This window comes from Chaetodon trifascialis, chromosome 22 (assembly GCF_039877785.1).
Source record: "Chaetodon trifascialis isolate fChaTrf1 chromosome 22, fChaTrf1.hap1, whole genome shotgun sequence".
In the NCBI taxonomy this organism is placed as follows: domain Eukaryota; kingdom Metazoa; phylum Chordata; class Actinopteri; order Chaetodontiformes; family Chaetodontidae; genus Chaetodon; species Chaetodon trifascialis.
In genome coordinates this window covers 9,365,008-9,652,632 of record NC_092077.1, presented here as the reverse complement: position 1 = coordinate 9,652,632, position 287,625 = coordinate 9,365,008, and the positions used below count along the sequence as shown (strand labels likewise).

Here is a 287,625-nt window from a genome sequence, read left to right as displayed (position 1 = left end):
CCAGAGCTCAAGCCTTTGCAAGGAGAACAAAGTTTGAAGAAAAAACTGTGGCTTTAAAGGCAGGTGTATCTGACAGCGCCTGCTGCTTCCACCTACTGTGATTGTTGCAACAGCAAGTTTGTTAAGGATAAGACGGTTTTTTTTCACTTTCCACTCTCTGGCTCACCTCTCCAGCAACTCTACAAATACAGGAACCTAAGTAGGCTATGCCACGTTATGCAACATGAATACTTGGGGACACACTGGCCAAAGCATTTTGTGATTTCTTTTCCCCTAAACAGATGATCGCTACATCTCTCTTCCTGTTTGGTGGTGTTCTGTGCACAATATCAGGCGACAATGACTGCCCTCTCAGTGCGAGTCTTCAGTGGCTCCCTGAAATGCTTCTTGTTTCTCTGTTGCCTCATTATAATCCTTTGTGTGTCCTCTGTGAATGGCTGATGATGATTATGCAAATGCTCCATCGGAGAGCAGCATGGGTAATTATCACAGCAGAGAATGAGGCTTTTTGAAATTCTCTGACTGCTGAAGAGAAAACCATGGGTCTTCAGTGTGCCTGAGAGTGTATATTTATCAGTTTGGGCGAGTTAAGGGCTTTGAGATTGTGGCCATGGTGATGCTTACCAAACCTGTGAAGGGGTTTTGCAAGGTTTATGCATTGTGAGGTTTTTATCCTTCGTAGAATTACTCCATCTGCACAGGAAGTTGAATTGGGAATTGGGGGAATTTTAGAGCTTTTAGTATTGTGAGGCAACGTGCTTTATTTTATTCTGTAAAACCAATTCTTATCCAACTCTTTCATCCTGCATGCAACTGTAGTTGACACTTGATGTACTCTGGATATGATGTTACATTTTGAAGCCTTGAGTTTTGGCGTTAACGCCATCCCGGATGGATGGATGGATGGATGGATGGATGGATGGATGGATGGATGGATGGATGGATGGATGGATGGATGGGACAATTCTTGATATATTGAAGAAGACTTGAAACTAGTTAGAGACTGTGAACTCATTAGTAAACTGTGTACTGAAGCAATAAATTCAGTTGGAAGTCAAGTTATTTTCTTAAAACCTCATACAATTTGACTTATTTTTGCAACAATGGGGTCGCCCCCTGCTGACCATTAGAAACAATGCAGGTTTAGAGCACTTCCACATTGGCTCCACATTTCAGACCCGCAAGCTGCATCCACTTATTATACTGTCTATGAGACAGACACATGCAGAACATCAGCATTCACTCAGAAACTAATGAGGGCAGCTAGGAGGTGCAGGGGCCCGTGGTGAACAGGTGGGGTCCTGGCAGCAGACCTCAGCATGTGTCTCGGAGGTGTGAAGTGTCTCACGGTGGGTGGAGAGGTCTACACAGTAAAAATGAGATAAACATGAAGATAAATTGAGACAGACAAATAGAGTTAGAGGGGAAAGACAGAAAGTGAGACAACACGTTAAAAGCCTGTGGTTCAGGAGGAAATGGGAAAAGCACAGACTCCCACAGAGAGCCCAGCTTTGAGAGCTTCAGTACCCAGGCTGATTGGTCCCCTGACTAGGTGAAGGAAGGAAGACTGCCTGGGGTCAATTAACCTCTAGAGCAGCCCAAGCCAGGCTCTGAGGAACACTGGTTTTTATAGATACTGACGAGGCACAATTCGTCTCCTCAAACTGCGAGGGCTCTTGTATAAAGCGGGTCATGGGGCAATGAGGCATAGAGGCGTACCAACTCAAAACGATCCACACTTTGGCCGGGCATGTCACTTCCTCTCAGGAACACTTCCTCTAGCGGGGTCAGGGTCTGGGCGAACTTCTGAAGAAACTTCACTTTCCAGCAGCAAAAAAGTTCTGAGTTTACTACAGAAATTGCATTTTTGCTTGATCTATTCTCATTGTTTTGGAGAACAAAGGCGTGTCATCTCCAAGCGATCCGAACAATAGGCTGAATCTGAAATGCTGGGGACTCCAGCAGGTTAGATCCCCACACTCATCGAGGACAGAAACACAACATAAATCATCAACCCGAAAAGTTGCCTTCCCCTTTCAAGAAATAAAAGTCCATTTGTCAGTGAAGTCAGCAAACTTCCTACTGTTCTTGTAGCTGCCTGGCACACCGCCAAAGAAACCAGCTGAGCAGAAAGCCGAAGCTATGATGTGTGTATCTGCAAAGATATGACATACTCCATTCTGCTCTCTCGCATTCCTAATATGATTAAGTCGAACCAGTTAATGTAATAATCTTGCAACAATGCACAGTATAATGCTCCAATCAATGCCAATAAAACTGCAACCCTTCCTCCCATTGGCCATGCCAAAAACACACAAGTCATCAAGTCTGTGTTTGCTCCTCCTCACCTCCCTCCGTTTCATCTCGAAGCCTTCCGCCACAACGAATAAACAACAAAAACACAAGACAGAAGAAGAGGGGAAGTGACGCCACGCTTCACATGAAATATAAAACAAGAGCTTTCCTCTATTGTCTCTGCTTTCATGTAAAGACAGGCGGTATCGCCTCTGTCTGTCTTTCTTTCCACGTCGGTGTCTTTCTTCCTCTCCTCCCGTCGCGCGGTGGGAGGCTGTCAGAAAGGCAGCGAGTGTGCATCAGAGGGAAATGGCAGCGGTGCATGTAGACGCCTGCGTGGATCTCAGCAGGTCCAAAGGCCATTAATACTCATCATCATAGGATTGTCTCAGCTGCAGTTCATATGGGAGGAAATGGGAGGAACGAGGAGGAAGAAGAGGAGTCGATCGGGAGGAGGTTAACAGTCGGGTATTCTGCGTTCACCCTGCTTTGCCTGACCTTCCCACTGCAGGAAACCTTTTACACATTAACAATTGCTGTTTCTTGGTCAGCCCTCCTAAATGTCTTCTTTTATTTCTGCTTCATTTCTCTTCTCCCTCTTCATCATATCCACAGACATTTTACTGCAGACAAGACAAATCAGCGCTACACAAATAAACTTGTGGGGGCACATTTCTGACTGAATCTCTCTCAGTTTGAGGTGAAAGTTGGGATCGCGTCTGTTTCTGATCATTTTTATTAGTTCAGTGGAACTTCCACCTTTTTAAGTTTGCAAAGTGCTCATTTTGCCTTGCCCATGTGCTCTTCTGGATTGCTACAAGCGTATCCACCCAGAATTGGATTAGAAGCTAGCCATGGATGTGATCCTGATGATCTAATATTCAGATCTACAGCTCTGTTGCATACAATAGATTTCCTATAGATAATATTATGTGACGAACAGTTGAAGCACTTGCACATCTTCGATCGCCATGAAACGTTATAGTTGAGTCAACCATCCAAAACAACTGTGTATGAAAATATGATTCTTTTAATACAAATATACAAGCTTGCGTTCATAAAGATTTCAGGGGGAGAAGTAAGTCATGAGGTTCATTTTGGCAAGAAACTACCAATCACAGAGCTTGTAGCATAATAACTTAGCACCTCCATGAACTCCAGGCGGTGGGCACAGATGGACACAGTGATGCTGTCAGTCTGTGGGGTCTTTGCAGCCTCCTGTAAATGGATACATCAGATTGATGCGGAGAGTCTACGGCTGAACTTTAGCACTCGTGTAACCAAATGGCAGTTTGAGAAGAAGCTAACTCTCATACATCTCAGTGTGAAATGTCTCTGCTCTTCTGGAGTGGAGAGCAACAATGTTGAGTCTGCCCTTGTGCCAGCAGTGCCTTTGAAGAGGCTGCTGATGCACAATACCACTCCAGTTCCGGAGGAACAATCTGCCACGATCACAATAGACTCAGTCAAGGGGGGGGGGGGGGGGGCAGAAGAACAAGCATAACAGCTTTTGTCGAGCAGAAATGTGGAGTGAAAAATGGGTTACCTGCAGAACCTTGAGAGGCTTGTAAAAAGCTTGTCCTGCAAACATTTAGTGCACAGATATGCAAAGACCTGCGTCGCTCCAGATGGAAAAGCCTGTGTGAAGCAGAAGTGGATTCAAGAGAAGTTATTTGTGCATGATGTCACTTCTCAATCAAAGAGATTGTTTGCAGGCAGCTCATTGACTGAGGTCTGCTCCATTTACCGCACCATTGGAGGAATCAATGGGACATATAGTTAATGAGAAATAACTGGAACTAATGGCTGTCTGCTTCAGTGAACACTCATGGGCCTGCCTGAGTGTAACATGCCATTTATGCTCATCATCTTGCATTAAGCTGCTCATGTTGTCAATTAGCAACTTCGTACGTTTATGATGTTTATAGTATATTTTGTTCAATTTGACTGCTTTTTATAGATGGCATGACTGTCAAGCATTTTGGACAGAATATTCCATCTCCTCATGTGAAAAGCTGAATTGTTTCTGCTCAGAAAAATGTGAAACTTTAAATCAATAAGTTGACTGACACTAATGCAGAACAAAATATTCCAGCGTCATTAATTTGAAAAGAATTCATCATTCCTCATTATTTTTTTTTCACGATTTATGTTCTATTCAACGAGTGCATTCAGCCTCTAAAAAAAAAACAGTAATCCTAATATCATCCAGTCTATGATATATAATTAGTTTTTTTTTCTTTTTCTGTCAATGCATGGAGGAGAAAAAGCACGAAAGTACGTGTCAATCATCCATAGAATAAAATAGGAAAATAGGAAAAGAGAGCACGTCGAATAAAACATCAGCAGTCCAGCTGGCTTCTCTGCTAATTATTGGGGCCAAAACACTTTTTCACAACTTTCTTTTCTCTTAAATAAGCTTTTATTTTTCTCTGGCCGACAATGGGAAACAGGGAGATGGTGGCTGAAACAGTGGCTGGCTAAATATGGGCCTTTCATCCGGCTTAACTCTACAAATGGACCTCATTGTCTTGAGGAATTCGATTTTCTGCCATTCTGCGTGCACGCTGTGTCCCTCTCTGGGGCCCGACTGCAGTGGGCGAGGCCCTTATCAACAGCACTCAGGGTGTGGAATTGAGGAATTGAGTCCTGCCTCAAATCAAACCATGAGAAAGAGTGACAGAGAGGAGTGAGAAGAGAGGGAGAGAGAGAGATGAGGAAAGTTCAGGATAAAATCTCTCGATGCTTTCACTCTCCCACTTAGACAAAAGCCACACACATACTCGCATGTAGCAAGTGCATATGCAATGCATGCATACAGTATCATCACACATGGACACACATGAGTGCACACACACTGCGCAAAATTTGCCAGTAAGCCCATTGATGGCACTCCCAGTGGGGAAGCTTTTTATACTCTCTAATTTCCTGCGTTATCTTCTGGTGCTCGGAGCCAATGCCCAAACAGAGCTGTCTTTATCTACTAGATAAAGGCTGTGTTCCTTTGCATGCATGCGCGCGATGCTCTGTATATATACATTTATAGTATCACTATTTGCAAGGTGCACAGTTATTGGCTGTTTTCCTGCTCGCCGTCCTTAAGAAAGAAAAGAACAGAATACTTTTTGCCAGTTCTAATTAAAAGTTGGCTTGATTTGATGTTGAAGTCAGCGCTTCAGGTAGAAAAGCATCTACAAACAGAATCCGTGCAAGAATAGTTCGGAATTAGGAAATTTTGAGACTTGCTAGTCTTCACCAAAACAGTAAAAAAAAAACATGAAAAAGAACATTAGCTGCCATGTAAATGTCACAAAATGCTAAAATATAGAGAATGTCACCTCACCAGTAATCAAAGGCTGCATTCTTTGAGGGTGTCATGAAGAAACAGCACAAACAGCTGCTGACAAAATGGTTTCATCAAAAGTATTCCAGAAGTATGTACCGCAACACAAAAAGAAAGACATTCTCCTCATTATTTTGATAAAGTTTTGCACTGCATGACTGTGTTTAGGGGGAATCTGAGGAGACTTTGATATTAGTCGTGTCTATCGTGGTAAGTAGTCATAAACTTGTGCCAGCGGACAGACTTCTGTCAAACAGTTTGAGGCTGTCAGAAGCCAACACCAGCTCGAGCTTTTCATCAGACGCACACTTTTCAAAAGGTGGTGCTGAGATAGTGTCAGAAAACACACAATGGAAAACACATTGTAAACATTTCTGGCCGAGACGTTTGTGCTCTGAACCTTTTAAACATAGATGCTGGCGAGACATTCAGCAGGTCATTAAATCATTCAGGAATTTCATGTGGTTTGTCTCCAGAAGTGTTAGAACTTCGGAGTGGCACTATTTTGTCCACACACGCTTGTTTATCGGGGTCAAAGTAGGCATTTTCACATGTTTTCTTACCTTGAAATGACTCAATAATGTCTGCTGAATTACCATTCTGTTGTCATACGGAAAGCTCTGTTATGTGGGCCATCAAGAGCTGCTTTCTGACTCAGAGGCTGAATTGTGCATGTTGTACTTTTTATTCCTTTCACATAGTTGTGCAAAATAAATTCACTTTGTAACTATATACATTTTAAAGTAGGCTGTTCAAGGTTTTCTTCATGTTTCAATGACAATAACCCACAGAGTTTTCAAAGCAGCTTGGCTAAATTTCTATTTTATACCACCAGCAGGATTGCTGACCCCACAGGGATGTTACAAAAAAAATAACAAAAACAAAAGACATACTGCGCTACATAATGATGATAATAGATTATAGAAATGATACATTATGTGCGATGTCAGACATCCATCAAATTGATAGTTTTGAATGTCACTGCTGGTTAAACTTCCCCAGCAGACAGCAAGAAGTCGCTCTTTAGATGTGATACTCACCATTTTTCTGGAGCTGTGCATTGCATTATGGGAGAATTGTATCCATTAACAGCACTTTCAAAAAATGGACGATATGTTCACTTTTCCAGGGAGTATGCAGTGTGGATTTGGGGCTCAGAGCCTACAGGTGGATGCCGGGGTGGGCAGAGTGAAATCCGGCCTTGTTGCATTCAGCAGTTTTTAAGTTACATGTGAATTAAACATGACATATTAATGTCACACAGATAGATTTCGTCATTGTGAAGTTGAGAAAGCAACACTGATGTTTGCCACGAGACTGACTTCACCAAAGCTCTCGTTGCTGTGACAAAAGTGCTGGCGTCTTATTTTTGTCACTGCTGTCTTCCTCAGGCGATCGTCATGCATCCCATCAACCGATTAACCAGAGAGAGAGAGAGCGAGAGAGAGAGCCTGTTACAGGTAAGGACATGAGCATGCACACACACAGAAACACACGCACCACTACTATCAATCTGATGTGGAGCAGTGCCATTTACAGCAGGGCCACTAGTCCCCTTGCCAGTGAGTGTCATTCGCCAGGACACGCTAACTAGGCCCGGTGGTGTTCTTCCACCACCGCAGGGCATCGAGCCAGTGTGTGAGGTGTCAAGGCTAAGTTACACATGGAGGTATGACATTACCGGCGGTTGTTGGCACAATAAACCAGGGTTGCCGGGTGCTCTACGGGAGCGTTCACCCACTGAGCTCAAGTTATCTGAACTGTCTCTTCTGGGCTGCAGCCGTTAAGCGGCGCTTGGTTGCAGCCAAGCTTCAAATCTCGTGCCACAGCAGCCAAGAGGCAGAGTCGTAATTCAAAAGGTAATAAAAAAAAAAAACAAGGGCAGGGAATTATTCAGTTTGAGTTGTGAGTCAATATTTAGCAACTTTGCAGTCAAAATGATGAATTTTTCAATATTTAAACCAATAATGTGTAGGTGAGTTATTGTTCCGTAGCTCATGGAAGTAATGTGTTTAAAAAACCTGTATTATACAGCAGTAGGTCATATAAAGGAACAAATCAAGACTGATGTGTGCAGTGTTTATATCACAAGCAAAAATAAGTGGATTTACAGAGTTTTTAACATAATTTCTATGAGTGAATGTCTGGTCTGCATTGTTGTTTTCCACACAATACCAGGCTGCAACACAGTACGGGTTCTGTCTTTGATGTGTGCATACAACATTCAACAGTCTTATGCTTGCGGCAAAACATGCATCCTTGTCCCTCCCACTGGGCAGTAACACACACACATATAGACTCGTAACGATTTTAGCTATGGGGAGCCCGGCTTCACATGCACTACTAGCAGTTGTGCAAGAATAAATGATATTTCTCATTTATTGTGCAGGAGAGGCATCAGAGCTTGAATTAATATGGAAAAATGTCTATATGTGCTTCAGGGCTGTTTCCGTGTGTGCTTGTCAATGCACATGTAAGTGCACGATGTGATCTTGCCGATATTGAGTAGTGAACAGAACAGCACGACCCCTCCATCCATGTGTGAGGGAGAGACGTTGCCCAGGTGACCTTGACCAGTTTTTCACCTCTATTATTGCTCCTGCCTTTTATATATGTGAGCATGAATGAGTACAGTATGAAGTATATGTCCGTACTTGTGCAACCCAGAGGGAATGTAATGCATGAAAGGTGGAATAGCTGCCAGTGTAGCGTACACATCAGGCCGCCATGACACACAATGGCCCCTTTACAGCTATGCTTGCACCCATTTTAGTTTGAATTATTCAGGCCAGTCTGTTAAATGAGTAATCAAGCTATTTAGCATTAAAAGAATGGTCAAAAATGAAACTGCACATGCTGAGATTTCCTGACTTTTTGTCCCAAAAATGGGCCACGTTCCAACAAAAACTGACTCCTTCCCTTGTCATTGTTCAACTTGCGCTCTCTGTTAGACCCTCCCTGACTGATCGAACAGATTTCAAACTGCAGCCTTTGTAACACAAAAGCTTTCTGTTAAAAACCTGCAGTCTTCAAGACCAAATCAAGATAATCCTGATGACACCATTAGGGATTATTTTCTCAGACTTGACAAAGCTCCTCCGCACCCATAGAAGACATAATACAACTGTTTTCACCGACTGAGCGCTTATGGCACTTACACGACACTGAAATACCATTTTCCAGCTAAAAATAGACAAGAACACAGCTTCTATACAACATTACATTACAAACTCTCAAGGTCTCCAAGTGGAATCTGCCATAAAGATTCCCTTTTTAAAGGCACAACTCAAGTCTTTGCAGTCGTCTAACTCAGAAGCCCTTTTTGATTTTGACCATTAGTAACTTTATGGGAGGACTTGTTATAATATCCAGCAAAGACGTTGGACCAAGAACAAATTGTTTAAAACTTTGAGGCACAAAAGGCTGACAAATGACATTCAGACAGGTGAGTACAGCCACTGCCTTGCTAAGCAACGTTGTGTTGTGTGTGCGCTTCAGAGTGTCTGAAACCTGCACCTCCCTTTGCTTTATGTGTGTGGGGCTGCAGCTGCTGTGGAGTTTATATTGTTCATCCATTTCCGTGTTGTCTGCTTTGGTGATGTTTTATTCTGCTGTTAAAGTGGCTCTCATTTCATTTCTGTAGCCTAATATTGCTTGTTGTCCCCGCTGCCGTGTCCATAGCTCTTTTTATTCATTGTTGGTCATTTGTGTTTAATAGTCTGGTTTGTCCTCTTTTCCACAGGCTCTACAGAGGAAGGCCATTGTATATTCATAATTGATAATCAGTGAAATGCAGCATTATTGTGATTTAAGATTACTCCTCTCAACTGAAGGGTGTTTTATCTTTAATATGAATACTTTCTATTTCCAACACCAAACAGAAACTTGAAAATATTCTGATACATATTATATTATGATATAATATATTTTCCGTTCCTGATGTTTAGTGTCCTCCAGTTAAACCTAAAAAAAATTGAGAAGATATGATTAAGAAATAAATTGGCTAACTCCAACACAAAGCTCCCGAAGCTGCTCTGATATTCCTCAGTGCTGTAATATTCATTTTGCATATGTGTACATGTGCAAGTGCCTGACGAGTGCATGTGGACAAGCATGCTTTGATGGAGTGAGGACCTGTGTGTGCATGTGTGCGTGAGAGGGAGAGAGAATAAAGGCCTATGCAAATGCATATCTGCAGGTGCGGTACAAACTCGAGCAAAGCCACTGCTCGAGGGGCGCACATGTAATTGAGGTCAGACCACTCGCTTCTCAGCCTTGTTCTCCAGTCAAGTCTCACCAGTTTTTCTCTGGTCATTTCTCCGGGAAAATGTCCGTCATTAAAACCGCCCGACAGCGACGGCTGTAATCCAGCCCCATTAAGATTTCTATTCCCCTTGTCCTCTGAGGACAAGATGTAATAGCTCAAAAACATCTATTTAGGCAGATGGGATTGGATTTATTAAAGGGGCGTATTTCATGAATATAACCTCATCTTATCATCAGCCAAAGCACTTTTGATTACAGGCCTTAATAAGTGAGTGTCTTTCAGAAGGGTGAGTGCCCTGCAGCTGACCTGGACCTATTGATAAACTTGAAGAGTTGGCCATTGGAATGTGTTCATTTCACCTGCCATTAGCAAACCTTAATTAAAAACTGGTAGGAAAAGGGCGCACAGGAGTTCCACACTCGCATGCACATCCAGGGAGTGAAGGGGACCTCTGAGGATATGAAAGGTAATGAAAGCACAAACGTCTGGTATGATCAATGCAGCCTTTGTTTTAGCTACTTATAGGAGGGAGATAGTGTGTGTGTGTGCGCGCAGTGTGCTCCTGGGGGTTATGAATGAGTGCAGGCCAGTCCTAAATGCATTTTGATTTATTCGTGTAGGCGCACAACATTTTTCCTCTACATTAAATGCTGGCTTGGAGGCTAACCTTTACCTCTGAGCGGAAGCCTGGTTTTGGTGGAGGGGGGAATTATTTCAGGGTCAGACTCCGTGCACATAAAAGCTCTGGTAATGCCTAGAGTTGTTGTTTACAGCATGGAGAAGAAGCAGAGTTTTCTTGCAGGTTTGAAGCTTTAGCTGTCTTCAAAGCAAGAAAAAGTGAGTCTGCACGCAACACGAGGACATATGAGGCTTGCATGGGGATTTTCAAAGAACACTGAATTCATGATCATCACTTTTCCAACAAAATAACGGTTTGGAGAAAAGAAAAAAAAAAAAGTACATTGTAGCTTACTGCGATAACAAAGTCTCCCACCAAATCCGCGCGCCACCCCTGTCGTTCGGTCACACAAGGTTCATTTCTTGATGGCGGAGCTTTAATTCATTTGTCTTGTACCGGGCAACTCCTTGACCTTGTGGATGGAGATTAATGAAGAGCTTTAGTGGTGATGAAGGCTATCAGGCACCATGCTCCCCTCGTCTAATAGAGCAAGAGTTTTACATAGCCAATTATGTCGTTTGCATTCCGCTTGTAAGCACAGTTCTGTCAGGGGGAGCCCAGTCAGCTGTGTTATGTTTGCGGTGGTAAAATATCAGGGTCATTTGGACAGAGCATGCTGGAATGAATAATTATTTCTTTGTTGCTCTTGCTTCACTTTCATTCCTAATTCTTGTGATAAGGAAAATAAGAGAGAATTGAGCTCTTTCATCAAAGGTAGGTTTTCGGACAGTCGCCCCAACAGCTTCGCGTGCAACCTTGCGCGTTTTGGAAACCTTCAAAAAGCCACAAAAAGGCTTGTGTGTGTGTGTGAGCCGTTGTGCAGTTAAACGCTACTATAAAAATGTCCACAGCTTTCACAGCCTTTTTGATCAGACGGTACAAAGTGTACAAGTGCAATTGTGAGCCATTACCGCTCTTTGCTGCAATTATTGTCAGCCAGGCTCTTTGGGTAGTACTCTCTGCTCTGCTGTTCTGGTCCACACACAAAGTGTCTTTTTTTTTCTCCTCCCCAAGAACAAGACTTGAAATTTTGATCTTTAGCGAAGTTCAGCCTCACTATCTTGTCAGCTGATGAAGGGTAAAGGAATATTCGCATGATACTGTACAGGAGAGGGCGTAGAGCCATCTACTGTAATCAATAGGTGTGCAACTGGAAGCTGTCAGTGTAATGTTTTCGTATCCCTGTTGGAAATAGCAGCTGTGCTTATTTCTCCACAAGATAAGGCGATTTGGTTCAGCCTACAAGGGTCTAAAAATTGTGCTCAGCAGGGCCTCCTGTGATGTGAGGGAAGCTGTTCTCTCTTTAACCATTCAGAGCAGATGCATCTTTGGTAATGACAGCGCGCTGTTCGCTCATCTTTCCTTGATAGGAGATCTTTTCAACCTCAGGATCCGAGATAGCATGGATGAGAGATGAAGAATGGTTTGTACATCAGGTGCCGTAAAAAAAAAAAAACTTTGTTCTGCATGTTTCACTCAGTACAGCTCATTATTCTTGCATGTCAAACTTTTTTCCCCCCTAAGTTCAGTCCATTTGAGTAAATGTACATTGGTATCACTGTCCTACTTTGCACCTGTGGGGTTATGTGCTTAGCAACCTTAATGGATCCTAAAAGTGTTTTGGGCTGCATACAGGAGTGTCAAGACAGGACAACACTTTTCAGATGGTGGGACTCTAAGTTTTACTGGCACAGACCCATAACCATTAACTATTCTGTGGCATTGTGAAATTTGCTATGTTGCAATTAGCCTAATGGAAAATGTCCTCAGTTTAGGAAGCAGGAAAAACATGTTCCATTAAGCTCTCCATAATGCATTTACATCAGCTGGTTATGGCATGCAGGCTGTCTCACATGGTTAAATGTGTCCATGTTAATGGAGTGCTAGGTGCTACTAAAACATCTGAAATGGATCAACACTGTATTTTAGTTGATATTCATGTATTTCATTTATATTTCATCCTGACTAATACTAATACTTAAAACAACTTAAATACCCTATGATAATATGCTTTAATGACAAGACACAGGGAAACGTGGTCGCATAGAAAGAATTACCTTTAAGTAATATGTTGATGTTTTGAGAAAATCACTCACCGGCTCTCTTGCTGAGAGTTAAATAGAGGATCGATACCACTCTCATGTCTGTGTGTCAAGTGTTAAGCTGGAGCCAGGAGACAATTAGCGAGCTTAGCATAAAGAGTAGAAGCAGGGGGGCAACAGCTGGTCTTACTCTGTTCCAACTTCAAACACTGTATCATCAGCTCCCAGCTCATTAATTAGCATGCAGCATATCATTTGATTAATCAATTCATGAACAGTCATGTGAAAATGATAATATGTGCTTATGTTCTGTACTGATACTGTAATATTATCTGAAGAAACAGCATGCAGGTCCATATTCACTTTGCAGCCTGTCAGTGTCAGCAAGACTCCGGTAAAATCACTGCGTCTAGCCGCTTTTTGTCAAGCACATAAAGCTTGACAAAAAGCCACAAAGTTATTGAGCTTTAGAGCTGTTAGTCGGTCTATTTTTAACTTTGAAAAGAGAGCCAGGCTAGCTGTTTCCCCCTGCTGTCAGTCTGTATGCTAAGCAAGGCTAAGTACCTCCTGGCTCCAGCTTCACATTTAATCGACAAAGACGAGAGTGGTATCAATCCTCTCATCCAACTCTCAACAAGAAAGTCATTAAGCATAATTTCCAAAATGTCAAACTATTCCATTGTCCGCTATTCCAGAAAAAGAGCATTTCAATAATGTGTGGCTCAATGAGTCATAACTGCAGGATGGACATGTTTAGAGTGTAGACTGAGTGGTATGGCCTTGCAAATTCAGGGGGTGGCAGATGTCAGTGAGATCATTGGAAACCTGGTCATTTCCTGCCAGTGCCAGCCACACGGCAGCACCGGCTGCCTGACTCTGTCCCCATGGATCGGCCGGCACTCCTGAGCAGGCTCTTAAGTAGGATCTGCGATGTTGCCATCAACCTCTCTGCACTGACAACGCACTCTGTGGTTGTGACGGCTGTGGGCCCAGGCCCGTCCCCGAGCATCTGTTCTATCCTCTCACTTTCTGACTGGTTTCTGACTGTCACACCAGACCCATCTACATGCATCTGTGTATCTGTCTTTGTACCTGTCCACATATGTAACTGCTCCTGTCTTTTGCACTCTCTGTCAGTGTCTCTCTTCTGGTCTGTATCTGTGAACACCTCGCTCCACATTTGACAATTCTTGTTATGTCATCAATTAGCATCCTTGTCTAAAGTGGTCACTCAGACATAAAGGTTGTTGGTTTCAGCACTCTCACTGCTGCTCCTTGTCACCAGGTATACTGCTGATACCTTTAACAACCATTTAAACCTATCGTGTAATCCCTGTCATAGTCTTACACGCCTATAGTCCTTCTAGTTTTTTGTCAATACTACAGCATGTGAACGTTGTAAAAGGCTCATCCCCAAATCCTTCACCTGGTGATGCAAGCATGGGCTGAGTAGTAGCAAGAAAGTTTCATCCCAAACACCTCTAATGATCCTTTTCACCAGATACAACAGAGAGTCTGCAAAAAAAGCTGAAAAACTGCAGATACTCTTGCTCAGCCTGCAACTGTTATGGAGGAGTAGGTGTATATAACAATGGTGTATAAAAACAAGGACATTAAGTGAAAATCAGTGAAGTTGTAATTCAAAAAAACAACCAAAATGTCCCTAATTGTAGGTTTGCAGCAGATAATAAACCACTGGTTTTGTGAAGTGCGCTGTGGTTACTGCCAAACAAGCCAACATGACGTCTTGTTCACCATAAAGAGGCCCAATTTTCTAATAATTACTGGCTTATTGTTCATTATTCTGCTTATTACATGGCTACTCACTAAGATATGTCAACAAGCAATGTTAATTACAAGGTCAAGTAATTTGCCCAAACCACAGAAGCACCCGAGGATCATGTTTATGAAATGAAAATTAAATTTCATAGCTCTCAAAAGTGGTGTTACAGTCACCGTTCTATAAAATATAATCTGCAATATTTAACACAGTGCATGCATAGCGGTCGTTGATGCCGGCATTAATTGGTCATCTGAGCAGTTATTCTGTCTTGTTGTGTGTAATGGACTCAATAGACCCACCGCACCTTCACAACAGCACAACAAACGCAAGACCAAATCCAGCCGCTCAGAGTGTGCAGAGGCAGGTCAACTATTAGGTCAAACCCCTCACACAGAAAATGCACAGCATTTGAAAACCTTTGCCGGCAACTCAGCATCCATCAAGAAAGGAGGCCGGGTGGTGGGGGGCAGGGGGCTGGGCTATGCAGCCTCCAAATAATGAAGCAGGAACGAATTCAGTTGGGATTTCTAATTCTGCCAGACTGTGATTAATCCCATCAGTAAACAAAGCAGAGGTCATCGTGTTTTGGAGAACTCCAATTAGAGAGTAATCAGTGCTAATCAGACAAGCTGCTCACCGGCATCTTGGTGATTTCGGCAGTAAAGGGCTCTCTAGTGAATAGTGTGCCCTCCACACTGAGAACGACCGACCCACACTCTGTGATCCTGTGTAAAGGGAGTGGGAGGCAGAAGAAAGAAAGGAGGCTAATTAGTGGTGCCATTCATTAGCGACTGCATGTGATGTGTGCTTGGGTGGGCTGGTGTAATGTGAGTGTTGTTCTGATGTGTGCTTTAAGCTGCACCGGGGCCAGACATTATCAGGAAGGGGGCACAGGGTTTCCCCTGATGTGCACTCCTTTTTCCATGGTCATAGATGGGCGGTTTTTGTGTTGGTGTAACATTATTGCATTTGAGTTTGGCCGGAGCGAGGAGGTGTCGCTTTACTGAGAATCAATGCCCACTCTTGGACCAATCAGCATTGAATATTCAGCCAAGTGGTTGTATAATCCTATTACAACACACACACACACACTTATGCCAATGTATCACATAACCAATAAACAAAAGGATTCCTATTGACCACAATCAAATGGACTATCAATCTCTACCTGCACTGTGGGTCTAAAGCGGCATGAAGAGTGAGCTGTTCTTTCAAGATCCCTCAGAAAAGACTTTTTGGGGAAGGATGTTAAGCAGCAAGCTGCTTCACCTGATTTGGCTTCTCACAGCTGAGATCCTCAGGTGGAGCAGTCAGTGGTGGTGGAGGCTGGTATGCTACTGCAGCGGAGTCGGCACTAACATTAGCCGGGCTAGCTCGCTCTGTAGCCGGGAGAGAAACATTGTTGACTGCGCTGGGAGAAGGCAACCAACCTTCTCTAGCTAGCATCATTAATAGGGAAACACATGTCAGTCAGGCCAGGTGATGCAGCCGGATGCTTCCCATGCCGTCAGCAGCTGCGTTGAATCAGTACATGTAAGTCTTGTGTGTAAGCTCAGATACAGTTACTATATATCTGTGTTAGGCCTCTCAGTTGACTTGAATCAGGGGCAGTCATTTGCCTAGATATCACCAGAGGGCATGCTGCTACAGATGTAAATGAACAGTGACTCACTGTTTTCTTCCAGTGTCCAGCCTTGAATCATAAATCTTGCCTTTGCATTTGATGCCAGAATTCAAGGTTAAAGGCCTGGCTGGATGAGATTGCTTGCCAATTGATGGGACACTTTACATTTGCAGCCTCATGGGGCAAAAAAAATTAACTTTTTTGTCCCCTTAATCATAATGACTACATGGAAAGGTGCATGTCTGCATTTTACATGAATGGACCATAACTCTTACTGTCAGAAATTAGAGGAACAGTTTGAGATAAAGTATGATTCAGATGAGCAGATCGATTCTACTCTCATGTCTGTGCATTCAACATCAATGCTGGCCAGCAGCCGTTATCTTAGCTCTGATTGGCTTGTGTTAGTTGCTTGGTTAGGGTGGGAAAAAACACAGCGAGAGTGTATTTTTTGGAGCACTGTGCCTTCGTACTGATGGGTGTTTGTTTTCAGCGTAAAAGGATGTCGGTCAAATGGGTTTTTCATCCAGTGGGACATTTTTCAGACTAGACTGGCTTTGGAATAATTGGGTCGTTGGAACGATGGCATGGCACCCAACCAGACTCTAGCAGTGGGCTGCACCAGCTATATGTAAGTTCAAATGTAACCTAGTTTGAAGGTAATTTCTGACTGAGCAGGGAGTTTACATGCAGCTAACATTTTAAGGGTTGTATCAGCTGAAGTTATATCTTGAATTTTATACCAGTGGGTGTACAGCCCCCCATAAAATGGCGATTAGTACGGAGTATCATTTTGAGAGGTGGGATAACTTTGAGAATGAGGATCAGCGAATTATACCAGCTGTTTTGTATCTGCAGTGCATTATCTGTAACAGCACACAAACTAATGTCAACAGAGCATTACACTCTAAAAAAGGGCTAGCAAAGCTGGTAAACCTGACTAAATTTGACATTAGGAGGCCGTTTTTGTTACCTTTGGACAGAGCCAGGCTCGCTGTCTCCAGTTGTTCTCAGTCTTTACGCAAAACCAAGCTAATCAGCCCCTTGTCCGTCTTCACAATGAATGCACCGAAATGAGAGCAGTATTGATCTGCTCATTTAGCTCTTAACAAAAGGTGAGTAAGTGCATTTTCCAAAACAATTTAATTGTCAAACAATTCCTTCAACAAATCTGATTTGTTATTGATGGTTCATGCACATCAGCAGCACATACCTCCTCTCTCTCTCATACACACTCTCTCTCGCTCTGTAGCTATGCGATTGGTCCGCAGGGAGCCCTAATCAAATAACTCGCAGCTGCCATTTCAGCCATTTCGGTGGAATACACACAGATGCCGAGTGGGTTCCCTTCTGGCCTATCAGACCAAACAGTGATGTAAGGCTTTACTCATCACTATTACCTGTCTCAGCATTGGAGACATTTATAGGCCGAGGAGTGCAGTGCAATAATGACTTTGTGTTTATTGCTAACGTGTTGCCAGTACAAATGGCAGATCCCTAAGTGATTTGTGAGTTTAATTCCTCCACCTGGCCCTCTGATGGCCTATTGTCCCCCCCACGCCACAATATACATAAATGACATGTTAATGACTCCAACACTGATAATGGCTTCTGTGGGCGGTGATTTGTTGGGTCCATTCATACCTCAAGGTTATCTGTGAATCATACATCTGACTGTGAGCTGCGACTGCTCAACAAAAATCAAGCTGTTCTTTTGAGGTTCTCTCTCTGTCAGAAAAAATAGGAATTCGTGTTGCCTTGAGACTTTTGGAAGGTTCCTGATCGATGTTCATTTTGCCATCAGCGTGTCTGGATTACTTTCAGGAGCTCTTTGTCTCCATCGTGAGAAAAGTGGAGTTAGGCGACCCCAACATGCTGCAATGTTAACTGCCTTTCATGGTGAGAGAGTTTCATGTCTTCCTTACAGTTCATTCTCATTGCACAGCAGTTTAATTCATTTTCAGAGTTGTTATTCAAATAAAAGTTCTTAGAGAGGAATCAAAGGGCAAAGCCACAAACAGTTTGCTGACACTGTACTCTATACCTTTCTTGTTCTGTCATGTTTGCAAAATCCTCTGGCTAATAATAAGTGCCTGTTTTGGTGCCGTCGACTTGGCTCCCTTTAAAGAAAAAAGCACCACTGTAGCCCTTTTGCCTAAAAGATTGATTAAAAAAGAATGTAGCCTCGCCTTGGCTAGCACAGCCTCCAATTAGCATCTAGTTAAGCTATTTGGAGTAATGTTACTGTGGAATTTGAAGGCAGTCCGTTGGGAAAGTCTTTCTCGCTGAGGGAAGAAAGGAATCCTTATATCCTCCTTAATTAAAACATGATTTACGCTTAGTCCCAGCTATGAAGTTGCCTTTGATGGTTCTTTTGTCAATTTAAAGTAAGTCCTACAGCAGATTACATAGCACTCATTACAAGCAGGTTATTCTCAAGGACACGCAAGTTCTGGCTTTCAAGTAAGGAGCTGCTGGGTGGGTTAGTGCAAGGACACAAGAGGAACTCAAGAAATGAATAAGATTTTGTGCTTCTGTGTTATACAACTCTTCTATTGAGGGCTTGGTCCCCCATGAGTCTCTCACACCTTGTTGTTTTCCCTCCTCCTGTCCCTCTTTACCTCCCTCTTCCTCTCCCCGTCTTGTACGCTGACCTCCATACAAACAAAACAGACGTCTCATTGCTGTCGTCAGATGCGCACCTCAGTGTTCTTCCTTCATGTAACGGACACGGCCGTTATCAGCTGAATCCTGGGCTGCACATCTGCCAAAGTCCTCACGCTCCATTTACGCCCCGCCATCGAAACACCAATGCAGCACTTATGCACTTCAAAAAAATCTTCGCCTGCCTGAAAGAGAAGGGCAGCATGAATATTTAAAAAGGAAACTGCTTTTAGATACTCGCAGGCGAAAAAGGGGGCATGGCTGGTTTAAATGTCTTTAACTGATGAGACTGAGACAAAGAATAAGCATCCTGCTGCCCTCCAGTCACCTCAAAGCTGTATTGAGGATATTCATTGGCCCTGACGGAATAAATTGTACGTCAGGGCACTGAGTGGAATGCTGGAGGTATTCTTCCCTTTGAAATCCAGCAACCGAAGCCCACAAAATAGCATTATGTCACCAAGGTTTATCTGGCATTAGAGAACTTCATACACTTTCCTGCCATAAATTTCCCATACACTCCTCATACTCCTAATGGAGAAGCTGAAACCTCTTCCCTCTGTTTTTCCCTTTGCCATGCTTTTTTTTTTGGCCTGGCTTTAATTGCCGTTCTGAAGTTGCCGTCAGGTCAGGCAAGAGAAACTCTACGAGCTGTTCAATATTCAACTGCGGATTCAATATTGCTAATTCCCATTCTGGCCCGGAGAAAACAGTGCGCCATGATTTAGGCTGACAGCCCAACAGCAGAGTGTATATTTGAATGAGACAGTAAGATATAAGACCCCCTTCTCCTGGCATTAGTCACCTTGCACCCCCACAAGCTATCGTAATAGGGCGTCATTGCTTCCTGCGATTTCCCGGTCACAACTGCCCCTCCCCGCGTCCGTCTGCGGGTTGTAGCTGCAGATTTAAATGGAAATCGACAGGATCAAATGGGATCTATTTTTAAATCCGATGTTTGACAGAGGATGGAGTAGAGGTGGGTGAGCAGAGGACGAGAGGGGAAGAAAGAGAGGCTTTCCCGGCGTGGAGTAATATCTTTCATGGCTGGAAAAAAAATTGAAGATTTGTGCACTCGGGTGGGCAAGAAAAACAAGCCAGGCGGTGGCACGATTGACAGTTTATTTAAGAGGCCATTAACTTTACATACGTTGCTTTGAAAAGACATACTCTTGAGTTGCAGTTTAAGGCCACATGGCTCTGAGTTTCTGAGCATCCGTGAACACTTCTCTAATGAAAACACTTATTGGCATCTCAAGAACGGGAGCTGAGTGTTGCTCTGTATATCTCACGTTGCTCTGCTATGGACCAGGAGAACTTTGAGCATGTGACAGCTTGACTTACAATAGCACTTTATACTGTAAATCACTATAAAATGCACATGAATCACATTCTGTGTTATTTTGTGCCATGAAACATCGTAAATGTTGAAGAATGGAGCGGATTATGAAGACGGGAGGGAAAAGGCAATGGAAAAAAAATCTGTCCTATATTTTTTTTTTCCTATTTTTTTTATATGTGTTGAGACAAATAATTTGAAGAGAAGGAAAAAAAAAAAAGACCCGGCATGAAATATACATGACAGAGAAAGCTGCTCTTTGGAATTATTTCTCTTTCTGAGATTTGTCCATTTCAATATCTAGCAGTTAAAGAAACGTTTACTTTGATACCGCTGTGTAATTTTATTACACTAGCACATCTATGCATTATACATTGTGCAACAGCAAAGCTTCGGAAAAAAATGATTAAAGTGTAAATACTGTTATTTGCAAAGATCACTCCTTTTCCATCGTAACTTTTCATCTTCTTCTTCTTCATGCATTTTCACTCTTATCAAGGATTTTAATGGCTTATGCTTCCTGTTGTTCAAATCAAATGTAAAGTCTTCCAGAATCATAGAAAAGAGGTAACATCCTCTTTGAAACAGGAAGTAATAAGATTTACGGGAAATTGTGGCCTTCAAGGATGTGTTATTCTATTCGGTGTTATTCTACAAGGACCAAAACCAGCAATGTGTTTGTCCATCTATCAATATTTTACAACTTCCTTCCCTTGTGGCACGCAGCCCCAGGTCTATTTGTTCATATTAAAGATGTAAATCTTTAAAAAAAAGGATCACATATGTGTAGTTTCTTTTATTAAAAAAATGCAGTTACAAAAGGTAGTTCCCTGAAGCAGCAGGGTGCTGTAGTAGACAGCAAACATGACTAAAACAGTAGTGTATTTGTTGGAGACTATATTCAGCCATAGATGAATACACACGGGTGCTTGAGTGAGTATTTACGGCAGCAGTTGATGTTGACTCAGAAGAAACTCCTGTGCCCATGTTTACTGTAATGAAGGAACATTTTGAGCTCTGTGGCAAACAGAAACAAGATATATCAGGCTGCGGTTGCACAAGCAATACTTTGTTAGCAGGATCAATTCATTGTTGGTTCTGGTCTTTCATGGGATTTGTTGACAATAAGGAAATATATTATATAACCAGACTTATCCTTTAATGAACTGCAAACCTGGAATACTAGACACAATAAAAAATGAATCCAACGCCGGTCAGGCACCATATTTCTTGACACCTGGCACCTCAGGTATTTTTTTAGAGCAGGGTGGCAGAGAGGCTGTCCATCAGCTGGAAGGCCTAAGTTGATGCATTCAAGACAGAAAGTCTCTGCCCCACTGGTGCAGTCCTGTGTGATCCTGACCTCTGACCTCCCTCCCTTGAGGTGAGTACAGACCTCCTCCAGGACCTGAGCAATGTCACAAACTCCCCGACCCCTTTTTTGATCGCATTGGAAACAGTTTTGGGTCATGACGAAGGCTTCCCATTCCTTTTTTCCGTGGCTCCCAGCTGGGATAGATAGAGGACAGGGCACTGAGTCAGCACAGCGAGGCGGCCGCAGCAAGGAGCTGATTTAAACCACCGCCGAACCAGGGCTCAACTTTCATTAGCCGTTGTCATTATTCCCCAGCCGCTGTCTGACAGATGGCATTGTGGGATATCGGATTTTATGGCAGGTCATCTTTCATATCCAATTTCTTTTCCCATTTGATGAGAAGTTCTCGCTCCAGTCAAATTCATTTTGCAGTTTGAATATTGATCGGACTCTGCACTCTCTCTTTCTCTCACCGTTCCGCTCTCTCAATCTCTCTCTCTCTCTTTCTTTACCGACATCTACTGCAAGTCTCTTAAGACTTAATGGTCTCTTGCTCTTGGCGCTCGGTCTGGGATGCTGCTGCTTGTCTCTGTGATGTACAGCAAACCACCATGAAAAAAAACATGAATAAATATGAGGTGAAATCAGTTGATGAGCTTGCATTTGTCAATTCTCAATTTTCAAGTTTGCATTAATACAGTCATTCCCTATAATTACTGTAGGGCCTAATTACCAGAGTACATTTAAATAAGATTGAATCAGTAATGCAGTACAAACAAGTCTAATGGCATATAGGAGCACAGTGGGGTTATAATGCTTCTCTGCCTAATCTATTATATCAGCAAATCCTTTGAGGGCTGTTGAAATTAGCTTTAGCCTCACCCTGAAATAAATTGATGGCTTTTGAAAGGTACCATCCGTCTCGCAGCCACTCCGCAAGGACATTAGGGGTCAAGATCTGGCTCTGATATGGCAGCAGCGAGCTTTTATTCCCTGGCGTTTTGGGTTTTTTTTTTTTTTTCATTTGGCAGACAGGATATAGACGAGGGATCAGTGGAGATATTTTGCCTGTGCAGACGGTGACCTGACAGAACCCCATTCCACCTGTTTGCGCTGACAGAACCGCTGCTGGAAAATGGCAGACTGTAATGACCCATTAAAAATTCAGTATTTGGCGTAATGAGATGATCGTGCCCTGCCAGTAGTGTCTTGGATCTGAGGAGCATTGCATAGAGAAGGGGGCACAGCAGCACAATATTACATTCTACTGATAAAAGGCTTGAAGGGGACTCTAGATATAAGTAGATCTGGTAGATGAAGAAGTCTTTATCATGTAAATAGGACTTGCTTCAGTGAGGCTGGGAAAAATGGGGCCTTTGGTCAGATGAGCTTTGTGTCATATTAGTGTAAGTAATGGCTCATTTCTGAATAACACGATTTACTAAAACAACCCCTAAAATGACTTTTTCGGTAAAGCACGGAATGAAACAATCCAACCTCAAACTCGCAAGGCATGAAGGAACAGATTTGTCTCGGCGAAATGTTGCAATTTGAGAGGTGATCAAGCATAAGATAATGGAAATCTCAATCTGGACTTGTTCATTTCCAAAACCCTTTTTGCTCTCTGGGGCTACAAGGCAAGCTGTCAGCATGGGGACACACAAGTGTTCACAGAAAACTTTACCACTTGTTTGTTTTTCTGCTCCATCAACTCGGTTTCCACAGAGGTGTGTCAAATACAAAGAGTGCAGCAGAGAATTAACGCAATTGCCTCTTTTTTTCTTTCCTGAACCTCGTTTTATATGCAATCACATTAAATCTGCATTGGGACTGATAAGCTGATAAGCTTGAAAGCTTGGACATCGTTTTCCATCACGTTCCCATGGGAAGCTTTGGGATCTCCATGGACTACAGGGTTATCCACTCATGGACTCTGGGCAGGACTGGCAGGAGTCAGCTATAAGGAGCCCCCGGCCAACTTAACAGCGCATGAAACACAGGAGCCTCCTTGGTCCACTGGTCGTCCCCAGGGTTAAAATGAATGGTGAACATCACAAATAGTAGGATGTATGTGTGCGTGTGTGTGTGCTGTGGGAGAAGAACAGTGATGTCTCCTGCACAGCATCTGTCCAGTTGCCAGGGAGACCTTCATCCCCTCCCTGAGCTGTGGAGCGAGACATCACAAAGTATGGAACAATGTGGAACTGAGCTACGACTGGCTGGCAAACGACCCCCAGCGTTGCATCACAGGCGTGACACTGCAGCTGGCTGCCAAATCCTGTCGTCACAGGAACAAGGCCTCAGAGGTTCTCAGGAGGCTCTTGGCGGAGGAGGATAGACAAAAGAGGCATGTGTTCCTGTCTGCATGCAACTTTGGGTGCTTACCATTGGATTTGTGTTTATGTTTTTTCAGTCATTGCCAGTGTCATTGTTCCAATCAGCATTTCGAGGCTTTGTGTGGGCATGGTGTGAAAGGGGTGTACCTCGCTTTTGTTCCTGTCAAGCCACTTTGATTTATTGCCTTCAACAGAGCAACAGACATAAAAAGACAAAGACCAAGAGTCTAAAGCCACGCTAAAGGCTTTGTGAGGATGTACTCTGGCACAGCAGCGCTTTGACATAAATGCTAACAAGCTCACAAGGACAATGCTAACATGCTGACGATTAGCAGGTGTACTGCTAGCATGCTAACATTTGCAGATTAGCACTAAATATAAAGGACAGCTATCTCTATCTTTAGCAAATTTTGTGGCAGGTTCACCTGACGTTGTCCATGTCCAACTTATTGGAAAAAAGCAGGCACTTTCAAGAAATACTGGTGCTAAAAACTGATACTATAACGATGTCTATACTACAGGAGCTGTCATCGCTGCTGTCGAACGAACGCTAGCTTTTCTCACTGCACGCCTGTAGCTGCCAGCAGTTCCTCATTGGACACTGATCTATCCAAACCACAGTGCTTTAACAACAAGCACATAGCTTGAGGCCTGGCAAGATGGATTCCCGGCTCTCAGTGTGTGATCTCGTGATCGTGCGAATACAGTTGCCTTGCAAGGTAACATGTGTAAGCATTTTGTTGGTTGCCCACAGTGTCAACAGGCCACTGGTGGATGTGCCATTAAAATTGCACTTCAGGGTGTGCAGGCCTTTCTTCATGTTTTCATGGCCTACGGTATGTGGCACTACTGCTAACAAGAAATACTCTACTCGAGATATATCATAGGGTCACGGCTGCCATGTTGTTAGGGAGTCCATGCTGCTAGGCCACAAGTTTAATTACTGAAACCCTTTTGTCCTTTTAAATGTGTCCCTCAGTCTTGTATTAGTCCCCTTTCAGCTCACCCTGCTGTCCATTTTTCTGGTTACAAGACTCAGTTGAATGTAAGTGTGGTTGAGCAGATAAGATGTTGCATATGCTATGATTTATGAAGATTTAAGTTTGGTGTTTTGGCATTGGAAAACAGACACAGCAACAGGAATGAAGTGGTCGATTCTTGTCAGAAATAAATGAGCATTCAATCGTATGGACGAGACAGGCTCAGAGATATGGGTGAGCATCAGCACTGCTTTTTTGATGGAAACTTGCCCGTGCTTGCCATCTGCTTCTTTGATGCCTGTAGTAGCCCTGTGAATGCCAGTTTCTTCAGCCTCAGGCTTGATGCTGTCTCAAGGTAGACAACTCACTGAGCATGCATCAAAAATAAATGTTAAATATTGCAACTAATTCATCAATTCAATGACAAATACTTTTGATAGGAAAAAAGTATGTCGATGAAAACCCACTTGCTTGTTCTTTATCAACACCTATGAGACACAATTGACGTTTTTAGAGGAAGTTTAAAAGGTTCTGCAAAGATTTCAAGAAACAACAGGAATTCATGATCCTCTTAATAAACATAAACATTTAACAGTAGCTCAACAATACCAAAAAAAAATTACATAAGGTGGTCAGGTGGTAGAGGAGCTGGAGCACCAAATGATGTGGCGTGAGCATCTTTGCAGAATAATCTTGAGAAGTTTCAGGTGATAATGACCATGCTGTAAATCTGCATGAATATGACTGGACATGACTAGGCACCGTGCAGCCACACAGCTCTGAATGAGCCAGGGAGTGTGAAGCATGAATGAGACAACTGATGCCAGTCAGCTGATTCAAGTGCATCTGACCCGAAGCTCCATCCTTCATCAGCAGATGTAGTTCACTCATCCATTATTGGAATTGTAGACGTCCTATGTATGCATGTATAAATCTTAATCCTTCTTGGTAAGATCAGCTGGTTGATGCTCGAGGTCAAATCAAATATTCAGAGTTTAAAGCTGAGCAAATGTCTTTATAAAAGGAAGCTGGAATTAAAGGAGAAGCTTGATGGATGCTCTCATTTTGAACTCAAGTGCTCCTTTTTTCAGTTGTATATATTTTGTTTTTTTCCTCATTGACATTTTTCCTCAATGTCAATGCAACACTATTCACTATTCTAGTAACTACTTCAAATCTCGACACTGAAAACTGTTTAATGGTTCACTTGAAAACCAACAATTTGAGTCAAACTCAACAATTGTCATTTAACCATCACAGGTTTTTCTGCTTTTTTGTCATTGGATTGATTTTTGATGATTTGGAGCACCAACTCAACAATCTACCTGTCACTCACGCGTCAGAAACCCAGCAAAAAAGAACATTATGAGCGGAGAAATAACATTTTTCCTTCAAATGCAAAGGAATATGCCTTCAAAACAACAGTTTTAAGCTGAGATTGAACTTTGAACACAGTCGCTCAGCAATGCAGCTTTGCTTTCAATTAATGTTTACGTGTTCCCACCACATTCTTCCATGCCTCAGCTCTCGTCTTTTATACTGTAAAGGATTCAGAAGAAGTTGTTCTTAAACTCAGGTTCTCAGATTCAGTAAAGACACTTCGTTTTGGACTCTAAGTCAGTCAGTGAATTGCAGAAAGGCCAGACCGTTAAATGTGTGGGAAGATGGTTTGGCATTTGCATAGAGGAATATTAATAGGGGCCATGGCTAACTTCACAGGAATTTTTTCATTTGGAAATTGGCTCGTCCACTGAGGTGCATTTGAAAATGGCTGCCAAGCCTCAAATAATTAGGCAGTGGTAAATATTTCATGATGGAGTGATTTTAATGGTCCTAAAATCTTTGTCAGCTTTATAAATAATGCCAAAATAATGAAGTCAGCTTTGTGGGTAATAAATAATTATATCTTACATTAAAACAGTGACACTAGAGGTGTTACTGTCAAAATCATGTGTTTAAACATTAAAGATCCAGTGTGTAGTATTTAGGGGGATCTATTGGCAGAAATGGAATATAGTCGTCATACATATGTTTTCATTAGTTCGTAATCACCTCGAGAAAAATCATTCTGTATTCATCACCTTAGAGTGGGCTCTTTATATCTACACAGGGAACAGGTCCTCTTCCACGGAGTCCACCATGTTGCACCACCATGTTTCTACAGTAGCCCAGAATGGACAAACCAGTTAATGGTTCCATGGAGTGTCTTAGCAGTCATCATAGGGGTGAGTGAGGAGAGGGGTATTCAGTCGTTTGCAATCTGCAACCTCACTACTAGATGCCACTTCATCCTACACACTCATCTGGACTCAGACTACAACAATTAGTATTTTGATATCAGGGGCAATATTGTAGCGTGCTGTAAATGTAATTTGGTGGGCATGCCAGTTGATGTCTCACTCCAGCACCGGCTCTCACATGAAGCATAAACAACAGATGTGTGAAACAAATGGAACATTTGATGCATGTAAGCGTGGATATGAAACTACTCATGTGGCTGCACTCAACCGCGTCTCCGATGGAAGTGTCGCCGAGTTCTTTTGGACCTGAGCACCACCTGACAGCTTGAGGAGGAAGCTCTGGGCCAATCACCAAAGATGATTTAGAGCATGATTCACTTTCTGTGCAATTTTCTAATTTAATGTGAGCTGCTGGGTTGAGTTTCCCCTCTATTCCTTCTTCCGATTATGCTCTCTTTAGCTGATGAGCAGAGAAAGTGGGTAAACAGTGCTCTTCTCTTCCCGTTCCCTTCCCATGACTCATCCTTCTGCAGAGACAGGTGTTCCTATTAAGATTGATCCATATAGAAATGTACTTTGAAAATTCCACCTATAGCAGGAGTTATGTTAATATATAACAGTATCACACAATGTTCCCATATCATCTGTTCAGATATTCACAGCATAATGTAAATGAAAGACTGCCTGTGTGCAGCACCCATCCAATTACTGTGTAGGATGCTAAAGGCTGCCACATGATGGACAGCTGAGCAGTCTGGCAGCAGAGGATCTGAAGCTTGGAATGGGATCTACAGTTGGGAGAGAGGAAAAATTGATTTCGATGCCGAGGCAGAACAAGTCAGGTGTAGTGGAAGCATGTTGAATTATCTTCAAACAGGAATAGTCACTGGTGATGAACAAATCAGCGACACACACTAACACACACACGCCTCTGGGTGCACTCACCGTGTGTGGTATGAGTCACAGAGGAGGCCTGATATTTTCAGGCCTGGAAATAACATAGATGAGTATCCTCTCTTTGCTCCTGTTCTTCTTTAGGGAAAAAAGACACCACTAAGGGAATTCTTTTCCAGGACATTTTCAAAGAGGAGACAGTTGGTGGCTGCTGGCACTGCCACGCAGTGTTGCCCCTTCCAAAATATGGTGGAAATATTCATTCGGAGCCTGTTGCAAATTTCCAACAAAACCCACTCTCAATATCAAACAGTTTTCTTGGACAAGGATCACAGAAATTCAAGCAATCGCAGTGGATAATTTTAGATGCTGAAAATACAAATTAGGTGGAGGACGGCCCCTAGAATGTTCTGCATGATCACAAAATAACAAGAAGACACAGTGTCAGTGATGCAGAGCGCCCAAATCTGGGCCCTGCCATAAACAGCAACCGCATACACGCCACCTATTGGCAGAAAAAGTAACAGCAGCACCACATTCCAGCTGCAGAGATAGACATGGTGATATCACACACACTTTCTCATATCTGGTTAAAATCCACATATGTTGGCCAGATAACACATCACAATGTGGTGGTCATGCACATAAGACCATTTGGTTGTGCTAGACGAAGCATGTTAGCAGTTTGGTTGCAACTATAACAGTTTAGCCAGCATTAGCTAGCAAGCACCATTCACATTAACAACATTTCCACAGATGAGTTATTCATGTAGTCACACAGCCAAGATTACATATGTGTCATCTGGCTAGGATGTGTCTCAAACCACCTCCCTACTGTACGCTGCTTGAAAAAATGGATTTCAATCCAACTCGCATGCTCTCTGGATGCATTTACCTCAGCTTTTTTGAAGTCGGATGACTATTCCATCTGTGCCACCTGGAGGCATTGAGTGCTACAGCTGCAGTTTTTTGGGAAGGTGTGGTAGGAGATGGGTGACAGAGGGGAAAAGAAAATGATCCGTGTGTTTTTCTCCATGCAATAGCAGCTAAATATGAAGCTTTCTGCATGGCTGATTTTTTTTGTAGATCTTCATAAAGCAAGCACGTGGCAGGAGAATTGAAGCAGATATTGCATTTATACATGCATGCCAAAACCGGCAGGTCCAAAGCTTTGCTCTTGCTGCTTCTCCTTCTTATAGCTGGTTCAGATTGGCACATATGGAAGGGACAGCTCGCCCCTGTGGAGAATCGTGAGCCTGATAAATGTGAATGAGCGTTTACGGGATAAAATTCAGTTCATTTAGGTGCTTTGCATCAAACAAAAAGTGTGGACACAGAAGAGTTTTATTTCCTGTTGTTGTAAAACATCCTCCAGAAACATTAAAAGACTCATATTTTTATCTCATATTTTTATGTTACAAAAAAAAAAAAAAATCAGAATTTATCCCTCCCAAATAACACATAAAGACATATTTTTCTCCCTTACCAGTTGTGGTATTGAGCCATGCAGATAGTCTTGGTTATCAGCTCAGCTTTTCAGATATCCACCTCTGCTGCCCCCACAACACAATGGTGGTGAATGTGATGTTGTTCTTGGAGCTTAAAGCATTGAAAAATGACATTTGAAAGACTCAGCGGTGCGTCCTTCCAGAAAAATGGTCCCTGTTAATCTACAGACCTGCAGTTTTCACTGGAGCTTCTTCCTAACGGAGGAAATAGCCCCTATGTGAAAACTATTGATGCTGAGGCCTGTGGATTATCCTGAGTAACCAGGCATTGTTTCTGGTAATTGTTCTTCTTTTTTCCCCTTTCTCACTTTTTTTCAATTACTTTGAGGGACTGCATAATCAGCAGCTAATTAGCATTTTCTCTCAATTTTTCTCCTCACTTTCTGTTACTGGAAGCATTTTCTCAGCTGTGCTACTTGCAAAGGACCTAATTTAGTGTTAACTGCAGTGAATGGTGTCTTGTTGAAGCTGGAAGTGCAAATGTTAAATCCATGTTAAAATGAGTTTCAAACCCCTTTACAAAATAAATAGATAAATAACTTTCTCAGTGGAAATTCATCTGGAATTAATAATGAGACATTTTGTCATCTAAGTATAGAGTTTGTTTGTGTGTGTAACTTAATATGCCTGTTCCTGCTTTTGTTTCGATGAAAGTTTGTTTGTGTGCGTGCATGCATATGTTTTCACAAAAGGGAGAGAGTGAGCACATTAAGATGCAGGAGATGTTACCCCTTCTGGGATAAACTGCTTATTAATCTTGCACTTTCACTTGTGCATCATTTACCCCAGCAGTTCTGCCAAATGCAGCCACAACTGGCGTTGTAAATACATAAACAGCTCACAAAAATAGTCTCCTTTTGTCCTGTTGTGTCAGGGTAATCACACATTTCCTCCTGCTACTGTTTTCAATAATTCAAGCTGTTTATATCACCCTTAGTTAGGATGTGTGTGGATAGTTTATTATATATGCGTCACATGTTTATATTTGTTTCAGACAAATTTGTCTTCTTTCATTGAAAATCCATCAGGATGCATGCATTTTTAAATCAAACTAAAGTCACGGTGGCTGCCAATCGCAGTGCTCGTTGCTGCTATGTGTGACATGAATCTAAAATGACACTGAAGTACATACTCTGCAGACCTGGGAAGCATCCAATACTGTGTGTCCATCTTTCCCTGTTACTTACCCATCCCTGGGAGACATGTTTATCATGGTAATCTCTCAGTGAGTACACTGAGAGTGTGCATGTGAGGGGAGTTAGCGTTCCCCTGCAGGGACTCCCAAGACGTACGCAGATTCATACAAACTGCATGGCTGCACCTTGTTCCAAGCCTTGTTTATTTCACTACAGTGAATAATGGTTTTATTTTAAACAGGACTGCACCTACCAATCCCTCCACCCTCCTGTTTTCTATAAATGTATAATTCAGGCTCACCAGAAAATGCTGTGTTTCATTTCCCCTCGCCACCTTTGAACAAGCATTTAGGACTAAGGGCAGTTTGCTTTCACTGCTCCCTCAGATTTATTCAGCCCAGGTAAATTATAAATAAGTATGTTCAAAGCTGTAATTAAAAAATTATCTTGCTTACAGCACTTTAAAAATATTTTTTTTAATGAGCAAACCACAAAAATGTTAAATGGAATGACCGTAGCTCATTTGCAAGCATGTCCACGTGTGCAGGGGTTGTGCAAAGTGGTCTGTTGGGTAAAGATAGCTTTTGCCCTGCACTTTTATGTGTGATAACAGAAAAAAGTGAGGAAGAAAGAAAGTGAGTTCACAAGTTAACTTTTTATGTTTCGAGGTGGATTGCATGCAAACAATCCCCTGACACACCTCAGGGCTATATGCGAAATTAAAAGCCATGGGTGACAAGCTTGATGTTGTATCTCGACGGTTTGAAGAGTTACGCAACGAGAGCCATTCATTTGAGATGTCAGATCCATTATATGCATGAATCATCATCATCGTGCAATTCCATCACATTCGCTTCACAGGCTGAAATATGTATTATGTTTTCCATTATTATTTCTTTCCTCCTCTCCCTCGTGAAAATGCTTGAAGTTAGCAAAAGTAAGTACGCAGGGAAGTGAGGAAACAAGGGTGTAATATGAATATTTATCTGTGTAGGATTCTTTTCCAAATGGGGATCCTATACTGGGAACCATGAGATGAGTGCACAATAACAGTCATAGTTCGGAGATAAAGCGGTGACAATATGTTAAGGCTGCTAAAGCTTAGTTTACACTATAGCGACGCAATTTTTGTTCTAATATGTTTCTTAATCTTGCTCCTCCTTTGTGCCATAGTCTAGGCTGTCGTGTTATCTTGAACAATGTGGAGCTCGACAGAAAATATGAGGCAATTCATCCAGAGTTCAATGGCGCTGGTGTGCCACTTAAACATTTTATTGTGCATTACATGAAAGGTCGGGGTCGTTGAGTAGACGTTTGCTGTGCACTGGGCAGGAATGAGCAAGAGCCTTTCCAGCAGCAGGAAAAAACATCAAGATATACCACCACATTTCACTCTGTCCCTGGACATACGACTTGTTTGCGCACACACACACACACACACACACACACACACACACACACACACACACACACACACACACACACACACACACACACACACACACACACACACTCTTGAGATCCGTCCCAGTGGGTGGACAGAAACCACTTCCTTATCCACACTACCTTGCATAATGCCTCTCTGCACTGCGTAGGGTACAGCCTGTGCACCAGCCGTCACAAACTTGCAGGGCTTCGCCAGAACACAGCTCGCTCTCCCAATCGCCAAAGTCGACTTTCAGTGTCTGCGCTGACTTGTTTGCCCCTAAGACCTATAAGCTAGCACCAGCAGGCGAGGACCCCTGCAGCTACTGCTATAGATCTTCATCGAGGTCTGAAAAAGTTTCCAGTCAGACGAGCAGGCCAGAGTGAGCGATAGATTTCTCTCGAGGTCAGAGCTCAAGATGTCTGAAACAAGCTCTCTAGCTGTTGCCAACTGGGTGTTGACCTACAAGGCTTGAGACTGTGTGAACCCTTTCTGCATCCGCGATGTGTGCAAACCCCCGAGGACTGTAACATCCACAACACTTATACATAGAGACGGAAATAGATATTCACAAAAGTAAAACTTTCCGAAATAAACAACTTCAGGAAGCAGCGCATTGGTATGCAGTTGATTTAAATTACATCTTTAAAATAAAGGTTTGGAAATTTATTCTAGATCGCCGTAAAATCTGAAGTTCTGAATAAGTGGAAAAGCTGCAGAGGTCTGGTCATCTGCACTTCATGCATCTTAAACTTCCCTTGTTTTTCTCTGCGAGTGTTTCAGATCGGATCCCCAAATTCTCTTTGCTGCACAAACTTGCCATAAACGGCTCCTCTCAGTCTGATGAATACCACCTGTTCATGAGGTGATTTGATCATTTGCATAATTGACACCCACAAATGTTGTATAAAGCTACCTGTTTCGCTCTGTTTGTGGGCAAGTTCTGTGGGGAAAAAAAAGCGTCAACCAGGGTGTGATCAGTCGCACAATAGGATTGACAATGCACCTTGACCATAGCAGACATTTTGATATGCCATATGTCATGCTTAGTTCCTTAATGTGTCCCAATAAGCCAGACGAGTGAGATCGAGTAAGATGTGAAAATATCGCGAGAGGAGTGAATGATATTCAATAGATATCAGTAAAGTAGTGGGGAAAACAGCATGTCGAACCAGAATACTTTCACATCTAAATCAGTGAAATAAGGGTTTATTTTGACTAAACCAGGGTTGGTGATTGGTAAACATGGGGAAATAGGATCCAGGTCAAAAAGGACTGGAATGACCTAAGTCCCTTTTGAAAACATGATGATTCTGAGGGAAATGTCTCACTGAATGGAGGAATGTGCGTGTGTTGGGGCGCCCCAGCAGCTCACCTGGTAGAGCGTGTTATCAAGTTTTTACTGCAGTGGTCGGGCTTCGTTCCCAGCTCGGGCCCTTGACTGCACGTCATCCCCTCCCTGCATGTCTGTGTGTTCAGACTTGATGCACTTTTCCACTTTGGGAACTGCTCTATATACGGTGAAGCACAAAAACATCAAAAATTCAGGCTGTCCATTAATCATTAAGAATTATATAAAGCCATGAGTAGAGGAGAAGGGAAAACATTTCCCAATTTTTTAACATGTATGAAAAAATATGCAGTTGACACAAATATCTTGAATAAAAATCTGAGTGATGACAAAAAACTTAATTTAGCATGACAGCCTTACATGAGCCTACTTCAGATTTGCACATGGGATACAGACAAAACAAGGGTAAAGGGGGACAATGAGCATGAGATATGAATTATGCAGCTCTGTATTATGAAGTTGGTCCTAATATTTTATATATTTGATGTACTGTATAGTTTGAAAAGCAAAGCGTCTCCATCTCCAAAAGAACTCCTTCGGCCGACAGGCATCGTAAAAAAGATTCACAATAATGGCCTTCCATCAAGATAGCGGTGAATTCTTGTTGTCATACCCACAACTATCCATTAAACACCTGCTCATAACAGCATTCTTAACCTCTGCATGCTTATACAGGCAAGAATGCACTCCTGTAAACATTTAGTACAACAATTCTGCTCTGTCACCGGTGATAGATGCTCAGGTAAAAAACTGCAATATTGGCATCCAAACAATAGGCAAGGCACTATCGTTAAGTATTTCTCCAGAGAAATCTAAAATTATGTTCTCTCAAGGACATTGCCGACCGAGCATAAAAAAAAAAAAGGAGGGAAAAAAATGGAACGGGGAGGAGGAAATTGCAGAGCACCCTGTTTTGCTCCCCAGCTGTTTACACAGTGCTGCAGAGGCTGTAAATTCTAAACAGCTGAAGCATATTGGGCATCATCTCCGGCACCCATCATGCCAGAAATTGCCTCTCTTTACCCCTCTCTCTGGAGGAGTACACAGTTCATTGCCACGCCCGTGGATCCCTTTGCACTGTCACTTTGCCGGTGACAGTCGGGGGCCCATAAACAACCAGCCTCTACAATATCTCAAGGGTAGGAGCCTGGATTGGACGCCTGCCTCCTCAAAGATATAAAGGGTAATAATATTTTCCTTACCCGAACCTTTCTCCGCTCGTCACGGCTGGGAACGTTGGGCTTTCAGTGACAACATGAGAGCGGGATGCTACTCAAACTCTCAAACTTTTAGAAACATTGAATGTGTATGTGAGAGACCGTTTTGCTTTCTGATAACACATCTGCAGCTCGGCGATAACTTTGATTTGTTTTCGTGTCGCAGTATGTTGGAGTGCAAAAGTGCAAAACTTTCAGCCACGGCAAAATGATAAGAAAGAGGAAGAATGTAAAAGCAGTCCACCATTCCGTCATCTTGCCATCCACTGTGGGGGCCCCGACCCCCAGGTTGGGCACAGCTGATTTAATATCAATCACAGATAGTCAGTTATAGCGTCTCAGCCGTTATTGCTATACTGACTTCAGCCATGTTCAGTGGGTTGATGACTGCTGCAGGCCATTGAGAGGAAGTTCTTTTTTTCAAGGTCGCTCAGTATAAAATACAACATACTGTATATAGTATATTTAATAGAAGACATGTACAACACATACATAGCACTGGACCATTGCATCACAAACAAACAACACAACAGTCCATGAAAACACATGCGCACATTCTTTTCTGTTCAGCAGCAGTTAATTTAAGCGACACCATGCAACTTCAGGGGAAATTAAAAACAAAGTCTTCCTCTTAGGAAACAATGAAATGCTGAATTTACACGGGTTGTGCTGCTAGAGCATGACCTCGCCTGATAATAGCATTAGTATATGGTGGCTAATGTTTGCTGATATGAGCAAACCTTAGAAACAATAAATGTTGCTGTATAACATTACTGATTTTATAACTCTTCTCTTCTTGTGGCTTTGTTACACAGTGCAAATTGTCACTGACAATCTTTTCATCCCTTTTTGAGTGATAATAAGAAAGGAGATAATACCTTACCTAACCCTAACCCTCGGTAACCCTAACCTCCTAATCTACATAATAAGGCATTAATATGTGCTTTATAATGACTAATAAATACCCATGTACTCCTAAAATGCATGCTGATAAGCATAACTAATGTGAATATGTGAACCTTAATATAAAGTGTCATCCCACACACAGCTCATGTGAACTGTTTTAAGTAGAAACCAAGATCAAGACCAAGATTGACTGCAAATCCGTCAATGCCTTTCTCTCTGTCCGTATATCTTTTGAATGCTAATTCTTCACAAGGTCACGTCGGAGATCTGTGGCTTCTTCGCGCAGGCTAATTATCCTAGCTCCATCTTTTATTGAATCTGACACTTTGAAGGGCTTTCTGTTGGCCCATCCCTCATTTTTAATAGTATTGATTTTTCACCGATCATATCGGGCCTTGCATTTTCAAAAAAGATGCTCGCAGCTTTTTATTCTCTGCCGCTCCCATCCACCTCGCAGCCTTTCGCTTTTATTCCTGTCCAAAGTGTTTCAGAGCTGGCAGAATTGTAACTGCAAACACGCATCTTCTGCTCAGCAATTATCAAAGGGGGCAGAGTGGGAGAGGAATTGATCTGCCGGCTCGCGGTACAGTAAACAAAGCCTCCCTGTCCCATGTGTGCTGAGCAATTATGAAGTGCAAGAAGTAGCAGGTTTTGCATGAGCTATAAAAAGACTAAAAACAGTTGGAGCCAAAAAGGTACAGGCAAAGCAACACTTGCAATTAGCTTCAATAATACGTCGCAGTTACATCTAATAAGAGCTTTCCACTGTTTTTGATCTTTTTCAATGCGTGTCCTTGATATTTACATATTGTTGCATAGGTGGATCAGCGATGTCATTGTCAGGGGCAATGTTCTCTCCAGACACACGGGCGCAAATAGCTTTTCAAGAAAACAAACATTTTCCCCATTTCCCACATCACTTTCCATGCAGCTATTCAATTCATCCAATTGTTTTCCATGAGCTTGTTTGTCACCTCTCTCTCTCTCATGTCCGCCTTCGATGTCACTGTATTGTCTTTTGCCCCTCCGTAGAATCCATTCATGCAGCATTAGATTTAAACTCTGATATGCAATGTCCCTGGGCGCTCGGCAGAGATGGATATATGAATAGCATTTAGGAAAATAAATTGATCTTTGATGCTTGTCCTTCAGGGGGAGATTATGTGACATTGGTTACTGTCAACAGTCTGTTCTATTTCTATTTTAGCTGAGCGCCATGGGTGAAAATACACTCATGAGGTCCATTGGAATCGAAACGAAATGGGCTATTACCCTTCAATGTGATATTTCTGAGGCGATGGAAATGAAAAGAGGTCTCTCATTTGTGCTGCAGTGATCTGGTTATAGCTCTGATGCACATAGTCGGAGAGAACCTGTGAGGTCCACATTTATCAGTTGTTAAGTATGGTTGGAATATTAAATGCTTTACCAAATGATGAAAACGAAATACAAGGATAAAACATACCGTGTTCATAAAGATAATGTGCTGTCAAATTCACTGATACAATTAGGCGCTGATGTATTTGGTATGTCTTGTTTGATCTCCACACATGGGCGTATAATAAAATCAGATTTTTACATAAGCCCTATCTGATTTCCCCCCCTCCTTTCTGTCCTCCAATTGTACATGAGTAATAGAGACCATCTGCCTAAAAGATCACAGTCAGCAGAAAGGCATCGCATGGCCTCAAAGATTTCAATTATCAATATACCATTTAATACATCGCCGCCCGACCAAACAGCCTGGCATCTCGACAGAGCGAGATGGAGAATGTTATTTCTCAAACACATCAGCAGAGAGCTGCAATTTGGCATTGTGGTGCAGCGGAGTTCAAACCAGCCTCCATCCATCAAACTGTACTTGGAACATAGAGAAGCAGGAAAGCCTTTACTTACACACGGACAATTGTGTTAGAGCACACACAGTGTGATTACAGAAGCACAGCCCCCCTCTGGGAGCTGTGTTTGATTCTTGTGATCGAAAGATGGGAAACACTATTGCAGATGTACATGAATGCCTTTGATTCCGATAAGGCGATACAGCCATCATTGCTTTGATATGATTCTTCTTGCACTCCAGTTTGGCTTTGCAAGAAACACCAATCTAATGTGGAACAGCCCCACCATAGTGATGACAAACTACTTGAGGCTGGTTTGTGGAAGAATCTGAGTAGATAATGTCAATGTACAAGAATGGTTCTTGGTAGCATTGGTTATAATGATAATTCATTACACCTTAACATGGACATTAAACGTCCATGGATTTATAGCTTTGGTGGCCAAAGACCAGTTATGTCAAAATTCTGACTGTGACAAAAATGTAGGGTCAAAAACTTTCACTGTTGCTAGGACCAATGCACTCCCCTATTTTTGCTATTTTGAGGTTTCTCAGTGCATTAAAGTACCAAAACTATGACAAAAGTTTGTTGTTCTGCTATATTTTTTAGCCACGCTGGTCGTGTGGTTCTGTGGATGCAGATGTGAGTCTGAGGGTTGGTCTGTCTGACCACCACTTTGGTCCAGACTGAAATGCCTCAAGAGCTATTGCATGAATTACCACAGCACCATCATTGTGTCCAATATTGATTTATGACCAAATATAATGATGGCTAAAACTATGAATATACAGCCCATGTTGGAGTAAAGCACGTCCTTTATTGCCAATAGCACTAAAGAACAAAGCACTAGTACAAACATTCAGTGCAGCAAGACATCATCAAACATACACAACATTGTAGATACTGAATTGTTGATATAACATACAGTATAAACACAGCATTCAGTTCGCATGTTGTAGAGTGTGGTTGCAGTTGTACAGCAGGTACTGTGACAAGTGAAGCATTAAGTATTTACACTCAATAATGTATAATTCCTGAGGCTGGAACGTATCACACGATGAAAGATTTGTGACAAGAAATGGTGGCTCAGTGTGGCGCAGCTGCATCAGGAGAACTCTGAAAGCTCTCATCACATCTTAATTAGCTGAAGATGTACTGCAAGAAAAATATGTTAAAGCATTATTTGAGCCACTGTGGGAAGGGTGTACGCAAAGAGAGGTTTTTGTGTGCCTACATGTTGACAGCCAGATGGACAGGTGCCTGTATGTGTGTGTCTGCACCTGCCTGTCAGCTGCCTGTTATGAGTGTATGTTCTCAGGTAGGTGTGCTTCTCTTCTTCGTGTGTCTGGTGCTTTGGATTGTCACTGTGTTCAGGTCATGGTTTCATATCTTGAGTCTTAAGCCTTCAGCATTTGGCAGGGAGAGAATTCGAATAGCTTGCTTTGCACTGGGACTTCTGGTTGTTTACCAAGACTACACAGTGTAAACCTGTGAGATTTGTAGTCCATTGCTGAAACTCTATAACACTCTTAAAACAGAATATGATAATAATGATTGTTTTACTGAAAATCCCCCTCAGCCTCTCACCTCTCTCCATGTGTTTTCTCTCCTTTTAACTGCCCCTCATACCAGTACGCTGACACATACTTGTCCTTGAAAGAGATCTCATGGAGACTGTCAACAGAAGCACCATGGTTAAGCAAACAGTATGAATTAAGTGGTATTAATATATTGAACACATTGATTTATATTCTGTACTCTCAACCCGTCTGTAAATATTTAAAGCAGTCTGCAACCACACTTCGGCTCTTTGAGACTGTACTGAGCAATGCTAATGCTAACATTAACAAATGTTGTCCTTGTGAGGGCGCTAGAGGAATAGTAAAGGTATCACCAAAATTATTACAATTCACCCTGAATGGAGTAGAAATGTGTGTGTCCAATTCTTGGCAGTCCATCCGATAATTGATGAGTATTGAAAATGTCAACTTTCTGGTGGAGAGGAAAAGTAGTATTAGCCAGAGGAAAAGTCAGAGGGTCACTAAAGATCCACGAATGTCTGTACAAAATCTTGTACCAATTCAGAGAGGAAGTGTTGAGATATTTCACAAGGAAAATAAGACTTTGACCTCCAAGTGGCGCTACAGGAAAAGTCAGGGGATCACTAGCATAACTAGGATTCATCCTCTGGGACTACAAATGTCCAGACATCATGCCAGGCCATCAAATAGTTGTTGGGATAGTTCAGTCTGAGCTAACACTGCCATCGCCAGAGCTGCCGCACCAGCAGGGCTAAAGAGCAAATTGCCAATGCTAGTTTATTTTCTTTGTTGCCATAGATCACAACCTTACTTGTTTGTAAAAAATACCAATGGTTATGGAACAACTGTTGGATCTTACTTGATCAGGAACAGCAGACCCCCCAAAAATACGCCTGCAGGATGGCCCACTCTGCACTGAGCATTTCTGATTGGTCGAGTGCTCTCAGCGTTTTATTTCAGCCACCGTTTTTAAAAATCAGATGTAACCCAGGGTGTTTTTCAATCCTTGTGCTTCCACACATCAACATAGAAATACAGAACAAAACATGCAACAGGCTAATCTCAGGTTCAGCCTATTCAGACAATTTCCCCAGCGTTCAGTCATCTATCCTTGATCAAAAGTCCTCATACATTTATAAATAGCATGTAACTGATTCTATAGTGATTACAGAGAATAATAGAAAATAACCATAGCATGAACAATGAGGCATAGTGCTCAGTGAACACTTTCAAATGAAAACTGGCATTCAGGCATTTTGCTTATGCTAAGTTGCGTTAGCTTCTGAGTAAAAACACTCGAAAGAGAATCCTTTGGTAAACACACTTGAGTAAAATAAGACCTGATTTATTCATTAGCGTTTTTTTTTTTTTTTTTTTCTTAATGAATGTCAAAAGAAGAATGTAGAGCAGAATTGTTCCAACATTTAATTATCGTTTTCTTTTTAGGTGGACTATTAAATGCCATGATGTTTTGTATGGACATTCATAGTTCCCAGGGGACAAATCATACTGATATTACTGTATGTATCCTGGGAAATATCTCAACTTCCACTGAATAATCTGGCAAAGTCTTGCATCGTCTTGAAATTTTCTCCAGCTCCACAATGAGGTTGACATTTGTTGACATTTTTGTTTTTTTTTTAAATTGTGGTTTTGAGCAATATTTAACCATAATTATACGGACCGGCATGACATTGGTATAGAAAACTGTATAACTAGTAATCTCTCAAGTGTATACTATACATTTTGCGGTTTCTATGGCCATGTTGGTAACGCATAACGTCATTTTATTGGTTAAACCCTCTAAGAATTAGAAGGGTTTATAGCCTAATTAAGCATGCATTTGCACTTTAAGCCCCAGACGAAGATGCAACCCCAGAACAGAGCTGTCGCCCAGACACCAAATCATATCCAAGTCAATTAGGACCATGCCCAGTTGAGTTTGAGACAAAAAAAAAGAGGTCTAAAGGGAGTTGTGAAAAGCCAAGCCTCAAATAGAGCAAACAAAGTCCTGTTCCCAATTAACTGCAAAATACGCTACATAATACATGTCATTAGAAATTAAAAGAAAAATGCTCAGAAAGTATTGATGTTTAATAGATCGTTCTGCAGGAAAATTGTACCCTTCAACATCGAGCTCCTGATGTCCTGCCTTTTGTTGCAAGGCAGAACATAAATCACTCTCTTGCAATAACAACAAAAAAGTAAAGTAACAAAGCCACAAACTCTGAAGGTAAAATGTTTTCTCTGGCTGTGAGTAACTTTTGTTCTTATTATTCATGTTTCTCAGTCTGAGACAGACGAGAATAAAGTAGGTGTAGCTTTCACAACAGTCTCGCGCCATAAATGTGAGAGTTTCCACCTCTGCTCCAGCATCCTCCAACAGGCCCGGAGCTTCCCCCGTTCCATCGATCTGTCCATTGGAGACTGCCAAACCCGCACATCTGCATCTTTCAAATTTAAAGTGTGGGTGGACAATAGCAAGCATAGCATCTTTTATATCATGTCGGTCTTTTTTAAAGGTGCACAGCAGCAGACACTGGTGACCAATATACAAGCTCATCAATGCAGATGAATCATGCATCCAAAGCTGCTACAATCTCTGTTATTTCTGCCAACAGCTGCTATGAAGACTCAAGGTTAAATTTGCCTCCAGGGTAACCATAATTGTTGTGAGCATATGTTGTTTATGAGCTGTGCTGGAGCTTTAAAAGGAAGACCAGCTTCTCCTGGAAATAAAGACTGTCCAGATTCACAGTGTTACTTTTTATGAAATGGTTAATCAGTAAGACTAATTGCCTTTTTGTATTCATGATGTAGGTTTATCAAACTATAGAAAATGAAAAGTTTGCTTTTGGCAGAATTAGGATGTCAGTTGTCTTACCTGTATAGTTTGAATGTTTTTTCCTGAATGGGTGGCATGTGATTTATTTGCTCTCCATTGTGAGATGGGCAAGCAGCTGTTTTGAGTGCCAAGATTACATTTAGTCTCCTCTGAGGCAGAAATCAAATCCTATCAGAGGGCTCTTAGGCGGACTCTGACTTCCGACTAGTGACAGATAACTAAAAACAGTCTGTCCTCGGGGACAGCTACCATCATTCTAATGTATGCCAATTTGACTTTTCATTCCTCTGCCAAGGACAGAATACCACCTGCTGAGAGATCTGATTTTATGTGCATGTTTATGGACATCTCGGCTCCAGAGACCCTGCTTGAGCGATAGCTCACCCCTCCGCAAGGAGAAACCTGCTCTACCCACGGCCACACCTCTGTAGTCATTTATCATAATGACACGGAGGGGAGGAGAATATCTCCATATCACTACATCCCCACTGCTCACATGGAGGGGACATCATGTCGGCAGACCACTGACAGGTGAGCAGAATTAAAGAGAGCATAGGTTGCTTGAACGCTGAGGGGTAAATGAAGACAGTTAAAGGGAGACAAGCTGACATTTTAGAAACACTTTAAATGGACAAAACAAAATACCCAGCAAAGTTCCAAATCAACATTAAAATGTCACTCGAATCAGCCCTTTACAGCGACACACGGAGCGTTTTTTAATGTGACGGCATGATTTACCTGTGGCTTTCAAAAGCATTACAAGTTACTGTTTGGAAAAAAAAAAATGCTTTTTACAATCTGACCACTCTTTAGTTAGATTTAGGCATAAAAACAACCTGGTTAGGTTTGGGGAAAGATCGCAAGTTTTTGTGAAAATAAGTACTAAGTACTTAAGTTTCGGGGAGCATTTTGGTTTGTGTTAAAATTACTTGTTTGTCGCTTTTCGCTTTGTCTCTTAATTTCCTCCGTAATTACTGTGGCAGCCAGAGGGCTTGATCACTGAAATGTAAAAATCTGCTGTTTTTGGGCGCTCGCTGAAAATGACTAATTCTGTCGATTTTCTTGGGAGGACAGTCTCAAAATGCCAGAAATCAGAGATGAATTCAGGATAAAGACATTGCTCAATTTCCTTGGCACCTGACTGTATTGCACGGGAAAGAGGAAAATCAGTGTGGATTCAGAAAACCTTGGTAAATGCATATGACGCCAATACCTCTTATGAACTTAATGAATTTCAGTGGCAGTAAAATTACATCTTATATACACAGAATCCCTACATGACCCTTTGACCCTCTCTCATGTCTTCACCTAATGTACTTTATTTAGCCTGACACATCAACCCTCCAGTCAACCACATCCACACTCTCTATGATGATATTACCGAGGCGTGCCGACTGTGGACCATTTACACACTTTCAATGGCTCCCCTTTTCCTCAATACTCCCCCGATCGTTTGAAATTCAATTATGCTAATCACGTCTAAGGTCGGGGACATACAGACACTCTGCCCTTCTTTTTTGCTCCGCTTCTTCTGTGTGCCTTTGAGAATAATTATTCTTAAAAGCATATCATTTAGACCCCTTTAGGAAGAGGGAGTCATTTGTGCATTTTAGAGTCTGCTGGATCCTGATGTACTTTGTTGACTGGTCATAGTTTGTGGATGATGAGTAGCAAGTGTGGTGGCACTCTTTCTGACATATTTCAGACCTCCACCAGCTTTAATGTGTAAATATAAACACTTCACATAGCACAAAATGAACATCTGAGTTATGAAGATATTCATGGTGGCTGATACAAAACAGCCGCTCTCACAAGACTCATTTTAAAAAGGGGTCTCAAAGAAGGGGGGGTCTTGATGGCTACATACATGATATGATGCGAAAAGACTCAGGCCAAAGCTACAAGAGACGCAAGCTTGTTACCTTGACAGAACCAACAATGGCAGCAATGCAAAACAACTGGAGTGCTGAGCTTTGGCAGCATATTCTTCTCTATAATTAACTGTAATCTTGCCTCACATTTGTCCTTAAGTGGTCTGCCAGTCTGAAACAACACTGTTTAGTGACTTTGACTGCGCCATGATTGCTACATATATTCTATTTGTATACATTTTGCGGTGTTATTATATTAGCTGCCACAAAATCTCAGCATCATAATCATAATCCACTGCCGTCCCTGGCTGCGTTGTGCTGCATCCAGTGGGCACTTCTTTTTCTTATTTCCCAGTAATATATATGATATATTTATTTAGATTTACATGGAATTACATTCAGATGTTATGACTGTGGAATCTGCCACTTTGAAATACGTTTCACTTTGAATCATTTGGAAACACACTGAAGAATGAATAACTCATTACACCGCAAAACTCCAGCCTCAACATTATTCCTGAGCTCATGGACAGTACGCTGCGGCACAATTCACCGAGCTTCTTACGATGCAAGAGCTGCTTCGGTAACGCTCAGAGCCAGCAAACTAATAATGCCATCTGGCCACGTCGACTCGAGTGTAGTTGAATCACTCAAAAACCAGACACAAGCAGCGAATTGAACATGTTTTTTCAAGAGGTCAACCACATTCTGAGTTCCAGCACCTCTCAGCTTTTTGTTGGCTTTTTTTTTTTTTTTTTTTTTTGGGAAAGGAGCCCAATCAAGCTTTCACATTCAAATTCTCCGGTGTGTAAAAAAAAAAAAAAAAAGCCGAGGGAGGGCTGCTGTAAACATCTGTTACTGGAAATGTACTGGCAGACTTTTGGCCCTTTCATAGCCTTCCAGCATCCTTCCAGTTTATGTTGTTTTAATATGAAACACAACCTGGATTGCAGGAAAGTCAGGATGTCTTAAGAAAGGACAATAACAATGTTTTTTCACTGAGCTATGCCCAATACCAGCATGCGACGGTTGCAAGGCCAAAAATCCCAAATTTAGACTTTTTGAGATCAACCATGGAGAACAGAACTTTATTTTCCTGAGGGGAAGGGGAAATTCTGCTCTGACAAAATATCCGACTACAGCCCACAGTTACAGCTCAGCTTCTTTTCTAAACACAGTGGTCACTTAACCTGATTTGCATTAATGTGCATGCGTTTGCTCTTGCTCCAGTTGCTCGCTGTGACTGATATTGTTTTGGGATATTCACATAGCGGGAAGGAAAAGTGAATTGCCTAATGTACTGTAGAGAACAAAATGTTCCATAAATGTATTATTTAGCTTGATGAGACTGCTTGGATGGTTGTGTACCTCTGCTGTTTGGCCGAGCTGCGGCTGTTTTTCAGCACACTAAGTCCATTATCACTGCAGCAATTCAGAGCAAATAATAAGCGCTTATTTCACAGAGGAGAGGAAAAAAAAGATCAATGGTAATTTTGACTATTTGTTCCCATCAAATTTCTTTAAGTGAGTCCACGTCTTAACCACATATATTTCACTGAGATTACTGTGTAAATTGGACATGTTCGTTGTGCAGGAGGAGGGGAGGCCTCTTAAATTCATATATCTTCCTCAACCGGCTGACATTTAATAACACCAATTATACAATAACTTGAGGCAAAGAGAGTGAAAAAGGGGAGAGGGACTGGGAGGAAAAAGTAAGGCACAATTGGAGAGCATGTGGGGCTGAGATATGATAGCCATTACAGAGATGGCAGCTTTGGCCAGGTCGAGGACATGGAGGTCATTCACAGTGGGACTTGGCCACACATACACTCTCACCTGCCAAGCAGTAAAGGCAACTTCAATAGCTGGGCAACACATGGCTACAAAAGGCAAGAGGAGGGCTGTCCTTGGCCACGATGCATTCAACAATGTCATTGTCACAACAGACGGGTACACATAACTCTGACTACAGCTGTGAAATGCCATTCACGTTGGCAAAACCTTACATAAAACACTGTTTGCTCTAAAATAAGCTTACAATGTAAGATCAAGCAGATGTGTTCACAAAACTACGCCAGCTGACCACCAGTGTGACCTTTAACTCAGTCTCTTCTTGATGGTGTACCAGAGAAATATGAGCTGTTTCTGGGTGAATGTTACTTATAGAAAAAGAAGCTAAAAACATATAGAACTTTCATGTTTCATCAGGATTCATTTAGAACACCATAAAGGACATTGTGTCTATGAAAGTAGTTTAAAAACACTCACACAAAGGACAACCGTTTACTCCAGACCATCATTAGAAATTGGCTGCAATTAGCTGATAATTAGCCTGATCAGCCACCATCAGTAATCAATACTAACATGCGTTATTACGCTGTAAACCATTAATCAAACCAATAACAAACCACAGTCATTGAATGTTGGACAACCTTATCATACTTTAACAGTTACCCAATGTTTCTGTGGTGCTTACAAAATGTTAAAAAATGTACATAGAGTGCTTGAAAAAGGAAAATTATCAAGCCAAACTCCCTTTGAGAAATATGACATATTAACAATTCCTCAAGCATCAGCAAGCACACATTACTCTGAAAAAACAAGATAAAGGGCATCTTATGTCGGCAGTCTTCTCATCAATTCGGCATCAAATATAATCCATTAAGATAAAGTATATTTACATCTAAACCTCTTGTAAGACAGTGAACAAGTAACAGATAAGTGGCTGTAAAGTGGCTGCTGAATTTCAAATTGTAATTTCTTACACTGTTGCTGAAAGAAGTAATCCCATCATTGAAACACATAAACAGAGTTGTCATCAGATCAATTGAACAAACAGCATCTTAGACAGAATTTGCATTATTTTATTATGTTAACTGCCTATAGCACTCAGGGAGACGCAACGATATTCAAGAAGAAAGGCTTTGCTAATGATCTCCTCCCTTCACTCTGTCTTGTCATTTTGAATTCTGACAATGCAGCCTCAGATGAGAATGTCTTCCCTCATTGACTGGTGCTGCAGTCATTTTAAATGAAGCAATTTTGAATCATCCATGGCCCAGTGGAGTGTTAAACATGTAGTCTGCAATTAAGCGATGATAACAAATGCAGCATTAAAACTGTGGGGCATATCCTGTCAGTCCCTGATAAATAAAATGTTTAGATCGACTGTGGGGGACGCTGAGTAACTGTGCTTTCAAAGCATAAGCAGGCAATTTCAACAAGAGAAATGCCAATGCCTGTGAGTGACAGATCCATGTGTTAATATGATTCCAACACACCACAGAGGCATGGGAAAAAAATAATAATAACTGGACGGAATAAATACATTTCGGGAAATGTTGAAAGAAATAAATCTACATCCAAAATGTCAAGCAAGATTTTAAAAGAAGATGGAGTGTCAAAGGCAGCCTGACTTCTTCAACTACATCAAGGCACCTTGAGAGTGATGGCCATTAATGTATTCCAAACACCATGACAGTTTCTTCGAGCCCAGCTGTCCCTGCCTGCAACCCAACCGCCAATCATTTTGCAGAGACAGACTCATTCCAAAGTTGAGCCCAAGGCAGAGTTGAAGCAGAGTACAAACATGAAGGAGAACCCATATGGGAGAGGAACGAGGTGAAGAGGGAAAAAAATGAAATAAAATGTAGAGTCCGGGAAGTGAAAGATAGCCCCTGGTGGAGTTAAAGCTGTGTGTAAAACACCTCTGGCTTTCAGACGTGTCTTTGATTTGATTTATTTGATGACCTTAAAAACACAGTCGGAACAAATGAAAACACGAGGACTGCCTCGAGAAAGAAGAGACATACTTTGACTTACTGCTGCAACACAATAAAAATTAATAAATACGGATCAGAAATTACAGCCTGGCAAGCAATAAAATTCAGTCACACCTAGTATTTACAGTGTGTATAACTCTGACCTAATCCTAATAACTTCCAGTGTGTCTTTCGCTCTGGCACACACACAGTTTACAGTAACGGTGACAGACTCAAGAGTCCATCTCCAATTTGAGCCAGGAGGAGACCAAAGAAGCTTTCTCATTTCTAACCTGCCAAATGCCAATTTTTCCGGCTGAAATGAGCACTGTCGCTGGCAGATTTCATCAACTGTGGCTAGCCAGCTAAACGCTGTCTCCGGCTGACAATTTCATGTTTCCTGCTGACTCATTTTTGTAACAGGAATCTTGAAAAAGGTTTTTTAAATACAGTATAAAGGATGGCTACCTAGCTATATCATATCATGCTGAAAGCTAAAGCTTCATTCTAACGTAATCCTGTTTTGACAGTTTTTTTGTTTTTGTTTTTTTGTTTTTTTTTTTTGCTTCCTTGTATCCTGGTTCATAAAATAGCATTGATTTTGTAACAAAAAAAAAAAAAAAAAAGTGAAAATATTCAACAATAATAAGTTCATGTGGCCAAAATAAATGTGAGTGTCTGCTTAGAAAAGCTCTGGTCCTTGGACAAATGTAGTTGAGGACCCTGTATTATGAACAGGCTACAATACATTATGATGTGTAACGTTTTCTATTCTTAAATTTGTTTTCTACTCATCAAAAATTGTCAGTGACATTGAGTACAGCCATCCTGTCTCCAAATAAATTTGTTTTCTACGTGTGCTTATTCCCCTATTGTTGACATTGTTGGCAACTGCTGGAGACAGTGTTGTGCGCTGTCGCTGCAGAGCTCACGCGTTAACGTTACGGTGCGGAGAATTTGCTATCAGATCCTAAATCACAGACACAGAAGGCATCCCGTTTCTCTAGTGCATCACTTCAACAGCTCCTGTGAATGTGTCAGAAGTGAATGTGGACTAACCGTCTGAGCCTCGTCTGTCTTGCTTTCACGCTGGCCCAGTCACAAGAGATGTGACGCTAATAAATTGTTATTTTGTTATTGCCAAAAAATTCTGGACGTCTTACCTTGAATAAAATCAAATTCAGGCCTTTGAGTTATAAGTCTGAGAGCCCCTGTTGTTGAGGGTAGTTACCTGAACAGCTGCTGAGGGTCCTTCCATCCAACTGACACGTAGAAGCAATATTCACAGGAAAGAGAGGTGTCAGTATGTCTTGTACAAAGTGCTCCGTCTCCCATGGGCTCCGCTCCTGCATTTGTCTTGAAAGATTTTGTTTTCAATGATACTGACCCTCACAGTCTCAGAGTCAGTGCAGCAACAGTGGAATAGAGACAGAGTCGAGGTGGAGAAATTGTCCTTGAAACAAGTAACAATGGCTTCAAGTGGAATGTGACACATGTCTCCAGGGTCTGACAATATTAATCTATCTGCCAATCACCACAGGCACCCCGTCCACTCCAGCACCCCCAGAGTGTGTATTAATTAAGACGCTGTCACACTAAACGAAGAAGTATTTGGTGCATAACAAGACAGTATCTCTAAAGTCATTATCCTGGGCACAACGTGGGCAGCAGAATGCTTTTATGTTATTACTCAGGTGACATTTTTCACAGCTTTTTTTTTTTTTTTCTTGTGGTGACATTTTTATGCGGGGTGGTTTTCTGAAATAATGCACCGTGAATGCGCCTGTCAACGCTCGTCTTTCTACGGCTGCATATGTAACGGGCTGAGATGAAATGAAAACGCCAAATTTTTGAGAGTTAATTCATCACTTTAACATAGTCTTTGTCTGCAGTGTCAGAAAAAAAACGAGCTGTGCTTTTCAAAGAGGAAGCAAGTCAAATCCAGCATTTCTGTCAAATCAAGCCTCTAATCTAAAATGGGATGGGAGTGAAGGACATAGTGTGCGCCAGCTGACCGTGTTTCCACAGCTCAGCTATATAAAGAACGTGGTAATGTGACTCAATGACAGGCACTTGGCAAAAAATGAGGCTACCTTCCTCAAGGGTCCCTGTCCGTTTCAGACGATAATTGAAAATAATGTAAAAATAGTTGTGTGCTGCGGACATGGGTTAACTCTCCGAGGACAAGGTCAAACCCTCTCCCTTTACTTTAATTTCCACATGATTAATTACACACCCGAAGTTGGTTGGGAAGTGTGTTTTACAAGTTCTGGAGGATGTTCTACACTGATTTCTGAAGCTAATTTGATTAAACCACGTTGGGAGTGTGGTTCTGAGGGCGGAGGAAATGAGATGTACATATGTAATACTAAGACGAATGCAAACACAGATCTGCCTCGTTCATTTTTAGCGCGTGTTGCAGCTCTGTTGCTGTTTCTCCTCTCTGCTTCCTGCCTCCCTGCCCCTCTCGACAAATTGACAGGATAGCTTTAAATCTTATCATCTCCAACGCTGATTGTTCTCCAGAGAAGGATAATAGACAGACGCACTCAGCTTGTGAAATCAAACTGTTCACACCTATCAACTGTCACATTTCGAGTACATCACATGCAGGGTTGTGTTGCTATGGACACGGCCGGTCTGAGGAGCTCCAGTGACATGAATCAACTCTCGTGACAGAGGCCCGGTTTGATCTCACATCATTGAACTGACTCTTGACTCCCGGGTGTTTTTCACCCAGCATAATAATTTCATCTTTATCAACAATCAATCAGGACGTAAACGATATTCTGAGATTATAATGAGCGTTTCAGCTCTTAATCGTTTTAGAAATCTGTGATACGGCCGGAGTAATCCCACTTTGATTTTCTGACTGATCAGAGGAGCATGATTCTAATCTAGAGGTCCAATAGGATTACTTAAATAATGAGCATGATTACACAACAACGCAAGGCTGAACTTGGGCTGCTAATTCAATCACTACATGTAAAACCTGACACATTTACCCTCAGTAATGGCTTCCAATCGAGAGAGTAAATTCTCCTGCCATGCAATTTGTAGCTAGGATGCTGCTAAATGAATAGCTTTATAGACGTGTAATGCGTTTCTGTTGTTTCACACAACTTAATTAGCGCTACAGTTACATAACAGTGTTCAGACAGGCATCACCAATGTGTAGTATGAGCAAGGTAATTCAAACATATGCAGCACAGGCACAGCAACATAATACGGCTGCAGATAAAGGATGCAATCCAAACGGATCCTCTTATTTGAAATGAATGAATTTCCATCTGTGAATCAACAAAAGTGTTCACCAAGCATCGGAAAAAAGCAAAAGAACATCCAATACAAATACTTGATATTGAATCAAAATATATATGCATACGGACTGAGTCTGTGATTGATATGAGGTCTTATTTGTGGCCTCTCCAGGTCTCCAAAGCATTTACTCAGCAACACTTCAAAAAAACTTCACACAACACACTGAGTGGGTGCATGATTAATGTCATTTACCGCTAACCACCCTTACTTACTAATGTACGCGCTGCTGTAATGCACTCTAACTCGCAAGCTCTCTGGGGCTTTAAAAGGCTTTCAAGTTGTTGTATTTGATTTCAGCAGGATTTTTAATGCGTCTACTTTCCAGTGGCAACTTGCAAATGCCTCCGCCTTTGTTGCCTCGTATTAAAGCTTGCTGTAAAGCTGCTGTGAGCCTGATTGAGCAGTCTGTCCTGCTGCAATTTCTTCAAAGTCTTGCAGGCTTAGTTCACGCTGGCAAGGGTAAATCTGATGAGTGGAAGTCATGGCGTGGTGTGGAGTTAGGTGTCAAACTGTCGTGGAAGATGCAATATATCCAGTGTGTGTGTGGACAGAGGTAAAAGCAGAGTGGTAAGGAAGGAGACTAATAATGGAAATTTTAAGTGGCTCAGCCCCTTACTGCAAGCCAGATCAGTTAAACTTTGAAGTTGGAAAAAGAAACATTCCAAAAATCAACAGCCCCTATAATCTACAAACACAACAGAGACACAGAGTTGCCAGCGGGAGTCAGAGCCCAAGGGAGATCCAAGCCAGCGTCAGATTTGTCAGTTCACATGCACGCAAACAGCCACACGCACACGCTCATATTCTCTCAGCTCTCCTAAGAAACACACTCACTAACAGGCAGACACACACACCCACACACCCAAAGACACCCTCACTTTCAGACACAAATGTGTGCCTGAAAGAACATTCATACACACAGGGAAACTACAGAGGACAGGCTAGTGGGGTTTGTTGTCAAAATATCATAAAGACAAAGCACCAGCCTCCTCTCGGGATGACTGAATTTGATCAAAGCAAAGCTTTGTTCCAAGTCAGGATCACTTTTGAACTTCTTAAGCTAATGAACAGTTTATACCAGCTAATGAAGTCGTCAGCGGCTAATGAAGCTGACAGTGTTTTTGTGTTGCTCACAGCACATTCTAAGAATAACATTGTTCCAGCATTGGTGTACAAAGCTGAACAGAAGCCAGAAAAAGAGGAGAATGATTTCGGCCCGTCCCGCCACGATGACAAGCATGTTGAGGATAATCAATGTTCAGGTATTTTTGGATTGTCTAATTCCTACAGTTCTCCCTCAGTGATGAGACCTGCCACATGCAGACATGCATACACAGTCTCTCACACATGCTCTGTACTGTAGCTATGCCTCGAAGCTGCCAGCCTGCCACCCCCAGCAGTCCACTTTGGCCATATTGTTGATGTGCAATAAAATACAGCTGTAATTGTCCATTAATCTAAGGTTGATCAGCATTCATTATGGTGCATGCAGGGAGGCCATTGAAACACTGCATGCCTTGTATTACATAATTTTATACAGTGGCTTGATGGCTTAGTTTACAAGAAGGCTACATTTATAATGTTGGTATAATTCTTGTGCAGAGAGTAAATGATCTTCTAGCCTATACATAAAAATAGCATTGCAATATGGAGAATATATGCAATGTGTGATTAAGCTCTTACATAGTGCAATAATGATATGAAATCCAATTTAATATTTAACTGTGTAAGTGTGTGGCATTGGTTAGACGTTCTCTAAATGTAGACTCTGAAAATGAATAGTCTATAATGCCTGTAAGGTACATTCTTACAATACATTATGACTAAGTAAATGCTAACACTGGCATGCCAACATGCTGACAGTGTCATTGTTGACATAGTGAAGTTTTGCAGGTATATTTTGATGGAGCATTAGTAGTCTAACGTTGGCTGGTGTGTGTTGGACAAAATTAAAATTTGGACCTGACGATGGCTCAGCAAAGTTATTGCAATTCATCCTGAGGGAGACATGAAGGCATGTACCAAATTTTATTGCTTTCCACCCGACAGATGCCAATTTATTTGACAAAAGTCAACCTTCTGATGGCTCGAGAGGAAAATTCGGGGGATCAAGGTCATTAGGATTCATCTTCTGGGGACAATGAATATCTCTGAGTTAAATTTATGTCGCCCATCAGAGATGAGCTGTAGGTGATTCCACAATAGATTGCAGCTTGTGACAGCTGAGCTTAAAACTAAGCCAATAAGACCATGAATTGGATTATAAATAAAAGGAAAATGGTACCTGAATCTGAATATACACATCTGTTGTTTTGTTTGCCACCTGGAAATTTTGTTTACCACCATTGCGAACTGACCTTTTGTGTTACTGCACCCTGCAATGTGTTAACCGCATATGTTCATTTGGCAGAGATAATAAAAATACAATATATTGCGCAGACCTACTTGACATGCATCAAACTTCTTCATGCAGCACTGTCCTTTGGATAAAGCATGGCTGTACTGTAAGTAAGATCCTGCACCACCTGCCAATCTCTTCCTCGTAATAAAAGTGTGCTTGCTCAAACAAAAGATGGTGCGTGCCTTCCACTGCACTGGCATAGCAAAGAGAGGGAAGTCACAAATCACTTACGGCTGAGAGACAGTTTTACTGCAGCAGTAACTCTCCCTCCTCACAGAAACACACACCAACACTGCGGCCGCGACCACGGCGGCATGGTTGCTAGGAAACACCTTGGGGCCAGCTCGCTTAGTATCTGACCTGATTAATTAATTGCAAAAAGTGAGCAAGTGGCCAAATTGCCTTGACTGTCATCGACTCAGACAGGTTGCAACACTGCAGTATTTAGCAGATGATAGCTGTTTAAAGCTGTTCTGGCCTTTATGCTAAGCTAAGCTAACCAGTAGCTGAGCGCAGTCTCAATCATCACAAGTGAATGGTGGTATTTCCCAAAATGTACAACTATTCTTGAGAAAATTGGGCTTTTCATTGCCCTGTATGTGTCTAACAATGTCAAAAAACACTACCCAGATAGCAAAATATGATTGATTCGACTGTTATATTGTCAGGCAGAAGCATTGAGTCTACACTGATGCCTGACATTGAAACCAACTTAAAGAGCTTGTTATCTTGAACAAACGTCAGACAAATCAACACCAACTCGCACATTATCTGAAAGGCTGCCTGGGATTGAGTATTTGTGGATTCTGATATACTGACACAATGGTACACTAATTAGCTACAGACACCAGACCTTGTCATGACATTTTCTTGATTTTGACATTTGTACAACATGCTCTTGTTCTATAGTTCAAGCAAACTTTTGCTTTCATTGAAAGAAAAGATAATCCAGTAAACTTGTGAACGTTCCCAAACAGTAAATGGCAATGGGGTCAATTTAAATTTACATAATGTTTAATAACAGAGTCAGTAAATGGGCCTTGGGGTGTTTATGAAACTATATTTACAGATGCAAATTAAACAGTGCATGAAAAGCTTATAGGATTTTTCATTTTACATTTTAAACCTTTAAGGCCACGTCGATTTAGTCAGTGTTCAGAACAAGACATTAAAAGAGCAATGCTTAATTTTTTTATGGTCAACACGCAGATGTTGTTGGTCATAAGGATGAAAAATGACGTACTGATTGGAGAGTTACTGTTATGAGGAGGGGAATGCTGAAAGAGAACTTACGGAAAGTTTCCCTTTAACTCAAAGGACAACTGAAGAATTCTGCTCCTTTAAAGAACTTATAGTCAAAAGTCCCTCATACATATTTGACTTTCTTTTAATAGACAATCATCCCTAGGCATCTCTTAGGTTAGCATTGCGATGAAATAACATAACATGGACTTTATTTAAGCAGAAGTCTCATATTTGCGGACGTCAAAGAGACTACCTACAAAGACAGCAGGATAATCGCACTGGTTCAAACATGCTATAGAAATAATCCACCTACCTGGACACTGAACTTGAAAACACTCATCTGCTTACATGCATTTGGCTTTTTTCCTTTTCTTTTGCACAATAAACCAAACTAAATAAACCAGCCTGTTGAGTACTTGCTCCCCACGAGTTCCCCAGTCAAATATTATAGCTATTACAATGGACCAATTTGCCAAGACAATAATATGACTGGACCTATCATTTTCCTTACTTATAAGATGGAAATGTACCTCTTACTCCACAGGCTTGTGAGACATGATGAGAATGTTGAGCAGTGGAGAAGATGGATATAGCATTTTCACTCGGGGAGAGTTCAGATTAATTTTCTTTTTTGCCAATTCCCTCTAAAAAAAACAGCTATTAAATGTTTCATCACACACAAATTATTTTGTTTTCTTTGTTGTTTGTCATCTAAAAGCAACCAAGCTGCATGAACCACAGTGAAGAAGTGTTTTGTTCAAAACAAATGTGTCCCACACCCCCCTTAAATATACCTCACGCTCTTTGTATCTCCACTTACCAAAGAGATTGTAAATTATATGTGAATATCATTTCCAGCACCAGTGTGATTTTGCCGCTGAATAGACCCATCCCTCTTCAGTTGTCCATATATCCTATAATATAGGAGGGAAAAGACTTTGGCTTGTGCCAGAAAATGACCTTTGCCTCAGAAAGGAGTCATTGGTAACCCAATTAAAAGGAAATGTCACGCTGGTAATTGCATCTCACAATGTGAATCATCTGCACGGGGTGGCTCGCTCTGAATCCAGGGACGGGGCGATATGTGCCATTGAAGTCTCGCCGCCTCTCTGTCGTTCCCTGTCCTTCTCATGCACTCTCTCCTGCTAGATTTTTTTTCTGTCCTCTTTGAAGTTATTGGTTGTTTAACTTCCTATTGCCAAAACCTCTCAAAATGTCCAAACTTTCTTTTAGTTTAAATATGTCAAGGAAACGTCCGTCTGTCCATCCATCCAACACGTCCTCATATCTAAATGACTGAATCGGTCGATTGTCAGTGACTGCCAAAACAAGATATATAATATGACCAGACTTTGGTCATCGCGTCATTAACATTGTGAAACATTTGCTAGGAATCATTGCAGTTTGCTTCGGTTTATGCAACAAAATGTCTTGGATATTTTTAAGAAAAGAGGATGGTTTGGGGTAAAAAGGCCACTGTTCTATGTGTTACTAAAGTTAAAATGATCCATCCATCCACCCCACCTTCCTCCACTGGTGGACTTTCTTACTTTTTATGCTACATCACCGAAACTTTTTTCCCCATCATAATTAATTCTGCCACTAGAGTTTGCAGGCGAACGATTAACATAAATATGCGTCATAAGCACAGCGCAAGCCTACAGTAACATAAAAATCTAGAGGATAATATGAAGTGACAAGATTCAAAGTTGCTTAAAGTTATCTATCTATCTAATCTATGCATCTATCTGCCCCAATTCCTCTTTTGTCCTTGCAATCTATGAGACCCAGGACAGAATCTGAGAGTGATGTCTGGCAGGTGTTCAAATATGAGACATTTGTCAAAGACCCAAGGTCCAGTGGAGGAGGCAGAAAAGATGTGATTTGATTTTCAAATTAGAGTGCTGACATTTGATTCCCAGGAAATGATTATTGCAAATCTAAAACAGAATTGGATATTGCAATTGAAAGGTCCAAATTTGCTAATAATGCTAACATTTGAAATAAATAGGCCGGGGTCATCATCACGACCAAGATCGTGAAATACCTCGCATATTTACTGTGAGCTAATGTCTCGGAGAGTTATTAGAACAAGATGAGCAGTGGAAATGAAAAATCAAATTACCTCTTCCCACTGACAGATTTTCCCACACACACATATGGTGCAGTGCATGTACTGTGCATTGTATATGAAGATATAGAATGTCTGTGATAGCAGACTGTATAATCTTGGGCCTGTTATCTAGATTGCCTATTTTTCACTGCTAAATGTAAATGTTAAAGCAGATTCAGGCACAGATGGCTGCTCTGCCTCTGTTCTACAGCACAGCAGATGGGAGGTCTCAGCCTCACAGCCTCACATTCATTTCGCTCTCCATTCCAGTTGTAAATCAAAGTTAGTGGATTTTTTTCTGTCTTCATATCTTCCTCTCTCCCTCGCGTTTGTTAAACCTTGCTTCTCTTATCGTCAGCCGGGGCAGCACATCCTGCAGCCCCATAAATTACGTGAAAAACACACAGCGCTCGCATATTGCGCCATTAGTTGATACTTTATTGTTTCAGTGTTACAGTGTTGATAGAACACTGGAAATAAATTGTGAGTATGTTCAAAGGATTTTGGGCTGAGCGTTGTGCTGAAGCTCACTTTTTGTGTTTGGGTTTTCCGATCTTAAGAACTTGCAAAAAAATCAACAGCACCCGCAAAAGCGGCCACACTGCCTCAAAATTTTTGGACAAATTTGTCAAGAAATAATGAAAAAGCACAGCTGGTAGTCCTCTCGACGCGCCTTGTCTGTAACTTGTGAATTGAGCAGAGAAAAGGCCTTTCGCTTGTTGCCAGTCCGAGGGCTTGACACTCAGAAATGTTAGTGCATTTCACTTTTGATAGGATTATCTCCTCCATTATTGGGAAAGAAGGGAGTCTTGCAATGTGGCGATGGTTCTTTTTCATGTATTGTTCCAATCTATAATTGCTTCTTTTCATGAATTTTGTGGGGAAAGGTTAGGCTGGTAAATCTTAGTTACTTGGCTCCGCACTAGATTATCAGCTGAACCAAAAAGGGGTAAAAAAAAAAAAAAAAAAGCACTAGATTTATTGTAGAACTGTGGACATTTTAACAAATTCGCGGGGATTGTACAAGGATTCTGTTCTCTTTTCTTTTTCTTCATTCTGAAATGCTGATTGAACTTTTACAACGGCACAACTCTCCGAAACGACGTGCTGCTGCGCCGTGGTGTGTTTTCTGGAAAACACTTGGCAAAAAGAAACACTTGGTTAGTTAATTAGCACAAAATGATTTGACGCTGTGGGCAATGATTATTCAGTAGATTTTCTTTAAAGCACAAGCACATGTTTATTATAATGATTTCAATAATTCAGAAGGACTTCACTGGGAGGAGAATATAAAGTGCCTTACTTTTACAGCTACATTTAATGACATGTGCTCATATGCAATGCTGGCAGATGTTCGTTAAAATGGATTAGAGTGCAGGATATCTGCAGCCCCTCTCTGTTTTAATTAACCGATACCTCTGATAAATATTTAAAACCTTGGCAATGACATTGCCACAGAAGGAGGCACCCAAGGGTAGATTAAGCCGAGTTTATACTTTTAAAGTGTTTACACTTTTAACCTACCAAACTTCTCAGTAAACTATTTGAGGATACTGTAAGAGACTTTTAGCTACTTGCTTGAGTGATTTTATGTTAAAGAGCTTGGAGTGATTGGTATTGAACGGATGCAAGGCTCGAACCTTCACATGTGCAAGCTAGTGGCCTAATTTTGATCTGCTGCTTGTGTAGATGATATGTCGACAGTAACATAAGAAGAGAGCATTATCTAAAAGATGCTTCTTCTTGTCAGTGTGCATCAGAGCACGATCGCAGCAGGATTTCAGTGGCATTCATGCATGTCTGAGCAGCTCAACAGCAGCTCTATCTGCAAAGATCTTCCAAAAATGCCATAACGCCGATCATCATTACGTCCCGTGGATGAGCTAACATCTATATTGAAAGCTAATTCACTGATTAGCCGGGCCTCAAGCAAAAAATGAGTCTGGTCGCGTTGTGCTCCGCTGGCTGCCCACTGTCATCTCTTCACTGGGCAAGCAAAGGGAGGGAATCAGGGATCAAGCATTTCATTTAGATATTCTGTCTGAATGGGGAGTTAAATGTTACAGCCACTTCACGCTCTGCAAGCTTTTGACACCAGCCAACAGGCCAATTGTTCTACCAATAAATTTATCTTTCTGAACAAGCCAGATGAAAAAGTCCTCCAAACTAAAAAACGCAATAGGCCGGATTTCATTGGCTTCCAAAACCACCTACGCTACACTTCAAAAGTTTGGAATCACATGTTTTTTTCCTTCTTTCCTACAATAATGGGTATTCAAGATAGATATTAACAGCATAATTCAGATACTAAATGTATTTTTTACATTTGAAATGTAGCCTTGAAAAAAAACTACCCTTCAACTTCAAATTTGTTTTGCAATCCAGAAAAGTGTAAGTGACCCTTGACCATTATTGGACCACAATGGTGCAATTGAGCTCAAAATATTTTGGGCCCTCTGCAGTCCGCTCAGGTTTAAACTGTGATTTGTCAGTCCATAGTGAGTTCAGCTGCGATTGTTCAACCCTGGACTAATCTCCCATTTCTATTTTGAAGTTTAAAGAATAGCTTGGCTAAAGTGACATGCCTATAATTCTATCTTAGGCTTTACTGCGCACTTGACATTGAAACAGGAGCCTGTTCCTGTTACAAACTGCACAGATGTGAAGAGAAGGTCTCTTTGACTAAGACTCTATGTTCAGAAGTCAAATGAACTTATCATTGACCTCACTCTTTAGTTCCACTCACCTTCCACAGGTCGCATGTCATTTACCCAGAAGAGATGAAGCAGCAGCCGCATGCTCTTAATTTATCAGAGAAATTAAACACTGTTTATTTTGGCTTAGACTCTAATTGAATAATTCTCCTCTGTCCCTCATTAGCATTGGCAATTTCCTCTGTGCAGGCGAGAAAAGAAAGCTGATTGAATTCCAGATTAAAAATCAAAAGACCATGAGTACTGAACAAATAAACAGTCAACTTTACCTCTGTTGATAAGGTGTGACGTTATGAATGTAGTGACTTCAAAAAAAAAGAAAAATAGCAAAAAAACATCTCTCTACACTGTGAAACGTCAGAATTAACAGCAGGGGAAGGGCGGGAACTGAAGTTTTACTTGCCTGCCACTGTTCAAGATTTAGTGTTGGTTCACCTCCTCACAATAATGCAATGATAATCTTTCTGACAACTCCTGCATTAGCCAGAGCATCTGGCAAGGAAGCACTCAGCAAAACGCACTGCAGAGAAGCGATCCCCAGAATGCTTGTGAACAGTGTCAATCCATCAACCAGATCCATGCCATTCGCTCATGTAATCCCTTATCACGCTGATGAACGAGAGGGCCGCGAATCAGTTTTAGGACGAGCAAGCCATTTCTAAGTGTCAGTGCGGACGATTCTGATTACTTCCTTTGAACGAGAGACAATGTGACATAATCAGAGAGCGGCGTGGCCGTTTTTTTTACCGTTTAGTGATCTGGAGGGAGTCAATCGTGCTTACACCGCTCAAATTTTAAGCTACTCTTCAGTATCTTGTCAGCTATGATTTCTGGTAGCGTCGACAGAAAGTGTGATTCAAATACACGTGTTCACTGGTGTACTGTAAATTTGAAATTGCTTGTGAGACTGATGAGCTTTAAAGCATGATTGGATCTGGCCCAAAGCTGTATTGCAAACTTTTTAACCTTTTGTGAGTCGTTGCCAGCCTCAGATCTGCCGCAAGAATGCTTTTGGAATGTCCAAAATCTGTGTTTCAGACTTTTGCCATCGGGGACCCAGCGCTTTTGAAACAACCTGCGTTAATAGCACACATGAGCCAGCAGGCTCATCATTATTTTATCACCTTCTTTTTTTTATGTACAGTCTTTTATGTTTGCTGTAGTTTTCATTATTTATTTTTGATTGGCAAAGCTGCATTAGAGGGGACTTGTGTATCCAAAAAAATCAATTTCTTATAGCTCGAGTATTAGTATCTTACGTTTTAAGTGCAGCAAAGCAAAGTTTCCAATTCACGCTGGATCTTGTTACGACGGGAAAGTTGTTTTTCTGCTGTAACATAAGAAGCAAACATTGTCAAAGTGTCTTTGCTCATCATGACAAAACAAGTTCCTTTGATTCTTGACTCATGAGACTTTATGGTTATAATGAAAAATCCACACACACTACACTGACAGCTGAACGTTGCGAGCAGTAATTGACAGAACAAGATGTCCTGTAAGAAATAATGCAGATGTCTCAGTAGTTAACCAGTCGCTCAATCGGAGAGACAAGTGGAGCCTCTGAGTCATTGTGTGCTTTAAAAAAGCAGCTTCAAATGTACAACTGGTCCATTCAGAAGTCCCTGCTCAGTCAGCCTGGCAGCGCGAGCGGTGGCAGCTTTTAACCGTTCTCATCAGGGTACACATACCCTGCAACCACAAACCTTTTTGTTGTCTCATTATGTAAATAATGAGCTGCACACAACGAGGTACACAACTCGTTATGAGCTAAAAGTTTTTGTTGGAGCAGGAAAATCTTGTTATCTCGGCTCTCGTGACGTGACAAACGCTTTTTATGATCCCACTAGTGTGCTGCTGTCTACAGCTATAGGCCCCGTGCACAGAAGACATTTCGACTTGTCACAGATGGAAAAGCAGGTGTAAATAACAATAATTATATAATAATTAATGCTTCAGTTTCAGAGTCCTGGTATTGTGGATATTGGCTCACTGTCACACTCTCATGGCTTCCTGAGTAGAACAGGGCTATTGTTAATGTTATTACTGACACCACTGTTTTTCCTACTGAAAGTCAAAGTGTCTGCACTGATGAAGGCATATTATGTTAATTTTTAAAAGAAGGAAATACCTGATGAAGTGCACCGCAGCTCAGCTCAATGAACTCAGGGGTTTTCTTGCTACGGACTTATTTAGCCTGGTGTGACCGGTAGCTTACGGTGGCTAAGCTTAGCTAATTCAAAGATACTAGCTCTCTTTTCTCATCTGTAATCTTCATCAGTCTTCTCTATTTGTGCACCACTGCATGCCATTTTCGCATGTCTCAGATGAGCATTACATTCTAATGATGATCAGGTCTTTAAACCTGCAATAACCGCTGTTTTTGGCCACTTGGGGGCAGCACAAACAAGCTGTGAACACAATACTACCATCACATTTTGATAGCGAACTTGTTCCCAAACAGTTACTAATCTACACATCCAACAGAAGGACAGACATTTGTTGCTTAAAGCTAACCTGCAGTGGTCATGAACCTCATTTTGAGCCATTTTCAAATGACCTATTCTGTCATGGAGCTATGAGGATGTGTTGCTAATGCCGCTAATGCTCATTCATTTCATCATTTTTAGAAATAAGATCATTAGCGTGACTAGATAATGAAATCACGTCACAGCTCTCCAGTTGTGCCATCAAGTGGTTCAATCCCCACCTTCTGTGATGTCAGCAACTCACTGAGAGGGTCAGTCTAATTAAGGATGCGAGTGCAGCAGTTTTTATTATCTTCCAGTAAATTCACATCTAAAGCGAGAAAAAGAGAAGAAAGAGAAAACACTACAGTTAGACCCTGTCACATGCATGACACCACTTTAGAGTCTGAATTGATAATTATGTTTCAGAGAGAGGTATGCGTGAGGATAGGAGAGAAAATGTTTGTGGCTGTGTGGGATGATTAATGTGAAGCATGTCTGTCCATACTGTATGAGTTATGTGTTTGCACATCGCTAATTAGATTGAGTACAGGAAAAGGTCAAACACTGTGTTCAAAGGGGAAAGTGAACCCCGTGTCAAACGCCAACTTTCTGAATGATGAATATACTGAAGATGCAGCGTAAGTGTTTTTAGCATAGCCAGCTTTCCTGTGAATTCAATCAGAATACATCCTAAAGATAACATACAAATCCAGGCAGATCTAGAGGATCAGGTACAGGAGAGGAGGAATTTAGAAGGGGGGTGTTTGATTTCTAAATTCAAAGTGGTGGCACCCCACGCTCCACTGCCGAGCGCACATATCATAGGAAATTGTATAATAGGTATCCATTTGTCAAATTAGATCAGAAGCTGATATTGAGGTAAGACTGTTCATATCTCCTATGGGATTCCATCAGGCAGCCAGGATATTTTCAATAGGCATTAATGCGTTTTGCAGCCTTATCCTGCTCATATTTGATGGCAGGCAGGAGCATCCGCTGTGCTGCAACTAGCAGGATGTCCTCCCCTTTCTTCTCCTTCTGCCATGAATCATTTGTCCTTCCCTCTTTTGGGAAAGAGCTATTTTCACACAGTCCACATATTAATCCCATCAGGAATGAACTCACTTTCAGTTCCTCTGAGATATTTGCTGTTGCTAAAAGAAAGGTTACAGTTACAGTGACATATTGGAGTGTGTTACTTGATATTCACAGTTGTGGCTCTTTGAAACTGCACATTCAGACACAGAGTCATTTAAACCAAGCGTCACAAAATCATGAATGCACGATTTGACATAAAGACAGAGATGCAACTCTAATGCCCCATATTTCATAGTCTCTCTATAGCTAGATGCTGCATTTAGAAGGCTAACTAAACAACATAGAAGTCATTTTGCAAACGTGTGTTGTATGCAACAATATATCGGACCATGCCTTCATGTATTTTTAACTAAATTGACACAGTAGAGTTGCATTATTTACTCCCTTTGATATGTACTACATATTGCATAACGTCAGGCAGTATGTACTCCATATGCATCCTGTTTTTCATTGCAGTATGCAATATGAGTCTTAAATCAATTTATTTTGCAGTATGCATGACCAGGCTCAGCTGGTTTCCTGCTTTGGAAATTGGAAGTAAACAATAGCACGGCTAATGGCAAACCACCATATTACTGTGTAGCATTGGAGTTAGCTGGACTGAGTTCTTCCAGTATTTCCGTTGCATTTGGAGCAGTACATTATCTTTGTTAGCCTTGCTTCAGTCAAACTGGGTGCCTTTTCATAAAAATGGTGTTGTGTTAATGTCCATGCTGGTTTAAAATACATCAAAAAATTTAAGGGAATGACAGAATAGCAGCGGGATCTTTCAGCTGTGGGCCATTGTTGCCGACGTCTGCTGTGTTGCCTGCAGTGGTCTGTTTGACTATGTTGTATAAGTGGCGTCTTTGAGCATGACTGGCCGGCTGGCTAATTAGCTTGCCCCACAGGCGCTCGTGAAGCGTCTCAACTCCGAAAACCTTGGAGCACTTTTTCGATTCGTCATCGATTTTCCTAAAACGGCAAGTGTTTGAAATCTACTCGGTTGATTACTCGCCTCAAAGATTCTGAGTGAAATTAGCGATGATTTGAGAATTAAAAAAAACAAAACTTCCTGTTGTTGGACCTTTGCATTGTGGGACTCAGTAGATGAAGTAGAGTGGTCCAATGCATACTGGAGATTTTGCTGAATCAATGCTACATGCTACATTTTTGCCAAATCAGTACATACTGCTAGCATCGTAGGCAGTGTCAAGGTGGCTCCAGATAACCAAAGTAAGAACAAGTCCGTCATAGTTAACTGAGCTTACTGGGTCTAGAATGAAGTATATTTCACCACCAACTCCAAAACCACAAATATTTAAACTTGTAGGTCACTGAAATGGTCCCTGATAGACATCACTACAAGTAGCCTTTGTTTGCAAGCCGTGGTTGGTTCTCTAGTAATTAGTCTGTTTAAGCCTAAAACAGCAAATGAGAAGCGGTGACCGTTCCACAAAGATGTGGAATTGGTGGTAAAATGTCACGGTGTACCTTGCACTGGGTGGGTTATGGATTTGCTGTACAAGCAACTTGTGTTAAATTGTTCCATTTAGCTTGTATGGCTTTAATTAGCTTTTATTTAATTGGTAGAGGGAGCAGATGCCCAGGGCAATGCTCTTGCATCCCAGGGGTGAGCAACTTTCTATCAGTTAACAAATTAGACTGAGGCACAGCTCTGACGAGGGCTGTCTTGCATGTGTAGAAGACAATTTGAATTCAGCATTGGAATGGCGGACCCTGCCACTAACTGTGGAAACTACTACATAAGGAGGTATTTACTCAATCTAAGAATATCAAATGGCTTTTGCAGAAAAAATGCTTGCCATAAATAATATCATCATATCAGGTCACTCGTCATAAATTAAAATGCATTCAGCGGTGTGATGTTTTTTCTTTACAGCTTTTGCCACACAGATGTCATTCTGTAGCATCCTCCCTAGAGGATAAGCATGCCTTAACAATGACTTTCATAACCTGTGGCAAACAACCTGCATTGAGTTGTTTCATTTTGCTTAAATGGCTTTAATTAGCTTACATTTAATTGGCAGAGGGAGTAGATGCCCAGGGCAAGGCTCTCGCATCCTAGAGCTTAGTACCTTTCTAAATTAGACTGAGGCCTGGCTGTGATGAAGGACTTTTTACAATCTGCACATCAGGAGCTTGCAGAGTTGCATTTATTAAAACATAACAGAAATGCTAATGTGCCCAGTGCGTGTCCAGCACTGGAGAGAAGGCAGAGAGAGTAGCAGATAGATTTTCACTCTTGCCACTTCAATGGAAACAAGTAATTTATGAGCATTTTATCAGCATCTGTCACATGTGACGCCTGCTACAGTCTATTTGCATGCAGTCACATATCACTGAGAGAGCACTTTAGTGTGACAGGGGAGGGCCTCTCAAAGGCCAAAGCAGGACCTACATGTCTAACTGGAACACAGAGACACACAGTCCTGCATGTGAAATGCAGGGTGCCCTGCACACATAAGCTTTGTGCACATACTTTCTGTACAAACACACACAGAAATCCTGTTTAATCCCAGCCTTCACTTTTGCCAAGATTATGTGAGATGAGATAAAAATCGATCATATTTTGTGGGTCTTTATGAACAATTCTAGACTTTATATTTCCACTCAGTCCCTGTGTTTGGTTGACTGCAGCCTACATTGTTTAATGGGAAACTGTCACCAGCTAGCTGATGGCTATCCATCAGACTGTTTGCTGTTTTTAAAGACATTTCTTATGTATTTTACGATTACATACATACAGAAAATAGCAGGAATGATAGACTATGACATCTGCAGAAAACATATTAGCATCAAACCCATGTATTTTTACTGTTCATGGTGTACTGATAACTGATAGAGTCGGTCCAGTAAGGATTTAGTGACTAGCTCAAGGTCTGTTTTAGGACAGATTGGATGGATTTAACAGGACAGATGACACCATGTTGGGGCTGGTGTACATTCTCGAGAACAGATTGTCCAGACAAATTTGCAATAATTGCACGAGCAAAAATATATAATGCATATTAAACAAAACTAAATAAAAATGATAAGATGAAGCAAAATGAGTAAACCAAGAATGCTGCATATGAAGGGCATCCTCACCAGCTGAGCCACTGTGAATGTTTACCCACACACGTCATTCAAATGACAGAGGGGTTGAATTCCACTCCGTCTGACCTCTCCCTCGTGCCAGTGGTCCTCTGTGCACCCATTACCGAGCAGACTTAGTAAATTGAACTAATCATCTTTGATTAAGTACAGACTGCGGGCTTGTGATACAGCAAAGACAAAGGTCATTCTCCATAATGCGATATGACATCGCAGCTTGAATTGTCGAGGCTGTGTGCCGTGGCAGCTCTTGTGCGTGCACATTGCACGGGGGTTAGGAGGCGAGCAGGGACAGTAATCGCATATCTTTCATTTAGACGGATCCAAATATGGCCTGACTGTGTAATCCGAATGCTTACTGGAAAGTTAACACCGTATTATAAGTGTAAATGTGTAAATGAGACTTTCTGAAGGCGCAAACGCAACAGCTGTGTAGTTTAGGCTTGAGTGAGCCATCATCTGGCTGAATTAATTTATTCTATACAGTAAGGATCGCATTTGTCAGGATGTTACATATAATAAGCAGCCAAGGGTGCAAAGAGCATTGTCTGAAACATTGTGGGTGACTCAGAAAATCAGCATCTGTAGACAGTCTTATAATTAATCAGTCATGAATCTTCATCTTTGGAAACCAACAGAAATCCTCCACAGATAGTTATGATTTCTGTGCAGTATCAATATACCATGGGTTTCCTTTAAAGAAAAGACGACAACTTCTCTTCATTAAAACAATTCAATGCGCTGAAGTGATGTATTGTTTCATTTCCATCACCAGCCGTCATTGAAGCACAACAAAGCCCAGAATTTGCCATCCCCTAAATGTTTTCGAGTCGAGGAAGCACTGCAGTGAAACGCAGACGCCTTGCTGACAGTAAAAATATCTGCACTCCCGTAGAGGGCCAGCGTCTTAGTAATATCAACTGTGTTTGCAACAAGGTGTCAGGACTTTGCAGTTTCATCATCAGGCATAGTTTCACATGAATATGCAAAGCGTGGGGGCTGCCAAGTTGCCAAAAGCTGAAGTGGAGCAGAGCTGGTACAGCACAGCCCATCGCTATTGTGGAGATCTGAGATTCTGCCACTGAATGTACACATGATTTATTTTTTATACCAAGGCAAGGGCTCAGTACCCTACAAATGGAGCCATCAAAGAAATCCTGCTTTTTGCTGCACTCTTGCTCTAATACTGCTGTGATTTTGCTGTGTCCATTGCTTTTTTTTAACATAATGACAAACCCATTTGCTAATAGGGCTCTGTCGGGGCTTGACTGCGTCTGAGAAATGTCATTTTGAAAGATCATATTTTGTTCTCAGCGAAAATAGTTCAACACATTGATTTTTTAACTAAGTTTCAAAATGCTCAGGGGCAGATTTGTTTACAAAACTCATTTTATGTTGCAGTACATATGGAGGAGTTTTCTCTTTTCTCTAACAATGATGAAACAATTTACTTCAGTCAATATCAGATTACAAAAACAATTACCACATTTGTTTTCCACAATATTGTTAAATGACTCATAATCCATTTACGTCTTTGGGCATTCATTTCACAAACAAGAAGTAGCTCATTCAAGCTTCAATTTGTGCGCTTCTAGACCCAAATGTTTGCAAAGCTACTTACCAGCACTTCTCTGCAGGGAATGCAAAGCTCGCCTTGTTAATAAGAGAGGGAGAAATATAATTTGAATAAGCTTTTAATCTGTGGAGAGATGATCCAAAGGACTCAGCTGCCGCTGCTTCCCATTTCAGGACACAATCTCCTTACAATGATGGGACTCTATTATCATTCTATGGCACATACACCAGTGAACAAGAGGAAAATCATCTAACGAAGAGAATGGAGACAGTAGGCGAGATGGTGAACCTGCAGTGCTGCTCACTTCAGGGAGAAAGAAACTCAGTCTATATCATTTTATTTCTAAAACAGTAAATAACTCACTTTTACAGTATGTCAGTATTCAGGTATACCCAGGGGTAGAAGCAATGGATTTTCTTTCATATGTACACCTACTACTTAAGTATTTCTTTATTTCATGTACTCTACTTTACTACATTTGAAGTTGCATTCATTATACCTTGTAATATAGTTGTCACCAAGTCTGGTTTTCCACTGAAAAGGCAAAGGAGAACAGCTTATTCTTTCAATAGTTTGCTGTAGTTTTAATTAGTTTTAGCAGTGACTGCAGAATGAGCTGCTGGAGTGTGAAGCAGTTGCTGCGGCATGACGTCCAGTAGATGACAGATACAGGACCGGGAGCCTTCAGTGCCTCGCTGTGTGTGACGCGTATGGTTGCAGTCAAGGTACAGTTCATACCGTTAAAAGAGTTGTGTGGCAAACAGCAGGTGATGTGAACGCTCCACAGAGGTCTGCAGCCATTGTCTTTCCTGATATTAAAAAATATGAGCCTTATCTGCACTTTGCTGTGCTTTATATAGGCTAATGTAGAGGTGGACTGACTGTGCATGGTCCAGAATTAATATTAAGCATCATTTTATGCTTGTTTACTCCTGTTTACAAGAGCATGACAGCCCAGAGGCCTAAGCCTCTGGATAAATATGAAAATAGAGTACAGGAAAACTGAAACACTCTAAATTAAATAATAGCTCATTTATAACAGTAATTCTAAATCAAATACTGATGTAAATGCTGTAGCTATGTGGTGACATGTTAATGCACTTCTTACAACAGTAAAGCAATGACATTCACTGAACTGTTTTTACCATGAATCAAATCTGTGACATTAGTCTATTTTTACTTCTCTCTATTTCTCTGTTCATCCCTGGATTTACCGTAGATAAAACAGGCTACTGATTCCCAACCAGATGTGTTTGTACCCAATGAGGCATGTACTGTAGTAGTTCGAATGATTTGACAAAAGAAAAATACATAACCTGCATATCACATATAATATATAAACTCAATCAGTAAGAGATCCCAAACAGTGGATAAATGGTTGAAATAGTTTGCTGGAACATCCCCTGTGAACATCCCTGGGTTACATAAATAACATAAAAGTTCAGGATATGAACACATCACTTATACATTATGCTTCTGTTGTCACTTTGAGAGATGATACTGGCAAGAGAGACAGTTGGTAGCGGAGGCTGATTATAAAAATGGATGGCAGGCAAAGTATAAATACAGTAATTGGTAGAGCGTGTTTCTGTGCCTCTAGGATGCACATATTGCCAGATTTGTTGCTTTTCCTTCCATGTGATGACTAAAATCTGTGTGGCATATTTTACAAAAAGAGCATGACTTTGACCAACGTTGCTCATCATTAAGTACAGGTCAGCCAGACTTCGTTACAGCTTATCAGCTAATGTTCTGCATACTGCCACCTGCTGTACCGGGGGGAATGTAGCAAACACGTCAAATATCTGATATCACTGTGTTGGCGTTATTCCTGCAGCATCATATTATATATCATTTTAATATGTTGCTCCAGGACCATCAGTGCAACAGACCACTCACACTGTTTTGATGTCAAAGCTTTGCAAAGATCATAAAATACACACACAGGAGAGGTTAGCCTTTCTAACGTGGTTAATGCTGTGAAAAGGTCTATTTTATCCCAAACGCGATCTTTCCTGAAGTGTAGCACAAACCTGACCAAACTGACCTGAACAATGGCAGCTCGCCTGCATGAAGAAATAGTTGTAACAATATTCACTTTGATGGATTAAAGAGTATTTAAGAACGTCCACCTTAAGTCAGTTCAAATGACACGAGAGGTGGTGTCGTTGTGGACGTGTAACAGACAAAGCACTTCCACAGAGGACTCCATATTTCAAATAACTCATCAAACACAAATAAGTGGAGTTATAGTGAAGTTGAAGAAAGCTGTCATAAAGTACAGTTTGTACTGTCATGACAAAGGGCGCAGCATTGTGAGTTTTTGAAAAGAGAATGAGATGCCCATTTTCTTCATTAGCTTCCATTGTTGTGACAGTCTGGTGATAAATTGGCTGAAATAGCTGAGTCATGTAGATATGGTGTTTGAGGACAGACCGCACTTGGCTAATTACTGCTCTAAAAGACAACAAAACAACTCTTATCGCTTGACAAATTTAGACAATAGACCATTAAGTGCACTTGAAATCACTGAGTTATCATCAAGGCTTTTTATCTGGCTGTAATTATTTTTTATTGCAAATGTTTGTAGGGGGAAAAAAACGCTATTCATCAGCAGCCCGTGTGCAGCTGAGATTTCAGAGGGCAGAATTAAACTTGCAAATTTCTATCATCTGTGATTAATGCCAATACATATTCACCACCAAAAACAAAATTAATGTTGAACCCACTGAGGGAGAAAAGATGAAAATCAGGGCAGTTCTAAAGATACTGATTGCAGAGAGGAGGGGAGGGGAGAGAGAGAGAAAGGAGGCTGAGAGCGAAGCTTTTAAAACACCCATCCACTGGTAATTCCTCAGTTGTGTTATGAGTTGGATGCTGACAACAATTACATGTACAAAGAAGCACGAGATAACGCTTTATTGGTATTCTTGATCAGCGGCGTTATGCTTCAATGTAACTTTCACATGAAGTTCCAATTGGGATGATAAGAAATGCAGCTAAATGAGAATGTGTCCTAAATTCATCTCTCCTTGGGGATTAGAAAGCTGTTTCTGCCACAGTCTGGAGAAAGAAAAAGGTTCCTGGTGGAGGCAAAAAAAAAAAAAAAATCCATAGAGAAAAATAATTTTCTGCCAACATGATATTCACCCAGATGAAGCTTTCATTTTAAAGCCATAGAGGATCTAAAGCCGAATGTGCAGGAGCTGGAATCAGAGGAAAATCAGTGGGTGTGAGCAGGTATGTCAGCAGAGTTTAGTCACTGCATTAGGTCAGGATTATTGACCACGGTGATTTACTTCAGCCCGTTTAGTTTCTGGCAACGCTGAAATCCTCTTCATTTGCAGAATTTCACGGAGAGATGCTTAATGCTGAGAGGCGTCCGGCCCCTTCCTCTGCTGCTGCTTCACAGCCGGTCAGCTAAGCAGCTGAGTGGAAAGTGGAAGTATTGTTTAGGCAATATTTCAATCTCAGAAAAATGCCAAAACCGATAAGACTGTCTATGGATAATATGTAATACTGTTAGAAGTACCGTCTAAATAGACCACCTTATATGAAAACACTCAAACTGTAATATGGTTGCAGAATATGTGATTTTCTAATATGTTTACTCAGTAATGAATGCAATCGCTTGTATCGGTGTGACTGCTCCTCCTGTTTCCTCAACAAAAGACCTTTTTTTCTCCCTCTGTTACAAGCCAATTTCCTGTATATGAGCAGGCCTTCTTGCGGTGTCGCTAATAAACTCCCCAAGCACACCTCAGCTCGTGTCTGTTATGTATGTTGATAACTGTGTGTACAGTGTCTCCCATGTCTCCACTATGAATCACCAGCACGTCTAGGATTCATGTTTACCTCAGAGACTGCATCGATACACAGGAGCCCCGCCTCAAAGTTGTAACGCCGCTCCACTCTGTGGAGAAAGTTGGTGTTATCCCAATCGCATTTCATTTCGTGCCCTCCTCATCCAAACGCAGCTTGCATTCAGGGAGGTTTCACATATTCAAATTTGAGCTCGGAAGATGAAGCGCTGAGAAAATGATGCAGCAAAAATATTGTTTGTGTACACATATGTGGGCTTGCTTTTACAGACGTGTGATGTTTGGAGAACCGCCTTAGAATGTTACAAGATGCAGCTCTGGAGACGTCGTGCAGTGCAGGCGCACAAAATAAATGTGGAAATAAAACCAACTGCATCTTTATTTTAGTGTGGATTGGGACCCTGTATAATAAAGGCAAGTTTAATAGGCTGCTCTGTCAGACTGGAGCTGAGGGATGAAAAGGGTTGCTGACACCAGCTAAGCCCCTGAGAACTCCCGGCAGCAAAGGATTGTGGGGCGGGGAGTGGGAGCCAGTGCATAGTCCCAGTGATTATCCTGTTCCCGGCAAGCTGCATGGCACGAGGGCCATGGAGTTTCTACCTCTCAATTAACATCATCACAGCCACACTCAAGGGGGTTTACCAGTGCACAGCCTTAGTGTGTGTGTGTGTGTGTGTGTGTGTGTGTGTGTGTGTGTGTGTGTGTGTGTGTGTGTAGAGGATAACAATGGCCAGCGGTTGTCAAAACCGATTTTTTTTCCCCCCATAAAGCCATCATGCTGTGCCTGTGGCCACCACGTCGCCTAAGCCAATTAAAAATCAATTAATCAGCTCAAAGTCTTGGCGCCTGCTAATGGACTATGTGTGCTTGGATTGATAAGGCTCATCGTTGGTGTTGATGCTCATGTACCTCCATCATCATTATATTTCAACAAAAGCTGTATTCTTTTAATCATGCCGATCTGGAACAGACAGAAAGCAATTTGTTCAGGGTTACAAGTTAATTAGCTTGCACCTCATGCTTTGTTCCCGAATGAAACTTTTTGGTCATTTCAAATGTGCATTTTGCTTTACGTTCGCGGGTGATTGCGAGGCATTAGCCCCCAAATTCCAAACGCCGAACTAAAAAAAAAAACAGACAGTTTACAGTATTATGGGGGCTGTGTGCGGGACTATTTCCTAGAGTCTCCAGTGGTTGCCTAGCAACTGGTTTGCCCATAAAACAAATTTTTACAGATCAGTTTTTGTACAGACTCAATCAAGAAGATAAAACGTGGTAATTGGTGAGCTTTAGAGGTGCTGGAAGCTGGATTTTGTTCCCTTTGTATAAAACCAAGCTAGCTTTATCCACCTGTTTACTGTATTTATGCTAAGCTAAGCTAACGAGCTGCTGGCACGAGCTTTATATTTAGTGTACAGACATAAGAGTGGTATCAATCATCTCTTCCAGTTCTCAACTTTATAGTGAGTTTCATAACTTGCTGTTTCGGTTGACTCTCATTGCTCTGCACAGATACAGTTAGAGACTACCTGGTGAACACAGCGGAGCGTTTAGCAGCTAAAGAGCCAGATGTTTTCCTCAGGAGTTGGTAGAGACCAAAAACAGAGCTGAAGCTAAAAGACTGAACAATGGACTTACATTCATCAAGTGGCCAGAAATGCAAATGAATGATAATGTGGCTCTGAAAATGCTGGATGTGTAACTAAGCAACTGTTTGCTCAAAAGTTCAGCATATCAAATATCAGTGACGTGATCTCAACTTCTTTCTGCTGAACCCAAGTTAAAAAAAAAAAAAAAGTAATTACAGGTTTTTTTCATTCATTTATTTTTATTGCAGGCCATTCTTTTGTTTACCTGTTCACTTCCATAATTACAGTATGTGTGCTTAATCTTCCACAACGGATATTAGTCTGAATCTTCTCCTGTATTCCTATTTCATCCTTATTCATGCGTCCTCTTGCTGCAAGTCCAGTCCATCGTCCTCTGTCCATGAGAGCTGTCTCTTCCTTATCATGTCATATACAATTATCTTCCTTGATCCAATACATCTTTCTCTCCAGCTGCCTATCTTTGCTCCATCTGTAGCCATCATCGTCTTCTGTTTCTTCCTGAAGCTCCATGTTCTGCTCCCTAGCCTCCAGCCCAAGCCTCCCTTCCTGAGGTCAGACCTGTGATGGACATGCTGGCCGATACTGACAGTGATCCACAGTGCTTCAAGGCAGCCAGTGGTGGCCTCTAGCCCGCATCGCCTCCCATCAATTCCTGTGACAGTACACAGGATCTTATCAGGATGGGAGAGAAGAGAAGAGACGAGAAGAGAAGTCTCATTTTTGAACGCTCCCTCTGCAGATGATGCTGACTTTATGGCTGACAACACAATGTCACCTGCAGGAAGGCAAATCAGCCTTTATCACCACCCCTCTGTCACCTCCTAAACACTGTCACCCCCGCATACAAGTTGATCAAATGTGTCACTGCCGCTCAGTCACACACAAACACAGACACACAGAGGTAAGAAAACGTACACACATCGTACCAAACGAACACCTGGCAGGTCTGAGTGACAGCAGCAGGCACTTTGTGAACGCAGCAGACAGCATTGAGTGACAGAGATGTCGCTTTGCACAACAATGCAATTAAAAGCTACAGTAATTGCCTATAAGAAGTGAGTGAGGCTGTTATGCTGTCAGGGGGTTGATGGATTTAGGAGGGTGGCATTGTAAAGGCTCCAGCTTGACGATGTAAAATCCAAATTTTCACCTCTCCGGTGGTTCCTAGAACTCCCTCAGTCCCCCCCCCCCCCATGCATATTGGAAAAAGGATTCATTGTGCCGTGCACTCTGGCACCCTCCGTTTCCATTATCATTTTTAACAACTGTCTGTGGCATGTTTACAAGGCCGCTCATTTGAAATCATGGCATCAGTTGTCCTCCTCTCCCTGCATCGTTTGTGGAGCTACTGAGAGCAGAGGACCTCTACCCCCTAGTGGCCAGGATGAGTAATGCACCTTTGATCTTGCTGTAACAGTAGTTGCCTCAATGGCACGAAAAAGCTTGGTTGCGCACCACTGAGTACTTTGACTCATATTCATATGAATGATATGGCTTCCGGAGTTGCCTTCTTAGCTTTATCGAACACATGCTGAGTAATGGTAATCCGAAATAGCAAAACAACCCCCCCCCCCCCCCCCCCAAAAAAAAAGCACCTTAATTGCAAGGACCATGTGAAATTGGGTTTGAGGGCTTAAGTCACTGGTGTGTAGTCAATCCATGCATGTGCTGGCAAGATTACTTATTGTGCAGCCCGATCATACATATGCAAATGCTCTCTCATGATCCCAGAGCATTGAAAGAATTACAGCTAGCATCCGTCACACTGAAAGACTCTATACTGGCCCATATAATCACTCAGTTGAATTGAGGGCAAGTGGGAAAGAAAGGAAGTGTTTTTCTTTCTCTCGATATCGCCATAGAGAGACAGAGAGAGAGCTCCAATGTACTGCTGCACAGATGCTTTGAGTCATTTTCAAAGACCTTTTCTTACTGTACCAAACGCCCCCTTTGCACAGTGATCGGGTACAGCTTTTTGGTAAATATTTGATGGTGCGGCCTTGTGTCTTTGAGACATGGAGAACGTCCACGAGGAGTTGTTTTTAGGTCATCTGCAAGACCGCTGTTCTTCTACTTCTTCGTCTTCTCCTGCTCTCTCCTCTTTCCTCGCTCCCGGTGTGAACTGCAAAGGACAGGATGTGATAGGCGGAGGAGATTTGTTTGAAATTCGCCCCAGTTCAGAGGAAAACGGCATCAAGCATGTGTGTGTAAGTGTGTCAAGAGATAACGGAGGAGGCCCCGTGCCTCCTGCTTTCCTCCCACAGGGTACACAACCCATTCAGGGCTTTGATCCATGTTAAACAATGTGCCACTTTCTGTGAGGGAGCAGGGAAGTGGAGATAACCCTGAGACAACTCAAGAAGTGGTGTTTGTTGATTTTCCATTTTGAAGTAGACACATATAAAAATGCTGTCCAACGCTGTGCTGCGGCACCCTGTACGTCAAGTTCTGTTCATTTGTACCCTATAGAAACAACTGAGCTGATATTTACCTGCATTTCGAGGCTGTGCAAATGCACATTTGGCCAAATAAATTGCTGATTGCCACTTTAAATCAAGCAGCGTTTTACTTTGAAGGATCAGAAATTCTTACATTAAAATTCATACATGCAGCGTTTGCTGGAAACAGTCGTCTCTACTTGATGACTTAACACTTGTTGACAACATTTTTATACAGTGATATTATCAGACTCGTTCCGCGTGTTAATGGCACACTCCTGGCTTCGCTAAGTAGTCACACCACCCACAGACTTCAAAGTAATGGCAAGAGAGAGTGTGTGTGTGTGTCTGTGTGTGTGTGTGTCTGTGAGGACCGGGGAACCAGTTTGCTCCATCAGTGAAGGGTCACCGGGGACTCAGTTAATGGGAAATCGTTATGTAAATCCAATCTAATTAAAATTAGACCCTCACTTGTTAAGGCTAAGGTATGGATGGGGAGACGTAATGCTAAATCATATTATTACTGCGCCTCATTTGCATAACCTAATTCACCGTCATGCAGCATTTCTTTTCACACTCATATCTGCTTGCATCTCTGAATAAATCCAAACAAATAACCAAGCTGTGTTATTGGGCTCAGATATAGCGGCGAGTTATTACATGGAGACCCATGGAGTTTAGAGTTTCCAAAGTAAACTCTTTTTTTTTTTTTTTTATCTCTTTGCAGCTTCATCCAAGATCCAGAGTAACCCCGGATAACGTGTGGCATTGGAGCGAGGCGTCAGTCGCTGCCATCGCACCCGATAGCGCGCCAAATCTCCCCTCAAATTTACCTCATTGTCAGGATTAGCCTAATAGCTCGTTTGCGTAAGAGCCAAGCTGCAGGCCTTTAGTCTTGACGCTGTGATTGCTGAGTCCCTGTCATCTGATTAGGAGGCTTAACTCCTTCACTCTGATACATGGCAACGCTTAGCTTGTGTGGGTGTAATGTACAGTACGTGTATGTGTGGAGACGACAGACAGGGAGACTTTTTAATTTAATCTATTTCAATGTCATGCATTCGTGCTTCTCCAGCCCACATGGGATTAGCAGATGTATGTGCATATTATCTCGCAGTTTGTACTGTAACTATGAATGTATTTCTAATGAGAATAATTTCTCATTTCTAATGAAACATCGGTTTGGCATTTTCACCTTTAGTGGACTGAGAGACAGACAGGGGAGAGCGAGGCGTTATGATGCCGGCAAGGCTAGCACAATGGTTAGTGAGATTTATTAAGAAAATAAGAGCAGAAGTGAAGGATAAGATGGCCAAATCTTTGAAAGGGGAGAAAAGAAAAAACTGTGATGCGCATAGAGCAAACGTATCACTCAAAAATCAAACATGAAGAAGCTCTCAGGTTCTCCGTTTTTGTTTTGTGTCTAAACGTCTGCCAGTTCAGTTTTACCTGCATTTTTCATTTGCATAACAGAAATTGATGAAAAGCTCATTGAAATTGTGCAATTTTGTTTACAAGTTATAAAAATTCAATCAATTCACAGTGCACAGAGAGATGACGGAAAAAGTGTGTGAACACAGACAGGACTGTTAGACTCGAATGGTCTGTTGAACTAATTCTGCTGAGGTCATGAAAGACTGTATTGGAATATACAGTTGCTCATAATCTACCCAACCCAAGGACTTCCATATTATGTTTGTCACATATATTTGGCTTCGGATCTTTCACAGGCTAATAAAACATTTTTCCTCTAAATAGACCAGCCATCTGCTGCTGTATGGCTGAATCTTGCTGTGGCCGGTGTCATTGCCATCGCTGTTTGTTGGGTCCAGTCTGCAATATTATTTATTGTATTGACCTTGGCTGTTTCACGAGTATGTTGTATGTCACACCCTGACCTATTTTGGCGAATTCATTTCAAACGAGTTACTGAAAACAAGATGGAAAAGAATCAGTTGAAATGCTTTTTTAGATTCCCTGAAGTGAAGCAAGTCGCATTTGTATCTTGGCTGCTCTTGCAGATTTGATGTCTCTACATCTAAAACCATGAAGTGGTTTTATAGGCTTCTGAAGAGTAGGACCATTTCCGTTTTCTTTGAACTCCCAAACACCTGCAGCGTAAATGATCTGAAGCGATGGTTCCAGGCTATTTGTGCACCTATATGGTGTGTACATGCGGTACTCCACATCTTTACAGGCTAAGCTCTTGGAGAGATGAGAGAGCAGTACAACATCTGTATTAGTCCAAGCCACTGTGCTTATATTACTTATAAAACAATAATGTCGACCAAAGGCTTTTATTTCTAACAGTCAGCCACATTTCAGCAAAACCTGCAAAATCCTCTTCAGGGTCAGCTGCTAAATTTCACTGTCAGTAAGTAGTAGTTACAAGCAAGAATTTTAGAAATACAATAACTCTCAAAATATAGAAGTTTAAATTGGATTTAACATATAGAAATATTAGTTCTTTAAAGAAGTCTAATTCTAAGAGTCTTTATTTAGATGCAGTGTGTGTGTTCATGGATTCTTTCATTTGTTTTTTGCGACTGCTTCTATGTGCCCCTGACTCCTTGTGTTACTGTGTGTGTGTGTGTGTGTGTGTGTGTGTGTGTGTGTGTGTGTGTGTGTGTGTGTGTGTGTGTGTGTGTGTGTGTGAGAGAGACTTGGCATGTGTTTAGGGACTGTCTACAGGGGCCTGTTCAGCTCATGCAGAACAGCGCTGTGGGACAGTATCAGGTTACCTTGCATCACTGCACGCAGACAGCTGCGGAACAGTTATTTTTGATTATGGAACAAAGCATCGTGTAGAGTCCTACCTCAGCAAATCTTTTGTGCGTACACACACACAATATGTAGGCTATCTGCAAGTGTGTGTGTGTGTGTATACATCTGTGAATGTGCGCACAGGCGTGAGCGTCTTCTGAGGCTCGACTGCGGTTGTGTTTTGTGTTTGCACGGGAACAGCATGTCCCCATCCCCTCTGATGTCTGTTTGTGCTCCGATGGCAAGGTCGGCTTGACTCAGACAGACGGGCAGAAAGCTCTTGATGCACCTTTTTCCTCCACCCAGGGCTGCACACACCTTCAGCAGCTGCCCGTAACCCACAGTGAACTAATATCCACCTGCGATTAACCTCGCATTACCGAACCCAACGTGTTATCGTCTGGAGTCCAGAGCCTTTAGGCTGCACTGACTCACAGCGTAGCCTCATAAAACGCACCATTAAACGATTATGAGGCTTTACGACTGCACCACCTGACCATAAGCACATCCACAGCCAGTGTTGTCTTAGGAGGTGGGCAGAAGGGGGAGGCGCGTTTCATTGGGGATGTGGCGTGGGCTGATTACCGCAACAAAATTATTGACCTTTAATGTCTCTGGTTCCCAGAAATGTTTGTAAGTGGTAACAGTGAGACATTGAAGGAACTAGATTTTGTACAATTAAGAGGAGCTCGCATAGTTAGTGCTCATAATGAGTCATTCACAAAGAAACGGGCTTGATTTTTAAATTCTGTGCAGGGTTGAAAGAGGTTCTAAACAGAAAATGGCACTGTAACCGTCTGATCTACATTAACTGCAGTGGTTGTATAGGTGACAAATATGAGAGGCGCCGCCAAGCCTGAGTGGCATTCACATTATTGTGGAACAGCATGGTTTGCACGTCTCTTTTGTTATTTTGTAAATGGATTTTTTTTTTCTCTCTCTCTCTCTCTCTCTCTCTGGCAAAGATCCCTCGCTGATGTGTGCAGTTTGCTCCATGGAGCCACACCGCACTGAGAGTTCATTCATTTTGAACACTGACCCAGAGGCGGGCTGACCTTTGTGAGTCTGGGTCAATGCCTGAAAGCGATTGCTTGAGCTACAATTACAGATGTGCTATGATAAATGAAAATGGCGTTTCTGAAAATAACTGCGGTGGTGAATTGTCAATATATTAAGATGAAATATCAGCGTTCACTTTGCAGCTTCCGGGTTTTTCTCTGGTTACTGGACTGCTGTTAGCAACGTTAGCACTGTAGCCTGCAGCAAAAATTTGATTATCAGGTAATTAGCACAACCAGTTGCAGCAGCTCTTTTAATTTCATACCTACTATTTATTGACCCATTGATTGGTCTTCAGGCTCCAGTAATATGGCACTGGTGTCTATTGTTGAAATTCAGTAGAGTTTAGTTTATTAGTTGTTCCTTAATATTTACACCAAGGATCTGCTTGATGTGCAGACACCTGGACTAAATGCCAATGCTAATGTTAACTTCCTACCATATGACAGCTAGATTAAAGAGATAATATGGAATAATATAAACACATCTCACCTGCCAGTTGATCAAAAATGCTGTTAAATAGTGAAGCAGAAAGATTTTAGATTACTTTTCACAGAAATAATACAATTACCTTAAATTATCAAATGCTGTGCATATAGGGTTAGCTTAAAATGACATTGCTTAAGTTAGCATGACTGGATATTTGCCACCCATTCTGAAACTGCAAGAAGCAAAGTAATACATTCTTTGACGACAGGTAATAAAACCTGCAATTTGCAATTTCCCGAGTACATGTCAGCATCTGTCCCCCAAGCAGTCACACAAACATGTAATATTCCTTTTCTCTGAGGTCGAATTCACAGTTTAGCACTTACCCCCGAACAGAACTGCCTCTCAAAAGTAAATTATGGGGTAATGAGGTGTTATTAAACTAGATACAATTATTCTCTGAGAGTTTTGTTTTCATGTTTCAAGAGGTTTTATAATAATCAAAGATGAATATAATTTGGTTGTTATTGTTCAGAGTTAATTGTCTAGTGGGTATCACTTGCAAACGAGAACATATGAGAGATGATGAATACAAATAGGTCAAGTCTTCTTCGTACTTGCCTGATTGCTGTGCGTGCGTGTGTGTGTGTGTGTGTGTGTGTGTGTGTGTGTGTGTGTGTGTGTGTGTGTGTGTGTGCGTGCGTGCGTGCGTGCGTGCGTGCGTGCGTGCGTGTGTGTGTCTGGTGTTCACAGCACCTCTCTCAGTCTTCCTGGAGGTCACAGCTCATATCCTCCCTCATATTTTAAGCGAGAAATTCTCTCAGTAAAGCTGCATTTTACTGGTGTCAGATCGTTTGCCTGTATAATGGTGCATTGACTTCATTCCCCTCCTCTCCTTCTGATTCTTATTCATTTTCAACCTGAGATGCTTCTATGTGTGTGTGTGTGCGCGCGCGTGCGTGTGTGTTGTGTGAAAAAGAGAAAAATGAGCTCCTGTCAAATGGGTCTGTGTAATGTATTGTAACCTTCTAACAAGATGGCCACATCCTGGTCTGTGACATTGTGACATACAGTCCACAGCTTTTGTGTGTGTGCGTGTGTGGTTGTGACTGTGTTTCAGCTCAGGGGAGCTAATAAGGCCGCTAGAACCAACAGAACGATGTGTCACAACGAAGGTCACAAGTTCAATCCCTGCGTGTAATGTCACACTGGTGACATTAAGGCGGACGGCCTCTTTACTCAGCTGCCTCGTGCTGGTCTTTGGTGCAGCAGACACCGTAGCTCAGACACTATTATGTTTCCTAAGCTTTAATTACAGCATGAAATCTTATCTTGTACAAGTTACTGTTCTCCTTCAAAACATCTGAAGGCCAATCGGACACAGGAGCACAGGAAAGATGGAGAGGAAATCAAAGAACTAGGAAAATCAAAGGATCTTTTTTAAAACTTCTTCACCTTCACTTTTTTTTGTATCATACACGTGATTTCATCCAAGGACCCCATTAACCCGCAGGATGAACTTTCATCCTCCCTCTCAGGTACCCTCATCTCAGCGTGTGATGAGGGAGACAGGGTCAGCTGTTTTTATCCCAAGCTGAGACCATGAGGACCTTGTCGATCTGGTCCCTGGAGAGGTGGCTGTAATAGCATTTTCTGTAGAAATCATAGGACAAGATACAGCCAGGGCCGGGGTCAGCGTGTGGGAGAGGACACCAGTATGGCCATGGGACTCTAACACAATTACATCCTGACAGTCAGTGCTGCCTCAGCCAATGGCTGCTTCCATCAATGTGATGTATGTTAAATCAGAGCTGCTTGTTGCAAGATATGGCTCCAACATGGAATAATATTGGCTGCGAGCATGTGTAAAGATCAATGCTATGTTACACTACCGAGAAAAACATCATTGCATGGCATAGTAACATTATATTAACATACCTGACTGCTAATCTTACATTATAATATACAATAACGCTAATATGGAGCCTATTAGAGCCTTTGTGTTCACACAATTTTTACCATTAATCAAGATGCAAATATCTTACAACATTCAATGTAATTACACATAATTAAATCTCATGATCTTCTAATAACTGCCATATGGTATGACGTGCCACAGCTGTGAATGTAGGCCAGGCAATTGCTTATCACACTGTGATGGTTCCCTCCATCAGGAAATCTGAACAAGGGCAGCCGGTCTGAGGGGTGATTGTCTGGCTGCCACACTGCTGTGCATCTCAATCAGTCATCTCCTTAATAATGTCCCTGCTATTGATCGCAGTGGGGAAATGATCTGCTTGCTCCCGACGTGTATGTTTGTTGTCCTCCGTCTTGACACGGGGCATGTAAGAACAATTATTGGTCTTGATTTGTTATTTTTGCTCCTGGTGATGCTTCTTTTGTCAGCCGGGTTGTCCAGGCTATTTAATCCCAAAGCACCTTGAATTAAGAGAGCTGTTTTGAATGATTTTGTGTGTCTGTCTGTGCTTTTGTCTTCATTTTTTAATTGGTATTCTTTCAGCCCATTGCTAATAATATCCTGAAGTTATTTTTCAGTTTTGAAAAATGTGATGAAACTTTATCCATCCTCCAGAGGAAGCCGCACAAGTAAGTTCAACAAGAAATCAAGTGAAATGGGTTGTGTTCACACAAATGAACGAGGCTAAATGCTAATGGCAGCATGCTAATATGCTCACAATGCTAAAAGTTCATTTTTAGCAGGTATGTTCACCATCTTAGTTGAGCATTTTAGCTAGTGAATATTTTCTAATTAGCACTTTATACAAGATACAGTTAAAGATGGGAAGGTCATCCGTTTTGGAGGTATTATTACCAAAGGATTGAGCCAATTTAAGTTTAGCTTAGAACATGTTAGTTATTACCAAAGTTCTGACAATTCATTCTGAGGGAAACATGAATGTCTGAACCAAATTTCATGGCAATCCATCTAAAAGTTGTTGAGGTATTTCAGTTTTGACCAAAGTAGTGGAAAGATGGAGGTTGCCATCCCTTGAGCCATGCTGCTAACATTGTCACAGCGGTGTATGCAGGGGCACGGAGCAATAAAGGGTTGGACCCAAACGAGGACGCCAAACATGCAGGTTGAAGAGACAAAAGTTTCATGTAATAAAGCTGTTTCCAGTCCACAAATTACCCAAGCTACAAAAACTGAGGAAGCAGGCAGAGGCAAATCCAAGAACAAAAGTTGGATGAAATGAGGAACATAAGCAACCAAACCTAGACGACCTGAAAACACAAGATCTAGACACACAAGAGGCTAATTAACTACTGGAAGCATAGGTGACAGACAACAGACAGGAAGTAAAACAAGACATAAAACAGGAATTAAGTGAACTAAAACCCAAAAATATAACGAAAGTAGCTAAAACAGTCTTATAGCATAGAAGTAATTTAAGCTTACAGTTCCTGAAAGCTAACTCTGTTATTCCTGAGTTAAGTGTCCTCGTTCCTGTTCCAAACCTAAGAAAAATAACCATACTGGGTCCAAGAACGGCTGTGCTTGCAGGTTTTTTTTCTTTTTTTTAAATGCCATTATCTCGAGCAAACAAGCCTCGTTATCTCGAGATAACACGTGGTTGATTCCTTTTATTACTTGTAATGTTCATCAGAGACCAGAGGTGCTGTGCCAGCATGCATAGACGGCATCTTGACAACTATAACAACTGATTTAAGCTGAAAATGTCAGATCAAGGAGTACCGATTATTGATCAGCGCATTAGACTGCACTTCGCAGAATGCAGAAAGAAAGCAGTCAGAAATTGCCGATGTAGGACAGATCAAACAAACAGATGCGCATATAATCACCACAGCTCTCCCGAGACACTAACCCAACATGGCGGTCACATCAGACAGCCTGTCTATGTCAGTGTTTTGCATCTCCCCGTGTTTGCATGTTTCCATTCAGCTTCATGATACTGACACATGAAAGTGCCGACTGGGTCGTGGTTCCTGAGGATAATTTGTACGATATGATATGCCATTTTCTCGTGATAAATTAGAGTCCCAAGAAATTTACCTGCTTCCTCAAGATAACGAGGAAACAAGCTTTGTTTGTTTTTGGGCTATTTTACTTTGAATCTTTTAAAATAGGTTGAGCATGAAAATGTCATTCTTGGCCTTGAAAGTAGTACTTTTTACAAAAAAAAGTCATCTCAGTATTCACTTACTAGCTTTTTCCAGTGCTGGTTTTACAGTTGAACGCTCCGGAAGAAGCCAGTAAGTGGACCTTGTGTTAAAATGTGTTTTTAGACCAGTTTGGTAGCTTTACTGAACAAAGGGCAAAGCACATACATAAATAGTCTCACTCTGGACTCTTAATATTTGTGTCAAAGCAATATTGAATTGCTAATAAATAGGGTTTGAGATTCCGTTGAATTGCTCTGTGAAACAGAAGTAATGACGGCCTGAGAAGTGATGGCAGTTGCCAACACAACCACTCATAACACCAATTACGCTGTGTTTTGTTTCCACTTGACCCTTCTGAACCATCTGTCTGATGTACCGGAGCGTTCCCAGTTTAAAGAGCTGATGAGAAAAGTCAGTAACGAGGAAAGTGTGTGAAGTCGCTTTGTGTGTGTAGATGTGTATTAATGGGGAGTGGGGACATAAATCTGTTTTCACAGTCACATGGTGGGGACTCGCCTGCCTTGTGGGGACAAAATGCAAGTCCTCATAAGGTAGATCCTCCAGTTTTGTGTACATTCTGTAGACTCACAGGCATTTAGACTGGATTCTTATGGCAGTCCCTTGTGTGTCATTGTTGGTCTGTAACAGTTTCTGTATTGTTCTCTGCAGAATCGTGCATTTGTTTTCAGGATTTGTCATCACTGTCACTCACCTGTCAAATATTATTTCACACTACCAAGTGCCACTGACACACTGGGTGTATTGTGTGTCTCCATTCTCATTCTAACCAGAATGGTGTAGAATAGGCTCATATTTGGATGAATTCTGTCATAATATCAAACAGACACTTTGGCCCAACGGTTCCCACATGTTTCTCAGATAAACAGCATCTCTCCTGTATATTTGTCTTTCAAGAGTCCACTTTAAAAGACATCCTGCCACCTGTCTAGTTGACGACTGAGTGAAATTTTCAAGGTTTTGCTTTTACATGCCATTTGATGATGAATCAGTCCTTTTCTTTCATTTCATTTCCATTTCTCCCTCTTTTCCTTCAGCACTCAGTAGTAGTTTAAAGAAGCCCGAGTCTGTTCTCTTCACAGGAGCCCTGTAAGGATTTGCACTGAAAGATTGACACAGTGGATGATGAGCGCTACGATATTGAGGTGAAGGTGGCCAAGAATGAGAAAGAGGTACTTGTCTTTGTAATGGAAATGAACACAAGTTTAACTCTGTGTCAGAATTTTTATGGAAGCTAACCGCACTTGTATTTTACCTGAGATAACCTCCAGCCCTTTGAAGATCAAATGCTACACTCTCATCTTAATCCTCCTTCCAAGATTATATCTATTTACGTCTCTAACCACACCAAAGTGAAATTATGATCTTGTATGCACTGCCTGAACTCACAGGGAATTGCAGAGATTGGTATGAAAAGCCATGCGTCATGTCAGATTGTATTCTGCAGACTTTGTGATCTGCTCTAATCCACAAAGGATACAGAATGAAAGACATTCTGTATTCATGATGTATTTGCCTGCAACATATCCACACCAGTCTTGAAGACTGCAGAGAGAAATAGCAGGAATAGAAAAATAAACCTCACTTATTTTCTGTTGCTGACCGTCGGATCCAGTTCGTGACTTTGGAAGGTGTTCGAACAGAGATTTCATGAGGCCAAACCTGAAGCAAGTGAAGCAGTCTGGAGACCAAATCGAAACTCCGTGAAGATGAAGGAAGTGAGGCCAGAGGCAGTGGCTTACCCTGTGCTTTTTTTTCCTCATAGAAGCATATTTTATTTATATAGGAGGGGAAGGGTCATTGCTTGGCATTTTACAGATGCAGTTAAGTGCATTATCTTAAAGTGCTTCTCTTTAGAACAAAAAAAAAAAAAAAAAGTCAATAGCTTTTCTATCTTGTCTCACGTTCTGTAACGTGTTTCATTTTCATCCCAGGTCACCTTTACAATTTGAAAGCTGTCATGATGTACAGAAGAGATGTCCTTGTGAACTCCTACCTCCTCGCTTGCTGTTTCAAGAACATCACCTAAAATGTGACATCAAAATGTTTCACATCTCATCCAGGTATTTCAAGCCTGTACCACTTGTGAAGCCTGTCCATGAATGCAGTACGATATGCTCTTAAATGCACATTAATGTCTTATGCAAGAAACACGCTTGCAGGAGCTTACTGTAAGACATATTTTGCAGGGAAACAACTACCATGTCATTTTCAGCTGGAAGAGGTTGAAACCCCAGCAACACTTGTGGTAAAAAAAAATGAGCAATTTTGTGGTTAAATATACAGTAAATAGTCCATGTAACTAAAAACAGGGCTTTTAAAAACACCCAGCAAATCAGTCTTCACTGTTTAGTTCAATGATCCTTGACCTTGGAAATTGCTTTTAAAAATATGTGCATTAGAGGAACCTTGATGAGATTCCAGGACTGTCTCAATGCAATTGAATAAAAATGTGAAATACAGTACTGCAATAAATTAGTTATATTGTATGTGGGTCAAGGTTGGTGCAGGTTTACACAACCAGTTCTTCTCCCTCTCTCCTCAATAAGATATAAAATAGCGACCTTGTAATACATCTATCTGTCTATCGATCTATATCATCAAATGCATGGTTTTGTTAATATATGTGCTTATTCTGAATTCGATGCAGCAACAACTTGGGACAGGAGCAACAAAAGACTGGGAACTGCTCCAAAAACACCTGTTTGAAACATTCCACAGGTAAACAGGTTCATCGGTAACAGGTGATAGTATCATGATTGGGTATCAAACTCTTTTGGACTGAGCGTCGTATATATGCATCTGTATGTATATTTTTTACGTCTTTTTTTCACAGTCAGTGACAGCCACAGTGAGCTGCAAAGAGGCTGCATGCGACAGGCTCTTACACCCCTCTAATGCATCAACAAGGTAAATAGCGTTACCTTGCTGTGCAGTGCAGTGGAAAAACACTCACACCGCTTCAATGCAGCTCCACTCCTCACAGGCATTTGGGGCATTTGCATACCTACATACCCTAACCTAGATATAGCATGTACAGTAGCTTCAGTCAAGGTCCTTGAGACCTGGTAGCAGTTCTCAGGACATGTGTAATGCAGTGTAAATACAGTCAGTATGAAACTGATGATGTATGATGTATCTCTCTCTGCTGTTGTAGCATTTTCCCTCTCATATTGTTTGCATGTTTTTGTTATTATACCTGTCATCTTCTTCAAAATTATCAAATGAGGTGTGACACTCATGAATCTGCAGATCATTATTAGACATAGGATTTTATCTACTGTACATTCTGAACTGTTGGTGGCAGTGTAGGTCAGCATGCCGGCACCATAACAAATTAGGGATCTGACTCATACTTACCAGCGTTCACTTTATCATAATCTCCACCAGGGGCTGTCCAAGCATCACCCTCCATTCATCCGTTCACTCTTTACTGATGCATGAAAAAGGGTTGCAGGAATGACAGTACATTGGCAGGAAGCTCACACTTGAGCCTGCTGGGTAATTAAAGTGAACTAGCCCAAAGACACCATGCAGCATATGTGTGTATTAATCAAGCCAACTTTGGGGGGATCAGTAACCAGTTTGTGCATCACATTCTTATTCAGGGCTGCTCACGATGAGAGGGAGCATTCAGAGTGTCAGTGGAGAGTTGAAAAGTACATGTTGTGATTGCAGGTGGCAGATCTACATGTCCACACGTACAGTATATATAAAATACACCTCTGAAAAAAAAATACAGTTCCTGATCTCCCATACTCTTCCTTGTGTCATTTTGCTTTTTTTATGCTGAACAGATGGCCTTGTTGTGATTGGACACAGATGGAGTTTCCGTGGTAATATCAAACATCCCACACAATGTTATATTTGCCCCGGCATTGACTCCAAAGCAGAAATGATTTCAAAGCTTTATTGTCGGCTGCTGTCTCTTGTGTATGTCAGTGCAGCTTAGACTGAAACAAGCAAGAAAAAAGCCATAAGAACCCACATATTGAAATAACCTGCTAATATTACTGTGCAGCTCAACATGAAATGTCTTTGATAGGCTTTGAATTACCTCTCATGTGTCAACCAAAGTCTTGCTGGTGAGATCCATCCAGACACAGATATTTATCTTTTGATGTTTGTTGATGTGGCGGCACTGGGATTCAGAGGAGCCTCGCGGAGGTGTCATGGGAGCAATTCAGTTAAACATCTGTGATGGGAGGTGCCCACTTAATAACCTCAGCGACATCCTCTCTTACTCACCCCTCTTTCCTAACAGCGTATCACAGCCAGGTTTCTACAGATGCACTTTAGCTTCTTCCCATGGGATACACCCTGTGATTTAATTAGTAAGAAGACTATTTTCCAGCAGAATGCCAACTGCCATCACCGTTTCTCTACAAAGTAAATATGTTCAGACATGAATATTCGTCATATGATGATAAACAAGCACTGGGGTGATGACTTAAAATAATATGATTGGGAAATAGCCTCTGACAATGTGCCAAACATCCATTTATGGACATTAGGTGGATGCCAGTGGTGGATTTTTGGTCATGTGAGCACTTGGCAACAGTTGCTGCCTGGTGAGAATTACCAGATTGATTGAAAGAGGCAACAGGTGCTTCCTTTGTACACTTAGTGTGTTTGTAAAGCTCTCACACCTGACACTGGGCTCAGGTTATGGATGTTTGAAAAAGCAGAGAGAGAGAAGCTAGAAATCTCTTTTCCATTGAGGTATCTTTGAAAAAAAGAGGTCAGTTGTGTCTCGAGTAATGAGTGAGGAATGTTAAAACATTTCTCATCATGATGTTTAATGTGTGCAGCTTTATCCTTTTACGCTGCCTCATGGGAATTCAGTTCAGAACTGCTTTGATGTGACGTTTTTACCTTTGAACCACATCTTTTACATAAAAGTCAACAAACAAGGGATTCTGTGTTTGCTTTGGTTAGACTTATAGCTGGGGTGACGGAGTCCCCCAGGGACCCATCCCAGGGCCCCTGAACATGTGAAACAGTTAGAACTTGAGCCATGTGGGTCACAGCAAGGCTTTTAATCCCTGCCTGAGCCTCCTGCACGCTCTGTGTAACTGATCATTATAAATCATTTTATATGATGGAAATTAGCCGGGGAAAGGGGTCAGAAGGCTGAGTGCAGGGGAAGGATTCGAAGCCGTGTTCATCATGCACATTAACAGCAGAGGCTTGAATTTCATATGGAACAGTTACTCTTGCAGTGATCCACATATGCAACCCAGCTTGATCTAACGTTGGCATATTTTAAAATGATGTACATGACACAATTCTTGAAGTTTTTTTGGTTTTTCTATTATCAGATGGATTGTAACAGTGCATAGAGGATGAATCCTAATGACTTTGGTCATTTGATAGTTTCGGATATGTTAACTGACAAAGTTAACAATGTCATTGTGAGCGTGCAAGCATGCTGACATTACCATTTACCTCAAAGCATCGCTGTATGTGTGTACAGCTTCGCAGAGCCACTAGCATAGCTGAAGTTGAACTCTCAGTTTTGCTGATTTGTCTACATGTGCTGTATTTAACTGAATTTTGCTCAAGTCCTGTTACTCTTGTTGCTTTGCATCAACAGGTCAAAATTTTATTTATGACCAAATACCTGCAAAACAAAAATATTCCCATCAGCCTCAGGTGTTCAGTTCTTTTTACCTTATACATGTATACCTATGCTAGAAACATTATCCCAGCTAATAATTGGCAATTAGCATCAGCAATGTGAGCATGTTAGCATGCTGACATTAGCACTTAGCTCAAAGCTCAAAACTGTACGTAGCTGCAGCTTGACTCTTACATCTATCTGTGCTTTGTTTTGAAATGCATATACTTATCAGTAATATTATGAATGCTGTACATTGTATTGTCACTATCACCAGTGTAACTATGTTTCCTATCTTATTCATGCCAGGATCTCTGGTAGAAAGGTGATGCCACAGATGGACACATCAATCTGATATTCTCATGATAATCTTATTGTTTGTCGATGGAATGTGGCAGACCAGTCAGTATCCAGTCAAACATGAACCATGCACGGGGGAAATAATCCAGATGTTTGCCACTGCAGGTGTCGATCCTTTGTTGGCATTTTTGTCTTTGAACGTGCACAGTAGAGAGACACAGGAAGGAACAGGAGACAGATCAGAAAGATAAAAGCGTTGGACTTATCCCAGGTAGCTGCAGGTATTTGGTATGCACATCCACCAGCTGAGACACTAAAAGATACCATCATGCACATGCAGTGAGAGAAATGTGTTCATCCATTTTAAGTTGATGTCATTACTTTATCCTTAAACAGAGAGAGCTATCTGTGTTGTATTTACAGCTGCAGCTTCCCTAAATGTCCTGGTTTATCCAGAGTTGTTAAAGTAACTTTTGTTTTATTATGCTATGTTAATGCTGTTGCAGAATAACATGTGAGACTTTCATCATTAACTTTAACACTTTTCTACAACTGAACACAACTTTGAAGGCAAAGCCCATCCTCACCTCTAACGTCAGTTTCACGCAGGATGGCAACATAGTCTTTCATCTGATTTAAAGCAATATGATGAAATGGGAAAATGTCAAAGGTTTGTTAAAAGCAATGTGGTGTTAAAACCTTTATAATTGGTTCTGAGGGGTTTCATCTGATGTAACATTTTGAAGGTATATGTCAGGTAGATTTGACAGTACGGATCTCTCTGGCCTGGGGCTCCAAAGACATGTGCATCCTAGACGGCTAGCACAGAGCAAAACAGCCAAGAGTGTGATCTTCTTGGTTTGGGGCCGGTTAAATGTAGACAGTTAGCCTTGCTCTGCTGGCATTAAAATGGTGAAGACTAATTAGGTAAAGAGTCCAATTCTGTTGCAGTTGTTCTGTAAAACAATCACGCAAGACCACAGCTCTGAGGAGGCTGAGGGTAAACACCTGAGCTCAGGATGTAAATATAGCATGTGAGCATCAGCCACTGAATATAAGGCCATTGTACTAAGTATAAACATGCCCCAGCCAGAGCATCATTTTTGGCAATCGAATGATGCCATGAAGTGGTTTTGCAGCAGAGTAAAGCAGGTTTTCAGGCCAAGATGTGTGTAAATCTGAAAGAAACCTGCAAGATGGAGGATGACAGGTTTATCTTAAAATACATCATTTTTCAAAGGAATGAAGATAAAGGCATTTTCAGATTTGTTGAGAGGGACGGGCCCTCTGACGCCCCCTCCACTCTGTCTTTGTCTCGCACTCTGTCACACACACACACACACACACACACACACACACACACACTGTGTGCACATGCACACAATCAACAGACTGCTTTTATTTGGCTTTATCTTAAAAAAACACACGCAAAAGAGCAGCGGCGCATATGGTGCTCATTTCTGCACCAGTGGCCTAATGCTCTTAAGTTCACTCTTTGTTCTGAGCATCATTGTTTTAAAGGGGAAGACAAAGCGGGGCAGTGTCCACATGCTGCTGTTTCGTGGTAAAAGGCAGAACACTGCACCGATTGTGTTTGTCACCTCCTAACTTCCTGCATCCTCACTGACATTGCTGACAGGCAGAAGGTCAGAAACAGCGGTGTAGCATTTGGTTGAGAAAGCCAAACATGACACCGCAGTTATATCAATATCCTCATGTGACAGAACTGATGTTAAACACGACGGCTGAAGCTCCTATTGAGGAAACTAAGGTCATGTTCTTTGAGGCTTTTAGCAAACGATTTTACAATTAATTTTGAAGGCTGATTACAGTATGTTTAGAATACAAATATTAACATTAGTTTTACCATTACCTTCATGTCACAGAGCTAGCATCCAATTTTCCAAAATATCACTTTCAAAGCCTCAGAATTAACAGCTGTTCTGAAGGTGTTTCTAGAATTAAAGGTCTAGTGTGTCGGGTTTAAGGGGATTTACTGGCAGAAATGGAATATAATATTCATAATTAAGTTTATTGGTGAATAATCTCCTGAAATTAAGAATCATTGGTGATTTTGGTGACTGTAGAATGAGGTACATACTGCATATCTACAGGTGGAGCAGGTCCTCTTCCATTGAGTCTGCCATGTTGCACCGCCAAATTTCCACAGTAGCCCCAAACAGACAAATCAAACACTGGCTCTAGACGGCACCTTTTGTGATTTTAGTGGCCACTGTAGAAGAAGGTGAGACGAGGGGTGTTCAGTTGGTTACAATATGCAACCTCACAGCTAGATGCCACTAAATCTTACCCATGCAGCTTTATGTTCTAGCCACATAACTAGAAGTTCCATATTTCTTTCTTCTTTTCACCATGTTAACAGTCTCAACAGCGATGTGATTATTTGCCATTAAACTTCTGTCCCATTCATGAATTCTCATCTAGTGTCACCATGTGGTCAAAGTTTTGTCCTATACTTTAGTTTATGACCTCATTCCTGCAAAACGAATGGCATCCCATCAGCCTCAGCTCTGCTCTGTGTTTTGAAGATGGTGAACATGGCTGAACATTACCTGCTAAGCATCAGTACAGTAGCACTGTCATTGTGGGTATCAGTGTCATGGGACTTCATGCTTCATGGAGATGAACTTTTTGCCTCTCAAATACACCTTGGCCTCTCTCCTCCTGGACTACTTAAAGGATCAGCTCACCCAAGCTACAACTAAACTTTCTATTTTCCCAATAACCTGTGGTGCTATCCTTCCTTTCAGACGGCTTTTTTTGCCCAGGTTTTGTAGGTGAATGGAAATTCACCGGTGATGCTCAGAGCATTTTAAAAAGCTATTAAAATTCTGCTGAATTAGGACCCAATACAATAGAGCTGAATAGATAATCCACAGAGGAAGAGCAGCAGGAACCAGAAATCATCCACGGTGAAGGCTGATTACATTTGCATCATGTATTGGGAGGTATCTGTGGGAATGTGTAGACTGTCACTTTCAGTTATTGATGTTTATTTTCCTTATTGCTTCCTCTTTTATTAAGTTACATAAACATGGAAGCTTGTCGGGCTGCCTGGCTGAGGGCAAACAGCCCTCCTTTCTGTGCAAGATTAAACCTTCATCTGATCGCTGCAGACAGATGCTTTTCTCTCAGAGACCCCCCCGAAGGACAGCCAGAAAAGGGCACAGTTTTGCACAAGTTGTTCGCAGAGTTGCCCTGTTTCATTTGGACTCCAGCAGGCTTTCTACATGCTTTGTGGGCGCAGTCTGAGCGGCGGTTCAGTGTTTTCAGAGCAGTGTGGAGCTGAACTCAGACTGGATGTGTGATTATGTGTTAAAGGGAGGGGCTTGAGTGGGTATTCAGTTTGCTTTTTATCGCAGAGTGCAGTGGAGGACTGACTGCAGACTGGCTCCCTCTCCTCTCCTCAGACTCGACTCGACAGCTCTACTTTGTCCCGTTAAGCTCCACAGGTAAGCAAAACTTTGAGCCTCCTGCACACTCAGCTCTTACAGCCTCACTGACGTCCTTAGGAAGAAAGTCCATGACGCACCGACGCTGAAGCGTATGAAAAACGCGATGCATGACTTGACGATGGAAGATGATCGCATCATGGGTCTCCGCTGTGCGCATGGGCTGCTGCGGATCCTTTTCTGGATATCTTGGCTGTGCGCCGCTCCTTCTTTGTGCGCTTTCCACGCCGGCAGCTCACCAAAGGCAAAGTCATCTCCTGACTCTGAGCTGTAATGAACTTTTCCGTGGGTCGCTGTCATGTAAATGTTTTGTTAACCGCGGGACAACACAAAGAAAAGCGTTTGTCCGCTCCTGTAATGCGCGCTCAGGCCTCCAGGGCGGCGGGGGGGTCTCCAAACCCCGGGCCAGCCAAGTTTCTCATGGCTGTAACTCCCAACTTTTCAAGGCTTGGAAAACTGCAGATGTGTTTAACGTTGACATCCAATATTTGTGGCTGTTAATAACATTCATAGCATCCTCAAAACCCTGAAGGAAAGCGGTGTTCTTGCCCCATAACTGCACAATGTGGGTAAACCTGTTGAAATCTGACATGTGGTGGGTGTACAGATGTGGCCAAGAATGGGCCCCATAAGGCTACCAGCACACCATATTCCCCTCAAAGATCAGATCATGCAGACGTACAGAAGGCAATTGTCTTTTCGTGTATGAAAATGACCCAGCATCTCCTGCAGATAAAGCCACAGGGCAGCCTCGCAAAAAGGCAGCCCGCTCCCTCACAGATGAATCCGCTTCTCAGCAAATCAAGGTGTCACATTCTTTGCAATCCCACCACCCCTGAGGCAAATGGCTCTCTTCAGCTCTCATTGAACTTGAGTTGTGCCAGCAAGTCTTTTGATCTCAGCTTTATTACATAGTAGTATCTGTGAAATGGAAGCATGGAAAATGGGAGAGGGTGGAGGGAGGGAGCCGCAGAGGGTAGATCTGTAGGTTCTCTCCTTCTTTGAACACTTGTAGGCAGAGACAGCACAGTAATTGACCATGAAACTGTATCTGATAAGTTGTGCAGAGTTTGGAAAACACGTGGAGAATGGCCGCCATTCCTTAAAAGGAGCAGTCCCAACCTGGTGACAGGTGATTGGAATAGTCTCTGGAATGCGGTGCATAACAGTCTTCTTCTGCAGTGGTCCCAAGCAGTTTTTATAACCCCACCGCCCCGTCAGAGGAGCTGAAGAATGTGGGTGGATATTGGTACAATTGAGATGTAAAAGTTTAGGTTGGTTTGTTCGGTTTGTGCATTTGTGCTATTCCCATCTGGAGTGTCTGAAGCTGGATATTTCAGCTGTTTCTCCATTACCTTTAGCCAAGCATCTAAACTTCATCTATTACTATTCACTTACTGGTTAAACTATCTATTGCCCTCATCTGTTTCAACCATTTTCTTCTACTTTCAGCTTCATCACCATTTTTAGCGAACCATTTCAACTAGTGGTCGATATAGGCTATGGGCTATGATGCCAATATAGTTATTATTAATTATTTTTGTTTATTATAGTTATTATTATTTGTTTTTTCATCTGTTGATATTCAGCAATTTAATGATAACAAATGAGACACAACTGCATACATTTGAATACAAAATCCATAAACAAAGTTCGTCCACACAGTATCAGTACCCAGCAGCATGTCTTTGTTTTTGGTCCCAATGAACATTCATATACAGTAACACGAATAAATCATTCACTTAAACACAGAAAAATCTTTGAAAATAAGAAATGTGAATTGTCTCTGACGTGTCTGCAGACGTTTTTATGTTTAATCAGCCTCGTGAGCGCAAGCAACCAATGTTGATTATCTCAAAATGCCAGAGCTTGGCCTGATTAATTAGCCCATCTGTTGATTGCTATGCTACTAATTTTAACAATTTAGACATTATTTTTAGCTAATAGTTTAAACTGCTCTCTTGCTAACTGCTTTTCACATGTTCTCGACTGCATGTAATGTTCATGTGTCATAGCTGGCTCCATATGTTTTCATCAAATCCTATTTTCTGTTTAGTCGAATTAGTTGAGCCACTCTGTCTTTCAAGGTATCCCATAGCAAGTGTTGTTTTTTTGTTTTTTTTTCTCTCACTGACTGCATGCATGTCCACACACATACATATACACTCTCACAGCTATTTTTGGGATGAAACACAGAAAAGTGCAGGCTTTACACCAAAAAGCATGTAGTGCTTTGTAGTGTGCTTAGGAGGGGATTTTATAATTGGCACGATATAATATGGGTGCAGAAGAATCTGGAGGTAATTGCACAGAGTGATAACAGGGGTTTGGCAGTGTGGGGCGAGAGCCAGGGTTAGGGCGGGGCGGCAGGATGTAGGGAACACTGCCATGCATTTCCGGAGTCTGGCTCTGGACTGCACAGTGCGGTGAAGGCTTCTAGTTACTGTATGCTGGCTCCCTCTGCTTCACCCTCCCTTCTCTCATACACTTGATCAAAGTTGAACCAGGTAATTATTGTCCCCCATTCTCATCACAATTAACATGTGCATTCACCTCTCTGCCTGTGTACACGTATGAGTTAACATGCATGCAGTATATTTGGGTGCTTTGTTACAGTTTGATCCTAGATGCTCATAATCCACCACAGTATCGAGTTCCAAAGCAAGAATCCAGAGTTTCCTTGCAAGGCAATAGTTTCTTACCACCACTGAGCTGAGGCAGCCAACCAAGTGGCAAGCTGAATTTGAATAGAATGGAAAACTGGCAGAGACAATTTTCTAACACAAATGATCGGACTGTTCTGTTCTTTTTTAACAGATGTTTACCTATACTGTGTTTGGTGTTAAGGTTTTCCAAATGTGGTTCAGTTTCCAGCGATGGCTCGCTGACACGTCCGTCCAAACATACATTGTTTCTGCTCAGCAGGTGCCAGAGCTATTTTCTAGTTTCTTCTCATAATGGACCAGTGAAACTATGTCAACCATGTTTCCTGTGCTCTAGTCTCTTCGCCTCATGGCTTAATTTTATGCAGGTTTGTTTATTCTGAGAATGTGGCTTTGAGATAGAGACGCTGCCCCACCAACCACAAGCTAAACGAGTGCTTTCTGTTTTATCAATGGCGTCCTTGTCATTAGTGCCAATCGGTTGCCTCAAATAAAGTTAGCTTAGGTTTTCATTATGTGTCTACAGGACAACAGCAGGAGTAGGACAGGGTTCAGCTCATTTGAAGTGATTGTAATTGACGTGCAGCTAGTGCTCATGGGACTTAGGCCCTGGACTGGAGCCCCACAGCGTACTCGCTCTGCTCCCCCTCGCCTTTGAATTCGATAGCATGTAATTTGAATGTGCTGCGTCCAGAACCGCACACTAAAGTTGTATAATATGGTGAGCTTGGATGGACGGGCTGATCTGGAGTTGGAAAAGAATTCTTAACTCTTTCACTGAGCAATGACAGTCGACAAGTTGGTAGCCAAATCTGCTAGTGCTGCTTAATTGCTTGTGAAGTCACACGAGGGCATGAAACCTTAGATGATGTTTGTTTCGGTCCCGGAAAATATGCAGTAAGATATTTGTGTTATAATCTGAACTCCTGTGTTATTTGCCATTTTAAGAAAGAAGAACCCAGTTGTTGTTCCTCATTATGCAGCCAAGCTGACGGAAAAGTTCTGGAGGGGAATATCCACGGTGCTCTCGGATGTTCTGGCATTTGTTCACTGCACAATTACACTCCGGTTGTCTCTTGGGTGATGGAGAATGCTTACTCTCATTTTTCCCCCTCTTCTAGTCGACCCATACCCTGGCCTGTAATAGATTCACCACCAAATTAAGTCTTTATAATCAAACCACATTTACATAGCTATTTTCAAGCCACAGATCCAGTCCACTATACATGCATGAAGAATGACACAGTGAGCTGTCCTCCCAGGATCTGACTTTTCACTTCCTTTCTTTCCAAACTATTTCTCAAACTTTGATTCTCCTGACTGAAGCAGTCATGTGGGCATGAAAGACCTGTGTTTGAATTCCTCTAGGCTTTAGTCACACTCTGATGAAGAGGGTTTGTTAGATCAGCCCCTCTCTCGTGTCGTTTTCTGACTTTAAAGTGCTGTCACTCAAGGCCAGATTGCCTATTGGGCAGCATGGCATGTCGGTGTTGGTAATTGCCATATTGGCCCACCATCTGCTGGTTGCCAGATGCAAAGCTCCCCCAGAGGGTTCATAGCTGTGAAGAAAACTAGTATATTCTTTTCCCTCTGACTATATCTTTCTTCAGGAGGTGATGATTTAATTCATGAGGCAGCCTTGCTTTATATCTTTAAAGGTAAAACCTCCTCTCTTGCTCACGTGATCTACATTTCATGGGGTTTTTGTGGATGATTGATTGTGCGAGAGTGAGGTCAGTGCTCCTAAGCAGCGCCTCTGATGTCATCCTACAAAGATGCATGTTCTCCCCTTCGTTCCCCAAAGCGGGTTATTCGGAGAAGTGTACAACGTTGTTAAGAGGGACTTTTAGCCTTTAGGCTTCTTCTCATCTGATAAAACAAGCACAGGAAATGTCTCTGTTAGCTGATTGGCCTTGTGTTTTCCTTTGGCGTCCTCCCGCTGGGACCTCAGACATGCACAGTGTGTCCCTGTGGCAGAGAAACCGCTGTACTTGTCTTTCTCCTAACAGCTACATTAACTTTTTCTTCGCCTCTGTCCTTTCCTTTAACACCAATCTATTCTGCCTCAGCCCTTTTCTCCCAAAAAGAAATGATTGCTATAACGTTCATTCTCACTTCACCCTGCTTCTGCTCATCGCCAGATTTCCATTCTTTCCCCCGCTGTCCTCTCTTCACCTGCCCCTCCTCCTCCCTTCTCCTCTCAGCCTCTCTTCTTCCTCCCACAGCGATCCAAAGCTAAACAAATATGGCTAATCAAGAGCCTGTCAAATCGCCTTTTAAAAGTCCCATATTTTTGGGTAATGGGGAATTAAGGGAACGTGGAGGTAATAAGGTGATGTAAATCCCAGCGGCGTGTGTGAAAAATACCATTGAGTGTAAACACATGACCGGTGAGGTCATGTGTTTACACAGTTAGCGAGGTTAACCGCTCTATGAATTGCACAGGGGAAAACAGACAGGGCAGTGTGTAGGTCAGTTATAGGCCTGCTGGATTTATGCTTGTGGCTATTGAGGTGCTGGGTGTGCTGAAGTGCGTATGGCGAATGTGAAGGACAGCTTGGAGAGTCCGCATTGGATGCCCGCCATCCTGGGAGTGAGAACTGGCGAGAGAAAGATCGAGCTTGTATATGTGGTAATGATGGAAGTGAGGACTTACCTCATGCCCATAAAACAATCACTGTGTCCTTACATGGTTATTCACATGAGTCAGACTTCTACTGTAAGTCTGCTTTGTTCTCTGGGAGAGCTTCAAAGTTGAGAGTATTTTTTTATTCCAACCAAGTGCTGTTATATTCTGTTGTATATTATTTGAATAATTATTTAAGTCTTGTGTGAGGAAACGGTGTTGTCAGCTGGTCTCACACATGATGAATGTATTTAGGGCTGCGGGTAATGATTGTTTTTGCCGTCCATTCTGCCAATTATTATCTTGATTAATCACCTGTTTGTTAAATCTGTGGAAGTCCCAAGAGTCAATGGTGGTGTGTTCTAATTGGTTGTTTTGTCCAACCAGCAGTCCAAACCCAAAGAAATGCATCTTACAATTGTAAAAACAGCTTTGTTAGTGACTTAAAGTTGCATTAGATCTTAGGGTTTTTATTTCTTTTGACCACCTGGGGTCAGTGGAAACAAGCTGCAACACAACACTGACGTATTACAACCATCTCAGCTTATATGAAATGTTTTTATAAAAAGTTGCCTATTTGCACATCCAGCAGTTACAGAGACACATTAGCAGGTGGGTTTCTGGTCACCTGATGATCATAAGTCCAATATTCACCCTATATTTAGCTCTGTTTTGGTCTCCATCAACTCACTGAGAAAAATATCAGGCTCTTTAGCAGATAACACTCCACTACGTTCAGCAGCTAGTCACTAACTTTGCCTGTCTACTGTTTTGTGCTGGGCAAGTTGTGTGTGTTTATCGGAGCTTATTTAATTGCTAAAACCAAAAGAATGAGCTGAAAGACGCTAAAATGCTCTATAGCCCTGCAGAGTTGGGTTACAATAATCTGAGGGTTCGTCACCTTTCACAAAACCCATTGTTGATATAAAAATATTGATTATAACAGCTTTAAACCATTCAGGATGTTCAAAAATGGGGGTTACGAATGTACTTTTGTCACAGCTAATCATTTAATAGACTTGCTTCATCACTAAATAAAATTTAATTCATTCATCATGTTTCTCGACGCTTTTCTCGGTCTGGTATCTGAAGTCAGACTCTGCACATGTGTCTCATAGCGAGGCACATTGTTTGAAATGGTCCGCATCCATCTTTCCCACCCGGGTAAGCCAGTCAGGCAGCCGCACAGTCTGAGGTCTGCGTCGGGGCTGCAGTCGGGAGCAACGGTAATTGTTTAAGAGTGCATTTATAGAGTGTACTCTTTGTGCCTCCTAATCAGAAGCATACTCAGGCATTTACATACGAGCCTCTGAGGATTGCTCAGGAATGCATTACGAGCGAGGCAAGAGGACGGGAGGGCGAGAAAGCCGGCTGTAGTGGGCCACTCCGCTGTTGCCATCTCTTTCCACTTCACATGTCGCTGCCCTGTTGGGAGGGGTTAGATTAGTGTGTGTGTGTGTGTGTGTGTGTGTGTGTGTGTGTGTGTGTGTGTGTGTGTGTGTGTGTAGTGGGGTTGAAAGTGATTGGCTGGAGATGCAAAACCATCTTCCTTCTTCCAGTCCAGTAACAAATGTCGGGTACATGTCTACAATTTTGTGTTTTTGAGACATGGACGCCAACCATTTCTCAAAAAAGCAGAAACCCAACCCTCTCATCTGCCCACCTATCGGAGATCTTTTCTCGATTAGATCTGTTTTTGTGGATTCATTTCAGTCTGCATTAGGTAATTTGTCAATTTTTCTCTCTGTACTCTTAACTCGGGTCTGGCAAGGGGACAAGGAGAACAAAAATATGGCTTCAGAAAACCATTTTAATCAGACGGTGCTCCGCGGGGACAGAGGCTGGCATAGGAGAGCTCTTTACCTCATCAGAGCTCTGCCAGTGGTGATTGGGAGAAACACTCAGTCAGGTTTTTATTGAATAACCCCAGCTCTGTACCGGAGGGGCTTTACTGTAATAGAGCAGCACTACGGCCGCCGAGGTGACAGCCAAATGGTACTTATTAAACTAAGGGATGATTCATACTATGTGCCCTGCTGCAGTTTAACCTTGTTGGAGGCTTACTGTTTGGCTTTAATACCAAAGCCCAGTCACACTTTTTATAACTGGGATACACATGTGTCCAATTATCCTCTGATCAGACAGCAGAGTTCACAAATTTCCTACGTAAAAACATCTCGCATGAATGCAGTTATTTCATATAGATTTCATTCTCCTCCCAGTTTCAGTTGTAAGCTGTGTGCGTGCTAAGTGGTTGAGATCAAAGCTTTTTTGGACATACACATTAGCGCCTCGACAGGAATAATAGCTGTGGGTCCCATCGCCTCCACTTATTTACCCAGTACACAGCTCTCTGCACAAATTGAGCATGACGTCTAATGGGGTGTGAGCGTGGATTAATTACCCCCGTATTTAGACTAATGGCTCCTTCTCTTCTGATTAATGATGACACATGTCACACGGAGGAGGGCAAAGCTAAATCATAGGAACAGTTTTATGTTAAAATGCGATAGCCATCATTTTGATGTCATGGTGTTTACTCTGACAGAGTCTGATGATATGAAAATGAAACTAATAAATAAGTGAAATGATACCCTTTACAAAAAAACTGTACTAAACTAAAACAATATTGCCTGATTACAAAACTAATTCAAATAAAAAGTAGCAGTGAGGTATCAACGTTAAGTTTTTGCCAACATAAGGTTGCACAATGAAATCAAACATATAGCCCAGTCATGCTACACGTACATAGAACACACTATGTATACATGTATTTGTATTTTGGATGTATATGTACAGTAACTACACACGATACCTGACCCTAAATGTTTTTGACAATGACCTTTATTTATTCATTAATTATTTAAGAATAGTGACCAAGATAGAATGCACTGAGCTGAACATTTTGATGGTACTGTATTAAACTCATCACTGCTCTCTAGTGGACAACCTATGTAATGGCAGCACTGTTTGTAAACTACTTAAAAATTTTTGCATTTCTGTATTCCAGTGTCTTGTTATTTACAGACTATCAGATATATGTGCAGTAAGCTATATCAACCAGGCCGATTTATCGATCAAGTTCTGCTTACCGCTTGGCTGGTTAGACATGTTGGTGTATTAGCCTGTTTTTTCGCCAGATTTGGCTTTATTTGTTAGGGCTGTGCATAAGTTAAAGCAGAAATCATGATTAGGTGTTTAGGATGCTGGTGATTTTGGAAGAACCTGCTTTGAGCAAATGGTTTTAGGTGAATTGTTGATAGTTCACTGGATCACATGTTGAAGAAGGTACGAATGCACTGGAGTGCATAGGAGGGATGGGATGGGGAGCCCATTCTGGCTGGCCTCATTAAACCTGCCTTAATGAGAAACAAAACACCCAGACGCCCCCCTGGAACAATGGGGTCTTGTTATCAAAGAGTCTGCGTCCCATGTATGATGTAGTCTGGCTTGCGTCCCAGTAGATTTTTCACGAGGCTCAGTGTGCCTGAGTTGAGCCCTGAGCCTCACAGTGCCACTCACGTCTGTGACAGCCACCTGGGAGACCACCTTGGAAAATGGGCCCCTATTAGTTCAGGTTAGACTTAATGACCAGTAATGGTACACCGGCCAAGCCAAACTGTGCAAAAGGGCTCCGGGCAGGCCGAAATGAAATACCAGTCACTCAAGCTCTGAACATAAACACAAGGTGGGTGGTGGGTGGGGGTGAATTGGTATGTCTGTAGGTGCGTATTTGTGTGTATGAGGGGCTTCAGACATGCATCTATGTGTTTGAGAGCAGCGCTGACCCAGATGGAGGAGACACTTTTCGAGTGAAAGGAGATGGGTGAACCCCCACGGACAGATTAGTGCCGGGGGCGGGGGACGGCTGTGGTTTTGGATTTATTCCCATTTAGCTCTGCTGCTTTGTGAACCAAATCTCATTTCCAGTTTTGCCATCAGCTAAAAAAGCTTGCAGCAACTTCTACGGAGCAACCAGAGAAGCCTCCTAAGAGCACTGCTCAATTATTTACAATTTCATGGCTGTCTAAGATATGTGTTATTCTAATAAATTTAGGAATTAGGAGGCTTAAGTACCACACATGTATTAACCTCTAAAGCTGAATTTTATCCTCAATTTAGTGGTAAATGCCACATCATGCTAATGACATTCAATGATGATTGCGTCTTACATGCTCTAAATAGTGGTCTAGAATTAGCGAAGGCATTTAAAGTAAGAAACTCCAGCATTTAAAACTTGATGATATGAGTCAATCAGCCACTGAATAAAATTACTTTTAGCTGTCAGAGAAAAAGAGCTGCAGAGCTCCCAGGCCTGCAAAAGTCAGACAGAGAAATGGAGTGTAATCTTCAATGAAAGAGACAAAGGCAGAGGAAGAGAAGCGAGCTTTGTTATGTCTCATGAAGCTCTAGGGTTTCCTGGAATTTCTGGCAATGGATTCCAAAGTCACATAACCACAGATAGAGAGAAGAAATGGAGACAGACAAGGGGTAACTCTCCTGAAGGACACAGTTCAAGACGTTCTACTGACAATGGCTGCCCTGCCACTGTGTCTCTGGTGTTTGCACTGGTGGTCATTTTTTCCTCTGGACTGACAAAAACAATGAACACAGTACAAACAGACCTGCACAGAGTGCAGAGTATAAGGTGACATGCATTACCTACTGTATACCTACAGATTAAAGACCCTGGCTTGGGCCTTTCACCTCAAGGGGGGACAGCAGACGTGTACCCGTCCAAGCTGGCTAGCTGCCATGCTAATAATAACAGCCAGCACAGCCATGCACGAAAATGAGATCTGGTAAAGCTAGTGAACTTTGGCCCTGTAGAGCCCTGAAAGGATTTGAGGTATGAGGAGAGTGGAATGTATTCTTTGGAAGGAGAGGTGAGCTCTCTGTCACTTGGAGAATGTGCACCGGCTGATTCAAAAGCAATGCTAATACTTTAATATCTTGAAATTTGATACTACGGACCACTGAAAGATAGAGAAAAATGCCACAATTTCCACAGGGCTGTGATATTCGTGAGGATTTTATCTTTGTCTGAATGAAAGAGCTACACATATCTAGTTCCTGGCATCATATCTATCAACCAGTGGAGGTGGACTGGGAGTAGGACTGGTTTACTCCACTGAATTTTCTGCTGATTTCTGCAGTCCTAATATTTCTTCTTCCTGTAACTACGGTATTTTCTTCCCGGTGGTGGCTGCACACTCTGTGTTCCAACTTTCACTTGGAGAGAGGTATTACTGTAAAATTCACAAAGTTCAGTCTTAAATGTAATACAAAGACCCACAGGCAGCATCGAACTCTCTGTTACGAAAGCAATGAGAAGGCATTCCTCGCTGATGATAGAGGGTGGTAGATTAATCCAAACTTGTAGCAAATGCAAGACATAAAATACAAAGAAGAAGACCAAACAAGTTGCAAAGGTTTTACATTTTTAACAGATCAAAAGTTGATGATGGTAATGTGCCAAAAAAAAAGTGTGAATGCATAAAAGGAAAGGAATAGGATGACTGCTAGCCAAAATGCAGATTTCAATATATTCCATAAATTATCTTTGAAATCATTTATTCAGAAAGGAAATGCTTTCAAGATGTTTGTTAGGCCTTAAAGCTGCACTATTCCATTTTTTTTAGATGAAAAATGGATCAAATGACTGTGTGAAAGGTGCTGCTCAGAGTGCCAAATCCACAGATAACTATCATCCAGCTCTTCACTTCACCTCAATGCTTCGGACCTTCTTAGCATCTGTCAACTCACTGTCTTGGTTCGCTGTTTTGATTCTCATTAGATTTGTTTCCAGCCGGAGCTGGCAAGTGTTTTCAGTGAGAAAGCTCAGATAAACACACTGTATGCTAACTGCCCTGTGCCAAACAGCAGACAGATGGCGTTTAGCAGCTGAAGAGCCAGATACTACCCACAAGAGTTGGTGTAGACCAAAACAGAGCTTTAAGGAGAGCGAGAGAGAGACGTGTATCCAAATTAATACTAATGTTGCTTCACGTGTGCTAAATCTGCAGCTATATGCTAACACAATTATCATAACGACTTCATAATGTGGTAACATCTTTGTGCTGCTGTCAAGTGGCCAAAAAAATCAATTAATGCCTCGAAAGGTTTACTTCAAAGACACACTGAATGTAAACACAACTGTTTAAAGTACCTTTAAGGTAATCCAACTGTGACAGACGGGAGTGTAACGTGAACCTGTTCAATGCCTCTTACCTTAAAAATACCAATTACCTCCTCTTGGTCACTGTCATGCACACTGAAGCTCATTTATCAACTGTCTGCTGAGTGCTGACTAGAGACGTCTTTTAGTCTCCACACCTGGCTGAGGAGTCCCTGCACATCCACCATTAAATGGCTTGGCCCTGCATCAGCTCACTGAGAGCATGTCAGGGCCGCATGAATACCCAGAGAGAGAGAGAGAGAGAGTCATAGCATTAAAACAAAACATCTCAGACTGTCTGCAGCTCTCTATTATCATTCCTTTTCTTGTGTGTATGCAGTGAGTGTCTTGTCTGTGTGTTCCCTAAAGAAACCCTCAGATTTCCCCCAGTAAGACTGAACTGAAAGCACCACCAGGGGATCACTCCACCTCTCCACATGCACTGTGAGTAATAGACCCTCTCGGTCAGGTCATCTTGCTCGCCCGCCACCCCACCCACAGCCTACCCGCTCCTTAATCTCCTCCTATCTCTCTCCAGGAATGCAGCCCCTTATTTTGAAAAATACCTTGTCATGTAATACCCTTGAAAAGCCTCGGAGCACACTTCAAAAAATTGGCATTCCGCTCTGTGATTTACTGACTTGTGTGCTAAAACAAGACAAGAAAGATAAAGATTTATGACGTTTTGGAGTGATTTAAATAAATATGTCCTCCGTGAAAGTGATTTTCTTTGTGTTTTCCTGGTGGGGCTGTGATGCATGCGCATAAAAGGCAAACTCAAGTCAGGGTTTGCACTCAGTTGTCATGCTTTCAACAGGCTCTCAGTATGTGGGGGCATTGCATCATGCGTTTTAGCCTCACTCTAACCTCATGTATGTGTCCATGTAAGGTATGATGGGAAGACGTTCTCTCTTAGTGTGGTTTGGGTCAGCCACATAAATCACTCCACCGTTTATGTTCCTTTTTTTATGCTTCCGCTTTTCTCTCTTTTTTTCACCAAAGTGTAATTTCTCTACGGCCGTGGAGAGCCACACGTCCACCACGACCAAAACGTGGCTTTTATAGGAGGCATGTCACAAACGTTCAGCAGATCCATTTTCTTTCCTTTTTTTGCCTTAGAGAAACACATCGGGAACCTCTCAAGCTTTATGAGAAATACATTTTTATGTTCCACTTAATGTTTCCAGCATGTCATGTTATTGCCCGTTTACCAGAGGCTGAGGGCTGCTGTGGATCATGCTAATCACGTATACTTTTACATTTTAATTGTTGAGCTTTGGGGCATATCTAGAGCGACTCACTTATTAAAAAAGCACAGGTTCAGGATCTTGCCCAAGGGCTTTTCAGCCAGGCACACAGGCTCTTTGCAGTGATTGAAACTGTGATCTTTCAGCTTCTGGTTATAAGCTGAACTTTTCCTCACAAATCTGAAAGAAAGTAAGGTTTTCAAGCGTAGTAGAGGTCATTTCTGTCCTGTTCTGTTTTTAGCCTTTTCCATTCGATTCTGCTTTATTGCCATCAGCTGGATAAACTGTTCTCTAGCTGCGGTCTCGGCAGTAGCAGTGCTTAGACTAAAACCCACCATATATCAGCACCCTGGTTCCACTAGTCTCCCTGGTCAGCTCACTAGTAGCAGATTAATGCCCTGTTGAGGAGACACAGACTCCAGCCCGGGCCTCATTTACTCTGACAGAAGGCAGGTGTCAAGATGGGCTGTCCTAAAGGAAGAAGAGGGGGCTGTTTTTCCTTGGAAATGGACATGAGAGAAGGATGAGGAAGGGATTTATGACAAGTCACATGTTCTTGTATTCAGTCCAGAAATGCTGTTTGTTGCAAAAAATTTGAAATATTTCAATCACCAATGGTGCAAGCTGTTTCTGTGACTGTTTTTTTTTTTTTCAGTGCATTGAGATTACTGTCACCTCCTTTGTCTTTGGCTTCATTCAGCATCTGTCTTTCATTAATTATTTACAATCTTATTTAATAGAGTTAGAGGTTGTCACAGTGCACCTTGGGCTACCGAGCGACTCGATGATGTTGTCCTTGTGTGTTCATCATAACTGGTTTGTTATGACAGGAAAATGATGTGGAAAAATTGCATTTATTTATTCATTAGTCCTGGTTTGTTTGATACGATTATAGTGTAGTTTCCAGTCTCAGCCCTTTGTAGCATGCATGTTATGACATTGCGTTCGGTCCCGAGTGACAAAAAAGATGAAGGCTTGACTGTAATGTCCTTGTGGAATTACACAATAGACTGTTAATATCGCATGTCAAGTGCAGGGGTGCATATTTATTGAGATTATTTGACATTCTGGATATTTTCACCAGAATATCTTAGAAGTATTTTTTCAAGGAGGTTCTTACATAAGAGCGCTGCAGTCATGAAAACTAAAACCGCCTGAATCCTGTGCAAACAGGAGAAGAGAGAGAATGGCGTATTTATCACTTTGTTCTCCCTTGTTCATGGCTGTGCAGCAACGCAAAGCATGTAAAAGTAAAGAGTTAATATTGTACTAAAGGGAGATGTTTCAGTGGTTTATTTAATTTAACCCAACAATATTATTATGATGCGAGTGGAACTCTGGTACCATCATAACAGCCTATCAGCAGGTTATTTCACTTTAGGGAGATGCAGCTACACTTAATTTTACGTTAATTAAAGGTAATTAGCTTAGTTTAGCATAAAGACTAGCAGCAGGGAGAATCAGCACTCACCTGCGTAAAACCACAGCTTACTTTTACACCTTGCTTTTTGTACTGACAAAGCAAACAAATTAAGCTAAGTGATTTTTTTCTGACCTTTGGACAGAGCCAAGCTAGCTGTTTCCCCCTGCTCCCAGTCTTTAAGCTAAGCTAAGCTAATGACTGTTGCTTTAGCTTCATCTCTAATGCACAGATATGAGAGCAGTATCAATCTTGACATTGAATTTTTGGCTTCAGAGCAAATAAGTGTATTGATGCAGGTGTAAAATGTGACTGTGAATATGATCCAAAAAGACTGAAAATGCATTTATCATTTCATCTCGACTTTAAGGTTGTAAAAAGATGCCCATGAAAAAATATCGCATTTTTATAGTTTAGTCTCAGTCACCAAGCATAGCTTAAGTGTTTACATCCATTTTAATCTGTGTTAATGTAAGTTCCATAAGTTAAGAACTAGTCCAGTATGAACCAGCATAAAACAATAACTTTGAATTTTTTTATGTTTCAGTTTTTGTCCGGCTGAAGCAAACAAAGCAAGGCTAGTGGTTCCACGTTTTCAGTCTTTATGCTAGCTAGGCTAACTGCCAGCTCGCTACACAAAGTTCTGATCTTTTGATTGAGCTTTTGTCAAGAGAAGGAATAATTTGGATATGTGGAACTATTCCTTAAAGTCTCAGAGTAAGACTTAAGAAACAGAAACACGAGTCTCTTTATTTATTGCTTTGTTCTTTTTTTTTTTTCTTTTTTTTACATCTCCCTGTTTCTTGTGAAATGACATTCACGCATAGACATTCTTTGCAGTGTGGCCGTGGCAGGAGAATGTCAGAGCTGCTCCATATAGCGAGGGGCGGGGGGGGGGGGGGGGCAGATAAATAAACCGTTTCTAACTTAAGCAGAGGACTGTGGCGCTTGAGACGGCTGCTTTTTCACCAAGAGGAATGTTCCCTTCCAGGGGGCTCTGATTCAGTGTGCACTGCTGAGACTCCGGCATAGAGCTCATATGTGAAAGTGAAGAAAGCTTTTGTGTGTGTTTAAAAATGAAATGTCAGCGTCGTGAAAGGATCGGTGTGCCTCTCTTTCATGACTCCTGAGTCGTGCAGGTGTTTGTGTGTGTGTTCGCTGAGATGTCACGGCAGGTCCGACATCACCATCAGTCATGCTGTTTTGAGAGGGAGCCAACTCTGTGGCCACTGTGTAGTGAGTGTGAGAGCTCTATCTCACTGTGCACACAGCATGCAAGAAAACCTTCCCCTTTTTTTTTCTTTTTCCCAGTTTGGTTACGGGAAAAGGCAGCATTTTTTCCTTCCATATTTGGTCATATGGAGCACCGCCAGTGAGCAGTAGCCTTTTGATGCCGTACAAACATCCCTATTTTGTGTGGGATATGTACTTTTTGGAATGCTCTTTCTCTCAATTCTGCCTGATTGTGGGTGTAGCATCTGAAAGTGCACTTTTAAAAGGGACACAAGGCTTTTTAAAAGTCAAAGACTGGAGAGGAATTGCATTGGCTCTTGCTGCTGTTTCACAAAGAAGTTGCCTTTTTACAGTATTATTTATGATTCAGGCAGCAAGAATCCAACTTCTATTGCAAATGCCCCTCTTAAAACCAACATTTAAAAGTAAGACAGTGTTTTATAAGCCTTCTTTCTCAGCCAGCTGCTACATCATCTCCTCTTGGCCAGTTTTTTAATTTGATAAATTGGATCATCAGCTTAAAATAAGAATTTATCATCCGATTTCAGTGGTTAACTGTTAAGAGATTCAAGTGAGATTTTGAAACCTGCTGGAGCTGGATTTACTTAGATCTCCTGAAGAATGAGAATAAAGATGAAATGTTTGCAGTTTAAATGGAGCACCTGTGTGCTGAAACCTGCTGTTGAAAAGCTGTGAGATTCAGATGATGGATATGGCATGTTGGGGTGATGGGTTTTTTTTGCAATTTGAGTGTGATTTAGCTCCAGGCATGAGGTTTAAGGACACATAAACACACCCTCAGCCTGGAGGAAAATGCTGGCTGGTGAAGCACAGGTGTTTTCAGCTGTCTCTCCACAGGAGGGAAAGGCCATAACAGCTTCAGATGTAATGCAGCCTGAAGTGTGATGAGCAGCACAAAAACTCCCATCCATGTGTGGGTTCAGGAGAGGAGAACATATTAAAAGAACAGTGAGTCATAGTCTAAATATACAGCAGATGACAGTGTGCTCAAAGTTTATCGCTGACGGTGGAAAATAAAACACAGGATTTAAGAGTGCAACATAGATGGCAATTTGTTTTTATCAGGACAACAAGAGTTTAGAAAGTATCAAACTACAGCTTCCTTTCCAAAAGGATTTGTCAGTTAGAGAGATAATTGAAACAAATTCTATTTATTATCAGGAGCATATCAAAACATGCTGAGAGAGTAAGACAGTGTCATGAGGGGTATAGTTTAGTTACACTGTGTTTTAAAGAATCATTTACGGATGTTTCTGAGTTGAATTCTGATGATTCAAGAAAGACAAACATCTTGACAATCAGACTGGTTGTGTGCAAGCCAAGAGTAAAGACAGATCATCTAAACCACTTTATTTGGAGGACTGAAAGCACACCCGATATGTCACTAATCCCTCATAGCACAGGACAATAGTGCAACTATGGCAAGTAGAATGGCTCAAAGTTGAACCAGGAAGTCGGTCTTTCGAGTGACAATATGTACAAGGATTGTGCCGATTGGTGATCAGATGGCATATCGACAGTTGAAGAAATTGTCACTGGCTGGCTGGAAAGTGCTGATAAGGCAGTGGGGAGCACTGTAATGAAGCACTTTTGTACAATGACAGCACATCACCACTCTAACCGCTGCTGTATGACAGACTACCATCATCCCTTAACATTGTTTTTTCACTATGAGCACCGAACGGAGGATGCTTGCCCTCATACTTCATATGAATGAGTTTAATAGAGGTAATGTCCCCGCTGTCACTTCTCAATCTGACAGCTGTAGAGCAAGGAGGATGTGGGTGCATGACACTGTCCATCAGATTGTGCAGAGTTGATGATATTCATTATTCCTAACAAACTGACACACACTACACATTCAAGAGAAACAGTGAGATGGAGCCTGGTTCCAGGCCTGTTTTAGGATAACCAAGAGGCAATTTGACCTACTCCTCCAGAAGGTTGGTGTTGCCATCTCCAGAGCACAGACAATGGGTAGCTTGTGGACCTCACGAATGGATCAGTAAATCTGTCCAAAATAATACATCATCAATTATTTGATTATATTTTGCATTATTATTCTGAATCTACAAACTAGTAGCTAAAGGTATCAAATAAATGTAGTAAAGTACAAGTACCTGAAATTTAACCAATAGGCCTGCCACACCTGCTTGTGTATTTTATGGTCTGTGGGTAAGAACTGATGAAATGTCTGTTGCTGGAAGATGTCCCATTTCTCAGTCTTTACCTTTCTGACAGAAAAGCTCATTTTATTACATTTATTTAATAACTACTTGCTTTAGTCATCCCTCGCATTGAGCAGGTTTGGGATCAATATTCACTAATACTGAAAGCATTTTGCATTTTCAGAAGTTGTATTATCCAACCTACTGAGAACTAAATGAAAAAGATTTTTCCATCATGACAAGCAGCAGTTTCTGGGAGAATTTTGCATTCACTAAATTGATCCAAACCCTGGTAGTGAAAATTGAAGTGATTAGAGTTCCTTTTGAAAAAAATAGATGATAGGTGCTGAAACTTACCTACTCACAAAATAATTACAATAACATATGTCTGACATTATAGGCTCCTTGCAACAAAGCACTATAAATAGTGTTCAGCTGTGTGGGGTACTGCACAGTGGTACATGCAGTCTGCCTATGTGCAATTGATGAGAAGCATGTTATCATTCGATTCAATTCAATATTCAATTCAATATCCATTTATTAGTCCCGCAAAGGGAAATTCCAGAAGAATTCCAGAATTCAAGCCATACCCTGCAGTCGTTCCCTGCTCTTTAACTATGAAGGAACCTTCTCAGTTGTTCTCCTCGTAGTGGTGGATGCCCACTGTTGTTTCCGGATATTTGACGTGGAAGCATATGGGAGAACTAGCAATGGAGGAATGCTGCATGCCTCCACTTTTGGCAAGGCTCTATGCCAAGGTACACTGGACCTACCTGAAGACACCCATCTCCCTGGTGCGGAGGAACTGAGCCCCGTCCTCTGTGTCTTTGCAGCAGATGAGGCCTTCCCTCTCAGAGGAGACCTGCTGAGGCCCTATGCTGAGTAAACAAAGGGAGTGAAACGGGTCTTCAACTTCAAGCTTTCCCACGCCAAGATAATGGTTGAGTGCTCCTTCGGCATCATGACCACTCAGTGGAGGCTGTATCAGAGGGTGCTTTGTGTGTCTGAAGAGGTTGCAGACAGAATTGTGAAAGCAACCTGTATGCCCCACAGCTTCATGAGGTGGGAAGATGGTGGATCTGTGCCAGTGCCACAGAGCCCCTCCTTAGTGCCCAGGACATCAGAGGGGTTGTAAGCTACGATGCCATTGCTGTCAGGGAAACATTTACTGGCTCCTTCTCATTGACAGGACAGATGCCACTGCAGAACCAACCCATCTGAGAATCACCCACCCATCTATCCCCCTCCAACTGCCAAGTTTCTTTAAGAGCCTCCCACAGATCAGTGATCAATGCAAAACTAGCAGCAGCAGGAGCAGCAGTAGTATGCAAAATCAAATCAATCACTTTCTTACTCCTCGTCTCACTTTAAGTAATAACTCTTACGAGCCACTAAGAGAAAAAGTTTGAGCAAATACAAAGAAATGACTTGACTGGGCTGACAGTGAAGTCATTTAAAAGGTACCAAACTCACATGACACTCAGTAAATGTGCCTCCCCACCAGGGTCTTTGTTGAGGAGATGAATCACTCCCTGCTGGATCACAGAGAGAGCCACTGGTTTTGGGGCCCCTCCACGTTTTGCTCCTTTGCATGACCTCCCCGGAGGCACCGGGCTGGCCACTGACCTCCCTCTGCAATGCAGCAGGTGGAGCAGGTATCTCTGCCGGTGGTGCATAAACAGAGCTGGGTGGCGTTATACTTAAGTTTGGAGATGAATCACTAAGCAGTCAGTGGCATTATGTAAACAAACCTCATCACATCACAGTGGTATCTCACCGGCTGGAGTGATTGTAACCTGATGTAAAGCGTTACCTCTGTCACATTAAATGATGGATGGAGTCTACAATCTGTCTGCTGTCTCTCTTTGAGAGAAATTTGAGCTGGGCCTAACGTTTTTCGCTAACTGTTTTGGTTATTTCACGGGAGATGTCTGCGTGTATGTTTTTGTCTTGGCTTTTCTCACCGGTTTTAAGAGGCTAAGTTGGAAAAAAAAGTACAGTTGACAGCTGTGGAGCTGATCTGAAGCAGATTAGCAAGGACTGTTAAACTTAAATATTCACCAAGATCGTAAGGGAAGTCAGGACTTTGTTGCTTTTTTTTAGTTAGGATTACTTAAGGTTTCGGGTCCCTGATTCTGTGAAAAAAATCACTGGTTGGATATTTCCAGCAGTACTTAGTGTAGCCTGCTCGCACTGTGTGAAATATAATGCATTTGAGGTATTCCATTGAGATTTTCTTGGCTCTGTGTGTGTGTGTGTGTGTGTGTGTGTGTGTGTGTGTGTGTGTGTGTGTGTGTGTGTGTGTGTGTGTGTGTGTGTGTGTGTGTGTGTGTGTGTGTGTGAACAGATAACCTCAGTCAATCTGTCTCATTGTGTATGATTCACAGGGCACAGAGAGGTGTTATGGAATGTGAACCATTGTCTGGGAATGCAGGAGTCTCCTTTTTCTTCACCGAATGGAAACTTAACATCTTTAACTTTCAGGCCTTTTCTTTACACCGATGTGAAATTTTCCCATCACTGATTCGTCTTTTATCCAAACGTTAAAGTCAGCACGGAGGAGATTGTAAGGCGATTTGAGGGAGGATTGCGTGTGATCGCCAGATCTGAAGTCACTAATGACAAAGCATCAGAGGCATTCAAGGACTCTAGCCCTAACCCTCAAAACCATCAGCACGTTATTTCACCGCATTCACTTGCCACAGTGGCATCAGCCTCTCAGGTTTGCCTATTAGTACCTTTAGCTCAAGCTCAGTGAAATTTTCCCTCATTCGAGCCGAAGCCACACTTGCAAAAATTTGTTTTGGAGGAGATAGAGTGTGAGCGGAAAGCAGATGGTATTGAGATTGAGCTGAGGTCTGATGCAGTTGGCCACCTCGTATGTTGCCTTGAATATATAGTCGCAGCTGAAGACCTCGACTTTGACAGCAGACATTGTGGTTGATAGTCACACTGTGGCATGCGGATGCAGACAGGCAAATACAGAAAGAAGCTTGGCTGCGTGGACGTGACTAAATCCTATATAATTAAACCAAGTACTAAATTTAATTCATAGACAACCGACCCTGAGGCTCCTTGTGTTGTAGCTGAACACACAGTCTGCAGCTGTTGGCTAAGCTACCGCACTGTGGGCCAAGAGGAAACAGCAAGAAAAGATTAAAAAAAAAAAAGTCCATCAGCAAAGATAGGATACTGGATTTTTGAGGATGGAAGGTAAAATTAGTAAGTAAAATTATGAAGTAAAATTAGTATTAAATAGTATCAACAACAAATGTAAGCAGCATATAATGAATAGAAATTGAAGCCTATAAAACAATGATACTAATCATTGCTTAAACCTTTGAATTACGACAAATCTTTGGCATTTCTTTTCTGCAGTTTTTAGAATTAACCGAGTAATTTGCTCAAATGAATTTAAATACAACCCATGCATCTTAAACCTGAACTATATTTTTAGAATTGATGTACTTCTGTTCACTCAGGGCCTGCACTGCCTCTCATGCTACAGTCTAATGTTAGCGTAAGGAAGCTGCCTTCATCTACATTTTTTTCCATCAATCCCTCACATTACTTGATTGGTGTCATCATATTATAATTGAAAAGATCATTCCATATTTAATATTTGATTGTTTTTCAGTTCAAACAGGAATTCGTGATAGTCCTGTTATGTGCAGTATCGGTCAATAATACCAGTTCACCAATGTCTCAGGCAGAGACAGACAGAGACTGTAGATGACAGATGAAGCTGCGAGAGGGACAAGCGGAGATGGAAAGAAAGAGAAATTCTTGGACTCAGTGTGCCAAAACCCTCCAGTGAATTTATGAATGCTCATCCACAGCCGCTCTGCATCCTGCGACTGTAAACGTGTTAATGCTGCCGAGGGTTGGACGTGTGAGAGGAGACGCATAACACAGATAACCACAACCGCAAGGCCAGCTTTCCAAACGCAGCACTGTAGGTGGTGATGGATATCACACATGTACACACTGTACCATAAACACACACATACTGTACTGAAAGTGGCCTTGTGTATTTTCTCTATTACAGTAGTAAAAGCATGCACTCACTTTCGTTTAGAGAGCAAACACAAAAGACCGTGCGATCATTCACATGTACATATCTGCAGACACTTTTCTCACACGTGTTTTCATTAAGACACACAGACCACGTCTACAAATTTAAATCTTGTTTGTTAAATGCTCTTTATTGTAATGCGCACACACCCTCGCATACAGGCTGAACATATTTTAACCGCCCTGTCATACTTCTCTCAAGAGACTCCTTACCCCTGCAGAAAACGTTAGGTTTACCCAACTCAAACTGTCCCCAGAGCCTCAGCCTAAACAGCTGTTTGCATGCACTACCTACAGGCATGCGGCATCTCCCTCTCTTTATTTCTCTCCTCCTCCCTGTTTTACTGCAGAAGCTTTATCTGTGTGATAAAATAATCATAAAATGACCATTCTTACTTTGCCAAAACACTTGCAGTATATCAAAGCTTACACTGAACCGATAGACCTCTGTCTCTCTCGTCTTCTCTTCGTTTTTGGCGTATGTACAAATAAATGTGTTCATCTCCTGTCAAGTTAGCATCCAGCGACTCCATAAATGGGCAATTCAAAGCTGAATGTCCCATAGCTGCATGCAAATGGGGGAGTATTTCAGCGTTAGTGGTTAAATTCCCGAAGTGTCAATTAGCTCCTGCATACTTGAAACTTGAAACTTGAAAAGTCTCTCCCAGCATGGATTCTTCGGTGCTTTAGTTCAATACCACACCGTTCAATGGGAGGAAAAATGTGCAGCATGGCTGATCTTTGGTGAAGCAAACTGTCCCCAAGATTAAAGGCAAGTTTTTGACAGCTGGTGGTGCTACGGTTCAAGGTTTTGATGATTTCATCCCAGTGAAAGTTGCTCATTTGGCCCTTGCACAATTAGCATTAGCATTTGTCTCCCTGACCCTGGCGCCTAGTCACACTGAAAGGACACAACACTCAAAATTTGATTTTTCCATACTCTGAGAAAGCTTCCACGCGCTGAGTAAAAATTTACCTTGTCATGACTTTGACGTATCCTGTCAACCTATTAGCCACTGAGCTGATTGGCGGAGAACTGATTAGCTCTTTTGTCTAGTTTTTTTAATGAATTCATGATGTATGTGCATGAGCACGGAGCTGAAACAGTACTTTACACATTCCTGCCCACAGTTTCATGGTGGTGATACAACAGGAAATGCAGTCAACACATTTGTTGCATCTCAAGTATACACACAGTGTAGTAAACGTTGTTTACAAGAAAACTCCATAGAGTACCTTTTCAGCTAAGGTGACTATTAGCAGAGACAGACAGAGAGGTTGTGTGGCAGCCATTTTCATTTTGACAGAGAGGTGATTCGCATGTGTCAAACTCGTCTCACAGACCCATGACAGTATTTGAAGAGAGGCAATCCTGCCGTCTCAAATTTGTCAGAATGTGGAGACAATTGTATTTTCATCCTCTTCGACTTTTGAGTCGAAGCTCTACATTTTTAGTCTGGCTGACTAAGTATTGATAGGTGAAGACAGCTCATGTCAACTGAAGTCCTCCAGCTTGTGAAAACTTTTCTTCAAAGGGTCCATGTCGTCCATGATATATCAGGACACTTTCCATAGAGAGCAGCTCAGGACGATACTCTTTAATCTACAGAGACCCAATAATTCCTCTACGAGTGAGCACTTGGTGACAGTGGCGAGTTGTTCATGACTTTCCCAACATGGCAACCGCTGAAGCAGGTGGACAAAATATTTTCTGCCATTGATGCAAAGACAAGAAAGACCAGGCTTTGTGCCAGTGTTGCTTTCACATTCCAGATTACTGGAATACCTCTCTTTACCTGGACACCTGCACAGCTGTGTAACCAATAGACATGCACAGTAACTGCTCTCTCCACAGAACGATGTGGTCTCGTGGAGACCAAGAGGACAGCAGTGTAGCATGTCTCTGTAAACTGGCCATATTATTAATAACCAAAAACTAATAACATTCCTATCATCATATCACATCATTTTGTGCTAATTAGCAAATTGTAGCATGCTAACATACATAAGATGGTGAACATGGTAAAGGTTATACCTGCAAAACATTAACATATTAGCATTGTCATTGTGAGCATGTTATTATGATGATGTTAGCATTTAGCTTAAAGTGCTGCTGTGCCTGGCCTCACAGAACTGTTAGCATGTTGAAAACTGGTAATAATTTACTCACTTGTGGGACTATGTTTCTCTCCAATAAAGTAATATATCATCTTTATTCTAAATGTAATGTCTTGTTCCAACATGTTTGATTCATGTAGCAAGTTCTGTCAGCATGAAGGACTGGATTTTGGGGGTGTTTTTACAGTCAAAAAGACTTTTTAAGTAAACCAGAATCTGTCTGTGACTGTTTCAGCCTTGTAGCCACCAGCTGTAACAAGCCACCATTGTTTCTTTATTTGCCAACCTCACAGCTGGCAAGCACATAACTTGCACTTAGATAGTTTTGCCATGTTTATCTTCACATTAATTCCCTTTATTCAACAACCAGATTACTCACTGCACACATGAAAGATTGAAAGGAGGAGGGTTTCTTTGACTGCCATGTGAATGAGTAATTTGGGGGCTCTTTCAAGTCCCCTCTGTTAAAATCAGAGGTTAAATAGCATTCCTCACATAGCTCCATAACCATAATGTGGAGATTAATGTGTTTGTCTAAAGGTTGCGCGGGGCGAACTGCTCCTAGCTGAGTATCACAGGAACAAATCTGACCAAAAAGCTGCAGTCTTCTTGTCTCACAGAATGCTAAGCCAGCGTTAGGAACATTTTACCAAATCCAAAAATAGATGTGCTGCTGGCCAGTACTTATTCTTCATCCTTACTCCCAGACTTCTACTTGATCTACTTTGTGCCTCAGTTGGCCGATAGGGGCCTATTGTTTTGATGCTTTTAACTCAAGACTTCGTGAGAAGATAGAGGCATTATAAGGTGGTGTAATCCCAGTGGCTGTCAGGATAATATCAACTTGGCTTTTAAGGCTTTTTTAAAGGCTGGCACTTAGACACTGGGTTCTGTGCCAGGGGCTGGCAGTCTCGACAGGTAGTAATTTGACTGGTAAATGTGTCATTATAGCCATTGTAGATGGTTGGGGCAGACAGGGAAAGAAAGGGGGGGGGGGAGAAAAGAGCAAGAGTAAGAAGGGAGGGCGGGACGGATGGATAAATGGTGCAATAAATGGACAGATGCAGCGAAGGAAGAAGTTGTTTTTCGGCAGACAGGCTAAGATGGGCTGAACTTCTTGAAAGTCTGAAAATGTCACAAACTTGTGACTCCAGGTTGGTCAACTTTATGGAATGCTGTCTTACTCTCGTTCTGCCTGTGTTAGCTTTTGCAAAGTGTGGGTGGTCCCTGCAGTGATATACACAGCAGTTACAGTTCAACGTCGTACTGAGGGCCTCTTCTGCAAGCCACAGGCTTCTTCTTCTGTCCTACGCCTGGTATTCTCCCATGTGGAGACAAGACAATGTGACTGCGCTGCATTCAGTCTTGCATTCAGTGAGCAGCCTGTTCATACATCATATATCAGCTTGAAAAAAATCTAATTATCTCAGGTATATTATTCATGTGGAATCTTGCATATATAATCCACTCTGTAATCATTTTGTTTACAAACCTTTTATTCAACGGCAGATTTTTAAATGATCTACAGCTCACTTTTATACAAAACTGAACACTAAATGGGAGCTGCATAAATCATGCCATTATTTGCAACAATAGCACCAAATTTATACGCTGCCGTGCTTGTGTTTCTAATAACTTTCTCTCCCTTGGCGTCGCCGGTTCAGGGAAGTATGTGATTAGACTGGTGATGTTTGGAGGCCTTGTCGGTTTTAGTTATTGCTCTCATTTTGTCTTAATTACTGTTGTACGAATAGCCCCACATCCAAGTGCCAATTGCCCCCCACATTTCACAAATGATACTAAGCATGCATCTAAACATAGAGAGTGAATTTTTGCGGTATTGAACAGCTCTCTCCCTCCTCCAAGTCGCCGAGGCTTTTAAAGTGTAGAGACGAGGCTGTGTTTACTGTACAGGCTCACAGGGGGGAGGAGACTGGGTGAGAAGATGCAGAGGGGAGGGTGAAGGTTAGGAGGATCCCTTGGAGTCGTGGTTCCTTTTCGCATTTCTCTCCTGTCTCTGTGTTTCCTGTCTTTGTGAACATCTGTGTGCACTCATTAGTATGCTTATTAGTGTTAAAACATGCACACAAATGCTGTCATGTTGGACCTACATGCTTGTGTGCATGCATAGTTATATACAGATGTCTGTATAGGAAGAGGCCCTCGGTGATCCCTCGTGCAGATGAAAGAAAAGGCAGGCTGAAAAAGTGCTTATAGCGCACAGGAAGCTGGACTCAAGTGCAGAGTCATGTCCTAGAACGGAGTTTAGCCAAGCTCTGACATGTAGGTAAACAACACAGGAAAAGCTAGCAGCAGAGATAGGGAGGGGGAAGGAGGAGGGAGCGAGTGAGGAGTGTGAGACTGAGGGAGAGAAGGAAGGAGGTCACTGAGGGATGGAGGGAGGGACAACTAGCAGGGAGGGGAAGGAACAGACATTTGCCTTTTCTGTCAGCTGAGGCCGGGCTGCGGGACACTACTACCAGACGTTGTTGCATTGTGTCTCTGCTTGGAGAAGGCACTGTGAAAAGCTGGTATGGTGTGAAGGAAAACACACTGTTTGAAGGCTAATTCAAGGTATGACAGTTGTAGTTCTTCCTTTGTCCTGCTGCACTTTGAAGCATCTTCTTTTCTGCCACAGTTTCCTACTCATGCTGTATCACCACAAAGATAAAGTATTGGAATATGATCGTAGACAGTGCTGTGTTGTTATTCCGTGAGCTGCCATGCACCTTTGTCTTTTTCCCTCTAGTGCTCTGCTAGTGTCTCTTTACTCTGTTCCGGTGTACAGTAGATATTGCTGGTGGTTTAGCAGGGATACGTAGATGTTTGATGGGAGGCTCAGCAGCTCCTGGGTGGTCTCGGTCCTTGCTGCACAGCCCTAGTGGGGTATTTTTAGTGAGCCTTGCTCTTAACTGATTGAGTTAACATCCTGTGTTGGCTTCTTCTTCCCCCCTCTCTCTTTCTGTCTCTGCTCTTCTTCTTTCTTTCATTTCTGCCCCTTTCTTCTGTTTTTCCACCAAATGTTATGGGCATTGATCTGTCACCTGAGGCTGAGGGTTGTATACACAAAGATATGACTACACTGCTGGTCAGTGCTGTGTGTAGAAGGATGGATTGCACTTGAAGTTGTTACCTTTGTTGATTCGGAGAACAGGTGGTAACATTGGTTTGAATTCGACAATAAACACTGACTGAGCAGCTGCTCAAGGGCTCTTGTTCCTTGCAGGAAAATCTAAAATGCTAAAACTGATAAAAAATGACTCAAAATGAATGTCTTGTTTTGTGGGCACAATTTTGATCAGTGATTTGTTTAGCTGTCTAGCTGTGGTGAGAGATGCGTTGTGTTTCCTGTGGCTGCTTCACAATAAAAGCCACTTGCACCATTTAAATGCTTTTAATGTGAAGTTCTGTCACATGTTCTGTATGTTCTTGCATTAACAATGAGGTAGATATGGATGAGATGTATAAGAAATAAATTCAAGTGCTCTTAGTCCCCTGTGCGTGTAAAGGCAGTCTGAATCCAGTATCAATGTTTTGTTTTTTCATGAATCTCTTAAGGGCTGTAATTGATTTCAGCAGATATCAGACCAGTCACTAGTGCCCTGCCCCCTCAGGACATTTAAATAAATGCCTTTCCCTCTTTCTTTCCTGTCTTCCTTCCTGAAAGTGAGCAAATTAACATGTCAGTGTTTGATGATGTCATCCCTCAGGGCACAATCATGGAGGAAATGGACTTTGAGCGGCGCCGGGAGCTGAGGAGGCAGAAGCGGGAGGAGATGCGCCTGGAGGCGGAACGGTAAGACCCAATTGGTTGTCTTTCATTCACGTCTGCAGATTAGTACTCGAGGATTTTCCAACTAATTCCCCTGCAAAGAAGAAAGTGTTTAAAAAGTCAGTCCTCCACAATGGCTTCATTTATAGCTGCAGTCGCAGACGGCCTGCAGTCCAGAGAGGGCTGCGTGGCTGTCACTGAAGATCTTAGTGCTTAGGTTGTGTGAAGCTTAGGGAGCAGCTTGTGTTGTGTAATGAAGCTCTGGTTGTCAATTCGCAGCGCACTTGCTCTGATGTTCATGCCAAGTTGGAACAGGAGGGAGGCAGTTTTAATAGCTTATACCTACCTCCAGGTCTTTAAAAGTGTAGCTCAGCAAATATTGGCTTCCCCAAGCCCAGGCTTTGAGGAAAAGGTTGATCAGAAATCTGATAAGCAATGTGATGACCTTTAAGTTGGAGTTACAATCATTCCCTCCCTCCCTCTTTCCAATTTTCTCTCTCAGATACAGTGGCTTTGTGAACTCTCTTTGATTCAATGTCAGAAATTGATTAAACTAAAGTTCATTTCAGCAAATTGATCGAGTGGTAACACACTAAGCGTGGTAATCAAAAATAGTAAAAAGGGGGTTTTATTGCGAGAGCTCGATACATAGCGTGCCAGGAGGTATTTTATGGGTCCTTTTCACAAAAGTCTCTTCATCTGTTCTGCAGGCCTTCCAATTAAGGATGAGGGTGATGCGGATGCAGATACTGGTCAAGGTCACTTGCTTGTTTGATGTGTCTGTGAGAAGAGTTTTATTAGAGCCAGTTACTCCGTCACTGATGGAAAAACAAGCTGACATTGGTCTGACGACTGCTGAATACATAGATGTTTCTTTCTGATAATTCTATTTTATGGCACAAAGAAAACGTGAGTAGCATTTACCTTAAGCTATGAGCAAGGCCCTTTGCTCAAGGTAAAATAGCATTTCGAGCATAAAGGTAAATGCAGTCTGCAAAACAGTATAAATAATCCACAGCAGTGAAGGACATGGAAGGTAATAAAATTCAGGGTTAAGTCATTCACCCATACATTGGAAATAAAGCGCCTGCCAGCTTGTGCATGTTGTATAGATTGTGCTAGTTCTTTTTAATTGAACTTACTTATTTTATATTTTAGTGAGCAAAGCCTGACCAACACATCCTCATGTGCAATATAATCACTCAATAGCTTACCAGAGATGTATGGTACCACCACGTCAGCTGATGAATAACAATAAATTGCAGCACAGAAATGCCAAATCTAATAAATGGTTGTGTTTTTTTAAGCTGCATTACTTGTTTTTTCAGCCCCTTGGGAGTGCAGGGGTCTGTAAACCAAAAAATGATAAAAGACAGTAAACTGCTTCACTCCATCAGGTCACAAGTCTCTATGAGTTTGTCACTATGAGGGACTCCTTTCACATTGAACAGTCATTCTGTTTTTAATAAAAATTCAAATTAATTAACCATTTTAACATCCTTAAAAAATGGCAGCATTATTGCTGTTGGCCTAAAATGTCCAGGAAGCTCTGAGAGTGTGGTAAACATACTGTAGCTACTTCATCTGCAGCCTTTGCAACCTGAGAATCATTTTAGGGTAAACATCCTGTACATTTTCACTTCGTATAACAGCCCTCTTTGGCATTTTTTCATTTTTACCTGTTTTAAGCTTTTACGCCTCATTTCCCCAGACGCACTCTAAATAGCTGACTGAAGTGAAGGTTAATGCCGTTATTATGTTTCTTGGCTGAAAACCTCCATAAACCCCCTGCTGCGAGAATTATTTATGCAGTTTTGCATGTTTATGTTGCACGGAGAAGATGGAATGTGGCCAAAAATGTAGACTAAAAAGAGAGCCGACAGAGGGAAGAGTTGAGGACTGAGTGACTGAGAGAGAAACGAACCAAGAGCGCAAAAGAGTACGAGTCGTAAGCGCCTTCGACATTTACATTTTCAGCTCAACGGGAGTTTGTCCATGACTGTTTATTTGGTCCGAGCAGCAATAATTTCAGCTGGCAGGCGACACGCCGCTCCTGTTATTGATAAAAGATTACATCTCCACATTGTTTCCATTTCTGCCAATATATTGAAACAATCAATATTTACATGGCCCTCTTAGTTGGACTAGTAAAAACCACATGTTGTCTCATTGGCCTGCTTCCATTCAACCATCACTGAGCACACTGTGAGAAGACGGAGAGCATAGGGAGAGCGTGGGGCCATATAATAACGGCTGTAGGAATGCCAAATTCCTGGCTATTATGTGTTTACTGGCCAGGTCTCCATGAGCTGTTTCCTACATGCTGGGACAGTGAGATTGTCTCTGTGTGTGTGATTGTGAGATTTCTTTTTCTGTGGATGTGTGCTCTGTTGGGGTGTGTGTGTGTGCTATACGGAGATGTGCATAGGGGTTGGGATGAGTGCATGAATCCAGTTAAGCATGCGGGCGTTTGCTTCAGTGTGCATGTGTGTTTGGATCAGCGGTAGGTGATGAAGGCTTGACAAGCTCCATTCACTTTTCTGATCTACGACTGAGTGCATGTGTACAAGCGTATGTGTGTTCTTGTACTTGCTGCATAGTGAGGACTGGAAGACGTTTTTAACCAACAGAGTGAGGACAATTTTGGAAAGTGGGTTAGGGTTAGGGTCTCTGTAATGTAAATCACTGCATTTTAGGGTGAAGACTTTGGTTAGGGTTAGGCAAGTAATGGTTCTGGTTATGGTTAGGTCTCCAGGAAATGAATGTAAGTCTACATAATGTCCCCAGAAGTGATGGAAACTTGACTGTATGTGTGTGCGTGTGTGTGTGTGTGTGGAGGGAGAACAGCCAAGCCTTCCCTGTTCTGTCTTACATCAGCCTCAGTTATAGTTGTAAGAAAATGATTGTTGACACAGAGGTGCACAATGGGCTTCAATTCACTACACACACATGCACACACACACACACATACACACACACACACATATAGTTTTCTGCTCTGCTGAGGTTTCTCACACTCTCTGTGCCGCTCATCAATGTTTCTGTAGGTTTCTGTTCAATGAAACACTCTGTCACACAGGAATGTCTCCATTTTTTTTCTTTTTTTTTTTTCCAAAGAGAGCTCATGGACGTGGAATTTTCCCAGTCAATTCAGTGACCAGAGGGTATCTACTTCAGCTAAAAATAATCTCCTTTTATAACAGCGATAGTAGCATATTTCACTAAAAACAATGCCGTTGTCGCAGGCTTAGGCTGGACGGAATATTTACACAGCGCACATGGCCACAACGGTGAGTCATCGCTGTCGTATGATAGACAAAGGAACATTTTGACATTTTGGGACTCGTGTTTGCTCACTTTGTTGCTGTGAGTTAGATAAGAAGGTGAATAGAGCTCTGGTCGCTGCATCTGGTCAAGAAAAACTTTCACATAAGATCCAGGAAAACTTGTCTTTATACTTTCAGTCTTTATGCTAAGCTAAGCTAATCGTCGCTGTAGCTGCAGCTTCATGTTTAGTGTGCAGACATGAGAGTGGTGTCAATCATCTCATCGGACCTCCAAGAAAGTGAAGGAACACGTTTCACAAAATGTTCCTTTGTGTTGAATGTAATGGATGTAATGTCATTTTGTTCAATGTACAGTGTTGATTTTGGAGAAGACTTTGCATTTCTTCTTCTTTGATGTCCTTTTTGGGAAGTGTTTATTTATGCCATTTCCCTCTGTCTCCTCCTCCTCCTCCTCGTCCTCCTTGCTTGTCATACTCCATCTCCTCCCCTTCCCTCGTCTTTTCCCCTGGGTGTCACTGTCTTTCTTTCCCTTCTTTCTGTCTTTCTCAGCTTCCTCCGTCTCATCCTCCCCCCGCTTTACCCTTCTCATCTTCTTCCACTTTCATTTCATTTCAACCCTTCTCTCTCTCTCTCTCTCTCTCTCTCTCCATACTCTTCTCCTCTTTCTTCTCACTCTCTCCAAACCTCCTCCTCCTCCTCACATCTTCCTTCCTCTCATCTTTCCCATGCGTCTCTCTTTTGATCTCGCTCTTCCACTTTTCACATTTTCAACTCCACATCCTTCTCCTGCTCCAGTTCCTCTTTCTCTCTCGCCTCCATCCTCCTCTTCCTCCTCTTCATTCGTAACATCTGCGCTGGCCCCTCCCCCAGAGAGACCAGGAAGGGCCGAGGAAATAACACCCATCCTCCGTGAATGAGCTATGCCAGACGATCCCCGCCCTGGTTGAATGGACCGCTCCGAACATGACCCGGTCCTGCGTCGTAAATTTTGGTTCTGACAGGAAGACAGAGGGCGATTAAGCGATAGAGAGAGGGAGTCTGAGCCACGTATGCTAACTTCTAACTTACCACATCAGCTTGGAAACGACTTAAGCTATTGTTTCAGTTTTTTTAAGCCTTCACATTTTTCTTATTTCAGTTTTACATGCATGCTACACTGCCTCATTTATCTGTGAGGAGGAATAAATGCAGTCTAGGGGAATTCTGTCACGGCTAACATTGTGTATTCTTGGAGCCAGCCCAGCAGAGAGCAGGGTGGGGAAGGGAGACAGACGGGGTACGTTGTGGTTCTTTGGGCCAGCAGTAGGAAGGGAAATAGTCCAGAGAGGCCAGCGTGGGAATGGGTCAGCATTTCTGACAGCATAAGCAGAGCCCCCACCCTCTTTCCCTCTCCCTCTCCATCCCTTCCTTCTCCCCCCCTCCCCTCTGTTCACAGCAACTTTTCCCTCTATCTTCCTCTTTACTCTTCTCCCTCTCGAGGAGGGGTGAAGAAGTCTTTTCTCATGGGCTTCTCCCAAATTGTTTTCACTGACATTTCTGAGATATTTCGCTGTAAAGAAAATATTTGGACATATTTCTCCCTAATAGGCTCGCTGATGGCGATGTTTTGTGCGCCTGTGCTATCCACGCAGGCAGTTGCTTTGCAAGTGCAGAATCCTGCTTAAATCAGCTTTACTGTACTATGCGGCATGTGAGGGGAAAGTCAGGAAAATTGGGAATGTATGTCCATGTGTAACGAGACTTTTAATTTCCTTTTCAGCTGCGTTATAGCTGCCACATGTGTGAAGGGGTCCATATTAGCTGTCAGTCAATACTGTGCTTTTCCAACATGCTGCACTTGGCCACCCAAGGAAAGGCATCTGTTGCGTACTATATTCTGATAGAATATCACACCTGAAGTTTATAGCCGTGGCTGCACTGTCGTTCTGTACAGGAAAAGGTGTCGTCTGTGATAAAATCTGCAGATTACTCCGTTTTCCATTATCGCACACACCCTTTCCTTTCCCGTTTTTCATTTCCCACTTCTCTTCATGCACACTCTCCATTTCGCTCGCTTTCCTTTTTTTCTTCCCCCCATCCCCTCTGCCACCTCTCTCCATATTTCTGTGTCAGTATGCTGATAGAGTTTGGGGCCTAGGTAAGGAAGGGGATATTAAATCAGGGCTTTGGTTGTGTGTACGCATCTCTAGCCAAGGCTGTGATTGACAGGAATGCTAATTCAGCTTTTAGGAGTTTGTTCTTCTCTCCTACTGAGGAATCTTTAACCCTGAGATTGTCGTCGTCACTGCCACCAAGGACTCTTTTGTTCCATTTTTAGCTGTTGTCGTTTTCTCTTTCTCATGACATTTGATGCCGTTTCGGGGATGGCGCAGTCCTTTGGGAGTTAAGGCGGTTGTGTCGCTTTTTTTTTTTTCTTCTTCTTCACACAAGCAACATATCACTGTGGCATTTTAAAAAAGGAGTTAATATACTTTCTACCTCAGGGGAACTCAATTGAAGTTGACAGGATATGAGTGGCAATGAAAAAAAAAAAAGAGATTTGTAGAAAAAAAAAACTATTTATTTAAAGCGAGACTATTTGACTTTTGAAAGACGAAATAACACATTCTTCCTCTTAGAAATAAAAAGTTGAATTCTTCAGCAATAAAACACACTTCAATTTTAATGCTGTAGCTTTGCTTGGTCTGGTATGACCGGTAGCTCATTGTTGCTAACGTTAGCCAATGTTTGCAAACTTAAGACAGATATTGTTACCAAGTCAATTTGCTGACAAAAGTCAGCAAAAGGCTGAATCTGGATGCTTTAAGATGAACTAAGCACACACACATGCAAAAGTGTAAAGCATTGCCTGACGTCACTGATGTCACCCTCCCATTGGTCCAGCTTGGGCGTTAACAGATTCATCTGCTTTATTATGACAACAATCCTCATCTGAGTAGTGGGAGGCGTGGGGAACAGCAGAGGGGAAGGAAAGGAAGAAGGAAACTGCTGCTCACAAGCTGTAAAACCTAGCATAAACCCAAGCAGCTTTAGCTCGGCTCACCACACATGTTGCAATTAACATGCAATGGCACGCTTCGCTGGCTGACCTCAAAGGCTGCGCTGTGATGTGAGGTAGCTGGGCATGTGGTAAGCAGTGGGAGTGTAAAGGTCAGTCGGAGCAGCACAGATCAAGCATGGAGCTGAGTTCATAGATGTCAGGTGGCCAGAAACACAGGAGTTTGGGAATTGAGTTGGTGAAATTCTGTCTCTGGTCATATTGCATTGTCACAGTTTATGATGCTTTCATTTGTAATGCAGTATCAGATATAATTTAGTTTTTGGGTGTAGCCTCTTTTCCCGAAACCTGTCTACCTCTGTTTCAGTTAGATTTCCTGAAATTCCCAGAATAACTGAGCGAGAGAAAGGCCTCAACTTGTTTTTTTCAATCAGATTTAAGCACATAAATATACAGTAGCTCACTAGTCGACTACATTGTGAACAATGAAGTTGTGTTGATGATTACATGTAGCCGCACCCTTTACCTAAACCACTTCATTTAATAAAGACATGCATAATCTGCTTTGGATTTTGCCCTCTGAAGGAAATGGGTGGTTTGTAAATCTTGTTTTGTTTTTTGTTTTTGAACAATGGATTTATCCCTGTTAATGGCAGGGCGAGGCAACCAAGACAGACAAATTCTCAGTATCTAATGTAAGCAAGTGATATTTCAGACCTGACCTGATGTGACCTCGCTTCATCTCCTGTGTGCTTGATCAGTTATGCATCGTAGTAAGAAAAATACACCACCAAATGTGTGTTCCACTCTGTTGAAATATAAATCTAATTATATACATACATTCTTAGTTTGTGAAAGAAAATAAGCAAGGAAAGTAATATTTGTGTTTTCACAGGTTTCAGCAAAATGGAGCTTGTATCAAGAAGTAGTATCTAAAAGCTCCTCCACCTATTTGCATAAAGAGATCTCTGTTTTTGCTTCTCTTTGGGGTAAAATTTTAATAGAAAATACTTTTTTTTTTGCTGAGGATTACATGGAAAGATCAATACCACTCTCATTTCTGTCTCTTAAATATACAGCTACATATACGGCCAGCAGATGGCAAGCTTAATTAAATGTGAAGACCATCAATGGGGAAATAGTTAGCTTGGCTCTGTCTAAAAGTAAACACATGATATAACATGTTAATGATGATGAGTTTTGGAAGTGCTGGTAGGCAGATTTTAGCCTTCGGCTCCCTCATACTGTATGAGGTACGAGAGTGACATCCATCCTCTAACTCTCTGCAAGAAAGTTCATAAGTGCATTTCCAAAAATGTCAAGCTGTTCCTTTTAACTTGGAAAGTTGATATTTGTGTTGAAATGTGTCTCAGCAAAACGAAGCCTGCATCTCAAATTTTATGTGTTAAGTTAAGTAGTTTTGACAAAAGAGGTTGTTTTTTTTTTTAACCTCAGTTTGTTAACTCAAGAACAATGTGATTTCTACATTTAATATGGTATTAAATTCCTTGTAGAAACTTTGAAGGCTGGTGGTTGTTGGACACACACACACACACACACACACACACACACACACACACACACACACACACACACACACACCTCTGGTTTGCTCTGCTCCAACACTGACCAGACCAGCGCAAGCACAGTTTCTCTGGCTCTCTCTTATCCTCAGCCAAGCCATGTCTCCAGACTGAGTTTTTATCAGCTCATGAAAACTGCAGCCATGATAAGAAGTATTGGTTGTTGCACAGCTGACAGGTCAGCCTGATAGGAGAGAAGAAAAAAAGAAAAGAACTCCTCCAAATCCTCCGGGTTAGGTCACTGTGATGATTACAGTCCAATTTAAAGAATCGCTCCCTTTGAAGTTTCTAACCGTGAAGCTAAATAGAGGAAGGGGTGAAGGAGATGAAGGGTTGAAAGTTGGTCGAAAAGAAAAAAGAAAAAGAAAATGCCTCTCTTTGTTTCCTCACCCTTACTTTCTCTCTTCTTTTGTCTCCCTCAGGTTGGCGAGGAATGATGATGATGAGGAGGAGGCGGCCCGCGAGAGGAGGCGCAGGGCACGCCAGGAGAGGCTGATGAGCAGGGAGAGTGAGGAGCCCAGCGGACAGCCAGACAGTCTGGTCATGACCAACAGCCACAGGTGACACGTGGATATATATTTATATATAGCAGCACAGGTTCTGTCTGTGATGAATATACAGTCAGCAGGCGACAGCTTTGCTCTCAATTTTTAGTCCAGCTCAAGAGGCAAAGGAGCAGAGGGGACGAGGGAGAAAAACTGTCACTGTCATATCATCCTGCCCAGTTAAAGGGATTGTACTTCATCAATAAATAATCAAAGTAAATCCCTCCTCTGTGTGGCAAAAAATGTCAGGACAACTCAGAAGAATGCCACCAAAGATTCTTGCTCAACCTCTGCAGAATACAGTATATTGTAGGGCTGGAGAGGGAGTTGGTCTGGGACGTTCAGTGGTTTTATTCTTTCCTAAAACAGTCGACCTGCTGCTCTCAGTTTTTGCTGCAATGCATGTCCAGCTTCTGGTTCGTGCACCACATATATGCAGTTTACAGTGATTCGATTTGCCACTCAGAAGACAAAAGCAGTCAGCATTTCTAGCTGGAAACCGTCAGCTATAGCTAGCTCGCAAATGTTAGCTCCATAATGTTTAATGTTTGCTGGCTATACGTGTGATATATGACATTATTAAGTTTGGCTGCTTGGCATACGTTGTTGTACGCATTTTTAAACAATATATTTGCACTTTTAACACTACAGTAAAAAGGGACATGCTCATTAGCATTGGAAGTATCACTCGTGTAGGTAGTAAGCTAGTTAGCCATGCATGCTAATATTTGGTGCAGTCCTTGCACTTTTGCTCTTGTGGTTTTGGATTTGGAAAGAAAGAAAAAAACTCTTGGAGTATATGGCGAGTATCTCTCTTACTACAACCCCATGCACACCACTTCAATATGTGGAGAAATACAAAGTTTGTCAGGCCTGCCATGCCTGGTTATGGTGGCTAAGCTGACACAATATTGTAATACTGTGAGGTGTTGAATGATGAAATTCAGTGAAGTGGCTTTTTCATACCAGATTCCTTTTCAACCAATGCAGGATTTGAACTTTTTATACCCTTTCCCAGCTATCAAAATGAAAACCAACTTGTGACCTCATACCTATCCATCAGAAATACTGCCATAGGAACAAAGGGGGCTAAATATCAATTTCTATGCAGTTTAAGGCTATGAGATCAATCCTGTCTTGGCCACAGTGGAAGTGGTGGGCTGCTCTGACATCTCGCAACACAGACGCTGCTTTGTGGCTATGAATGTTTCCTCTCTGTGAGCTCAGAGATACATCCTGGGCCCGGCAAACAACAAGGGGATTGTGCAGGAGGATGCTGAGACAGGACCTAGTGTTGACTAGCCATTGTTGATTGTGTACATGCAGTGATAATGTTTGCCAGACTTTTAGGTCAGAATATCATGAGTCATGCTATGTGGAGCAAGGTGGATGGATGTACAGTAGGTATTTGGTTGGCTGAAAGAGCCGTGCATGTCAGTCAACAAGCACTGGATGGATTACCAATGAATGGCATTGTAAAGACATTCATGTTCTGCAGAGGATGAATCCCTTTGCCTTTGGAAATTCCCTGACTTTTCCTTTAGCGGCATCATGTCTTCATTATATTGTACTAGGTAGGTAAAGCTAATATCGGAGTGAGTGCATACAAAAAAACTATTGAGTCAAGGATAAAAAAAAGTAAACTCAGGACCTAAAACCCAGATACATTTTCTGTTCATTTTAAGGCCTGACCAATGGTTTATTTTTGGAGAATATCTGTGGTGAAGACCTGTCAATACAGCCAATCTGTCAGCCTTCTGCACATACAAGAGCTGGCAATAATGTGGCAGCCATTCTGTAAACTTTGATTTCCTTTCACAGAATTTCATTTGGGCTTCTGGCAGCCCAGAGAAGGTTTGCTTGCGCGTTCATGGGCTTTTTGCACATTTCTTTTAGCATCAGTGGGCAGTGTAAGTCACAGACCCTCAGCTGATCAGGTCCCAAATAGCAACTTTGCAGGGCATGTGCTTTTATTGAGTTTTTGGAATTTTGTCTTCTTTGTTGTTTTCCACTGTCAGAGATCTAATCCCAAATGAGTCAGTCTTTGTCAAAACACAAGCTTATGCTCATTCAGCACCACCCTGTTGTACATTAATTCCTCATCACTGTTTGAAATGAACACAAGTCTCTTGCCACAAAATAACAGGCCTTGATAAAGGGCATCTCAGTGGTAACAGGAGACATTATGTATTCAGCCTCCATGCCCATTTTTTCTGAACAGCTGACGTCTATTGCTCTGACCTCAAGCCTCCTTCGTCATTAACAAAAGATTGTGCAGTGAAATGTTTGTCTCCTCTTTCTCCTCCCAGTGTGACAGAGACTGTGAGCAGCTCTTACGGGGGAGGCGGCGGAGACGACGATGACCAAGCCCTGCAGGAGCGCATGGCCAAACGGGAGGAGAGACGGCAGAGACGCATGAAGGAGGCGCTGGAGAGACAGAGGCAGCTGGACGCCACTGCGACTGAGGGCAACGACAGCGTCGCCATGAAGAAAAACAACGAAGAGGAGGAGAGGCCATCCTCCTGGCGTAAGGGTCGTTACCGTGACAATGAGGAAGAAGAGGAGAAGACAGAGATGTACAGCTCAAGGAGAGAGGAGAAGGTGCGAGAGGAGCCAAGGGTGGAAGAAGAGGCTGCTCCTGAGGGTGGAGACGAAGCAGAGGAGGGTGTAGAAGAAGAGGAGGAGCAGAAAGTGGAGGTGGTGGAGGACAAACCGAGAAGGTCTTACTTGAGAGAACAGGTGAGTCACCTGATCATTTATTTGAGCCATTTAATACGTGTTTTGTAGCTGACAGTCCCTACAAATGTAATGCTTGTTTCTGTAGGAATCAACTGAAGAGCCTAAAATTCCAAACAAGGTATGGTCATTGATTTATTGACTCTTTAATGCACATCTTTGAGTCGCTCACCGGCCTTTCTTTCAAAGAACTGCTATAAACCTTCTGTCTTAGGAACTCGCTGAAGAAGAAACACATTCAGTAGTCAGTGAGCGTTCCAACCAAGCCAAGGCAGCACATTCAGAGGCTGGGGAGGATGTAGTAGCATCAGAGGAGGCTGAAGAGGTACCTGAGGATGGTTATGTAGATTACAAGGCTATGACAGTCAGAAATGACACAGAAGAGGACAATGAGGTAGCTGAGATACTGCACTCAGGGGATAATGAGGTATCATACATGTGGTAAGATGTTCAGTAGAGTGTGATGCACAGCACAGAAAATCTCTCTGGGTAACTTCAGTGTCGATGCGTTCATGAGGAGACATGTAAACAGAAATCTTTTGAGAATAAACCACAAAAAATTCTCTTAATGAGGCTACCGTGTTGACTTTGTGATTAATGTCGGAGCCAGACGCTGAAATTACCCAGACTCCTCGTGTCGTCACAGTGTGGTTTGCACCATTTGCAAACTGGTGGTGGCTGCGCCTGCCTGCCAGCCAGCCAGCCATGCTGTCAGGTTTTTGATAAAGTTAATGCTATGTGTCACAGAGTGGTCACGGTGTTTTTCTGCATGTCTTCCACCTCAGCTGTAAGAGCAGCAACACTCATTACTCTGACTCCACTCTAGAAGCTCACTGTGGCAGAGGGACATCCTGCAATTTAAAGTAATAAGTGTCTTCACTGTCAGGGGACATCATAATGACATCAGTGATGAGCACGTCATGTGTATACTTCCAGTCAAACGTTTTGCACACGGCTAATCCCCAAGTGAAATGGGGATTGTTTTATTATTACCAAAAGTCAATGGCCTGAGGAACTACAAATCCCCAAATTATTTCTATTAATACATCTTTCATGTCGCGTAGCCCTCTCTTACACAAACAGCCTTGTAAGTGAGGCATTTCGTTTTGTAGTCAGTCTTGGTCTGTCTGACCTTTTTTTGACTGCAGCTCTTCTCTGTTTCTAGATGCCTTTGATAGCGTAAACAGTACAGTGCTCAAAGACGCTTTCTCTGCTAAGACAAAGACCTTTCACTGTGATTTTTTTCTTTTTCCGAACCTCAGATTGCTACAAAGACCTAATTAAAGTTAAGCGCACATTAATGGGAGCGCTTTCCTGTCGTAAATAGAGTGTTAAGGAGTGCTCTATTAAAGGCGGGCGTGCTGAAAAGATCCATCAGCTCAGTCTATTATACTAATAAATGCAAAGACTGTTCTGGATCGCATCAGCTGTAAGACAGATGTACTCTGTGTTCTGTGCTACAGGTTAACAATATATTCTGCTTTGACTGGCAGTGTACATAGACATATAATGATTATAATTTATACAACTTGAATCATGTTTTTGATGATGATGAGCAGTCAGAGGCAGAAAATATGCAGCTGCAGACACTCCCATGTTGATCACCTGTTAGTTAATCCTGTCTCAGTAGTAATTCTGGAGTGGATGCTGCGTTATGTGATGTTCTGTGTTATTTTGTTTGGGGTGTGCTCTCGTCCCCGTTTCTCATTTGACGTTTGCCGTGATGTCACATGACAGACACTCCGCCTACCCACCAATCGCATTGTGGTTGACTGTCCCTGCGGTTGTTTCTGTCCAGGTGGACGAGAGAGGAAGGGCCAGGGAGGAGCAGGGAAGGCAGAACGGAGGGCTGTACGAGGAGGAGGCAGCTCCCAAACAGCACAGGAAACCGGAGAGGACCCTCAGGTAAACAGACAACAATCCACAGCAAGTGAACTTGTGGTTTGCACTGAGGCCAAATTGGGCATAGCAGGGCCTGATGAATTATTCAAGAAACTCTGCTTTCAACAACACTCATCAAAAAACATGTCCCAGTTTGTTTCCTGTCAAGATTATGTGCCTGAACCATCAAAATATTTACCCAATTGCTAATACAATTAGCAGCCAAATCACATATTTTCTCCTTTTTACATGGGATGCATCAATATGGATTTTCTTTCAGTCAATATGCAACATTTTCCTACATGCATTTTCAATATTTCAAAATGAGACATACTTAAAATAATTACAGCGATTAGTTTGCTGTCAAAAGGCTTTGATGCTAATTTGACAGTAATATGTAACGTACAGAATTCCAGTTTCCCAGTTGCCTCCACCCTGGCAGTAAAACCTTTCAGTAGAGAAGTAGCGATACTTCTTTATGAAGCTGATGTTCCAATTACAACAGTATGCTGATTTATTAGTGCCTGTCCATAATGGGCCAGTTGTGGAAAAGTACTGCAGTAACTTAATATCCTTGACACAACGGTCTGTTGAGAAGATCAAGCTACCTAACGACCAAAGCTCGCTGTTACTTTCCAATGTAAGAGATCCAGAAGTGAGAGGAAAAGACACATATTCCTACAATGAATCACTGATAGCACAGAATTAAAGCAAAATGTAGTACATTTTAAAGTATACCAAATAAGTCCTGTATTTGCTATTTACTAGTACTTGACTGGGTCTTATTTTGAAAACTATGGAGGAGAAATCTTCATATTTGTTGAAACACTTCACAGCGTTCGCCTGTTCTGAACAAGGCCAGTCGAACCAGACAGCAGCTCACTGATGTTGCAGTTTGAAGCTTATCGTTTGTCACTCAGGCTGGTGAAAGAATGAAAGTATTGCTCAAGGCATCTGTAAAATACTTGAAAAGCATTTCTGAATCAGATTTTTTCAAACAAACAAGCAGTTTTTTGTGCAGCAGCAGTGTGTTTTGAACACGGGTCACCTACAGTTAATCCCCAGCGTGAAACACTGGATGAAACTTTAGATGTGCTGTAACATTATCTTTGCAGAGGTGATTGTTGGTATTTGCGTGTGTGTATGTGTGTGTGTACATGTGCTTTTTTGTGTCCATGAAAGAGAAAAATCCCTTCAGCGTTTGTTAAAATATTCAGCTTGTATCAAATGTCAAGCGTTCACCTGTGTGTCAACCAGCTTTGCGTCCTACTTACACAGTGTTTGCTTTTGTTGTGACCTGCATGCGCGCTCTGGCCCGTGTTTGCGTGTCTGTCGCAGTCGCGGCAGTGTACGTTCCCCCGGGGTGTCCACGGGTGACGAACAGGACGACGCTGCCCGCCTGGAAGCAGAGCGCAAGCTGGAGGAGCTGAAGCGTCGCCGCGATGATGCGGAGAGCGAGGAGTTCGAGAGGATGAGGCAGAAGCAGCAGGAGGCCGAAGCCGAGCTGGAGGAGCTGAAGAGGAAGAGGGAGGAGAGGAGGAAGGTGCTGGAGGAGGAGGAGAGGCAGAAGAAGCAGGAGGAGGCGGAGAAAAAAGCCAGAGAGGAGGTAGAGGAGAGAGAGAGATGTTTTCATGACGTCAGTGTGGATGCTGTTTGATCAGTTCTTTCTGTTCTCCCTAATCCCTCTCCCTGTTCTCCCTCCAGTTTCCTCTTGATGATTTGTTCACGTTCAACTGAAATTTTAATTCTCCTCACTGTTTTCTGTAAGGAAATGTTAATGATCCTGCAGGTATTGTACAGTTTTGCATTTTATGAAAGAAGAAAAAACTGTTTTTTGAACATTTGTGGAAACAACATCTGAGTGGGTGTATCCCATGGCTCACATCTGAGAGTTAACTTACTTACTAACTGGAGCACGAAGCACCGTATAAGCTCCAAATGTTGATACACGGCAGGTTTTTTCTCCCTGTTTTTGTGGTTTTATGTACCACCAGAAATGTAAGGCATCTGTTCCCTCACGACAGTTCAGCACATCATCATGATGTTCTATTTCAAGGAAGGCGGAAGCTTGCAGTATATGCTACTAGTTAGCTTAGCTTGCTAATTAGCACAATGTAGGGTCCAGTCACTGCTAGAGAATTGGTACATTTTAATTGCATATTTTATGAATTTACAATTTAGACCAAGTAAGTCAACATACACCAAGGCTATAAATTTATTTACTTGCAACATACTTACTCACAACCCACGTCCTCTTTCCGTGTTTTTCACACCACCTCTTTCATGCTGATTTAGCCTTTACATCTGCGTGAGCTGAAGCCAATGCGTCACACTCATACTAGCGCCGCGGTGACGTTATCTCTCCATAGTTCACCGTTATCATGACTCAAAATGTTCAGGTCCCCATTCATAACTCATGTATGCCATTCCTTCTTCCTCCTCTTGTGGTGACCTCATCCTTATGTATCTCAAATGTGATAACCTCCCCCTTCCTATGTGTTCACATCTGTATTCAACCACGCGATGCCTTTCATTCTTTCATCCGCTCGCTTTGAGGCCCTGCGTTCTCACTATTACCCTGACTGGTCTTCTTTGTTGATCTTGGCTCCGAATGTGGCGGCCCGTCTCTCACTATCTGCCCCTGTTCTTCTCCTCTTGTGTGATGTTAATGAGGCCTTTTGGTTTGTAATTAAAAGATGGCCCAGAGATACAGAGAGACTAATTAACCAAGACAAGGCTGCTGGAGAAGGCTGATATACTACCAAGCACCAGCCCTCTTCTGAATACAGTACAAATGGTTCATACTTTAATTGTAAAAAAAAAAAAGGTTCATAGTCTGCATGTCTCCAGCTTACCAAAAGAGTTTTTTTTCTAAGGCAGAGAATCGCTGTAAATAAGAATTTGCTCTGAGTAATGTAATTAGTTCCTGACCTGCTTCATTAGATAAAGTAAGTAAATCAATTAGAAAGCAGCACATATCTATTGTCTGGGTCGGCTGCGTTCCTGATTGTTCGTCATCTGTCATGTCGGTGGCTTATTCTGTTCGATATGATCAGCCAGAATAGTATAAATACATTTCCATTTTCTCTGTTAGCTGAAAGTCATTCAACTTATACCCAGTTTTTTTTAAAAGAGTTTGCATTTGCAGCTCCGAGCACTCCTGTCAGTTTGTTCCCAGGCAAAATCCACTGGTCCACAGGAAGCGTGATTTTGGTTTCCAGTAGCAACAGTGCTTTGTTTAAAGTAAACACAAGAGAACGCCACTTAGCATGAGCAGCAATATCCGGCATGGCTGAGCTAAAAGAGCAGAGCGCCACCTACGTGTGCTCCGGCTGAATTAACAGGAAGTTCCCCGTCAACTCCAGAGATGCTGCAGGTTAAAAAATGACAAAAGATGTCGAGGATTGCTACCTGCTGAACTGTCTCTGCTCTAAACGCATCCGTCTTTCTCAGGAGGAGAAGAGGAAGATGAAGGAGGAGATCGAAAGGAGGAGAGCAGAGGCAGCTGAGAAGAGGCAGAAGGTGGAAGACACTACGGACGGGGTGGACAGACCCTTCAAGTGTGTCAGCCCTCGAGGCTCCTCTCTGAAGGTCAGTCTGCCATTTTTAACCTCCCGTTTCTTCCCTGTGTGCAACAGGAGAGTGTCAGTTCAGTTTTATTTGCCAAGTGACTGTTCGCTAAGCCCCATGCTTTGTTATTATTGTAGATTTACTACTCAACAGTCCTTTTTCAAACAGTGGGTCCTTGATTTCAGTTGGTTTTGAGGGCTGAAATGACAACTGTCCTGGTCAGATTTTATTGGCTCTGTTAGCTCTAGCTAAGCATTTTTAAACAGAAAATCTTGGAAAACATTGTTAAATGTGTACTTGATAGCTACAAACAGTACATACATCATGCAAAAAGACGTGGCTAAAGCTACGTGCAGAAAAAGTCAGCATCCGCAGCAGTTCATGATCCACGAAGAAGTTCTTAAATTGCATTTTAGAGATAGTGAGTCCCAGTCTTATAAGTTTGATGAGGAAAAATGTACAATCACACTGTTATTTTGTTTTAAAGTAAGTCTGTTTGGCTGCAAAATGCCCCCAAATCCAGGACAGAGCTGCTAGCTTCACCCCAGACTTCTCCACAGTGAGGAAATACTTGTCGTGGACTGGACTTTTTTTTTCTTTTTACATAGTACATAGAGTTAGCTAATTAAATGCTCCTTGGCTCGGAAGCAGTGTTCAGTTACTGTCGTAGGCTGTAAGCATGTTAGTTGGAAATGCTCACGATTGCAGCTTACATTAAAGCAGACAAACACACTGTTTAATTCAGTATATTGACTCCGGTGTTTATGGTTTGGGGAAACTAAAAAAAAAAAAAAAAAAAAAACAATGTGTAGAAGACTATTTAGATGCCCAATATTGCTCATCTTACAGCCTCATGTACTGCTTCAACATGTAGAGACATTGAAAGCTTGACAGGCTGTCATGCTTAGTTACACTACAGCTGCTAAGCTGCTCCAGGAAGGGGTTTAGTGAATTCTCAATTAATCAGCCAGTTCTTCATAAACACATAATTCAATGCTTTATACAACTGTAACTGTAAAACACTTTGTGTTGTATTCTTCTGTCTATGTGCATCTTGCCCCTCGTCGGAATAATGGAATCAATACAATAGTTCTCCAAATCCTGCAAATCCCACTCATCCGGCAGTTCAGCAAAGCTCAAGCTAAATATTCAAAATATTTGGAGCGATTAAGTGCCAGATGACCCGCATCTGCCCCTCACACCTCCTTCAGCTCTCTGCATGAAGTGTTATCTGCCTGAGATGAAGGCGCTCATAAATTGAGAGAGCCTTGATGAACTCGGAGAGAAATGTGAAAAAGTGGCAAGTTTCTGTTCACTTTGAAATTCTGCTGACATGCTAACCTGTTTGTCACAAGAAACGCAGTGCGTGCCCCTCCCCCGCCTCGTCCAAAGATAAATGGTTGTCACAGCGAAGGAACGTTTAATCAACTCAAATGTGAATAAATGTTCCCAGTGTTGCCAAAAGCCAACTCCCACACACAAAATCGAGGGGGATTTTCAGCCAGTGGAGAAAATCTAATTAGTGACAGTTAGCAGTAATATCCATCTGGCCTGTCCCAGTGAGACTCCAGACTCTAGGCTAGACTGTAATGTGTATGAGCTCTGATTGTACCTGAATCAAGTACTTCATGTCTTTGTGGTCAGTTTTGTAAATAATGTTGTTCATCTGTAATTCTCCACCCTGCTGCACTCAAGACACGGCTGTACTTTGTGGTCATGTTCACTGTAGGTACATCTGTGTTCATGTCTGTCTGTCTGTCTGTGTGTGTGTGTGTGTGTGTGTGTGTGTGTGTGTGTGTGTGTGTGTGTGTGTGTGTGTGTGTGTGTGTGTGTGTGCGTGCGTGCGTGTGTGTGTGTGTGTGTATCCTTGGGCATCCAGCTCTGTACATACACTACGCACTGTGTTGCTTTGCAGTGTTATACATTTTGTTTATGTGACACTGTATTAGCATGCAATAATACAGTTGCATTATATTATTTAATTATCTTCTAACTTTGGATGTTTTCTTTCACCATATTTTATATTGAACAAGACTTTTTCATAGATAGATTTCTTTTTTTTTGCTTGTTTCTGGTCACTTAGTGATAGGAAGTCCAATATTTTAGCTCTATTTTGGTCCACTAGCTTCTGTTTTCACCGCCGAGCTGCTCACTGACTTTGTCTACTGTTTGTTGCTTGGCGGATAGCTCAGAGAAGATTTGTTGAAAACAGCTGCCACCTACAGCTGGAAACATGAGCGGTGAGACTGAAACAAAACCGTAAAGTGGTTTTGGTTCCATAAAACCAAAACAACAAGCTTAAAGATACCAGAAAAAAGGTTCTGAGCTGAAGAGCACTAGTTCTCTGTTTCATTACTACGAGTAATTCACATCACACTTGTCATTTGAGCCATTGACAGTATAAAAATATTGATCAGTGCAGCTTTAAAAAAATCTTTGTTATCAAAGAACACAATAAGGAATATTGTCATAGTCATATAAATGTAAAAAACATGTCATATCTTTGTCACATGTCGCTCGTGCCTAATAAAACCAACTGAGATAGACTTGCTTTTTCCTATTTTTCTTATCTTGCGGGTCCATGTCTGGGCTGAGTGTATTATCAGCCCCTGCAGTTCTTTGAAACCTGTCAACTGCCTGTTTCAAAGCTGCATGCATGTCACTGAGAATATACATTGTCTTCTTGCCTTCTGCCGTTGGGTGTTTCTTGCCCAACAACTGCCGTATTGTGGCTCCTGTTACACTAAAACCTCGAGAAATATGCCTCGCTATCAGCAATCACCTCCCAGTGGAACACGCAGTCCCAGGAGCTCGCCTACATGTTATCAGCGGTAAAGCAGCACAACCCGGCTCTGCACTGGAGATAAAGTGCAGTGTTCTCTGGAAGAGACGGACAGAGGGACGGAATGGGGATGCAGGGAAGCGATTAGGTTTAACAGGATTACTGTAACTGCGTTCGGATGGCCACGGCTCTTTAAAACGCATCTGAGAATGGGGAATTTCCTGTCGGGAGTATTTTGGGAACTCCCACATTCGGTAGCAGCCGAGCGCAAGGTCCTTTTTCACAGGGAGAGGGGGAGAGAGCTTTTTCAGCGCTTTCTCCCTTTGTCCGTTTAAAGGCTTTTTTCAAGTGTCCAAGGAACGCATGTGTTGCCCCCCTCTCTCTTTGCCTTTTTTTTGCATATACCATAAACAATCCTCTGAGATTCCCACAGTCTGACAGCAGAGATCGAGAAAAAGCTTGCTGTGTTTTTTTCCTTGTGTGTGTGTGTGTGTGTGTGTGTGCGTGTGTGTGCGTGCATGTCTTTCAGAGCATTTTGCACACAGAGGGAACAATCAGTTGCATTGTGTGTTACTGCTCAGGAGGAATCCAGCTCATTAAGTATGTGAAGAAATGAGACAAAGTGAGACATCCACCATTAAAAACATTAAAAACATCAAAATACGGTTGTAGTCTAGTTATCATTGGCAAGAAACTTAAACACATAATACTGTTAAAGGTATGAATCATATAGGAACCTGTAATTAGTTAATACAGAATCATGTGTGTCTACATGTTGACATATGAACTCAAGTCAGGGTGGGTTTTACAATAAAAACACTCATAAATGCAAACAATAAGGAAGCGACAGAAACATGGAACTCAAGAGGAGGTTAACATCTGTTTTCAGGCTGCTGAAGGGTGGAGGAAACTGCTGCAGTGATGTACGCATGTGTGGAACATCACTGCAAAATTTATGAAACTAAAGCTCTAATGACCTTTCCTCAACAGATCGGAGAAAGAGCAGAGTTCCTGAACAAATCAGCGCAGAAAAGGTAAAAACGCACCAACCTTTTTTTAAGCTTTTAGTTGAGCGTGTGAGCCTCGCAGTCATGTTTTCGTCGAATAGGAAAAATGTAACCTGGAGTTGAAGTTTTAATCCCCACTTGGGGCTGCAAGTTTCTCCTCTGAAGGTAGTGAAGATGAAATGTTTGACCACGCTGTGCGTAATATTCAAAGTGGTCCCATGCTGCGTCTGCTAACTGTTTGCCTCTGCCCAGCAGCACAGTGAAGGCGTCTCATTCTCCTGTGGTGTCCAAGATAGACAACAGGCTGGAGCAGTACACCTCGGCTGCTCAGGTTAGCATGACTTCGACTGTAAAACTGAAAAAATGTTGGAGCAAAACGGCAGCGGTGTAGCATCGACATTAGGTTTTACTTTGCTTTTTTGTTTAGATTTCTGTGTCGAGCAAAACATTTGGACTATCCAAACATATTCTTTGCCAAATTGGTTTCACTGCCTCATTTTTTTTTACCCAGTATGCTTCTCTGTTGATTTGAATACCCAAAAAAAGACAGTCAGAATTTGTCCCTGTTATTCTCAGCAAATTCATGTGGGGTTTTTTTTTTTTTTAAAAAGACAGGTGTCTGAGCTCTGATCTGAGCAGCCATCACTGCTGTTCCCCAGTTTAAACCATCACCGCTTTGTCTCAGCAGAGAGAGAACAAGGAGTCTCGATCCCCTCGCTCTGGGGCGGTGGATCTGCCCATGGTCACCGACAGCATACGAAGTATCAAGAGCATGTGGGAGAAAGGCAACGTGTTCGCCTCGCCTGGGAGTGGCGGGAGCACGTTCAAGGTAAAAGAAGAGGTGGTGGAGGATGTGAGGAGGTTCGTGAAGCTCTGTGTGTGTGTGTGTGTGTGTGTGTGTGTGTGTGTGTGTGTGTGTGTGTGTGTGTGTGTGTGTGTGTGTGTGTGTGTGTGTGTGTGTGTGTGTGTGTGTGTGTGTGTGTGTGTGTGTGTGTGTCAGTGGAGCGGAGAGAGAGAGAGGAAAAAGCCCAATTCACTGGCACTTCCTGCTTGGCCCTGTTGCCGATGACGAGCAGGCTTAGCTGACCTTTGACCCTATCCAAACAGGAAGCAGCTGTGATGAAGACAGGCGTGGCGGGCCGCATCAACGACTGGCTGAATAAAACTCCGGAGAGCGGCAAAACGTCAGGAGGAAGGCCATCGGTAGGTCGTCACCGCCGCCGCCAGGAAGTGCAGTACATGGACTGTACAGCTCAGGGCCCAAGAGAGAAATGCTCACTGTCCTCTGCAGCAGAGCTGATGCAGCTGTGCTGAGTGACCTACAGTATGCTCAGATGATCTAAATGTATGTGTAGATTTATATGAATATGTTTTAAAACATCAGAGATGTTTTGCGATGGGCTCTTACATGAGCACACAACTCTCTGGCTGAGTTAGAACAGTTTTGTTTTTTTTCACGAGACATTTCTGTATTTCTTTTCTTTTTTTTTTTTCTGTGCTCATCTCGTTTGAAGTGGGCGGCACTCAGTGGAAACAGTGTGATGTCACATATTTCCATGCGCCAATCAGGATTCAGCAACTTTTGAATCAGAATCTGATGACAGTTTGGGGGTTGTTTGGTCACTGTCAATGAAATCTGGTCAGACCACTCCCATGCAGTCCTGGAGATGCACTCAGTATGTTAAACTCTTCATAAATAATACCTCAAGATGTTTTGTTTTTTTTTACTTTAGTATGAGGTGATTCAGTCATATGGTAATCGTTACAGAGAAATACTTAACGTTTAAAGGGGCTTAAGGGCCTTTAAGTAATTTCTCCACTTGTAGTTGGAGTAAAGACAGAGCTTGATACATTAATGATGCATCTACTTTGTTCAAAACCTTTTAAAATCTCACTTGAATGGATATTTGTCTTCAGGGTTCAGTAGTCAGATCTGAGCTGCATTAATTCCAGCAAACACGGGTCAGCCTCAGAACAAACTGCAGTATTCTCACCCAGTTATATCACCCCACAGTATAATTATTATCATTACAATGTCACAATCACTGCTGGTCATGTTCTGCACAGTCGATGTTTTATAATCATTTCAAATGACGCAGGGCAGGTTGAGACTGCCTGGCACCACCTGGTGGCCTTAAAGAAAGATAACTCATGAAGGATCTGAGCTTGCTGCAGTCCACTCTTCCATCTGTCATAACATACTGCCACAGTGCATGCGGACATTATGGTCTTGGCAACAGTTTGTTATACAGTGTCACTTAAGTATTTTATCTTAAGCTTATCATAAGCTTTGCGAGCCGACACGCAGCAAGCTTGAGTGTTTGCTTTGTTTTTTTTTCCTTCAGTCCTGCTCATGCATGTCTGCCTCTCTTCACTCTTACCTATATTTTACCCAAATATTTATGTTAGAGCTTTCCATGTTGTGGATTATGGCTCAAATATTTAACATGCAGCAGGAGAGACTGTGGATATGAAAGGAAACTTTGTATAACTGGAACTCTCTTGCCATGCGATGCTGCCATCCAGTATTACAGTATTAATAGTGTCTCCCACACTTTGCATTGTGCTGGGGTGTCTTGAAAGAGGAGCCTCTTGTAGTGAAAGTAAGTGCTATTTTACGCTTCCTCCAGACAAGCACCTCTCTGCTTGAGAGTGTCCTTTGCTCCCCTCCTTCCACCTCTCTCCTCCTCTGTCACTCCTCTCCTCTGCATCTCAGCTACCATTTGCCTCAATATGACGACTATTTTCAAATTGACCCACAAAGGCCGAGCGCTCCAAGCACCGCTGATGTGATGCTTTGTTTTTGCTCCCTTGTTTTCTGCCTCCCTCTGTCAGGACCTGAAGCCTGTCGATGTCACCAACAAGAGGAGTCTATGGGAAAACAAAGGTGCCTCTCCAACCAAGGTAGCTTTTATTCCTTTTAAATCGCTCGCTGTCTAGTACCATGAAGAAAGAGTGCCAGTCGCACCCATCGGGGAAAATCCAATCCATTGCACATCCTGGAGCATATCCAGGCAAATTACTACTACGCCAGATTGGTTTGTGGTCTTGGAAGGATTCCCTGTGGTTTTTCATGGTTTTCCAGTTGTTGTCAATCAAGAGAACTTTATGTTAAAGAGATGGCGTAGGAATATTAATCTCATCTCATATTTTGACCCCGGTGTCTTGGCAATGAGAGTAACAATCACTTCTGTTTGTTTTTGCTTTAAAGAACTCTCATAGCTAGTTGACCTCACCGTTAAATCTGGAATAAGCCTGGAGAGGTAAAGGAGTGATTGTTCCATGTTTCTTCACAGCACTTATCACAGAATGAGCTCACACTGCTGTCACACTGTCGACTTTTTGCTCTGTGTTGTTGGCAAAACTGCGCTCTGTTCTGCTGCTGCTGGACACCACTAATCATAGCGCATTTAGGCATTTCTGATTTGACAAATGTGTCTTACGTTCACATGATTTGAGTGATCTTTTGGCATAGGCTGGCATTCATTAGTCATGTCCACTCGCACACCAAGTCTCAACATTTTAGAGGATATAATTATCTACATTTTGAAAATATTGAGCAATAAACATCGGTTGCTTTCCCAAATGCACAGAGGGCATTAAGAAATGAAACTCCTAACTTGTAAAGTATGTCTGCCAGATGTTCTAAGTGCTGTAAAATAAAAGGAACAAAGTGAACACATCAACAGAGCCATAGTAAAGCCAATTTTAAAGGATTACGCCGTTGACTCCATTAACACCCATAACTCGTTAAAGCCGACTCAACAAAATCCAGAAGATTACAGTTTAGTGTAAATTCTGTGTCATAAAAAACCTTTAACAGTGCGCCTGTTGTCCAACTGCGGGCTGAATGCTTTTCACAAATGGCTGTATCACATCACCGCTCCTTCTTCTGACAACCACAAATCACTACCCTCAGTCCAACTTCACTTGACTTTATATTGCCCTAATGGAGAAACTGTTTACAGCATTCTTTACAAGTACGACGCCTTGCTGAGTTGCACGGTGAGAGTTTGGCAGTATTGAATCACTGTTATCACCTCGCGTTTTCAAACAAGTCTGACTAAACCTGACATGAATAAATTGTCTTATCTTTATTTCTATACATAGATAAAGCTGTGTTTGTAGAGCAACTTAGTAGAAGTAAGACCCCACACTACAAGGATGTCCCACGTACCCAATTTACTTTAGTATAAACTTTCCGTCTTTCCTTCCTTCCTTCCTTCCTTCCTTCCTTCCTTCCTTCCTTCCTTCCTATACTTGTAGTAGTGTATTTCTGCAGCCAACAGCTGCAGTGCAAGCCGGAGGCTGTGGTCCACCACATTGAGTAGTGGAGCTGTAGGGCACCAGGCGGTGGTCTGCACTGACGTAAGAAGGGCCCTGGACAGGAAAGGTAGCGGTTAGCGACCATGTCATTAGCTAACCCTGCTATGCTGTGATGTCAGGGGAGGCAAGATGAGCAGGATAACAACTGATGAGGGAGATCTGGATAGGCTCAAGAGTATGTATAGGTGGAAGAGTAAGATCAGAAGTGGTTGTAAGCACCTGCTGCTTTGACTGGAAGCTTTGCTTGTTTGTTTAGCTAACTTTCTGCATCCGTCTGCATCTTTGCTGCCTTATTACCTTCCTGTCTTCTTGTCTTGCAGATGGCAGGCAGAGGGGAGACCAAATCAGTCGCCAACGGTGAGTTTTTACAGGGCAAGAGAAGTGTCGGCATGTAACTGCAGAGCTTGTGAATGTGTGTGCAAGAAAACACACAAATGGGTGGGCATGTGGGCATGCATACTGCAGCTGTTGGGTGAACTTGTGGCTCCAGAATGTCAGCTTTTCAAAAGCTAAACACCGCCTTGTTCTTAGCTTGGCCACAGTAGGGGTTTTTTTTCTAATTGCTTTCAGAAACCAACAGACAAGACTTTCTCAACCCATAAAGGAGTGCCTAATCCTTTAGTTGAAGGAAAAACAAGGAAATGACCAAAATGAGTTTTGAATGAGGTTTTCACCCAGCAGTGTGTTTTTAAATGCATGTAGGCAGCCTTCTTGGCTTGCTGACAGTGCAGCTGTAAAGATAAAAGGGAAGCTTGACACTCATTTTGTCATTGTCTCGTGTCACCAGCCATTTGTTTCTTATGCCTGCTAACAGCTACACTGTTCGGGCATAATACGCATCAAGTCAGGCATCTCAAAACACCACTCAAAGCAGCCAGTGCAGCCAAACACATGATCCCTCACTGGCGTCCCAGCAGTAAACCTTTCCAGTTGTGTTTATTAGGGCAGAAGTCCTCGCACTTTGGCCGAACAGTAATTATTGCAGAGAATTGAGGTGTGACCTTCTCGTTAAGTAAGTCATCTTTGGCTCTTTGATTTATACAACACCATGTGTTTCAAAACCAGTAAATGACCGTATCATAGCCGACCCTGCAGTCTCTTTCAGTTTGCCATTTGGCCTTTCGTTCCACAGCATTTTAGGATGCCATTTAAACATTGCTTGCTATTTTAGAATCAGATATGAGCGCAGCCTCCTCCTCGTTCTGTTCCCCCGGTGGACAGAAGAAGGGTTTTGGCCTTGAGGGATTCCGTACATGTCTGCATAATGCATTGCTTATTCAGCACACAGAGTGACACACACACACACACACACACATGGCCACACACCAATTTCACCTCTATAAACCCACTTAACAGCCATCTCGACGCCACTCAAACCTTTCAGCTTTTCCACTCATGTACACGGCCACTTGTGCTGCTCATCCTGCTCTTCGGAGTGCTGCCAGGCCGGTTTGTCAGATTAATAGCTGGTATGTTGGAGATTAGCACACCATCACAGTCTGACAGAGGATGACAGAGGCTTTGTATAGATTTTATATTTCTTGCAAGTAGCTGGCTGCAGGACCTTACAGACATTTGACACCACACTGGAAGACATACAAGTCAGGAGCCTCACACGGTCCACATGCTTGGATCTAATAGAGATCTTCAAAAATAATGTTCACCATTTTTGAAATTGTGTATACAGACATTTAAATCTCATTCTCTGTATGCTCACCATCTCAGGTTAGCTGTTAAATGTGCTTACCAGTGCTAAACAATGCAGCGGAGGCTGCATTGAATCTGATCAGTCTGATCATAAACCAAAGGATTGAAAACACATGAAGATAGTATCTGTGATGTACCACATAGTTTTCAGATAGGATATTTAGAAGTCTGCCAACCAGCACATCTTAATTTTAGCAAGTTTTGAGTGGACTCTGGGGTGACGCTGAAGTAGGACAAGCAAAACCAACCAAGACAGTCTGGTAGGCCTGTTAATCAAGCAAACGCGCCCAAAAATATTCCTCTCAAAGATCATGTCTTTTATTCTGGAAACACACTAAAAGCAGGAAAATTACTTTGATTCCTAAAAAAAGAGCAGGGGGTCTTTTCCATCAGGTTTAATGCAGCATGCATCAAGTGGTCATTAAGCTGCTTGTTAACTGCAAGACTTCAACACTTCAGTGCAGTGTTTGTTGCTTGGTTTGACATTCTGTGACACAAGGTCAGAGTTGTGAATCCACACCTGTCTGCAAACGTATAAAACCACTGATGGACTTGTTTTGTCTTTCACCAGGTATGGGACACTAATGTCTTGAGGGAGCCATGAAAGCTGGGGCCCACGACAATCCAAGACTCTCCCTTTGACTTTGTCTAAAGAACCAAATAAATGATCACACTCCCAAGAGGGACCCCACGAAAATGGAGGGACAGGAGAGACACTGTCCATAGCACTGTACCGAAACAGCATCACATTTTTTGTACGGTTGCAACGTATAGTGCCTTTGCACAATGATTTTTGCTTTCTAAAAGAAACAAAATGCTGTGAAATTTGGACATTTGTAATTACTATTACTAATTACTTTATACAATCCTGCCAGGAAGAAAAAACAAATTAAATTTAGATGTATCTGTTGTACTCCGTGCTGACAGTTTTGATAGAGACAGAGTAGATGGGTTAAAAGTTTCCACATTCCAAAGAGATGGGTGAAGTCATCAGTTTCCCTCATTCAGTACATTTTCCATCTCTTTTTTTTATTTATATTTAAAGCAAAAGCTTCACACATTGCTATTTTATTCAACGTTCACCAGTTCAGGATAGAAATATAAGCACTTCTAGAATTTAGCTGATTTCACTTTTATTATGTCTTACCAATAGTGCAGCAATGGTCTGAGTAATATATGTTAGCACACGATGTCTTGAATATGACCTATCATACTGTATCTTATATAACATCTTTATACTCATAACAAAAGGTATTTTTGCTTTTTTTTTGTATCCAGAAACTATTCACCAACAGGCAGTTAATTTCGGTGGTGATAGGAGTGTTGAATATTCAGAAGGTCATTTTGACTTTTATTATCCTTTATGTCATTTTATTTATGTTTTAATGTGTTTCGTCCTTTTCTATTTCTAGCTGTTTTTGTAGCTTTTGTACCTGTTTGATCACTTTAAAATCTTCAGACATTCCTCTTCAAAAGCAGGTGCACGAGGTGCCTTCGCTGCTTAAAATCTGTAGGTTTTATAATGTAGAAAGTCGGCAAACCAACCCTCTTTTTTTATAAATCTACCTTTAACTTCTTTATCGCCTCTATGCACACTCTATTGCTCAGCAATAATTTCTTAATTGAGGGCATGCAAAGTAAAACCAGGGTGCCTAAGCATATAACAAGATACTAGTACAAGGATATTTACCACTATGTAATTCTTTTGGCCTTATGATTGCAATGAAAACATTTATGACAGCTGAGGTACAGTACATGACAGCCTCAAAGCAACTCAGTATGATATTAAGACTTGTGATTTTTATGTTTCTTTTTCACTGACGTGGTTTTAAGTAGCACATTCCCTTTCATAGCTTTTGCGCGATGCAAGCTTTGATAATATTAACGATTTGCCGGGGCATTAAATTCATCAATGTTACTGCTCAAAAGTCTGACAATCACATTCCACAGCTCCTGAAAAGAGCAGGGGAGCTTGACCAAAATACTCTTAAGCTTGATTTAATGTGACATTTATGTTTTTTTAATACAGTGATTTCAAAATGCTGTATTGTTTTTTTGTTTTTGTTTTTTTACAACCTTTTGTCCATTTTATGTTTTTTAAAGTTCTTTTATTTCCATGTTTAACCAGACACTTGTTGTTTGTGTAGTGCTAAGCCTATGCAAAACACACTATCTGTAGTCTATCTAAACACTCCCAATGTCATACAAGTGGGCAGTTTCGAACTGGATGAATGTTTTAAACATTGTACCCTTGACTCAACAACAGCAATAAAGACATTGAGGGATTTCACATTGTTAAGTTTACTTCCATAACTCCACCACTCTACTGTGGACCACATACTGAATCAAAACTACAAACTACAACAGTTTCTTTTACTCTTCTATTTATCTTTCATTAGCTCATTTTAGTATTCGCTGCTCAATATTTCATTTTTAATTTTCCTCATGCAAGCTTCACTGTAAACACGAGTAGCTTCATAAACTGAGCACTAGCCTTTCAGCTAGCTACGGAACTGAGGCTAACTTTTGCCATAAAAATTACATAACGTTAAACATCACTGCTGTAGCTTCACCGTAAAATCACTTGTAGCAGTTAGCTATACCATTTCAGGTGGCAAGCATACACTAGCTATCTTAGCTAGCGTAGGCCATTGTTGTCCTCGCTAACTGTTTCCAACTACCTCATGTTTCATTCCCGTGTACGAGAACAACATTATAATAGTGAACATAAACAGCAAACATGCAAATTCCCCCCAGAACAAAACAAACCAGGTAACAAGTCCAACAGAAATACAGCAATCGTGGCATCACTTTTCACTCCCTTCAATTCCCTCCATTTTCACCACTGATGAAAAGCCAGACTGCTGTTGACTCGGGTTTCACCTTTTGCTATATCCAACCTGTGTTTGTGGCCTTTTCTACCCCTGTCTTTATTTTCTCGCTTTGTTTAGCAGTGCAAGCTGTTGCAGGTATAACAGTTTGGCTGAACCGGAAATTCTGGCTTTTCTTGTGTAACGAATGTTAGCTTGCCATAGTTTTAGCGTAATTTTAAATATATCTGTCTAGCCTTGTGCAAGACAGCAGCCATATGCAGTGAGTGTACAGGCAGAGTGTAAGTGGCTCAGCAGTTACGTAGGCAGACAGCCATAGAAAGGCTATAGAGCATTTGACTTATTGATTGCTGTAGGGATGTAAAGAGAATCTGGCTTTAAATCACATACTGTTCATCTGCAATGTCATGGATGAACAGGTAAAATCCAGCATTTTATTTTTCCAATTTGAGTCCTTGTAGACCAGAGATTACTCCGAGATGAAGCTTTGTTATGAAGATAGATGGTGCCACACAACACACGTCTTCCAAGTAGTATTAGTTAGCTGACTGTTAGTGTTAGCTTGCTGGCTAAGTTTGCTTGGCGATTGGCGGTAAAGGAAAGAAAAGTACCAATTTAAGTGGAGGTTAAAGGAAAAGCTTTAGATTCCTATTGACATACTATTTTAATTACTTCACATTTCAAGGTATTATATATACAAAGCTAATTTTTTGACAATTTTGATACTTTTACTACATTTTGTCAATTTTGGGGCTCCTTATAAAAACCTTATTGCTACTATGACAATTGTGATAAGTGATAATCTTTTATGTCATTTTTTGAGTACATATTCCTTTCATCTTCTGTGAGGATTTGCTGTTTTGTCTATTGTAGGCTGTGCTTATAATACCCGGTTGCCCTAGTTGCACATGACATGTCATATAGTGTCAAGCGTATGACACATGAAAGACCCAGTCATTGCCAAGTCCTCTGCTGCCTTCAAGTACAATCGGAAATATTGTAAGAATGATTTTTGCCAACTTTTTTTTTTAAATCAAAATCAAGTGACCAAGATGTGGTTAAGGTTGGTCAGGCATTAAGTAATGATTTAAGAACCATGTTGCAAGCCTTTTCTACTTTACATTCACCGATTTCAGCACAAAGCAGCTCTGTGCTGCATCAATTCTCAAAGCAAACAGCAACAACAAACAAAAACACTTTCCAAGTTCTGTTTTATCTCCAGCCAAATATCACTTTGAGGTGGAACAAGTTGTATTTCCAATATCTGGCTTTGAACAAAGCAGATTGCAAAGAGCACTTGAAGGCAGCATTCCTCTCCAGGTATAACTCATCTCCTGCCTCCAACAATAGAACAGACGATCCTAACCACTCATAGAAAAGATATGTGGTCACATGATGGACAGGGCTGTATTAAGTGTGCTTTTTGGTTGCGAGGATGATTGAACTCTGTCTGGATGTGAAAGAATAAGACCTGTACTTGATGCTAATTCCACTTCTTCCTTAGGGATATACAGGAGGTAAGATCTGAGCATGACCATGACCTCTGGACGCATGACAGCAAAAAGATCAATAACATCACTGAAGTGCAGATAATATTTCTCGTTCAACTTTTTATTGATTAATTTAACAAAAAATGTGAGTTCTGCTGAAATGCATAAACCTCCTCTGCATGATTTAAAAACTTGCTGTTACTCATTCAATGTCGTGAATGCTGAATTAAATTGGCTCAGACACTGCCTAAGTAGACTCTTAAAGATTTTACGATGGCTTTTCTTTCATGTATTCTGATCTGAGCAGTGCATAGGCCGGTGAAGAAGGTGCTAAGCTCGCCCCTGAGACTGCCATGTTGGTAGCATGCTTTGGGCTTTGCCATAATACTGCGTAATGCCAAAACCAGCACCCGCAACATTCCTGCCACTGTCAGACTGTGTGTTATTTCACTGTTTCAGCCAAACGGGGACTGACCGCACGCATTAAAGCAAATACACATTTAATACCCCAGCCATGACAGCCCTCATACACTGTGAATTCTTTTCGGGTTTCCAGTCAGTGCTTTTCATCAACCAGATGGTATTCTTATATGTCTCCTTCTCTGTCTGTCTCAGGCTCACTCACTTTCTCCTCTTCACATTTCTCTTTGTCCTTTGATGTCAGCTGCTCAACCTGATGACACAAGTGACAACCACACAGGAACTCCAGCCTCCACAATGTTTGAATTTGAGCTGATACGTAACAGACTTTAAACTCTGGACAGTAGTCACATACAGTGAAAGTGTAAATATGGCATTCAGAGATCAAATGTGTAGCTGGTCCTCTGAAACCTTTTGGAAAGAAAGAACAGGACTGTAACCAGGTAGAAGGATGAGGGAGGGTGGGATTGGGGTTGTGGAGCGAAGTTTCTTTCACCCATTCAACATGCATATCACATTACTCACTCTTATTACCAAAAACCTGGAATAAACTTGTTTTTATGAGGAGGGACAGAAGCAAGACAAACTCCTGAGAGACATTGCTATAAAAATGTTCCCTGCAGCACCAGCAGCTGACCAAGCCGCAACAACAAAAATAGCCTGTCTGAATGTGGGTCCCAGCTCATTGATTTACTGTGAGTACGGTGAGGTGAGCCAAACCCATTGTCTGGAGGAGCAGCTCCACACCTGTTCAAAAGCATGCTCTATTATTCTTAAAAATAGACCCTCGCCCTCCCCCGCTGTTCTGTACTGACACCGGTTTTTACGATCTGGTGATTTATAAGCCCATGGAAAAAAATTCAATGGACTGTTGTGCACAACCACATTCTGACATGTAGCTAATATATATATGTGTGTGTGTGTGTGTGTGTGTGTGTGTGTGTGTGTGTGTGTGTGTGTGTGTGTGTGTGTGTGTGTGTATATACCTTGATGAATCCACCCCTGTAACCTTGACCTCAAACACTCAAATGTTGGTGGTGGTGGTGGTGGGGGGGGGGGGGGGGTTAAAGTTAAAGAGGCTGGGTCTTATTCTTCTTGAAAATAAAAATACTACAAGAAAGACACAGTATGGAATGCACATGAACTCGATTTAAGCCCTAGTGTTAGTTTCTAATATGATTTTAACCAAGTTAAACAAGTAATTTGGCACTGCAGGATTTGATAAGATTGATTACCATTCTGTCCCGTGAAAATTTAAGGTATAGCCAGGATTTTGAGGTTAGCTTAGCATAGCATAAAGACTGGAAGCAGGGGGAACAGCTAGCCTGGCTCTGTCCGAGCTAACGGTACGAAAATCCACTTATCAGCATTTCAAAAGCTCATTTATGAACATCGTATATCTTGTGGTGTTTTGGGGGTTTATGTGCTCGAATATCTATTGACTGAGAGAAGTGACTTCCCTGAGTCTCCACTGGTTGCCTAGCAACCTAATGTAGACAAGCATCCATCTGTGAAAGTGGCATCGTCTCATGTACCTCCTGGCAAGAAATTAGAAAATTCCCACTATATCTAGAACGGGCAAAAACAGAGCAGCAGGCAGACATATCCTGACCTGTAGTTGGTAGATGGATCAAGTTTCAAAAACAGTTGTGCCTGCATGTCCCATAATGCAACTCAGTCGGTTCTTTCATTTGACCTACATTTTAAACACCCATGCCATACTCCACGTCTCAGGTTTGTAACACAGGATTTCTGTTAAAAATGTGAAATATCAAGCTCAATACAAGACAACCCTGATGACATCATCATGACATCATTAGTTTTTTCAGACCTTAGAAAGCTCCTCCAGAGCCTCAGAGGACATTATGCAACTGTCTCCACTGGCTGAGTGGTGTAAAATTGGTGGAGTAGCCTTGAACAAATCAAGTGTGTTTCTAGAGGATTTTTGAAAGTGCAGTGAAATCAAATTAGATGTTTTTGAAATAAGCTGTTGCGCATGAATATCTGACTAAATCACACTTGTTATTATGGACGTTTCTTGCATCGTACCACTTCAAAGCCTTTTGAGCTTCAGAAATGTTTTTTCGCGATCGTACATGTCTGAGCCAATATGGTATGCGTAGCTTCAGATGTGTCAGTTCAGCCATGAAGGACTCGTGCAGTCCTGGTTGTTTCAGTGCTGTTCAGACTCCAGTCAGCTGCCTGCAGCCTCGCTCAGTGCCAAGAGGAAATGGCTGAGGATTAGGCCTGGAGCTGTTTAAAGCCCTGGGCCTCTGCTTGCAGTGCCCATGGTGGAATCATTTCAAATTCTACAACCGCTCCAATCTCACAGCATGTAGCCAAGGTTTTTTTTGTGGGTTTTAGTTCTGTTGTTTGCACAAATGATAAACGCACTGAAAGGAGAAGAAAAGAAAAGAGATACAAACCATCTGGCCAAGGGAAAGAAATCTCAAGGGCATTACAGTTGATAAGATAAAGAGGAAAATATCAAGAAGACAAACAGAAATACAAATTGCAGCAAGAAAAACATTAAAATACAAATATGAATATAACCAACCCTAATTATACTGATCCGAGGAGAATTAAAGGTCTGGCTCTGTGTGTGTGTGTGTGTGTGTGTGTGTGTGTGTGTGTGTGTGTGTGTGTGTGTGTGTGTGTGTGTGTGTGTGTGTGTGTGTGTGTGTGTGTGTGTGTGTGTGTGTGTGTGTGTGTGTCAGAGAGACAGCTGCATTAAAATTCTCTCTTATTAATACTCTTTTATCTCAAAACAAGGAAATTCATTAAAACTGCATCTTGTCTATTCTATGAGGTGATTCTCGATGTTTTGATGAATTGTCTGCTTTCCTTTCCACTGCAGGTAATTGGAATCTAAGATGTCTGAAGAAGTAGTCGAGGAGATGCTGTGAGTACCTTCATTACATTTTAGTAGCACTTGTAGTGTTTTAAGTTAAATCAACTGACAATCTGAGCTGATTTGCTCACTTCTTTTCTTTTCAGGGAGGAGGGTGAGTAAGAGTTTGAGAGCATTCATTGTCTTTTTCAATGGCAAATGTCACTTCCAAGCCTCCGTTGCGAGACGTAGCCGACCTGATTATGTCTTCTCAGAGGTAGAAACCCAGCATGAGGAAGGTAAAGGCTTCTGCGTGGCTTCATGTGTGTGTATCATCTTGTTTCCGGTGTGTCTCCTGCTGTTACAGTGTCTGCTGGCGGTGATAAAAGCCATAGCGCCAGCCGAGTGTGTTCAGTTTGTCTTTTTTTTTTTTTCTCATTGGTGCCATATATCAAAACAAAAGACATGAGGCAGAGTTGAACAATGGTGGACGTTTCAGAGCGTACAGATATTAACAGCAACTGACAGCGAAAGTGTAGGAGGACTGTGGGAAGTTTATGCCAATCACTCTGACCAGACTGTTCTCCATCGTCTCTTTGTTGGACTGATGTGCAAATACTGCACACCGAATACATATAATAGTTATTAGAGTTTAGATATTATACTGCACTACACCCAAGCTATACTAGGCTATATTTTATATTCTATGTTGTACTGTTGTGCTATACTATATATAACATTCTACTATATTACTACAGATCACCTTTGTTTCTACAGTATATTATAATAAATAATACTATTATGTATGTATGCTGTTGTAGTAGATGGTGTCATATTACCCTCATAGCTCTCAGAAAGTTCTATTTAAACAGCTGTTCAAAGTCTAAAGAGGTAAAATTCTGCATTATTTCACAAAAAATTTAACATTTATCTTGTGGCCACTGGATTAAACTGCTGAACTGTAATAAAGTAGTTAAAGCTAAGTGCACCTTGAACAGCTACAACAGTAAAATGCTGCTTAATCCTCGATGCATCACTATATTTTGCAGACTTTTTTGTGATTTTGATACTTTATGCACATTTAGCTGCTACAGTACTTCTGCACTTTGGAGGATTAAGCGAAAAGACGATGACACAAAGTAAACCGAAATGATGATGATTTTTCCTGTTGCTCTGTCATGTGTAGAGATTCCCCTTTGATTTTTGACATATTACAAACAGCTCGCGGGCTCAGTTTTTTGATCCCAGATCATTCCCTGTTTTTAGCTTTGTTCAGAATGTCAGACACCAGCATTGGTTTCAGTGCATCCCCAGAGACATTATCACAGTGCTCAGAGTTTGACCAAATCCAAGCCTCAAGCTGCTTGCCAGAGTCTCATTGATCCACTAATCCTTATTTTGTTCACTCAAATGTGGAGACACCGAGAAAAGAAAGTTTGTATGGCTTGTTTTTGTCAGTAAATAATGATTTTCCATTCATATTTATCTTTATGTACACACTTCAGGTATAGTGCAGTAAGTGGTACCATGTGTTCTTTGGGTTTCATTAATCCTTGTTATGTTTTTGTTGTATAGAAGAAGCTCCACCTGCAGTGGAAGGTAAATATGTGCCATTATAACTCCATATATAAACATCATATTTCTATAGAAAAGGGCTAGCATTAAATGTTTGAAATTATAATAGGTTTATGTGTGGAACTGCTCACATAGCATTGCTTACATATAACATACATACCTCTTTTCTCTTAATAACACAGGCACTCAGTAAGAACTATTCACTCCACCTGCGCAGCACAATGCAAATTAAATAGTCTTTTCTTGTTTTACCTCTGGTTTACTTCAGCACCCTTCACTTACCTGTGTCAATATTAGCTTTTCTATGCTCGATATTCACTCCTCACTGCTGTGTTTGGCTGCCAAGGAGCCGCCTGCTGTGTTAGTGTTTGATGAATTCGTTCCAAAATGAGACATCCACTTTGTGAGAATTGTGACATCTACTCAGACAAAATTACTGTTTGCATGCAAGTAAAACTCCTCCGCTTATTGTTGAGATGGGAGCTTTTTTCATCTATTTAGTGACAGAATATTGACATTTCCGAGGTTTAAACATTTAATTTAATAAGACAGTTTTTCTAAAATGTTAAAACATCTCATTCCTCGTATGTGCTGGTTGTCTTGTATATTTCATGGTGCAAAGAAAAGTTATCCCAGTCTAATGACTTCATGTCATTTCCCTCTGTGAACATATTGTTGCATTGCATTTTTCTAAAGACAGTGTGACACATAATCACATCTTCATTGTTTCACACAGAACCTCCTGCTGCAGAAGAGGGTAATGACTTTTTGCTACTCTTTTTATGTCTATTCTAATATATTAAGTGTTCAATGTTCCAGCTTAAACACATATATTGTATACATGTGAGAATTAAACATTATTTTGCTTTGAAATATGACACCTCTTATTCGGCAAATGCTTATTTTCTTTAACTTTAAGGAAATTGGTTGAACTGTACTTCTAGGAATCATTAACATGTTCTAGCTAAGTTGTGCCATTTACTGATGAGCTATTCTCTATTTCTTATACTGATTATGATTGCTGTCACTGATCAACGGCCTGTTCGACATGACCTTTACAAAGAACCTGCAGAAGAAGGTAATGATCACTTTTTCCATCGTTTGATTCTATTCTATTCTATTCTATTCGATGGTCCAGCTTTCACAAATATATTGTATACATATGTGAATACAGCCTCCTTTTGCTTTCAAAATGTCATCCCTTATACGCCACATGCTTATTTTCTTTAAGTATTTAATTATAGGTATACTATGAACATTTACTATATTCTCATTGATGTCTTGCATTGCTGGTGATTGCTGTCGCTGATCATAGAGCCTGCAGAGGAAGGTAATGAACTTTTCCTACTTTTATATTCTATTATTATAGTGATATAATATATAATAATGCGTCTCTAATACGCTACATTATTATATTTTTTTTAAACCATACTCCTCAGTAAGATTAAGACATTAAAGCCATGCTATGAAAATTGACCATATTCTCATTGATTTCTTGTATTGATTGTGATTGCTGTCGCTGATCAATGGCCTGTTCAACTTTAACTTTGCAAAGAGCCTGCAGAGGAAGGTAATGAACTTTCCTACTGTTTTATTCTATTAATCTGATTTAATATATAATAATGCACAATGGTCCAGCTTTCACAAATCCATTGTATACATATGTGAATACAACCTCCTTTTGCTTTGACATCTCTTGTACACCACATGCTTATTTTCTTTAAGTATATTTTGTCTAAATCATACTCCTCAGCAACATTAACACATTAAAGCCATCCTATGAAAACTGACCATATTCTCATTGATTTCTTGCATTGATTGTGATTGTTGTCGCTGATCAATGGCCTGTTCAACTTTACCTCTGCAAAGAGCCTGCAGAGGAAGGTAATGAGCTTTTCCTACTGTTTTATAATATAATATAATATAATATAATATAATATAATATAATATAATATAATATAATGCGCAATAGTCCAGTTTTCACAAATGCATAATATACATATGTCAATAAAACATCCTTTTGCTCTGACATCTCTTGCATGCCACATGCTCATTATGTTCACGTATATTTTGTCTAAACCATACATTAACACATTAAAGCTATCTTATTTACCATATTCTCATTCATTTCTTGCATTGGTTGTGACTGCTGTCGCTGATCACCGGCCTGTTCAACACTGCCTTCACAAAGAGCCTGCAGAGGAAGGTAACTCATAGTAACTCATATGCTCGGTGTGACTTTGCTGCATAAGAATATATCCCTCTAGTTTGTGCATCCTTCCATGTTTTACAGTCATTTAGCTGTAGTAAGAAGACCTTAGTGCTGAGACTTTTGTGGGAAATAGTAATAGTGACTTTCAGTCTTTTCAGTTCCCTGTTACGGATTAATTTCTATATGGTGTAAACGTCTTCCTATTTTATTTTTTCTTCACGCCTTTATATTTACTCTGATAACACATTAACATAAAAGAGCTGCCTCCACTGTCTGAAAGTGAGCTTTCATGGCTTGAAACCCCCTTACACCCACCAGCCCGGTCTGATAAGGCATACAGAAACTGTTTAGACTTTCTATTTCTCTTTCTGACAGGCAAGAAAGTGTTTCATATCAAAATATGTAAAGTAGATATTATTGCTGTTTGCAAATAATAAAGTCAATCCATTTGTATTCTGCCAGCTGATGCACTAACATGTCCTTATGTCCTTTGCCGTAGAGTCTCCAACTGCAGATGAAGGTACTGTAACTTGCTGATGGGGCCTTATGAGGACATTTTGTGACCGGTGCTGTAGTTTAACATGGCTGTCTGGTGTCTTCACTCATCCACTGGAGAACCGCGCAGTGTAACACATGCTCACAGACACGCTGCCCGCCAAAATAAACCATATGTTGCTTTTTAAACAAGCTTCTGGGAGACGCCGCAGCAACCCCTTTCATACCGAACGACTCATTTTCAGAGTGCTGGTGCACATTCTGTTATGCATGCTGCTCATTTTATGACAAATAAGTGTATTGGACGTCATGCATAAAATGGCTACAGTGAGTAATAGTCTTTTTTATGGCAGAAAATAGTGCGTGCCCCCACTTTGTCCAAAAATGCTGCAGAAGTGCCCTCTTGGATGGCCCCATGGTAGATAAAACATGATAAAGTGCCCTCTGTATTGGCCCACTGTGCAAAGGTGATGAAGGGCCCTCCGGGATGCCCAGTGCAGAAAAATGCCAAGCTGCACTACAGTACATGCCAGAAAATGTGTTGGCTTTTACGTGCCTCTAAATGGTTAAATAGGCAGTTCCTTCTGTGTTTAATGACTGAAGTGTTGTAGTTGTACTTCTGAGCCACATAATGAAACAATTTTAATCTTGGAGTCCTCCTGCAAGATCTATTGTTCCAATGCTCATTCACTTACGCAGTACATTCGTCAGAGTGCATATTGAGTTTATTTGTCTTCCACTGTTGCATGAGTGAGGGTCATTAATGAATTAATAATCTTTCACTTCAGTGTTTTTGACCTACAGGAGAGACTCAGGGTGAGTGAGCACTGGCATTTTATCCACTAAAGCCAAACTGTTTGACACTGGTGGATTTTCTAACACAAATATATTGTTTTGTTAAGATCAGTATTTTATTTCTATATTAACATGTATAAACTGGTGCTATAGTAATTGTGATTATCCTTTTTTCATGGTGACAGATGACTCCAAACCCAAACCAAAGTAAGTGTTTTTTCATGTGAATTTCAATCTGTATACGGCAAGCAACTGGTCGTTCAAAGGTCTTCTTATTGTAACCCAGAAATGTGATTTTAGGGCATTTGCTGCACCGATAGCTGTGCCAAAGATACCAGAGGGAGAGAAAGTCGACTTTGATGTAAGTGATTGATAATAGTGTTTTTGTAGGTAGTGTGTCTGCGTGCAGAAATGTTTGTCTATATTATCAGGATCAAATGTCTGCCACAGCAGACTTTGTTCAGGACTTGATTAGAGTTCTGCTCACTGAAGGCTCTCATAAATTTGTCAGTACAAATGTGTGTCTGTGACTGCAGGACATCCACAGGAAGCGTCAGGAGAAGGATCTGACTGAGCTGCAATCTCTGATCGAGGCCCACTTCATCCAGAGGAAGAAGGATGAGGAGGAGCTCATCGCTCTCGTTAACAGGATCGTAAGTCTTCCAGGAGAGCCAGATGACTGGAGCATTGCACCACCCAGAAAATAGTCACACCGTGAGTGTTTGTGTGTGTGTCTGTGGCCGTGGATGTGCAGGAGAAGCGGCGTGCCGAGAGGGCTGAACAGCAGAGGGTCCGTGCTGAGCAGGAGAAGGAGAGGCAGATTCGTCTTGCTGTGAGTTCCCTCTAATCATCATCTCATCTCTTTCACAACATGACCCCCACATGCAATAAGTAAATAGTGTTGTATAACAAATTACCTTGCTTCCCAAATAAAATTAATGAGTTGGGGATGTGTGTCTCCTGGCGAGGAATCTTCTCTGGCTGGAGGAAGTGACAAATATAAACTTGTAAACAACAGAAAGGGAATACTCCATCCTTGATCTTGTGCTTTGATATATAAAGCACCACGGGCCAGTCTTTTAAATGAGAGCGCTTAGTGATGTCACTTTACAAAACAGCCTTGTGCAGCTTTAATTTCAGCTCAGATGACATACAGTAGACTTGGATCAACCTGAAGTTCCTGCCTCTGGGGGCTCATTTCTCTGTGCAGCCTGTTGCAAATAATTCAGTATTTGATGTTTCTTTATAGGAGCTATAATCTATATTTTTATAATGCTGCAAACTTGTCACATTAAACTGCAGTTCACTGTTGCTTCATGTTCCTCTCAGTCCTGCTGTGTGTTCATCTCCGTTAGCTGTAAGCTATTAACTCTTTTAGCAATTTGCTCTGTTAGCTCTGTTAGCCAAACACACCACAGGACTCAGCTGCCCACATGCTGCTGACAGTTAGCCAGCTCTCCTCCTGCATTTCAACACAGATCATCAGGAAAAATATAATCTGTCCTAGGTCTCCTGCTGAGTAACCCTGCAGTCTGCTGCCATCAGCCGTCAGTTCAGTCCAACTTTTGCTAAGTGATCGTTATGCATACACGTACAAACATCCTTTCTGTCCCAAAGATGTCCCAGGGGCGACCTCTGTTTATCCTAATATATACATGGGACACCACAAGTCCCAAGGCCTGTATTATCATTAAGCTCATTGTTTTAGTTTTCTAGCTTGCAACTTTAATATTAGTGTTTTCATCATGGCATTATTTTTAGATGCAGCAGGCATCTGTTGTCTGTGGAAAAAGTTTTAAAAAGGGTACACTATCCCCACCAAATTGCACCAAAAACAGCAACTAGTTGGTGAACATATTGCAGCATTTAGCACAAGAAGAGCCTGACATTTCCCCCAGGAGGTGGTGGAGACCAAAACAGAGCTCAATGGAGAGTGAATATTGGATTTACACTTTGCCAGATGGCCCGAAACGCAACCCCAAATGAACGATAATGTTGCTCGATTTGTAAAACCAGATTTTGGTTTCAGTGTTGGTTCAGCAGTTGGAGAGACAAAGTGCACAGGTGTGTTTCTTTCTCCACTGACTGCGTTGTACAATCCGTACCACAGGAAGAAAAGGAGAGGAAGGAGCTGGAGGAGGCACGAAAGAAGCAGGATGAGGACGCCAAGAAGAAGAAGGCTCTGACAAACATGACTCAGCAATATGGCGGTGTCCAACAGAGGGTCAGTCATCGCACACAGACACACATGAAAACTGAATTCTAAATGATTTAATATGCTGTCATACAAATGTGAATCACTGCGGGCACCCACAACAACAAAAATCCCGAATCCCTTGTGGTTTTAGGCATTCTAGTGTTGTGAAATAATTTCCACAATAATTCTGAGAAACACACAACCATCACTGAGATGATTGACAGACAATGAAGACCCTTACCGCGATCATGAATGCAGCACGTGTGTTAAAGCTTGGATGAACGGGAAATGGGGCCAGAGTTTGAGAATTTGTGGCCTCTTTGATATTTTCTTTCTTGTATTATTTCTTTGTTGCGTTCTTTCAACACATCCTCTTGGATCGGTTCCCCCATCCAGCAAGATGGAAAGAGGGGAGCGAAGAAGCAGACAGAGAGGGAGAAGAAAAAGAAGATCCTGGCGGAGAGGAGGAAGCCTCTAAACATCGACCATCTCAGTGAGGACAAAGTGAAGTAAGGATACTCAGTTTTCATCAACATTTATGAAGTCATTATTCACGGTTCTGTAGACCAACTAATAGCCATATTTACAGTCTGATGCAGGTGATTTATTTGTGAATAAACGTCCACCTACTTTCCATTCCTCGTATCATAGACTCTTACAGGTTTGACATGGCCTTGTGGTTTTCTGTCTCTGAAGTACTCCTGCATTTTACTCAACAGAGAGAAGGCCAATGAGCTGTGGCAGTGGCTGATGACCCTGGAGGCTGAGAAGTTTGACCTCACCGAGAAATTGAAGAGACAGAAATATGATGTAAGTACTTTGCCCCGGGGCTTTCATGTGCCAACTGCACCATGAAATGACAACCGAAATAAAAACCAAGCTTTTATATGCGCCTTTAGAAGAGCTAACCTACCTTTATATCAACAGTGTAAACATTACATCAGTTGTAGTAAAGGTAGGGAAGTTGAGGAATGTTTTTTGGCTCCAGCTTTATTGACTGCACAGACATGAGAATGGCAAGAAGAAGAATATACTTCCCAAAATGTCTTAGTATTCTTTAAGGTGTTACAATGAGGCCTCAGATGAACAGCAATACATGTATGCCTGAACCTCATTTATGAACTATTATTTTGACCCACTGCATAAAATGATAATGACAAATACTGCATATTGATAGTATACAGCCCACAGCAATGACAACGCCACAGAATACGAAACGGTATGTACTGTGCTTTTAAGTGCAAGGCTGTCCTGAGGGCACCTATCTAAAATGAATGTGGCTTGACTTCCAGATCAATGTACTGCAGACCCGAATCAATGAGCAGCAGAAGTTGTGAGTAACTGTTAATGAGCAGTGTGAGCCTCTTGGATGTTGTGTAGTTTTGCAGTCCGTGTGTTGGGTCACAAACTGAGTTTTCGGACAGTGGAGGAGGAAGGAGGCTGGGCGACAGTCACGAACAGAAGGTGAAAACTCGCAGTGTGCGTTGATGAAGAAGCCTGCAGAAGCTGCCATGTGGTTGTGTTTAATCTTAATGCTACAGCTAACGTCTGTATGTAAATGTCAAAAAAAAAAAAAAAACCTCCACAAGTGAAAGTCCGTAGTAGTATTCATGGAAAATAACCCACAAAATACTTTCTGCACTTTGCACAAAATCTGATATAAAGCATCTCCAGAGCATCATTTCAGCTGTCTTTCCAGCTTTTAACAGCTGTAATTTGATCTGAAGACACATTTTGCTGTCCAAGCAGCATCTCGTCCCTCATCTCGAGATGCAAGCACAGCTGAAACATGTGACCTCTTCCTTCAGTGTTTAGTTAAGCGATCAGCTCAGAGGTGAGTCCTGATCTGCAGGTGAGAGTCTTTGGACATCGGGTGAACGCATCTTCCTCTGCTGAGGCGCTCTTTAGGACCACACGGTCCGCTCTTTGGCTCAGCAGGTGTCCGTCTGTGTCTGCTGTTGTCTCTGTGCTTAGCCAGTCCTCCATGTTTGTCCCCCACAGATCAATGTGCTTCTGGCTCGCGTTAAGGACCACCAGAGGTAAGTGGTAGTCACCTTTGAACCGTGGCTCATGTCGGTGCTCCGAGTATCATCCGTTGCTCTAAAAGCCACGAATGTTGTATTGAGGTGGTTTTGGTCCTCATTTAAAGAGCCTCGGGAAATTTCAGATCATTTACAGTGTGTCTGACAAAGTGTTTTCTGTAAAACAAAATTTTGCATTTATACATAGCCCTCACTGCCCTAATCCATGCTGAAACACAATCTGTATTTGCCCAATTCCTTTATACATGAATACAATTCTAGATGTAAACTACCCCATATGCAGATCTTCAATGTCTTATATATCTCTTGTACCCCAAGGCCTTTTAAACTCACATCATCCTACTTGATATCAAGTGGGAACATGTGACAGTCTTTACTGAATGAGTTGTGAGCATAGCAATAGTTCTAACTTTGTGCAGCGCAGATCTCACCTTCCTATGGCTTAAAACAAGTAAAATATTGCTTTTTACCTGTTTCAGACAGCCATGGAAATGATCAACTGAGTAGTACAAAGTCTGCCATTTTAAGGCATGCATGCAGTATTTGATTACTTGTTTTTACCTTACTGTACTGGATTCTTACTCTGCTTAATATTCTTTATTCTCCTTTAACTGAAGTCTTCCCCATTCATCTGTTACTCAACATCCCTCTTTACATCTCCATCCAGGCAGCGTGAAAACATTGTGTTCCTGATCCACAGCTATATTTGAGCTTTGAAGTTGGTAAAATTGAGACGCAGTGTGGTTTGAGCGAGCGTCCCACAGCGCCACATATTCTGAACTGAATTTGTTATCAGTTACAAATTGTGAAATATAAACCGATCTGAGCCAAACCTCTTGGAAAAAAAAAGAAAGTCTCTTAAGAAGATACGTGTGTCAACGTTTTGAGGCAGAAAGCGAGATGTCTGTGTTGAATCAGTTGGTAAGTGTCTGCAGTCTGCTTTTCAAGTCAAATATCTGGTAAACTCTGTGTGACGTTGTGGGCAAAGGTGCAAAAAGAGAACAAAGGCAGTGAATCAAAGGTAAGGCTGCTGCTCAGAGGACACAAGCATCGTTTACCAGCTGTGTGAAACTGTGTGCGTTTCCCTTTTCTAATTGCATGTTTGGTGTCAGCCCACTTCAGTCCTCCACATCGCTCCAGCTCACCCTCCTCTACTCCTAATTTCATTATCCTAATGAATACTACAGCACATGGAGAACTACATGACGTCACACTTGCAGAAAAGTCTGTCAAAATAATACACACAGTACAGTATGTAAGTTTGGAATTGTAGTGTTATTCTTTGATCAGTTTGTTTCCATTTTAAATTGGAATTTCCCAATTTTAGACTATGTTACTTTAGGTCATTATCATGAAAGCTTCTTTTCACAATGCCAGAGTCTATTTCAAGTCATTCTTACTCAATTTTCACACTTGTTTTTCTCAAATTTCTTGTTTTCTAAAGTCTGTTTCTGTTTCACAATGACTGCTTTAATTCTTAATGCCACTTTTCCACCACATTGTCTCCATCTGTCGATCAAGACAAGCTGAGTAAAGCGAAAACATTTATGTGACTGGCTGCCCGCTCATTCAGACCAAAGCAACAGCCAATCGCATAAAGAGCAGATGGATGAAACAGTTCACATTAATGAGCTGAGCTTTCAACCAAATTAAACTGCAACAATGGAATTAATAAATATTAATTAATCCACGCAAAGAGTAAATACTTGAATGCTTTTTGTTTCCACAGCGCCAAAGGAAGAGGCAAGGCCAAGGGCAGGTTGAGATAGACGCACACGTCGCCAGGAGCTCCTCAGGGAAGCGCCTGAGAATGACTTCAATCACATTAATGTACGCTTAAACAATTAAACAGCAATGCAACAGCTGGTTTTAGACATACACAATAAAAAGACTTGTGATTTTGAGCTGCTATGTTTGTGTGGTTTCAAACTTCTACCAATCCCCCAGTGTGTCTTCATCTAAAAAACAAATGAATGCAAATCATTCAACTGGCAATAAAATAGCTCTATTTATTCATTTGGGACCATACACAGAGAACCACAGTGCACCAGAAATTTCACATGTAGGCAGCGATATGTAAACATAATTAAATGACTTACTGCAGCAAGCTGCAACAGTGCTCATTACATTATCCACACGTTTAAATAACACATTAATAAATATTGTGATGGTAATACAGTGTCAGGATGGTGGACTTTGTACAGGACAGTGTGGTGACAACAGTGCAAAAAAAAAAAAAAAATAGAGTCGTGTGTGAGTATGTACACAGGTAGGACTAACGTTTGCTGCAAGGCCGGAGCAACTTCTGTACTTTAAATCAATCCCCGCTGAGGTTCCATGGCTTCTGACACATGACAGCTACTCCTAAATGAAAAGGCTGCAGATGAGGAGATGAATAATATTTTTTTAACTTCTTTTAGAACCTCGAGCCAAAACATTTGCAGAGCGCTTTGTGGAGCTGCCAAAATAGCATCAAAACTTTCATTTCCACTTCACACAAAAGTCCATTTTCAGTCTGGTTAACCACCGTCTGTCAAAAGATGAAAAGTGCTTCGCCTTTGGCTGCACTCTCGACTCCTCCAGGAGCCATGGGGGACAAGTATGGTTTCTAAAATCTCACCTTGAACATTAGCTAACAGAGGCAGTGCATTTTCATATACTCAACAACACCAAGCGTTTTAAATGAACAACTTAAATTTCTTTCAGGTAGCTTGTGAGCTAATATGCTAGCTACTTTACATTTGAGCAGCGATCAGAACAGTGCATTTTCATGGTCGCTAATCCAAAAACTTCATGCTCACACATGATGAATGCATGGAGCGTCGGCCCTTCAGGCGTGGTGAGGAGATAACGGATCAGGTTCAGCGCCCTCTGTTGATTTTTCACCACAGATGTGTTTCCCTGATCTCAGCGATTACCTGGCTGGCTTTTTGTAAGGCCTGCGGGCAAGATTTAAAAAAGAAATGACTGGTAAAGGAACCTCAATTCATCAGGGAGAACTGGACACAAGAAGGTGGGAGTCTGTTACCTGTAGCATGTCGGCGGCCTCCTTGCGCCGCTGGGCCATGTCCTCCGATTCAGTCAGCAGATCGTTGAGGAGGCCAGATTTATACAGCTGGCCAACAAGCTCGCTCTGGAGGCTGTCCTTCACATGGTTGACCAGGAAGTGCATCACTGCCTTTGGCACACTGTGGCAGAGGGAGGGAGCAAGAGAGAGGAAACAGACCGAACAGATGGTTTAGAACAAGGATGCAAGATGGCCTGGTGACTATGCCGTTCCCCAGACAGAGGGGCTCGAGTTTGATCCACCAGGTGGCCATGTCTGTCGAAGTATCGAGTTGTTGAAGTATGAGCAACATTTGAGTTCATCCTCAGGGACCTGACACTCCAACAACATGGTAAAAAAAATCCACTTTGGTAGGACAGAAAATGAAACAAATGGAACCCTTCTGTTTATATCACAGCAGGTAGCGCTGTTACTGTGAAGCTATGTGATAGCAGTTGGTTTATAATGAATTTTTTGTTATAGTGGGGTTTGTTTCACAAACCATTTTCAAGCGTAACGCTGCCCATAATCAATATTTGTGTTATTGTAAAAAAGAAATGTAATTAAAAGATGACAAGTACCAAGATGTTGGTTCATCTTTCCATATTTCAGTGTCCACATACATACATACATACATACATACATACATACATACATACATACATACATACAAACAAACATGCCCACATAAATACATACATACACACACACACACACACACACACACACACACACACACACACACATATATATACATACACACACACACACACACACACACACACACACACACACACACACACACACCCCATCCATACATATATACCATTCATACCCACATACATACCTACATACCTGCAAACACACATACATACACACACATACATACACACATACACACATACATACACACATACATACATACATACATGCATACATACATGCCTATATACCTGCATGCATGCATGCATACATACATACGTACATGCCCAATGCCTACATACATACACACATGCATACACACATACACACACACACACACACACACACACACACACACACACACACACACACACACACACACACACACACACACACATACATAGCTAAAAACATAAATGCCTACACACATACATACCTGCATACATGCCCACATAAATACATACTTGCCTACATACATACCTGCATACACACATGCCTACATATCTACTTACATACATACTTACATACATGCCTTGACACATGCCTACACTCATACCTACACACCAGCATACACACATGCCCACACACCTACATACATACATACACCTGCATACACACATGCCTTCATACCTACCTACATACATATATGCCTACATACATACAAACATACACACTTACCATCATACATACATACATACATAGAAGCCTGCATATATATACACACACATGCCCATATACATACATGCCCACATACATACACACATGCATAGCTACATACATACATACATACATGCCTACATGCCTACATACATACACATGTACATACATACCTACATACAGACATACTTACACACCTGCAAGATGACAAGTACCAAGATGTTGGTTCATCTTTCCATATTTCAGAATATCCGTGTCCACATACATACATACATACATACATACATACATACATACATACATACATACATACATACAAACAAACATGCCCACATAAATACATACATACACACACACACACACACACACACACACACACACACACACACACACACACACATAAATACATACATACATACATAGCTAAAAACATAAATGCCTACACACATACATAACTGCATACATGCCCACATAAATACATACTTGCCTACATACATACCTGCATACACACATGCCTACATATCTACTTACATACATACTTACATACATGCCTTGACACATGCCTACACTCATACCTACACACCAGCATACACACATGCCCACACAACTACATACATACATACACCTGCATACACACATGCCTTCATACCTACCTACATACATACAAACATACACACTTACCATCATACATACATACATACATAGAAGCCTGCATATATATACACACACATGCCCATATACATACATGCCCACATACATACACACATGCATAGCTACATACATAGCTACATACATAGCTACATAGCTACATAGCTACATACATACATACATACATACATACATACATACATACATACATACATACACATGTACATACATACCTACATACAGACATACCTACACACCTGCATACACACATGCCTACATACCTACCTACATACATACATGCCTACATGCATACATACCTACATATATACATACACATGCCTACATACATACCTACCTACATACATACATGTCTACATATGAATAAGGTGTGTCCAAACTTCTGACTGATACTTTACATACATGCATGCATGCATACATACATGCATGCATACATGTATACATACAGAATTACATACCTGCGTACTTATATACACACCTGCATACATACCTACATACATGCCTACATATATACACGTGTACATACATACATGCCTACACACATGTCCATCCATCCATCCATTGTCTCTACCAGACTATCCCTTTCAGGGTTGTGGGGGGGCTGGAGCCTATCCCAGCTGTCAGCGGGTGAGAGGCAGGGTACACCCTGGAATGGTCACCAGTCGATCGCAGGGCAACATACAGAGACATATAAACATTCACGCTCACACTCACACCTAAGGGCAATTTGAGAGTCACCAATCAACCTAATGAGCATGCCCGGAGAGAACCCACGCATGCATGGGAAGAACATGCAAACTTCACACAGAGAGGCCCCGCCCGACCCAGGGATCCAACCGGCAAACTTCTTGCGCTACCTGCTGTGTTACCGTGCCACCCCACCTACACACGTCCACATGTGAATAAGAAGGTGCGTCCAAACTTTTGACTGGTACTTTACATACATACATACATACATACATACATACATACATACATACATACATACATACATACATGCATACATGCATGCATGCATGCATGCATGCATATCTACATACATACATATATACATATACACACACACACACACACACACACACACACACACACACACACACACACACACCACATACATATCTACATACACACATGCCTACATACGTACGTGCATACATACATACATACATACATACATACATACATACATACATACATAGAGTACTAGTCAAAAGTTTGGATACACCTTCCCATTCAATGGTTTTTCTTTTCTTTTTTTTTTCTAAGTTGTAGATTAATACTGTAGACATCCAAACTCTAAAGGAACACATATGGACTTATGCAGTAACCAAAAATGAGAAAAACCAGAAAATGTTTTTTGTATTTTAGATTATTCAGTGTAGCCACTGCTTTGATGACAGCTTTGCACACTCTTGGCATTCTCTCAACCAGTTTCATGAGGTAGTCAACTGGAATGGTTTGGAAGTCTGGAAGGAGTTCCCAGAGGTGCTGAGCACTTGTTGGCTGCTTTGCCTTCACTCTGCGCTCCAACTCATCCCAAACCATCTCAACTGTGTTTATGTCAGGTATTTGTGGAGGCCAGGTCAACTGACACAGCACTCCATCACTCTCTGTCTTGGTAAAATAGCCCTTACATAGCCTGGAGGTGTGTTTGGGTCATTGTCCTGTTGAAAAACAAATGATGGTCCCACTAAACGCAAACCAGATTGTATGGTATATCGCTGCAGGATGCTGTGGTAGCCATGCTGGTTACGTGTGCCTTGAAATTTGAATAAATCACTAGCAGTGTCACCAGCAAAGCACCCCCTCACCATCACACCTCCTCTTCCATGCTTTACGGTGGGAACCACACATGCAGAAACCATCCGCTCGCCTTTTCTGCGTCTCACAAAGACATGGCGGGTGGAGCCAAAAATGACTCATCAGACCAAAGGACAGATTTCCTCTGGTCTAATGTCCATTCCTTGTTTTTCTTGGCCCAAGCAATTCTCTTCTTGTTGTTCTTCCACAGAAATGGTTTCTTTGCAGCAATTCAACCATGAAGGCCTGATTCACACAGTCTCCTCTGAACAGCTGATATTGCGATATGACTGCTACTTGAACTCTGTAAAGCATTTATGTGGGCTCTAATCTGAGATGCTGTTAATTTGCAGTTTCTGAGGCTGGTAACTCTGATGAACTTATCTTCTGCAGAAAAGGTAACCATTGGTCTTCCTTTCCTGTGACGGTGCTCATGAGACCCAGTTTCATCATAGCATTTGATGGTCACTGAGACTGCACTTGAGGATATGTTCAAAGTTCTTGAAATTTTCCGGATTGACTGACCTTCATGTAGTAGAGTAATGATGGACTGTCATTTATCTTTACTTAGTTGAGTGGTTCTTTCCATAATATGGATTAGAACAGTAGTCAAATGGGGCTATTTACTGTATAAACCTTTGTACCAATCCGACCTCTGCACAACTGATGGTCTGAAACACATTAAGAAGGCAAGAAATTAAATCTTGACAAGGCACCTGTTAAATGAAAATCATTCCAGGTGACTACCTGATTAAGCTGATTGAGAGAATGCCAAGAATGTGCAAAGCTGTCATCAAAGCAAATGGTGGCTACTTTGAAGAATATAAAACATATTCTGGTTTGTTTAATACTTTTTTCTTTACTACATATTTCCATTTGTGTTCCTTCATAGTTTGGATGTCTTCATTATTAATCTACAATGTAGACAAATACATGCATGCATACATACATTACCGCATACACACCCACAAACATACATACATGCCTACATGCATACATACATACCTACATACATACATACATATATTCAAATCTACATACACACACACAAACACACACACACACACACACACACACACACACACACACACACACACACACACACACACATACATACATACATACATACTCACATACAGTACATCCATACCTGCATACTTTCATACAAACCTACATACATGCATACATACTTACATACATGTCTGCATACATAACTACACACATACATACATACCAACTTAAATTCATGTCTATATACCTACACACCTACACACATACATACACACATACATACACACACACATACATACATACATACATACATACATACATACATACATACATACATACATACATACATACATACATACATACATACATACAGGCCTACATACATACCAACTTAAATTCATGTCTATATACCCACACACCTACATACCCACATACATACATACACATACCTGCATACATACTCACACACACACACACACACACACACACACACACACACACACACACACACCTGAATAAATTAATTCATAAATACATACATACATACCTGCATACGTTCATAGATACATACCTACATACATATATACATACCTACATACCTACATACACACACACACACACACACACACACACACACACACACACACACACATACTTACCTACATACACACATACATACCTACATACATGCCTGCATACATAACTACATACATACATACATACATACATACATACACACACACACACATGTACATACATGCATACATACATGCCTACATACATATCTTCATAGATACACACACACACCTGCATGCATACACACATACAACCATACATACCTACATCCATACATACACACCTGCATAAATTCATTCATACATACATACATACCTGCATATGTACATACACACATACATACATACCCACACACACACATACATACATGCCTACATGCACACCTACCTACCTACCTACATACATACATACATGCCTGTATATATACACATGTACACACACACACACACACACACACACACACACACACACACACACACACACACACACACACACATATATGTATATATATATGTATATATATGTGTGTGTGTGTGTGTGTGTGTGTGTGTGTGTGTGTGTGTGTGTGTGTGTGTATGTATGTATGTAGGTATGTATGTATGTATGTAGGCATGTATGTAGGTATGTAGGTATATACATTCCTCCATACATACATACATACATACATACATACATACATACATACATACATACAGTTCCCAAAATTGATCTTTCAAAAAACATAACTCTTAACAGGACAAAGTACTGCATTTGTTTGGGACTATTTTCAGCCATGGATTAATATACATTTGCTGTTTGCCATTAATGACAACTCAAACAGGAGATGTTTGCCTACCTGTCCTGGATATTCTTGCGCACGATGAGGAAGTAAGACTTGATGAGGCGTTCGATGACCTCACAGTCCCGCTGCTCGCGTGACGACAGCTTCCTAGCAACCGGCACAGGCTTGAGGAAAAAAAAAAAAGGGGGGGGGGGTTATCAACCGCTCAGTGAAAAATACTGTCCTCTCCTTAATGGGGCATGTGGATAGGAACATGTTTAGTTACCACATCTAGCAGGTTAACAGCTCCTTTAAGGGGGCTTCCAGGTCCAGAGCCAGGGGCTTCCTCTCCTTTCTTCAGCATCCCCCTCCAGTTCCCTGTGCCGTCCTGCTCGCCTGGCGGCCCTGCTGCTGGGGCCTGAGGAGCCAGGAACACAAGAAAAATGATGATTAACTGTCATCACAGCACCCAGTGCGCTAAATTATTTGAACAGCTACCTTGGCTTTTCATTAGGGTTCACAGGGAAAGGATGGTTCAGCTATGGTGCATCATAATTTCTACAGGTTCATATGCAAAGACAAGTCAAACAGGCACGTACGCAAAAGATTATAAAATCATACAAAATAAACTGTCAAAACTGAGCACAGTACATACAGCCACTGACAGAATTACATGTGTCTGTTTTGGATATGACACTGGGAAGACACCTGCACGACTCTCAGAAAAAAAGAAGTGAACTGAACTATTAATGGACCAGTTCATGAGAAAATTTCAGATGCAATGCAGTAAATAAAAAAGCCACGCTAGCAGCTCTGAAACTGTCAGTCACCATGACGCTGTGCTACATGCTCACAGCAGGTATAATGTTTACCATGGTAACAATCATAGTTTAGCGTGTTACCACGCAGGTTCTCTACAAGAGGAAAAGTCAGGAGATCACCTGAATCACTCGGGTTCATTGTCTGGGGACCATGAATGTCTGTAAAAAATTTCATGGCAATCCATTCAGTAGCTGTTAAGAAATATTTCACTGTTTAGTCATGCTGCTAGCATGGCTAAACAAACTGTAACTATTGTTATATACAAACAAATGACAACAAGGCAGCCAGAGTTTGGAAAAGGAAAGAGAGGAAGGCGTTTGCTGTGAGACAGGTGGATCAACTTTAGGGAAACAGGGTCTGCAGAAAACACAAACGGTTGTTAGTGCAAGTCCACACAGGCTGAGGGGAGCAAAACAAGAGCATGTCATCAGCAGACAAAGATCAGAGTGCATGCCAGCAGCCCATGCCCACCCATCCATCCATCCATCCACCCATGCTCCACCGCAGCCAGCCCCGCACAGAGCTGCGTACGTGCCCACCTTGGCACCGTCCATGTCTGCTCCAGACGCAAGAGGCTCGCCAGAAACCACAGCTGGACCAGCCGGGCCTTTGCCAGAAGACTAGCAGGAATATGAGAGCAGGAACGGAGAGAGAGAGAAAAAAAAGCATTGAGGAGAAATGTGGAAAGACACAGAAAGGGAGCCTAGCAGTGGAACGTTACTTGGGGGGAGAGGAGGCTCTCTGGGAAGGAGAGAGGAGATGTGGGATAAAATTCCTGGGTGGAAACTATCCGAGGCATTTGGTTCACAGACCCTCATCCTGCAGTGCTATGAATGATTAACACTGCACAAGTCGCCTTTATACTCGGGACGCTGCAGACTGCAAAGCAAACGTTAGTCGAGATGAGCTGCTGTTACTGTATTTGGAAATAAGGCTGTTTCTTTTACCTTATCCCTGGGCACTGCAGTGGGCAGCTCTCTCATCCTGTTTCTTCTTTGCTCCTGCAAACACCAGAACACATGATGGCATCAATAACAGTTTAGCAAAATTAGACATCCTAAGAAAGTGTGTAATGAAGTGTGTGTAATATAAACAATTCCCACCTTCAATCTTTTTACTTACTATATATAAAAGACTAAAAATTTCCTCAATAATAACAATGTAATACCTAACATTGTGACAATGCTGTGGAAGTAAAGAAAGGCCATAACAAATGAAATCTTAGAGGAAACTGAAAATACCTAATTGTGAAATTTTATCACTACTGAATAGTACTATGGTACTATTAACTGCACATCAAGGGCTTCTGTAAAACTTATAGAAAAGGAAAAGTTGAGCAATGTCTGATCAAAACATTCAAGTCAGGTAAAAGGAAAAACAAGGTTGCACATATTGGATTACTGGCAAAATTCAGACTCCACTACATAAGATGGAAAATTCAAAATCGAACATTCAAGTTCGGAAAAGTTAATCAATTGGTCACATGACTGACACATGAGCATGAGATCAGCCTTAAATACAAGCGGTAAAAGGATCTTCAATAACCTGATGTTCAAGTTTGAACTCTTCAAAGTCTGGTGTCTGAATTTCACCAAATCCAGTTTGTCCACATTGAAATTGAGTACCTTGAGTGAGTACCAGTTTTTTTTAATATAGGACACTAAATTTGCAATTTCAACAATTTCAACATTAGTAGTTAAATTTCAACATTAGGTTTTCAGTTGCAGCTTTTCTTTGCTTCCATATATACCACTTGAATGCATCTCATACTTTTTATATACCTACAAATATGAATTTATAACCCCGGCCTACAAATAACCAATGTCAGGTTTTCACCTCCCCTCTCTCTCTGTTCTGCCAGGAAAATGTACGAGCTATGAGTACAGACCTCTATATTGTTATTCAAGACGCCGCAGGCATCTGCAAAGTCTGGATGTTTGGTGTTGATGTAGGCCAGCTCTATCGCAACCAAGTTGTGCACCTATGATGAGAAAAGAGCTTTAGTTGTCATTAAACACTGCAGCCTAAAAGGTCGTGACTGCACGATGAGTGTGATGGTACCATCTCATTGGTGATGGGCAGCCTCTTCCTCAGGAGGGAGGTGACGACTTCCACGATGGCCTCGTGCAGCTTGGGGAACCTCTGCAGCTCCTGCAGGAGAGATCGCTGTGAATATGAATGTGTGCGAGGGAAAAAGGAATGTACACCATCACCTGCTTCGACGGAGCGGATTACCTGCGTGCTATAGTTGCTGCAGTGCTGGATGATCCTCTGCATCTCCTCATGGACCAGCTCCACGCAACGCAAACTGGGCTCCTCCAGGCGTTTCACCTGCTTCTTCACCAACAGCTCGAAGGAAACCTCGGGCACAAACAGGGAGGGACGCGGGCCCTGGAGGACAGGGGAGGAGGAAGCGGCAGGTGAGCACTTATTACCCAGAGCTACATGTGCTGAATGAGTGCACAGAAGCAATGCAATTAAGAGGTTGGAAAAAAAAAAAGTCATGTTTCTGTTGTTTTCCGATAGCTCACTGAACTAACGATGACCTCCAGTGACTCTAATCCATCACACTCATGAGATCATGCAGCGGTCACTCACGGTTGCATTCCTTATGGCTGTCAGGATGTCTATGGTGCTGAGTCCTCCCAGAGGATCCACAGACTCCAGCGTTCTGCCAAAAGTCTCGTGGAATATGTAACAAATCCTGGCTCCACCGCACCTGAAAAACAGCAGCAGGGGGGGATATTAGCTGTGATGTGAACCCCATGGCCTGCTCTCCTGTCAGCTCTTCCTCTTCCACAGAGGCCGTGCGTGCCTCAACTTACAAGTTGTATCATATTAAATGATGAAACCAATGCAGTTGTTTCGCTCATTTTCATTGCGCTGGAGCAACAGCATCACCATGTGGCCGAGGGGAGGAGAGGCGCCTGTACTCACAGCTCTGCCGTCTCGATGTACTTGGCCGTGCCCTCTATGGTGTTGCAGTATTCTGTGGCGAACTTAGTGATGAGCTGGAGCAAGGTGGCGCTCTGGTCTTCGACAGGTTCACCGTAGCTGCTCAGCAGGGACTGGTACTGGGCTGCCAGGACGTTGATCCGTGTCTTCAGCTCGGGGAGACAGTCTCGGATGTGATGCATCAGTAACCTGACATTACGGCGGCAAAGGGCAGACGGTTCAGTTTTATGCAGATGTGTGAAATTATATGCTGAGCTGTGAGTAGTCAAGCTAAGCATCTGTTGTCTAAATGAAAGACAACGGCAATTTCTCTGATGGCTGTCATTAATAACAGGGCTGCTGATGCTGACATAAATGGAATAACCTGGAAACATTAAGAATTACATAAATATATATACATAAAGAAATGAAAGCATTCTGCAAGCAGTCCCGATCCTGGTCTATTTTGAAAGGCAGCTTTTTGGAGTTTACACTGAAAAAGTCTGAAAAGGTCTAAGAAGTAATGACAGAAATTATTTACAGAAGCACAAACAGGGCGAAATTCTTTTTTCTTGTGTTTCGTTTTTCTTCTGTCTGCAGCAGAACAAACAACTCTTATCACACTGACACTTGGATCTTAAACTGGTTCACACCAACAGAAGCTTTGTCCTCAAACGACGCAGAGTTTGTCAAAGTAATACAATAAAAGTCACGCGCACCTGTTCAGGGTTCTGGCCAGGTATTTGGTTCCATTTCTGTTGGCGAGAGATGGATATTTCTTCTGCAGGAAAGCGTGTTCGTCTCGAATGGCATCGGTCACAGACTTTTTATTATTGATGTCCAGCTGGCTCCTAAAAGTTTAAACACAGTAACACACAAACAATCAGTCCTGGACAATAAAGGAAAATGAATGTGAGGATATATCGAAAGCAGTCTCACATCTATCTATAGAAAATAATAAAGGCTTATTCCTGTTATGCTGCCAATGTGCTGTATATCATAATACAGTATGTGCTTTTGTATGGAGGATAATCGTTATTGATGTTCATTTAAGTGAAGTGAATGAGAACGGATTCACAGCTGGCAGTTTTTTAATCAATAAATGCAGAAATAGCCGCATTAAAAGTGTATTACTGTACACTTATCTCTGTTCTCTACATCTCTATCGAGCCTCTTGTCTCCATTATGAGCGATGGATTGTTTCATAGTATATTCAGTCCATTAAATGTGGTTTTCCAGACCTGTTGACTACTCCGATGAGGCCGAGTTTGACAGGAATGACTCTGCCCATCAGTACGTCCATAGCGTCTGTGCCAGCGTCCATCAGGTCCAGCTTGGTCACCACAGCCAGCGTCCTCCTGCCTGTCGAGTCGATACCAACACACGTCCTTTTCGTCCTTTACGTTTTCCTCACAATTAAATGGGAAAAGCCAGCCAGTAAAGACTGACTTTAAAAAAAAATCTGATTATCATATGCTTTGGACCTTCCTTTCAGTTCTTCTTACCATCAGGGTCGACCTCCCGGGCCACCTTGAGGGCCTCCGAGGTGGCCATGTCAGTGTTCGCCGCAGTGACAGCCAGGATGATGCAGTTGGGGTTAGAGATGTGCTTCAGGATTAGATCTCTTATCTGAACCTCAATGTCCTTAGGCTGATCACCCACGGGCACCTGAAGGGAACAATACCAATTAAAAGCAAAGACACACTGCACGCCAATTTAATTCATTAGAAACTACAGACAGGGATTTCTCAGATTAACACATGTTCAACCAGAGGGGAGGAACTAATGAGGCTGGAATCAAAGCCTGCAGACTCCTGGGCTTTGACAGCAGGTTCAGAAACATCGAGAATACGTTAACTAATTCCCTGCAGTCCACCAATATCAAATACACAGCAGCGTCGACCAGACAGGAAAGTTAACACCAGTGACCAGGCACATCTGGTAAATCTTGGTTTTTAGGTGCTGTAGAACAAATTTCCCCAGAGGGACAAGATGATCAAAGCCTTGTCTCAGGGAGTCGGAAGCAGGAAGTAAAGCATGCGTTACCTTAGTAATTCCTGGCAGATCCACCAGCGTGAGGTTGACAACGTGAGGAGAAAATATCTTCAGATGAATGGGTTCATCACTGATCCCCTGCAGAGGGACGAGAACAAAACAGGCATGCACCGTGTTTTTCACAGCTGAGCGCAGTTTTACAATTAAAAAGCAGCTCTGTGGCTGCGCAAAATGTTTGGGTTTTTTCCGACAAGCTGTCAGGTTTTCTGATGATAATACTGGAGATAATACTCTCAATGTGAGAGTCATGCTACTCTGTTAATCCTGGTGATGTGATGGCTGTGGCTCAGGAGGTAGAGCGAGTCGTCCACTAATCAGAAGGTCTGCATGTTAAAGTGTCTTTGAGGCAAGATACTAAACCCCAAATTGCCTCTGATGGTTCTGCTACCAGAGTGAATGCGACATGTGCTGTAAAGCTCTCTGAGCGGTCGGTAGACTAGAAAAGCGCCAAATAAACGCAGTCCGTTTCCACAAAGCTAAATGAGAGCAAGTCTATCAGCTTCCTAGAAGCATCTCCGAACCCTTTGGGCCCCAATAGCCCAAAGCTACGTGCCAAAATAACGTTGGTGTGATTTTCCACTGTGGTCTCAAATTTGATAAACATACTATATAAGCTTTGCTGTGAAATCCAGTTTCCTCAGCTCAGGGCTGTATCCAGAGTCAAGCCTTCACTCACCGCCTCAGATTTTGGAGGGAGAAAAAAGTTGCATACGCTTTCATCTCATTGCGTCTGGATTATTTTAATTCTCTCTACATATTATGTGTTAGTCACTAATCCTTGGTTTGCCTGCAGCTAGCCCGGAATGTGCACCCAGTTTTCTAACCAGCAAAAGAAGGAAGGAAGACATTTGTGACTGCTTCACAGAACAGATATAAGCTGTCTATATTAAAAAACATGCAGAACAATCCATCCATCCTCCATCCATGTCTCACCTTATTGTTCCCTGATATTCGCTCTGTTTCATTTTCAATTTCTTGCCTGATTTCATCAAAATCTGTGTAGATCTGCAACAAGAAAAGGAAAAAATATATAAAGAAAAGAAAGGGTCAAGAGTATTAAATGCTTATTCTGTATTATAAATGTCATACCTTATTTTTCGTGTGCAGAAACTTGCCCCACTCTTCACCTTCTCTGCCTGTCAAACATAAGAACAATATGAGTTACAGCTAAAGCTTAGAGTTCTCAAAGGAGGCAAACACAGGTGTTAACTATCACAGCTGGAAAGACAACTACTCAGTGCAGGAGGCTAAGGAAGTGCAGCTAACGCCTGACAACAGTTTCTGGTCTGGTGAATGAAGCAGCTGCAGTTGCAGGTGTGACTTTGAGCAGGAGGAGGAGGGAGCACAGCTATGAAGCTAATCCAGGTGATTAAATGTGGAGACACCTGTGCAATGCACCTTTGTGAAGCACATAACTTTCTCACACCCTGGCATCTGCAAGTGATTAGAGAGACAGTGACAGAGACAAGTTCAAAAATGCCGCTGGTATGCTGATCACCAGCAAATGATGTCATGCTTTGGACACACACACACACACACACACACACACACACACACACACACACACACACACACACACACACACATACATGTTCCCTCAAATTCTGGTGCTTTTTGTGCATGATTTTGACACAACATACAATGAATTAATGAATCCAAACTCTGCAATGGACTAATGAGGAGGGATTCCAGCGCTTACCACTTTCATCATTTTTCCTGGCATCTCCAGGATCTACGTGGACCAGCTGGAGGATGAGAGGTCGCCTGGTTACGATACCGGTCCCACGGGGCAGCAGGTCCCTGCCCACCAGGCTTTCCAGCACTGAGCTCTTGCCACTGCTCTAGAGACACAAAATGCAGATCGAGACACGAGTGAGACGAGGGATAAACCATCATCTATTTCTCTGCATAACATAGCAGATCCAGCATAGCCCTCCTAAAGAACCATGGTGGATCAGGGTTGCAGCCAGCACAGCTAATTGCACCTGTTTTTCCTTCAAGCAATGACCTGGTTCGTGCTAATAGAGATTAGTTTGTGAGTTAGGCTCTTAAAATAGCACTGATTGAAGATGAAAATAGATTTCACTGCCACTGCCAGTGCAGCCTTTGTAAATGAGATGTGCAGCAGTCCTGCCTAATATGCAGCAGGGTTTTAGCAGAGCTGCTTCCTCTGGCCTCTGTAGCCTCAGTTTTGGTGTTTGAGTATTAACCATTGCTCTAAATCGAGGTGCATTTCTTTCATATAATGTAATCTTTATCTGTGCATGCACTGCGGTAAAGCAAGGTTATCTAGCTAGCATACCAGCCGCTATATCACAAAACACACAGAGCATTTTACCTGAGTCCCCACCACTGCTATCTGTGGCAGCTGTATGATATCCGCACCCACTGTGTTGAATACATCTTGGAGCTTGTTTATTACGGGGATAAGAGCCTCCATGCTCGCGAATTAGGAATAAAACGAATAAACCTGCAATTTACGGGATAGAGCCAAAGTCATTCAATGTCCCACCGACACCACCATTGCAACAACACCCACTGAATGAAGGAGATTTTGTGCGGTGTAGGGAGTTGTAGTTCTTCAATGGCGAATAACTACCGCTCAGACTGAGGAAAAGACTACAGTACATGTACCCCGGAAATAACGCGATATTCTATCTTCTCGCGCATGCGGATATCTGTTGTTGGTGACGGGCTAGCTTGGTTAGTGAGTTGGTTGACTACTTCCTTCTAACCTTTACCTTACTGCCTGATTTTAAGTCAGTAAGTTAGTCTTCTGCTACCAGTCCTTCGTTATTCCATCATGCTACAGTTCCTGGTGAGTTGAACTAACGTTTTCACACATGACATCGACGTTTGACAGGATGCTGACAGATGCGAAACTAGCCGAGTTAATGGGTTAGCATTATGATAACTCAGTGTGAAAGTCGCTGAAAAGTAGGTGTCACCTGCTATCCAGCTAATAGTTAAGCATAATACCGGATAAAAATTACTTAAATTAAGGTTAACACGGAACTTCGGCGATGTCTCATTCAGTAATTCAGAAATATCGGCCTTGGTTGACATTTGTCTTTTGTGTTCTAGGCTGGCTTTACCTTGGGAAATGTTGTGGGGATGTACCTGGCGCAAAATTATGACGTAAGTCTGTTTCGGTTTTTATCTTTAAGCGTTCATAATTAAAATTCAACTAGTTTTAGTTGTTATTACTGTATTTTCCTTTCTAGGTTCCCAACATCGCCAAGAAAATCGATGCCTTTAAAAAAGACGTGGAGGCCAAGAAGAAGCCTCCAGAGTGAGCAAAGCGGGACCATGTTTCAAGCAAGAACAGATGGAGAGAAACTATTTATTGTACAGGGTTATGGTACAACAAGCATACAGTTGATAATGTAAAATATGTTTGAGAATATTAACAGTGCCTGGAACTAGATCTGTTTCTTTCCTTAGTTTTATAGGCGTGTTCTCATTGTAGCCTCTTTTTTTTTATAAGATAAATTGTGCAAAGACTGGATTTTAAAGGATATTACAACTCACTGGTGAGATCAATTTAAGTCCAGTATCATGGCACTGTTGGATGGCCTTTTCTGGGACGCTCTGTGGTGTTTTCACTTGACCACGACCATTGTAATTTCCACATTGGGCATATGTAATGTTCACCAAATTGAATATCAATAGAACATGCAGTTGCTCTTCTGTGCTGTTTTCTTTCACAAGCTTCCACCTCATCAATAACTGCCAAACCTTTTGTAACATTGATGTGAAATACAATTCTAAAGCAAACAGCTGACAATAAAGTTGTTGATAAGGAGTTTTGAAGTCTTTGCCTCTTGAAGTTAAGTTTGCTGGCCTGGCTGTGTCAGTATGCGTCCACTAGATGGTGCCATTAGCAGGCTTTCTAAGTATCAGCATCACTTTCACCAAAAAGGAGGAAAAATCATTTGAGTTTGGCAAAAATTCTGATCTACTTTTTCTTCTTCCGTTTTGTCCCCTTCTTCTTTTTCTTCTTTTTATTTGAATGTGGCCAACCAAATCCTCTGAACTCCAGACAGTCTACTGCATTGTGGGAAATGTAGTAGACATTCTCCATGGCTGCCGGGCTGAGGATGTCCACCTCTGTCTTGGTGGATTTGGCACTAATGGACCTCTTTTTGCGTGTTTTTGGACTCCCGGTCTTCTTGGGAGGCCTTGAACTGTGGGACCTTGAGTTCCTGGATTTGGTGGGCTTTCGAGTAAATAGAAGTGGTTTACACTGTTTAGGTTTGGTTCCTATGCATTGATTGACTACAATGAATAGTTTGGATAGTCTACAATGTAACGCATACTTTACCATAGCAAAAGATGTTGAGGTCGCTTCCAGTGTGATGCAAGATTATTCACCCATCTGTAAAATGAGAAAAACATCAGGTTTGGATTATTTAACATTTTAGCACTACATAAAGCACATTCTCAAAACAGCCTCAGCACTTTGACACAGATTGAAATTTGCGCATGTTAATCTTACCAGTGTGGCCTTGGCACTGTTGTAAGTGGCAACTGGATGGCTTCAAGTGGGACAGTGATACCCCATTTGTTTATGTCCTGTTGTCATAGAGACGGAGCAGCCTCATGAATGAAGGGGCTGGCCTGTAAATTCTTTTGTTGCATCCAAGATGCCGCTTCAACACAAACCTCAACAAGAGGTAAGTGGAAAAGGAGAGTGCTGAATGGGAAGAACTGAACGTGCTGTAATTCAAATAAAAGCCGACAGCCTGAAATCTTTGCTTTTTTTTTTTATTTTCAGTGCAGTGCTGCAGTGGAATTCATCACTTATTAAGACAATAAGCTTTCAAATTCTTTGGCAATTGTCCCCAAATTCTCCTAATTTAAAAAGCCCTTGCATTCACATTGTGAAAATGTAGATTTGACATCACTATTAACATTTAAATACATTCAGTAAATGTTAAACAACCGAATACCATGCAGAAGCTCTTGCATCTCTCAGTCATGCAATACAAAGAATAAATATTCGCGACCATAACAAGTGTGCAGCCACCGTGAGAGCAAGAAATCCAATATGGACCCATGAAACTTCACAGTTGTGAGCCAGACGCACAACCAAAATAAAAATGCACTGTATATAAACGACATCTGACATCAAATTCAACAATCGTGTGCCAGTTTACTGCACATACAGCAGTAGTGTGGCATCCAAAAGTTCTATTGTTGCATTTCAGAATGGTCAAAATAATAGCGAGACGTGCTATATTCCAGCAAAAATGATGGAGGTTTGTGGATCACCTGCATAGTGCCATTTTTTTTTTCTTTGAAAGGCAAAATTTGCTTTAAAAAGCCTCGAGTGCAGCAGCACAATAATAGCTTTGTTTTTGTGTAAACTGATACTGACGTGTCAGGTGGCAGCAGGACAGTGTGAGGACTGCACTTCAGCCGCAAAACCTCACCTCAAGTACAGCATCTGCCCTGCTCATCTGTCGAGATACAATACAAATTTGAACCAGTGACAGGGTTGCTGACCCCAACTTCACAAATCAATGGAGCAATGTGTCATTAAAATCACTTTGTGGCAGTGATGCAGGAGCTGAGAGACATTTTTACTGCAGAGCTCCGTGGATTTAAGCCCTTGAAGGTGACTAAAAGGGTGAAAAGGGGGCGTTAAGTAGCAGAGCTACTGGGTAGAGATGAGGTGGACTATCATGTGGATGATGCGGGAGCCGCGGGGGCAGCTGCACAGGTCCATGCTCGGGTTCCTGATTTTGTCCTCCAGCAGCTGGTCCAGCTCCCAGCGCAGCTCCTTCACCAGCTCCGCCACCTGGGTAACAGTAACACACACACACAAATTAATTTCCATAGACAGTAATTATGTGTTTTTTTTTATAGTTATTGCTCTTTTACAAGCACAAATAACCATTTTTCTGAATTAAACCTATGTTAATGGGGTTTTGTTTACTGACTTTAACTTTTTGTTTCTTATATGAATACAAACAAAGAATGTATGATGCAATTTTGATTATTATTATGTCTTTTACAATGATTTTTATGTGGCAATATATGTGACTACAGCACACTGCTTTCTTAGGAGTCCTTGTAAAAAGCCTATTCAGTCTCTTAAGAAACAGCTTGTAAAACTAACTTCAAACCAAAAAAGCATTTGCAGAGACACTTCTCTCTATTATGTCTTATCTCTGACCTGATGAGAGGCAGCAGCAAACCGGATCCATCCGTCGTCAAGGGAGATGACAAACTCTCCCTTGTGCAGCTCCATGTTGACCTGCCCGCCTCCAAACAGCACCAGCGGGTAGACAGACACCATGCTGCAGTCCCTGATGAAGACGCGGCTTGTTTTCACTTTCTCGTGGTAAACCAGGTAGGGGCTGTTGTAGTGGCGAACCTGCAGCACAAAGAAGAGTCACGAGGCCTGTCGCTCTGACTACCCGCTGACTACAAGACGGCTTCTCTCTCGTATCTCACCGTGTAGTTGACAGACGAGGGATGCACGTGCACGCAGCCGTCGTTCTTGGTCATGAAGCGGAGCTCGTTGGCTTTGGGCTGCATTTTCATCGCTCCTTTGCTGGTCATCTTGTAACTCCCCTGAGGAGCTCGCACCTGAAACGGAAAGGATCAAACATAGGACGAGCGTGAAGCCAAGTAGAGACAGCAGGCCTGAGATGGCTTCACACTTGATATTGGCTTCAGTTTCTTATTCCGAGGACAGAGATAATGAATATACACCTGGACCACATTGGGATAGAGGGCAGCGCAAAGCATGGCGGACATCAGCCGGATGTTCTCAGCGTTCAAGTTCGCCTGGAATGGTCAAAGCAACATTGTACAACTGATATATCAACATATACTGGAACAACAGATAAAACAATTCTAGCACTATTATGCATTTGTGTGTGTGCGTGTGTGTGTGTGTGTGTGTGTGTGTTACCTCAGGGCCAGTAGCCTCCAGGACACCATCAGTACCTTTAGAGCACATGCGCTCTATAATCCTGGCCCTCAGTCCCTCTCTGATGAAGCCAATGTCAGACAGCAGCTCAGCAAACTGTCTCTTCAGACTGGCGATCTCCTGCACACAACACAACAGCTTCTTTTTAAAACTGAAGGCCTCTACATGTACAGAATTACACAAATTTTAGATGAGAATGCATGAGGCTCTTCAGACAGCACCGCCTGACCTGTAAGCCTCGCCATGACAGAAAGTTCTCCCTGCAGTAAAGGAAGCCGGCCTGATTGCCATTCTTTGCAGCACAGCACCATCCCTGCAAGAGAGGAGACAATAAATCACATCCATCAGCTGAAAAGCTAAATCAACTTTTCTACATACAAACAGCGTGTTTGCGTTAGTACCTTGTATGCCTGTAACAAAGCTAGATGGTCACTACTGGCCACAGCAAAGGCCAGTTTCTTCTCATTGGCTTCTTCCCGCTTATCCCATGGTGACACCTGGAAAACAGACCAAGGAACAAATATAGAAAGTATTCATACAGAAGGACAAACAACAAGCCACTGCTAAAGGATCCTAAAATCCGCATTGTGATGCCAAGATGTGGCACGCCGTTTCTTACAAATGGCGATTTGAAGGCCAGGCTGGCAGCAATGGTGAGTGCTGGGTCGAGGCAGCGAAAGATGGCACCGAACAGCATGAGCTTCCCAATGCGCACATCGACGGGCAGGCAGGCCAGGTGGTAGCCCAGCGGGGTCAGCTTCTCATCTGCAGTCAGAGCTCCCAGGTCCCGCAGGCGCTGCTTGGCTGCATCCAAGCTTCCCATAACCGGGGGCTCGATGAGCCGAGAGAAGACCGACTCCAGCGCCTGCTCGGCAAACACGTCAAGGATCTTGATTCTGTCAGAGGGGGAAATGGTGTTTTTCATTTCTTAAGATCTGCTGTGGCCCATCTGGAGAGAACACCCTCTGTTGACCCAGTCTCCCCTTCATTTCAAGGAATAAATCCCAACAGCCATGTCATACAAGAAGCTCTATTATTTCCATTCGCAGAGACAACAAAGCAGGTTGGCGCTGTGTAAAGAGCAAACAGATGGATCTACCGGAGGCAGAGCTGCTCCAGAGGCACTCTCTGGATCTCAGGCAGCTGCTGCTCAGCCAGCTGGTGTTGGAAGCAGTGGCTGGTGAAGAGGTGGAAGCAGACCCCCGAGGCCACGCGACCCGCTCGACCCTTCCTCTGCAGCGCGTTGGCTCGAGAAACCCACGAGTCCTCCAGGCTCTCCATGCTTTTAGATGCATCATACCTGTAGAAAAAGATAAATACAAATTTTAAACACAAGTTGCAACAACACTCAATTCACATTAAATGGGAACACAAGCAGATAATGAGACTTTGGTTGCATGTGGCAACAATATGTGGCCAAATTAACAACCATTGTTCACTAAAATGCACAAATATTTATAAAGTGCAAGTATCTAAAGAATAAACATACAGCATCTGTTCACTTTCGCGAAACGTGAGGTTACCTTTTCTCCTTCATCTTGCCGGAGTCGATGACATACACCACATCATCAATGGTTACGGAGGTCTCTGCGATGTTAGTGGAGATGATAATCTTTGTGATGCCCTCTGGGGGCTGGCTGAAAACCGCCTGCTGCTCCTCATTGGACAAGGTGGAGTGAAGTGGGTACACCACACACCTAGCGAGGGGAAAGCACAAACACATTAGTTAACATGTGAGTAGTGGTGAGTGTTCCAAATCCTGTTGACACACACAGACACAGACCTGGTTGCGCCCCTGTTGTTGAACATTCTGTTGGACTTCAGCTGCTCGTACAGCATCTTGATCTCAGCCAGGCCCGGCAGAAAGACCAGCACTGCCCCTGGGTACAGAAACCAAAAGGTAACACCAACATAACCAAAGTCCACTTCCAAAGAGTTTTGAATGTAACTCGACTCGATTCTCACCTGGAGGGTAGTCGTGTTTTCCATCTACAATCCACTCCAGCAGGCTCTCCACCAGGTCCATGTTGATCTTGTCCAGGTCCATTGCAGCAATGGTCTTCAGCACAGACTTCTTAGTATCTGCATAACAGCAAAGCAAAACAAAACAGTTTATTTAAAGACCAAGGAAGTACAATTCAAGAACCCATCAGTTCAGTTTATACTTGCTCTTGACTCACCTTTGTATCTGAGCGTGAGCTCCTGCAGACTGAGCTGCTGGTCTGGAACGGAGTCTTTGACAAAGTCCTTCTTACAGAAAGACATGAAGTTCCACATGTCATCACCTAAGTCGTCCACCATGTCCCTTGAATCTCCTTTGCTACCTCGTCCGCTTGCGGAAGACGAATTCTGTTTCCCTGAGCGCATGTAAGGACTGCCATCCTCAATGACATAGCTGGGAAAATAAATTCAATTGTGATTATTTGGATCTGGATCTCTCTTTCTCTCTGTGTTTATAGCTTGCTGGACTTCTGACTATTGAGGCAGCACAAGAAACAGACAGTTAATTAACAGTAAACAGTTAACATTTATATTTGAGACCAGTTTTAAAAATATTGAGTTAAACATTTGTTGGAGTGAGGGAGGATTTACTTACCGGGCTTTAGCGATAGCATCTTCAAGAAAAAACTGGTCGACAGGAAAAGTGCGTCCTGAAATGAGAGAGATTTGCTGAGTATTATCTGCAAAATCTATCGAGGGGCTGTCTTGTGTCAATCATGTAATGAAAATATCATGTCTTAAACAGATATGGCTAATTACCTGGAATGTGGACAGTGGGACAGTTGTAAAAATACTCAGAGAAGAGGTTGGCATTCAGTGTGGCGCTCATTAGAATGATCTTCAGGTCTGGCCTCTGCACAATCAGATCTTTTAAAACCAACAGCAGGAAGTCACTGACAAAGACAAGATGAAACAGAGATGTACAGTGAATTAAAAAAAAACAGCACAAAGAAGAAGTTTCTAAAATATCATTTACCTGTTTGAGAAGCTAACATCTGAGACTGATTACATGACAAAAGCTATTTAGCAACAACTCAAAATGCACGAAGAGCTTGAACGCACACTTTCTGTACCAGATATTAGTGATCGGTATAATCTCACCTCTCCTCCGTCCGCTCGTGCACCTCATCCACAATGACGTGTGTGACGCCTTTGAGGTCTGCTTCGCCCTCCAGTCTCCTCAGTAACACGCCTGTGGTGCAGTACAGCAGTCTGGTGGCAGACGTCTGATGGAACAGAACAGTCAGAGAAGAGAGAAGTAGTTGAGGAAGAAGTTATTTTTTAATATAAAGCATGCTCTGAAATATATGGTGCATATGACTCAGTGACGACAAGCTGACAACTTAATATCCTGCATTCTAGATGTACATGTCAAATATGCCCCTACCCTAACACTCTCCAGGCGGATCTGGTAGCCCACTGAGTTGCCCAGACACTCTGCACGCTCCTGTGCCACCCTCTGGGCCACAGAGATGGCAGAGATGCGGCGTGGCTGAGTACAGATGATGTTGGCCACCTGCTCGGCTCGACCGCTTAACGAGGCGTCTAGAATAAACTGAGGGATCTGAGTGGTCTTACCGCACCTGCAGAGAAGCAACAGCGTATAACCATCTGGATTATATTTATATTTACTTACAACCTTCCAGGGAATTCACAGGACTTTTAATGATGTTTGTTTAGCATTTCCCCCATTTGAGTCTTTGTGAATACAAACACTTCACGCTGTCCTGTGTGACCCACCCAGTCATCCCGCTGACCACCAGCACCTGGCAACGGTCTAACAGGTCCAGGATGTTTTCCTTTTCGTGCCAAGCCGGCAGCTTCCTCCTCTGCTCCAACATGGACCTGTAACGCCTGGATGACTGGGCGAACAGAAGGATGGAAGGACATCGATGCATTAAAAATACATACATTACGTACAAAAGTTGCTATTTTTAGTCAGTCTTCTTTTACCTGCTTCCTCTGAAACTCGCGGCAGAGCTTGCCGTTTTCTTGCAGCAGGTTGTCTATCTTCAGGTTGTGCTTATTCACCATCTTCTTCCTCAGATTGACATAACTCTCGTTCTCAACTGGAACGGCTTCACCCACATCATCCTCATCCCTCTCATCCAGCTCCTCTGCCTCTGCCGCCTCTTTCACTTTTAAGACAGAGGTGATGAGATTTCAACCATATACACATAAATAGAGTGCTGGGCTTTAGTGAAAACAGGGAAAGTAAATCATATAAAGTAAATAATCTTGTTGACTCACACTCTACAAGTTTCTGGTTGTTAGGTGGAGCAGTCCTTCTGTTGGTGGTATGATTACTGCTGCTGGTGCTACTACTCCTGCTTTCCTCAGAAGCACTGCTCCTCACACTCTTGCTCTTTGTCGTGGCAAGAGAGGGTGGAGGGATCACCACAACAGGCGGCGGCGTGCTGTATTTGTGATGACTGACCCCCAGCAGTTCATTCATGACAGTTTCATCCTCACATAAGGTGATCAGAGTGTAAACAACAGGCTCATTGCTCTTTGCTGCAGCCAGCGCTTCTCCAAACAATCTCTCTGTCATACTGAGCTTCCCCGCAGCCCCAACAGACTCGTCAGTGGTGCTGAAAGCAACTATTGGTGCCTGAAATGGGTAACGGTTTCCTTTGGGGAAGCGGACTTCCAGTTCATACTCAGGAGGAGAATAGCTGCTGAAGCCAGCCTGGCTCGGGCCTGTTAGGTCTGGGGAACCAGCCCCAGATCTGCCTTTGGTTGGGAGCTGGTGCTTAAACTTGCATTTGTCCCCATACCGGCAGCCTTGCCCTTTCAGGTAGAATCGGCAGACATCGCGAATGCTAACAGCTCCTCCGCCGCCTCGGCTCCCGACTTGCCTGCCATTTCTGGCAGCTTTGTCTGAGAGGAATGGAAGGTCAAGGGTTACTGTCCAGACTGCATTGGCAATGCGCTCACTGAAGCGCTCACCGTAAATGGCAGCTAGAGCCAGAGCTTCTTCCTGCCTCTGGCTCAAACACTCATCCATAGGCACCCCTTCAAGGCCATTAGGGTTTACAGCTTTCTGGCCGTAGCGCTCACTGAAAACCTGGTGGAGGAGCTGCTCCAAAGTGGCCCCGAATTCCCCTCCACCAGACTCCAATGCCTGTTTGCTGCGCTCCCTGTCAAACCCATACCTACACAAAGAAAAGACGAGAAAACAAATGGATAGGAGACAAGCTAAATATTTACCATGCTTATTTTTTTAAGGCTCTTCACAGTACTGCAGCACAAACATCCTCTTTTGAAGAAATAAACAATTTCATCACCTGCAGAGTTTTCCGATAGCGAACAAGGAGATGATGGGTTCAGGGGTGGGCCGTTCATCACCAGACTCATATGGCTCATATTCTGGGCTCTCTGCTCTCTCCACAGGCTCATCATGAGTGTTCCAAAACTGGCCTTCCTCACGGTGGTCCAACTCATCTATTTCCTCCTCATCCTCTTCTCCACCCGAATAATCCGAACCAGATTCACTGAGGAAGAGAGGATGATATGAGTTCACATAGACTTGAAGTGGAAAAACATAACCAATTAGTCTCTTAGTAGAACGTGCTTACTCGTATGGCTCATCAAAATCCTGGGACTGCAGATCCCGCAGCAGCTCCTTGAGTTGTTCTTGGTTCTCATTAGTCATGAATATCCTCTGCAAGGGCATGGTGCTCACCTCGGGCCTGATGCCGTCACCTGACTTTGGGCAGGCACCGGTCCTTGCCAGGGACCTTGGGAGAGCCTTGCCACTGCTTTTCCCACTGCCTCTGCCGTCCCTGTCTCGATCTCTACCTCCTCCCCTTCCCCGACCACCATCCCCACCACCTCCACGGCCGCTGCCTCGTCCTTTGCCAGGTCTGGACGAGATCAGGGTAAAAGAGGAAAGCAGCAGTAAATGAGCACACTGTGACATAGTTTACACCTGATAATTCCTTCGCTATAAATACATACCTGCTGGGACGAGATGGTCCAAAATCAAGGCTGAAATCATCATCGTCATCCCAATGACCAGCTCCTCCTTTCTTACCTCCACCTCCACCTCCACCACCACCAGCTCCTTTAGGCTTGTTAAATCTCCCCCCTCCTCTGTTTGGTTTCCCACCCCTTCTCCTCGCATTCATGTTTCTGTTGAAACAGGTAATGTATTTTTAAGCAGTCAAAGCAACACATCGTGGATCGCCTGAAACACACTACTGTCACACCAAAGTACACTCACCTTCAATCAGTGTCCTCTCATTGCAGCAAACACTCTGTGAAGAGAGACATAAAATGCATAACTTGAATAAATCGCCTGAGCCCTGGGAGTATCCAGTAATCCTGGATGCATTAGAGAGAGCTGCTCGATGCGGACTCGGGCAGAGAAAGCAGCTACTGTACATCCACTGCAGCGCAGAATCGCACATCGCTGTGGGGTGGCTTGTTGTGGCACTTCAGTTCAAGTGCGAGCAATGAGATGGTGGCTGACACACAGCGCTGGTGGCTACAATTACGCAATCGAACCGGGCATGCAGACTAACAACCCAACGAGGGTGATGCCCATTTAACTCCACGCATGGCTGCCCGACAATGTGTTTAGTTAGCGAGTTAGAAAAGTCTAGGATATAGCTCGTGACAGATAAATAACGTGGTACTGTGTCACGCAGGCTGGCACGTCAGTTAGTAAAGTGGCTATACCAAGCTTCGGCTAGCTAACAAGCTAACAGCTAGCAAGCTCACTCCTCACTTCTGATTAAACAAGCTAGCCGAGAGAAGCTTTCTCACAACTCAAGTCGGGAGGTTTAAATGCTTGAGAGTGCCACAAGAAATTGAAAATATTTCATAAGCCCTGAAATACAAAAACTACTCGAAAAACTTAACTTTCATAACAAGTGTTAACAAACCTGAGACAGCTGTTCCGACCACCGGCAGCCTGCATCCATTTCATTGGTCGAAACACAGAGTTCAAAGTTTCTTTTCCGGTGTCCGGTAACGTTTGAACTGGGAAATGTAATTTTAATACTTTGTAAATGTATTATTTTAGCAATATCTGTAGGTAGCCGGAGTAAATTAAAGGCGACATAAGTTTGGCCAAACTAAAAAAAGTAAGGCTAAAAAAAAAGGAGCAAAGTCAGCACCAAACCTGTAGCCATGGTAACTGCAGTTTGCGTCGCGCAGCCAGGAGAGCGCAGACTGCTTATTTTAGAGTAGCCAGGACTGCTTATATTTAGGGCGTGCTTGCGAACAAATATGGCATGAAGTTTTTCTTGTGTCATCGTAGCAACTTTGTTATTCAGTTGTTTGACTTGTCACGTTCCGTTAATTGGCCGGCACACAGCGTTTCCTGTCGGTTCTGACAGCCATCTGCTGACCGGGGGAAGCTGTCACGGATGTCTGGTAGGGTGTGATTGTGAAGATTCACACACACACACACACACACACACACACACACACACACACACACACACACACACACACAAAACCTCTGTTTTTTATCTGTTGTCTAATTTTCATGATTTTCACTTTTAGACAAGAAGGAAAGTGATGATTTGACACCTCAAGGTGAGTAAGTGTCACACATGCAAATTGTGTATATCCATCTGACATCTTAGGCGCTTGAGGTAAATATGTCCATTTGTTTACAGGGGAAGAGCCAATAAAGGTGTCCTACATCTTCCCAAATGGGGACCGATACGGTGAGTGATAACTGATGATACAGCTTCACACATACGTTACAGTCCCATGGGTGTGTGTCAGCGTCTCTCCTCCACAGAGGGGGAGTGCAGCAGGTCTGCGTCAGGGGTGATGATGAGGAGTGGTGCTGGGAAACACACCTCAGCAGGTGGTGTCATCTACACTGGCGAGTGGCGTGAAGACAAAGTATGTATTTACTGTCCTCTGATGTGTGTAAGGTTGGCCTTCCTCTGTGGTTAGTCATGCACATGCCTGTCTCTCACAGATGCATGGCAGAGGGACCCTGCAGCATCCCTCCGGAGCCCTATATGAGGGGGAATTCAAAGACAACATGTACAACGGCGCGGGAACATACACATTCCCAGATGGCTCTACTTATAAAGGTCACTTTTGTGAGAACAGGTAAAATGCAGTCCATTTTTTGGCACTTGCTGCGCTTCCCTTTTATGTTTTCTGGAAGGAGACCCGTCCTTTATGAGTTTCCAGATGATCATACTGTATGGCTGTGGTCTAATTAATGTAAAATAGTTAAAGTTTGCCCTCTTTTATTAGAATAAAACAGCTCCTGTTTCACATTTCCACAACAATCAGTGCAACAGAGTTTTAAACTAGGTTCAGGGGAAATATTCAGACCCAAGTCTTGAAGTTTTTTTTTCTCTTTATGGCCATACAATTACATCAAACGTTAAGCTTTTTCATGTCTTAACTGATGTGTTGTAGGTTGGAGGGGGAAGGCGCCTTCACTGACACACAGGGATTGGTTTGGACGGGGGAGTTCCATGGCAAAGCAGCCCTGGGCCTGAAAATGCAGCATTAAAACAAGCATTACTGCACTGCACTGTAAATAAAACACTGTGTGATATATTCTATGTAAACTGTATTACACTGTACTTTATTATCTAAAATTTTGCATGTATGACCTGTCTGTGCATGTGATAAACATTCACTGCAGGTCCTTTCTGCCCACTCCCATGTGTTTCTGGGTATTGGTGGTTAAATTTCCATGCAATCAGTGAGTCATGTCTCTTGCCTGGAGTCACTGTCTCATCTGCATCTCCTGTTTTAATGGTCACGGTGCTCCGACACAGCAAGTGTCTCTTTGCATAAGCTTCATTTCACTCAGACAGCATCACACCGGGGTTATTTTTCCCGACCCTCTGTAGCTCTGCTTTTATTTTGCTGCGAGAGGAGAGGTGCATGGCATGCTACACTCACATAAATCCAGGAAAACTAGTGGCAGGTTTGCTGAAGTTTGATTTCTTTTTAACAACTTGTCCCATCTATACAACAACATGCATTATTTATCGCTCAAGGACAGAAAAATCTGAACAAAACCTCCAACCTCATTTCTCCCTGGTTATACCGTCTCTCAACTCTCAGGGTGAAGGACGAGTTTTACATCATTGCACCACCAGCCAACCACTGAGGGGCATACGGTCACGTCCCCATCCACAACAGCTGCCTGAACTGCTGGAACATTGGCCCGAGGAGCTGTGTCAGGAGAGCGTGTGGTCAGTTTGACCTTCAGTGTTGGTGTGTGTATGCACAGTTTTCCACCATCGCACGACTCCTTCAGCTAATGAATAATTACTTCACAAACAATCACAACCGTTCAACACTGTTTAATAAGCAACTCTGATATTGTAATTTGTCATTCTATTGAATAATGCCTCCATGGATCTGTAATTGCACATAACCCTGAACAAATTCAGTATTGAGTATTTCTCTAGTAGACTATACAGATATGGAAACGTGTGTAACAAAAACACATTATACTGTAGTAACATCCATATAACGCGAAACACTTACAATAAAATACTGTACCGCATACAGGAAACAGCTATTTTCATTGATTGTACAATTTTCAGGTAGAAAATAACATTTTTTTTTGTATTGCAAACCTTCAGCTTTGACTTGAATGAAAATATGATCATGAAGGCAACAATGAAAATGGCACTCAAATTTGGCACAAGACACAAAAAAACCAACCTGAACTTGAAATGTAACGCATGAGTTATTGTGCTGAGTGAAGATGTGCAGCCTATTCAGTGTTTAGTGCTTCAGGTGTTACATTAGTACAAGAGTGTGACCATAAACGTGTATTCATCTCTACAGGTAGTGAGCTAGATGATGGCAAGGAAGCTTTTAAAACCTTTTTAATATATTGTCTCCATAAACCTGAGAATCTATAAAGTATACAACATTATATATTTTTTTAAGATTTCACCTTCCTGAAGAAGAAAAATAAATTCCTTGTAATGCAGAACACTGTGAGAGAAAAAGTACACTTCTAATTGTGCTGGAAACATCATTAGACAAAATAGCCATATTCAACATATCATATTTAAATGTGAACAGGTACGGTGGCCATGCACATTTGCACAGAGACTGTCAAAATTATCGTTCTGTACAAACATTACACGTGACTACTCTTGACCCCAGAGGCGAGTAGATTATCTGAACCGAGCAAGAATGATATGAGATTAAAAAAATGAGACCATGCTTTTTGTTTTCTGTGCTTCAGACATTTCCAGGAAACACTTCAGAGCTCGCCACTCTGGAGTCCCGCTCAGGTAGTTGGACGTGAAGGCCCGAATAAGGTACAGCGAAGACGAACTAGAAAAAAAACAGCACCATTTTTGTGACAGCTGTGTTCTTCCAAGCAAGGGCGGCAAAGCGCTCACCAAGGCCTCCACCGGGGGGCTCAGCGGTTTACCTATTGTGCTGTTGCTGGGCAGACAGAGGGAGCCAGCAAGTTGAAGCAGGGGGGTTACAATTATCTAGCTTAACCTTTAACAGAATTCCCACCGCTCTGATCACTGCTGAGGGTCTATTAGCCCCAGATGGTTCCACAGAAAAGCCGACGGGGTGGTTAACAGAGACATACATCTGCTAAACAATGGGTTAGTTATATTCTGAAATTCTTTTCTGCAGCAGCTGTAGGTGTTTTCCCCACAACGGCCACAAGGGGCAACAACGAGCCCATTCTACAGTTAGGAGAAATTTTGACAAGAGGCACAAAAAGAGATTTATGCTTTCTAGGAAGGATTTTTCAAACCATATTTTAGGTATTAATAGAAAAAGACTTAAAGTAATACTTAACCAGCTGATCTGGTAACTGAACATCTGGTTAACCACCTCACCATTTTCTATGGAGCCAAAATGGGACTTCAAGGTTCAGTATGTGAACAGAACAAATCCTGTACTGACCTCAGTGATTTACAGATTTGGAAGATACCTTGAATAGCAAAGATTCATGTTCTATTAATCTATTCTTCTACAAGTGAACAAACAGGAGACCACTTCCTCCAGATTATTATTGTTTCTTACTTCAAACCATCTTCTCCACATTTCTCCATTTTCATTTGCTGTTTTTTTTCCTTTCTGCACACACATTCTTTTTACACTCACAAACAAACCCATACTTATAATTATAGCTGGTATATTTCTTTTTTGGTGACATATCACATGAGATCATGAAGCCATATGTATGAATGGCTCCCACTTCTACATTTGGACTATCAAAAATGACCCTGTGGTTTGCTTCCAGAAGGCCTTTTTTCCAGGACATACATAAAAAAAACTTTCAAATCCATCACCGACAAACTACAACCCGATACCTGCAGCAGGCTTTATGTTAAAATAATTAAAAAAAACATACTCTTGTTAGGAATCATTGAAATTTACATCTTCGTTCAAAAAAAATAATCGTAAAATCTTAAACCCACACACATTGATACAAATAAATAGGAAAACATCACTCGGGACTCGAAAAAGCACCAATATTTTAAAAAGGGGGACATATAAATTGACAAAGTGGTGAAGATGCTTTTGTCACGTGACACGGGAGGGGGCGCTATAACTGGCCGAAACAGTCTCCTGCTACAGCGGTTTCTTCTAAACTGCTACCTCTGGTCCTGCCTGTCAAGTCCTTGTGCGTTCACAGTAGTTATAGGCACATCTTAGCGTCAAGTGTGTGTGTGTGTGTGTGTGTGTGTGTGTGTGTGTGTGTGTGTGTGTGTGTGTGTGTATGTGTGTGCGCGCCATCTATTTTTGGCGAGCTCACAGTAGGAAGCTCCATTTCTCGTCCAATTTGCTCCATTTCACCCTTCATCTTCCATCTTCTTCTATTACCGGACAGGCAGAGGCTCCTCCATCTCCAGCTCCTTCATCTTCACCCTCCCCCCATCTCTCCATCACTGATGCACCGCCTCCTCCTCTCCCCAGGCTCCTTTTCTGCACTAACACACCCTAAAACTACTCCGACAGGCTCGTATGTGATCTCTCCACCGCCCCCAACGTTCTCCCTCCCCCTCTGTCACGGATTCTGCAGCAGCCCCTCCCACTGGATGGGCTGGGAGAAGACCTCTCTCTCCAGCCACATCTCGTAGCTGTAGTGGAAGTCCTCAGGCAGCTCCACGCGCTGGCCCAGCACGCTCTGCAGGCAGTTGTCCACGGGCGTGAAATCCCCGTTCTTGTTCTTGTCGTAGCGGCGGCTGTTAAACTTCTCGATGCTCTCTCGCAGGGCGCACTCCTCCGCCTGGAAGTCCCAGGGCCGTGCATCAATATCTGGGATGTGGGGACAGAGGAGAGGGCGCTTAATCGATCTCGTTTAATGAATGCTCACACACACACACACACACACACACACACACACACACACACACACCTTTGTTTCCATTTGCTGCCACTTCCCCACCTTATTCTTTCATCTCTCTCTAACGCTGAAGGTGACAGATCACTTGCTCTCCCACAAGGGATGGTGACCCTGAAAAGTCCCCCCTTTCACTGTTGCCATGGCAACACAATCCAGACTGTTCGCCTGTGACTGGTGGAGCATTGCATTACACACACACACACGCACACACACACACACACGTATGCATCTACCATTAATTCCATAATTTGTATTTATTAACCTGAAATGTCATGTTGGGTAAATGTGTTCTTTGTGCTGCAGTCTATGAATCAGCTCTGTGTGAGGGCAGAGGAGGACTGCTGGGACTAATTATCTCCAAGCCCACTTCATTTATGAAGATCTGAGAGGTCAAATGAGTCCAGGAGAATGATGAATAAGTGTGTGTCAGTGTGCGTTCTGAGCACTGGAGAGGAGCCAATCTAATGTGAGAGTCTTTGACACTCTTTCTTTTAATTAAATCGACATACGTTTTTGATGTGAGAACACACTTGTTTTATCACCATAAATCATCTCATCTGTACTGAGATGCTGTTGAGTTTACCGTTTCCGTAGGCCCAGTCGTCATTGAGCCTGTGGCGGACCTTCTGGTAGATGGCCGACATGGTCTTCATGTTGCTCTTCCTCCACTGGCGGCCCAGGTACTTGGTCTGGATCTTGAGCAGCTTGAGAACGTAGAGCTGCATCATGGCCTGCTTCACCTTAAGAGCTCTCTTCAGGATGGGGGCAGACTTGAACACCACCAGCATCTGAAAAGGGGAAACGAAATTGGCCAGAGGAGCACTTTTGAGCATGCTGTGCATGTCTTCTACCACTACAGGTAAAACAACCATCCATGGCTGGAATGAGACCTTAGTGGAAGCCTTGCTCCCAACCTGTAAAAACAGCCATCCTGACAGCAAGAGACGAATCACTGACATTTGCTCTTCATATTGCCTATATTGATAATTTAACTGTTGTTGCGCAGCATCCCGATGAACACGGCTGTTCTGTGCTGATGGACGTGCACCAGCCCATAACAGGACAATTTATTTTTATATTCTCTTGGCACATCCAAGAGCCCATTGCCCTGCTGGGTCCTTCAGTGTGCACTCAGATGCTGATGGGATGGTAGATCTAATCATGCATCCAGTTCATTAATACATTCAGTCTAGTATAAAGTATTGAACTTTCTAATAGAAATGTAAATTTTAAAAGCTTGCTGATCGAATCTGATTTATCAGATACATTAGGATGGACAGGCGGAAAGTTCCACCCTTCCACAATCACTCACCATTGTCCTGGAGTGTTTCCACTTGGTCAGCTTGTTCAATATTCTCAGCAGATTGATACAAGAAAACAGGTTTCTCCAGCAGAACTGGTTGCTGTCTCCTGCCTCCTAAACCAACACACACATACAGACCACACAAAGGTCACTATGACGCCTGGAAGGCTATTTTACTCGCTGACCTTCATCCAGCGAGGATCAATCAGACATCACGCCGACAGCGTTCCCACTCACCAGGCTCTCGGCTGTGAGCTCAGGCATCTCGTGGACCACGCAGTGGGGAAAGTCCAGCACACATATGCTGCAGTGAAAACACACACAGGCATACAATAACACAGTTTTTCTTTCACACCTGAATCTGCTGTCATTGCATTGCTGCTGTGATGCCATCTGTACAACCTGCCCATAATACTTGGTTACCTGTCTTGCCAGCGGGTCCTCAAACACTGAGCACATTTTTAAAGGTACAGTACAGAATACTGAGACAGGACAGACAGTTGTCCTGTGTCTCCTGCACCAAACCAAGCTCGCCACGCTTGCAGTGCTTTCTGTGAGAGTCAGGGGAAGGGATCCTACCTGTTTTTGGCACTGATGTAGGACATGATGTTCTGATTGAAGAACTTGAGGATGAGTGGGATACAGTTGGCAAACACCAGGTGCTGGGAGACTATCTCGAACTGCAGGGAAAGAGGAGGCGGCAGCGTTGAATAGTTAGAGAGTCTGAGTCTGGAAAACAGCATCGCCTTAAAATCTAACTCGTACAAATGTCTCCGATGATGTTACAGTTCTTCTTTTGCAGTGCTTTCTGGATGAGATCAAGGACATTTGATGAAACCCTGCGAGGGAAACTGGGAAAAATCCATGTCTCAGAAAAGAATAGAAGGGAAAAAAAATAATCCTGTTGCCAATAATCCTGTATCATTGATGAGTTTCCTGTGTGGGGATAAGGTCACGGTTCAGGGGATTTTTGGTCTCATGCAGCAGCTGTACAAATCCCTCACCTCATCCAAGAAGCTTTACTATGATTAAAAACAGAAGCAATTCCCCTGCTGAATCATGAGCTCATATTTCAGTATGTTATTGGCAGTGGTTGATTAAAATGTGCTATATTTTAATGTTTCTTCAATGAAGGATTTAATAAGTTTGTCCTTAAAAATGGTTCTTATAATGCAGCTTGTGTGTTGTCAAATAATCTACAAGTGTAATTGAGCTGACGTCCCACTGCAGCTGTTAATCTGTCCGCATGTAATCTGCTTTTGTTGCAGCAGAGGGCGCTACAACTATGACTCTACAGAGCAGCCAGAGTGTGAGGAATGGCCCATCGCAGCAACAGAAAATACCCCTGTGAAATACGAGTGAAGCAAAGTGCAACTGATTGTGGAAATAAAGCAAAGAGAGCAGATTTTAGACCAGAGGCTCGCTTTCAATCTGTTCTCTGTCTTCACTGAGACGAATAGACCGACGTGAGAGTGTCAGGCGCGAGGTGCGAGGGGAGGATGGAGGTCCAAAGATGGGGGTGTAGAGGAGGATGAAAGGAGGAAAGTAACTGCACGCTTGACTGGATAATCAGGTGGAGGGCATTGGAGGTAAGCATGGTGGGGGGGGGGGGTGCATGGACACTGTATGTGTGCGCTAGCTTAGCGCTATGTTAGAGGAGAGAAAGATGGTGATGTGAGGCGCCTGTAGGAGGGAGGACTGGAGGTGTTTGTGCAACCTGATAAACGTGGTTCAGTTTGAAGTGCTTGAGGAGCAGCAGCAGCAGAGCAGAGATGGCCTTGACGATAATTTCCTTGTGACGGTTCACGTCAATTCCCAGCTTCATGCTCTGAAGGACTGTGATGCTGGAGGACACACACACACACACACACACACACACACACACACACACACACACAAACTGTAAGGCCTTCAGGTCCAGTGATAATAATAATGCAGCTGTGTCTCAATAACAGAAAAACATAACCATTAAGAGACAAACTGTTCACTCTGCTTTGAAAACAGTCTGACTAATGTGTTGATGATGCATCAGAGGATGTTCCAGAGAGAGGCGGCAAACTGAAACTGAAAAGTGTCCAGCATCAAACAAAGCTTCAAAGGCAGAAATTTGAGCCATGAAAATGTCAGACGGGTTTGGGAATTTTTGAAGTTGGGTGGTTTTCATTCTGTTCTCAGCAGGAAACAGTCTGTCAGCTCCGGTTAAGGGTCAGCTAGTCTAAAACTGGGCCATACTGCAGACCAAAAACAGCACAGAATGAGAGGATTTTCAACAGTTTTCCATCAACCTAAACATGACAGGAAGGTTATGTGAAAAGATGGTGCTCCTCACAGAGTTTATTTTTCCTGTTTGATCCCTTTACTGGAGCTCAACAAATAGTTGTAAATAGTGTTGACATTTGATAACACGCAAGAATATTTTATCCTCACCTGCCTGATCTAAATGAGCCTCTAGATGTCTGCAGATGCATAAAAACTGCATTTTGGAATCAAATAGCTAAACTGCAGCAGTCTTTCTACTTACGGCATCTCCTCGGGGAGCACATCAGCCAAGATGTTAATGGAGTCAGTTTTGGCTTTGGACGTTGGAGCTGCAGCCAGCAGCAGCTTCAGGAGGGCAATCTGTCCCAGGGAAACAACAACATATTATCCTTGGCCCTGTCTGAGATCTCTGTTTTGCTGTGGAACCGGTAAAATGTGATTCTAAGGCTGCTGGATAATGACTGCGTGCTCACATAATTAGCTGGCTACACAATTTTAAGCCAAACAGAAACACATTTGGGAGCAAAATAATGTGAATCCAGAGCCAATAACAGCATTTAGAAGCGCAGGACGAGCCACTCACCACGTACTGGGAGAGGTTAGGAAGCATGCCCAGGTACAGCATCTCCGTCGGTGTCTCCTCCACCTCCTCCTCGCCCTACACACATAAAACCACTGTATACTCACAACACTCACATTTCAGGAAGTTTGAATAATTATCCACCACATCGAATATTCACTTTATTTATCCACGTAGCTTTAAAACACGTCTATGTCAAGCCATGGTGACATTACTGACCAGGGTCAGGGGACACTGCTGCAGCTCCTCCTCCCGTTTGATCTGGACCTCAGCGATGGACACATATTTGTGCTGGAGACGAGAACAAAACAATGTAACATAGATTATAAACAACCCAGATTCCAAAAAGCTGGGATGTTGTGCAAGACTTAACAGAATGCAATCATTTGCAAACAATTTTCCAATGTGTTCCCGAGTCAATGTAGTAATGTCCTCTATACAATCATGCGTTCCCAAAGCGGTGAACTTGCTGTGAATTAAATGCATATAAAGGTGTTTGAAGAGGAGTTAATTAGCATTGCTAACTGACACCTGAAGGGATATTCCTCTGTGTAAGTACGCTACTCGGCTTGTTTAAACAGAAAGTATGGATTTTTAAGCGGGATGTCGATGCCAGAAAGGGAGTATTGATTGGGGAACACTCTGGCCACGATGCGCCAAATCAAAGGAAAAAGAAATTGGGCGTTTGGGAAAGATGACTGAAAAAAAAGGCCTGAGGATAAGATGCTGCATGACTTCCCCTCTCACCTGTTTAAGAGTCTTCACACTCTCATGGATGGGTCTGGGCAAGCCCACCAGGGTCTCTATGTCACTACAAAACAGTAAACATCATTACACCAACTGACAAAAGACAACGTTCAGAATATCTTACTGTCTCAGATGAAATACCTACTTCCCCAGAGTAAAACCGATGAACTTGTTCCTACTGGTCTCAAGGAAGTGCTCGATGTCTTTCTCCCTGTACGTACACACACACACGCAGACTCCAGTCAGATTTTGGATCCACAAGAGAACACCTGCCGCCACAATGCTGCATGTGAACGAGCGACTAAACAAACAGCCATTTTTTCTGAGGAACACTCACATGTGCGCACACACCCACGCAAACAAGTACAAGAGCTCAGCACACTGCATTAGCTTTTTCCAATCCCATCAGTCACACTGCTGCTCTGTGTGTGTGTGTGTGTGTGTGTGTGTGAAGGGTTCAGAGCCTCCCACTGATCGGTACTTTATCAGCCCTGCGTGTTGCAGCACTCTGATCCAAACACACTTAATGATAAGGTTCACCAAAGAAGAGACAGAATATAGGTTTTCTGATGATGAATACATGACAAACGCAGTGCTGTGATGTGTTTGTGTCCTCTCTCGGATGCATTATTCATGTCTCCAAAGCAGAGGCAGCAACCTGGGAAGACACACATGCTACCGCCTGGAATACACAGTTGGAGAGCGTATTGCTAGATGACAGCGAGGAGAGAAAAGCGAGAGAGAGTTTTCTAATTTTGTATTTTAACTCCTCAAATGGTGGCATATAATCAGGGTGGGAAACTGACAGCAGCTGCTAGCCAAATGGTTTAAAGTCCTGGCTGTGCGAGGGAAGTTTCTCTACTCTAGTGGTCAGAATGGCAGGTGGCCAACCATCATCATTATTATTCAGTGGGATGAGAGCTAAGTGCTTTAAGACTAATAAAAAATCTGACATTTTGAGCAAGTAAAGCAATGAGTGGCAGTATTATTTTTTATAGAAAGCTCTCACTGAAGCTCTTTTTAATGCCATTTGGGGTGCATGATCTGTGTTAATACTTCCTCCCTGACTTTTGGGATTGTGTGTGGATATAATCAGTGTAATTTATCCTGAAGAAGAGCAGTAACAGAACTGCGAGAGGGCACTTTAAAGCACTTTGAGAACAGGCACACGAGTGCAGCTTTGAAGTGTTAACACTCTAGAAAGTGCAAATACTTTTTCCAGTGAATGGGTATTTATTTCGGGGCTGCACGGTGGTGCAGCAGGTAGTGCGCGTGCCTCACAGCAAGAAGGTTGCCGGTTTGATCCCCGGGTCAGGCGGGGCCTTTCTGTGTGAAGTTTGCATGTTCTTCCCGTGCATGCGTGGGTTCTCTCCGGGTACTCCGGCTTCCTCCCACAGACCAAAAACATGCTCATTAGGTTAATTGATGACTCTAAAATTGTCCGTAGGTGTGAGTGTGAGTGTGAATGGTTGTTTGTCTTTGCATGTGGCCCTGCAATCGGCTGGCGACCGGCTCAGGGTGTACCCCGCCTCTCGCCCATTGTAGCTGGGATAGGCTCCAGCCCCCCGCAACCCCGAAAGGGATAGGCGGTATAGATAATGGATGGATGGATGGGTATTTATTTCAGACTGTTAAAAAAGAATAAAGCAGGGCAATTAACCTGACTTTAGGGGCCCAGGGAAGGCCCTTGGGGAAGTTGACCCTTTCTGTGGGAGGTCTGAGGGGAGGTGGCGGAGGCGGCGGCTGGATGATGACATCGCGGTCCAGGGGGTCCACCTCGCCCTCGATGCCGCTGTCTGTGTCCTCGGGGTCCTCCTCCTCGTCCCGGGCGTCGTCGTTCTTGAATGGGTCCCGCTCGTTGTACGTGTCCAGGCTGTCCTGCTTCACAAGGGGCTGAGAGGGAGAGAGAGGACAGGCGGTCAGCTGCACTGGGAGGTCAAGAGTCACGTGACCTATAAACACACACTGACGCGTAATTAAAACTGAGAAATAACCCAAATCCACCACATAGTGTATATTACCTTTAATCCTTTGACAAGCACATGCTGTTCATTGTTCCAACCCTTTTTATTTTCCCAAAACAACCAAACATGTCACAAAGTTGCAGGAAAAGCATGAGATTTCCATCTGATGGAAAGGTGCAGCCATAATAAATTCCATATTTTAGGCACTCTCACGTCCTTTATTGTGAAAAGGTCAAGTCAAAGGAGACTACTGATTTCATTTTGAGTTATGGCCAATATGCAATACTGGTGTTTTCATCTACTCTGCATTATTATACAGTGCATTATATATACAGTATTTGATATCTCCCAACTGCACAGTACACAGACACAATTGGCATTCAGACTGCAGCTTTAGTCTCAGGGGACCAGATAAGGTGAGTTTGTTGCAGACAAAGCGTTACAAGCTGCTGACAGAGACGTTTCTGACAGATATTGACCTCATTGAAAATATACTGTGAGCAGCCTAACAAATAATAACCTAAAATTCCTGTTAAGGGAATAGATTGAAAGGAAGCATGAAGGTTTGCATTGTGAATGCATCCTGCAGAACTGGAACAAACTAACTCCTCTGAATGTTTTGGGAAATCTGCTTATTCTCTTTACTTGCAGAGAGTGTGATGAGAAAATTGATACCATTGTCATTAAATATGAGGCTAAAGCCAGGAGGAAAAAAAAGGCTCTGTCTGATAAAGAATCCTCCTTCCATCTCCTTAACTTACTAACTAAAAGGTTATATCTAATTTCTTTATTCAGTACCAAAAAACAAATCCAAAAGTTGTAGTTTAACACCTTTAACACCTCTCTCAAAGGGGCAGGACAAGGACGGCTTTCCACAGCAACCGCAAGCAACATTTCTGAATTAACTTACCACACATCTGCGCTTCAAAAGATACAGGAAAATGCAAGCAAGGCCCAATAAGGCTAAGACTTTAAATGGAGCTCTTATCTACAGACAGACCCATTTCAGTTCAAGAGCGAAACACACATTCACACACACTTCAAACAGTTTCTCCGATGAATGACCGTGGAAACAGTGCAAGCATCAGGCATGAGTCAGCGTTCTGGACATTAGTTGAGCTAGTGCAGTGGATGTATGGCGCGCCAGTGGTAGTACCAACGCCAGACTACGTGAGGAGTACAGTGAGTGTATGGTGGGAAGGAGGGCGGGAGGGAGGAAGAGGTGAAACCGTGTTGTGAGCCATTCTCTATGGAGAAGCCATTCACTGCTATGTGGGAGGTAAAGCTAGTGTTCTGCTGTCGGGGTTAGGGGACAACTGCTTTCAATGACATCCATTTAAGAGAGAGATCAGATGAAACCCAAATACAGCACCTACAGAAGAGGAAAGATCTCAAATCACCTCCTCAATGAATGCATTTTCATGACATTGACCCCTAGTCCAGAGTCTACAGTGCAAGGTGACAAACCTGGTAGCAATGTGATGGAAACTACAGGGGAGATGCTACTACAGTAATGTCTGTTGTGACTGTCTTTATGGGACAGTGGATAGTGACTGCTCCAGCACCAATGACAACAGCCAGCAAGTCAGCCCTGTCTCTCAAACCCCGCCCCCCCCCTGTACTGAGCAGGCAACAGTGGAGGAGGAGGAGGAGAGAGGAGGAAGAGGAGAGGAGGGACAGTGTGAGGTGTTGCTGGATGTGAGGAAGGGGATGAAAATGGTGGATTAAGCAAGGGAAGGAGGAGGAGAGGAGATTGGGAAGAGGGGGAGGAAGGTGAGGGAGATCAAGAGAAAGAGGAGAAATATAAGGAGGAAAAGGAATGTAGGAAGAATTAAGGGCATAATTAGGATGGGAGTAAGATGGGGAAAAGAGGCATGTATGAATGAGAAATGAAAAATTGAAGGGAATAAAGGGAAAAGAAAAATAGGAAATGAAAGGAAATGGTGAAAAATGAAATGCAAGAAAACATGCAGGTGGGAATGACTGAATTAAAGGAGTAGTTCAGCATTTTGGGAAATGCGGTTATCTGAGTTGCAGGAGAGAATTAGATGAGGAGATCAGTACCAAACTCATGTGTGTGCAACCAGCGAAGACTTCAGGAAGTAACTGCCCACTTCCTGTGCCTGTAAAATCACAAAGTGCTGTTTTTTGTCCAGACCGAACAAATGATTTTTTGTCATTTTGGACAGGACCGGGCTAGATGTTTCCCCCTGTTCTCAGTCTTTATGCTAAGCTAAGCTAACTGGCTGCTTGCTGTAGCCTCATATTAAGCTTTGAGACACAAAAGTGGCACCCACCTTCTCATCTAACTCTCGGCAAAAATGAAAAGATGTGTATTTCCCAACTGTTAAATTATTCCTTTTAGTATTGGAAATGAGGCAGGAGCAGGATTGCACCAAAACCACTTCGAATATTTTGATTTCTTTCATAAGACACTAGAGATTTTGTCCAGTAGTTTAAAGTGCACAGACAACATGCTTTATAGTAAGAGTGTAATTCGACTTCTTTTTCCGAAATAACTCAAAATGTTTTTGGTGCATCCTCATATGATCAGATGAGGGTAAAAGACAGGAGAAGAGAAGAAAAGATGAAAAGAAGTGAGAGAAAAGAAGGGGGTCTGGGAGAAGAGTGCTAGAAGTCCAGCTCAATGCAGAGAGAAAATGCAGAAGAAAAAGAGGGAATTGGTGGGTAAAGACCTGCTTCTTGGGAAAGGGACTGTCTCCTTCCAAGCTATCAACAAAGGCACTCTGTGGGAACACAAGGAAGAGGGGCAATGAGACACCAGAGGGTAATTAGAGAGAGAGAGCCTGTCCAGTCAAAGCTCTACTAAAAACAACGGGCGTGGAATTCTCAAAGCCGTCCCAGCGCCAAAATCATCTGAGGCATCGCTGGCTTACAACAGAGAAACAGTGATGTTGGCACTGAAGAACTTTTGGGAAAACCCGACCCAGCAAGAGTTAGAGGGTGAGCCACAGAGGGAATTCTATAGGATCAGTTCACTACAAACAGGTGAAGCTGTTCAACAGTACAAAGGTAAATAATGGAAAAAACAGTCTGAGGCACAAACACACTGTCCCCCCCCCCCCCCCCCCCCCCCCCGTGTGTTACCGAGGAAGATAAAGAGCTCGCACAACACTGGCACTATGTGTGAAAGTGCATTGGTCAGTGTGCGTTCTTTCTTAGCTATAAAAATACAGTGAAGACCTTAAATATGTGGCATCTGCACTCCATGTTTTCAGTGAATTCATACTAAAATGTTGCATTTATGTCCCCTTGTTTAAATGGGTGTGTGTATTTAAAGAGAGGCACTTCAGTGTGAGGCAAACATAATGCGTGACTGTAAAGTAATACATGTTTTATCCATGCCACACTATTAATACGCTCTCAATGTGTTGGGGGTTGGGGGTTGTGTACCCTGCGGCTGCGGCGGCCTCTCTTCTGCTGTTGCTGCTGTTCAATGAGCTCCATGGCAGAGGCTGGAGGCGAGGCTGCCCTCATGGCCCTGACCACCTTGATGCTGTCCTCTGGCAGCGGGGGCAGGTTCAGACGCTCCCGGCCCCGCACCTTCATCTCCTGGAGCTCCTCAAAACCGCCCAAGGTGAACTGCAAGATAAGAAACACAGAGATTCACAGCCTGTTGGCACAAATATGCAAAGCTCTCATTATGGCCCGTAAGCAAATTAAAAAAACGATGATGCAGGAATAGATTTCTGTGCATTATGTGTCAGCGTGTGGTGGCACTCACCAGTATTGTCTTCCAGAGCAGCAGTAGTACTTTCTTCATAGGGAAGTGAGGGGCGTTCATGCTGCAGAACTTAGTCACCATGGTGAAGAGGAGCAGGGCGAAGGGTTCTCCATTGTACAGAGGTGCACCTGAGGGGTCAAAGGTCAAAGCCAGTGTTTTTGGCTTGGATATATGAAAGCACTGTTGTGCAAGTAAACTTACACAAAAATGTGGTTACATCAAAGGAATATACATTTCTAATTTTAATTTTAATAATTCAAATTTTTCTAATAGACTACTTGTCCCACTGCAACCATACGTGTTTCAGCAATGGCGCCCTGTACTTGCACGCACGCACACACACACCCACACACACACACACACACACACACACACACACCCACACCCACACACGCACGCACACACACACACGCACGCACGCACGCGCACGCACGCACGCACGCACACACACACACACACACACACACACCTAGCTCATTCTTGAAGGCCTCTCTGGCTGCTCTCCACTCAGGTCTGTCATCCTCTGTTTGAACTCGAATCGTCTCCACCATCAGGTACATGATGCTCAGCAGCACTCTGCAAGGAAAAGAAACACACAGGACTTAGCTTGACATGTGAGTGTGTGTGTGTGTGTGTGTGTGTGTGTGTGTGTGTGTGTGTGTGTGGTAGGCATTTAATTTGTGCCTAAAACGCTAATGATGGGCCTAAAAGGTCTGCAAGTACAATAATACGATGGAGAAAATGATGAGTAACAAAGGGCAAGTGCAAGAAGCAGAGGATGATTTCAAGCAATCTGCTTGTGAACAGAAGTGTGAGAGGAAGTGATTTCTGTGCTCCGTCGGGATAATGCACCATCTATTCATAATTACCTGATGTAAGTCAGGCGGTGTTTTGTGCATTAAATGCTTTGTTCGCTCAACAAAGCCTTGCACTCTGTTTAAAATGACTATAATGCTTTTCAATTTTGGAGCAGCAATTAGGTGCAAATCTACAGCTTTAGTCTGTAATTATCTGTAAGTGTTCAGGGGAATGCATGTGTGTGTGTGTGTGTGTGTGTGTGTGTGTGTGTGTGTGTGTGTGTGTGTGTGTGTGTGTGTTTGTGCAGAGGGGTGTTGTGTTCAAAAATCAATCCCATTAAGCAGAGGCAGAGATTGAAATTAAATGTGAGGGAAAGGGACATAGAGTACAGTTAAATTTTGCTGATTAGGTGTGCGTGCTTGTGGCCGGACGACAGAAAGGGAAGCATGAATAACACTGAGCAAGGCTGAAGAGGTAAAATTCACATATTTTTGCACGTATTCCTGCTTCTGTGAAGTGAGGAGAATGCAGAGCAGGCTGTGAGTGATGTGGTTATACAGCTTAATACCTGAGCTCTGTGCTGTCTGCAAGAGAGATGGCAGGCTTCCTCACTGCACTGCTGCACGCCTGGTTATTACTGCAGACACAAAAACACAAGTAATTGCAGCATTTGAGTGTTTTATTTGAAAAAGAAGAGGTGCTCTGTGCACGTATACAATCAATTATAACATGGATGAGAATATAAACGATCATGAGGATATAATGATGCAGAGTTTTAATCTCACACAACCAGACTCTCATTTCTACTTTGGTGCCTTTGTGCTTTTTGTACAACCAGCCGTGCCTTCCAAAACACCATGTGTGCGTTTGCATGATTGGCTTGCTTACACTGCTTTGCTGTGCAGCATGGTGATAGGCCAGACTGTGCCATGATGCCTGAGAGCAGCTTATGTAACAACAAAGAAGCGCTGGATCCCAAGTGAGACCGAGACCAGCAGCAACAAAGATGAGCTGAAGGAGCCGCTGCCACACTGTGTCCTCATCGGGGGGGTTTGAGGCGCGGATCACAGGCGGTGCGTTTCCTGTACTCCTGCATTTCAGTCTCTCTCTTAAGGTCTTTTTATGCCCACAAATCTCCTCTCGCTCCAGTGAGCGCCTCGAACTGTGAAGAGGAGATGGAGGATTTGGGAGGGAACAAACAAGTGGACGTGCTGAGGGACCAGAGCTTCAAACATGGCAGGAAACTGAGAGAATTTTGAGGTTGTCGGGAGAAAGAAATATCGACTCTTTGGGGGCTTGAACCTGTGACTTTTCAGTTAATACGACAACCATTAGCCCACCCTGCTGCCTATGAAAAGACCTCCAGATTTCAAAGATAAAGATTTCTTTTATCTGACAAACATGGCCCCCTCCCTTCCTGTATTGCCGCAGGCCCTCGCTCAAGGGGGAAGCAAATTCTAAAAAGATGTGAGGACTGTTTTGCACGTCTCTGTGGGCTCAACTGCACAGTCTATTTCAGTGGCTTTGCTTGCCCTTCATGTCACTTTCTTTTACCCTCTGTTGTAAACATGAGCAGCACGTCTGTCATCTCACCGCAGAAATCCAAGGTGAAATTGCACATTCGGTGTATTCCACTCACTCTATCTCCATGCTCAGCAGCTCCAGCAGTGCCGTGAAGATGCCCATGTCGTAGAGCAGAAAGACATTGTGTCTGGACCAGTGGAGCACATCCACCTCTGTGTCACACTCATCAAACACTCCTGCAGACAAAGGCACAAGAGGTGTCTTGTTAGATTGTTTTCAATGTGTTATATGTGTTAATAATGTACATTATATTTTGTCTGTTTGGTTTGTGTAACGTGTATCATACTCTATGTGAATTGTGTGCTATTGCTCACAAAAGCATACTTTAGCTAATATAATGTCACATTAGTGCCACTGTATGTTGTATCGACAAGTACATTAGGAGCGAGGATGGCCTATTACCATGTGTGTATCCACACTTTTTGAGATCTGTATCTGATGACCTTCAGAGGTAAATAAAAAGTGTGTGGTCACAGACCTAAATTAACTGCTACAATCTCGGGTGTGTGGCTTTTATACACACAAGACACTGTCACGGCTAACAAGAAAACGTGAATAGACGGGAACCATCAATAATTTTATAAGTAACACCGATGCTTTTTTCTTTCTCTGCATTGAATAAGGTCTACTGCTGGTTATAATGTGCTGGGCCTACGCACCCTGAGCCAGGTAGAGGATGGCCCGGGCCACCTTCAGCCTCTTGTCTCTGTCCGTCACCTCCAGCGCATCCAGCAGCCTCATCACATACGCCCTCTGCTCCTCCACCGTCAGCTCGATCCACCTCCTGCCTCGTGCTGCGGGAAGGACACCACAACACACACTTTCAGTATGTTCTTCTGCTTCAGTCAGTGTCGGCCTTGATAATATGTGTCCACATTAAGTGTTGGCCATTTTTTCAATATTATAAGATGCCGGGAAACATGAGGAGAGAGAGAGAAATGTTGAAATGCTCATATGCTTTAGTTAAAGTGACTGATGGGCAGTTATGGGGATAATGCTAAACTTCTGTTTAGCCATTTACCATTTTGTTTTTTTGTTCACCATACTTCTGTAATTTTTGACCACCTGTTATTTCTATCAGTCACATCCACGCATAATTAACATACTGCATACTCAGAAACTTATTGTAGTCATACTCATTAGCCAACTGTAATTATCATATTTGTTAGTTTCTGTATAATCATACTTCTTCATTTACTGTAGCTATCATGCTTATTAGCTTACTGTATGCTCACACTCATTAGCTTATTGTAATTATACAGTTAGCTTTCTGTAGTTGTTGTGCTTGTTAGCTTACTGTATGCTCATACTCATTAGCTTACTGTAATTATACTGTTAGCTATCATGCTTGTTAGCTTACTGTATGCTCATACTCATTAGCTTACTGTAATTATATTGTTAGCTATCATGTTTGTTAGCTTACTGTATGCTCATACTCATTAGCTTACTGTAATTATATTGTTAGCTATCATGTTTGTTAGCTTACTGTATGCTCATACTCATTAGCTTACTGTAATTATACTGTTAGCTTTCTGTAGCTATCATGCTTGTTAGCTTACTGTATGCTCATACTCATTAGCTTACTGTAATGATACTGTTAGCTTTCTGTAGCTATCATGCTTGTTAGCTTACTGTATGCTCATACTCATTAGCTTACTGTAATGATACTGTTAGCTTTCTGTAGCTATCATGCTTGTTAGATTACTGTGTTTTTTAGACTTGTTTGCTGACTGTACTTATCATACTCATTATCTTTTCAGTCATTATCTTCTTGTTTAAACACTTTATTTACGCCAAAGCGTATCATGTACTGAGAGCAACACCGCAATACATGAAGTAAACTTTCCAAGCTGACTTCAAGTCTGCATCTTCTGCAGTTTAAAAATCCATTAAATGAAGTCATTCGGGGTATAGCCTCTTTTCTGAGAGGCGCTTTTATGCTACAATCTTTCACAGTGTTCACAGCAATCTTGTTACAGTGTGTGTTTAAATATAGAAACTGACTTCTACTTTGATCTGTCACCAGATTTTAAAACTATCCTCAGGCCCATTGCATCAGCTCTGGAAATAGCTGAAAGCTATGTTGAAGCATACAGAGTAGTAATTAACATTGTCACGGTTTATGTATATACATTAAGGCAATATTATTAAGACTAGCATAAACTGAGTCTGACCTAAAGCTGATCTCAAACTACCACATAAAATACAACACTAAAAGAAATGTATGCCCTTCTTGGCAAGGACTCAAGCCTATTTTTCCCATACTGTTAAGTCCTCTATTCTTAGACTCTTCACCTGATTATGCAGACAGTATTAGGCATTAAGAAGCATAACATCATAATCATCAGCAGAGCTTAGATCTTCTTCTACTTAAGAGTCTCTGACTTGCACTGTCTTCTCGAGCACTGTCCTCAAAAATTGTGCTTTTCTTCGGCGAAGATCTTAAATTACATGTGCTGTGATAATCACAGTGATTAGGATTGGGAATTTATGGGTGATGGTAAAAAAAAAAAAAAAAAAAACTCTGATGAGCAAACTGTCAGTGGCCCTGACAGACGCACAAACACAGAGCACAGAGCAAAGTCAAACAGGAAACCATCTTCTCAGCTAACATACATTGCTTACTGAACACACACGCACACACATACACACACGCTAATGAAAGAACTGTAATGCAAAGAGGCAGCTCTGTGCTCTATCTCTGTAAAACAGCAGCCAAAGAGGCTCTCATCTAATCCTTCTATTTATTACCACTCATCTTGAAGAGGAGGTGACAGATAAAGAGGACGAAGCTCGCCTCCCTTTTCTCTATCATGTGTGCCACAGTCACTTGAGACCTTTACTCCGTCTTGCAACCAAATGCACTAAATAACGGAAAATTTCACCAAATTCCACACAAGACAAGGCATGATTAAGAATATCAGGTGTACAAACGTTGTATTTACACATGACCTCTTGTCAGACTGACGATAATTCGTGTTGGAAAATCCGCCTTGTTCTTGGTAACCAAACATTAATCACATGAACAGGATCAGGCCCTCCCATCTGTATCTGTGGGGATATTCATTCTTTGAACAGCTTAAAAGAGCAGAGCTTTGATCACCCTCACCTCACACAGGTCGGATTAAAAAAAAAAAAAAACACACAGCAGAACTGGCTCGTGTTGCACTTGGGAGGTGAGACAACTGGGCTGAGCTGAGTTTTAACACAGCCACTGTAACATGAATACGCCTTCACTTTTTCCATTTAGTCCTCTTTCACTTTAAAATTACCCTCAGCACACATTTTATCGTGTTTGCACTGCGTCACGAACATTTTGTTTTGTTAACCTTCACCATCTCGCTCATGGATGCTGTTATCAAGCGCTAAACTGGAGCCAGCGGGGACATTCAGAGCTGCACAAAAGGATCTGTCAGTCAACAGCAGTTGCACCATTGAAGGAGCCATCAAGGTCTGTGTGATAAACAGTAGCAACACAAGGCAGCAGCTCCAGTCCACTGGCTGTGGGCTCCTTTGTGTTTTCTTGTGACCCCATGTTGTGTCTCAGACACATCGCATGCAGCTCAGTTTCACCTCTCTCCACCTGTGAGCCACTGGCGTCCTGCAGGTAATCTAAACACACTGAGGAGTGTGCAGAAAGCTTATCCACAAACATTTAATAAACCCTACGATTTCTCTCCCTATCGCACACACACTCAGTACCATGGCTCCTGAAGTCCTCCTCAAAGTAGTCTCTGTTCAGGGCAAACTCTGGCTCCTCTGTGTAACTGTAGAGCTCTGTGGACAGAAGCACAACAGAAGTAGAGCTGAAATAAGAAGTCAATCAATCAGTTAGTTGACAGAAAATTGGTCAGCAACTATTTTGCGACTCCATTAATCAATGAAGACACTGGTCAAGCACAAACGCAAAAAGCTCTCTGGTTGCTGCTTCCTCGGTATGAGGATTTGCTGGTTTCTTGGTATTTTTGCAATTCTCTGATGTTTGAATGAGTTAATAAAAAAGTGGAGACAGGTAAACTGCGCTACCCAACAAAAACAAAGCAGACAAACTTCAGTCTCCTCAGCGGTGATCTCATCCGCTTCACGCACAGTCTAACGATTCGTCACGTTGCCATGCGTCTCCTCCTGTTCTGAGAGCAGTTGTCATCCCTCGACCCAGAGGAGCTGTCGCTGGGACTGTCTGTCTGTTTGTGCTTGTTTGCCAATGTGACTAACACTCTTGGCAAATCAGCTGCTGCTCGCTGTCTACCCAGAGGGCCATCGTTTTGACTTTTAATCAATGTTCTTAAACAGCGTTTCTCTGCACGTCACCTTGATCTGGGGACAAAAGTTGGTGTTTGAGAGGAATCTTAAATACACACTTGAAATAAATTTAAATCAGAAAACAACCTATTAGCTTTGTTGAATTCTGTCATTTATGCATCTTTTGGCATTCAAAAACTAAGCTGCAGGTCATACATGAGCTGTTACCAGATACACGGATCCTGGAACAATTCAGACAGTTTTGAATGTATAATCACAGGGTTTATGATTACTCAGAACATTACTCACCCAACGTGTCCTGTGCCTGGAAAACATGTCAGGACCACAAGATTTTGTTCTCTGCCTTCAGCAGTCTGTCAACTTATTCTCTTGTTTTAATGAACAATGCTGTAACATAAAACAGCTGAACCCAAGGAACGCATTTGAATTATTTTCCCAATCAATAGCACATTGTAGTCTGTGTGCTAAGTAGAACCAGAGGTGCGACTGCAGGGATTCTGGGGGTGAAATCTTGTGTCACACATAACAACCATCCATAATTTTCGCTGCAAGTTTGACAAGAATTGGACAAAAGCTACTGAAAGCACAAAAAGGACAGAGTTGTGTGCAAACCACGTTTACCAGCCTCTCTGTGAGCCTGTACGGAAGCACAGCCGTGCTTTTAGCTACATGCTAACGCCAGCATCCGAACAGGCTCACAAAAACAGTGCTAACATGCTGATGCTATGATGCCTGATGTATGAGCTATGTTAAAGTTTAATTTGCTAACATTTGCTAGCTAATTCAGCCTAGGCTAGGCTGATGGGACTGCCGTTAGCTTGGCAGATATTTGGTCATAAATTGAAATATTGGACTAATTTACCATTTGTGACCTGATCATCAAAGTCATTAAAATTCATCTTCTGGGTTTTTATTTTATAAAATTTATCTCCATAAATTTATTATCATACCAGCTTAGTGCATCAGCTGCATTTAATTCAAATCACATGTCAGTCTAACAAAGAGGAAGTGCACTGAATGCAGCACGACTGTAATTATCAGGGACGTAAAAGTTTATTTTCTAATCATTTTGCAGTAAATTGTGGCGCTCCTGCGAGTCGAGTCGCTTACCTGAAAGCTCAGCAGTCAGTGTGTCTGTGTCTCCATACTCAAACTCCAGGTTGGGAGACTCCATGGAGCTCTGTGAAAAGCAAAACACACATGAGCCTACACATCACAATATGAACACAGCTGATCACAGACGTCCTGATGCCCACATGCAAACATACACTCAAACGTACTGGAGGCTATTCACATTTCTGCAACACCTACCGCTACTCTGTACTCCATTTACGGTCACACACGTGCACACTCCACACACCACCCACGCACACACCTCAGGCTCGTTCACAGTTTTTCCTCATCATGTGTATTTTAGAGTTTTGATTGGCTGCTCAATCTCCAGGCAGCATTGATTAATCATTTACATTTTGGCTGTCCAATCCTCTGATTCAGAGCTGCTCACAATTCCAGATGGGCACACGCACACAGCCACTGCGTCGGTTCACAGCAGATTAGCTGCTGTATCCACATCCACATAAATCTGAGGGTCTCTCCTGGCTCTGACTTTAGCCTCACCCCGTGATTAGCACGTGCCTGCTGTACAGACTGCACACATTAAGTTTCTATGAACGCACTCACCGCCTACATGAAATCCTTCAAATTTTTGCTGCAACTTGTCCAAAATATCACCTCTCCATGAAAAAGACAAAAGGGTGCATTAAGCTTGATGATAAAGTGGCATTTGATGGATTCCTCTAAACCCAGTGAGAAGCATGTGATCCACATTCACCTGCAAACACACACTTAGTACCAGACATGCTCTGTTGAAACAGTACATACAGTCACAATGTCAGTAAAAGCGCACAGTGAAAAGGCCTTCAGGTTGGAAAAGCATCTTGGTGATAGTCTATATTTCTGGACTAACAGTCTGGGAAACACTTCAATTACTGCTCAGCTTAGTGGTCAGAGGTTTATGTATGATTACATTATCCTGATATTGAGAATCTATATAAAGTGAAACCTGACCATGATCACCACACGGGCCTGATGACTGAAAGATTCTTGGTTTGTAGGGACAGCAATGTCCAGCACTTTGATCCCAAATGATATATTTGAACAGTCATTGGATGGATTGCCATGAAATCATACAGACACTGATCTACTGATTTTGAAAGGCTCATGGCATTCCCATCAGCCCCAGCTGTACTGTGTGTTCAATGCCAATCAGCAAATGTTAACGTGCTATCACGCTAAACTAAGATGAGGTGAATATGGTAAACATTATACCTGCTGAGCATGTTAGCATTGTCACTGTGAGCACGCTGACATTAGCGTTTAGCTGAAAGCACTGCAGACGAGCTCAAACAGGCAGAACAGAAGTTACACTGAGACACAGATAGGCTACGAGGTGACAGCTTATCAGAGAGGTGAAAGGTTCAGGCTTGACAATAGCATACAGTTTCATGATCTAGATTAGAACATTGTAGTTTTTATCTCTTTATCTGTCAGGTGGGGGGTGTGGACCAATGAAATTTCCCTCCAGCGATGATTAAAGACTAATTTTAAGTTAATGGGAATGAAAATAAACCCTCCTGGTAGCACTGGAAGTCTCTGAGCTGCGAGTGTTAGATGTGTTTAACCCTGTAAAAACTGCCCCAGGGCCAGGACTGTAAATAAAGATACTTTCTGAGTCAGCTCGGTTTGCTGCGTGCCGTCATGTAACCGTCTCCTATAAATACCTGCCGCATCCCAGTCAGCGTGAACTGGAAAATACGGGACGTCAGCCGGCCGGTTTGTTTATGACACCGAGCCAGAGCGTTGAGATTTGATGTCACTGCTACGCTTGGAAAGCAGGAAATGAGATCCACTTGGGAGCACGGATGATTCAACAAAATTACCCACAACGACGTGACCAGTTGCTGCATCACTTTCCCTTTTACAATCTGCAAGAAGCTCTGAGAATCACCGTGAGATTAAACTCGCTGTAAATCTTTTCATAGCGTGCAATCAAGGCCAAGTTCGGGTCAGTGATGTGAAGCTTTAAGAGCACACTCCATTAAAACGCCCGCTTTCATCAAGTGACCCGCCTGCGCCTTCCTATGAGGACCAACCTGAGATAAACAGTAGCTGTTACAGGCTTGTTGTGTGATATCATCTGTGCTGCAGGCGGACGCTCCAACAGAAGCATTCATCCACTTCTGCCACAGCGCGGCTGTGTCCCATTCATCGCAAAGAAACTGTTCAACCATCAGCTTAATGATATATGAGGGTGCAACTTTTTCAATTAATTGGTTAGCCACTTATTCTATCGATCAATCAACTTGTCTTCAGATTGCTTATTTTGTCCAACCACCAGACCACAACCCGAAGATAATCGATTTGCAGCTTGCATGTGAGACAACATTTTGCTTGATAAATGACTTAAACATGATCACGCGGTTCTTAAAGTTGTTGTCAGTTACTTTTAGGTTAATTGATTAACTGAACGGGCAGCCCCCACCTCCATCCATCTGGTGTAAGAGCCCGCTGGCACCCAGGGACTGAAAATGAAGCTCTTTCCAAACCCCTCTGAGATGTTTCTTTAATCCCTGTGAGCATCAACAGAGACAACCCTGCCTCTCCCCCCCCCCCCGCTGCTGCATCTCTCTCCTCCTTCATTTTCTCACCCAGTCTCCCTCACCATCACTCCCTCCAGTCTCCCCCTCTGCCGCCAGCTGATAACGAAAGCCGTCCTCGCTCCGAGCCAGCGCCGCTTCTGTGCTCCCACACTCTGCAGCACATCGGTGTGCAAATACTGGGCACGGTGTCAAGGCAGGCCACCCCCGCTCCTACCAACATATGCCACATAGACAAGAGATGGCTGCTCTGCCCAGCGCCAACGACGGGCGGTTTACATACATGGATGAATCACATTTGAGGTTAACTCAACAGACAGACCAGTTTTCGAGCAGCGGCCAGGGAGCATCAACATCAACACATGGCGCTGACGTTAAGTGCTTTCATCTCATCTCCCCCCCCCCCTCGAAAGCATAAACAACCCAGAATCCAACGGCTGTCAGATGAACATGCTCCAATTCCCTCAAAAAACATTCAATGTGCCCAGACAAAAAAACACACACATGTCAAGGGGGCTGTGGACTGGATTTTGTCCTGGAGGTCAGCTTTGACTGCTTAACTTCTGCACTGGGTCTGGGGCTGAGCAAGGCAGGAATGAACACCCATCTTCTTCTAATTTTTTCATGAGGGGATGAATTAGAGCTGCACAACACTGAAAGAAGCGCCGTCTGACTGAACACAGAAAAGCAGAGGACACTCACTGCTGAGACTGGATCTACGGATCTCAGCCTCTTTGATTGGATAAAAGGAAATCAATCAATCGAGCATTTTCTCAATAAACTGTCTGGAAGCCAAAAATGCCCCAAATGAGCCCATCTGAGAGGCTACAACCAGCAAGTATTTGACATTTTGACTGCTGGTCTCATAAAATGAGTGAGTCTCATGGGGCTCTGGGAGATTATAAAGGGCATTTTTCCCTATTCTCCATCATGTTACAGACAATCTAATTAAGGGGTGGAGAACTGCAGATGAATCAATAATGATAAGAACAGTTTGTTGCTGATTTAATTCAAGCATGCTGTTAAAAACATATGCTTAAGTGCGGGGCTTTGTGAAGACTTTATCTGCCCTAGTCTGCTATTGATAAGATACTAGATTAATTAGTTTAAAATGAGCAAATTATGAAAATGACATTTTAGTTAAATAACTGAAGGACACAAGCCAATGTCAATTATGAGCGTCAGGGTGTTAGAATCAAGGGGATGACTGAATGAATCCATAACCCCGGTGTTAACCGACCATAATACTGAGACATGTGTGCTGCTGGTGGTGGTGGTGTGGTCCTGACAGCAGCAGTCACATTTCACCACCTGCATTTCGCCACTGTAGGATTACTGCTGGGTTATTTATAGGAGCCGGTTGCCAAAATAACCCCTCGGTGTCTGCCTGCCTGTCTGCCTGCATGCATGCACGCTTTCCAGCCAAGACAGCGACGGACTGCATGGGAAGGACACTGAGCAGGTCTGAAAGCTCCCCGGCAACAACACACACACACACACGCACGCACACACACACACACACACACACACACGGACACACACGCGCACACACAACTCCAGCGCGCTCCTGGGTCACAAGCTGTGGTAGCCGACTGTACACAAGCACCTCTCCGATTTACCTCCGACTCCTTCTGCGGATCCTTGAACACATCTTTTCCTTTCGGCCTCTGTCTGTCGCCGTTATCGTTAAGGTTATTAATGATAGGTACCTCCATGTCCTCCGCCTGCATCTTTCTCTCTCGGTCTGCTCACTTCCTCCGCCGCGGGTAGCACATACCGGTCCGGTGGAGAGCTGAGACTGCACCGCACCAGGAGGAGCACCGGCTCCGGAGCCCAAGTTGAAGATCTCCTCCTCCTCCTCCTGCTGCCGCTGCTGCTGCCGCTACTCCCCCCCCAGTCTGTTTGGTTCGTTGTCCCTGTGCGCCCCGAGAAGGCGGGGTTAGACGGTCAGCGTGACAGCAGAGAGGACATCAAAGTAAAACGACGGGGTCGATGCACTGAGGGTTGATGGTTAATGTGGTAAAGGTTCTAATACACTTCATATCAAAATAAGTTCAAACATTTGAAAAGCCTGACTTTTTCCCAAGGTGCAGTCAAGCTCTGTTAATTAGGCTAATGCTAATGTTTCTGCGAGAATAATGGCAGAATAGTGCACCTTCCTGTAACTCCCTCCTGTGTGTGAAGGCAATTTGAATGGCGGACCCCGCCACTAACACCGAAAACCACAGAATAAATACAGTTAATGTCTATTACTGGAAAAACAATGCAGAACAGGCTTTTGTGTTGTGGAAATCTTAAGTATTATACCTTTAAAGTTGTCAGACAGTGCTTTCTGTATGACCCTGCTTGGGTTTTCTCATTGATTCTGACCTGGTTTGACATTGAAAATAAAATAAAAAATACCATGCCATTCTCCTCAGTATAGTTACCTGTGTGAAATCTCACCAACCTCAACCCATTAACATACAAACCAGACAGAATTATTTCAGTCTGTCAGCTGATTGCCTTCTTGGAAACACTGGGGTTTAAACATGTGACCATGTGTAGATATAAATTTCAGTCAGGGGCAATACTGAATGCAAATTAATAGATTATTTATAAGTTAGTGTTCCAGCAAACTAAGACTACACTAACAGTGTAATAAAGCAGAGTAAAATAAAATAAAACTGATGTATTTTCATGCATTAAAAAAAGTATAAAAATTCAGATTAAAACTCACCAACTATTAAAAAAGGTAAGAAGTTTGAACTGTGTAACAGATATAAGTTGTTAATTGATTATTTTATGCCTTTTTAGGCTGATTCCTAATCATTTTCTCATTGTACATTTAAGTAAAAAAATGTAGATAATTGATTTTTCAATCAAAGGAAATAGGAAAAAGAGGGTAAATTAGTTTTAGCTTAGGCTATCTCACAAGCTAGCCTTATCTAGCTAGACTTGTACTTGCTGATTTTTACATTTTATATGTTGTTTTCCCTCTGAAATGGCCCTTTTCTATAACAAGCTACTTTCATATGATTAAAAAGTGCAACTTTTAACCCTTAAAATTCACCAGCTTTGGCTGACGGATGATGTTTCCAAACAGCTGTGACAAAAAAGAATGAACATAAAGCAAGATTTTCTCTTTCTAAAACGTCTGGCAGCACAATCTGCTGTCAGGGGTCCAGATCAGTTCATGTGTGTGCATCTTAATTTGTGCGACTCCCCCAGTTTAAATGTTACATGAGGGTGGAGGTGCCCCCCGTGCAGCCACTTCACCTCCCGTCACCCTCCCTTCAAGAGAAGTAAATGAATTATTGACATGTGGAGGTGGGGGTTGGAGTGTAGGTTGCCAAATGCCCCTAACCGACCAGCACACACACACACACACACACACACACACACACATACACACCCCTGACTGTGAAAACCACTTAAGATGACATGATTGGATTGTACAGCTGAAGGTAGGCGAGAGTTTCTGCTGGAACGTGACCACATGGCAGGGCAGCAGGGGCTGCGAGGGGACGAGTTCATGATGAAGTAATTATTCTTTGCAGTTGAATCGACAATACAGCGTTTCAAGAGAAAGGGATTTTGCAAGAACAGCTACTGTTACATGAAAAAGCTAACAAATATAATCATTTTTTTCACTTTAAAGGAGCACTTCGGTGATTTAGTGGCCCACCTTGTGTATTATTGATGGAGTGCTCCTTTAAAGATTATGTTGTAATGAAGCTTTTGCAGAAATTCTCTTTGTAAAAACTAAATATTTCCTTCAAATCAATCTACAAATGATATTTATACCTCAAGACGTGTTTCTGTCAAGTGTTTCTTGAGTCAAACGTTGTTTTAAATTGTGAAGTGCTGACATTTCTAAATTTTTGAATCATGGTTAGGATTGTTATTAATTACAGTGATATCTTATTCTGTGTGTCAAACTCCCCATTTTAACCCTATGATGCTAATTTGTGTGTCTTGAATAAATAGCTGTTGTTGATGTCAGAGACATCCCTGTCTGATCGCTGCTGGCTCGGATGAGATCACGGTGGCTCTGACAGACCTCAGCAGCTGAGGTCCCTTTCCCCCAGCACACACACACAGACACCAATCCACTGTGAGACAACACAAACCAAACAGCTCCATTAGGACAAAGTCAGTCATTCATGTTATTATTTTTCAGGTGTGTTTGCAGAAATCAAAAAGATGCACACAAAACTTTTACAATTTTTACATCTTTATTCATTAAGATTACAGAATTTTTTAAATTATTGCTTATCATCTACCATTATCACTTGCAATATTTAAACATAGGGTTTTTTTTATTTATTAGACAACTTAAAACATGTTTGAGAATTGTTTGCACTGTATGAGGATTTACAACAATAAATATAGGAGTTGAGAGATTTTTTTTTTTTAACCTTCCTATACTTTTAAAGGTTGTCATATCTGTATATAGTATGTATATACATATATGATGCTGGTGTCATCCCCCGCCCACCCATGTGATGGTCAGCTTACGGCTGACAAAACAAAAAAATGGTTTCTCCCCCGAATGCACAGGCTAGAATCCTGAGGCGGCTGCTAACGAAGCAACCATTGCCTACAAAAACCAAGGATGGGTACACACACAGAAAGACATTTGGACACACACACACCATCTATAATCAGCTCTCTCTCGCTCTCTCTCAAGAGGTCACATACTCTTTAACACATTCACACTCACAAAAAGGGAAAAAATAAGACGCAGGACAACAGGTTTGAGAACTACACTGACAAGGGGGTCGCACGACTCTGAGGGGATTCTCAACAACACAGGGAGACAGAAATGCACACATTGGCAGGGAACCATGTGACATTGAGGTCGTATGGGCTGTGACACAGTGCAGGATCTTGTCAGCGAGGTCCCGACACACCTTAAAATTTTCAATTTCTTTGTTTCCAAATTTAACAATAGTTGTCCTTCATTTCTTTCCACTCGAGAGTCAGGCGAGAAGATCAAAACCACCTTCATGTCTGTGCAGTAAAAATGCAGCTGGGGCCAAAGCGAGTTAGCTTAGCTTAGCATCAAGACTGGAAGCAGGGGGGAAACAGCTAGCCTGGCTCTCTCCAAAGGTAATAAAAATCAACCTAGCAACACCTTTAAAGCTCATTGGTTAACATGTTGCATCTGTTTTAATTTGTACAAAAACTGAGATTTAGAGGTGCTGGTGGTTCAATTTTGATACCATTTTTAGCTTTATGCTAAGCTAAGCTAACTGGCTGCTGTCTCCAGAAACATATTTATCGCACAAGCATGAGAGGGGTATAATTTCTCAACTCTAGACGAGAAAGCAAAGTACTGAACTATTCCTTTAAAGATTTTGGTTGGTTTTAAATGTCATGCACAGTGATATAACTGCTGTTACACACAAACAGAATTGCATGAAATGCGTAGGCATATTTGTATTTTGAGGGAGCAAACAAATTTATTTAACTGGTAAACAAAGCTGTTTGTGCTATTTCCTCCTGCTCCAACGCTGTAAAATATCACTTCTATTTTCCGTATAAAGATCAGTAAATTTCCAGACCTGGATAATGAGCAACTGCATGTGTGTTTAAGCATCTGATCCCTCGCTGTGAGAGTAGCGCTGGCAGCGTCTCACAGCAGGTTAGCAGAGAATCTGATTGGATCAGGTGCAGAGTCGCTATGGCGGCGGGGTGCATTTGGCTGTCAGGTGAAATGACTGTCAGGACTTTCTAATTTCCACCGTCAGGTCAGCTGGGGACGAGCTGCAGAGGGTGACTGTGCAGCTCATTTATAGAATCTAAGCCTTCCAGGTAGAGAAGAAGAAACTAAAACATGTTGGAGTTATTTCAAAAAAGTGAACAATCCCATGAATTTGCAGAAAAAGTAAATGTGTTACTTGGATGCAAAGAAAATAAATCATGGTGGAATTCAGATTTTGATTAAGATGAACTATATCAGTGAGTACCAAAGAGTTGTGGTGTGTATGGGAAGTACAGTAAATCTTAACAGCACCATACTTTTCAATGAGGACCTGATTGAAGATATCTGCTTAAGTACCGGTCTGGCAGCGACTTGCTGCACATTTGGTATCTCTGTAAATATTTCTCTGTCACAGTATTCAAAATGAGGGTTTAAGTACATTTATTACACTTATCATTAGAACATTTAATTGCTTATCTTCATGACATGTTGATTTTTTTTCAAAAAGTAACGATATTAGATGGTGCAGGAGAGAAAAAGATAGAAAAATCTTAATTTGAATATAAATATCTAAATATACAGTATACCCCTTGTAATGATCTGACAACCTGCCATGCTTCTAATACAGTATCGTCATTCTTGGTAAAGGGAAAGGCAAAATGAAAATGTTCGCTCTCACTAGCCTGAAATACTTCTCATTACTTCAACACTGGCGCCATGTGAGCAGCTGGAAGAAAGAAGCAGCCAATGAGATGGTTTCACTGTGGCTTTGAGTGACAGGTGGGAAGAACAGGTCACCATTCAGTCATATAAAAAAAAATAATAATAATCAAAGGATGACAAACTACAGGCTGATCTGAAGGGACAGAACCGATAAAAAATGTTTAAAAACAGACATGATGGTGCATCTCAATGAAACAATCAAAAGACATGATATGATTGGACCCTGAGATCCCGCCTTACCACCTCCCACTAGGTCTAACCCCACCCTCACAATATTACACAAGAGAAAAATGAAAACATAATCACGAGTAGAAAAGAAAAGACAACAACAGAAAAAAAGATAGGAAAAAATGTCTGTCACTAAATCTTCAAAGGTCGTCTTCATTCGCACAGATTTTTTTTTATTAAGTTTTTTTTTTTATATAGTATATATCTTTTTTAGCATCATTAATTTCATCTTTAATAGTTAAACAATAAAAGATCTGGCAATGGGAAGGGAGGATGGAGGATTTACATACAACTCGACACACAAATGAGCGTCTAAAATTGATAACGGTGGTGAAATGACGAGTGGAAGGGAAGTCGGACGTGTGGGAGCTAGCTAATGGCAGAGTTAGAGTTACTGTTATCATTATGGTTGTCAAGCGTGAATAAATAAAATGACTGCCAGAAGCGCAGGAAAGCCACGCCCATCGCCCCCGTCCCCTTCCTCTCAGGCTCAGTCAGAGCTCCCCCCCTCCCCCCCAAATATAAAGCAGGTGTGTTGACTATTCTGTCCGTCCTTCCTCCTGTCCATCTCCTCTCCCTCTATGAGTCTGTGCCATTCATGGAGGATTTGTATTTCTTCAACCCCCACACTGGTTTTAATACCTTGAGAAAATGAGAAGGGACACCAATTAGAATGACAGCAGCCGTGAACAGAAAGGTGAGGCGGCGACAACATGCTAACATGCTATGCTATTGTTTTTGTGAACATTAACTAGGCTGCCAGACAGCATAAAGCACAGGACTCAAACTTCACCTACAGGAAGGAACCAAAATAAAAATGCTGTTTTCATACCTATAGTAGTTTGGCTTAAAGGGCCCGTTCTTGTTCAAGCCCAGATACTTGGCCTGCTCGTCAGTCAGCTCTGTGAGATGTGCGTCAAAGGTCGGGAGATGTAGGCTGGCCACATACTCATCTGCAGGGCAAGAGGGAGGAAGCACATGTTAACATTCACCAGGCGTCTGCGGTGGAGAAACCACTCAAATGAGAAAAGGATGAGGAGTCGCTGAGGCTGGAGGGTTTATCGAGCTCTCTTTGTTTCCACTGCACTGTCTTCTACCTTCCTCTTCCTCTGCTCCTCATGTCTCTGCTTCCTCACCTCAGCCCCTCCTCCTTTCATTCCTCTCCATCAGGATGCTGTGGCAGCAGCGGCCGCCGGTGACCTACATTTGCCTCCCTGTTTTTCCTTTACTGCATATGTGCCCTGCTCTCACGCACGGAGGGGGAAGCTGAGCCATCTGACAGGCTGCGTGCACGCACACGTATGTGCGCAGACACACAGGACTTATTCTACTGTGAATGATACGACATCCAGGGAGACGAGTCGGACGGAACAGATGAGACAGACTGTTGTCTATGGAGATAAATGCAGTGTGTCTGCAGGGGCAAAAACAAACTCTGTGCAAACACTTCCTGTTTGGTGGCTACTTAAATACCAAACAAGGAGCTTATATTTCTTAATCTCCCTGACCTGATATCTCCACTTTATGTTATCCAATAGCATTCATACCTCAATTTGGTGTATTTTTTGTAGTCTCTGATCAAGTTTCATCCCATTAATAAATTCCAAAACGACAAAAATCTTACCCATCTTCTTGGGCAGCAGGTAAACATCCTGTTTGTAGCGTCCCTCTGGGGCATTGTACAGCTCTATCAGAGCCAGAGCCTGGGCACAGACACACCAGTGTTACTCGCATACACACAACAACTTGTTTTGGCATCTTTATTAGCAGCAATAGATGTGAGCAAAAGGGAGAGCAAGGCACATAAAGAGTACAGCATAAAAGAAGACGTATCGTGCGCGGCACTGTAAACGAGACATGAACCACTCTGCTGTTGTACCTGGGTCGTTGCGGTGATGGAGAGCACGAAAGTGGGAACAGTGGAACAGCTGAGATTCAGCAGGCGACCCTGCAGAGGAAGAAGAAGCGATACAAGGAGAGAGTACACTAAAGCTTGTACATGAGAGGACAAAGGATGTGCAGGACGCGTGTTATAAAAGAGAAATCTTAAATTCCACGCAATCAAATCCAAACATTTCTTTCTGGAATCGCATCTGTTTGCTGTCCCTCGTCTTCATTCAGACACCAACCTGCTGCTGCTGTCTGAGATGCTGCAGTGCAGCGAGTGAATTTGGGAGATCCAAGTGTTGCAGAAAATTAGGTAGTTAGTATGTGAAACTGAAACACTCTGCGGCGAAGGAGGAGGGGGAACAGAGAAAGGCTGTATTGTAGTTGACATTTGACTATCGGTACACAAACCTTCAAGTAGCCCCATCAATCCACAGTAGAACATGAATTTGTATAAGCAAATTCACAAACGTATAGCGTTTCAATGTAAAACAAAGACGAATGGAAAAAAAAAATCCTCTTTTTGAAACCACGTATCCAAATTCTCCTTATTTCAGAGTTATTGAATGCGGATGTTGGGGCGATGCAGCACTCCTTTAAATAAATACCACTTTTGGAAGGCAGCTCTCTATTTCAGTTCAGAACTGCTGGAAAGGAGCGTGATGATGGAGGTGGGAGGGGTGAGGATGGTGGTGGAAACCTGCTGTAGATCAAACAGCAGCAGAGGCACAGGCGTCGACGGGCTGGCAGGTTGTCTGTCTGGCCCTGTCAGACTGCTCTCATTCTGTCAGGGCTTGTAACACACACTCACACCTTGTCCTAACCTGCGATGTGTACATTCGGGGTTGTGTGTTTGCGGATATCAATGTCTGCTGATTTTCTTTATTCCTCTGGGTCAGAGTGTGTGGCAGTGTGATCCAGTGTGCGCGTACCTCAGCCAGCAGCACTATCCTCTTGCCGTCAGGCCAGATGACGTGGTCCACCTGAGAGCGCACTCTCTCCCATGTCAGCTCAGGAGTCCGCAGGCTTGCCTACGGGGTGAGCACGACATCATCAGAGATCATTTGTTATTGGTGGGATTCTTTCTGAGCTGTCTATCGTCACGGGCATCGCTGACTCAGTATGCTTGGTCTTTTCCAGGACTGCAGTTCTTAAAGAAGTGAGTCACAACTTCCCTGAGTGTCTGAAACTGCTTCTTTCCTCTACCACTCATTCAGGTCTATTTCCAAAATCCTTCTCTCTCACCGTTTCCCAGCCAGCAGAATAAAATCAGTGCACCATGGCCTTTATGATTAGCTGCTATTAGCTTCAGTGATTTAATTGTATTTTAACGCTGCACTCACTGTAAGACACTCAGCGTGAGGACACAAGTTACGGGCATTAATTGCTCTTCCACCGATGACAGAAAGCAGTGAAAAAAAAAGAAACTTCGCTTGGTCTCAGACTCCTTTCTGATGGCTTGTTTAAGTCTACTAGCCTTTCACTGCAACCCCGCTAAATCAAGCAAAGCTGTCAGTTACCATGACAACACTGAACAATCACTGCCCAAGGTCAGCGTTGCATTCAACGCACTGTCACGTGTTACGGAGAACTGCCACGCTTTTGTTTCTGTGTCTTGATTGTGCTTTGCTCTGCGAGTAACCCTGTACTGCTCCCACGTCATTTCTGTCACTTCACGTGTTCGTGCAAGTCGGTAACTGACCACATCGATCTCGGTGTTGGAGTGTCCCATGTTGCAGACAATGCAGCCATTCTTCATGCGGTCCAGGTACTCTCTCACCACCACGTTCTTGTTGCCTGATGGAGGGAAAGAGAGTTGAGGAGGAAAGACGAGGACGAATGCACAAAGAGCGGCGAGAAAGCAAAAACAGAATGACGGGAGGGGAAAAAAGGGACTCAATGTAGGAAATCTGGGGACCGAGACTGAATCCACTTCAACAAAACTGGATTTTAATGTACTTCATAATTACTTCTTATCTCACCATGCAGCATTAGTTCATTAAATCTGAAAATATGAATATTCCACCTGCCCGTGTTGTGCATCTTTAATGATCTGCACATGTCTCTATTAGGACTAACAGAGTTTCCAAACAAATCAGGATACTAATCATTTCTTGTACAGCAGAGAGGAAGACTGATTTCCTTATTTCATTACAGCGGCATCATCAACTCACTACGAATCCAACAAGCTTGAATTTTGCTCTACTGAAGCGACCTTAATATCCACCCATACACGACCTTATTAGTGCTAATGCTTGTCCTGTTTTATTTATTTCACGCACTTTGAGACTTCATTAGGGAAAATCTTGCGCGAATGCCATACGCCTTCTTCTACCTTATTATCCTCTCATTATCTTTTCTGTTCAATTGCAGCCGCCCTTAAGAGAGCCCCGTGCTTCGGGCCTGCCAGCAGCATTAGATAATGAAGCAGACAGACAAGTGATTTCTCTGCTCCAATTAAGTGTTCAGGACAACTCCCTGGCTGTGGAGCTGAGCTCGATTAGTGACTGTCACATGCTGATGACACTGACTGAATATCTGTCGAGTCATCCTGAACCAAAGGCGACAGAGTAGTGACTATGCTCTATGTCTTGCACCATAGTTGTGAAGTAGGAGTAACTAGCTACATGGAACGATGCTGCTTAAATTCCAAATTAAATGTAATTGCAATCTGTTATACAGGGGTACAAAGGCGTTTGTGGCTGGTCGGTACCTGTGCAGGTGATGACGATGTCCACTTGTCTGATGACTTCATTCAGTTTCACCAGCCTGAAGCCGTCCATGCTGTGATCGAAGACAATAAAGAGAATGAGACTAATGCAACATCAACTCCAGCAGTGAGCAATGAGAAACTCAAAAACGCAGAGTTGTACCAAGCCTGCAAGGCACAGATGGGGTCGATCTCTGTGACGTAGACGATGGAGCCCATTGCTTTGAGGGCAGCGCAGCAGCCTTTTCCCACCTGAGGAGGACAGACGTGGGACATCATTGCACTCATTTAGGTCTCTCAGTGTGTATCCGCTTGTATGAGAATGACAAAAACACCTGCCTTACCTCTCCATACCCGCACACCACCACCTGTTTGCCTCCAAACATGACATCGGTGGTCCTCTTCAGGCTGCGGACGGAAACACAATTATTTCGACGGCAGCCTAACATTTACTCTGACTGTTCAGAGCGGAGAGGAGGTGGGTGTAATTACCCTGGGAAATAAAAACAATTAACATGTTCGGTATTATGATCCCTAACGAGGTCAAACAGGAGAGCGTTTCGTACCCGTCTAAGATCGACTCCCTGCAGCAGTAGAGGTTGTCAAACTTCTGCTTAGTCACAGAGTCGTTGACGTTCATGGCGGGAACACACAGCTTTCCTGCCTTAGACAGCTGGTACAACCTACACACACATACACACATGAAAAAAAGATGTAAAATTTTGATCTATTTGATTAATTAATACTGCTCTACTTATTCTACTCTTACATAAACACTAATGATGCTGTAATCACAGTTCAGAGTGGCAACATTTTCACCACTAGATGGCACTGTTACCACAGCAGAAGCTGCAAGAGTGTGTAAGTGTAACTCAGTGTGTTAGTGTAAACATTCACTTGTTCATTCCTCTCATTTAAAATGCAGACAACTGGTTAAATATTGTCAACTTTATGAGTGAGTCCCACCTGTGCACGCCGGTAACACTCTCCTCTACGATGCCCTTGATCTTCTTGAACATGTTGGGGTATTTTTTATAGATCCAATGAGTCAGGTCGCCACCATCATCCAAGATCTGACGGACAGCCGGAGGTGAAGACGAGCAGAGTGAAAGACAGAGAGAGGGACAGGAAAAATTAATGAGGGTGAAAAAGACAGACAGAGAGAGAACACATTTTGTATTCAGTCAAACATGGTTTCTTAACTTTGAAAATTAATTTATCTAAAAATGTAGGTGTGCTACCATGTTGGGCTGCCATCCTTCCACATTGACACAGCGATCGATGCACCACCAGAAGTCGTCCTCGGACTCACCCTTCCATGCAAATACACTGAACCCTAGAGAGACGCGAGAAGCATTTGATGCACGGCAGAAACAGAGAAATAATGAATGTGCAGGGTGATGTGAAAGAGAGAGCATCTGGATGTTTGAAGACAGGGGAGAGAGAAGAAAAGGGCAGGTGTCACACACAGGAAACACACACAAAGTCTCACCTCCCTCTGCCAGGGCAGCTGCCACTTCATTCTGGGTGGAGTAGATGTTGCAGGCTGCCCATCTGCACTGAGCGCCCAGAGCTGACAGAGTCTCCATCAGCACCTGAGGAGCGAACAGAGGGTCAGGCTTGACTTCTTACTGTAACTGCTGGAGTAAAACTGTGTTATGTTTGGGCTGTGTGTGTGTGTGTGTGTGTGTGTGTGTGTGTGTGTGTGTTCTGCATTGCGACTCACAGCAGTCTGAGCAGTGATGTGGGTGCATCCCACCACTTTGGCACCGGCGAGGGGTTTCTCCCCCTGGGCTCGCTTCCTCAGGGCCATCAGGGCTGGCATCTCTGAAAGAGGAGGAGGAGGAAACACACCGACACACAAGCGGAAAGAGGAATCAGCCGGGTGGTTAAGGAATTCCCATCATCTGTGCCTTCTGATACTTCATCACTAATCCATCGACTCATCCAGCCGAAGGAGCTACTGATGCTAAGTGGTGTGTGTGTGTGTGTGTGTGTGTGTGTGTGTGTGTGTGTGTGTGTGTGTGCTTGCAGCTTGCAGGGTTCAGCTGAGGCTCTTTGTATGTTCTGTGAAGTAATTAGGGAATGATGTTGCAGAGACGGGTGACATATGGCCACCCAATACACACAAACCCACATGGACACTCATACAAACACACATACAAACCCAAAAACACATTTTTTGCATCTAGCATGTTGTCATGCTTGCATTACCACACTGTACTGTGATGTCACCTTCCTCTAAGTGAGTTTCCATCCATCTGTTCTCATGCACATTTTCAATTTGTGCATAACAGTGTCACTAACGGTAACTTGCCTTGCTCGGCAATCTCGATCTCTCTGCGTCCAAAGTCAGCCTGTTTGATGTTTTTGATGCAGAAGTCTCCGTTGCCCTTGGAGTTCTTCTGCTGTTTGTCCCGAGGAGACGTCTCATCGTCAGAGCTGTCCGTGTATGACGCCGCTAAGACAGAGACACATACACAGATAACAGTATCGTCAGTGTGTCAAACACACATACAAGGTACAAAACTGCAAATAAAGGTCTTGTGGCATTGTGGAGAAGTGGAGGTTGTTACATACATAATCTTAAGAGCGTGCCTGCTTAAGGAGCTTTCCTACAACAACCTGTAAATCATTGGGAGGATCATTTATGACAGCTCTGGGTTGTGCCAATTTACTTTGAACTTCCTTCTGCTGCCCATGGTGTTTATGCAACCAACCAGTAATTTGACTGCCTTCCTCGAGACAAGGATATTATGCAGGAGAAGTCTTCTCTCCAGTGTCTTCAGCTGGTTTAGCTGAACGAGCCCATGAAAAATCACCCAGAAAACAATTTACATGGACAGCTATTTTTAAATGACACCATGACTTTGCCCAAGACTCAGTGAAAGGAAACCAGAGAAGTCATGTGGTGTGAATGGGATTTCCACCTGATGGGATAATCTGGGTGCTAAACCTAAAGATAAGACTGTACTCCCAGAGGGATCAGAATTTATGGATTCAGCCAACTTTGAATGCAGGACAGGCGAAGGTGGTGACATCAAGCATTAGACGTGGAGATGGCTGCTGAGTTTGGAAGTGGGAGCATCATGAAGAGCGACAGAAAAAGGCAGAAAAGTTTCATGTGGAGGAAAGATCATCTAAAAGAGATTTAATCTCTAACGCTGTAGGAGAAGCTGCAATCAGAAACATGAGCAGTAGGATATAGAAAACATATTGCTTCCCAGATGTTATGATCTGTGACATAAACAAGAAAATTCCTCAATGTTTTATTGTCTAGACAAACTGGACGCCCACTTTTTATTAGTGGAAACCTTCCAGCAGGCAGCACAGGGATCAACGGGGTCAGCGCACTCTGAGGACTCAACACACAGCTCAGCAAAACCTTCAGCCATCCTTTCTGGGTATGTGGCCTCCAGCCAAGCAGATCTGGAGGTAAAGTACCAAAGGATTTGGTTCGGTCTGCGACATCTGTAAGCCAGGCCTAAGATGCTGCACCCTGACAAACAGCAGCCTCGGCTCCACAAAGACAAAACATCCCAGCCTCAGTGTCAGCATGGTGACAAGCAGCTCATGGATCAATCTCGTAATCCCTCCTCCATTCACTCTCCCTTCTCCACTGCTTCGCCCCTTTTGGGTTCACTGATCAAATGGACATGCTGCCACTAAATTCGTCATAAAAATCACAAATGCTACTAATGCCATTGCCCCCACTAGAGCTGGGCTCAGACTCCAGGAGTTTTGGGCCAATTTATCCCCAATCTGGGACCTTGGCAGTACCGATGTTACCCCAAACTGCTCACAGACTCACTGAGGCCAAACTGATCATTTCAAACATGTTCGGTATTTAGTTTAAAATCTGGATGATTATATCAGTACTTGTGGGACTTGACCACAATAGCCAATGAGAGACACAAGTTGTTGGTCCTGGAGCATCTGATGGTGTTGCCAAGCAACAGCAAACTTTCCAGCTAACCTTAGCACACTACTGCTAACAGCTAATAAAGATGACAATTAAAATCTCACCTCCAGTTCTTGTTAAAGAGCAGAAAACCCGTGTTGACTGCATCTATCTAATCATTTTCTCATGCAGCCCAGGTGGTGCGTTGCTCTCTCAGGCTCCCTTTTAATATATCCTGTAGTGTGTGATAAGCTACTCTTTTCAAATCTTCATTTCTGTGAAGTTTCTCCTTGTGTGTGTGAAGCAACCCGATTCAAAAACTGATTTTGAAACTCCCGTAGTCTGAGCCAGGCTTAAGGTAGACTCTGCTAAGATCAAAGCTCCACGAAGAATCACCATGCTGCTAGTATTGAAGTATGAGTTTTGAAAAGCTGAACGCAGGTGACGAACAACAAATGTCCAGGTGCATGATGGCATCTTTAAAGAGAGTCTTTGCATTTGTAATTTTGAACTGAGAAATGCGAGGCAGACCTCTGACATCACAGATTAAAAAAAAATGAATGCATGTATCTTATTTGCTGCTGTCGACAGGCTGACAGGCCCACCTGTGTCAGTAGCCCCTATCTTTTATCCAATTTGCCCATTTCTTCCCTGACAAAATTCCTCATCATATGGGACTACACTGCCCTTGCATGCACTTATCAGCTAAATTAGCACAACAAAATTTGATCTTATCGCCAATAACCTTGGAGGGAACTGTGGATTGTAATCCTCCTGCTGCTGCTTGATTATTATTCTGCAAATAGTCAACACTTTTTACTCTCAGCCCCGCAGGCCTACCCTAACGCTGACGACTGCAATTATGAAACCACACTAAAAAGTCAAAATCAGCGAAAAGGCTTAACAACTTTCTGACTGCACCACCTGACACAGACTGCTCGTTATGGTCTTGAATGACATCCACGAAAACACAATCAGTGGAAAAGTTCCAGTCTTTCTATCATTTGACCAGCTGCATTTGACATGATCAACCACAACATATCATAAGACAGTAGAAGACAGACATCATGAGACATATAAGACAGTCTGGAAAACTTTCTGGCACAGTACTCCCATTTGAAGGACAGGTACTACTTTGAGACTATCAATAATTACACATCTGAGTGTACCAAAATTACATGTGGAGCTCCCCAAAAATCATCTACCTGCAGACTGAACACAGATTTATAGAACAATATTAGCAGGTGACTATGGTTTCATACAAACACACTGGGAAAAAAACATAAAATCAGTGAACAGATGACTTAAAGAAGCCAAACTTTAAAAATCTACTTTGGATTTATGAAGCACTGAATCCATTTCTGCTGCTCTGTTCTGAACCAGCTGCACTTCTCTGATGGTCTGCTTCAGGTCTGCTTACTGTCCCCAGAGTCAAAGATAAACATGGAGAGGCAGCATTCAGTTTTCATGCACCAAATATTTGGAACAAACTCTCTGAACTGAAATCAAGGCTTAAGACTCCAATTTTATTGAATTCAATTTGGGACTATTTATTCATACCTTGCACTGCACTGTAGGTGCAGCTTAATTTCCATTCCCATATTTAATCAGTTTTATTCTGTTGTAGTTGCTTTTAATGCTCTGTTTTAATGGGTTTTAATAATTTTAAATGCTATTTATGTGCATCTTTTTTCCTTGCATTTCTTTTATATTGTGTGTGTGTCTTTTATATCTTGTCTTAATACTTTTGTGTCTTACGTAAAAGCACTTTGAATTGCCTTACAAATAAATTTGCTTTGCCTTGCCTCAGCCGTGGCTTTAAGGTTTCAAAGTGCAGAACAAACACAATGTGCCTTGGTTTCTTCACTGCGAATAAAGCCTGTACTTTTCCCAACCCTACAATTTGACTTTGGAAAGGCCACGGATTCTGCAAGCACAGAGTTTAATTGATTATAAAGCTGCCTGCGAAACCTTTTCCACCAACAGAGCAACCCCAGCCTCTATCCAACATAAGACTGCAGTAGAATGTAAACACAGTACAAATGTATTTTAACATTTGCATAGAAACAAGAAACATGTCTGGGAGAGAGAGGTATCAGTATCTATGAGGCGACACCTCTGCGAGACATAAGCAGTAGTGCCTACAGCATACGTGCTCAGTAAGGAGATGCTTCCATGTCTGGCACCAGCACCGTGTGGTTCCTGTGCTTCAGGCTGACTCACCAGACAGGTGCAGCCCTTCTTATGTTGAGCAGGTGCACGATACCAGTAACACTCCTACCGCCCTTTCAAAATGACCAGTACCAGATAAGACTGGGTTCCCTGCCAGCACTGTCACAATATCGAAGCTAAAGAACATGCTGTACTGTTCCAGGAAAGGAAAGGCTTAAAAAAAAAAAAAAAAAAAAAAAAAAAAAAAGAGGTAATCCATCAGTGTACCATTTTCTTTTCAAATCTCCCATCCGAACTGACAGGAGCAAAGGGTGGGTGAGAGTGTGAACTGAGGAGGTCTTAGGGGGTCATGAGGGTGGATGTGCTGATGCTTGCAGGGGATCCTGGGACAAAGCCAGAGATGGCGTGCTGGTAAAGGGAGTCAAAATCAGAGGCTTGGCGTCGGTCTACCCCACAACTAAACCCTGATATTTGATCTCAGTCTTAGGCTGATACTTCGTGTATCTGTAATCTGTGACAATATTCTTCATTTCTAATTTAAGGTTAAGATTTATTGTGCGATAAAATTCCTTCATCGATTTCACAGTGGAAAGTTTAAAAAAGGATCAGGAGTGATGCAGCATTCCACTGCCTCGAAACTCATGCTGACATTACCCACAATGCAATTCAACCACCAACAGTCCAATTTAAGACTGAGGCACGTAATGCGAGTAGCAGCTAACGTGGCTTCCAGCTGCTAGCCTGGAGCAGAGATGCAGAGTGGGCTGCAGAAGTCTGCTAAACTCGCTTCTCTCTGACTCCACACGTCATAGTGTTCAGCACCGCCCAACGCCGACTCAAGTGACATCACTCGGGGTAATGTAGACTTTGTGCAGCTCCCTCTGGACACACAGAAAATGCACATATACAGCAGTACTCCCCAAGACCTGTACGCACGCTTGGATGCCTGTTAAACTTATGGCAAGGACATTCATAAATATATCTGCTATGCTTTTATAGATTTGGACCACTTGTATAAGAGGAACCTCGATGAAACAAAATCTTGGCTGAAGCACTACCGGTGTGATCAGCACGTCCTCTGCACTGTGGGAACCATCAGAGAAATAAGAAGCAGTCTGGTGAGGGAATTATGGGGGGAGACGGGGAATCAGCAGAGAGAGGGGAAAAAAGAGCATAAAGCAGAGGGTTCAAAAGGGGAGAGAGAAGGGCTGCACAAGCTTCTGAAAGCGCCACTGACACATTTCACTTAATTCACAAATGCTGTCAGTAATAGGCGAGATGTTAACAGATGGACAAAATGAGCTTGTCAAATCTCTGTGTGAAATAAACGCAGACTGCTATTATCGCTCTCGATATCGAGAGAGAGAGAGAAAAAAAAAAATCAGATCATTATTTCCGTCATTATCGGACAGCCTCGGGCTGTGGAGGAAGGTTCTTGGGAGATAGAGTGATTTAATGAGCCCTCATCTGGTTCCAGCGGGGAGGTGAAGAAGAGCTGAGGTGAGCGGAGACAAGGGAAGAGGAAGACAGAAGAAAAGTCTCACCTTAGGAAGTGACTCTATGTTGAGTGTGCCAGTCTTAATCTTAGAGTCACACACCAATTACAGAGCGGAATTTCATAACATAAATATGAAGTGTGCAGGACTCAAACAGGTAAGATTGTGGCCTGTCTCTTGTAGATTACATGCTCTTTCTCTTCTAAACCCGAGTGACCACAGGGACGACCATGAACACTAACGTGGCCATTATATTTTAGCCATTAGCTAAGGCTCTTTTCCTGAGAAACATGAGGGCTGGTCTGCTTTAGCCATGGTGCGCTACTGCCTCAGCAGGGAACCGCCATGCCACGCCACGCTGCTGCGGTCCTGTTCAGTAGCAGCCGACGACCGTCTCCTCCCTTCATGTGCCCTCAGTGAGAGGCGAGAGAGAAAGCTCCGTTTTCCAGTCTTCCTGTGGTCACCTTGCTTTACCTTGCTGTGCTGTGCAGTGGAAAAACACTCGGCTCGGCGTGACCGCCTCCCCTTCTGTGGAAAAGCCCTACATTACACATTTTTAGGCTGATTTTTTTTCTTTCCTGGGAGAAGGAAACATAAGGTTCTTTTCGCTGCTGACCCCAATTGGTGATGCTTGCCTACAAAAAACATGTGGCAGCCGGTAAATGTGCTGGTAGGACGACACAGAAGCAAAACATTTCATCTTTTCTCAGTAAGATTACTAAATACTCCCCCCCCCTTCTTTACCACCCCTGACCCGAAGGGCACATTACAGCCATCCACTAATACTGACTGACAGCCCATTTGCCTGTCCGCCATCCATCCATGTGTCCATCACATTCTGCGACTCGAAACAACGCTGTCCAAGCAGCATCACACAGAGATTAATTCATCGTGTTAATGGCGTCATTGGAAGATCCATGCCCTGTGAATGACCCTGACACACAGCAGGAAGCCACCATGTCCGAAGCAGCGACGGACAGACGAGGAGAACAGGTTTATTCATATCAGACTCCTTCATCTTGCCACTATTTCTCAATACTAAAGCCGGAACTTTTTTCTGGTTTTTGTCTTATATACACTGTACTCATTGGAAACTCTAAGATGTCTTCTACATTTCCAGTCTTTATGTTAAACTAAGCTAACCACCTGCTGGCTTTAGCGTCACACTTATCAACAGGCATGAAAGTGGTATCAATACTCTGATCTATTAGTGTATTTCCTTAGTGACAATTGTGAATGTGGAGACGCTGACCTTATAATTTATCATAAAACAATAGAGAATTCTGAGTCTGGCTTTCTAATGTTGGACACGTCACAAGCATGACACGAGGTTCAATTCCATTTGCTAACATGTTGTAGCATGCAAAGCGCTTTGCAGTCACGAAACTGGGGATTCAGTTCAGTTTCACCCACACCCAATACTTCCCACCTCTCCCCCCTTTCCAGAACACCGCCAGCAGCTAATCCTCTAACACAGGCCGGACAGTTTCACACGAACTGCAGTGTGAGAGTATGAGAATAAGAGGCAGAGGGAAAAGAACAATCAAGCCAAAGAAACAGCCAAGTATTCTTCCAGGTGAAGCAGGTTCGAGGTTTTGGGTGTTCTAAAAGATGTCATGGGAGCATAGCACATCCACCGGCATGTTAGTGTGCATTTACCTGAGCTGTAGCTGTCTGTGGACGACTGAGAGATGGAGCGGGACAGAGAGCGCCGGCCGATCTTGGAGGGACGCTTGTTGAACTCCTGTTTCTGGTCCGCAAACTGGATCTGCTCACAGACAGAGAGAGCAGAAGGTGGACTGAGATCAAAGGACTGCGTTACTGTGGATCTGATCATTTTAACAACTTCTTTTAGTGATAATGACTTTTTAGCGGCGGCACATATAAAGGAACCTGTTCACCATCAGGCTTTGTATTCACAGACACACACTGCTCTTGTTCGAGCATCTTGAATGACTCTTTTTACGTCAGGTCATGTTGGGTTTATGTAAGGGCGGCTTTTTTCAAATAAAAACAGAATGACCACAAAATCCTTTTCCAGATAAGAAAGGACACTCAGACTAAAAAAAACAAAACAAACACTGATAATAAAAAAAAAAAGAAGAGACAGAGCAAGCACACTGCCAACTTTGGCTTTAAAAGATAATCGGCGGCGAGGCCACACGGCTGACATGAGGAACAGCAGTTCATCCAGGGCCTGTGACCTGGGGGCAATACTGTCACCAGGCCACACACTGATCATGAATATCGTTTTGTTGATCTTTCCACTTTGACAATAACTTGGTTCATCATAATTTGTGTACTGATAATATTACATTGTATGAATGGCTGACTTATTATGACCATAAAACCCACACAAGAGGAACAGCAACATGCTAACAAGGCCGGTGTTCTGTGAAGCATGAAAAAAGCCTCTAACTGAGAAAAGTTGTCGCATAACGGCCACAAATGTGAGATTTTTCCCAAGGCCACAGTCCTCTGGCAGAGGTGGTGGAAGCTTTTAAAGATCTGATAAAAGGAGTAGAACACATGTCATTCTTCACTCATTCTCCTTGTTGAATAAAAAGCGTCCCTGAGTACAACACAAGCTGTATTTGCAGGTTTTTGTTTGTGTGTGTGCACGTCAGATACCAGGAAACTGTGTGTGTGGGTGTCTTCAATCACTCACTCATTCTGACGTGTGAGACATTCAGTGTATGACACGGGGCTGAGCTGCTGTCCAATCATAAAGGACACTTGAGTCATCAAATCCAGAGGTCTTACACTGACACATGAAATCAACAGCATAAACCTTTTCCCACATTTCTCTGTCCAGCCTCGTCTCTCAGTCCAATAATCTCCTCGCTGTCAAGCTGTAATTCAGACTGGGCCATCAACACATTTCCGAGCAGGCATGGACATTACAGCTCTCAGAGACCATCAACTGAATCCCATAGAGACAATCAATGACACACTGTCCTGATGCTGATTCCTGACCTTCCTACAAACCCCTTCAAAGTTAGACTGACTTCCCTTTCTTCTTGTCTTGACTTCTTACCTTCTTGACACAGGGCTCACTGCTTTCCCCATCCTTTTTCTTCTTCAGCATTGCCACATGTGCGTGGGGGTGCGAGATGAAGTTGCAAAGATGTCTAATTTAAGGCCTTGTGCATTGACGGGACGTCGCCTGTCAAGGTCCGATCATTTCACAGGCTCACACTTGTCCCTCTGCATCCCTTTAGCCTCCACTTCCCTGCAATCCAGCCCAAACTGGTCCGACCATGCGCCGGCAAACACAATGCGATGAATTGTTTCCCCTTCCTTTCACTTTCTCCCTCCCTCTCTCTACCTCTGTATTCTTGTTTAATTGTTGATTGTTCAGGAGATTGGGTTCCCTGAGTTGTTAGTATCAAAACCAAAGCTACTGCTACCAAAGCTGCTGAACCACGATGGTTATGATGTGTGTTATTAGGAATGCGTATTGAAAAGGTGATGGAAAAATACTGAATTTATTGCTCAAAATCTAAGGTGGGAGTCTATGGAATTACTGAAATGCAGCCCAGATTGGAGAGCAAAAGAAAAACTTGTCATCTGGTGGCACAAGAGGAAAAATTAGGGGGTCAACAAAGTCTAAAGGACACATCCTCTGTGGACCACGAACGCACCAAAGCTTGTGCCAGTGCATGTGGTGGATGGGCATATTTAACAAGATTAATGAAAACTGGAACCAAAGGTGACTAATAATAGTTTTTGAGATGTTTCAGTCTGGACCAGAGTGCCATCAGATCGACAGATTGGACTATAAAAGAAAATTATGAAGAATAAATTGATGGAGCTTGGAAAGGCAGTTTATATACCACTATCGCTGTGTATCATTTCAGAGGGCAGCTAATGGCGCTAATAATCCCAGACCCTATTAGCAGCTATAATGGGGCTATTGGTCTCTTCAGGTTTATCGGATGGAGGTCGGATGAGGAGCTTTAGGAGCTCAGAGTTGAAGTGAAGGATTGAGGGTCATTTTGGGAGCTCAGGAGGGGGGGAACACAGGGGCTTATGACATGTTTTTGGGACAAGATTACCACAGGTTAGCTCAGGCCTCAGAACAGTGGGTCCTGCCAGTGAAAATGACACGGTGGTTTGCATATTGCTGAGAATGAGAGCAAGTGAGTGAAGGGCAGAAAAGTGACCCATTGTGTTCTCACCATTTTGGATACATCAATACATACAAACCAGGAGGTGCATACTGTGACCCTACAATCTTGACTCACAGTATTCTTAATTCAATGCAATGAGACTTCAATTTCAAGGTATGGAACGAGCTGATGCTTTTATGCACAGCTGCGTACAATGACCTGCCAGCCACATGCTGGTCAGCTGTTCCTGCAGCTTACTACCCTGCACTCTTTCTGCATTTATGAATGAAACATGTGCATGAGCGACCAAATGCAGGTATAACAGCATCAAAGCTGGGTGACCTGAGCCAACACTAAAAACATGCAGAGCCGCACAGAGAGACATGTCTCTTGTAAGAGAGACACCGAGGACAGCTAACGGAGACGGCCTTCGTGAGTACATCAGAGTGCCATCGAGGAGGAGGTCTGCGTGTACAAAAAGCTTATTTTCCAAAACACTGGCTGCTATTTTGGAAAAATCATTGTGTGGAGTTCATTCAATCAAAATTTCGAGAGCAGCTGGAGGCCCAAATGTCATTATGTCAACCGAAAAACCTCCTAATATTTACAGCATAACTGGGTTTGATGTTCTTTCATATCCATTCTAAACTGAAAACACTGAGGCAAATACTCGGAGACAAGAAAGATAGTGAGCTGAACAATCAATCCGTTCATTTTTTTTGTGTGTGTCAAATCAATTATAAGCTTGACTCTTCCCATGTCTGTCTCTGTCTCTAGCCTTGCCGTGCATTATAGATGGTGACTGATTGGGAGGATAATGACACGTGAATAATGAATGTTAACTCAATACTGGGACACATGGGAACTCAGCTGTATCTGTGTTTGTGGCCACGTATTACTCATGTTGTGGGGACATAAATCTGTTTACACAGTCCCATTGTAGGGACTCGCCTTACTTGTGGGGACAAAATGCAGGTCCCCATCATGTAAATCATTAAACTTCAGAGCAAAGGCTGGGTGAAAAGCTAATGTGGGTGTGTGAGCTGGAACTGTTAAAACTCTGTTTCTACTGACAGTGGCCAAGAGCTACATAGTAGAGGGCTGTGGGATGCTGGGAATGAGGCCAGGTGTAGACAGTCGCACTGATGTGGACTCTGTTGGTTAGCAAGTAAGACTTGTTTGTTCATTTCAATGAAGGATCTTGATGCTACCAAGCTAGAGGAGAAATATAAAAGAAACTTTTCCAGCTATATGCTGGGATGGGGTGGAGGCCTTAGCTTGACCCCAAATAACTTCCCCATCCTTTCAACTCCAACTTGGAAGCCCTAAAGCGGCAGCCATGCCAGCGCAAATGCATATCTGACCTCAGAGATCTCACAAACAGGCTTTGTGATCCATCTGCTTATTTAACTCTGTGATACCACACAGCAACACTCTAAAAACCAACATAAACACCATCAAACCTAAATCCAGGGCGCTGCCATAATCAGCATGGGCTCTTCTTCCCTCCCCTGAAAGGTCATGGTTTGTTCCAACTTCGTGGTAAACAGTAATGTTTCAGGACAGGGCAGAGGCTCTCGAGCTGAACACAGTCAACAAGCCAGCTGAACGCCATGGGATCTGCGGCGCAGGGCAGGGAGAACGTCTGGGCCGGCCTGGTGAAACAACACAAACCCCCTCTGGACGAGAGCGCAGGAAAACAAACAGGCGCAGATGTACCGGAGCTGCAAATGTGATGAGATATGACGCTGTGTGGTTTCTCCTGCAGCCACTGAGCGCAGAGGTAGCTCATCCCGCATGCTGGCAACTTCCTCGATTAAAATCCTCAGAAATTAATAAAGTTGTATTATATTAAACCTTAGGAACTTTTTTTTTTTTTTATTTTAGCATGAGCGTATTTAGCACTTAAAGATTTAATAAATGGTTCATAACATTATAATACGTTTGTACATAGACAAAGGGAGATTTTTAAGTGGCATTAACAGCTTGTCATATTATAACTGTCTTACTTTACAGTGATTCATCATCTGTTTCTACACGAGCCTTGACTTGGGTACCCACAGGAGGATTTATATTTGTTGATATACATTAATAAGCACTCATATCTGCTTACAACTACATTCTGGTCAGAATTTCTAATAATATAAAAATAATCGAATACCTTGGCATTCTTTGATCCTCGGCTCTTCTCCATCGTCTTGACGCCCACCAGGTTACGCACTCTTCTCATTTCCTATTCAGCTAAAATACAATCACAATCTCTGACTCAAACTTCACGGGGATGCAAACGCTTCAGTGACAAACTGAAGCTGAAACACCCCAAAAAAGTTTCTCTCTCCTTGCGGAGACTGCACCCTCAAGAGGCAGGCGCAACGAAATATTAACTGCAGACGCGGTTGCAAAAACAATGCAGGAGGGTGGACTTGGTTACAGGTAGGGCTGTGTTTGTGTATGAAACCTGAATCTCGTGTGGTACAGGTGGCACGCAGCCTTTCGTAAGATTTCTTCAGATCTAGCGGAAAAACAGCATGATGGTAAGTGCCAAGGTGAGAAATCCACAACAAAGACAGCAACAAGCCAACTTCAGGTGAAGTTACTACAGCTGTATATATAAAATGGTTGTAAGTGTAAATCACCAAAGCAGCAAGACACAAGAACAATGCACACATTTAGGGCAGCATGCTGTGCTGCTCTGTGTTGCAGCTGCACTCTATAAGCCTTTGGCATGACTTCAAGGACAAAAGATTTCGTCCACTAAAAATTAATGTTTAGCTAAAATGTTTCCGAGTCTTTGCGCTGACATCCAGAGGCCGTCTAAATGTCAGTGAACGGGTTTTGGTGCACATCTTGAAATAGTCAAACAGTACTCTGACGTCACGATTTTAAGCTAACTGCGCCTCGACTGCAGCGGTATGACGTCCTCGGCGATGCCATCGATCGAGCAAACAGGAAAGCTTGATGTAATAATCACATTTGAGGTCACACACACGTTTCTTTGGCTTGTGTTTAACCAGACTGGACGAGCATGCTCGCTCTCTTGCCAGCATAAGAAGCCATAAACCTCATAAAGTCATACAAACAAAGCCTGTGAGGTGACGAGTAACATGGTATTTGGTTTAATGTTGACTATTGAGTAGTCCTGCTGAGGAGAGGGTGGAGCATAGAGCCATTTTTGTTCCTATGTTAGCATTTCATTTGACTTTGCGGTGACATACTTGGATATACGGGGTTTTGGCGGCAAATTTTTAAGACAAAATTCCAAATATTCTCTGATTCCAGCTTCACAAATGTAATTATTTCCTGTTTTATTTCATATTCTATGATAAAAGGCTAATTATCTTTTGGCTTTGAACTGCTGGTCAGGCAAAACAAGCTATCTGAAAATGCTACCTTGGATCCGGGGGCAATGGGACATTTTATTGTAGTATGATGATATGATGATAGGAGTGGGATAATTAATAAGTTAATAATTTGAGGTCATGAGTAACTAATTAACATGCATTAATCATGGTTCTATCCCTTCTTTGTTTTCTCTTCTGTTAGCATGTATTGCAGGGGAAGGAGCTTGTTGTTTTCCAGCAAGAAGAGAAACTCCTGAAGACCAAATATTTTACAAATAAATAAGGCTTCGTCGGCCTGCCGGAACGCCTTGCCTCTTTACACTGTTCGACATCTGTGTGTACTCAGCTGTGACTGCATGGATGCAAGCCGGTATGTGATGCTGGAGACACACAGCAATGTCTTCACAGCTGTGATGTCTGCAGGGTTTCCACACATCTTCCATGTGAAAATTCTCCCCTACAGATTTCCGCAAAGGACCTGAACGTTTCGGCTTCTAAAAACAAAACATGTTCACGTCACTGTATAGGAGCTTTTCCTGTGCTTGCGCAGGTTTTTTTTTTTTTTTTTCCCCCAAAGAGCGTCATCTTCTGTATGTTTCCACACCTGCGTTGGAAGGAACCTGATCCTAATCAAACACAATGGGGTCATGGGATGAAGCAGAGACCACTGCAGCAACCCAACGCTGGGCCTCTTGAGCTGTCAGCTGGTTCTGAGGTCCTCTCTCAAGCCCTGCCTGAGAAAACATGTCCCGACTGACAGCACTTGGTGTGATTGATGCTGTACTACAATGAGATAAATACCACATTCAGTTGCAAAACATGTGACTTAAAGGTCCAGTGTGTAGGATTTAGTAGCATCTAGCAGTGAAGCTGAACTGAATACCCCTCGCCTCATCATTCCCCTATAGTGGTCACTAAACGTGCAACAGGCGCTCTCAGGAGGCAGCGTTTCTTTGGTCCCTTCTGGGTTACGTTAGAAACAAGAAGGTGAAACAAGGCTCCATGGAAGAGGACACAGGACGCTCTTCTGAGGCGGTCATGCACGACAAAGAAAACTGAAACGCGATGATGTTAATTAAGGCAAAAACGGCCAGCTTGCCTCGCTCACCCATAATTCAGCATCACTTTGAATCGCTCGGCAAGGTCATGTGCTTGGTTATGTTGTCCTGCATGTTTCCTGTGGGCTTCATGTTTCTGATTAATTTCTTTGTTTACATCACACTCACGCCCTCATTTCTCTTAATTTCCAAGCTTGGGGCTTAAGTTGTGTGCTTTTGCATGAATATACAAAAGTTGAGGAGACAGTGATTCTTTCCTCTCTAGCAGGAGACTCATTTGTCAGCTCTTCCATCTGGTGAAATTTTAAAAACAGACCTTGAAATCACACTAATATTTGGATATTTGTATGCGGCGTCATGTTCTACAGCAGTTTGACTATTTGAGAGAGCTAATGAGGGAGGATTGTCTCAGGTGAACTGAGGACAACAGAGTCGACAAAAGAAGACTTGAGCCCCGTCTCTCATCATTAAGTCATATTTCAGAACACAAACCTCTCAATTTTTACCACCTCAAGGCAGCCTTTCAAGCTGCAGGACATCCAGAATTTTTGCACTGGAGTGACAAATTGCTGACCGAAGAATCACCCATCAACTCAGTTGACAGTTGTTTACTGTTTCTGAACCCACCCCCCCCAAAAAAAAGAGAAACCAAAGAGCCATTGTCCACAGTGTGTTTTTGTCTTTGTCTCAAGTGCATTGACATGGAGCCGCGTCTGACTGACATCTGATGTGTGTACGTGTTTCCCTGACAGAGAAAGCGCTGCTAACAGCTGCGGTTTCTGATGCATTACGGAAGGGAAGCCTCAGCATGCACAAACAGGGACATCCAACAGAAAAAGCTCCACTTATCTCCATTGTACAAGCTTTGTGATACGTGATATCTTGAAGCTAACGTACGTTTTCTAAGCTTTAATGATAAATGCTGGAGACTCTGTAAGGGATGTAAGGTGGCACTAAAATCTGTACAATACAAGGAACATGTCAATACAATCACCTCTTTGCCTTGTTGTTGACAGGAGACTAGTTAAGTGGTTGCAGTCCATCATTGTGACTTAACATTGGAGGCAAACTAGGCCAGGCCGGTAGAGACCTGTGCCAAGGTCCTTTGTGAGGAAGCCACACAGGGAGAGGAGGGAAGGAAGTGTTCTCCTTCAGGACCAGTGGGAAGCTGGCTGTTTACACCTCCTCAACACTGCTCTCCTCTGGGGGAACCATGCCTCTGCCTCCAGCAATGCAATGGATACAGTATGTGTACCAGGACTGAGCATTAAACAAAACCCATGTTTATCATTCTGACTTGTGTGTTTGTTGTTATTAATCTTGACAGAATATGTCAGCCTGATATTTTAGCAAATCAAACCTGACAGCCACAGAGCAGATGGTAGCAGAGAATGCCCAATGTATTTGGGTGCCTATTATAAATATTTCCTTGGCATTCATTTCAAGTCACAAATGGTGTGAAAAGGTATTTTGCTTTCTTTATTCATTTCACAGCGGACAGCATTTTTGGATCACATTAATATTCAAGCACGCTTGAAAAATGAAAATGTCCAGAAAAAGAGACAAACCCTTTACCAAGCCTGAATCAGACCATACACAGTCAGGTGCACTGAACCAAAACCAAACACAATGCATCAGTGACCCATCTGAATGTTAACTGAAAACACGAATTGCTATTATAGTATTATTGGTGTTGTGTCAACACCTACTCCGTTCTGGGAAACTAGCACCAGCCAGGAAATCTCGAATTACAAGACACACATCGCTGATGGGAGGATGAATGTGTTGGCACCAAGTGGATATGCTTTCCGTCCAGAAACAAAGCGTAATAGGAAGAGTGTGGAATTTGTGGAGAAGTCTTCAGGTCAGTGTTTTGTTTGTTTGTTTTTTTTTAGAAGATGGCATGAGCAGGAATAGATGACAGCTGTCAAACTTTGAAGCCACAGCCAACTTTCACCAGCATACGGCCAGTGGTTGGCTTTAATGGTGCACCCGTAGTGCCTGGCTGGATATGTGTGTCCATGTAATGACAGCAGTATGAAAGATGAAATAACATTAAAAGGAGAACACGCGGGCAGAGAAGATCAGAAAAGCTAAGTGCAAGGATGAGTAGTCTCAAATCAAAGTGCCAGTGGGCTTTTAATAGCTTTATGTTTGGCTGTTGACTGCCAGAAAGGCCTGGAAAAGTGAGTGATGGTATAAGAAAAGACTGCAGGGAGAGGAGCGGAGGCATATGTCCTGTTAACGGCTTAACGCTGGTAACAAATGTCTGCAAATATCCTCAAAGCTAAATCCTAAAAGTGCTTCGGCTGACTGTACCAAATGAGGGAGTAATTTGGGGAACAAAAATACAAGACTGGACCTCTCCAAAATCTGTGCAGTGCAGGAACGAAGTGATCATCCTGTACATGCAATATCAAAATCAGTCAAAACACAGCTTATTTCAACTAAAGTCTAAATGACACGGACATGAAATACCCTGACTCTTACTTCCGTGGTAGTTCCAAAACACTGAATCATACATTTCCCATAATGCAACACACACTGGCAACCCTTGCCGTGTGTTTTTTTTCTACCCCCCTTAATGATCAATATATTGTGTTAGAATGAAACTCCTACTCACACGTGCATGCACGGACATCCACCCACACAAACGCACACTTGTTGGCAGTCACATTAAAGTGTCCCCGTCCAACTTAGTCCATCAAATTACTCCTGGGACACAAATAAATCCCCGCAATGTGTCATTCCATTATCAAGGCAGTACAAAGCGTCCATTGGCAGAAACAACGGTCCGGACACCTTGATGGATAAGTGCATTCTTGCGACATCTCTCATTAATACACTTGGCCTTGGCTCCTGAAGCAGCGGAAGTCTTTTTGTGCAGCCCGTCTTTTAGGTCTACATAAGAGGCTACTGGACAAAGCAGCGGATGTCTTGTTTTTCAGCTCTCCCACGCACAGCACACTGTGGAGGGCACGCACTTGTTCATGCTTTCTTCTCCTTTCATTTTAGTCACTTCACTCTCTTTTCCCTCCTCCTCTCCTACTGCTTCAACACTCTTCCTTATACAACTTGACGGACTGGAGAGTAGACCACGGTTCATTGTGTGCATGTTTTTAGGAAGCCCTTGGACGGCACATCAAACATGCATCTCTTTGCTTTCAACTGCTATTCCTGATTTACTATTGTGCTTGTATACAAAAAAAGCAAAAATAGACTGAAGCAGACAGAGAGCTGCCCATGTTTTTCTCAGTGTTTGTCTCGTCTCTGCGCCTTTATACCACCAATCCACGCATGCACACTGTCTTGTCCTTTTCACGACTTTCCGTGCCACCCTAACTGAAGCTGGATCAAACACAATCCCGGCTCGCCGGGGATGCCGTGCCCTCTGATTCAACTCGCACGGCGTCAATGTCTGCGGATGGAAAAAGTACAGCCTGTGCTGTGTACTGCCTCAGACAGGCGGCAACAAGAAAAAAAAAAAAAGTTGTCTTTATATATTTCATTCTTCCTGATTGTCACCTTTCACAGAAAGGTCAACATTCAGGTCTGCCTGCAGGGCTTTACGTCACACCTTCACAATGTATACATCCGGGATGACGTTGTTATCCAGTGCAGCTCACCATGACTGAGCTGACAGGCGGCCTGGTCTCCACAGAGCACGCTGCTGCTGATTGGCACATCGGTTGACAATCGCCTCTGACATGACTGTGGAGCTGGGGACAGTCTGTCACAGTGCAGCCCACTATGCCCCTGGACGACTGCTGGCTTCAGTTTGAAAGCAATTTCACATCTCGTTCGTGTTGCATGACTTGTGGTTTCAACCTCTATGATGTGTTAGCAAAAGAAACTGCGGGGTGAAGGCAGTGTTCATTTCACTATCAGCAGTGATATGCATGACACAAGCCCTGTGAGAGCATCTGCATGCATCGTGACCTGAATTCAATAAAAGAAAAATGCTTTTAGTATTTCACTTATTTATTTCAAATGTTTTGTCCTTTTAGCTATCATGATAGTGGTTATTAGATCCACATGAATATGCATAAATTCAATGTATATTTTGTTATTTGATTGCATTTATCGACATGTAAGACAGGCAGGGAATCATGACTAAATAACAGTTTCACTAGACCTCTGCTGTTGTGCAGTAGGTTCATCATTTAACAGCGGTCGACAGCTTCAGCACAGTCCATTAAATCACACTGACCAGCAGGGGGGCAATGTGCATGTTTAAGAGTGGCCACCTTTTGTCTGACTGATGAGCAATTTTGCACATCAATGGCACTTTGAGTCACAAGTAGAGTTAATGACTAACACATTATAAACACACGCAGCGGAGACCTCTATGATTGAAATTAGAAGATTGAAAAGAGATTGAAATTAGAAACAGCAGCAGCAAGAAAAAATAGTTTCTCCTGCACTGACACAGTTTTGAGAAAGGGTGTCAGATTTTTCAAGTAAATGGCTGAAATGAGCTTCCATTTGAACAACAAAGCTGCTGTATAGTTATATGGGTGGCAACAACTACTCGTGGAAAAAGCCAGAAGAGAACCATGTCCTCAAGTCAAACCACAGGAAACACCAGACACTTTGCTGGAAAGGCACAAAAACAGGCGTGAAACTCCAGCAGAGGGGCCTGGCTTTCAGTGAAAAGGCTGTGCCGCTGTTAAGCTCTGGCAGCCACGCAGATGGAGCGATGGACAGGCAAGTAAAAGCAGAGCAGCACTGAAAAGAGGCAATAAACACAGAGCAGAGATGCACACATGCTTGCACAGATTACCCAGTGCATGCCTGTCAATGTATGCTGCTCTGTGATGGTCATGAGTACAGATGGGAAGCGCGAGCCAGCTGTTGTGACCTTGACTTCCATACTAGCCAGGTCAACATGGCGGTGTGTTCCACTACTGGACTACTCGTGCTTGCAGTTGTCCATAAGCCAATAAGTTTTTATGCAACAAGTGTGGTACAACAGTCTGCTAACAAGTCTGTGCGCACAAAGAGGTACAGGAAATAAAAACCTAAAAATCTCACTATACACACAGACAACCCCAAAAGGGACGGTGGCTGCTCCAATCACGGCTCAATTACCCTCCTCTCATCCAATAGTGACCAAAAAGAAAGTAGAAGAGGAGCGAGGAAGCAGCTAGCGGGAGGTGGTGTGTGCGAGTGTGCGTATCTGAGCACAGCATGTTGCCCTGAGGGTGGCTGTGATGTAAGAATGGGTCCTGCTGATTTATATATTCAGACAAGTGCTCAGACTGTAAATAATGGCACACATACACACACAAAGTCACGAGTCAAATGTGCTCTCACACACCCACCATACATACACTTGGCAGTTACTGAGCCCACATGCAATTACTAGTGGCCTAACACGTGGCGCACACACACACACACACACACACGTATACATTGCCAGAGGCTTCGTGCCAACACAGGGCTGAAGCCACGTCACCAGCTGCACCAGAGGAAGCCATCCAGTGCTCTTTCCCTCTGCACCCTACATACAGCGTCAGCATATAACAAATGAAAGAACACACACACACACACACACACACACACACACACACACACACACACACACACACACACACACACACACACACACACACACACACACACACACACACACACACACACACACACGAAGGGCTAACACAACAAGTACCTGCTGCTTGACGAACTGGTTTAAACATGTTTAACACATGTTATGGGAAGAGCACTGCTGCTGCCGGTCATAAACCAAATCAACTCTGTCAGAAGACCTGTATTTAAAATGTGTTCCCTTATCAAGTGCAATAAACACAAGCAACACGCACAAGCAACAGACAAGACTACAAGTCTCAAGCTATGGCTAGTGGCTCTGTGAGGCTGCACATTAGCGCAGCTGTGTTTGAAACTAAAGGCTAGTGTCATGCTAACATGCTCTCAGTGATGATGCTGACTAACATGCTGATATTTAGCAAAATGTGTAGTTAGCACTAAATGCAAAGAGCAACTGATGGGAAGCGTTAGTTTTGCAGGTATTCTGACCCAACAATGGCACCACATGGAAAGCTAAAGGATCACCAGATCCGAGGGGAACATGAATATCTGTACCAAACTCACTAAGAAACACAAATGTCAACCTCATGGTGATGCTAAAAGAAAACCCAAGCAGATCAACAATGTAAGAGGGATTCACCTGACGGAGGAACATGAATGTCTGCACACAATTTCATTGCAATCCATCCAACTGTGTTGAGATACTGCCACTAACTACTAAATTTTAACTCCAGCTCACAAATAAGCACTAAACCAACTGAACTGTAGAGGAGAATCATAAAACTATATACTATAAAACTATGGAAAGTATGCAGGGACATCTACACTGGCCACTAGAACAATCCTTGTCCTTCTGATATGGTCTGATAGTCACTGTAAAAGCCAGGGACACTGATACCAGCAAAGAGTAGGCAATGAATGACGGGGCTTAGTGACAGATTAAACCCTACCTGTTTTTTACCAGAGAGGAGAGAGAGAAGACAGCACACTTGGGGCTTTCTCCTAACTTTTTCCCTTCTTGTCTGCCACAGAACGGAGGAAGAGTGCCAACACTGCAGGCTTTGCATGTCATTCAAGGACAAGTTAAAGCTTTCAATTAGTCTTTTAAATTCATTTGAGGATTCTCTGCGACAAGGTCGGCCACAGTTTGTGGACTGTCCCAAATGAAAATTAAAATTCATATTAATTATTATATCATCTGCTACTAATCTAAGTGTAGTGGTTTATCTCTCTCTCTATCGTGTACACGCACACACACAAGCACGCTGTAGTTGTGTAACAAGGTCTTGCTGCCCATGTAGACCAAACCAGGGCACAGTTTGGAGCCAAAAGGCTTAGTGATCACATCCAATAACGGTGGTCAAATGACCCCTATTCACACTGGCAGAAAAGTGATCGGCATTCCTATTGATCCCATTGTTAAAAGATCTATTGTTTCCAACATCATAAGGCTCTGAAATCTGAGAGAAAACAAATGATGTCAATACAGCGTTGCTGATCCAGTGATGGGCGGCTTTTACGAAAATTAAACAACAAGCTGTATCTACCGCATGCATCCACACTCATCTGCTCATCTATTTACTCGTGCAATTGTCATATTTTTTCAAGCACTCCAGCTCTGTGAGTCAATAAATCCTTTGGCTGGATTGAAAAACAAATGCATTGTTGATGTCAGTCATTAAGCTAAATGAAACCATGAATCCTTCCATAAGCTTGAAAGCAAGGCCTAATGACCTCAGGTCTCAAAAATTAAGTGGTCCATTTCTGGAATCGCATGTTTGTTTTTTCTGCCCCCTCTTGAATTGCCAGAAATAGCCATCTCTCCCTGTGGGGAAGGTATAATTACATCAAAGGCACACAGATGGGGGTGGTGCTGCTCTATTTCTGAATAAGCCCATTATGGGGTCAATGATCTATGTTTAATTAGGAGTGTGAAGCAATTATTCATTAGTAATTAGGCTGTATTTGGATTTTTTTTTCCAATCCTCTTGAAAAAAGCTCTAGATTGTTGGATGCTGGCAAAAAATATTATTACTGTCTGCAGCTTTACCGCAGAAGCTCTCTTCAGCAGCTTTAGCTTAGTTAGCAACCCCCTCAGAAACAACAGTGGAGCATCTAGCTGCTAAAAAGAGACACATATTTCCCTCATGTGCTGGTGGAGAGCTGAGTGATTATTACATATTTATTCATCAGGTGGCCAGAAAATGACTGATAATGTGTAAACAAGCAGCTGTTTGCTAAGAGGTTACAGTAACAACTTTAAAGGTGATAACATGTCAGTGTTATGGTGAAAGCTTACGCAAGTAAATAAAAGTATTCGTAGGAGTACAACACCTTTTTTATCTACATTTATTCTTTGTCATTCAGGTCTTTGTGGCTGTTGAACTGATGCTTTTACTGATAAAGTTTCAGTGAAGGAACACTGATCATCCCTTTTTATGTCACTTTTGATAACACAACAATGGCATGTGATGCATTTAGAGCACTCTCCCATCATTTCTACAGGGCTCCTAAACAACTGGTTAACAGTGCTTCTTCATTATGTGTTTGGGTATTAATGCAATGTACCTTACTGACAGTCTGCCAACGTTTTTCACCTCAATAAGAATATACTGTACATACATGTCAGGGTTTTCCCAGCATTGCAGTGTTTCAGGCCTCAACAGCCATCGCCTCTGTCTGCCAGGGGTTGGTGGTTTGGCCTGACTAATAGGAAGCAGGGCAGACAGATGGGTGTGTGGGGCTTCATTTCAGGCTTTGTGAGGGCCCTTTTGTGAGGCAGCACTTTTTGAACACAATGTTGGCCCTTTGTTCGCATGCAGTGCTTGAGTATGGAGCAGCATTCCTCGTCATGCTGCATAGCCAGTTCAGTGTTAATGTCTACTACTGGCGCACATAGAAACTCTACAGTCAGCTAGTCGGCACACACATCCGCACACATCAACTAGGTTGGTGCTCGCTCACTTGTTCAACAGTAACTAAATCACGGGGGTTTAAAATTCCACACTATGCTGGCTTCTTGTGAGCAGACGGGCTCCAGGAAGGCTCTCCTTTTCCCCTCATTCTGCTCACTTCACCGTTCCAAGAACCTGAGCCCTGTAAAAAGCCTTTTAATTGGAAAGATGTGTAACTCAATGAGCTGTACATGCTCAATCAAAGCAACCTGCGATGAAGAGGCAGGAAATGTGGGGGAGGTGCGCTCAGGAACTGGGAAGCACAGACACAGATTTCACACACATGAGCTGGCAGGTCAAGGACAGGTGTTTCTTGACTTTCTTCCAATAGCGCAGAGGACAACTACACCACCTTAATGTCAAGGTAACCCTAATTAACTATTCTGAAATGTCACAAAAGGTCTGCTACGATCATTACAAGAGCTACTCGGCAAAAGACAAATTTCACTGACATTCAGGAAACTGCATTAACATTTGAATATGGGTTTATTTCAATAGAATTAATTACAGCTAATATAATAGTTTTGCTTGATATTGACTTGACATCTCAGCAAGAGCACAGCTGAACACACGCAGTGGTACAGCAACACACATTAGCTGTTCGCGTGTGTGTGCTCATGCATGTACATCAGCACTGACAACACGGATACAGCTGGCAGTACGACACCCTAAACCACACAATAAGGGCAGCTGCCTTTAATAACTAGTTTGTTTTACAAATCGCCATTTAAATTCTGTGGCATTTAGCTTGCTTTTAAGCCAAATGCATTTGCATGTTTTCATCACAATGGTTACACTCATACGTGGATACTGTGTCAGAAATATGCTGAGGTGTCTGAAGTGGCCAGATGCGATTGCAATAAATGTTTCTTATTTAACAATTAAGAATTATGAGATCAAGAGAAAACAGTGATCTCAAATCTTGTGTTTTGTCCGTCCAATAATTCAACCCTTCAGCAATGTTGCTACGAGAACATCCCGTCTGGACTGTGATGAAGAGATCACTATCTGGCAACCCAGGGGTGAGAGAAACTCAAGCTGGTGTCAAGTACCGACAATCGGTTTCCTGAGTCGGCCTCTGTGGCACGGATGAAGATGGTTAGAGGTGTGATCTCAGAGTGCCTTCGCTGCATGGTGCTGAGATTTACACAGCGAGAGGGCAGACAGAGAATGCACCACGCATGAACACAATGGGACTGTGAGAAACCCAGACAGGGACTCAAAAACAAAATCATAAAAACAGAGGAAGTGGTGTCCTGGGGTGGGTGTAATTTGTAACTCAGACAGAGGAGTGAGAGCTGAGGTCTGGTTCATTTTAGGCCGCCTGTGACTCCACTTTGTGATGCGTACAAGGTTTTACAGAGTAGTGTGACATGAGGCAAACAGATCCAGCAGAAACAGAGAGGAGATGAAGCAAAAACAAAGTGTTGTGACATTTGAGGAAGAGGAGACTGACAGCACCAGACAAAGATCAAAAAAATCAGGGTTTCACTCAGCTCATTAAAAACATTAAACCTGAGGGCAAAGCTGAACAGATCTACTCCTTTTTCAATGAGCGGCAGAAGCGGCGAAGACATTTTGCAGTCAAACAGGGGGTTTGATTAGCCTTTCTAGCAATCCTATGAACAGGTCTCTCTGAAAGCTTTCCTGTATTCAAGATCTCAACTTGATCCCCACTGTTCCTGTTAACTTTCATTTCTAAATTACATTACGAGCTGAGGAAATGGCTTCATGAAAAAGCTTCGCTGTAGCCTTCTCCTGCTTTTTTGGGCATCAGTTACTGTAATTTTCAGAGTGCCTGGCAGCCGATTAAGGTCAGAGATGTTGGTAAAAGTTAGAAGAGCTCAAATCTCTTGGGGTGCCCAAACTTTTGTCTGGTGCTCCTTCCCTTTTTTTCACTTTAAATTGTACAAATCAAACATTAGACACCACTCTTGCTTCAAATATTGAGGAGGATGCTGCATCTTTAACTTTATGTATCTTAAAAAAATCAAGATACAGAATTTCTGGAATTTCTTCGATCCATCATCAGTCATAGAAATAAATAATTCTCAGTTGTTCCTGGTACAACAGTGGGCAGGTATCTGCTAAAGAAGCCATAGACCTGATGCATGGGGGATGTATAAATACTTATCATTGATTAATCATTAACATCCAGGGTATGTACTCAAGCCGGCATTCCACAATGCAGCCCTAACCAAGCATGCGGTATCATTAGCAAATGCACTGGGACTCTCATCCAAGCCTTTCCCAGACGATCCCTTCTGATCAGGTTCAGGACTCTACCACATGCTAACTGAAGCTAACCTACATCCTCCCTCTCCCCCATCTCAGTTGCATGCTTCACACACCCAGGGCCATGGTCCATCCTCCCCCTCCCCAGTGACCCTGCCAGTAACCTCCGACAACAGTCAACTTTACTCACTGTCCTCCACGATGACTCAATAGCCAATGAAAACTCTTGTCAGCACAACAAGCAGCACGACCGTGTTTAATCTAATACAGGGCTGCACAGAGACAGCATGGGCTTTAACTCCTGTCACTCAGTCTCCAAAACAATATTTAAGTTACTCTTAAAGAAGACAGGCCTTCTTCAAGTCGGCCATCTAGTTTTAAAGATATCAATGTGTAGAAATTCTGTAGTTTATGGTCCTTTAAAAATACACTGTTTGGAAAGGCGACATGATTCTGAGAAACCTTTTGTCGGTTTGTCCGAGATTAAGAGGACACATGGTGTGGCAACTGCCAGGCTTTCACCAAAACCCTCTGTAACCTCCACAAATTAGAGGTCAGATTAGGGGTCAGAGATTGTGATTGGATTGGGACAGTCAACATTTTTCTGTTGAGCTCACCATCCACTGACAAAAGGGGTTGAAGACGGCTGGATTTGGATCCTCTCTTCCTCAGAGCATTGCTCAGACTTCACACCATGGTTCACCATTCCCCCCGTTAACACGCAACAAGGGAATGAGTGTTTGTGTGTGTTAAAAGACACTCTGTCTAATGTGGTCTGAAGTGTGTGAGGCTGTACACCCCAAATGAAATCACATTTGGTGCTTTTTTTATGCCGTCGCCGAACACAGTGCGGCTGGAGAATCCTTGTACACTCACTGTGACTCCAGATGTGTGTTTTTAAGCTGTGTTATTAAGATGGCACTTTGCACTTCTAAACATTTCCTAGAAAATGTGGAAATTTTAAAAGACATTTGTATTGTGGTGTGGGGAGGGATTTTCTCAAAAACTGTAACATCTGTCAACCTCTCGCTAACATAACCTAAGTACATCTTTTCTAGCTGCAATTTTAAAAAGATTGCAACTTCCTGCGCAAGTCTGTGCACAGTCCCAGGAGGGAATTGATTTCATTCAGGTGATTTATAAGTGAAGGAGTCATTCCCAAAGTAATTTATTTAAGACAAAAGTCGATTAAGACATGACAGGATTTTGACTCCAATGAAAGGGGACGGGATTCCCTGTGGAAGTGCATGTGATTACCACTGAGTGCTCACTCACAGACACATACAGAATAGCTCGGTCTCAGAGGTGACTCACAAATGAGAGGGCATATAAGGCAAGAAAAGTGACACGTTCTCCTTTGGAGCCCAGGACAGTCGTGGGCAGATGAAGCCGCTCAATGACCTTGTGTGAAGATGACAATGCCGACAATCCACAGAGCACTGACTTCCTATGCTTTAAAAAGGTTTTCAATGGGCCACTAAAGCAGAATAAGTGCAACTGATGCAAAGACAGAATTAGACTGGAGAAAGTGGAGCACTGCATTAAAGCCCAGACGTCCTTTTTTAATAAATAACCTCCTCTTCCAAACACTTCTCTTCCCAAGTAGAGCAGCCACAGGTCACCGTAAACCTGTTTACCAGTGAGCCCTACCAGGAACACCAGCTTAGTGGGTGACATAACATCAGACAGGGATGACCTCTCTAAGACACTGCTCTCTGGAGTCATTCAAAAATATCACTGTGCATGCTTTCCTAAAACAGTGTTATGAAGTCAGTCATCGTCAAATGGCAATGATCAGGGGGGAACTGTTAAGGTCATGATAGCTGACAAGGTGAAAAGTCTTGTTCGGCCAGTGGACCCAACAGGTAAGTGTGCACTGCTTGACGGCAGGAGTCACAAAAGTAGTTTCTGTTGTCCAGCAATTACCGTCTTACTTTTACTGGGAAAATATGTTGAAGTTTGACACATTTAAGTCCCTCAGTCATAATTTCTTTCTCTTACTAGCTGGAGGGATCAACCTGGACTCCCCCGAGGCTAGACATATTCCTGCCAAAGCAACGCTGGTTATAATGAAACTCATCACTGACCCCAAAAGCTTACATCTGGGCCCACCTACAGCACAACAGAAAGCTGGCCCTTTTAATCCCCTCATGTGGTGACATGATAAAGGCATGGATTAAAAGATAGCCAGTCATCCAGTCACTCAGTCATCACTGCTGCTGCCTGCCTGCACACTTACATTATCAGCCCCACTGCTTCACTTACCCTTTACTGCACTGGACAAGCAGAATTCAGCAGATGCACAAGGCCAGACTGTAATCGTATATATCTATAATGCGATGTGCCATAAGACCCACTATGCCTCATGATCTATAAATAGGCTGAAGTCAACCTTTTGTCCCTGTGGATACAGACTAAAGTGGTTGATCAGACAAATGCAATGCATTCTGCAATGGGTATTAAAATTAATATAATGGACAGATTTCTGTCCCACTGTATTTACAGTGTCTATTATCCATTACTTGGGCTCTGCATTATATGAATAAAAATAATTTGACCCTAAATATTCTGAGTTGTCCCCTGTAAGGTTGAAATTTCTCATTACATCATCATCTCTTTAGATTACAATGGATTTCACCATCACTTGTTGAAATGTCCTACACACGGCTATTATCGATTCACATGCATTGACAAAATGATCACTATTCTGATTAGACATTTAAACAAAAGATGATGACACTGGCTCCCAAATAAAATAATACATAAAGAGAACATACAGCTTCTACCAACTATAACCTCAACTTTTTTACCAACATAAAATATTTCATATTCTTAAAAACCACCACGCCTTTGACAATCATAAAAATACAGATTCAAATAACTTTGAGTTTACTTTAAGATATATTTCACAACAAATTCTGTCAGCAGCAGATACAACCCAGAGACCACGTTCTTTGTTTCAAGAGATACTAAACGATAAACGTCTGATGGTGATATAGCATTTTGGAAATTAACTCTCTGTACCACGGTCCTGTACACGAACTTTGTCTCCTCAATAATCCAGATGTGGCTTTTGCTGTCCGGTGCGTCCGGTTTAATGCAGCCCAAGAAATATGGTTCAATCACTGGGCAAGGTGCTCCTGACTGCTGGTTTACATCCATATGCCTGTTTGCTGTGACGTTCTGAGGTACGCAACGCCTTCTGCTCGAAGCTGCTGTCACTGTGCAGTCCATCTCACACTGTACTATCCTGCTCTCCTACTATAGGTCTTCTATTGGGGTTTTCTTGGGAGTTGTCTAACAGGATTTAGATCAGAGTTTGGGGGTAGCAGTGGGTGTGGGCAAAACAAACTGGCCAACACACAGTTAAGCCCATTGCAAATCAAAATTTTAAGCATTAGAGTTGTTCAGACCACCTGCAGGAAGTTAAAAAATCACAGTCTCCCCATGCACATACTGTATTTAAAATCAGTCACCACTGATAAAGTGCACTACAGTGACCACAGACTATAAATCACTGTCAAATGGTTACTAATAACTCTGATCAGAGGAATAAAGTTGGAGGAATGCCTTATCAAAAAAAGGCTTCTTTCCTTGAACATTGCCCTTCATATCCACTTCTGTCCCTAATCAAGGATTTGTGAGACGCACAGAGATAAGATGCATTCAGGGCAAGACCACAGCCAAGCAGTTTTTTTGGGGGGGGATTGGTGCTTGCCGAGAAAAAGACACGTTAAGTCAGTGCGACCTCTGAATTAAGCCACAAGGGCAGGAATTCCCTCCACTGAAATACAGGTGCTCCAAAGGCTAAATCAGGCCTGAGAAAACTAGGTGATAGGAGTGCCCTGGGGTCATGGATTACCGACTACTGTTATGTCTGAACAGATCACACATCTTGGGTGGCACTGCATCAGTAAATCTAACCCTAAGTGGGAATGTATTTTAAGCGATGAACTGTGACTGAACGTAACAAACCAACCTGAGCTCAAGCAAGCTGCAAAGATCATTTGACATATAATAAAGTTTATTTGACTTTACTGCAACTGAATCATGATTGCCAAATAAAGCAGCCATGCTCCAACTGAAAACAATCATGCATATATCATTTTCTGATGCAACGGGATACCACGTGTCCTAACACTATAAGTTGCTGTTTAAATGGTCTTTTTCTACTTGTTGACCAGGCAAAAATTAGCACCCCAAGTTTTCATTTAATTTACTGTCTGTGCTTATTTTCACAGCAGCATATTCTGTATTTTGTGCATAACTTTATGTTGTTGCGCTTCATAATACTCAAAAGGGAAAAGCTGGCAAAGTATTTTCCTTCTTAAGAACCTAATCTCAACCAAACTTGTGAGGACAGTTGGATACTTTTATCCTGCTACTGAGTTCAGGTCCCGAGAATTTAACTGTCAGCCTAAATGAAATTAGTAACTAACACTTATTTTTAAAAAGCGTGTAGCCCTTATTGTACCCTCCACAGTGTTATTAGCGCACAAGACCATAATCAAAAGCGTTAGCTGACACGGCTGAATCCGCTTTGGGAGCAGCTAGCCTGTTAGCATCGTCACACAATGCGAGCTTTCCCAGCGAGCTTTCATTGCGGCGAGGTGCCTGGTGGTGGTCCAATAACACCGAGGATATCGCAGCTACGGAGGAAAAACGTTGCCTTGCTCACCTTTTTCATCCGCGGTGCTTCGGCAACGGTGCCGTCACGGTTGACAAAAGCCTCTCCGCCGTTCTGCTGCGCGTCCGACCGCTTCATAGCCGACGCCTGCGGCATCTTCGCGGGGTTCGCGGTGAGCAAGCCCAGGCTGCCTTCCCCGGCTTTCGCGGAGGGCTCTGCTGTGGGGGAAGCAGCAGCTGAGGACCCGGCCTCGTGCGGGTCGTTTCTGGCGAGGTTCTTGCCCTCAGAGGTCGGTGTCATCGGGGAACCGGCCGGCAAGTCTTTGCCGGTGGGGACGTCTTTGAGTTCGACCTCTGCCATTTTCGCTGCCACAACCTGGACTGACATCTCTGCAGTTTCACAAAGTCCTTTTTCCAACACAAATAGCGAGCGAGTCAAGCGGATGTGAGCGGAGGAGCGACGGTGGCCAAATGCATCATGGTTCTTGTAGTTTCTGTAAGCAGCTCCAGAATTCCCCCCATAAGCCACCTTCAATAACAATGATGGCCATACGACTGACATTACCAATCGTTAGTCAATATTGGGGAAAAACAATAAAACCGCAGACACATTCGTGCCATTTAGCTGGAAACCAGGCCTAATCCACAAAGAGACCACATTTCCCATCGGAAAAATCTACACTGTGAAATGTGTTATGGGAAATGAAGTCTGTAATAAAAGAGGACGACACTAAACTACAAAACAAAGGCGATTTATGCCAGATAATGCCGCGTGTTCAATCACGTAGAACATTTCTACATGGTTTTCTAAACATTGGCAGCAATTTTCTGGAACATGTGATTATTCTAAGGCTCACGTGCGGAGATTAATTACACCAGGATGCACTAAATCACTTATAATATTACATTAACGGAGGGCATGCTGCTGCATCACAAAACGGTTTGTCCTCAACCCATGCTGACACAAAATTATTTTAATAACACTTTCAATTGTCAGCAAGCCTCAAGTCATTCACTACTAGACGCTGCTGCACGAGACGCTGCATCACATTACAGCGCTCATGCGGTGGATATTTAGCGTGTCATGAGATAATGGGACCAAGAGTAAGGTCAAATCCGAAAAACGAACGACATTGCCACCATGTGGATGCCTATAACAGTGAACACCTGGAGCCAATAAGGGAAATTAACAAACTTCAACTGTGTCTTTTTCATATTTCAACTTTATTTTGCACTCTTGTGAGTCATTTGTAAAATGCCATTACTGAAAACAAGCAAACGTAGAAAGTTTGAAATGTAGCTAAAGGCTGGCACAAGCAATCAGGCTAAAAGTTTGCTCTCCATCACATATCAAAAGAATTTACAATTTACATGGTCATGTGTGGCACTGCAGCCTGCTGGGAAGCTTTGCAACTGCACAATGGTTAAATTCTGACTGTGTACTGCTTCCGTTTCACATGTAGAACTTCTGTGGTTGACTTCAAGCATGTCAGGAGCGTCTCTACTGTAGCAGACATTCATTTAACTACAGGAACAAAAAAAAACAGCATACCAGAAAAAGAACCAAAAGTCCACACATACTGTATTTGCATCCAAGCAAAATGGTTCGGAGCACTTTACCATCCACCAGACAAATCTGAGGTATATTATTTACAAGGCTGCCGTGCTGGAACATTCTAAAAATACAAAATCAGAAAACCCAACACTGTTAAAAAATACAACTCTGCATTGTATCATAAGCACACTGTGGTGTCACATACTTAAAGACAATTACTAACAGAATGTTGCCAATTTGGATGCCAAAACTGAGAAAATGTCCAAAAATATGCATTTGTGGTCTTTCAAAGTGAAGTGCTGCTTTTTCCGCTGTGCCCCTGAAAGAGCGGTCTTAAAGCTGAGGTGGTATTCCTACCAGTGTGGCCACACAGCATTGTGGGAGGCAAAAAAAGTCCACCTGTAGCTTTTTGTTGCTTATAAAAGACGACACATCAGTCCTCGAATATCCACAAGATGTTCACTCCCGAGAGGCCAAGATTTACTCTCCTGAAGAAAGTATGAAAAGCAATTTAATTATCCTACAGAAGGCAAGCAAGGTTGAACCGATCATTTTGAATCAAAGTGCAGTCTGCACTTTGCTGTGTCACCTTTTTCTTGAAAATGAATCAATATTTCATTACACCTTGAAATGGCATATAGTTGTGTCAAAGATTATTGGACCTAGTGAGTCTTTAATAGGGTTTTAGGTAGAAGTACTTACCCCAGCATCCCTGACTCCTTAGTCTTAATGACATAGAGGAACATGAGGACTGTGTGGAACAGGTTGTTCCTGCCCTGTAATAGAAATGAGGATGGGTTCATGTTATTGCAGTCAAGGTGTTACAGTAGAGGGAGACTGTTTACGACTGAGAGGTCTGTTCTGATGCCCCAAGTTGTCTGTTTTTTCTGTAGGATATTTGTTAATATGTGGGGATGACCTATATGAAGAAGGCTCCTAGTTACAAAGCTCTCTATGCTTCATCAGTGTATAACAAGACCAAACACATTGCACCTGTTAAAAACTGAGATTTTCTCATTGAGGAAAAAGCATTTCATAAGCATTTGGCCATTTCAATCTTTAAAAGGAGTCATTTAAGATGATTTAATCTTGGGATATAATTTTAAAGCGGTAGGGGCAAAATAAGAGCACAAGCTGTTTCATAAGAGCTTGAAAACCTGCTTGTTTTTGCTGTCACCTTGGGTAGACTGTAGATATGTCCCTGGTAGATGAGCTGGTAGTGAGGGGGAGTGGTGCTGCTTTGGTGGACACAGAAGAGGTTCTCCTTGGTAACATCTGTGAGAGTTAATACAAAAAGGTACACAAGAACTGCAACACCATGGAGAAGTATGACGCAATGACAGAAAGTGTGTGTGACTCAAAATTGAGAAGCTTGCAGAGGAAATCACATTCTTCTTTGTCATTCTTCCTCCCTAGTTTGCCTGTGTTGTGTGTGTGTGTGTGTGTGTGTGTGTGTGTGCGCGCGCGTGTGTGTGTGTGTGTGTGTCTGTTTACCAGGTTTGTCTGGGGTGTGGCTGAAGTGCTGTGCAGTGAAAGTCTTCCCGTCAGGGTACTTTGGGTGTGGAGGCAGTCTGGAGTCCAAATATGTACAAAACACATGCATGAGGACCTAGAGGGACAGAAAAGGTATTAAGCAGTATTAAGGTATTAATTATTAGTTGCTTAATAACTGGTTGAACCACTAGTTCAGCATGTGTATGTGTGGACTCACAGCACAGTCTGTGGGGAGGTCCGTGTCCCACTTCCTGTTCTTCAGATCACCACCACCATTCCAGCGAAAGGAACTCATGCAGCCGCTGTGGGCCAGCTCTGACAGAACGCACATCACAAAGCACACGTGTAAGAGATCACAAATGTGTTCCACTTTACCTCCCACCATCATGAAATCTGATTTTTTTCCCCCCTCACACACATACTGTACTGTTGAACCTACCCTTTATGCGTTCTACCAGATATTCCTGGTTGGGAGTGCTGTCCAGATACTGAACAATAGAGTTCATAGTGGGGATGGAAGACGCTTTCATCACTGCTGCCTGCTTCAGGCTGCTTATGCTGGCCTCTAGTGGATGAAAGATAGAAAAGAGAAAATATGATATTTCTAAGACATAAAATAACTTTATATTCTTGTGTCTTTGGTCCTGTTACGACTTGCACTTCATGGCATTTCCACTGAACCCTGCAGCACTGTGAGGACAAAGCACATTTCCTATGATCCATGCTCCCTGCAAATGGTTCACCTCCGATCTGGAGCTCAGGGCAGCCCATCCTCCTGAGCTGACTGTTGACAGAGTCTATTTCCTTCACCAGCGGGACCAAGATGGTGTCGCTGATCCACTGCAGAAGACAAAAATAGATTGCATTTCTAACATATTTTCTTCCTAAAATCAGGTGTTTTGAGTACATAGTTCTTTAAATATGTTTGAACACTTACATTTCGAAGCTTGGCCGTCCAGCTATCGATACGGTCCACTACAGGACGGCTGGTTGTGATTCTGGCCCACACCTACGATACAGGAAGGAAAAGAGATATAGCTTCATGCCAATCATACACTGAAACATTATTTCTTATTAGGGAACAACAACAAGCCATACAGTGCTAATTTACAGACCTCCTCTGCAGCCTGTTTGGAACCCAGGTCCGTCTCGTCCTTGTGGGCAGACGGGGCCTGAGAGCGGCAGGCCGGCTGGTACAGAAACTTCCTCAGGCTCTGGGCGTAATCTCCCACCGAGCGGTTGTAGTTCCAAAATGTTGGGCTGTGGTTTGGAGACACAGCCTCTGGACTCCCTATAGAGAGCAGAGTTCATCATCATGATATCTAAAGTTTCAATCGATGCTCATATACTTCTCAACGTTTTTCCACATTAACCCACATTGAGATGATAATGACTAAATCATCTAAAAAACAGCTTCTAAAAATAAACTAAAAAAAAAAAACTCTAGATCTGCCCATTTCCAATGTACTAGTGACTCTGGGTGAATAAAATCAGAGTCCTGTTTTCCAAAAACACTGACATCCTCTACCTAACTGGCTGCGGTGACTCTTCTCCTCCTCTGTGTGGAGGAACCTCTCCAGGCTTTTCAGATCCTCCATGTAGTCCTCCTTGCTTCCAGGGGAGTTAAACACTGAGGGGGACGTGCGATATCGAGCTCTCAAGCTGGAACCTTCTGCAGGTCCGATGCTGCTGGGGTAGGGAGAGGAGCCAGGGGAGGTACTGTAGTTCAGCACCTGAGAACGGAAGAACTCAATGTGAATTCCTGGAGATGAAAATGTGCGTTACATATGAGAATTTTTACTATTTTCCAGAAGAAAGACAATCACTTTGGAAGTAGGGTTGGGCAGCATGATGTGCCCATGTATGATTCTGTGGAGTTCATATGAGAAAACAGATTTACTGTCTCTGCTATATATTTTTTAGCACCCTGATGACAGTAACAGAAATGACAGACGCACTTTTCCAAAGGCCACTGAAGGCGAAAAGGGCCCACCCGCACTGTTTGGGGTGGATGGATTGCTGAGAGGAGGGCTGTACCCAGGTACACAGCTGGGGGAGAACTTGGGGCTGGTGGTGGCTGGCCGCGAGGGGCTGAAACTCAGCACACTTTGTCCCTGCAGCGGAGATGACTGGGCTGGAGCTGGGGTCTCCTTTTTTTCTGGCTTTTGGGGCGGAGAGGCCTGAATACCTGCAAGGGAGGAGGTCATCACGAGCAAAGCTAATATGCCTCATACTCAAAATTAAGGACCTAAGCGTATTTACTTAAATGTACTAATGATTAAACAAAGTGAGTGAAAAATACACATTTGCTGGCAAAAAATAAAAACAGGGCCTCACTTGTGTTTCTCAGACCAAGGAGGAGATGCTGCTCAGGGGATACAGCAATGGTGGAGGGAGCCATAGTGTATTTGAAATATTTCCAGAAGTCAAAAAGAGCATTGAGGCTAAATAGAGAAGCAAGCACCAGCTCTGTAAATGAGGACAGAGGAGAGGGAGACACTTAACATACAGGGTCGTGGTCGTATTAGACTTATTGTGACATTTCAAGTAAATAATGCAAAAATATTTGCAAAGTAGGACTAGAATGAACTCTTAATGTTCCCTAAATACATTGACTGAAAATACGACCCAGGCACTGAATGTAAGGCAGCATAGTGCTTCTGTACTCTCATTTTAAAACACCAGTAGACATTCTTAAATAAATGAGACAGCAGTGGGACCTCACCGATGTACCAGATGGGCCAGTAGGTGATGTTGTAGTATCGGCTCAGCAATTTCCCTGACCTGGCAGGAAAGTAAAAAGGCACACAGATATCATTAAACTGTGCACTGGAAGAAGAGAGATGAAAGATGGAGGGACAGTAAACCTGTGTTACAATACCAATGACTGTTTCTGTTTGCAAGAGAGGACAATACTTAAGTCGAGACAACTTACATCTCTGTGTAAATCATGCCAGCTAGAGACACGTTGAGTACAGCCCAGGCCAGGACCACCTGACGAGCCTGCTCCTCCCTCCTCATCCTCAGCGCCCTGTCTATCATACTGGGCATCCCCTCCTTCGGTGGGGTTAACATGGTTCTTATCAGACTGTTCAGGCTGATGAGAAGCAGAGAAAGAGTGAGATAAATCATGCAGTGTGTTCACACTCAAAGCGAGATTGAAATACCTCAACAGTTTCTACTAACACGCAGCAAACAGAACATCACAATTCTTTAGCTAAACACCAAATAAGACCGTCAGGCACGACATGCGTAAATGACTGACGGCTAACCGACCTGCTAGCTAAGCGGTTAGCTAAAGTTAGCAAGTTTACACATAAACAATGCAGAATTTACAAGAAAAGGATGGTTTCACTGTTCTGTCGTGATGTCCAGCCAATAATACAGTATTTATACCAAAAGCGATACAAAATACAAATAGAAAAACGTAGAAAATACAGGTAATTCATACCACGCTAAAGTGAATGACAACCACGGCGCTGCATATTTTGTATTTTAACCGGAAACTATAATACAAACTTCCGGTCACGGAAGCCCTTTGGCTGTAGTGCATACTGAGCAAAGCTGCTAATTATAATTTTAAGTAAGATTAATTACTAATTTAAAAAAAGAAAAAAAGTCTACCTACAGTTCCGTGGAGTAGAAATGTTAGACATTATTTTCTTGCGTGGACTCTCATCTCATTTAGTTGGTCATAAGTGTGTAAAACGTATAAAACTTTTCAAATACTGCAGTGTGAGACCACGCGATTAATAACTTGAGTATTCGATGATCGTTGTCATCATAGCGTGCTTTTACTCGCAAATTATATTGGGGTGGTGAGATATTCACAGGACCAGCCGGGGGCGCCTTCTCTCCATTTTACCCATTTGGTTTTGTACTATGCGACCACGTGTTGAATGCACTGCAAGTGGGTGATCAATGACCTGCAGCACATGATCAACATTGTTAAAAACCAGTACGGGTGGAAGGAAATGATAGTCAGTGAAGTAGTAATTTATGCTTTTCACTTCACGTATATCAGTCAAAAACATTTAACAACTGTAAATGTTCATTTATTAAAACATTATGCAACAGATAGGATGGAGCAGTAACATTTCAACAGTAAGTCAACACTCACATTTCTGTTTTCAAGAGGCTTACTTCCATTCACACAGAAATCATTTCATACTTAAAAAAAAAAAAAAGAATGCAAAATCTGGCTTTTAATAAATAAAGAATAAAAGCACAATTAGGTACTGTAAGGACTAAAATGCAATATGGCATCAGAAGTTTTTAATTGACATTACTGTGCAACTACAAACGAATACCACCCCATGTTAGTGGATGAGTCAAAGAGAAAACATAAGGAATAGTGAATGAGAGATAGCTTATATATGAATGCCATCAACTAATATTACACAGACCTGAGTTCAATGAAAACCGACAGTCAGGTCATCAGTTGGCTTATAATATGACAAAGATTATTTTAGCAGCACTGACATGCTTGTGAGACTAAACATATACTGATTGTAAAATTTGGATTATGTAAGTTGTTTGACAAAGTAACTAATATTTGGCAAAAACTAGAGGTAAACATCAGTATTGTAGTAAAGTAAATAAATAACAGACATCTCAACAGGAAGTGTTGTCAATGAGGGGGTGACAGGGACTTTTCTGAATTATATCCTCCAACATCTAAACCACAGTCTTCATTGCTGGCTGAGTCAACGAGTCTCTCTGCTCCTCCTCCTCTTCCCCTACCATCATCCTCCTCTTCCTCTTCTTCATCTTCTTCCTCGTCCACATCCTGCTCTTTACGGGATGCTCTTTCAGTCTTGGGCCCTTTGCATATCTTGAGGTGACGGGTGAGGTGGTATTTGGTGAGAAAGGCTTTGTGGCATTTCTCGCAGACAAAGTCTCTCCGGCCCTCGTGAGAGTTCATGTGCTTCTTCAGGTGGTTGGTCTTGAGGAAGTGTTTGTTGCACTTTGGGCACTGTATCCGGCGTTCACTGTGGCGAGAACAGGAAAGAATGAGGGGACACATTATATAAACTTTATTCAGTGATAAAACAACTTTACTGCTGCAGCTTTAAGTAACGTACTGTGTGTGAGAGAACATGTGTTGTTTCAGATCATGTTTCCTGATGAATGCCCGGTCACAGAGGTCACACTTGAGCTTCTCTGCACCAGTGTGGATGAGCATGTGCGACGCCACATGAGATTTCTGGGTAAACGACTTCTCACAAACTGTGCATCTATAGTTCTTCTGACCTGTGAGTGGGGAAAAAAAGAGAGTTGCAGAGTGTTAAAGAGAGTGTAAAGTGTTAAAAGGCACTGTGACATTGCTTTTAAACTTAATTTTCTTTACAAGTGCATACTGTTGCAATTTGTCAGAAACGTCTTTCTAGGAAAAAACTATACTATACATATGAAGTTGTTTTTACAGTTCTGATGAGTTTTTATATGTGACTATATGCAGTCTGCTGGGTCAACACTCAAACAACTGGTTGGTTAGTATGAAAAAATAAGAGATTATGCTTCACTGGTCTCGGTACACACCTGTGTGAATCTTGAGGTGCATCCTGAGGTTGCTGGGATCGCTGAAGGCCTTACTGCAGTATTCACACTTGTGAGGTTTCATCCCCACGTGCCCCATGAAGTGCACATTGAGCTTAGTGGATGTGATAAAAGCCCGGGAACACATGCTGCACTTGAATTTCTTCTCCCGTACGTGACCCTGACCTTTCGCTCTGGAGGTAACGTTATTAGAGTTTCTATTGCTGCTGCCCCTGCTGCTGCTGTTATCGCTATTTGTTTGTCCTGCAGCATGGGCGTGGCATGGCCACGGGGAAGAGGAGGAGCTTGAGGTCCCATTGGTCAGCTTCTCTTCCTGGTGAGTGTGTTGCTGTTGCTGTGGTTGTGGCTCCTGTTGCTGTTGCTGCTGTTGCTGCTGCTGAGAGTGGTCCTGCTGCGATGGGCTGTGGCTGTGTTGAGGTTGGTTATGGCTATGGTTACTGTTATGGCTGCTAAGATGAGACTTGAGCTCAGAGAAGGAGGAGCACTCTTTGCCACAATGGCAGATCTGGCCCTCAGGCACCTGAGGAACACCTGTGGAGACACAGAGGATGGTGGAATGCACAACATCACTTTGTGGATAAGCATGTCAGCAATGGATGATGTTTCATCATCTGTTGTCTCACCCATCAGCCTGCAGTAGTCTCTGCTGTAGTAGAAGAGCAGCTCCTGGTCCGGGTGAATCTCTGTGGTTGTACAGAAGAACAGTTTTCCGTTGGCAGGGTATGCCACCAGGTTCTGCTCCTCACGGGTCCTAAACACAAAACACACACAGCAAACAGGAGTTATTTATTAACATACTGGCTAGACTGAAATAACACAGCAAACACCTCAGACCTCAATGTTTTACACCAGCATCATACCTCGATTTGCGAACAAACATCATCCAGTTGCACTCATTCTCGTCCGTTGTAACGATGTAGAATTCCAACACGTTGTTGTGGTACATCTGAAATAGACAAACAGCCTCATCTACTTATCATGGTTTCACACTGGCTGTGACAACCCATGGCCAAACTAAAGCCACTGGACTGACCTTCCATATTTGTGGCGTGTCCTTATCTGGCCAATCAGAAAGATCCACATTACTACAATGCTGGCCCACCATTGGTCCAAAACAGGTCCTTGGAGGAATGACATCCCGTGCAAAAACTCCTAAGATAGGCATAAGCACATTTTGTCAACAATCTAAGTGATGGTTTCCTCAAACATGCCTGATATGTTTCTTCAATCGTTTCTTTGCACAAGGCACACATTTTAATGGTTCTGTGACTCTCAGAAAGGGTCCCAACAATCATGTCTGTGTATACAGAATTTTGCATTATCCATAAAAAGTTCATTCATCTGGGACTACAGAACAGTGCAGCAGCCACAGAAACCCGTTTGAGGTGGCTTATTCTTTTACCAAGCGGTTCGTCGGCCACAGATATGCGCAGACACAGTGGACGTGGCAGAGAGAGGCGAGCCCGGCTTTGGATGGGCGCGTCAGGGATGAAGGTGACTGGGCCGTGCTCTGGGCAGTCTGAGGTATATGAGCGCTCACACAGTGTGCACCCTGGAAGACAATAACAGCACAAAAGCTTGTTGCACATCATGTCCATTTCACTTAAATTCCATGGCTGCTTTTGACAACAACTTGTTATTTCCTGAATAATAGTATTTTCCAAAGCTTTGTGGCTGCAACTTCCAATACTGTACTGAAGTACTGATTTTACAATTCATTGATATATTTTTTAATGTCTGAAGAACACATCATAAAAACACACTCACAGATGGTGTAGGCAGTGACCATGTTCTCCTTATTGGAGGTAGAGTCCTCTAGCTGCAGGGTGGAGTTGACCAGCACCAGGTTGTTTTCAGGCCCCAGCGACACCTCTGCAGTGATGGGGGACACATTTACTGCCTCCAGCCCCATCCCAGAGTGTCCATGGAGTGACACAGGCTCCAGCTGGCCCTGGCTGGCCATTGAGCCAGTGAGCACCACACTGACAACGCCAGAGTTCAGCTCCCCATTTGGGTGGAGCTGCTCCCCAAGTCCTCCTGCTCCTCCTCCCCCACCGTTCCCCACTCTGCCACCCATATGGTCCGACTCCATCACCACAGGTAGTTCGAGCACAGGTGGCCCATGGAGGGGCATCACCCCACCAGATGAGTCCACCCCAGTCAGGCCCTCATGCGGCTGAGGCTGCCTTCCGCCTCCGAGCTGCTGCTGTGTGTCGGACACTGCCACCACCCCGACTCCGTCCATGGTGGCCAGCTCCTCTCCCATCCGATCAGGGGACATGGGGCTGCTGACACGTGACTCCATGGCCAAACCTGTAGAGTCCAGTTCATGGGCACCAGTCTGGTGGAGGTCTCCCTGGCCAGTGACCTGTCTGGAGTCCATGGGCACCAGGCCCTGTTCCAGTGGGCCTCCAGGGCCATTGTAGGGGTCCAGACCTGAGGGATTGTTGCTCGCCACAGACAGGGTCCCATCCATGTTAAGGCTGCTGGGATGAATGTACTGAGGTGGTGGACGGTCTGCCAGATAGGACAGGATACCTACAGCAGTGGAGAAAGAGCGAAAATAATTAGAGAAACAAAATTCTAAAGTGAACATCACTGACTAACTTAACTGATTTAAGTTCACAGGAGAAATACTGCCCTTCAAATGAGAGCATCTAGGATAAAGCCTACTAAAACAAACATCTGCACTACAATAATCTGGCCCACACAAACAGTACCCCACCTGGCAATATGTGTCGGAAGTAGCTGCTCTCCAGGTGGGGGTAGGGAGGTGGCGGCAACGAGTAGTTCCTCTCCGGCAGGCCACACATCACTCCTCTGTCACTCAGTGGACCCATGGGGAGCATCAGCGAGAGGGCAGAGGGAAGTGAGCCCAGGGATGGACCCAGGCTGGGGATGGCCACTGGCATGCCTGAACCACAATGAAGAGTCAAGAGCAGACAATAAACTTGCAATCCTGTCACTATTGCACAGAATTAAAGGTGGCACAAGTCATTATAATAAGTTAGTCTATTAGTTTAAGACGGTTTACACAAGAGATCATAACACACGGTGCTTCTACAGCTGTCACGTGTTTCCCAGCTTGAGCAAACCGGCTTGGCTGGTTGTGCCTTTCATACCTGGGGTGGGAATGGGGTTGTGTGTGGGGGAGGTGGGCAGACCCAGGTGGCTGGCACTCACTGAGGGCACACTGAGCTGGTCCATGCCCACAGGACTCAGGTTCATGTCATTCATCCTGGAGAAACAACGTCAGAGTTAAACCAACACTGAACGAACTAATATATATATATATATATATATAAAAAAAAAATAATAATAATAGCTATTTGGGTTTTAGCCTGCTGTTTACACACAATTAGCAATATCAACATCTGTATATAGGCTCGTTTATCTTGTGATTGGTGCACAGCTTTGTGCTTTTAAATACTTGATTCATCGAGCTAAGTGTCAGCACATACAGACACACGGGCCATACACGTACGCAGTGTGAGCTATGTTAGCTTACCTGAATTCAACAACAGACGTCCATCAGTAGCCGTGTACTGCTGAAGGGTTTATCTTTCTCTCCCTGTGACATAACAGACCTGGTATGAACAACAACTTAGTGCATCAGCCCGAGAATGACAATTCCAATACAACTCTGATTTAAACTGCTAAAACGACACTTAACGTGTCATTTAAAAAGACTTGTTCACAACTAGTTAGCGAAACATCAACCAGTTTGGTCACACTGCTAACGTTAGCCTGTCTAAATGACACCTTCATAAACCGATAAAACAGAGAAATGTCAGGTGTTTCAGCCAGCTAACAGTACAGATACACTTCGTCACTGCCGTGTTGCTTCACTGAAGAAATACAGATTATTTGAAGAACGATACCTAAAAAACAACATACCAACACAATGCCTCCGTGAACGGGGCCATGACAGCGTACTACGCATCACGCGCATGCGCTCTTGCGTTGTAGGAGTTGAGCATTTGGCTGATCGCGGGTCAGTTTTTCTGTCCTCCACTCTCCAGAGTCATAAGAGGGCCTAAATGGAAAATCAGTAATGTTGCTTTTCGGACTTTTGAGAAAAATATTACTTGGCATGTTTTTCCTTGACTTTTCAAGGGCATGTTATGTTTTGTTAATGTAGTTTAGTTGCAGAGCGCATAATGAACAGAGAGATGAAACTGCACACCAAAAGAAAAGTCTGGAGAGTTTGTAGTAAGTTTCTATAAAAGGTGCAAGACATCCCCCCCCCAAAACAAAATATTACCATGAAATGCAGAGCTTTCTGCTTACGCACTCATGTCAGTATGCTGCATTTATTGGTACACTTGTATATTTGTGGAGGTTATTAAATCATTATGATGTTCCATTCATTTTTGGATTGTTTCAATACAAACAGTTAATCCATGGTGATACTGCCATTATAATAACAATTAGTAAAAACAATTTATATACAGCACATTGATCTGCATCTTGTGTATGAAGTGTTGAAGGCCTATAAGTCCCATATAATTAAGTTTATTATTTTTGATATTTGTCCTTGCTGTTTGGAGAGGTCATAAGTCTAAAAAGAAAGAACATGCATGTTTTCATGTGAAATGTGAGGGAAAACTAGAAGATGTGTGACCACACTCGGTCATATTTGACAAGATTAAAGCACAAATTGTTGAATTGCATTGACTTCACAAAGAGACTGTGGAAACAGCTCACTTAAGTTTTTAAGATGAAGTTCAGGGTAATTACAATTGATTTTTTTTTTTTTTTTTTTTTTTAACATTTGATATAAATGTCACAAAACACCAAAGTGAATAACAACACTGGGGTACAAGGGTTCCCTGTATCTTCAACTGAATACCGAATTCTGTATTTTTACAAAAGAATTTGTCAGAATCACATCAGAAGCTTTTTCAGATCAAATATCCTTTTGATTCAGTATTACAATTAAAATGTTGTTTAATGCAGCTTTAAGGAGAAGTGTTTTCTTTTCAAAGTTTTTAAAGACTGAAGCATCCAAACCTGAAGAGGACACTCGACAGGCCAAGAAGCTGTGTGTGACACCAGTGCAGACAGCAGTGATGGAGGCTCCCACCTCACAGACAGGTGTGATGGAGTCAGGTCACCTGCAGACAGTCCTAGCGTGGCTGCCACACTCATAGACTACAGTGGCCGTGTCTGTGTGTGAGGTCAGCCCTGCCTCCTGGCTGGATACTCCATGAACAGTGTCCATGTGGCTGGCCTCCCCTGCTCTCCAGGACTGAAACACCACGGACACCAGCAGTTTACACAGTACTGTATTCTGCAGGAAAGTGGTGCGTATGAGCTGTTGCTATGAGCCAACATGCTTCCCCCATGTTAACCTGCCACCCCCCCCTCCATCCTGCAGGGGCAGAAGGGTCATTTAGTTGAATATGTTATTCTACTCTGCCTGACTCACTGATCCTTCATCTGACTGACTGTGTGAGTTCTATCTATCATCCTGACCATAGCTCTCGCATATCAGTAGCTTAACTGTCCAGTGTGTTTATAAATTCAAGGCACTGTCCATGGTGCTGAAGCAGCAGACAGATTTGTAATTATGCTTTTTATCAGTTTCATCTTAAATTTCTAATATTCTCTAAACTAGATACTATAAAAACTCAACTGAGATTCAGACACAGAAACACAGAAGATACATGAGGAAATATGGAAATACAGACGATATGTAATGATGAAGAATTAATGTAGCCATTTAGGCCTATTGTCTGCTTGTTGACATTATGTGTTTAAATACTTATTTAAAAAGGATGCATTCAGTTAGTCATACATTCATATGGCCAACAATGGCACTAAACTACACAAAAAACAAAAGTCAGGAAGGCAGGTAAGCACACAGGTAAAAGTCCTTAAGTGATTCTTCAGAGGTTTCATTCGTTACCACGCAGATGAACCTATGATTCCATGGTGCTTATACACGGTGGCAGCAGGTGAGTTTTGATTGTCTGATTGTGAGCAGGTGTGCTCAGGAGAGGAGGAGGCCAGACCCGACCTGCCAGCCACGCCCTGCAGTGAAGCATACACACAGCAGACGGGGGGGAGACAGACAGGAGGCAGAGGGAGAGGGAAACACATGACACAACAGGAAAAGGAAGGGAAATCTGCAGATCCCCGCATACAGGTCTGCAGGCTATGGGTCGTGCTTCTGCAGCAGGCGAGCAGGCGCTGGTCTTTGGATGCTGTTACCATTGCATAAAATCTTTCACCTCTGACTTCTGGTACTGGCCCAAAGTAACATAATTGTCATGGCTTGGAAGGGACGTGTTTAGGCATACAATATGTCAATGCCACACTGGCCTACATACTGTGCACTAAACAGGTGAAGCCAGGTGTCAAACTCTAAAAAAAAAACAAAAAAAAAACACATTAATTTACATAAAAATAAGCCATGTAATAACCTTTTTATTTCTTAACCAGGGTTGGAAACTGTTCACAACTTCCTGCATGCTGGTGCCCTTCTTCTTCTTTTTTGCCCCTGCTCCTCAGACAGCCTGAGTCCACCACTGGATCAATACATTGAATAAATGATATATTAAAATAAATACAGTCACTTATCATTAAAATTTGGCTCAGTATTAATAATGGTGAGAGCTGCTTCAAAGAAAGAGAAGCTTTTGTAAACAGTTTGATCTTGATGTGAACTCTACGGTTGCATCTCCGCCCCGGATCACACCCACCATGCTTTCAACCTCAAAACCCTTTCAAACAAGTTGTCACACAGACTGACAAAGACCCGAACAAGAAGGGTCAACCTACAAAAGATCACAATCTAGATATTTGATCACGATTTAAGAGGAAACTGTTGCTCAAAACAAGAGATGGTTGTGCGGAGACCGTGCCAGGGTAAGCTGCCTCGTGATAGATCATTATTAACATATTAACTGCATAGATTTAACTACTGTTTAATCTGAGACTGCGTCCCTTTTCTTCCATAGAAACGTGTTAATGGAGCATATTTCATATGTCCCTCCGCTGGCTCTGCACGGCTTCTCCATGGATAACAGTGGCGCACACCACAAGGATGCGCTACGCCTCGGACTGCCCTTCCACCTAGACGCTGCATTCCTCGACCCTGTGCACGGCCAGACCCTACCCTACAGACGGTTCTCCTATTTCCCCCTTCACGGACCCCTCGGCGTGTGCGAATACTCATTCGAGCCTGCGTTCATCCGGAAAAGGAACGAAAGGGAGCGGCACCGAGTGCGCTGCGTAAACGAAGGTTACGCGCGGCTCAGAGAGCATCTGCCGCATGAGCTTGAAGACAAACGGCTCAGCAAGGTGGAGACCCTGCGGGCTGCCATTGACTATATCAAACACCTGCAGAGCCTATTGGATTTAAACGTGTCCGGGATGGAGGTGAGACTGGGGGACGCGCGTAAGCGTGCGCCGCTGCCGCAGAGGCCAGAGTGCAACAGTGATGGAGAGTCCAAAACTGGCCTCAGCGATAGCGGGGAAACTGTTTAGTAGCTCTTATTTTCTCTTTATCATCCGCTGTAATTAATTCTTTGCAAACAAAGAAAGTAAAAAATTACCTTACTGGCACTGTATCCACTGTCTGATTATATTCCAGAGTCTGCACATTGAGCTTTGACATCGTTTGTTTACATTCAGGGAGCTCGAACAACTACGTGTACTAAAATAATTTCAAAGAATGAAGTTTTAAACTAGGATTTTCTTTTTTTCTTTTTTCTTTTTTGCATTTATTCATTTTTTGTTGCTATGATGATTATGTGCCTCATGACAGTAACAACGAGGTAGTTTTATTGCTGGGTGTGACATTGAAAATAATGAATGACATAATAAAAATGACTTCTGAACCTCTGACTAAGTGATACTCATATTCATAAATATAGCTTAACAAATAAGTCTAATAGATATACAATTCTGACTTTTTTTGTGGGACAGCTGACAAGTTGAGCACTCTCTACATTAAAATGTGATTTTAGTGTAGAAGCACCCATCACTTGGGATGTGTCTAAACTAATATTATTGTGTGTTAATATTCAATTCTTGTGAACTTGAAAACCTAATCATAATGATTTATAATTTAAAGAATAATTTCCAAAGCTAGTCGTGATGGGATCCAGCAGCAGTAAGGCCATGTGGCAGTCAGAAGTTTTGTCTTATAATAATGAAATATCTCAGATGTCTTTATCTTTTCTCAGTCGTACTTTTCATGCAGACCAGTGTTGATCAAGAGCACCAAAGTAAATAAAGCAGCTGAAATGAGCTCCAGCTGTATCAGCTGCAACATGAGTGACATTTACACATGAATGCATCACTAATTTTAATGCAGTTACGTAGCGCATATTTTTCTGCATACTGAATACTTTCACTTTTACTATTACTATTTTGATACTCATACTTTGTACTTTTGCTTAAGTGAGTTTTTGAATGTAGTAGACTTTTACTTGTTATTGAGTATTTTGAAACTATAGCTGCTTTTGCTCAAGTTAAAAATCTAGGTAGTTCTTCCACCTCTGCGTATCCTGATGTCTTCTCTGAACAAGACTTATTCTGTCAGAAACTGCTATGCATTCCTGTGTTTTATTTAAGTCATGGCCAGTGAAAGTGAACGTTATTTTCCAGTAATGCAGGCTTAACTGGTCCCTAAAGCACAGAAATGTCTATTCAGTGTCTACTCAGAGTTTTTAGTTACCTGAGTGCTCCTCAAAGACCACCTACTTACTGCACTATCTCAGGGTTCTCAGGAAGTTTTACCATCCTAATAGCTTAAGGAATGCATTTATCAGGGAGCCCTCAGCCCCGCAAGAGGAACCTCCAAAAACACCTCCTCCTCTTCACCCTATTTGTGTGTTTATACTTCCCACCTCCGCTGACCTGCACGGAAACAGCTCGCATTTTCAGATATTCAGCAATACCAAAACCACAAATTGGAGGGGGGAAATAGCAAACATGATATTGTATACAAGTAAAAGGGATTTGGAAGGACCCACAGAGTGTGGCTCAGGTGAACTGTGTCGGTATGGATGAGTGGCATCGACAGCCATAAAGGCATGACATACCCATAACAAAGGGCGTTTGGCTGTGCAGTATGTGAATTAGACCCAATAATTAGCCAAGTGCTGGTACCCTGGGCTTGATGGTTCAGTGGCACTCTGAAGATAGAGGACATGAAGCTACTTAAATGAAAGCCTCTGCCCATAATGGATGTTTTTTTTCCCTGATGCGCAGGCCGATTCTAATCTGATTCCACCACAGATTCCTTACAGGCATTGCTCCTTTTTACTGGAAGTAGTTGTTGTTGATGCACAAAAGTGATTTAATACTGAAGACAGATGAAAAGATTGGAACTTTATTTGGATCATTTCAGTTTATTTCTGGAATTAAAACACATGGTAACCTCTTATAGTATCACTTTTGAGCCACAAACAGTTGCACCAAAGTTTGTTGTCTCAAACCAGCAGATATAACAAAATGCCCTTACATTGCATACTGTCTTCTATCAAACCTTAACTTCAGAGACACAGAGCCACCATGGGTCTCAGAGTAAACACACAGTTGGAGACAATAACTCCATCATTCACCATGTGGGACGAGCATACACAAAGCAAGATTCTGATTAAGGATATGAAGCATAAAAAATGAAAACAAGTCAAAAGGAAAAGGTAGAATAATCATGGACGGCAGCGTGGAGTTTGTTTTTAAAGTCAATGTGGAACTACAAAGTTTTCCTTCCTTTGCTAATATGAAACAACCCCTGTGTGGCTGTCAGACAGATATTTTCTATGTGCAAGATATCTGAGATCTATATTAAGCCTGCTAATGTTGTCTTTGGTCTGAAAAGCTGCAGATTTGTGCAGCGCAGGAGAGAAAAAATTCCTGCAAACACGCAAGATGACTTGGCGAGATAAAGTTTATCAGCTGAAGTAAGATCAGTGCGGGACCACCGGGAGAGCTTGATACGACGTGTTCAGACAGAGAGCCCGCATTCAGAGACGGAAACGGAACAACTGCGGGTAAGAGGGCACACAATGATGCATGATTGTCCCCTGCACACGGCAGAAAAAAACACTGATGCACTTCAGCTTAAAAGCTGAAAAATGTCTATCAGCATATCCACCATTTGAGATTCAAGGGATTTTTCGTGCAATACTTAATCTCAATTTTGCAACTCAGCATTGCCAGTAGATACAGTACCATACAATAACAACTTAACCTGTGGCATGTTGATTAAAATCTTGCATAAGGTTGATTACACTGACATTTTTGTGGGTAAAGCCCATATTATGAGCAGCGCCAGATAAGGCATCTATTGTATTGTACAGTGGTAGAAGAAGTATTTAGAGAATTTACTTAATTGAAAGTAGAAATACCACACTATAATAATACTGCTGTATTACATTGTTTATTTATGTAAAAACACACAGCTGTTGTCAGCAAAATGTATTTAAAGGGCCAGTGTGGAGGAGAATGAGTGGACTCCATCAGTGTTCAGTTTTAATTCTTTATGTACTTTTTGTTAATCTTAAAATTGAAATACTCAGGAATAGTACAAATACCTCCAAATTGTACTTACTTTATTTTCACCATGCATTTTGTGCTTTATTGTGAGGTGTTTCTGTTATTTTGTTCACCTCCTGCACCTCTATCACACAGCCTACTATTGGAGTACAACATTGTACTCTAAAGCCGGCAATATTAGCTTTTTGCAAAAACAGCAAAAAATATTATAAAATAATACTAATGTCATAAGATTAACTGAAAATTCTGTGAGTTTATGTTGCTGATGGGAAGTTATTTCATGTTACTGACTCATCATAGCAACATGTGAGTCAGATTATTCTTCAGCAAAACCGGCTTGTTTTGAAAAGAACACCAGGAAGCCAATGATGCATCGTTGAATGCAATTTATTAATTTAAATACATATTTACAAGTGGGTGTAAGTAAGCACCTGGATCATATTAAGTGAAATGTAAGTTTGCAGCACAGTGTGTGTTAATGCAATCAGTGGGTCTGCAGCTCGTCAAGCTGCTCCAGGAGCGCGTCTTTTTCCAGCTCCAGCATGGAGATCTGTCGATTCTTGTCACTCACCTCCTGCCAGAGGAGAAAATCCAACAAAAATGACCATTACTGTAGCTCAGGTATACAAATTTCAACAAACGCATCCTCTGTTTGAAAAGATCAAATAAAGAAGGGAAATGTTCAGAATGTCAAAATAAATGAATATAAAATGGGACGTGTTTGAACAATTTGCATTTAAAATACCTGAGTCAGTATAGAGTTGTGCCACCGGAGGTCACTGTCTGCCACGGCCTCAGGCAGAGAGGGGATGCTGCTGCTGGTGACATTGGGCTCGCTCATCACTGAGCCCAGAGAGCCATTCGCCCTCTGGATATGAGACCTGAGGAGGCAAGATCGAGCCTGCAGAGATACAGACGGGTGGCTGTTTAGCGTCTCTTATCCTGTGGCGTTCGTGAGCTAATGATTGCTGAAGGCCACTGTTAAATTATAACAGCCACTGTATGTATTTCTCAGCCTGTCTCTATGTGGCATGCATTGAATTACAGACGGCAAGGCCCTGTCTTGTACCTCTGTTGCGCCTTCCAGGCTGCAGCCGGCCTCGCTTTCAGCCTCGATGTGGTCCTGCCTGGCTCTGTTCTCCTCCAGCTGCTGGAGGTACCAGAGACGAGCCTTCTCCAGGATCTCCAGACCAGAGCACAGAGCGTCCTTCTCCTTCTCAAGATCCTTCAGACGCTTAATCTGGGAAGGGTAAGAACACAGCTTGATCAGGTTCATGTAAAAATGCTGAATTTGAAGTTGTGTCTTGGAGCCTAAACTGAAATTCCCCTCTGCGGATGTCATCCAGGAACAGGTCTGTGACAGGTGCATATAAAAGAGAAGCAGAGGACTGATTCAGGACCATATAACCAGTTGACAGCTGCGTCCTCATGATATTGTACCCCTTTCTCTGCTGTTTTAATCGCCTCTTGAACTCAACCTTCAGAGCTCCAGGACTATGATTTCTAAGCCCCACTCCCCCTTGTTGTTCATTCATGAGGCTTTTACTGATTGCAAAATGTCAAATATCAAGATTTCTAATGTAAAAGCAGGCTGCAAAAGTTTTCACTGATGTTAAAAATAAGCCAGCCATGACTGCTGTCTTTTCATCGACTGAAATGTTGAAACTGGGGGAGATTATCAGAATTTTGTGTGACTTGACTTGTGACTTGCTTGATCATTTGAGTCTCAGCTGCAAACTGACTTGAAGGTGATTCCCACCTCTGCCACATATACTTAAAGATTGAGTTTGATGATATGGGCAGTTTTGTTGTGTCTGTGTGTTTACCAGGGGGCTTACTAACAGGCTTGACCACTGAACACCCAGCCTGCAGCCTGATGTAAAGCAGCATGATCGGCACAGCGCTGCCTGTTGTCTTCCAGAGGCCCCAAGGCTTTGTTTATATGTGCAGAGCCAATCTACAGAGCAGCAGGAGGCCTTTAGTTCTATTGTCTATGCTCAGCTGGATAACATGCACTTTAAATGGCCTCAAACAGAGCGCTACAACAGCCAGGAAATCATATTACATGGATGGTGGTGATCCACCTTTGGTAACTCGAGGTCAGGAAATCAGTTAATTTCATTTTTAAGCCAATCAACATTGAAATGGATTAGGAAGACATTAATTCAAGTTACTTTATTGATTTTAGACACACATGATGCTATTGTACCACTAATGGCCCATTTTAGCTGTGTCTGATTGGTCAAAATTTCAAGCTACGCAAACAAAGATGCATAGATAAAGTGTTTTTCTCTGCTGCTTGTTTATGTCGGACAATTCCTTTTCTAATGATGTACAGCTAATAATATGGTTTACAGTCAGTGGAAAACTGGTTAAATTGAGCCTTCAACAGGAAGCTGTGAAGGTCACACTTGACACGAGGGAATGTGTCAGTGGGATGACTGCAGCCTCGCAGCCTCCAGCACTCAGGCCTGAAGCTTAGATGGAAAAACTGACTGAAAACACAGTGACTCTACAAGCACTTCAGTTAAATGTCCAGTATGAAACATTTACATTTATATTTTCTTTCAACACATCCTCACACTGAAAAGACTGAAAAGGTTGACTGACAAAGTCTCCTAAAATATCATATACCATCACTTTGAGAGGACCACCCAGCAAACGTACAAATGTCACCAGCACGTCCCCTGAAGGTCCTCTCTGAACGTCTGCTAAACATGATTTGTGTTGGGTTCATGTCCTTCATGTCCCTCAATGTCCTTAAAAAACGTCCCTAAAGGTCCTGTTATTATTATTATCATGATCCTTTACTGAAAAAAAAAGTACTAATACCACACTTTGAAAATACTAAAGTATTAAAGTAAGTATTATCAGAAAAATGTATTTAACATATCAAATGTAATAGTACTAATCATGCAGTAAAATGTTCCCTGTCAGTGTTGTACTATTAGGATGTTATTGTGTTAATATACTGCTGTGTGACAGGGAGAACCGGTAGGACGAAGGCAGACCAGAACTTGGTCGTCATGTCGTTAATGTTGCAACACCATCACAGTTTGCTTAGGTTTAGAAATCAAAACTATTAAGTTAGCTAAAGGCATCCTTGAAATGTGGACTTTCTTGCACATTATACTACGTCACCACTTCACCTGACTTCCTCCTTTTCTCTGGTCATAATTACCATGGACTAGGGACTTAGAATAATTATGTATTCCACTATTTCCAAAACTCATGGACATGACTCTGCAGTTCTGTTGTCAATGAACTTTGACACGTCTTCCACAGATTAGTGTTAATAAATCCAATAGAGCGTTTAAAAAAAAAAAAAAACACTCACAGATGTTCATACCAGCTTGTCCATGCTGTCATTAAACATAATTCCACTATAGAAATATATTTCTAAATACGCTCAGTGGCTGCTTTATCAGGTACGCCTGTACAATCTAATATAATCCTATGTTGAGGTCTTAGTTAGTGATGGTGTACTGGACTGCTTTATATTCAGAGGTGTTTCTAATATTCTGGCCCTTCGTGTCTGTAAGTGGAAGGACAAAAAATAGAAACACATCTTAATAAAAAGTAGTCGAGCACAACAACACAATTATCTATGATCTCAACACTGAACATATAAGTGGATTTACACATTTATGTCATATATGTGTAAACTGAGTATAAACTTGCTTTTTTTGTTTCTCTTTCACTATTACTCCAAACTGAAATTCCGAAAAATGGTGCTCCTTCTTCAACAAATAAACTCAAAGCGCACATTTGAATCTTTCATCCCACATTCCAGAGGAGCAGAAAGGTCACGTCAATGCACTTGGTGACACTTGCACAGACTTGAGAAGCAGTAAATGCTTAACCTTGACTCATAAGTACTTTGGAAGTCATGAAATGTACAGTTATACTACAGCCAGGTTGTGCTGAAAACAGATAAGAATCACTCACTCGCTTACATTCACACACTACACGGACACAGAGAGGGAACTGATAAGGATCAAAACACACTCTCATATCACCCTCCACAGCCCCCTGTACACACACACACACCACCTCCCTCCTCACCCATAGGTAGAAGCGAAGTGCGTCCAGGCTGTAGAGGCTGGTCCTGAGGGGGATGATAACCACGGTGTAGGAGCCAGAGCCGGAGGGACGACAGGCCATGGAGAGGAGATCAGTCACTACTACTGCCCCATACAGCTGGCTGGACAACAAACAACAAACCACAGCTCTCCAGCGGCTGACTCAGAATAATACCACAGAGAGAGAGAGAGAATGAGTGTGTGTGTGTGTGTGTGTGTGTGTGAGAGAGAGAGAGAGAGAGAGAGAGAGAGAGAGAGAGAGAGAGAGAGAGAGAGAGAGAGAGAGAGAAGGCAGGAGTGGAAAAAAAGCAGCGCGATACACAGGCACAGACAGCATGGTGCCCCCTGGGCGAGGTAATGAAAAATTCCACATGTCACTGTCATGACTGGTTAATCGACATACAGTGACAGTGTGTGTGTGAGAGAGAGAGAGATGGGGTGGAAAGAGGGTGAAACAAGCTGTACATGGTCAAATAAAAGAGAAAAAGATAACAGTGAAACATGGCAGGAAATGTGACATGTGAGCTGTGGATGGGAGATCTGAGAGGATGCAGGTGTGATCAGCTGCTGTGCGTTCAAAGCTGTCTCAGCTTCACATGACGCAAAACAGCCTCGTTTTCACGGGTTTCTCTGCTCAAAGGATTGGCAGAGTTTTCCCGGGATCGTCATCTTGCAGCTGAAGTGGAAACATGAAATTCCTCTTGGTGCTGAATGAAAGGAGGGCATGTGATCATTTTCTCCTTTGGGTTTCAGGTGAGCGCCCTGTCCCAGCATGTTCCCAGGAATGTGACATAACCTGGGGACGAGGCGTGCGAGCACAGAGGTGTGGACAGCAGAGCAGCCAGGTACAGCTGGAGTTAGAGCTCATGGATTTCAGCCATACCGCAACGACATGAACGACTATCAGCTGCTCAGCCGGTCAGCGCCAGCACAGAAAATCAGTGACACGTGTTTTTTATTACTGCCTCAGGCCAAACTGGCTGTCAGACCCAGTGGATGGATGGAAATCCACAGCAACACTGCTGGAAGTATGTTTAGTGTACTGTGATTTATGTGATCAGAGTACAACAGCGGTGAATATGATAACTTTACTTACATATTTAACTCAAATAAAGGGACCAATACAACAGTGTCATGATACACATGAAAGTCCTAAATTCAAACATTTAATAAAGTATGAAGAGAAAAAGAATGTAAAAGTACTCATAGTGCAGACCCCCCCAAGTACCCCTGCAACTGCTATTTATTTCATTATTGAGTTGTTAGCAGTGAAGCATTGGTGTGTAAGCGGTGTTTTATTACTGCCAGTCAAAGCAGAGCAAGATTAACTACTTTAAATATTTAAGTAGAGTGCAGTCTGGTGGTTCCCAGCCAGGGGTCGGGCCCCTCTCACATAAATCATGAGATGATTTATGAGGTAGAAAAGAAGTACACTTATTTTAAGCAATTTTTGTACTTATTCTCTTTAATCTGTGAAATACTTTTACCTTTTACAAACCTCAAACATTTATTTAAATGGGACCATCTGATAGGTTTAGAGGGTCAATATCTCTTTGGCAGGACTGCCAACAAGTCATAGACATCTGAAAGGTGAAAGGAGCCACAGCAGTTATACTACAGTGTCATACCACAAGGCTATAAACTAATGTTTTTTAATGCAAAAGATACAGTCAGTCTCTCCACAGGGCGTATTTAACCATTCTTCAATTCATGGTACCTCAAGAAGGATGAACTGTCATTAAACCTGAACACCTTCAGCCTAAAACATCAGTTCAGTCAATCAATCAGTTTAGACCTTTCTTTTGTCTCTTGTGAGTCCTGTGTTCTGTTCAGCTCTCACTGCGCTGCCTGCAGGGAGGCTGTATACAGCACATGAGGTGTTCTGGTTATTTAGAGGGTGCGGTTGAGTTTTTCCCGACAACAGACATCTCAACACGCTGCAGCTGTCTTTGCAGGCTCTCTAAGGGTGGCACTTTAAAGCTGCAGTCCTGCTCGATCACCAGCAGAGAGCGCTACAGGCACACATCGCCTGCTGGAGGCGGGACTCTGATTCAGCTGACATTTTGTAGCTCTTCATGATATTCTCCTTCCAGCCAGGAGCTGTAGCTTTCACGAAACACCAGATGGTGCAGCACAGTGACGATGCAGAGCACTGAGACTTCCTCAGAAGTGTGCCAACTTTTTTCAATCTGCAGCCTATGGGGTGATGGGCTTTGCTGCAGCCTGCAGTTCATGGAAAAATTAATCTCAACCACAAAAAATGACCAGGTTAAGACCCCTGAGAAGTCAATTAAATCCCAATCACCACATGGGTATTCCCCTGCATTTATGCAGTTTTTTCATATCATGTCACAAGATGAGGCTAATCAGCCCTGAAGCTTCAGCTGCTGGATCAAAACATGATGCTCCAGCGTCTCTGAGGGAACTCATGACCCCTTGTTACATCATGAGACACATGGCTCCCACCAGAACGAAACCTAAAGCACTACATGAGCTCATGATAACATGGTCACTAACAAATGCTGCATTTTCTACCATGATTCCTTATTTTTAGCTGACCGAAGCCTCTCAGGGCTCGTTCGTTTCTGGGAGTAAACACAGAGGCAACGAAAGACGTTGAGTTTAAAATAAAGACACAAAAGCTTTACAGAAGTTGCTTTGATGTGAAAACTGGTGCCAACTGCCTTTCTGTTGTTATCGCACAGATGCAAAGAGCAAGATCATGATGAGTTTCTAATGTGGGCCCCCCGAGGAGGAAGTACACACTTTTACGCTGACAGGGTATTCACAC

At 42.6% G+C, this 287,625-nt stretch overlaps 13 protein-coding genes across 37 annotated transcripts; 5 read left to right on the top strand and 8 right to left on the bottom strand.

Moving 5' to 3' along the window:
• The first annotated feature begins 92,776 nt into the window (after positions 1-92,776).
• Positions 92,777-149,146, top strand: cald1a (caldesmon 1a). Of its 14 annotated transcripts, none has more exons than XR_011603521.1 (17): positions 92,777-92,913; positions 120,372-120,457; positions 128,724-128,861; positions 131,156-131,585; positions 131,671-131,703; positions 131,797-132,009; positions 133,381-133,487; positions 134,802-135,069; positions 136,917-137,054; positions 140,806-140,849; positions 141,078-141,153; positions 141,508-141,651; positions 141,930-142,025; positions 143,658-143,726; positions 144,034-144,085; positions 145,469-145,505; positions 147,427-149,144. XR_011603521.1 is itself a non-coding variant. In XM_070991892.1 (16 exons), exons 2-16 carry the CDS (start codon positions 120,381-120,383, stop codon positions 147,438-147,440), a joined length of 1,881 nt encoding a protein of 626 aa, XP_070847993.1. In that variant the 5' UTR covers positions 92,777-92,913; positions 120,372-120,380; the 3' UTR covers positions 147,441-149,146. The 14 variants fall into 14 exon arrangements, 9 of the variants coding, with proteins under 9 accessions (XP_070847993.1, XP_070847995.1, XP_070847994.1 ...); XR_011603522.1 differs by having other exon boundaries at positions 141,511-141,651; positions 147,427-149,139; XM_070991892.1 differs by lacking the exon at positions 144,034-144,085 and having other exon boundaries at positions 141,511-141,651; positions 147,427-149,146.
• Positions 149,147-157,870: 8,724 nt separating this feature from the next.
• On the top strand, positions 157,871-165,697 carry tnnt2e (troponin T2e, cardiac). 4 transcript variants are annotated; one of them, XR_011603537.1, is made up of 10 exons: positions 157,871-157,885; positions 158,193-158,207; positions 158,713-159,710; positions 159,804-159,864; positions 160,040-160,156; positions 160,258-160,335; positions 161,614-161,727; positions 162,097-162,209; positions 162,420-163,254; positions 163,290-163,467. XR_011603537.1 is itself a non-coding variant. In XM_070992244.1 (9 exons), exons 1-9 carry the CDS (start codon positions 159,679-159,681, stop codon positions 165,509-165,511), a joined length of 684 nt encoding a protein of 227 aa, XP_070848345.1. In that variant the 5' UTR covers positions 159,370-159,678; the 3' UTR covers positions 165,512-165,697. The 4 variants fall into 4 exon arrangements, 2 of the variants coding, with proteins under 2 accessions (XP_070848345.1, XP_070848344.1); XR_011603536.1 differs by lacking the exon at positions 157,871-157,885 and having other exon boundaries at positions 158,128-158,207; XM_070992244.1 differs by lacking the exons at positions 157,871-157,885; positions 158,193-158,207; positions 163,290-163,467 and adding exons at positions 163,702-163,739; positions 165,472-165,697 and having other exon boundaries at positions 159,370-159,710; positions 162,420-162,510.
• Positions 165,698-165,725: 28 nt separating this feature from the next.
• On the bottom strand, positions 165,726-181,315 carry LOC139350704 (dynamin-1-like protein). Of its 3 annotated transcripts, XR_011603535.1 has the most exons (20): positions 181,110-181,315; positions 180,471-180,612; positions 179,861-179,907; positions 179,705-179,776; positions 178,763-178,849; positions 178,222-178,384; positions 177,958-178,078; positions 177,436-177,567; positions 176,720-176,926; positions 176,381-176,501; positions 176,018-176,173; positions 175,844-175,933; positions 175,671-175,763; positions 174,730-174,783; positions 174,322-174,402; positions 173,247-173,378; positions 173,036-173,145; positions 166,771-166,930; positions 166,544-166,681; positions 165,726-166,119 (listed from the first exon to the last, which is right to left on the bottom strand). XR_011603535.1 is itself a non-coding variant. In XM_070992240.1 (19 exons), exons 1-19 carry the CDS (start codon positions 181,209-181,211, stop codon positions 166,625-166,627), a joined length of 2,127 nt encoding a protein of 708 aa, XP_070848341.1. In that variant the 5' UTR covers positions 181,212-181,315; the 3' UTR covers positions 165,726-166,624. The 3 variants fall into 3 exon arrangements, 2 of the variants coding, with proteins under 2 accessions (XP_070848341.1, XP_070848342.1); XM_070992240.1 differs by having other exon boundaries at positions 165,726-166,681; XM_070992241.1 differs by lacking the exon at positions 174,322-174,402 and having other exon boundaries at positions 165,726-166,681.
• A 134-nt stretch (positions 181,316-181,449) lies between these two features.
• Positions 181,450-182,576, top strand: stmp1 (short transmembrane mitochondrial protein 1). The gene is made up of 3 exons (XM_070991960.1): positions 181,450-181,589; positions 181,856-181,909; positions 181,996-182,576. Exons 1-3 carry the CDS (start codon positions 181,575-181,577, stop codon positions 182,065-182,067), a joined length of 141 nt encoding a protein of 46 aa, XP_070848061.1. The 5' UTR covers positions 181,450-181,574; the 3' UTR covers positions 182,068-182,576.
• Positions 182,577-182,660: 84 nt separating this feature from the next.
• Positions 182,661-183,472, bottom strand: LOC139350507 (small lysine-rich protein 1). The gene is made up of 3 exons (XM_070991959.1): positions 183,270-183,472; positions 183,096-183,149; positions 182,661-182,990 (listed from the first exon to the last, which is right to left on the bottom strand). The coding sequence occupies exons 2-3, from the start codon at positions 183,096-183,098 to the stop codon at positions 182,730-182,732; spliced, it is 264 nt and encodes an 87-aa protein (XP_070848060.1). The 5' UTR covers positions 183,099-183,149; positions 183,270-183,472; the 3' UTR covers positions 182,661-182,729.
• Positions 183,473-183,545: 73 nt separating this feature from the next.
• Positions 183,546-192,667, bottom strand: dhx57 (DEAH (Asp-Glu-Ala-Asp/His) box polypeptide 57). Its single transcript, XM_070991958.1, has 25 exons — positions 192,605-192,667; positions 191,941-191,974; positions 191,676-191,849; positions 191,294-191,581; positions 191,003-191,209; positions 189,966-190,870; positions 189,669-189,853; positions 189,456-189,577; positions 189,103-189,298; positions 188,817-188,941; positions 188,475-188,608; positions 188,311-188,365; positions 187,895-188,109; positions 187,680-187,796; positions 187,498-187,594; positions 187,238-187,411; positions 186,814-187,014; positions 186,334-186,610; positions 186,116-186,211; positions 185,944-186,027; positions 185,697-185,834; positions 185,495-185,569; positions 185,234-185,368; positions 184,953-185,153; positions 183,546-184,574 (listed from the first exon to the last, which is right to left on the bottom strand). Exons 3-25 carry the CDS (start codon positions 191,843-191,845, stop codon positions 184,431-184,433), a joined length of 4,341 nt encoding a protein of 1,446 aa, XP_070848059.1. The 5' UTR covers positions 191,846-191,849; positions 191,941-191,974; positions 192,605-192,667; the 3' UTR covers positions 183,546-184,430.
• Positions 192,668-192,892: 225 nt separating this feature from the next.
• On the top strand, positions 192,893-194,268 carry morn2 (MORN repeat containing 2). The gene is made up of 6 exons (XM_070992516.1): positions 192,893-193,097; positions 193,230-193,262; positions 193,346-193,396; positions 193,474-193,580; positions 193,660-193,796; positions 194,115-194,268. The coding sequence occupies exons 1-6, from the start codon at positions 193,091-193,093 to the stop codon at positions 194,209-194,211; spliced, it is 432 nt and encodes a 143-aa protein (XP_070848617.1). The 5' UTR covers positions 192,893-193,090; the 3' UTR covers positions 194,212-194,268.
• Positions 194,269-195,000: 732 nt separating this feature from the next.
• On the bottom strand, positions 195,001-220,854 carry strip2 (striatin interacting protein 2). Of its 3 annotated transcripts, XM_070991930.1 has the most exons (22): positions 220,570-220,839; positions 216,405-216,474; positions 214,734-214,808; positions 211,691-211,825; positions 211,087-211,207; positions 210,016-210,084; positions 209,119-209,225; positions 208,650-208,777; positions 208,319-208,507; positions 207,601-207,651; positions 204,601-204,833; positions 203,086-203,151; positions 202,941-203,004; positions 202,413-202,484; positions 202,197-202,271; positions 201,876-201,973; positions 201,072-201,198; positions 199,934-200,034; positions 199,592-199,658; positions 199,364-199,468; positions 198,635-198,839; positions 195,001-197,963 (listed from the first exon to the last, which is right to left on the bottom strand). In XM_070991930.1, the coding sequence occupies exons 1-22, from the start codon at positions 220,678-220,680 to the stop codon at positions 197,713-197,715; spliced, it is 2,520 nt and encodes an 839-aa protein (XP_070848031.1). In that variant the 5' UTR covers positions 220,681-220,839; the 3' UTR covers positions 195,001-197,712. The 3 variants fall into 3 exon arrangements, with proteins under 3 accessions (XP_070848031.1, XP_070848032.1, XP_070848033.1); XM_070991931.1 differs by lacking the exon at positions 207,601-207,651 and having other exon boundaries at positions 220,570-220,854; XM_070991932.1 differs by lacking the exon at positions 207,601-207,651 and having other exon boundaries at positions 220,660-220,854.
• A 2,294-nt stretch (positions 220,855-223,148) lies between these two features.
• On the bottom strand, positions 223,149-262,082 carry ahcyl2b (adenosylhomocysteinase like 2b). Of its 2 annotated transcripts, none has more exons than XM_070991707.1 (17): positions 261,682-262,082; positions 239,416-239,524; positions 232,505-232,648; positions 231,914-232,014; positions 231,680-231,782; positions 231,429-231,523; positions 231,154-231,260; positions 230,754-230,870; positions 230,532-230,595; positions 230,351-230,439; positions 230,191-230,261; positions 229,180-229,274; positions 228,410-228,508; positions 227,470-227,538; positions 227,215-227,293; positions 226,423-226,543; positions 223,149-226,232 (listed from the first exon to the last, which is right to left on the bottom strand). In XM_070991707.1, the coding sequence occupies exons 1-17, from the start codon at positions 262,015-262,017 to the stop codon at positions 226,226-226,228; spliced, it is 1,806 nt and encodes a 601-aa protein (XP_070847808.1). In that variant the 5' UTR covers positions 262,018-262,082; the 3' UTR covers positions 223,149-226,225. The 2 variants fall into 2 exon arrangements, with proteins under 2 accessions (XP_070847808.1, XP_070847809.1); XM_070991708.1 differs by lacking the exon at positions 261,682-262,082 and adding an exon at positions 240,794-241,008.
• Positions 262,083-262,834: 752 nt separating this feature from the next.
• Positions 262,835-268,191, bottom strand: tmem209 (transmembrane protein 209). Of its 3 annotated transcripts, none has more exons than XM_070992594.1 (15): positions 268,130-268,191; positions 267,614-267,775; positions 267,404-267,462; positions 267,016-267,147; positions 266,637-266,866; positions 266,207-266,411; positions 265,794-265,969; positions 265,616-265,687; positions 265,422-265,518; positions 265,118-265,243; positions 264,896-264,993; positions 264,679-264,793; positions 264,362-264,459; positions 263,887-263,960; positions 262,835-263,672 (listed from the first exon to the last, which is right to left on the bottom strand). In XM_070992594.1, exons 2-15 carry the CDS (start codon positions 267,751-267,753, stop codon positions 263,618-263,620), a joined length of 1,677 nt encoding a protein of 558 aa, XP_070848695.1. In that variant the 5' UTR covers positions 267,754-267,775; positions 268,130-268,191; the 3' UTR covers positions 262,835-263,617. The 3 variants fall into 3 exon arrangements, with proteins under 3 accessions (XP_070848695.1, XP_070848696.1, XP_070848694.1); XM_070992595.1 differs by lacking the exon at positions 268,130-268,191 and adding an exon at positions 267,993-268,090; XM_070992593.1 differs by lacking the exon at positions 268,130-268,191 and having other exon boundaries at positions 267,614-267,858.
• A 509-nt stretch (positions 268,192-268,700) lies between these two features.
• prdm4 (PR domain containing 4) lies at positions 268,701-274,191 on the bottom strand. The gene is made up of 12 exons (XM_070992526.1): positions 274,135-274,191; positions 273,746-273,808; positions 273,360-273,475; positions 272,963-273,151; positions 272,005-272,775; positions 271,640-271,789; positions 271,271-271,389; positions 271,098-271,183; positions 270,861-270,988; positions 270,220-270,768; positions 269,763-269,931; positions 268,701-269,669 (listed from the first exon to the last, which is right to left on the bottom strand). The coding sequence occupies exons 3-12, from the start codon at positions 273,472-273,474 to the stop codon at positions 269,309-269,311; spliced, it is 2,637 nt and encodes an 878-aa protein (XP_070848627.1). The 5' UTR covers position 273,475; positions 273,746-273,808; positions 274,135-274,191; the 3' UTR covers positions 268,701-269,308.
• Positions 274,192-277,030: 2,839 nt separating this feature from the next.
• On the top strand, positions 277,031-277,886 carry LOC139350873 (achaete-scute homolog 4-like). 2 transcript variants are annotated; one of them, XM_070992521.1, is made up of 3 exons: positions 277,031-277,110; positions 277,203-277,623; positions 277,838-277,886. In XM_070992521.1, the coding sequence occupies exons 2-3, from the start codon at positions 277,213-277,215 to the stop codon at positions 277,856-277,858; spliced, it is 432 nt and encodes a 143-aa protein (XP_070848622.1). In that variant the 5' UTR covers positions 277,031-277,110; positions 277,203-277,212; the 3' UTR covers positions 277,859-277,886. The 2 variants fall into 2 exon arrangements, with proteins under 2 accessions (XP_070848622.1, XP_070848621.1); XM_070992520.1 differs by lacking the exon at positions 277,838-277,886 and having other exon boundaries at positions 277,203-277,731.
• Positions 277,887-281,121: 3,235 nt separating this feature from the next.
• Positions 281,122-284,970, bottom strand: LOC139350822 (suppressor APC domain-containing protein 1-like). Its single transcript, XM_070992433.1, has 4 exons — positions 284,818-284,970; positions 281,822-281,992; positions 281,498-281,653; positions 281,122-281,326 (listed from the first exon to the last, which is right to left on the bottom strand). The coding sequence occupies exons 1-4, from the start codon at positions 284,914-284,916 to the stop codon at positions 281,237-281,239; spliced, it is 516 nt and encodes a 171-aa protein (XP_070848534.1). The 5' UTR covers positions 284,917-284,970; the 3' UTR covers positions 281,122-281,236.
• Between the last annotated feature and the right edge of the window lie 2,655 nt (positions 284,971-287,625).

What these genes read in the sequence shown, in the direction of transcription:
- cald1a (XM_070991890.1), top strand. Translation starts at nt 120,381, where the DNA reads ATGGAGGAAATGGACTTTGAGCGGCGCCGGGAGCTGAGGAGGCAGAAG. An exon ending in GGTCTTACTTGAGAGAACAG is followed by an intron (nt 131,586 to 131,670) that starts GTGAGTCACCTG and finishes TTGTTTCTGTAG; the next exon opens with GAATCAACTGAAGAGCCTAA. An exon ending in AAACCGGAGAGGACCCTCAG is followed by an intron (nt 133,488 to 134,801) that starts GTAAACAGACAA and finishes TGTCTGTCGCAG; the next exon opens with TCGCGGCAGTGTACGTTCCC.
- tnnt2e (XM_070992243.1), top strand. Translation starts at nt 159,679, where the DNA reads ATGGTGACAGATGACTCCAAACCCAAACCAAA. An exon ending in GAGAGAAAGTCGACTTTGAT is followed by an intron (nt 159,865 to 160,039) that starts GTAAGTGATTGA and finishes CTGTGACTGCAG; the next exon opens with GACATCCACAGGAAGCGTCA. An exon ending in TCGCTCTCGTTAACAGGATC is followed by an intron (nt 160,157 to 160,257) that starts GTAAGTCTTCCA and finishes GTGGATGTGCAG; the next exon opens with GAGAAGCGGCGTGCCGAGAG.
- LOC139350704 (XM_070992240.1), bottom strand. Translation starts at nt 181,211, where the DNA reads ATGGAGGCTCTTATCCCCGTAATAAACAAGCTCCAAGATGTATTCAAC. An exon ending in CCGGGAGGTCGACCCTGATG is followed by an intron (nt 178,079 to 178,221) that starts GTAAGAAGAACT and finishes TCGACTCGACAG; the next exon opens with GCAGGAGGACGCTGGCTGTG. An exon ending in CAGCCATAAGGAATGCAACC is followed by an intron (nt 176,174 to 176,380) that starts GTGAGTGACCGC and finishes CCTGTCCTCCAG; the next exon opens with GGCCCGCGTCCCTCCCTGTT.
- stmp1 (XM_070991960.1), top strand. An exon ending in ACCTGGCGCAAAATTATGAC is followed by an intron (nt 181,910 to 181,995) that starts GTAAGTCTGTTT and finishes TTTCCTTTCTAG; the next exon opens with GTTCCCAACATCGCCAAGAA.
- dhx57 (XM_070991958.1), bottom strand. Translation starts at nt 191,845, where the DNA reads ATGAATGCGAGGAGAAGGGGTGGGAAACCAAACAGAGGAGGGGGGAGA. An exon ending in AAAACACGACTACCCTCCAG is followed by an intron (nt 187,595 to 187,679) that starts GTGAGAATCGAG and finishes TTCTGTACCCAG; the next exon opens with GGGCAGTGCTGGTCTTTCTG. An exon ending in GGCAAGATGAAGGAGAAAAG is followed by an intron (nt 187,015 to 187,237) that starts GTAACCTCACGT and finishes CTTTTTCTACAG; the next exon opens with GTATGATGCATCTAAAAGCA.
- morn2 (XM_070992516.1), top strand. An exon ending in CCCAAATGGGGACCGATACG is followed by an intron (nt 193,397 to 193,473) that starts GTGAGTGATAAC and finishes TCTCCTCCACAG; the next exon opens with AGGGGGAGTGCAGCAGGTCT. An exon ending in GCGAGTGGCGTGAAGACAAA is followed by an intron (nt 193,581 to 193,659) that starts GTATGTATTTAC and finishes TGTCTCTCACAG; the next exon opens with ATGCATGGCAGAGGGACCCT.
- strip2 (XM_070991930.1), bottom strand. Translation starts at nt 220,680, where the DNA reads ATGCAGGCGGAGGACATGGAGGTACCTATCATTAATAACCTTAACGAT. An exon ending in GGAGGACTTCAGGAGCCATG is followed by an intron (nt 211,826 to 214,733) that starts GTACTGAGTGTG and finishes TCCTTCCCGCAG; the next exon opens with CACGAGGCAGGAGGTGGATC. An exon ending in CCCTGGGCCCCTAAAGTCAG is followed by an intron (nt 203,152 to 204,600) that starts GTTAATTGCCCT and finishes GTGTACGTACAG; the next exon opens with GGAGAAAGACATCGAGCACT.
- ahcyl2b (XM_070991707.1), bottom strand. Translation starts at nt 262,017, where the DNA reads ATGTCAGTCCAGGTTGTGGCAGCGAAAATGGCAGAGGTCGAACTCAAA. An exon ending in AAGGATGGCAGCCCAACATG is followed by an intron (nt 231,261 to 231,428) that starts GTAGCACACCTA and finishes GCTGTCCGTCAG; the next exon opens with ATCTTGGATGATGGTGGCGA. An exon ending in CATCGTCATCACCTGCACAG is followed by an intron (nt 229,275 to 230,190) that starts GTACCGACCAGC and finishes TCCCTCCATCAG; the next exon opens with GCAACAAGAACGTGGTGGTG.
- tmem209 (XM_070992593.1), bottom strand. Translation starts at nt 267,810, where the DNA reads ATGATTTATCTCACTCTTTCTCTGCTTCTCATCAGCCTGAACAGTCTG. An exon ending in CTTCAGTGGCCTTTGGAAAA is followed by an intron (nt 266,412 to 266,636) that starts GTGCGTCTGTCA and finishes TTCCGTTCTCAG; the next exon opens with GTGCTGAACTACAGTACCTC. An exon ending in ATATCTACAGTCTACCCAAG is followed by an intron (nt 263,961 to 264,361) that starts GTGACAGCAAAA and finishes TTTCTATTACAG; the next exon opens with GGCAGGAACAACCTGTTCCA.
- prdm4 (XM_070992526.1), bottom strand. Translation starts at nt 273,474, where the DNA reads ATGAATGACATGAACCTGAGTCCTGTGGGCATGGACCAGCTCAGTGTG. An exon ending in GGTCACTGCCTACACCATCT is followed by an intron (nt 271,790 to 272,004) that starts GTGAGTGTGTTT and finishes ATTGTCTTCCAG; the next exon opens with GGTGCACACTGTGTGAGCGC. An exon ending in ATGTTTGTTCGCAAATCGAG is followed by an intron (nt 270,989 to 271,097) that starts GTATGATGCTGG and finishes TTTTGTGTTTAG; the next exon opens with GACCCGTGAGGAGCAGAACC.
- LOC139350873 (XM_070992520.1), top strand. Translation starts at nt 277,213, where the DNA reads ATGGAGCATATTTCATATGTCCCTCCGCTGGCTCTGCACGGCTTCTCC.
- LOC139350822 (XM_070992433.1), bottom strand. Translation starts at nt 284,916, where the DNA reads ATGGCCTGTCGTCCCTCCGGCTCTGGCTCCTACACCGTGGTTATCATC. An exon ending in CACTTCGCTTCTACCTATGG is followed by an intron (nt 281,993 to 284,817) that starts GTGAGGAGGGAG and finishes TACCCTTCCCAG; the next exon opens with ATTAAGCGTCTGAAGGATCT. An exon ending in GCCTGGAAGGCGCAACAGAG is followed by an intron (nt 281,654 to 281,821) that starts GTACAAGACAGG and finishes GTATCTCTGCAG; the next exon opens with GCTCGATCTTGCCTCCTCAG.